At 49.9% G+C, this 243,793-nt stretch overlaps 9 protein-coding genes and 2 long non-coding RNA genes across 24 annotated transcripts in view; 7 read left to right on the top strand and 4 right to left on the bottom strand.

Moving 5' to 3' along the window:
* Positions 1-2,421: 2,421 nt before the first annotated feature.
* On the top strand, positions 2,422-8,377 carry PHYHD1 (phytanoyl-CoA dioxygenase domain containing 1). 2 transcript variants are annotated; one of them, XM_014873194.2, is made up of 11 exons: positions 2,422-2,628; positions 3,427-3,585; positions 4,110-4,185; positions 4,317-4,364; positions 5,727-5,782; positions 5,964-6,026; positions 6,124-6,145; positions 6,503-6,631; positions 7,120-7,236; positions 7,383-7,509; positions 7,693-8,377. In XM_014873194.2, the coding sequence occupies exons 1-11, from the start codon at positions 2,596-2,598 to the stop codon at positions 7,736-7,738; spliced, it is 876 nt and encodes a 291-aa protein (XP_014728680.1). In that variant the 5' UTR covers positions 2,422-2,595; the 3' UTR covers positions 7,739-8,377. The 2 variants fall into 2 exon arrangements, with proteins under 2 accessions (XP_014728680.1, XP_014728684.1); XM_014873198.2 differs by lacking the exons at positions 2,422-2,628; positions 3,427-3,585 and adding an exon at positions 3,644-4,028.
* A 1,353-nt stretch (positions 8,378-9,730) lies between these two features.
* On the bottom strand, positions 9,731-14,100 carry DOLK (dolichol kinase). Of its 2 annotated transcripts, none has more exons than XM_014873321.2 (2): positions 14,028-14,100; positions 9,731-12,241 (listed from the first exon to the last, which is right to left on the bottom strand). In XM_014873321.2, exon 2 carries the CDS (start codon positions 12,141-12,143, stop codon positions 10,572-10,574), a length of 1,572 nt encoding a protein of 523 aa, XP_014728807.2. In that variant the 5' UTR covers positions 12,144-12,241; positions 14,028-14,100; the 3' UTR covers positions 9,731-10,571. The 2 variants fall into 2 exon arrangements, with proteins under 2 accessions (XP_014728807.2, XP_088033844.1); XM_088177718.1 differs by lacking the exon at positions 14,028-14,100 and adding an exon at positions 13,520-13,665.
* Positions 14,101-14,124: 24 nt separating this feature from the next.
* NUP188 (nucleoporin 188) lies at positions 14,125-39,096 on the top strand. Its single transcript, XM_014873199.2, has 44 exons — positions 14,125-14,197; positions 15,999-16,053; positions 16,637-16,710; positions 16,934-17,018; positions 17,646-17,726; positions 18,134-18,178; positions 18,739-18,831; positions 18,957-19,076; positions 19,474-19,685; positions 20,123-20,237; positions 20,462-20,662; positions 21,329-21,418; positions 21,969-22,034; positions 22,580-22,699; positions 23,171-23,297; positions 23,422-23,577; positions 23,935-24,061; positions 24,677-24,764; positions 24,841-24,917; positions 25,074-25,188; positions 25,543-25,663; positions 25,853-25,919; positions 26,349-26,477; positions 26,627-26,760; positions 27,153-27,259; positions 28,069-28,275; positions 28,648-28,817; positions 29,093-29,162; positions 29,784-29,851; positions 30,451-30,646; positions 31,137-31,214; positions 31,535-31,620; positions 32,124-32,269; positions 33,339-33,520; positions 33,888-34,088; positions 34,723-34,815; positions 34,952-35,110; positions 35,308-35,445; positions 35,851-35,925; positions 36,610-36,819; positions 37,427-37,558; positions 37,693-37,763; positions 37,948-38,077; positions 38,251-39,096. The coding sequence occupies exons 1-44, from the start codon at positions 14,172-14,174 to the stop codon at positions 38,419-38,421; spliced, it is 5,214 nt and encodes a 1,737-aa protein (XP_014728685.1). The 5' UTR covers positions 14,125-14,171; the 3' UTR covers positions 38,422-39,096.
* Positions 39,097-41,140: 2,044 nt separating this feature from the next.
* On the bottom strand, positions 41,141-65,285 carry SH3GLB2 (SH3 domain containing GRB2 like, endophilin B2). 6 transcript variants are annotated; one of them, XM_088177506.1, is made up of 12 exons: positions 65,018-65,285; positions 57,049-57,190; positions 56,633-56,761; positions 55,816-55,949; positions 55,255-55,347; positions 51,479-51,541; positions 47,404-47,427; positions 44,827-44,916; positions 44,525-44,625; positions 44,032-44,046; positions 43,195-43,456; positions 41,141-42,563 (listed from the first exon to the last, which is right to left on the bottom strand). In XM_088177506.1, the coding sequence occupies exons 1-12, from the start codon at positions 65,078-65,080 to the stop codon at positions 42,456-42,458; spliced, it is 1,224 nt and encodes a 407-aa protein (XP_088033632.1). In that variant the 5' UTR covers positions 65,081-65,285; the 3' UTR covers positions 41,141-42,455. The 6 variants fall into 6 exon arrangements, with proteins under 6 accessions (XP_088033632.1, XP_014728688.1, XP_088033633.1 ...); XM_014873202.2 differs by lacking the exon at positions 44,032-44,046; XM_088177507.1 differs by lacking the exon at positions 51,479-51,541 and having other exon boundaries at positions 65,018-65,258.
* Positions 65,286-66,767: 1,482 nt separating this feature from the next.
* On the top strand, positions 66,768-81,691 carry MIGA2 (mitoguardin 2). The gene is made up of 15 exons (XM_014873200.2): positions 66,768-67,010; positions 67,635-67,845; positions 68,686-68,798; positions 70,791-70,902; positions 71,378-71,517; positions 72,975-73,092; positions 73,257-73,357; positions 73,823-73,938; positions 74,361-74,433; positions 74,657-74,743; positions 74,929-75,027; positions 75,394-75,528; positions 76,224-76,277; positions 77,235-77,351; positions 77,461-81,691. Exons 1-15 carry the CDS (start codon positions 66,915-66,917, stop codon positions 77,662-77,664), a joined length of 1,776 nt encoding a protein of 591 aa, XP_014728686.1. The 5' UTR covers positions 66,768-66,914; the 3' UTR covers positions 77,665-81,691.
* Positions 81,692-84,452: 2,761 nt separating this feature from the next.
* DOLPP1 (dolichyldiphosphatase 1) lies at positions 84,453-100,522 on the top strand. 4 transcript variants are annotated; one of them, XR_015808071.1, is made up of 10 exons: positions 84,453-84,556; positions 92,642-92,742; positions 94,338-94,422; positions 94,681-94,780; positions 95,594-95,692; positions 96,949-97,077; positions 97,580-97,669; positions 98,154-98,286; positions 99,736-99,801; positions 100,406-100,522. XR_015808071.1 is itself a non-coding variant. In XM_014873209.2 (8 exons), the coding sequence occupies exons 1-8, from the start codon at positions 84,481-84,483 to the stop codon at positions 98,188-98,190; spliced, it is 717 nt and encodes a 238-aa protein (XP_014728695.2). In that variant the 5' UTR covers positions 84,453-84,480; the 3' UTR covers positions 98,191-98,544. The 4 variants fall into 4 exon arrangements, 2 of the variants coding, with proteins under 2 accessions (XP_014728695.2, XP_088033630.1); XR_015808070.1 differs by lacking the exon at positions 100,406-100,522 and having other exon boundaries at positions 99,736-99,872; XM_014873209.2 differs by lacking the exons at positions 99,736-99,801; positions 100,406-100,522 and having other exon boundaries at positions 98,154-98,544.
* Positions 100,523-101,113: 591 nt separating this feature from the next.
* CRAT (carnitine O-acetyltransferase) lies at positions 101,114-116,773 on the bottom strand. 3 transcript variants are annotated; one of them, XM_088177500.1, is made up of 15 exons: positions 116,711-116,773; positions 114,688-114,803; positions 113,294-113,557; positions 112,750-112,868; positions 110,640-110,693; positions 109,622-109,787; positions 108,898-109,072; positions 108,274-108,452; positions 107,184-107,284; positions 106,880-106,999; positions 106,309-106,431; positions 106,042-106,177; positions 105,537-105,599; positions 104,915-105,052; positions 101,114-104,362 (listed from the first exon to the last, which is right to left on the bottom strand). In XM_088177500.1, exons 2-15 carry the CDS (start codon positions 114,718-114,720, stop codon positions 104,147-104,149), a joined length of 1,887 nt encoding a protein of 628 aa, XP_088033626.1. In that variant the 5' UTR covers positions 114,721-114,803; positions 116,711-116,773; the 3' UTR covers positions 101,114-104,146. The 3 variants fall into 3 exon arrangements, with proteins under 3 accessions (XP_088033626.1, XP_088033627.1, XP_088033628.1); XM_088177501.1 differs by lacking the exon at positions 114,688-114,803 and having other exon boundaries at positions 116,711-116,752; XM_088177502.1 differs by lacking the exons at positions 114,688-114,803; positions 116,711-116,773 and having other exon boundaries at positions 113,294-113,885.
* A 351-nt stretch (positions 116,774-117,124) lies between these two features.
* Positions 117,125-143,851, top strand: PTPA (protein phosphatase 2 phosphatase activator). 2 transcript variants are annotated; one of them, XM_014873208.2, is made up of 10 exons: positions 117,125-117,263; positions 119,278-119,378; positions 120,513-120,599; positions 125,521-125,646; positions 126,392-126,509; positions 127,987-128,086; positions 128,963-129,087; positions 129,565-129,665; positions 134,115-134,222; positions 139,229-143,851. In XM_014873208.2, the coding sequence occupies exons 1-10, from the start codon at positions 117,239-117,241 to the stop codon at positions 139,301-139,303; spliced, it is 966 nt and encodes a 321-aa protein (XP_014728694.1). In that variant the 5' UTR covers positions 117,125-117,238; the 3' UTR covers positions 139,304-143,851. The 2 variants fall into 2 exon arrangements, with proteins under 2 accessions (XP_014728694.1, XP_088033629.1); XM_088177503.1 differs by having other exon boundaries at positions 117,184-117,207.
* Positions 143,852-153,314: 9,463 nt separating this feature from the next.
* Positions 153,315-154,567, bottom strand: IER5L (immediate early response 5 like). The gene has a single exon (XM_014873107.2). The coding sequence runs from the start codon at positions 154,397-154,399 to the stop codon at positions 153,410-153,412; it is 990 nt and encodes a 329-aa protein (XP_014728593.1). The 5' UTR covers positions 154,400-154,567; the 3' UTR covers positions 153,315-153,409.
* A 50,639-nt stretch (positions 154,568-205,206) lies between these two features.
* Positions 205,207-214,345, top strand: LOC148221431 (uncharacterized). Its single transcript, XR_015808063.1, has 3 exons — positions 205,207-206,073; positions 206,175-206,323; positions 212,851-214,345. It is a non-coding gene; the product is annotated as an uncharacterized LOC148221431 (long non-coding RNA).
* A 26,050-nt stretch (positions 214,346-240,395) lies between these two features.
* LOC148221430 (uncharacterized) overlaps positions 240,396-243,793 on the top strand; it is a 9,404-nt gene continuing 6,006 nt past the window's right edge. The window contains exon 1 of the long non-coding RNA XR_015808065.1: positions 240,396-243,048. This is a non-coding gene — a long non-coding RNA (uncharacterized LOC148221430). The remainder of the gene's footprint in view (positions 243,049-243,793) is intronic.

Genomic DNA, 243,793 nt, shown 5'->3' with positions numbered 1-243,793 from the left:
GTCCATGGCTACTTGACCACAGTGACGTTGGTCCCACTTCAGACAGCAGGTTTTGAAACAGGGGAGTGGGAGTTTGCCATGCTGCTTTTTGATGAGTTTTAATGAAATGCAGGACTGAACCAAGAAAGGAGAGGACAAAATGTCCCTTGTCATCCAAGGCTCACCTGGACCTCAGCTCCTTTTGGCTGGTTTATCTTTTGGAGGATTGAGCTGAGGAAATCATGCTTCCTTTGCTCCTTGTTTCTCATTAAATATTCTGTCATTTGTTGCTGATCACATCAAAGACTTTAGGAGAGCTGAGGTGGTCCAGTGGAAATTTTTCCTCCCTGACAACCCTGGCAGCTCCACAGCAGCAGTTTTGGTGCAAATGCTGAGCTGCTTGAGCTGTCTTGGCTCCAAATGGATTCAACAGGAACCCTTATTGGGTACTCATGCCAGTCCAAAAGGCATTTGAAACACCTGATCTGTACCTTTCCTACAGCCATGGGATGGGCTTTGGCAGCCTCTAATGGAGTTTGCCAGAAGTTTTCTTGCAGAGCTGGCAGGAAAAAATGTTGAGTCTGCAAAAAGAGCTCTTGGAGGGAGAGGAAGGAAAAGGAGCCATTTCCCAGTTTTGTCTAAGTACTATCAACCTTTAAACTTACTGGGAGAGAAGGCTGTGCAGCAGTGGCATCCTTCTCTTTGACTTTTTTTGGGCATTGTCTGGCCGAAGTGTTTTTTCTCTTGCTGGAAAGGTCTTTCTGAGCCTCAAAACAGGGGATGGCTGGAGTGGCAAAGACCAGGAGGACTCTGAAGGACAGACATGGAAAGCAGCTCCTGGAACCAGATGGGCTTTATCTCCTGGCAGCTGCTGCATTGCTTGCTGTGATCTGCTGTTTATATTGTTCAAAACATTCCATGGAACAGGAAAACTGTGGTTTGCTGCCGTGGCATGAACCAAAACAGCCTCTGGAGTCATCGTGTGTGTGTAAGGTGGGGAGTGGAGAAGGTGACGTCATAAATTACGGGAAAAAAACCACCGTGTGTGGGAATGAGAAGGACGTGACACCACAGTGACAGAGAGGGACTAAGGAGTGGCACGGGAGTGTTTTCCAGGAGTGTTTCTCCAGGATTGCTGCCTCCCAGGGAGGGGTGAGGTGGGTCACACCATCACCTTACAGCCAACAGCCTACAGCTGTTTTTTTCCCCATTGGTCACGCATCTTCCTTAAAAACTTTTCCACTCCATCAGCTGGTGAGAGACTGTTAAGAGGAAGGAGGAACTACTGGAATATGTTTTTTGAGCTTTGCAGCATTGGAGACTGATTGATTTACCCCTCCCAGGTTTGTAGTCCAGTGATTAAAGTCTCTGGCAGAATTTAGCTTTTTAAACTACTGAATTCATATCCTCCTGTGTACAGAGAAAGGCCTGAAAAAAAAGTTTAAAATCTTAAACCCCTAATTTCCTCTTTATTTAAGAAAAAGAGAAAATTTTAGTTAGGTGTGGAGGGATTTTTTCCACAATTCCCTTACAGAATAGAAAACTTAGTTTTTTCAAACAACCTCTCTTTAAATGGATTTTCAGTTGCTAGGATGTAAACACTTCTGTGAGCATTTTGCATTCCTTCCTTTTGCTGGGTTTTCCTTTGGCTGGGTGAGTGATGCAAGAATCCTCCCCCATGGTGTTATTTTTGTGAAGTGCTGCTGCAAGAGTGTTTTCGGTGTTTCCTGTAGGAGCCAAACACATTTTCTTCTATAGAGAAAAACCTTCCCCGGGGATTCCCGGTGGGAGGGATGTGTTGGCTGGGAGCGCCACCGCTGGGTTGGCAACTGTTCCTCCCTCCTTCTCTGCCTTTTAGACCCATTTTCTGCATTTTTGCTCTTTGGTTTGAACTTTGGGTGGATTTGGCTTTACTTATTTGCAAATATTACATGGACTTCTGGACCTGCAGGGGAGTAAACAGAGCGAGTGAAGGTGTAAATTATCAAAAAGCAGCTGTGAATGAAAATAGCAGAAGTATTCTCTGTGGGTTTTACCAAACCCTCAGTGAAAGCTCTTTGCCACCCTTTAGTCTGTTTGTCGCCTCCTGGGCTGGGGAGCCCTTTCAGGGGATTTGCTCAAGTGCTGGCAGGACTCACTGACTAAGCAAAAAGGGCTCTCTAAGACCCTGACTCAGTACTTTAAATTTGTTCTAAGACATCTTGATCTTTTTTCACACTTGAATCCCATTTTACCACCCCTCCCCTTATCTTACTTACTCCTGCAATTATCAGTTTAACTGCCCTATTTTTAAATCTGGGTTATTAATTAAAAGTGATTCCTCCTTGGAGCTCAAATGTTCATCACATTTATGATTGCACTTGAATAGAAAATTTTTGTGTGCTTTGTTACCACCAAGAGCCAAAGCAATACCGTGCAGTGCTCAATGTCCGTGCCAGGAACAAAAAACTGGCGATGGAGACAAAAACCTCTGGAGCTGTGCAAGAGTCCAAGTGCCCAGCGCTGGCTTTTATCACATGCTGGGACAAGGATCACGTGGAGAGGCGGGGAGCCAGCCCTGCAGAGCCCGGGTGACATCGTGGTGGTGGTGGTGGGGTCTGGGGAGCTCCTGCCCCGATGGCATCCGTAACCCAGCATCACATCCAGAAGGTAAGGAGCTGCTCCAGAGTGCACGAAGGTGACACTGTGTGTAAGGTACAGTCACTGCTAGTTAACCTGGCAGCCGATCCAGCAAAGATCTGCTTTACAAACACTTTATATTCTCCTCAGCTTTCTGTATTACGTGAATTTTAGTGTGTGAGTGTCACGGCTACAAACTCTTCCGGGGGCAGCTTGTCCCACAGAGCTCGTGGAGGGATTTCTCCTGTGCCCCTTCTGTCTCTGCTGCTCGGCTCTCATCCCTGAACTCGAAATCTTCCTGGCAAAGGATAATCTCCAGGGTATTCTATATAAAGAAACTGAGTTCACTGCCAACAGAGTTCATTTTGTAAAGGATTGTGTAGTGAACTGTGAGAAATCACCCAGGGATGTTTTTCCTTAGAGAGAACAAAGCTTTCCAGCTTGTAAAGGAATCTCATTTTGATTTAGCACACAGGTATGGCTGTGTGTTTGTGTTAGTGGGCTTGGTAGTTTGATTAATAGATGCTGGTTACAGGTATTAGATAAGATATCCTTGAACCACAAACGGCTCTAGTGATGAGATCTTCTCTGTTTTGTGTAGGCTGAGGGATTGAAATATATTGTTCTTAATTGTTTGGAATTTCAGCCTCTTAATGAATCTTTCGCAACAGAAGCCCCTCCTGAAATTAAAAATTAAGAAATGCTGCCTGGCTGAAGAGCCGGAGCTGGGATGCTTTTCACCCTATAAAGAGCCAGAACTGTTTTCTCTCGCTTTGTGCTGCTTCCCTGGAGGGCTCTGGGGAAGAGCAGTCACCCCATCTCTTCCAGTTCCACAAGGATGGCTTCCTTGTCCTGGAGCAGTTTTTCAGCGCAGAGGAGTGTGACAGCATGAGGAGCCAGATCCAGAGAATCGTGGCGGGGATGGAGGTGCCTCCGCACTGCCGCACCGCCTTCTCCACCAGGGAGGAGGAGCAGCTCCGGGCGCAGGTACCGGGAAGGGCAGGGCTGCCCCTGTTGGAGCGCTGGGAAGAGGAAGGGAAAAGGCAAATTGCTGATCAGGGTTCACTCTGGAGGAACACGGCTCTTCCTTCTAATTGTACATAACACCCAGAGAGGAATTTGCTCTCCAGCTTTCTGCAAATGTTTGCTGGGATCTTATCCAAGAGTCTCACCAGTGTGCGGCTCTGCCGCGCTTTCAACCCCCGGTAAACACAGGCAGCTCTCACAGATCACTTTGCAGATGTTCTGCAGACAGCAAACCGGTTATTTTCCAGGCAGCCAGCAAAAGGAAAGCGAGGGTAACCTCTATGTGAGAGGTTCTTGTAAAGCCCTTATCAGCACCAAGATGTGTAGTGTTGTGGAAAGCCTTTTTATGAGTGATTTTTCACTGTGTTTTGTTTATGCTTCGGCTTGGTGGGAAAAAGATGCAGGTGAGTGTTAATGCTTTGATTGAAGGTTCATTTACGTTTTTACAAGGATGCTTATCTTTACTGGGCTCTTATCCCTGGCAGGGTAGCTCGGATTATTTCCTAACCAGTGGAGACAAGATTAGATTCTTCTTTGAGAAAGGTGTTTTGGATGAGAAAGGTAAGCCCTGGCCTGAATTATCCACACGGAGGGGATGGGAAAAGGCTGAGTGAGGGATCAGGGCCCAGTTTCCATCTCAAGGAATGATTCCTGCTTTTCAAACAATGTCAAATTATGGTTTTGTTTTGTAGGTAACTTTCTAATTCCAAAGGAGAAGTCTGTCAGCAAGATTGGCCATGGTATGTTTATAGGATGGGGTTTTGAGAGGGATGGACAAAAGAGATGTGGTTTTCAGACATGAGGATTTCTCCAGACACTGTATATAACTGCCTCTGTAATTCCATCCATGCTGCCTCTCACTCTCTGCTCTCAGAGGACCATATTTTCTGTTCCAATCCTTTTCAAAAACCCCTTTTCAGAGGTTTTTCAATAATGAATAGCTCAGAGTCACTGACATGTGAAAGTTTGGACTTCAGCCCTTGGTTCTTTTTAGAGCAAATCTCTTACATAAAATATACCACCTGAGACTGGTGATATTCAGTACAGACTAAACTCTCTCCTGTGTCCTGTGCCCTGCTGGGTTGCTGATATTGAAGCTGGCCTCCCTCTCGTGGAGTCACCAACACTTTTTCTTTACCCTTACCAGTCTGTTTGACCTATTTCTTCTCTCCCAGTTTCTGGACTTGCATTTTCACTTTTTTTTTTTCAAACACTACATGGAAAAGGAGAGCAGGATTCCCTGCGCCTGCAAATGTGAACTTTGTTCAGACTAAATTTCACTACAGTTGGAAATTCAGTACTAAGAGTTCTTGTTCTTTGGTTTTCTCAGAACAAGAGTCTCCTCCTCCCAGGCCTGCTGTTATTCGGTCACACTTCAGCTTTTTTCTCACGGGAAGTGAAAACAACTGTAGATTCCTGCTGACCCAGCAACTTAACAGTTCAAAAGCCTTCTCTAGTCTTATTTTCTGTAATTACTCATTTTGGTCAAGTCTCATTCCTTGCTTGAGAGCAGCTCCTGCTGGACTTGGGCATGTGTCCTCATGGCAAATCTGGTCAGGATGAGCTGGAGGCACAACTCTGAGTCTTTGCTTTGTGGATTTGTCAGAGCTGGGTTGCAGCAAGAGTCTACACACTCTGACCTGCTGGCTGGGGCTCTCTGAAAGGCAGCAAAGATGAGCTCTAGCTCCTTTTTGCAGTATTTCACTTTTCCAGTAGGTCTTAAGAGGTGTGTTTTTAAAGGATGAATTCACCCATATGCCTCAAGGTCATGTGTAGCATGTGTAGTGGTTGTCATTTGTGTAATATAATATTGAATCACATAATATTCCATTTTGTTCACTTTATTGTACACTGGCTTTTATGTGTGTGCAGTTTGTGGCCAGGGTGTGATTATATTTAAGGTCTTTAATGATGATTGTACAACCTGTAAGTGTCCTATCACCTTAGGTGTGATAAGTCACATTTATCCATCTTGGGAAGGATGAAAGTTTCTGGCTGCAATTTATCCTGCTTGGCTATGGTGTCTGTAGCTCATCACTGAGAGTTGCCATGTTCCCTTCTCTTCCTGAAATCTTCTGTCTGAGCCTTTTCTTTCCCCTTAGCTCTACACGCTTATGATCCTGTCTTCAAGCAAATCACCCACTCCCCCAAGGTGCAGGTGAGCTTTTATTGCTTCCTAGAATGGTCTTGGGGAAAACAAATAAATTGCAGAGTAGTTAATTTTAGTTTTCTACACTCCCGGGGGAGTCATTTTATCAGTGAAAGGAAATTTAAATATCTTCAAATAATAATGCTAAATAGTGTGCAGAAAACATAAATCTTGGAAAATTTTCTTGCAGGAACTGGGAAGAAAACTAGGCCTTGAGAAACCAGTAGTTGTGCAGAGCATGTATATCTTCAAGGTACAGTAATTCAAGTTGTCTTGTCACTCAAGAAATAAGACTCTGTTAAGTGAGAAGCTGTGAAACTCTTCACACATCACTTTTATTTTCTTTGCAGCAACCTGGCATTGGTGGTGAAGGTGAGATTTGTGTTATCTCTGTATCACGCTGCAGATAATGCTCCTTTAGGAAAGGAATATTACCAGGGAAAAGGCTCAGAATCAGACTTAAACCTGTGAGTTTGGTGGTCCAGACCTTCTTAAAATAATCTTTGAAATTCACGTTTTTTCCGAAAAGTTTCTACATCATATGCAGCTCGAACAAAGAGCTGTTTGTACATTTGCAGCAGGCTAAAAGGTGTTTTTTTATCTAAGATTTAATGTGTGTGATAGGTAGGTGGGCAGGGGAGGGCTCTGAGTCAGAGAGATGCAACCCTGAAGTCCTTCTAAGAGGAACTAAATCCCATTTAAGACCCTAATGACAGTGTCTTCTTGCAGTGACACCACACCAGGATGCCACCTTCCTGCACACGGAGCCCCTGGGCAGGATCCTGGGCTTCTGGATTGCCCTGGAAGATGCCACACAGGAGAATGGCTGTTTGTGGTTCATCCCTGGCTCTCACACCAGTAAGAGCCTGTGTGTGACCACTGCTGGTCACCAGCACAATTCTGCTTTTCCCCACCTCTAGAGCACACAGAGCAGCTTTAAACTTCTGCTCACCTAAAGATTCACTCAGTGAATGTAATCATAGTGCTCTTCAGATTTTAAGCCACTCATTCCTCAAATCCTGGAACCAGCTGTATTCATATCATGGTTTATGCTCCTATAGAAAGCACAAGTGGACCAAAGGTTGGCTTTGCATAAGTGTGTGATTATTTGTGTTCCTAAGGGTCTGTTGCAATGCACAGAAGGGGCCAGAAAGGCAATCAAAAGGCAGCTGTTTTATCTGTTTCTGCCACAGCTGGAAAATCCTAAATCTCTACTTAATGAAAACGACCCCACCCAAATTGCCAAGAGAATTTGCCAAGAGAAATCACTGCTGTTGTTCCTTTGCTGTGCAGAGTGTAGCCAGGTGTTAAATTTTTGTGTGTTGGCTTGTTCTGTGGATTTGCAGATGGAATTGCCCGGAGGATGGTCCGTGCAGCTTCAGGTGCCTCAACATGTGTGGAGTTTGTAGGCTCAGAGCCAGCCTACGATGACAAGCAGTTCATACCTCTGCCTATAAATAAAGGTACAAACAGCCCCAAGCGTGGCACTTCACAGCTCAGGAAAACAGAAGGGAGCTAAAATCCCGTTTTAACCCTGTACCTTCCCTTCCACTAGAAAGCCAGAGCTTATCTTTTGGAAAACAGCAGTCCAGGTGATTCTTTCCCACAGGTGGACTCATCCTCATCCATGGTGAGGTTGTCCATAAGAGTGAACTCAACAGCTCAGGGTCTTCTCGCCACGCATTCACCTTCCACGTGATGGAAGCCAAAGGCACCACCTGGAGCAAAGAGAACTGGTAAGGTTGTGATCCTCATAAGTGGCTGAGGAAATGGAAGCCTTTCCAGTGCAATAGTTAGGATAACTCTTGGGGGTCTTGCCTGGACAGTTTGTTGGTAGTGCCTCAGCTGGTGTTGATTTCATACCTGCAGAAGTGGAGTAGCGTCTGAAGTTTTGATTTTATCTCTTCTTTCCTCCCTAGGCTCCAGCCAACTCCTGAACTGCCTTTTCCATCACTCTACACTTGAAGTTGGTGACTGGCTTGTGGAGTCAATAGCTGATCAATATTCCTTTCTGATTGTTCATTCACGGTCTCTTTAAAAACAGCCTTTACTGGATCAGCTCTGTGTTCATTTATCCTCCTCCTCAAAACCAGGACCATTATCACAGCCCAAAACCTGCAGTAGACAGAAGCTTCCACTGCAGCAGGAGCCCTGCCAGTATGAGAGTAGTCACTCAGTCCTTTTGGTAAGGAAACACCTTCAGTCTTGAAAACAAACCAGTTCAGACCATTGACCTTGACTGGGACCACTTACCAAGTATTTCTCCTTGCAGACACTCAATGTTTTCTTGTGTTTAAGAGCTCAAGTGTATTTCTTGGCTGGTTGACTCCAGCAGTGCAAGTGAACATGTGGGGAGTTTTTCACCCCTAGGTTTCTGTCTTATTGTTGGAATAATAGTGATTTAAAACAATCTTGTGGGTAAAATGAAGGAGGTCATCTGCTTTTTATAGTCAATCTTCTAAATACTCCTGGCAGACAGTAGCTGAGTGTTTTATCTCTGGGTGTGATTAAAAATATGACAATTTTTAAAGATTCATTTTGAATTTATGGAAACAAAGAACCTCAATCAAACTCTTTACATTTAATAAAAAGATAGAAATTCTCCTTTTCATTTCCATCATCTTTTCTTTGAGGAAGACACAGTGTGACCTTCTCCCAACAGATGGGGACAATGCTAAATTGTCTGGTAGAACAATTTCTATCCCCAAAACCTCACCAAACCCAAACCAAATTATAGCAAAGAATGTTTGGAAATGCAAACTACATCCCAGGCAAGCTCCAGTCTGTATCCTGAACTGAACAGGAGCTGTGTAGGTGTGATTTCACCAGCACTGGTGCAGGGGCAACCCTGAGACAGGAGCCCAGTGTCACCAGTGCAGGAATTATATCAGAATAACCCTAAGGCTGCTGAGGGCCATGGCAGAGTGGACCAAATCTTTTTGACTCATTCCTTTCAAAAGTAAATTGGAGAGCTGGGTCATGCAAACAGCAGGAACACTGAATGCAAAGTTTCTGCATTCAAAAACTACCTTTTTTACAGTTTGTTTGAAAGTTGGAAGCATGGTGGAAGGAAAGCAAATTTCTCTACCTCTGGTGCAATTTATAATGTCAGTGGTGAAGGCTGTGGCTTGTGACAGAAGCAACTCAAATTTTGTCTATGTCTTTCCATGAGAGGAGTTAATAATTTAGAATTCTGCTGAGGAGGGATAATTTGTCCTGACTTGCACCACTACCTGCAGTGTGTGGAACCATCTACTGCAAGTGCATAAATAAAATTTAAAAAGCTGGATTGATTGGCAGGATTTCCTGTTATATGTGAAGGAAACAGCCCAGCAGTTACTGAATTTGGTTTCCAACAGAGTATCTGACAATTTACTGTGCTAGTAACCAGTTCTGGCCAACTCTGGCATCTTCAGGAAAAGCAGCACCAAATCCTAGGAGCCTTCCCAGGCAGGAGGATGAATTGGGCAATGCTGCTTCTCACTATTCCAGTCCTGACTTGTTGCAGGGACACACAATATTGAATTCTGGGGCAATTCTTTTTACCCAGGCACTGGTTTCACTCCACTTCCCATGGCATGATCTGAGCTACAGGCCTGCAGGACAGTGTTGTGTAAGGTACCTTGGACTTCCCCCAAACTGTTCCCAAAAGCGAATTAAAAAAGGGTCAGAAGTGAACTTCATGATGCAAACTAGAATCCTGGAATGCCAATCTCCTGCTTGGGCACATCCCTGGAGACAGGAAGGACACTTGTGTTTTGTTCTAGTGGACACTGGGCAAAACAGTGAGAAGAGATTGTTAATACAGAAGGGTTTCATACATAAAAATGAAGCAGTCCCACATTTTGGCCACAAAATGGATGGATTCAGTAGCTTTAGTCAATTTGTTGATAGAAGCATTTTTATAAATTATTTGATTACACATCAGGCTGAAAAAATGTGAAAAGTAGGAAAGTGTAATAGTAGAAAATTTTATTGACTTCAACAGATTTTCAACTTTCAGGATTAACGTGTAATTGCTTAATAATTAACGTGCTTAACGTTAATTAACGTGCTTTGCTTAATATCCCCCTATATTAATCCCAAATTAATTTAGAGATCAAATCTTGAGAAAGATAAAACATTTTTCTTGCTGAAGCAAACTTCAGGGCTAAAGATTCACTATTCTTTTTAGTATGGTCAGGAATGAGCAGTGTCTGACATTCCCAAACCTTCACCCCCCACCCTGGATAACTCAGCTGTGGCAGCTGCTGATTTTGGAGTTGTGTTTGTGCATTGTAGTGTGGTTTTGACTCTTGCTGATGAGGACTGGACATAGCTGGACACTTGTACCTGGTTCCTGTGCCCACCTTTGTTATCAAACGTGCTTTACATTATGCTTATACAGAAATGAGAGTTCACACATCAAACACAAGACGCAGGACTCAGTACAGAATACAAGGTACAGTACAGAGGTAGCAATATCTGAGACACTTGCTTGTTTATTTTTTCCTCTCTAATTGACTTACCTCTTCTTCCTCTGCTTCCCTTGGGCACCCAGAAGAAACTTAAATTGGTTTATTAAACACAAGTGCTGTTTTTATCAGTCGTGTTTGTTGCTGTTAGAACATGAATCCGGCTATTTTTGACAGGGGTAAAAACTAGACCAAATCAAAACCTTTACTTCAAATAAGTCTTTTTCATTTCTATTCTCAACAATTTTCTCTGCTGTACCAAAAGATCAGCTCTGAGCTTTTATTACAGTGCATTTTCTAGTACCTTTCTCTAGGAAGGGAGAAAACTGTTCCTGGAAGTGCTTCTATGCCATGAGCATGATCTGGAGGTAGAGAGGCAACAGCAGATTATCAATTTGAGTAGTGTAAGCTTCCAAAAGAGAAACCAAACTCACAGATGCCAGAATCCAGGCATAGCTGGAGTTCAGATTCACACTGCTGTCAAAGATCAGAATGAGAGCCACAGCAATGATCTGTGCAAAAATAGCTGTCATTGTCCCTTCAAAGGTCTTCTTTGTTCCTGGCCATTTGATTTCCCCCATTGTACTGCCAAAAACAGAGGCAATGGTGTCTCCTACCCCTACTGCTAACACCCCAGAGTAGGGGACCAGGGCTCCTGCCCCGGGCAAGGTGCCTTTAGGAGCACAAGATCTGGGAAACAACCACACTGGGAGGGACATGCCAAGGAGGAGATAAATATGAGTCAAGATTAGAGGTCCACTGTCTCTTTCATCCAAGAAGAGAGAGAGCAGATGCCTCAGGGTTTGTCCAAAAGGTTTGATCCTGAAGTACCGAACGTACTCTAAGAAGATAAACACTGCCAGACACAGCACTGCAGCAACATAGAGGAGCTGGCGGTCATAAATGAGTCCAGGAACATAAGTAGCTACAACAATGAAATGGAAATATTTCCTGGTTATAGTGGAGGCCTGGTGTTTTTTAGATTCAGATGATCTCTTGGCGTTCTGGTAGAAAACCACACCACATGCTGAGGCAGCCAAAAAAGTCCAATACACAAGAAGGTAAAGTCTTGTCTGTGTCTGAAACAGAAACTGGAGCAGCCAGAACAAAGGGTTCCTGTGGATCAGTCGGTACAGCCAAGGCATGATGACCCCTAAGCCTAACACTGCTGTCATCATGTGGAAAAACATGGAGGAGATCCACGTGCATGAATCCATGAAAATGAAGAGCACAGTGAAAAAAAGACCAAGAAGAATGACTCCAACAACTGCTACCAGAAGGAAGAAGTCAATGGGATCCCCTCTGCCCTCGATTACATTCAGTGAGCGTTTAATGAGCTGGTTGAGAACAAAACTTACACCTCCAAGAACCAGCAGCGCTTCTCCGGGAGTAAAACATCGAGGCAACAAGTACAGCAAGATCATACTGAGGTAGACAAAAATGAGCAGCACTTCTAGAACCTCTATCACTTCTGAGACAGTCAAGGAATGTTTCATGGTGTAGATAATTACGCTGCCAGCAATACCAGTCAGGATGCAAGTGTTGGTTGGCACAGGCTTGGTGATGCCAACTGCTAAGACGGACAGGAAGAGAGCGAGCAGCATTCCCGTGGAAGCCACGACGATGCCAAAGCGCTCAAAGTAGACGATGCCAGCAGCCCTGCACCTCTCCTTCATCACCACCCCCAGCAGAGGCATGACCATGCTGGCAGGCAGGAGGCCGCTGTTGGCTGCCCCCCGGAACTGGAACACGGCCCCCCCCAGCTGCAGCAGCCGGTCCCATTTGAACTGCACGTAGAAGGCCTGGATGGCCAAAGCCACGGCGCACCAGGAGAACCTGTCCCACACCACGGCGTGCACCAACAGCACCACGGTGAACACCAGCAGAGACTCCACCAGCACTGCTTTGTTTAACATGATTCCAGCCCAACCTGCCTCAAGCTTGCAGGATCTCAGCAGTTCCAATGTGCTCAGCTGTCCATTAGGAAGAATTCCTTTCCGTGCTACTGTAATTCCTATTAAAAAAAAACAAAACAAGCAATTAAAGCAACTATTTGGACAGCTAAAATGTTTGCACAGCTATTTTGTTCTTAAACTCAGTTTAAACTGATAGTTATGTGCCAACTGCTAATGTCAACACACAGCTGATCAAAAAAACCCACACCAACAACCAGTGAGGTGAGCCAATCCTGCACTTTGCCTTCTCTAAGTGAAGGCTCACAGCCCACTGACAGCTGCCCTGCAAACCAAACTTCCCTGTAAACTTTTAGACTGGAAGATAAACAGTTGAGATAATCAGCAACAGGCATATTTACCCTGATAGGTTAAATCTCATCTTATCTTCTTCAAAGAATTGTGGGCGTTAACAACATTGTGCAATTCTCACCAGCATTTATTGCTTTCTGGCAACCTTGATTTCTCTGTGGATACATAAACCTCTGCCATTACACTGGCACCTCTTCTGAGGTCTTTGAAGGTCTCAGGTTCTTTATTTCTGTTGGAAATATTATGGTTGATCCAGTTGTGAAACAAGGGATTACTTTATCCTTTCTGGCCCACCCTTAAGCTGATTAGCAGGAAAAATTCTACTCCCCCAGTCTCATTGCCAGTATCTACACCAGCTCCCTCACAGAAGGCCAGAAGTTTTTTTAAGGTTCTCTTTTGGGTTTTCAGCCAGTGTTAAATGGTGATACCAGATTACAAAGCTGACAAAGTAATAGCAGTATTACTGAGGAACTATTACATCTTGTACTGTCAAACATCCCTAGACAGTGTGTCTGCAGTATTTAGATATTTATGACTTCGTACTGAAAACTTAATTATTGATAGATTACTTTTTGGCATCCTTATTCATATAGCCTGAAATACTTGATTGCCAAACAGCTTCATCACATGCATTGTTGCTACACGGCTCCATGAGGCCAAATGTAATCTTTTGTCATTGCAATTAATTTTTAAACAGAAGAAGAATTAATCATGCAGTAAAAAACAACCCAGGCCTGGTCTGGGCAGTATCTACCTCCAACCAATAATGGTTTTGGGGTCCTACTCTCTGCTGTTTTTGAGCATTGGGGAGGGCGAAGCCTAAGGCTTATTTGAGAAGAAGCAGAGCAAATGTCACCTGCCAACCAAAGACCGAGTCCTCCTACTCAGTCTGGCAACCTTAAGATTGCACTCCAGCTCCTGTGTCAATGGCACGTGACAGCTTCCCCGCTTGGCTGCCAGACTGGGCAGAGTTTCACCCTGGCTGAGTGAGGTCTCTGATGCAGTAGCTCTGAATGTTTAGACCTTACACTCTGCAACGAGATGTATTTCACTGCCGAGTTATTTCGTTTTCTTGTGCCTGCCGCAATCCCCTCCTCCTTCCACGTAATGTGAAGTTCCCCGGCACTGCGGCTCTCATCACCGAACGGGACCCATCATCCTGCGGGTCGAGCCAGACCGAGCGTTTTCTGCCCGTTTCGTGATCCGCATCCCGGTTGCTCAGGCCAGGGAAGCTTCCCACTGACGCGCTGTCAAACATCCCGTAGCCCTCGCCTCGCTGCAGCCTCTGCGTGCTCCCTCTCTTCCCCACGCCCCCGCAGCGCTGTGGACTCCCCTCAACCCGCGGGCTGCCCGCGCCCTGTCCTTCCACGCTGCTCGCCGCCGCCTCCTGTCCCTCTCAGCCGCGACACCCGCAACCCAGCCTCCAGCACTGAGAACGACAACCGCCTGACGGGAGGTATCGGAGGCACTCCCGGGTCATTCCCGGTTCCAGCGCGAAGCTGCGGCCCCGCCCCCGGGAGCCCAAGGCGCACCCACCTCGCAGGACGCCGCCATCTTGCTGAGCTGCTTGTCACATGACCCAGCCGTGAGGGCGCCCCGGGGGCGTGGCTTTGCCTGCACCACGTGACGCCGGCGTGGTTGAGGTAGGCGGGCCCGGCATCACGTGACAACGGAGCGAAGATGGCGGCGGGCGGGCTGAGCGCGAGGTGCGGGGCCGCGGCCGCTCGGGCGGAGGGAACGCGGGGGCAGCGTGGGGGAGGCCCCGGCTCTCGCTGCAGGCGGACCCCGCTCCGCGGGACTGGAGGCCGAGAGGGACCGGCGGGGAGGGGGCGCAGCGCAGGCTCGGGAGGTTTTAACTGCGGCGAGGCGCGCGCCGGGCTGGCCCCGCCCCCGCCTCGCGCGCGCGATGAGGCCCCGCCCCCCCGGCTGAGGGACCCTCAGGGACTCCCGGCCCCAAAAACCGGAGTGAGGAGCCACTCTCGGGGATTTTGTGAATATTTAATTGTGTCCTCCGGGATCGGAGGCTGGGCAGGACTCCGTGGCAGCCGTGGCTTTGGCGGGGCCGGGGGCTCGGTCCTCGCTCCCTTCGCGGGGGTGCCCGACAGACGCTCGGCTCTTCCCTGAGGGCGGCGGGCGCGCCGGGGCCGGCTGCGCCTCCCGCGCGGCTCCTGCGGACGTGCAAGTCACAATAAACACGTGGAGAGGTGTAACGGAAGCGATTCAATGAATCCCATGTTCAGTGATCGCCTTAGTTCGCTGGTTTCGTTTCTACAGAGCACGTTTTTTGTCACTTATTATGTAATGCTTTTGTGTTCTGGAGTTTCCCTAGTGTCTGATTTTTATTAAATTAATGACAGGGAGATTCCTTCCTTAGCTGTCTTGTAGCCTTATTAATGAGGGGACAACAAACCACTGTCTGTTTTATTCACAGCAGAGGTTGTGAGGGAGTGAAAAGTAGGTGGGTTTACTTTGCTAGGCTGGCGCTCAGATTTGACAAAAAGCGAAAGAAACTGCTCGCGACAAGTGAAGGCACTGATCTGACATGATCACTGAACCTGGAATTCATTGAATTACTATTTTTACATTGCTGTTCGATTCTTGGTAAAATTCTGGGCCTTTGGGTGCTCCGTGTGGGCTGGATGTCAGAGAAGTGCACCCAACTATCGAGGAATGTGCAGGGAGGAATTATGTTGATGGGTGTGCTGGAAATAACAGGTGTTGTCATTCATTAAGTGTCACCACATGTCAGAAATCGCAGATGACTTTCACTGCCACAGTGAGTTATTTTAATAATGTTATTCTAAAAATAAGGCAGTGAGTGTTCTTGTGTAGATAGTCTTTGCGTGGGGAGTTGGGGTGTTTAAATCCTCATTTATAATATGTAACAAATAATTTTTGTCTAAATTAAATTCCCTTTTTGGCAAATATCTTTTCTCTGGTCTACTGTAGGGAGACTTGTTTTGAGTGCATGTGCCAGGGTCAGGATGTGATCTGTAATTCCTTATAGTGCAGGTTGGCCTTTCTACAGAGTTCTCAGGAAGAGATGAGAAGCTGAGTGTAAATGTTCTGGTGTCTGTGTAAAGAAAGTGCAGTTTTTCACTTCATACAGTTTTATGCTCTGCTTAGAGTGGAGGATGAAACTGATGGAAGAATTTGTTTGAAGGAGAGCACTGAGTATAACAATAAAATACTGCTGTATGCTTTCATTAAGTTTCTTCTTAGGAGCCCTAAATGTTTAAATAGCAAAATCAAATTGAGCTGGTAACCTGATATCAATGTGAAGCTTTGATATGAATTCACAGGTCTTGCTGTGTCAGTAGTCACCCTCTCTGGGTTTTTCTAGAACATCTGAAACTCATTAGCTAAAAGCTAATGTTCTTATATCATTTTTCTCTCATTGCAGTGTCATTTGCTGCAAGTTAATTACAGTTTGAAAAGTGTAAGCTAAATGGAAGGTTAGAATAATTAATAATTAAAATACTCTCCACCTTTTCCTTGTGTTTGCAGGAGCAGCAGAGAATTATGGACAATTCTGCTAGGCAGATCAGCTTTAAGAGAACCAGTAAGTTCTTGCCATGGTGAGCAGGTTTGGCCATCACTTACTGGGCTCCATGGCCAAGTACATAATTTTTACATCTCTTTGAATATTAGTGAAAATATTTTTTTCTACTCTTCTTTCTTTCTCAGCATGTTTTTTGTTGCCATACCTCTGCTACTTGTTTATTCTCCCACTGTTTGTTTACAGCTGCATGAACTGCCTGGAAGGGTGTGTGGAAAAGGTGGTTCCCTTTTTGGAGTGCTGTTGCCTGGATTGCCCTGGGGTGTTCATGTGTGGTACAACTGCTGTCTTATTTTGAGGGCTGGAGCCTGTGCTTTCATGGATTTTCCCAGAGGTTGGGAATCCAAATGTTTCTGAACCCGGACCATTGCTTCCCTTTTCCTCACCCTCCCTAAGAACAGGCAGTGCAGCTCACTGCCCTGTTCAGTACTGCATCTGCAATCACTCTGAGCCACAGACACCCATCTTGTGTTGTTCCTCCTTCTTTGTGGTGGTGGAATTTCTTTGCTTTGCTGAAGTTTAACAGATCTAAAATTTGGTAATGCACTTTGAGGGGTCTGTTCAGTGGTGTTTGGTTCTGTTTTAGGCCCAGATTGCTGCAGAGTTGAACAAGCACTGGCAGAGGCTGTTAGAAGGACTGTCGTACTACAAACCACCAAGGTACAGTCACTGCCTGATTTTAGAAATTAATCTCTAGTGGGGAGTTTCCTAGTAAGTAAAGAAAGGTTAGAGAATATTGTTGTATGAAATATTGAAAGGTCACTGAGGAAAAGGCAAATGTTCGGTTTAAACTGATAAAATGGAGAACTTTGAAATTATACCTATTTAATTCTTTCCTTGAGATTGCTGCATTTTTAATGACTAAAATTTCTTTTCACTTTAGTACGACTTCAGCAGAAAAAATTAAAGCTGATAAAGATGTAGCTGCTCCACTAAAAGAGTTGGGTCTGAGGGTCAGTAAGTTTTTGGTGAGTGAAGCTGCTCTTGGATTATTTTTCATCCCTGGAATGAATTGTTATTGGATTTTGATACTGAAGTAATCTTCATGATGTTGAGTAGAGAGAAATTTAATGTCTTTTCAGTTCAAAGTAATCTGAAGGATGTTGAAGTGTGTATTGAGGCTCTTGGTCAAACTTCCAAAGTGATGAATAACTTTGAGATGCTGTGGTTTTCCTGGTTCTTTCCAGCAGCAGCCACCTGCTACTGGTCTGAGTTGAGTTCTTCCAGGTCAATTGCTCAGCTAAAAAGCTGATGTCCCTTAAATCAGTTGCCTTGTTTGACAATCCTCTCAGTTTACCTGTAAAGTTCTGTTTCTTTAAGCCAGAAGTTTAGAGTTCAGTGACTGGTGGTACCTTTATTTAAATGATTGATGCTCCTTTAGCTGAAGTTAAGCTGCAGCTCAGTGACATTAAAGCTTGTGTATTTGGCTTTAAAAGAAGTGCTGATTAAAGCATCTGCCTGGTGCAAAAATATTCTTTTGGCAAGTTATTTGTTTTGAAGATAAGAGCTGCCTGAGTATTTGGAGAGAATCTTAATCTTCAACGAATTCAGTTGCCTTTTATTAATTTCAGATAATTTCTCGTTCTTTTGTTCAGGGTCTGGATGAAGAGCAGAGTGTGCAGTTGTTACAGTCTTATCTTCAAGAGGATTACAGAGGAACAAGAGACTCCCTGAAGGTCCATAGCTCTCATTTATGTTCTATTTACTCCACATCTTTCCTTAATAACAGTTGGGTTTTGATGCAAATGTGAGTCCTGGCTCTGACTGGGAAATGGCTTTGTAGCTTTTCTTCTCTGAAGCTGCATCCAAGCTTATTTCTTCGTTCTTGGATCTCTGCAGGAACTCAGCTCCTCTCTCTGTCACAGGAATACAAGAAAGCTACAGATTTGTGAATGAGAGTTGAGCTGAAAAATAAATACGTAGTTAAAAATGAGTGTTTTGGCTTTGTACTTTTGGAATCTGTTTTTCCAAGTGAGCTGGAAAGAAAATTTGTATTTTATTTGTTTCAGTCATTTTGTGAACATATATTTTGTCAGTAGATATTTCTCCAGTAGCTATTTATTTTGTCGTATTTTGTTTACAGACGGTTCTTCAGGATGAAAGGCAGAGTCAGGCTCTGATGCTGAAGGTTAGTCATTTCCACTTGTATTTTCTGTGGAAAAGATGTTGGCAGCAAACCTACTTTATTTCTGTGGAAAATCTTGAAATAATTGAAGTATTCCTTCATATAAAGGATGGCTGAAATTGAGGAATGTGCAGGTAGATTTGAAGAGTGTTAGTAATTGCTACAGAAATGAAATTTCAGCCTTGATATCAGGCAATTTAGTTGGGTAGGTGTACACTGCCTTATTTTCCAAAGCTTGTAGATTTGTGTGTCACTGTCTGACATGACAAAATTGATGATAATTTCTGGCAGACAGTAATAAGGATGTCTTTTTGCCTTTCCTTTTCATGTTTTCTCACTTAACAGTGTAATTACAGACCTGTCGTTATGGCAATGCTAGACTGAGTTCTGTAACATTAATTAAGTGTTGGTTTTTTCCCCAAGTTCAGAGCTGCTCAGTTGAAATTCTGTCTGTAGTAACTCTGTATTCCTTTGGCGAAGGCCTTGGGAGTGGTTGTGAGAGGGAGGTGGCTGGGAGTTGAACACTGTGCCAGGTTGGCATTGATGGCACTTCACATTCACAGCTCGCTGACTACTACTATGAGGAGAGGATCTGCATCCTGCGCTGCGTGCTCCACCTGCTCACCTATTTCCAGGACGAGAGACACCCTTACACAGTGAGTACAGGACGTGATGTCATTGGAACAGGCTAAATATGGAAGCTGTGGGGTAATTCCCTGCTTGTGTAAAAAGCCCTTGAGTGTGCCTGTGAGAAGATCATGGACTTGTTTGTTTCTTTAAGGCACAGTACTTCCAGTGTGTTGAAAAGTTGGACAAGGAGCTCGTTCCGAATTACCGCAAACAGTTTGAAGCGCTGTACAAAGCAGAAGCTCCTACGTGGGAAACACACGGAAATCTCATGGTATTTTGTTTCTTACTGTTATTTATCAAGCTTATGAAGTCATTTCTTATATGTAGTATATTGGAAAATACTTCTGTACAGATGCAGTTAAACAGGACATTTCTCCTGGCCAAAAAACATAAAATTTGTTTTCTCTGTAATAGAACACACTTTTGCTCAGAGACAGAGTTTCATGAAACTTATTATTCCTTGTAATAAATCCATGGAGAGCACTGGGCCAACAGAGCCATTTATGTGTAGTTGGTCATGATCTCTCTGGGCTTAGAGTGGCTTTCCTTGCCATTGACACAGTTGCTGACACACAGGCTGTTGAAATGCCTCCACACTTCTCAGCTTCTGACTTCACTGGGTGCCCTGTGAGCTTTGACACGTGATGGTGGAACTTTCCTTTGTGCAGACAGAACGTCAGGTCTCCCGGTGGTTTGTGCAGTGCCTTCGGGAACAGTCCATGCTCCTGGAAGTCATCTTCCTCTACTATGCATACTTTGAAATGGCACCTGAGGAGCTCCTGGCATTTGCAAAGATGTTCAAAGAGCAGGGATTTGGCACGAGGCAAACCAACAGACATTTAGTAGATGAGAGCATGGATCACCTCGTGGATCGTATTGGGTAAGTGTTGTGTGTATTTGTGAAGTGGGTACAGCGCAATACAATTGTTTTTCTCAGGAAGAAATACATTTATAATTCTGTCTTCGTTGTTCTGTGTGGGCCATGATTCCAAGGGGGGATGAGAATCATGCCGTACATCCTGGTGGCAGAGAGTTACAAAGGTGGAAAAGCTATCTTCAAATTTCAGTGATGCTTTTTTGTCTGCTCAACTACAAAAGGTAGTTCTGAAGGCTGTAATTTGTTCTGTACCAGCATTTCAAGACAAAATTTGACTTATGTGCTGTTCATTTCTTGTAATTTCTTATTGCTTCAAAGAAAGCTGAACAAAGCAAACTGAAGGTTGCATTTTGACCTCTTATAGTTAAAAAAAAAACCCTCACCTGAATTCTCAAATAAAGGTTCTGACCTACTTGTTTTTATTTTTCTACTGCTTGTAGTTACTTTAGTGCTCTTATTCTGGTGGAAGGCATGGAAATTGACTCCCTCCATGAGCGTGCTTTGGATGACAGGACAGAGGAGCACAAGTTGGCCAACAATCAGCACATCCACCAGGTAAAATACTGGCAGAGTAACCAATCCTCCAGCCTAACGATACAGAACTTACTGTGATTACCCAGGTACTGATGTGTCTGTGAATTTCTGGTCCTTGGGCTTGTTGACCAACTGTAGAAACTGCCATCCACATACCATGAGAAGGACACAATCCGCTGTGTGCTTGTTGAGTGTGAATTACTTCCACATTTCAGTTATTTTGCTTTTGATTTGTCTCTGTGCAGGAGATGGACAATCAGCTGCTGCAGTTAGGGGATGTCTCACATCACGCTCCAGTGCTTTTGGCCTGGGCTCTGCTCCGTCACACCATAAACCCAGAGGAGTCCACAAACATCATCAGGAGGATGGGCAGCACTGCTATCCAGCTAAATGTCTTCCAGTATCTGACAAAGCTGCTGCGATCCCTCAGCAGTGGAGGCAAGAATGTGAGTTTCTTCAATTGTACATATAAGCTTTTGAAGGTCTGACTGTTCCTGATGTACAGCTATGATGGGAAGCAGATGACTGAACCAATGTTCTTTTAGAAGATGCATTAAAGTATGTTCTATCGTCTTAACCTTCTTTCAGTGAAGATCAGAAATCAAGTTGGAACAAAACGGATTGTCTTTCCAGAGAATTAAGAAAACCTTTGTAAAGCAAGGAACTACATCTCTCTTGAGCAGAATAGACTAAAATTAATCAATTTTTTTTATTGGCCTCTATAGGTGTATTTGCCATTGTGGCTCTTGACTATTGGGTGATTTAACTCTGCAGTATTTTCTGTATAGGGTTTCATTAGACAACATGGTGTATTAGGGTAAACTGCTTTATAGACAGAAGCCAGTGAAAGCAAATCCTTTTGATTCCTAGAAATGTTGAGTGCTTCTTTTTTATTATTTTGATGCCTGCAAGGCATTTCTAGTGATAATGGCAGGACTTTTCCTTTCAGAAGTATTTTGTGTTAATGTGGAACTTAACTAAGGACTGCTCCATGTTTTGCTGATATATAAAAAAGGCAGTTACTTGGTGTGTAAAGCAGACTGAGTAGAGTTACAATGTGCTTGTAATTCATAGTGTTTTCCATAACAGCTTTGTGTACTCTTTCTTTGCAGTGTACTGCCAGCACAGCTTGTATGTGTATTTATGGGCTTCTTTCCTTTGTCTTGACATCACTGGAATTACATACATTGGGCAATCAGCAGGTAAGCATCCAAGACCATTTGCATTTTTTACATAATTTAAAATAAACTCTCATAACTGATGCTAATTGCCTATTAAATTGTAATTCACACTGCAAACTTTATGAGGCTTAGGTAGACCCAAATTACTGATTTGCTGGTTTTCCTACTGCATTTACACCATGCAAATCTACACCTCTACAGACTGGCAGATTAGTAATGAAAGAGCACATTGTGCATTTAAAGTTCTGTGTTTATGAAACTCATTGTTGATCTGTTATTCCCAAAACAAAGGAAATAATACAAACTCCATTTCTGAGTTGGACTGGACATTTTACAGCCCTCTGCAGATATGGTGGATGTGTTTGTTGTGGCCAGTTCATTGGATGAGGAGCATAGCTTTAGGTTGTGGTCTGGAGTGGGTGTGTTGGCTGTGTTTTGGCTCCAGGAAGTAGTTACATCTTGGTGGGTAAACATGGAAACTTAAATTCCAAAGATGTGGCAGAACCTGGTTGGGATAAAATCTTCCTGTGTAAAGTAGCTTTGATTTTTTCCATCCTATCTTCCTTTGTAGGATATAATTGATGCTGCATGTGAAGTTCTGGCAGCTTCCAGCATTCCCCAGCTCTTCTGGAAGACGGTGAGTGTATTTGCAACTTCTTTGACCTACGTTGTTTATAACTAAGGCCTGATAAATGATTCCCTTTTAGGAAAGGAACAGGTTGATTGTATTTAGTGAGTTGGTTTCTAGGAGGGCCTGAGGAACAAATGTTCATTTACATCTATCTTTGATTTACTTTTGCCCTTTCCTGCTTTTTAGGTACAGCCTTGGCTTTACACTTGAAAAGGATACTGGAACGAGTTTTAATATAGGTGATAGTTGATAGCAGGGCTGGGGCTGCAAGGATTGAACTAACTGCTGGCAAAAGCATTGTGCTTATTTTTGTTGTCACAGAATTAGGATGATATGTAATGCCTTACAGTCTTACTTCTTGCCTTATACTTGCAGACTGCCTCATGCTTTAGTCTGTGCAAGTGTGATCTCCAGTCACTGGAGTGATACTTTTATGCATGATTAATGTTAAATGTACAGCTTAAAAAGAAGGTGTAACCTTGTGCTATACTGAGACCCTTTTTGCTTTTCTTTTTAGTAATAAGACATTTGTTTTCTGTTTCCACCACCAGGAACCTACTGCAGGTCTGGGTATTATCCTCGACAGTGTTTGTGGGATGTTCCCCCATCTTCTCACTCCTCTCCTTCAGCTGCTCCAAGCCCTTGTGTCTGATAAATCTACTGCAAAAAAGGTACAGAATCTCTCTTGGTGTTTGGGAGGTGATTTGTTTCAAGTCAGGGATGATATGAGCTGTGATTCTTCCTTTCCATTACGTGTGCTTATCTCAGTTTCAGTCTTAGGTAACAGACATAAATCTAAGAGCAGTGGACACAGCTCCTTCAGAGTTGTGTGCTGTTGCAGGATGCTGTTTTCTGGCTTTTAGAAAATTTTTCAACTTTAATGGTTGAAGATTAAGATAATAATTTTTTTTAGGTGGTACTTACCTGATTATTTAGATGAGACTTGTCTGAACATGAGGGCTGTATAATAATGTTTTAGTAGCGTTGATGTATTAGATATTGTATTGTATGTTGATTGATGTATTGATATTGTATTACTTGTACAGGTAAGTAAACCTGCCTGTTCCTGGAATGACCTGGCTGATAAATTTTTAAGAATCTCTGGCTCTTTGGCTATGTTGTTGAAGCTCTCTCTGATGCAGGTATACAGTTTCCTGGATAAAATGTCCTTCTATATTGAGCTGTACAAGCACAAACCTCCAGATGTGATCTCCCATGAGGATGGCACACTGTGGCGAAGACAGGCTCCAAAGCTCCTCTATCCTCTTGGTAAGGAAACTGCACTTCCCCTTTTCTTACTGAAATGTTTTGGGGAATTTAGCTCTCTCTTTACCTGGCTTCTAACTCATGGGTAAATTTGTGACTTTGTTTCACCTGCTTCTTCAATCTTTAGGACTAGGTCAAACAAACCTACGGATACCTCAGGGAACAGTGGGCCAAGTGATGCTGGATGATCGGGCTTACTTGGTACGGTGGGAGTACTCCTACAGCAGCTGGACTCTGTTCACCTGTGAGATTGAGATGCTGCTCCATGTTGTGTCAACAGCAGGTGAGACAGGCTGGGAGTGTAAAAGAGAATAAATAATTATTAATTGGTGTTAGTTTGAGGTTAATAATAGTACTGAATAGCTCTGAATACTTTTGAAAGAGCACGGGATACTTTCTCCAAAGCCTAATGATGATTATTATTCTGTAAAATGCACTGCAAAAGCCTAAGAGCATGTAGTGAAATGAGATACACTTTAGATGAGGGAAAAGTTGATGTAGATAAACAAATGGTTTTTGATATGGGAGATGGATGGTTTTGAATCATGTAGATATGTGGTAAGATAAATCTGCATTGTTCCAGGCGTCATTACTGCTGAAGTTCGATTTTGTATTCTAATGTTTGGTATTCTTTATCCAGATGTGATTCAGCATTGCCAGAGGGTCAAGCCCATAATTGATCTGGTTCATAAAGTCATCAGCACTGATGTATCAATAGCAGATTGTCTTCTGCCAATCACATCACGAATCTACATGCTCCTGCAGAGGTGAGTCACTGACAGCAGAGATGTCTAAGCAGATAGAGTGACCTGGAAGGATAGCTGATTGCTTATTTTGCCAAGAGCTTTACAATATATGTGTCAGTGCTTGAACGCCCAAGATGGGTGTTCAGCTCTCAAAACTGTTCTGGTTACACAGAGGTTAATGTTTTGATGCAGCAGAATGGCCTCTCTTTTACTTCTTTCCTGAAAGGGGTGCAATTTTATCCCTTTAAAGGCAGTTTTGATTAATAGCTTTATTTACATGAAAGGGGGATAAAACATGGCATTAGAGCAGTAACTCACAGGTTTTAAAACAGTTGTACTTATTAACTCCTCCCAGAGTTAACTGCCTGGGAATTGATGTTCAGCTGTATAATTATTGTTTGCTGTGACAACCTGCTGTCTTGCCAGCCTTGCTCTGGCAGTAAATTGATCTGACTCAGGTGTGAGGGGGAGGTGGCAAGTCTAGACTGAAACTGCAGGCTCTAGTGTCTGTATTTATCTGCTTAAATTTTATGTATATGTGCTTCAGTGAGAGGGAAAGAAGCATTTTGATTAAAAAGCTAGACTAGACCACAGGTGGCAGTACTTTTCTTCATGCATGCTGTTTTTCTTTTGTAGGCTAACAACTGTAATCTCTCCCCCTGTGGATGTTATTGCTTCTTGTGTCAATTGCTTGACAGTCCTGGCTGCTCGGATGCCAGCCAAGGTGAGGAAAGGACCTGCTGGTCAGAACTAGTACATTTATATGCAAATGAGGAGTATCTGTACCTCTTCTCTTGCAGGTTTGGACTGACCTTCACCACACGGGGTTCTTGCCATTTGTTGCCAATCCACTGTCCAGTATGAATCACATGATTAGGTATTCATGTTCCCCACTCCATTTTTTTTTTTTGCCTAACCAATTCATAACATGCAATAAGAACTTTTTGCCAGTGTGCAATCTCTGCACCTGACATTTCTCACTCATGCCAGAATCTTGCTATTCATGTAATGAATTCTCTTGCTCATTTCACAGTGCAGAGGGAATGAATGCTGGGGGCTATGGAAACCTGTTGATGAGCATGGAACAGCCCCAAGGCGAGTACAGTGTTACCATCTCCTTCCTGAACCTGGTAACAACTCTGATCCGGGTGAGTGCTTCTGGACTGCTCCGATATGGCACCAACTCTGAGCTGTTATGACTGAGAAGTGAAAGTGATCTCAGCCATGTCTGAGATCAGTCTCTGTGCAGCAGGGCTCTCTCAGTAATCTTTGCTTGACTCTCTCTTCTGCACTGCTGTTTGTGCTTTCTCTGATCTGATTCTTACAAAAAAACCCAAAACGTTTTAATTTGTCTCAAATGACTACAAAAAACTAGAAATTGCTTTTAAATCTATGTCTCCGTGCTCCATGGTATTCTCACACTTCAAAGACAATAAGAAATATCTTCCTCCAAAAGTTTTCTTGTCCCCCTCCTGGTTAAATAATGTTTCTGTTTCTCTTAGGGACAACTTGGTAGCACCCAGAGCCAAGGCCTGGTGCCCTGCATCGTGTTTGTTCTGAAGGAAATGTTACCAAATTACCACAAATGGAGGTACAACTCTCATGGAGTGAGAGAGAAAATCGGTAAGGATGTTGAAAGTGGGAGTAGGAGGGGAAGGGAATAAAAGGGATCACCTGCCTTCTTTTTTCTAGCAGCCATTTGGAATTTGCACAGTATCTCCTGGTATTGTTAGATGCCGTGATTTGTTTGAAAGTACTAGGAACGAGGCAAAAGTTTTAAAAAACTGAGTAGTCCATTTCATCTCTTTTTAGGGTGCCTAATTCTGCAGTTGATCCATGCTATACTGAACTTATGCCCTGAAATGGATCCTCGCAGCAGGTAAGACAGGTGAGAGGTCTCACACCTGCACTAACTAGCCTGGTTTACAGTGCAGGAATCAGTGTCATTTTGTTTCAGTTTTTGAATTCAAATGACTAGGAGGGAGCTAGTATAGCTGTGTAGTGCTGGTTTCAACTCTGCTGCATTCCTGAGTGCAGGAAAAGTATCAAAAGATTAGGGACAGAACAAATTACATTGGTTTCTAGAACTTATGGTAAAAAAAGAAAAGAGCACATAGATTTCCTGGGACAGACTGCCATCCACTTTCCTTTCCTATTTGGTGTACTCTGGTGAAAGTGGAAGGGAGAGTAAAGGAAGGGTCAGTGGGGGTGTAGAAATGAGGAGGTTCCTTTGTGGTAGTTTTCTAAGTGCAGTGTGGCAAAATACCACAAGTGCTCCTGGTGACACTGTCCTGTGTTTGTGTCACAGCAATGCCCCCAGCCTGCAGTCCTTGTGCATCTTCAGCCTGGCCAACACAGAGGCAGGGCAAGCTGTCATTAACATCATGGGCATTGGGGTGGACACCATTGACATGGTAATGGCCTCCCAGTGCAGCAGGTGAGTGGGGTGTGGCTGTTTGGGCATCTTCTGCAAGCTGGCTTTGAGTGAAAATGTCTTGTAACTCTGATGGAGCTTCCTCTTTGAACGTTGTACTAATAAATGTTGGTTGTGACACAGTCCTTACTTTGGTTTCTCTTTGGAAGCAGTGATGAGTCCCAAGGCCAAGGGCAGCTGCTGATCCAGACAGTTAAGCTGGCGTTCTCCGTTACCAACAACGTCATCCGGCTGAAGCCCCCGAGCAGCGTGGTGTCTCCCCTGGAGCAGGCCCTCACTCAGCATGGTGGGTACTGCTCCCTGGGGCAGCCTGGCAGCTCTGCTTCTGCAAGTGGCACTGTGTGTCTCATCACAAACGCTAGCTAAGGTTTCCAGATTACAAGAAGTGATTGCTACTCGTGGGAGAAGGCCTTTTCTCCCTCCTCCAAGGCATTCTTCCCCTGGGGACAGCTTTTAAAGGATTAATCAAACATGGCTTATTGTTTGCTGCTTTGTAATGAGATTACTGTAATTACAGAATATACTAAATCAACTGCTGTTAATGCCTCTGGCTGGACCCGTACCATCCATGTTCTTTTGGGAGACCAACTTAGTTCTCATCTTCTGCTGTGAAAATCATTATTTGGTAAATAGTTACATCTTGTTTCTTTTCTTTGATTTTATTTGTGTTCTCTCCAGGTGCTCATGGAAACAACCTTATTGCTGTCTTAGCCAAATACATCTACCACAAGCATGACCCTGCACTTCCACGCCTGGCCATCCAGCTGCTCAAACGACTGGCTACAGTAAGATAAGACACCCACCAGTGCTCCTTTGCTTATCCCCTTGTGACTATTCCACCACTGAGGAATTATTTTTCAAATAATTTCCTCAGGCTTTATTGTATCAGGGAGCTTTGTGCAAGTCAGTTGAAGTAGGGTGGACTGGCAGCTCTAAGTTAGGGCAGATGAAAAATCCTCTAAAGGATCCTTTAGTTTTTGATTGTGATCTTCTGCTGTTTCGGAAATCACTCAGCACTCACTGAGAGGCATCCCATGAGTGGCTTTTTTTCTGTAAAATATTTGCACCTCCAGTTGTTCTCTTCCCAGTTTTTGAGCAACTTTCTCAAGTCACACTCTTAAGTACAATTCCGAGACCTTCCTACCTAGAATTTTGCCATCTTACTGAGAAGAGTATCCTATTTAGGTTTTTATTGGGACCTTTCGACTTTTAGACTTCTGGAATTAGTAAAAGTAGACTTTAGACTTAGGAAGCCTTTTACACTTACTCTTTTTGTCTGCTTAATATCTGAATATTTGTAGCTTAAAGCATATAAATCCAGATATGGGCTTATTTATTTCAAGAAATGTAAATCCAAAACGGTTTTTTTCTTTTCTATTTCTTTTGTAACCTTTGAGAAATAGGCAAGGATAGAGTAGAATTGTTCAAGAGGAATATTTGGATCACTTGTCTTGTTTCTTCGTGCTTAATGACAACTTACTTTGATAGGTTCATAGATTCAATATTAAATATTTCTGAGTTTCAATACAATCAATGTAGAATGAAGCGTTCTGTACAGCATGTTTATTTTTCCCTCTGATGTTTCCATGGACAGGTTGCTCCCATGTCTGTGTATGCCTGCCTGGGCAGTGACGCTGCTGCCATCCGCGACGCCTTCCTCACCCACCTGCAGAGCAAGATCGAGGACATGCGCATCAAGGTCATGATCCTGGAGTTCCTCACAGTTGCAGTGGAGACACAACCTGGGCTCATTGAGCTGTTCCTGAACTTGGAAGTGAAGGACGGCAGTGATGGGTCAAAGGTACAATAGCAGATGCTTGAGGACTCACTGCTAAAATCTGATGGTTCTTGCTTGTAACTTGATGTGCTTAATGTAAAGATACATGCAGGTTGTACTTGTATTTAATAGATGTGCTGCTATCCCAGTTTTGCTTTTCCCTGTAACCAAAGAGAAACTTTGCCCAATATTTCAAGGCAGATACTGAGTTAGCAACAGAACATCTACTAAGACCAAGGGGAGCCTGTGACCTGTTCTCTTCACTCTCAGTGTTGTTCTTTAAGCGACTTTAAAACACTCCTTCATGACGCTCTGGCAGTGAGAAAGCTAAAGATTTGGCTACAATGGGCAATGTAATTCTTCAGCATTGTAACCTCTTGTCTCCTTTTGCATTAGGAATTTAGCCTGGGGGAGTGGAGCTGCCTCCAAGTGGTGTTAGAGCTGATTGACTCCAAGCAGCAGGAGAGGTACTGGTGCCCTCCCCTCCTGCACCGCGCTGCCATCGCCTTCCTGCACGCGCTGTGGCAGGACCGTCGTGACAGCGCCATGCTCGTGCTGAGGACAAAGTGAGTTTGGGTTCCTCGACAAGGCATTTTCCTTTCTCTTTTCCAAAACACTCTTTCTGTGGTTTGTCAGACTTTTCAGGGACGTTTGCATCTTAGTTAGTGTGGTGAGAGTATTATGCAGTGATAAGCAAATATATTTCTGTTTCTTTTGTATAAAGCTAAATAAACTTGTATTTACCAAAGCATATTTCCTACAAAGTTTGGAACACTCAAAATGCTGCTAGGCATGTGGCATAAAAGAGATAACTGATAATACTTTTGTTTATGTCTTCTAGGCCAAAGTTTTGGGAAAATTTAACTAATCCTCTCTTTGGGACCCTTCCTCCGCCTTCTGAATCATCAGAGGTGAGTTACAGCCAAACAAAATGAAGGGATTTATGTACTTCTCAGAAAAGGTTTCTAAGTGATGTGTGTGGCTGTCCTGCTTGCAGCTTCCTAAAAGGAGCTGTGACCAAGTGAGTTAAACATGGGCAGTAGATGAAGTGAATGCTGTGTGGCTTTTCAGAGACTGGGCAGCCATGAGCTGTCTTTCGAAATTCTCTGCTATTTATTCATATATGGAACAAAAATAGCTGTGTGGCAGCTGTGGTAACACTCACTGTAGAAGGTGTGCTGTCTGAAGTGTATCCATATTATGGGCTCAGGCTGACTGGTATCATGGAGGAATTGATTAGCTTCTTGTTCTTCCTTTCTGTGTGAGTTTTTCCTCTTCATTCTGAAAGCTCTGTGCTCTCACTCAAGAGTTTGAACTCCGAGCACAGTATTCTGTCCTTATTGTCACCAGTCTGTGGTCAAAATGACATAAGTATTGCTATTGTGGGAGAAATAAGTCTCCCACAGAACTGGAGTATCAGCCATCCCCAGTGGATGGATAGGGATAAATCAGAATTTCACTTACCCTGTGGAGCTCAGATTTTGATTTTTTTTTTTTTTTTTTGGTTGCTTGGGTTTTCTTTGTCTTCATAGCTCAGTGTCTTGGATACCTGTGCCTTAATAATGAAAATCATCTGCCTGGAGATCTACTATGTTGTCAAGTGAGTCTTTGGTAGTCTTTCCTTCATCCCTGTACTTTTTAGTTATCTAAACTGTGTGTGTTATGGGCTTTGATGGGCAGTGCACATGTAATCCTGTGAAAATCTGGGAGTGATTCATGAACACATTACATTCATTTGAGATTCTTGCAATCACTAATTGCAGAAAAAATATGAAAATTCTTCTGCAGCCTTTAGGTGAGAATGTATCAATATTTTCCTTGTATCCTGAAATAAGAATATACAGTATTTATTAAAACTAATTGTCAATTAAGCCAAGTAAACCTGTAGTGATTGAATCACATTTAGTAGTTTTATCCCACTTGATTTGTTTTCCTGAAAGTAACAGATGTTTCATGTGTTAAAAAGTCAGGATTAACTAAAATCTCTATTTTGAAAAAAAAATAAATTATAGATTTTCTTCGGGGATCATGTTTGTTTCATATTTGATGCAAAAAGTGGGATTCCCTGCAGAGGTCATATATGTGGAATAACCTTCCCATGCAAGCTGTGTCCTTGGCTTTCCTCCCTGAATCATCAGAAGAAGTATATTTTCTGACCCAAGAATAAATGAAGGTAACTTCTCCTCTTGATTTGGTCAGGGGCTCTCTGGATCAGTCCCTGAAGGACACGCTGAAGAATTTCTCCAGCAAGAAGCGCTTTGCCTACTGGTCAGAGTACGTGAAGTCCCTGGCACAGCACGTGGCAGAGACCGAGGGCGCCAGCTGTGCCTCTGTCACTGAGTACCAAATGCTCATCTCAGCCTGGAGGATGCTGCTCATCATCTCCACAAGCCATGTAAGGGCTGCCTCTTGTCTTGAATGAGAGTCTGAAATGAACATTTTGAGTAATACAATGTCAGCAGCTTCCTAGGGCCAGCTAAGCAGAATTCACTGTTTTTTTTCTTTCAGTTTTGTTGTGTGTGTGAACACAGTACAGGTTGGCATGAGCATGGTGCAAGAGGTTAGAGTGGGTGATGTTTTACTATTTGATCAAAACAAGCATATTGTCCTCTCAGCAGAGGAGGGAGGCTGTAAATAATTTTAGAGGGTTTCTGGGTAATTCTGTAATCCTGACAAACTTTTCCTGTGTCAAGTGAGGCAAGGATGCATCGTTACGCAATTAGTCATTGCCAGCTTCTTTTCAATGTTAATGTAGTGATTTCTGTAAAAGTCAGCAGCTATAATATTGATGGATTCTTAAAGTAACAAAACAGTAAACTGATTTTAGGCTGCTTAGAAGATGGACCTTTTGTTGTGCTGACTGATCTTTATCTTTGTTGATTTAGGCTGATATCATGCATCTGACTGATTCTGCAGTTCATCAGCAGTTGTTTCTTGATGTGCTAAATGGCACCAAGGTTTTGGTAGGTGTTGCTTCCTATCAGTTCTTTCATTTCCTAATTGCTTATCTTCTTTGCATTATTTCTGCAGATGCTTGTAATCATAGGGTTTTTTAGATGGGCTGAAACAGAGTCTTTCTCCATGAACTGATGAGCTGCTTAAATCTTTATTTTGTAATGTGTCATTCTTGTAATCATTAAATGACCCTGTGAGGGTCCTGGCTCTTGTCCCTTCTGCTGAAGAACAAACCTGGTCATTTGGTGGTGGTGCTTGGGCTGAGCATTTCTGTAGTGTTTTTACATGTGATTGTTGCAGCTGTAATGCTTACAGTATTTCTCCTTAGCTCCAAGTTCCCATGTCAGTGCCCTGTCTGCAGCTGGGGTCTATGCTGTGTACCCTTCTTCTGATCCTGCTCAAGCAGTGGAAAAGGTAGGTATTTTGTTTGGATAATTATTAGTCACTGCTACAAATAAAAACTTGGGAGATCATGTTTAAATAAAAATTTGGGAGATTATGTTGAAGTGTTTTGCTCTAGTGAGAATCCCTTAGTGATCTAGGGAGGAAACTGAAGCCTTATCATTGAATTCTCTTTTGGGGTGTCATATATCTCTTAGTTGTTGCTGAAATTATGAGAAATCTCTGGTAGCAATGCAGTTTATTTGGTTTCCTGCTTGCTGGTGAAAAGTGGCACAAGAGCTTTTGTGTTAGTTAGTTCTGCTTTCTCACTGTAATTCTCACAATGAAGGGAAAATGCATTCTCTCGTTCTGTGGAATGTCTTTAGTGAGATCCAGGTGGTGACTTAAACTTTACTGTAAAGAACTGCTTTTATTTTTAGGGGTCATATAACTTATGATCCACACAGCTCATTCAAGCCAATATATTTATTGAGGGATCTTGTCTAATCTGAAGAGCTCTCCCTTTTTGTTGTCAGCGAGTTGAGTTCTGTGGATAAAATCATAAACTCCTTGACGCAGATTCTGGAGGGAGTACTACAGGCAGATCAGCAGATGATGGAGAAAACCAAAGCCAAAGTGTTCTCAGCTCTTATCACTGTTCTGCAAATGAAGGAGATGAAAGGTGAGGTGGTGCATGTGCAGGTGTCAAGGTGCCAGGGCTTTACACCCAGCATGTGCCAGATGAACACATGGTAGTAGTGCAGGGTGCTGAATGTAGTCACCAGCCTGTGGAACTTCTCTTCTTTTTTTTTCCCTTTCTTTAGCTAGTTTTGGAAAGAGGTGAGGTTTATCATTCATTCACTCTATCTCCATGTCTTCCCTTCTCTTGTATTTCCCTGACACTGATCATTTAGGTTCCTGTGTATTTTTGGAAACAGCTCAGTGGATGTGTAAGTCAGGCTCTCTCTGAGTGAATGTAGAGCTTAGATTATGACATGGATTTCTAGAGGTAACAAAAGACCCAAACACAAGAAAGTGTGCATTTTGTTACAAACTACAGAAACCAGTCTGGTCATTACTCCTGTCTCTTGTGGGGCATCTGGCATTGCAGTAGCACTTGAAGACCCTCAGTGGAATCTGGGCAGTATTTCTCTGTGCAACACATACAAAGGCAGCTGTGATTAAAAGTGTGTCAGATCACTTGTCTGTGTTCCTTGTTCCACTGCTTTGTTCTGCAAACCTGTACGTTTTGAAAAATAGACAGGAAGTGGAGGGTTGGTTTGATTTTTACTTATTTTCTTTGTTGTTGAATTTGAGTTTCTAGTCATGCTGGTAAAAGGTGGGGCAAGTTATTATGATGATTTTGATAAGAGTATAATATTTCTATAGACTCAGACCATAGACTGCACCCAATCTGCATAGGCTGATACCAGCAGTCTGGAGCAGTGAGTGGAAATTGCTGTGGTGAAATAATCTGTCCATAGTAGTACTTGATTCATGTTTTGACATGTCATGAGTTTATATAACTTTGTATGACAAAAACTATGTTTTTGTTATCAAGATGAATATAATCCCTTAATATATGCTCCTAGACATCTAACAGTCACAGCTCCTCACATTGTTTTGTAGGTTTTGGAATGAGAACAGAATAAGTGCTAATTCCAAGAAATGTGGCTCAGTGATGTTACCAGTTAAACTGGAAAGCTGAGTACAAGGACTGTGTTAACTGGTGTCTGTTGTGTGTGTCACAGTGAATGACATTCCCCAGTACCCCCAGCTGGTGCTCAGTGTGTGTGAGACTCTCCAGGATGAGGTCATTGCACTTTTGGACCAGACTCGGCACAGCCTGACCTTGGGAGATGCTGCAGATGACAAGGACAGTATGGAGACTGACGATGCCTCCCGAGTGAAGCACAAGGACCAGCGAGATGGGGTAAAGGACCTGTTCATCTGCTCTGCAGTCTTATCTTTTCTCTAGACAAAAGTTTCATGATGCTTGGAATGACTTCTCTTGTAGCCTGCTGCCTTCAAAGGAAGTTTCAGCAGTTTCTATTCCAGAATTACTCGATGTTTTCTTGGCTCCCGTCACTCTGGGAAGTTGGCTGTTGCTGCCTCTTCTTCAGATGTGTCCTCAAAAACATTGTCAGGAGTACTAATACAGCCAAGAGGTGAACAGAGAATAATATGAGGGATACCAGGAGCTTTGATTTGTGAATTTGAGAATGATTGAACTTTAGGTTGTGCTAGTAAATGCTTTTGAGATTTATCTTGGTACAACCTGCCTTTCCTTGTCACTGCAGGTGTGTGTTCTGGGTCTCCACCTGGCTAAGGAGCTCTGTGAAGTGGATGAAGATGGGGACTACTGGCTGCAGATTACTAGGAAAGTCCCTGTGCTTCCTACCATCTTTGCTGCACTGGAGATCAGCCTGAGAGTTAAACAAAACCTTCACTTCACAGAGGCCTCATTACATTTGCTGCTGACCTTAGCAAGGACTCAGCAGGTGAGAGATGCAGAGAAGTGAGAGCACATAGCTGTACACACTTTAAATAAGAAAAGTCTGTCTCATTTTTTATCTCATTGTCCTGTCTGTGATGCAACTGAATGATGAGATTTAGATAAAGGGGTTTTTTTTGGAGGCTGGCAAGCAGCAGGTCCTGTATGTACACATGCTTAGTGTGCTTTGTTCTCTATGGTGGGATGTGTGGGAAAAGCTGAGCCAGCCAGGCAGACCTGTCATTTAGAGCAGGCACTTTCACTGAATGGATTCTGCAATGCAAATACCCCCTTTTTAAACCAGCACTGAGTGTTAGAACCTGCTTCTTCGTTAGTTTTAATAAAGTGTTATTTATCTATTACAAATTCAATTTGTGTGGGGCTTCAGGTGAAAACAAGATTGTTCCCAAGCCCTTTGCAAAGATTATGTACATACCAGAGCAGGTGATAAATAGAATTCTGAGTACAGTTACACAGGTTTGATTTTGCTTTTCTTGATGTTGAATTTTTAACAACACAGAGGTGTGTGTAGATGACAGTTTTGTAAAAGGATGATGGCAGTGCCAAGGACAGAAATACCTACTGCAACACAAGTCTCAGAGAGCAGAGGCACAGATTCCAACAGCAGTCTATTGTTGTAGGGAGCAGCAGCAATGGCTGGAGCTGGTGTCACCCAGAGTATCTGCCTGCCCCTCCTGAGTGTGTACCAGCTCAGCACAAATGGAGCCATTCAGGTGGGTGCTGCTTCCTTCATTCCAACTGGGAATGCACCCAGAGAGCTTCCCATGCCCTCACAGGCTGTGGCTGGAGACTACCAGAATGGTGTGGGGGGAAAAAAAAGTCACTTATTTTTGTACATGATTTCTTCAGACATCTGCTTCATCACGGAAGTCCCTGGATGCCCCCTCCTGGCCCGGCGTCTATCGCCTCTCCATGTCCCTGATGGAACGGCTTCTCAAAACACTGAGATACAATTTCCTGACAGAAGCGCTGGACTTCGTGGGTGTCCATCAGGAGAGGATCCTTCAGGTGTGCCACAAACTGCCCCTGTGCTTCACTTGGCTCCTCTGACTCCAGATGAGTCAGAAAGGGCAGAAACACTGAAAAGTCACTCTTGCCTTGGGAAGGGTTACAGTGGAAATAACTGTGAAAGGAGGATGGGATGTTATCCCATCTGTCTGTCCCTTATCTGGCATGGCCCTGATTTACTTCTCTCTCTTTCCCAGTGCCTGAATGCAGTACGGACTGTGCAGAGCTTGGCCTGTCTGGAAGAAGCTGATCACACTGTTGGCTTCATTCTTCAGCTCTCAAATTTCACAAAGGAGTGGCATTTCCACCTGCCACAGCTTATGAGGGACATGCAGGTAGGAATCAGGATATTGCTGTGGATAATACATTGCCTTGGAGCGCAGAGTTTGGTTGTTTTGAGAGAAAATTGCTCTATATCACTTTTTTATTACCACTCCTTTCATGGAATTACAGCTGAAGTTATTTAACTGCCCATTCTGCCAGTATCTTGTCTTGAGTGAGGAGATACAACTATTGGGAGAGAGAGATGTGGTAGCTTGGAAAAGTAAATTGGGGAAATCAGTGACTTACTTTCAGTTCTTAGTGCCAGGTGATTTCAAGAAAATACTGGGAAATTAGGAGACTGTGTGGATCCTTTATGATCACAGTGCTATGTTTGGATTTTCTGGCTTCCAGCAGTGACAATGAATAGATGGGTTTTGAGCTCTTATGAGATTTCTCCCTGACTTTATTTCTTTCAGGTGAATCTGTGTTACCTGTGCCAGGCCTGTACTTCCCTCCTGCACAGCCGTAAAATGCTCCAGCACTACCTGCAGGTGAGGTTCCTACTAAACTTCAGTATTGCATGACCATGCTCCCTTTAGAAGGGAGTATTATTCATTATCAAGGGTCTTGGATATTGAATGATTTATAGACAATCCTCGTGGTGGTTATTGGCATCCATCAACAGTTAGGATTTGCATTTTTTCACAGCAAAATCAAAATGTCCAGAGAGTAGTCTGGAGTCTGAAAACCTTTGGACTGTGTAAAGCCAGTCCTAGATAACCAGCAGCCTGTGCTGAATGGTCTGTTACCATAAGGAGGCTGCATTGCTGTAGGACTCTGGAGTGCCATTAATTAAGCCACTGTTGACCTGGAGTCCTTGATTTGATGTAATTTGTTAAAGGGAGATAGTTCTTGTTCGTGGGACATCTTTAGGTGCACGAAGTGGAGATGATGCATTGCTGCTGCAGTCTTCCTTCAGCATGGCTCATGCTTGGTGTGTTGATCATTCTTTTTCCTGAGTGTGGAATCTAAACAGCCTCTGCAGCTGCATCCCTGCAATGCAGTGTCTTCCCAGCCCACAGCAACTGTAGATTCTCAGCAAGTGACAGACTTTTTGGGTGCCTTATTTCCTCATTCTCTTTGTTCACAGCGTGGGTTTTTTTTGCTCAAAACATTTGCCTTACTGCAAAATAATCATACCTGTATTCAAGACTTTCTCTCTTCTTTCTCCAAAGACAAAAAATGGCGATTCCCTTCCATCCAGCGTGACTCCCCGAGTGCAGCGGAATCCTCAGGCCTCCTCCAAACACCCCAGCCCCGAGTCAGAGGCAGCAGAGCAGAAGGCGCTGCTCACAGTGCAGTACAGCCTCCTCAAAATCCTCAGCAAGTCTCTCGCTGCCCTGCGACATTTCACTCCTGATGTCTGCCAGATCCTCCTTGACCAGGTGGGCTCTCCAAAGGGGGGAGTTTCCAGCATTTCCAGGGATATTCTGGGTCTGTGTGTCCTGCTTGATACAGTGACCCCACTGTATACCTGTCTGCTATTCTGCACAGAGCAGGAAGACAGGAGACAAGGAATTTGCCTTGGGAATCAGGCACTGCACAGTGTGAAGGAAGACTTGGCTGAGCTTTTGTGTGATCTACACAAGGCTGTATATGTGTGACCTTACTGGAGCAGACAATAAGCCAGTTGGTTTGTACCTTTAGTATACCATTCTTCAGGAAAAATCCTCTTGTCATCCTCCCATGGTCCTGTGACCCAATGCCTGGTTCAGAAAAGGAGGGTTTAATCCTTGAATCTGGCAGTGTCCTGCTGCTAACTGTTGGGTAGGGACTGTCCTTCTGTGCCTCTGGGAGCAGCCAGAGTCTGGTTGTACAGTGCTGTACAGGACACTTTACTGCTCCAGCTGTACACCTGAGACTTGGGAAATTATCACAGTGCTTCTCTTTCTCCATATAAAAAGCGTGATAAGGGACTGGGTATTCCTGTTCCTATGACAACACCATATTCATGGCCTCCAGGGTCTCACTCCTCTTTCTGTTCCTCCATAGTCGCTGGACCTTGCTGAGTACAACGTGCTCTTTGTCTTGAGTTTCACCACACCGGCCTTTGATTCGGACGTTGCACCTTCCTTTGGGACCCTCCTTGCCACAGTCAACGTGGCCCTGAACATGCTGGGAGAGGTACTGGCCCTTTGTGTGTCTGGGAGCACGGCACTTGCGTGATCCTAGAGTGCTCATTGAACTGATACTTTGAGGAGCATGAGTAATTCTTTTCTATCTCCTGTTTCTAATGCTTGTCCTTTTTTTCCTCAAAGATGGATAAGAAGAAAGAACCTTTCCCTCAGGCTGCTGGGCTGAATATGCAAGAGGGAACCAAAACCCTCAAGTAAGTTTCTAGTTACTTAATGCAAGCAGCCAAGCAGCAGTCCAAGCTCCTCAGATCAGAACTGAAGTTTAGAGGCATTTGTCTATCTTGATACATCCCTTGTGCATAAAGTCTCCCAATAACTATTGGAAACCAGAGTGTGCTGACCTTTCTGGCTCCTGCTGATTTGTGTTTCTTTGCACAGGTCTCTGCTCATGTTTACAATGGAGAACTGTTTCTACCTGCTCATCTCCCAGGCTGTTCGGTACCTGCGGGACCCGGCTGTGCACCCCCGGGACAAGCAGCGGATGAAGCAGGAGCTCAGCTCGGAGCTGGTGAGCACCTTGTGCTGTCCTCTCACTGTTCAGTGTGTCTTGCCTATTTCCCAGCATGACTGAACAGCCTTGGGCTGCTCATACTGGCACATTCCTGTGCCACAGCACCCGGCTGGGGGAGGGAGAGGGCGTGTGGTGGAATGAAGTTGATTTGTTACACACTCTAATTTCAGAGTACGCTGCTCTCCAGCCTGTCCCGTTACTTCCGCCGGGGTGGCCCCTCTTCACCTGCCAGCGGGGTCCTTCCCTCTCCCCAAGGAAAGTCTGCCTCCAAGCTGGGTCCAGAGGGGCAGGAGCCCTTGTTTCAGCTCGTGCAGGCTTTTGTCCGGCACGTGCAGAGATAGATCCTGTCCTGGCCTTGCCTCCCTTGTCAGGACTTGCAGCGGAATAATTCATGTCCACCACAGAAGGCATCACCTTTGGCAGAGCTGTAATGAGGACTGGGAAGGGAGGGAGGCCAAGTGTGGGCAGTGGTGTCACCTGAGCAGCGAGATCCCATGGAACTCTTGCCACCCAGGAGCAGAGTGAATGTAAGGAGAGCCCAGCTGGCTCTCCGTTGACCAGCCCACGTGCACAGTCTGCTCGCTCTGTCTGCCAGAGCATCCTGGCTGGGTACAAGCATTGAACAGTCAAAACCTTTATTTTTATAGCTTGTACCTCAGCTGGGGAAGCTGTGGCTGGATGGAGAGAGGAGATGCTTTCTGCTGGGTATTAACTCTGCTCCTAACACAAGGTGCAGTCTGCGTCTCCCATGTGGAGTCCAGCTAAAGCACACCCAAGGGATCAGCCAGCAATTCAGAGACCATCTTTCTACTGCTATTTTTGTACTGAATGGTTCAAGGCACGATGGTGTATGTGTGCTCATGCCTTCCCTTCACCCTGCAGTCTGTGTGTTGTGTGTGTTTCTGAAGAGCAAGGCCTCACTTAAGGTTTTTATGTCAAAATTCCATTGCTCCAGTCTTGCAGATTTTTGTAACTGTGCCCTATTTATACTGATATTAAAACCTTTATAGACAGCAGCTGTGTTCATGGGCTTGGTTGGACACAGCAGCACCAGTTCTGCAGTGTCTGGGTGGTAGTTCTGCTGAGCTGAAATCCCAGCTAATGCTGTGACTTCTGGGTGACAATCCAGAGACTGTCTGAAATGGCTGTAATTAAAAGCTGATTCCCTGGGTTCCCCACACCCACTCCCTTTCTCTTACTCTCCTGTTGGGGAACTCGTAGGAGGTTTGAAACAAGCAGCACTATAAAATACTCCTCAGGGATGATTCCCCTGCACATGGTGGTGAGGGCCCTGCACAGGAATCACTGTCTGCAGGGAAGGTGCATCATGTGGTGTAGCTCTAGATAAACAAACTGTTCAAGGTTCTGAGGCTCAGTGTGTAGTAAGGACAGTAAGAGAAAGTCAGTGATTATTGCTTAAAATACAGCTTGAAATCTAGACTTAGATAAGAAACCAAATTTCACTGTAGCTGTGAGCTATTAACCTTTTTAATTTCAATGGTTTTAAGAGACTAGAGCTAGAAAATGAGATTATCTTGCTTTGAGGTTGTTTGAGCTTTTTTACCTTGTAAGCTTAAGTGCTGGCAATATCCTGGCACATTTGTTTGCTCGTGTCACATGCCTTGAGGGCTTTGAAGAGATTTGAACTGGTTAGAGTAAAGTCTTAAAGTAGAAGGGAGAGGGGCATGAGGTGGTGTGACAGTCCTAAACCCAATGGTGTTTCAATGGGGCAGCCTGTAACCAGAAACACTTTGTGCCATGGAAAACTGGGGGTGACCATGGAGAGCTGAAGGTGAAAAGCTGTGCAGAGACAGCAAATGGATGAGGGCTGCTGGAGGAGGGGAAGCAAAGCTGGAATTTGGTCCATCAAAATTTGTTCAGTTACAGCAGATGCTGTTACTTGACCCATGTGGTTGGGATCTTTCCTTTTTGTTATGGCTTTGGAAGTTGCAGTGTGCTCATCACTGTATTGCTGTTCTGGGTGTTTATTCAAGCACCAGAGTGAGTTGGTGGTGCTTGGCAGGAGCCCTTGGTGCCAGACAGCAAAAGCAGTGGCTGCTGTTTGTTACTTGTGTTTTAGAGCTACAGCAGCATTACAGTCCTAAGGGACTCTGTCCCTGTCCCTCAGCACAGAGAGGATCCAGCCAAGGGGGGCTCCCCTGATGTCCTAGGGTGACAGTCACCCTAGGACACCTGACATCTGCAAAGAAGCAGCACAATTGTCACCTTCCTGTATAGAGTCAGGAGTAGCAATAGCTGCTCCATGTGCTTTTTTTCCTACTGCAGAGGGAACAGAGTGCTGGTGCCAGCAAGAGAATTCCTCTGGCTGCTCTGAGGGAAGAGACCATTTTCTGCTTCATTAAGCTACTGCTGCTTTAATGTACCAAGGAGAGCAATAACAGGGGAACAGGGATCTCACTGGCCTGAGGGAAAATATACATGCTGGAAGGGAAATAGTCAGGAGAAGATCTCTAATAGATCAGGACTATGAGAGTGGTAATCCTGGCAGTTTTAAAACTAACTAGAACAGCAACATCATTTGATTTCCCTGTTCTCTTTAATTAGAACAGCCAAGCATTATTGCTGCATTACAGAGCATTTCAACAGCTGCTTTTCCCAGGAGTTCCTTCCAAGCTGGGTGTTAGGGACAAGACTTCAGGATTTTAGATTAGCAGCAGATCTAGTTTCCATAACAACTAAAAAAGTCTGTTAGATCTAGAATAGCACTTGGGTCTCTCAGCAGCTGAAGTCATCCTGCTGCTCTATTTTTGCTTCAGGTGCAGGAGGAGCTGTTGTTTCTCAGAGCCCCTGAAGCTGTAGTACAACTGAGATGTGTCAGCTGAGAAAGGAACCACAAGGCTCTGGCAGCGTGTTGGAGTGTCAGGTGGGACAGGATTGAGCAGCTTTGTTTTGATTTTAACCCCAGCTTCCAAGCCTGGCGTAGCAGGAGGGCACTGCATTCACCTGAGCTGCTCCCTTTGTCTCCCTGCTTGTCTCCACAGCCCTTTGGCTGGGGAGCCAGGACAGCCCTGAGCCCACAGAAGATGCTGAGGCAAGAGGTCAGGCAGTTTGTTTATTGGCAAGTAAGTGCTGAAACCCATGAGCCCCACAAACACAGGTGCTCAGTGCCTTTACATTAGAATGGTCACAATACCTTTGGGGAAAGTGCAAAAGATCAATAAACAAGCAAAGTTAGTTCTGACATACCCAGGGGAAAGGTGTGAACAGAGCTTGGTGCAGGTGAGTTTCTCTTCCATCCAGCTTGAGTGGAAAACTTGTGACACATCAAGTGGAAGTCCTTTAGGTGAGCTCTAGCTAAGAGTTCATTCCAGGGGGAACAGGCACACATACACCTCTGAGCTAAACTGTCCCCTCCCTCCAGGACAGCCTGGGTCGTGGTGTGTGTATGGCCAAGAACAGCTCCTTGTTGGGGGTCACAGCAGGTGGGACTGTCCCTTTCTGCACTGGGATGCACCAAATCTATTCACTGCTGACAGGGGAGGGGGGAAACATTCATTAAATCAGTGATTCAGGATGGAAATAAAATCAGGCTAAAACATGCCTGGACACACACACTGAAAAAAAAGCCAGGACAATAACACAGGGAGCAAAGCTTGTAAAAAGGCTTGTAAACTTTGCAGTCCAAGAGCAACTTCCCAGAGGAAATGCAAGCGAGATGCATGGTCCCTTGCACGGAGGTTTGGGGTTAGGCCCTGGGGAAGCAGATTGGTCTCTACAAAGAAATCTTCCAGCTTCAGGGAACAGGGGTAGGTGGGAGCCTCCAGGCCCCAGGACAGTGATTGTGGCTCTTGGCCAGCTGTGCATTGCTGGTCTCCCACGGCTGAGCAGGGTGGGTGGGTTTAACAGGCTCCTAAATTTTAACTGCAGCCTCCTTGCCTTACGTGCCAGGACATGTCAGAGGGGATGTATGGGACACTTCCCTACTGGAATGCTCAGTGCCTGGATTGGGCAATTTTACTGCTAGAGAAAAGAGGAGGGACAGACAGGCACTAACCCACACCAGACACGAGGGAAGTGTAACTGGTGAGCAGCTGCTGAGGGACACAGCTCACCAGGGAAAGCCACTGTGAGGAACAAGACTAGGGCAGGGAAGGGAAAAAGTAATCAAGGAATCTTGTGCCATCAGGACTAACCTCAAAGCAGGCTGCCCTGGTAGGTAACAAATTCAGTCTTGGGTGCCATCAGCCCTTTCCCAAAACCTCACCATAACAGTTTTCCCACTTCTTTCCCACAATTCCCATATTAGCAATGGAGTGTCGACCCTGAAGAGAGCAATGGTCTCAGATGAGGAAATCCGCATTAGAAGTGCCAGATGAGGGGTGCATTCTGCTTGTACATTCTTCTTCCTTATCATTTAACTTAACAGTTCCAAGTAAGTGACAGGAACTTTCCCTTTCTGGTTCCCTCTTTCCCCTATGAGCCAGTCTGGATCCATGCCTGGCAGGCTGTACACAGTGATCATCTGGGGAAAGAAGACAGCACATTAGACAGGACCTTACTCTGCAGACAGAGCCAAGAAGTTCAGTCAGATGGGGACTGAAAGAACAGTAGTTCCTGATGTTCATTTAGCAGGTATCTGTGCCCTTTCCCTGGAGCTATCTGCAGCTTTGACACAAGATCTATGGAAAACTGCCTAGTGGTGTCCCTGTTGCTTTTTCCTTCTCCAAAGTGACTCAAGGTACTTTAACATGTTGCTATGTCATCCCTTCTGAATACAGAAGTTCAGTCTAGAGAACAGGAAGGTTTCCAGATTGCTGATTTTTCTTTCTTTCTCAGCATGATTAGAACAGGCCTCCAGCCAACAGCTTATCCCATAGCTCTGGATAAGGCAGTTATATTTGAGGGTCACAATGAAGATACTTTATCTGGGGTACAGTTGGGTTTCAACAGGAGGAGTTATTTGGGTGATGCTAAATAGTAAAGGGCCGTGAGCACAAGCTCACTGCAACTCAGCAGATATGGGTATCCAGGTAAAGACTATTAGTTTCATAAAGCAGGTTTTAGGGGCAGGAAGAGGAACAAAGTCCTTATTGGGCACACCACGGGCTGCTGGGCAGTTATAGCTAAATCTAACAGTCAGGAAAGCCACCAACCTCATCTGCAAGAAGTGCCAGCTCGGTGCTGTCAGCTGCTTCGTAGTCATAGAGGACTCTGGCCCTGCGTGTCCCACTGGCAGGAGGCTTGACTTCATTGGGGTTCAGCACACCCTCTGCCACGGTGTTGGGCACCCCAACAATTGTGGGCACCACTGGAATTGTAGGCACAGCAGGGAGCGTGGCAGCAGCAACAGCTGGAGGAGAGGTAGCGGCTGCGGGAGATGCAGAATCTGCGTTGCCCACGAATGTGCCTGAAAATCTTACACGGGAGAAAAAAGCAAAGCTCAGTGAGGCTCCAGCCTGGGGAACCACAATGAGCTCTTCCTCTCAGCAGTTGCTCTGCAGAGATGATACCCAAGAGCTGTAACACACCCACGCTGCCCTTCATGTGGGGAAACACCCTCAGTTCTTAGGTTCTGAAACTGTGCAGCAGGTGCCACTTGTCTGCCTATTCTGACTCCAGAGCTCTGTTTCACCAACTTGCAGAGTGCCAGACTGATGTGTGGCACTGCAGAGGGGGCTGGGCAGGTGCTGCTCTCAGCTCTGTTTGACTGGGTCCATTGTGCTGTGTCCTTGCCCTGCTCTCACCCAGTCTGTGTTGCCTGTTCTGCCTGCTATTTCTTCTGGAAAGGGATGGGCATTGATACTGTTGAACTGGATGTCACAGCTGGAGGCTCCCAGGCTTTGCAGGCTCTCTAGAGAGAGACAGTAATGGAGCTCAGGCTCAGTTATCTAAGGGGGTATAGCTCTGGCCCTGGCAGTGATCACACAGAAATCTGAGTCACTGAGGGGAGGAGAGTCCTCAGAGCTCATCCTGGCCAATATCATACTTACATTTCTCCTTTAGAGCTGCAGGCATGGAAAAAAGAATGGAACAGGAGTGTGAGTGAGCATATAGAGGCAACAGCCCCTCCTGGGTCAGGCCTGTGCTGGTGTGACAGTACCAGACAATATCCCAGCCCACCCCATGGGATGTGCAGCCAGCAGCAAGAAATATGGAATCTGGGATTTGTTACTGCTGCAGCAGAGCATTCAGGCTCATTGCTTGGCAACAGGAATTTGAGTCCTGTGTGATTTAACTAATTTAGAGGAACAATGTTCAAATTCCCATGGCCATCATGCTTTGATAGGAATGTAAACATATAATGGCAAAGCCTGCTCCAAATGCACCACCACCACCAGGACTGGCCAGCACTCTAAAATCAGAAGCTCTGACAGAGCTGTGAGGGCCCTTTATAACTTCTGAGGTGGGAGAGGGGAAGAGCCCTGAGCTGAGGGTAAGGAGATCAATAACCCTCAGAGAAGCAAAAGCAGTCTCCTGTCTTACCTGCCCAGTTGCTTCTGTAGATCCAGCATGAACTGGTAGCACTGAGCATAGTAGTTGGTCTGAGACTCCACAAACTCGTGGAGACAGCGAAGATGATTCACCTGGAGGGAAAAGGAGCATCAGCTTCACTGAGTTTGGTTGCCAGGCACAGAAACTCTCTTGCTGCAGCTACCGCTCCCCTGAGGTACCCCGAATTTACCACCTCTTCTACCTCTACTCCACATGCAGGACTCCATGATGCTCTTGGCAGGAGGCAGGAGTCTCTGCAGTCCCTGTCACGCCGGGTGCCCAGGAGGACTCACGTGTGTGCTGCTGATCCCCTCCAGCAGCAGTCGGGTCACCTCTGCCTGGCGGTCGAACTCGGTCTGAGTGAGCCTCAGCTCGTGCTCCGCCTGCAAACAGGATGGGGGCTCAGGCAGCACCAGGCAGGAGCCCTGTGCTGCCTCTGCACCCCCCTTTGGCAGCAAGACACGGGTGCTGCAGGATCCGTGTGCAGCTGTAACACTGAGCAGCAGGAACAAGAGACCCTGGGTTGGGATCCCAGAGACCCCTGGCTGTATTTCAGCTTGATTCCTTCTTAATCCTACATTGGATCACTGCAGGTGATGGAATGGCAGCTCAAAACTGATGCATCAAGCAGGGAAGCCCCTAATCCCACAAGACTAGAACATGGAGATGAGGAGGCTTTGTTAATCCTGAGGTATGTGGGAAGTCAGTCTCATGCCAGCTCTGGTCCCTTTAATTCCCTGTTTCTGCACCTGCAGGCATAGGAATGTCACAGCCTCCCTAGGCTTCTCTCTGAAGTGCATTGGTTTTGTTTTTATCACCACAGAACAAAGGCTGAGGCCAGGCAGCATTTACCAAACTGCTGCTGCTAATTAAATCTGCAGTGGATATGAATATCCCAGTCCAACTTCTACCCAAGGTTCTCCTTTGGGGCTGGTTACTGATTCTGAGCTAGGAGGAATTAAACACTGGTAAATAGCAGGCAGCTCCACAGCATGCTTTGGGAATTCAGAGATAGATTCACACTGGAGACCCATCTCTCCCCACTACCAAACATTGCATTTACACTGGGACAGTTTTGCAGTACCAGAATACCCAGGTGGATCCTGGCAAGGAGAGCTGCAGAAGTGCTGGAGCAGCCAAGTGCTCTCCCCTCCTGCTGATGGAAAGGGATGACAAGCATCCCCTCCTGTTCTCTCCAGCATGCAGCATTCCTTACACCAGTGCTGGTGTCCTCTTGGGATGTGCTGTGACTGGTCACAGAAGACTGACACCCACTCAGCTCCAGCTCACTGGAGAGAACCCTTTCCCCTCCTCCAGGAGCGTGCAGCCATCAGAGAGCAGCCTTGGTTCCTTTTGCTGCTTTGGGAATGTCCTGACCATTCTGGCACAGGACTGACATGTCTGGAATTGAGCTCAGAGCGCTGATCCAGCCAGGCTGACAGTCTCAGAGCAGAGGCCACATCACTGGTGACCCCAGAGGAGCCCCAGTATTCCCAGCAGGACAAGCTGGAGGTGCTGCTGGGGCCAGCACAGCTCTGATCTGTGCATTACCAGTATAGAGCCAGGCTACAACAAAGAAATGCTTTGACTCTCTTTTAATCAGATTTGTCTATTTTAAGCTGCAACTCAACTGATCTATTTCCTTGCATCCTTTGTATCAAGGGGATTATTTAAAGGAGAAAAGGGAGAATGTAACAGGAAATACCAGTGCAATGCCTTCAAAACACCAAGTGATTCTTGCTTCTGTGAGCTGAGAATCCAGTATTCAGAGCTATTTAAACTTGTGTCAGGCAGACCCAGCTCCATTTGGTGCTGCCTGGCATTTGCCTCTCCCTGCCAACTCTGAGCAGTTGCAGGATGTAGTTTCCTATAAAGCCAGAGCTGGATGGTGACCTGGGAGGCCCCTTCCAGTCTTGTGCTTCTCCAAGACATGGAGAAGGTCAACATTTACTTACATACTTTGGTCTATCCAAGCAGAATAGCCCAAAGAGAAAGGACAGAGGAACAGATCCTTGCATGCTCATAGCTGACTGTAGCCAGCTTGTTTGGTGAGAGACTGAAGGATTTAAAGAACAGGAAGAGCTGGGTCAGGAACAGCCAGTCCATTCTGCAGATGCCTTTGGAAAAACAGCAACAGGCTGCTAAACATGCAGAGCACACAGGAACTTCTGCCACCCTGCACTTCAGGCTTCACAGCACTGCCTGCTGGGGGTGTTTGAGGTGGGAAAGGAACAGGATCCCAGAAGGTGGAAGTTCCACTTCTCTGGAAGTTCCATGCTGTGCTGGAGCTCCACACAGAGCTCACCTTGGTCTCAGCCCTCCATCCCTTCATGGACAAGTCACATTTCCCTTCCAGAGCCTCCAGAGATCAGAAGGGTAAGTGCAGATCAACCAGAGAGAATCAACCCCATGAGGCTTCAAACTTCCCCCCTCGACTGAGCTGCTCCGTGCAGCAGCTGGGGCTGTGCACTGGAAATGCTCTGTCCTTGCTCCAGCTCTGTGTGGAGCCAGCGGGATGGATTAGGCCAGGGGCCACCAGAGGCACATGGAGGATCAGAGCCTTAGCCACAGGAGCAGAGCTGGGTCACACCTCTGTTCCTGTCACACCGTGCAGCGTTCTGAGTCTCCTTTTACCACACACAGACACACACCTGGATGCCAGGGAAGTGTCTCCCACCAGGGACAGTCAACGGGCCCATGGCTCATCCCAAGCTGCTGTCATTGCACTGAGCCACACAGAGGGATCAGGGCTGGGACACAACAGCAGTGGCCCCTGATCCTCCGTGCCTGTGAGCAGGAAGGGTTCCACAGCACCCCCATCCTCTGAACACCCCCAGAAGGTTTGAGCACAATTCCAGCTGGGTACTTACTTTTTCCACTTCGTCGCTCCAAAGCTGCAGGGGCCACAGAGCAACAGGAAAGGAGATCAGTGTTGGAGACGTCGTGAAGCACTCGGCATTAACACCAACAGGCAAGGACCTCCATGGACACAGCAGGCCAACTCCAGGGACAAGCCAGCCCTTCACCCAGCAGCAGCTGCCAGATCCATGCCCCTTCCCCTCATTCCTGCACCCTCGAGTTCAGTTTCACAATGGGAGAACAAGTCCCTGCCACCAGAGCCAGCAGCACGCCAGCTGTGCTCCCTGCCAGGGCTGCTACAGCCACTGCATTCCATGGGCTCCAGGATAAACAGGATTAACAGCAGAGCCCTCTGCACTGCAAGGCTCACTTTGCAGAAGCTGCAGAGGTTGTGTCGAAGGACAGTCCTGCTTTTAGGATTGTGGAGAGGCAAGTGAGCTTTGTGAGCTCAGGCCATACAGAGGCCAGTGTTCCTCACCCACAGTCCAGAAAAATGGCCTAATCCACCCAGCCTGTACTGCCAACAGGTTTAGCCACAGCAAGGAGGAAGCAGGGGCTGGATGCTGCCTCTGAGCCAGGCAAACCATCACACAGCTCCTTCCTATTCTCATTCCTACTCTCCTCATCCACAGGGGCACACTTGAGGCAGCAGAACACTGGACACCTCCAGCTGCTTGTGGGATCTGGCTTCAGGACATGAAACAGTGAACAGAAGTCACACACAGCAATGGCAAAGGGAGAGAGGAGGCAGAAAAACACATTGATCCTTCCCAGAGGTCCTTGGCTTGGCCTTTCCTCAGCAGCCAGCTACTGCATCAGTCCTGGCCATATGAAATCCCCCTAGATCTGGGAGCACAGCAGCCTGCCTGCAACACCCACACCAGTGGGGCCAAGGGAATGATCCCTGTGGAGCTTGGCTTCACCTCTGCAGGTCACCAGACACAGCTGAATTTGCACTGCGAGCACCTGTGCTGGACATGGGTGTCGGAGGGAGAGCAGGCTCTGTTTGGACCAGGTTCTCCCAGCTGAGCTTTGCTTACCAACTCTCCTCAGGTGGGCTGGAGGAGCCCCAGGTGCAGAGAGACTTCAGCAGCCAATATAAGGAGCACCTTTAGTACCTGCCTGTGCTGGGGAGGGGCTGAAGCAGGAAGGTGTTTTGCCACGCTCCTGGGATTGCTTCCTGCTCCATGGTATGTAGCCTGACTGGCATCTCTTACTTCAGTGGAATTATTGTACTGGTCTGGGTGCTGAGGTGGGCATTTTCTTTGACTTTTAAGGAGATGTTTTGTTATTGCAAATTAGGAAGTGGTTTGAGTAAGCCTGGCCAATTTCAGCCATGTGTGGGGACACAAGTCCCTTCCCCTTCTAGGAGACCCTGCTCTGGAAGGAGGTGGTGGAAGCGTGCTGTAGGGACCTGAGAAACAGATCCTGAGCTGCTTCTCTGGTGTAAGACCTTTGCCAGCACATCCCCATGGTTTTGGAGTAAGGTTTACTATAGGAGCAAGGGGAAGCTCCCCTCTGACCCCAGGCCTTCCTACTCAGACACTGTGGCCAGTACTTAAGCCATGTCAGCCCCATTTAATCAGTGCAGCACCCACTAAATTTGTATCCAGATTTGTTTCTCTTTTGTTGTCTTTGCTGTGCCACCTCCAGATCTGATCCTGTGGTGTTTTGGGACAGTTCAGCTTTGCCCAGATCTATACCTGGGCTAAGACTCAGTGTGACTCCTTTTTGGACAGCTCAGAGAGCAGAAAAGGCCAGGATCTGCTATTGTCTTCCTGCACCCCAGCTCAAGCCAGAGGAATCCTCTTTAAAATACTCAATATGTTTTTCTTGGAATCATTCCTAGGAGTACAGCACATGGCAGGGTCTGAGAGAAAGGGATACGTAGGCTTGCACAGCTCATGTACACCTTCTTACACAAAAACAAAAGGTCAGTGTGGGAGAGAGGAGAAATGGCTCCTCAGCCTCCAACTCATACAAAATAAGGGAGGTGCTTTTTTTCTTGGATTTAATTCCATCTGGGCCCTCCTGTCATGGAAGGGGAAAAAAAATAAAAGCACCGTGTTATCCACCTCTCCAAAAAAACAACAATGCAAATTTAGAATTCAAATCAGAGCCCAGCTGAGGGCATGTGGTCCAGGAGAGAGCTGACCTGTTTGCTCACCTGTAAGACAAAGCTGTTACCTTGGGCATAACCAACCCCTCCCTCCAGAAAGGAGCCGAGCTCAAGAGCCAGGTGAGCAGCAGCCACTGCTCTGCACTGTCAGTGCACACTAAGAAGTAGCACAAGGACTCTGGCCTGGAAGAAAAGCAGAGCAACAGGATGAAGAGCTCCTACCTTGCTGCAGTGCCTGACCCCTTGGGATGAATGCTGGGATTTGAGAGCTTGCAGCAAAGCAGCCCTGCCTGTCCAGAGCCAGGGGCAGCCTGGGCTCAGCCTGTGTTTTGCTAATTGGAGATGCAAACTGTAATTCAGGTCACCCCTGCCAGTGCAGTTGGACTTCAGGTGGCCCTTCACCCACCAACTGCAGCCTCTGAAAGAGGTTTGGAAGCCACAAGGCCTGACACTGGTCAGACCAGCACATTTCCCACGGGCTCTCCTGGTAGGAGGCCCTGCTGGGCAATCACCCAAGCTGATCAGGTCAGTGCTGGCTGCTCTCCCAGTGCCACCAGCACTAGCAGAGCCTGATGAAGGAGCCCTGAACTAGGCACACATGACCCAGGGTAGACACTCACAAAATCTGTTCTCCTGTTACGTTCCTGTATGTGATACCTGCTCCCCAGAGCAGCTTTGCAATAGAGCAGAAGCAGATCAAGGTACTTTTTGGTTAGGGCTGGACATGTCCAACTGAGTGTCTGGGCACTCCATGAGATGCCAATGCACATTGTACAAATGCTTGTCTTCAGCTGTACTTTAGCCCTGGTCTGTTCAGAGGCAAGGAAATCCCAGTTTCTCTCCTCTGGGTCTCCTAGAGCTTAACTGCAGTCCCTTGGAACAGACCTTCCCAAGGGAAAAGCCAGAGCCACAAACTGGCTCTGAGCTGCACTAGGAGACAGGAGAATTGAGCAGTTGCTGCAGCATCACCAGGATCAGCTTCTTCTGCAGGACTGTCACCACTGAGCCTGGGACGCATGGAAATTGTTTTCTAGGTATTGTGCAAAGCTATTTCTGATCCCAGCATCGCTCTCCAAGAAGGTCAGGACAGATCCCCTAGGAACTAACACTGATGCTGTCAGCTCAGACACACCTCTGTCTCCAAATGGGATGGGTTTCCCATTAACCAAATCCACTTGTTTCCACAGTGTTTTTTGTTTCTGAGAAGGCTGGGCTGTCCTTTTCCACATCTGCAGATCCCACTCCCAGATTGTTCTGTTAGCAGGCATCAGTGTTGTTCTGAATGCTAGTTAGGAAGCAAGATGATCAGTTTTCAACATTTTAACGAGAAATGTGACATTGTGCAATGGGGAGCCATGAACACAGCATGGGAAGTCAATTGCTTGGCCACATCCACTCAGTGCAACAGAGTGGAGACACAGCAGGCTGCTCACCCACCCTGGGCATATCTGACTGTGGAACAGCTGCCAACACAATGAAACAGTAAAAAATTACCTCTGTTTGCAGAATAGACAAATCTGCACTGTTATTGACATTGGTGGCAGAGAGATTCCTCCACCTTTGCTTTCTTGACCAGCTTCAAAGCCTCTGACACCACGGTACAGATCAGGCAGTCACATGTGTGATACTGCCACTGTACAGCTGGAACCATCCAGAAAGGCCACTCTTGGAGGTTGCTCCACTCAATTGCTCCCCTAGCAATAAAAATCCACCAGAAATGTGGAAGAGGACTGGCAGGGAAGCTGGTTTGGAAAGCAAACCCAGCTGCAAAGGTGACCTTGAACAGGCACCTCCACAGGGGTAATGTGAATCCTGGAGGCTGAGTCAGAGGAGCCCTGGGCAGCCCATGTCACATTAAAATGTTGAAAACAGCAGAGCACTAGGCCTGAGTTTAAGTCAGGTAGAGAGAGGGGCAGGAAGAGGTTGGAGAGGCAGTATCCAGGAGGAGGCAGTATCCAGGATCTTACCGCTGATGCACTGGCGGAGAGCACGTAATTACGAGGTCTGGTTTCCTGAAAGTCAGGCACAGCCTGGGGGGGAATAGAGTGTCATGTACAAGGCACTAGAGGAGTCATCAGGAGTCACTGGGTGATGGGTGGAACAAGAGACCAGTGGCTTTTTTTCCTGCCTGTGCTGGGATTCTGATGGGAGGCAGGAGGGAGATCTCCCGACATCTCAGCAGTGGAGTGGAGGCCAGGCTTGTGCAGTGGGAGGTGGACTGGCTTGTGCAGTCACACTTGGTACTTGAACAGCAGACACTCCTACTGATAGGAACTCTCTCTGCCTGTATTTCTAGCTATCAGCTCATACAGCACAATCCCAAAGGCATTCCCACTGCCTTGCAGCCAGCAGGTTGCTCTTGTTGCATTAGCTCAGTCCTGTGGACAGGACCTCCCTTCCCCTTGTCTCCTGCCTACAGTCACTGTATAGGGCCTTGCCCTTAAAGTAGGAGTGTTCACCAGCAATGGAGCCTCCTTCCCACAGTGCCTTCTACTGCTCTCACTCTCTCCAAGCCACGTTTCCTCCTAACGGAGCCAGATCTGCTGTTTTCAGGAAGGCACATGGTTTAGCCAAGCCAGGTCTAGCCAAAGGCAGTGTAGGAGTTTTCATCCCAGAGGTCGGGAAACCTCCAAACCACCTTCTCCATAAACTTCTGCATGAAGCACTCCGGAGATTTCCTCACTGGAAGTGCAATGGATCCAGTCCACCCCCACACAGTTATGGGCTCATTAACCACCACAGAATGTGGTGCTTTCACTCAGTTCAGACCAGGCCTCCTCCTGGGATGGCCTTTGGTTGTAGCACGACCTAAAGAGACAAACCATGAGCTGCCTGACATCAGGAATCTTCCTGGCCAGCCCTTACTGCCCAGTGGCAGCTGTGTAGGGCTGGCAAAGTCCTGCTGGGTCCCAGCTCTGGCTTTAATCCCCTCAGGCCCCTTGTTCTCTCTCCCAGGTTAATCTCTGCAGTCACCCAGATCCACTTATACACACTGACCCACTTTGCTGGGCCCCAGGCAGCTGGCTGGAATGAGTGACCAGTGTGTGGAAGAGCAGTCAGGCAGTCCCAACCATTTTTTTTTTCATACCATTTAGGAGTTTTAGGGATGGCTGGAGGAAGGAATAAGGAGGAGCAATTCCTATTGCATGTTAAACCTGAATATAGGGAGAAAAATGCACCAGTGAGGTTTGAGGCCAGCATAGCAAGTAGGCTGCACTCCTCCCTGTGGGGAGAAAGGATGTTTCACAGAAATAGCTGCTTATGCTTTTTGTTTTTGAAGATCAAGAGCAACTGAAGAAACCTCTCCTCCCATTCCCTGGTCTCCAGGGAGTCCCAAAACTAGTCACAGCACATGGGATGAAGAAGGCAAGCTTCTCTTGTACTTCTGTGCATGGAGAAGTTGTATTTGCAAGCAGTGGTCAAAAGCAACCCACCTCCATCCCCCTTCCACTCTGGTAATGGGGAAAAGGAGCAGAACAGCAGCACAACCAGATCATCCTGCCTGTCATTGTCTCTGGGCTGCCCTTCCAGACAGGGACTGGCCACCCAACCCCACCTCCTCCTGCCTGCAGCTGGAGGGGCCCCAGGGGGTTTTCAGGGGAGCCCCTGCCTCTCTTGAGCACTGCTTGCAGGCAATGAGGAAGGACCCAAGGGATGCTCCAGCGGGGCTGCAGATAGGTCTCTGACACTCCCATCCTTCTGGAGCACCTTCCTCAGGCAGCCACAGCCCTGATCACGCTCAGAACATGCTGCAGGGCCAGTCCCAATGGGACAAAGGAGATATGAATTTTCTTTTTAAAAATGGGAAAGAGACAATGAGAGGTGTTAAAGGAAAAAAAAAAAAAATCACAGCACTGTTAGCACAGTCAATACTCACATCTCCCTCACACTGAGCAAATTACAAAGAAACAAAACAAAAAGGTTAGTGAACAAAACAGCATTAACAGGAAGGACAAAGCACAGAGCCTGTGGGAAATGCACAAGCCCAGGTGCTCCACAGCAGCTCAGGGGTCTGGGCAGCAGCACTCCAGGGGCATCAGGAGACAGAAGCTGTGGGAACACGAATTTGCACTACAGAGGGGAAGAGCAGCAAGAGAGAGGTGAGCTGAGAGAGCTGGGATACTTCAGCTTGGATGGGGAGGTGTGACACAGGACTCCAGGCAAGTTACAGGGAATGCTGTGATCTAGATAAGTTGTTTAGAGCAGAGGAGCAGCTCTCCCCAATGCTGGGAGCTTCCACCTTGTCATCCAGCAGTCAGGAGGTACCCAGAGCCCAGGCACCCCAGCTGTAAACTGAGCTGGGTGAGAGATGGGTCCTGAATTTGCTCTGCTGCTGTGGTCAGTGTTTCAGCCACTCTGCTACTTTGAGGCTTGGCCTGGGGAGGACACTCTGGAAAGCCTGGATTGGCTCTGCACCTGCCTGGGGCATCCCAGAAGTTCCAGTGGGAAACAAAGTTTTTCTTTTCCAGCTGCAGGGGAGTACCTAAACCAGGGGTGTGTGTAGGTGAGAGGCCTTGGGATCACCTCCTGTAGGAAGCAAGGTAAAGAGGGTGGAAAGGGAGGTAGCACAGGAGGTATCCGAATTCCTCCTCTGATCTGAGCTTAAAGACAAAGCAATGGCCACCAGTTCCCCCTGACACTGAGGGCACTGTCCCCTCCAGAAGGGGAATGGGGGAATTCCTGAAGTTACTTTTAGAGGATCTGGGGGACCTGACTGATTAGAGGAGGCTTTTTTTAAAAAGGGCAGCTACTACTTCTGTTCCCAGCTGTCCTGTGTAGGTCTGAGCACTCTGTCAGACGTGCTGATGGAGGCTGCTGAGCTTAGCACAGCTTCCCTATCTGCCATGGATATAACTGGAGCTGGAGGAAAGGGAAAACACCTGGGAAGTGGCTACTCAGGGAGAGACAAGGCCAGAGGCCCAGCTGGCAGATGGTTGGAAACAGGCTCATAACAGGACTGCTGGGTTGGTATCCCAGTGCATCCCAGAGACTGACTGACAAGGACAGTCTGATTCTGACTTGCACACATTTGTCTGTTGAGCTCCTGGCCCCAAGGCAAAAGCAGAACTTGGCAGGTCCTTGTGCCAACACCCAGAGCTCTACAGGATAGCAACCAGCTCCAAACAGCCCCTCCAGGGAACCCATCAGTGCCCAGTGTGATGAGTTCCCCAAAGCCAGAGGGCAAGACAAACCTGTAACTAGAGCACCATGAAGTGAGCAGAGAGGCTCAGGGACAGACCTGTAGCCAGTCTGATCCTGGCCACCCCCTACAGGCTCCCACAGCACTCCTGCCTGGAACCTGGCAGAATCCTAACTAGTCTGACAGGCTGGGACTGCTGCAGAGCTCCAGCAGCCTTTCTCTTGTGCACATCCCAACTCAGCTCTCTCTTGGCTTGGTTTAAGACTCTCTGTGAAAATTAGAAAGTCCTCAGAAGGTGCAGCCTTTTAGTGACTAGCACAACTCATCCAGCAACCCTGATCAAGCAGGAGGCAGAAGCCTGGGTCAAGTGCAAGTTTCCAGACTCCAGAAGCTCAGAACTGTTTGCTTCAACAATTCCCCCAAGGGAGGACATCTCAGAAACAGGCACATGGCTCCTGCTTCCAGTTCCCTTCCATCCCAGATGAGGAATTCCCCCACCCATGCCTGCCAGAGACAGGACACAGTAGGGTAACCTAATTTTTGACCATGTGAGCCAAGCCCTGGGGCCAGAAGGACAGGGAGGGAGATGAGGGGAGGAGTTACCGCTGCTTTTGCCTCTGCAGCTTTGGCTTTCTTCAACCTGGCTTTGCAGGCATCCAGATCCAGGCGTCGGTTCTGCAGGATCCTGCGCTCTTTCTGGAAGGGACAGGACATAGAGCACAGTGCTTAGAAGCAGGGTTGAGGAGGGGATGTGGTATCACCTAGGAATCAAATCTATTTCTTTATTAAAACGTGCCACAGAGAAAGAACCAGTTGCTATGCTCGTCTCCTTAGCAAGAGTTTTGGGGCTGGTTGCCAGGGATACAGGATAACCTCCTGGAAACAGAGCAGCCTGTGATGGGTGGGGCCCACAAGCTGCAGGAGTGGGGACATGAGTTACTTTCCTCATGCACATCTGGTGGCAACCCTTCCCTATCAGAGGAGGAACTTGAGCAGATCTAGGGCTGGCACTCCCTCATCCTTGCATTCTGCAAGGGCAGAGGTATGGAGTTATCCTTTACCATAGGGAAGAAAAGGGGTTGTCTTAACACAGTTTCCCTCTCCTCCTGCCCTCTTTGTCCCCAGGGCCATGACAAGCTTCCCCTTCCCTGCTCCCACACTTACAGAGATGGTTCTCCAATCCCCCTCCAGGAAGTTGCGCAGTGGGGTCAGGAAGTTGATGGAGGCAGAGCGGATGAATTCCCGTTCTGCTGCACCCAAGCGCCTCTGAGTCTCTCCAACTTTTATCAAAGTTTTTCCTGCAACAAGAGGAACCTTCAGCTCCAGAGAAACGAATTAACAGGTGTTGGCTTCAGCCAACTCACCCAGAGCTTCCACATTGCCATGCTGGGGGCACAGGCACAGCTGCACCTGGCCTGGGTAAGGTGACCGTGCCTGTCCCACACCAGCTCCAGCCCTGCCCACTCTGCTGTTGGCCTGAGGTGTCTTTTCCCTGCTCCCAGGGCAGCTCTGATCTTATCTATCTGCTGAGACATTTATGCCATTGATGTATTTTACTGCCCTACCTGTTTGCACAGACTGATCCTTCTTTGCCTCATAAAACAGAGGCACAGGAACAGAGCAGCAAATTAAAAAGCACCAGAGCAGAAAACATGAGTTGATTGGGCAGTGTTGGCTATAGAAGCAGTCACAGCTGCTCTGGCTGTAACAGGACTCGCTATTGAACAACTATTGATTTGGAGAGCAGGAACAAAGCTCATGGCAGGGGCAAGGACAGCTGGAAGTGAAGGCTGTGTATCTGCAGGTCTGCTGCCCAAAATTCCCCCAGGAAGGGACAACTGTGAGGATTTAAGAGCAGAAAGATGCTCTATGTGGTGAGGAAGGAGCCTGCTGCACACATCTCAATGCAAAACAGTATTAGGGATATTCTATTGGAATGGGATGGATTCCCAGGACATCTCCATAAGCCTGGCTGACTTACCATAAGGTGTCCCTGGCCCGAAGTCATTGGCTGCCTCTGTCATGTACTGTGCCAGCAGCTCCCCATTGGTGACCCGGGATGGCACCTTCCGGTCAAGCTTCTCATACAGGAATTCTTCTACTCTGGCACCTGGAATGGGGACAGCAGGGGGGTTGAAAGAGGGTCCCTGGGCTGGGATTCATGATAGCCCACCCCATGCAGCCCTCAGTGACGCACTGGACAGCAGGCACCAGTGGCAGGAGCAGGTGTCCCTGGCCCAGGCTGTGAGCTGCACGGGGAAGGAGGACAGGCCCTGCAAAGACACATTGCTCCCAGACCCCACAAACTCTGCAGGGTTCTCTGTCAGAGGCCACATCTTTCAGCACTGAGCTCCAAGTGACATTTGTCCTTCAAGGCTTAGGAGAAGCTGGACTTACTCGGGTTTGGCTGTAGCAGAACTTCAGTCTGACGTAAGATCTTCTCTGTCCAGTTCTTTGTGCAGTCTGCCCTGGCCAGAAGGTTTTCAAAGTGGGCATCAAGTTCAGTCTTCTCAGCCTGGCCCAGCTTTTCTTCAGTAAACTGCAGGAAGAAGGCACTCATTAGGTCTGTTCTTCCAAAGCAAATTTACAGTGTGTTAGCTAATAAGGGACAGGGAAGCTGCTTTTGTCTTGTGTATTTACCTTAGAATAGAGCTAAAAACCCTTCAAGGTGCCATTCTTTTTTCCCAGGCATCTTTCAGGTGAAGAGGGCAAATTTTTTGCCCAAGAGTAGAACAAGCACTGGGCTAAAAATAGATTTGAGAGGTGTTCCAGAATAAGTAACTTTTAATAAGGTCTAGTACAAAAATATTCCAGTTGTGAGGGATCTATTTAAATGTACACATGGCTTCCACTGCTTCATGCAGGAGAGCAACAGACATCCTTCACAAGAAGGAAGGTGCTAAATCCCTTCATCTCCTGCTGACCAACTCTGTGTCCTGCAAACCCAAGGGGTCAGGAATGCCACTACCACCTGAAGCCAGGAGACTCAAACTCGGGATTTAAATAAAATTACTCCCAGCAAGTGACTCTTCTTCTGGGACACACTCTGAAGCAGGGAATTGAAATGTAACACTGTCCAAGTCTTCTCAGTACTCAGATTCATACTGGACAATCCCTTCCTCTGGAATTCCTTCTAAATTTAAAATTAGCAGCAGGGACAATTAGGCTGTGGAAGTCTCCAGTGTTTTCATACTGGGCAGTGACATCTGACCAGGTTTGCCAGTCTGGAGATGCAGCTTCAGATGGCCTGGACACCCTCCACTGCTTCCTTGAGGGATTTCTGAGAGCAGAGCCCATTCCCTCTCATCCCATCCCCATTTCCCACTTGCTCTTTTCAGTGAAGTTGGCCGACTTCAGTGTATTTTTAGGTACAATTCCCTGTTCTTGGCAGAACCAGAATCTTGTTGCATCATGCTAAAAGACCCTTTGGACAGCTGTGCCATCTGGGATCCTACAGAGGCTCCATCTGTCCCTTAACCCTTGTTAATGGTCTCTGATGCCATTGCTGAGTCATCAGGATGTGGTACTGTGCAATACTGGCACAGTCAGATGCCAAAGATTAAAGCCTAGATAAAGCTCTTACATGAAACGCAGCTCTTGTCTGATCTACCACTGGTACCTTCTCCTCTGTGCTTCCCTACACCAGAGCTCAGCTCTAGATGGGCCAAGATGCCCCTTCCATGGGGTCTTGATCTGGTGTCTGCTGCCCTTCCTGAAAGGCTTCCTGGCCAGCTCTTTCCTTTCCCAGCCAGCCCAAAGCTGGGAACAAAGAGAGGGAAAGCCCAGAGCAGGGGCAAACAGCCCTTGGAGTCCTGTTACAGATGTCTGAGATATACAGGCCCTGCAGGTATGTTTACACAGAGACCTGTTTGGCAGGGTTCGAGCTCCAGCCACTGGAGTGCTTTGCCAGATGTGGGTGGTGACAGATCCTCAGCTGCAGGGACAGGGATCGTGTTGCTGGTCTCTCCTCTGCACCAGCAGCCCCTGGTTACTGGTATGTAATTTTACCTAGGTCTTGCCATGGTCCCCTGGCCATTGCTGGGCACGGGTAAAAGCAGATTCAGGGTTAGAGGGTGTTTGTATTGTTTTGGTCTGTGATTTTTTTGGGGCTCACACATGGCTCTCAGTGGCTGGGTCTGCTTTCCTCTGTCACTGCTGGGAGCCCAGGGCTGTTTTCAGACTCTGCCAGGCTGGGCTGAGTCACTGCCATGCAGCAAACTGGGACTTCCCAGGTATTTGGCACAAATTTTTGAGTCATCTGTTTAAGATCTTTCCCAAACAAGCCAAGACTCTTTGATGCAAAGTCAAGTCTCTCTCGCCCCCCTTTCCCAGACAGCATTTTGAGACCTCATCTCACTTTCAAGTCCAGCTCCTTTTCCTGCAGTTTAGGCTTATCCTGCACCAGCATCTGCCCTGGAGCTGTCAAACCTAAACCCAGTTTCTTATCAGCTGAACTGAGTCAGCTTCTTACAGCATTGCTGCAGTGCCGGATCACTGCTGAAGCCGTCCAGCATCTCCACAGTGCTACTGCCACTGTCCTGAACCAGTGCAGCTCTGGGGTCCTTTGCTTTATTAGCAAGTGGCATCTTTGGCATCACTGTCCTCTGTGGCTGTTTTGTGTAACTCAGTGCAGGGGTCACAGCTCAGCACTTGCCAGAGCTCAGAAACTCAATTCTTATCTCAAGTCAGGCACTAAAGCTGTTTGTCTTGCAACAAGACTGAGGGCAGCACCAGGATCGGGGCAAGCCTGGGGGCTATGCCAGAAGGGGAGGATGGGCAGGAACTCAGTCACAGCCCCTGGTTCCAAAGGGTCAGGCCAGAAAACAATCTCTTATTCAGGCTTTCTTTCAGGGTTGGAAAGGAGGGTGTGAAGCGAGTCCAAGGCATGGGAGGCTGTGACTCCACTGACACTGAATTCCCTCAGTGTCTCCCTGACTCCTGCCCAGGAGTTGGATGTGCTGAACCCAGCCCAGGCACAGTCAGGGTGTTGGTGCCTCACTGCAGGAGCTGCCCTGGTGCTGTCCCTGCCCAGTGCTACCTCCTCCTCCCTGTGGCAGAGAGCTGCTGATCCAGCTCAATTTAACCTCTAATGTGACTTTTGTGACCTATCAGAGAACCCACCCAACTTCACAGCAGAAATGGGGATGCCATGAAGTGCAAGGAAAGCAGGATCACCTGCTGCAGGAGCAGCCTGCCAGGAGATCACATGAAGCTTCTCCTGGAAGCACAGCCAGCACAGGAGATTACAGGTAAGTTACACTAACCTATGAGCTGGCTTGTGTTTTTGTCTGGTGCAAGTGGAAATCTGAGATTTTAAGTGGCAACAGGTCTCAGCTGCTGGTCCCTTCTTCCCTGGCTGCCCAGTGAAAAGAAGGGTAGAAGAACAGCAGTTTATGAAATTTGGCTACTCAACCACTTCAGGCAGAACGCCCCTGTAAAGGATTTCTATTCCTGAGAATCTATTTTCATAACACAATAAATTTGATTGAAAAGATTTCACTGTGACACGAAGAGATGTAGGAGAAATGAACTGATCATACCCTCAAGCCTCTTGACTGTAAAAAGACAGATTTTTATATCTTGCTGCTCCCAGACTAGAAGCATTGCCGTGTTTTACGACAGATTGCCACAAATGGGAGTGATACTTGGTTTTGTCAAGTTGATTTACGGGTTTGGTGCAGATCTCCAGGGAGGGAGACCGGGCTGGCAGAGCACAGGCAATTGCAGTGCTGAGAAGAACCTCCAGTTCCTCCATCCTGCTGTGACAGAACTGCTCCCATTTGTTTTCTAGAACCTGAGGACTGGGTCAGTAGCCCTGAACCAATTCCCAGATCTGCATCCTGGGATCATGAGCCAGTGTTGAGAGGCTGTTCCCCTGCAGGAAACATCCTTGCAGCTGACCCACAGCAGGTGCTTAATAATGCAGGGCAGCCTTTTGTCAGTGCCACTCTCCAGGAAGAGCAGAGTTGTGCTGCATTCCAGGACATTAATAATTCAGCCAAAGGTTGAGTTTCCTCTGAGAGGCTTGGCTGGCCAGCAGGAACAAGAGATGCTTTATCAGGGCCCAGGTGGGCAAACAGGGTGACCCAGCAGGAGAGCAGCACTTGGGCCACAGGCCCAAAAGGAGCATGGACATGCTGGACTGCAGTTAGGGCAGCTGCACTGAGCATTCACAGCTTAGGGAAAAGCCCCTTTCCCCAGGAGAGGTGGCAGACACACATCTGGGATATCAGGAGGGTCAGTAAATAGTGCTGAACTGGAGGGGCCCTCTGCACTACAGGTACAGATCAGACAGGCTGGGCCTGTGACTAAAGGACATCAGACTTAGGCTTTAAAACAGCCCATGCTGAAAGCATCAGCACCTTCCTCTCCTTAAAAGTCAGGGGAATAAAATCCTAGTATAATAAAGGCCCAGGCCTGTGTGCTGTGATCTCTGACAGGGTGGCTGCAGCCCCCTTGCAGAGGATCTGGCACAGTTCAAACACTTGCAGAGTTGCCATTTTATCCAACTGGATTTACTTTAAATTACAAAGATCAAACTAGGGCCAGGAGATTTAAACCAGGAATAGTCTCCTGTACCTGCCAGTAGATTTAGACTGTTGGGTTTTTCAAAGACTCCAAATAGCTCAAAATGCCCAAAACACAGCAACATTTGCTCTTTTGGTGCTCAAAAGCACAACACAGTCAGTTGAGCAAATCTGGTTCCCTCTTTGCACAGGGTTGCAGTAGGAAAGAAGCCACAGCTACTCAGCATCTGAAAACTACCTGATTTTCAGCAGCTCTGGAGCAGATAGAGTCTGCTCCAAGTATTTGGTCACCAGGAGTCAGGAAAGTCAGGCTGGGAGCCAAGTGAAACTGTGCTAGAGGACAGAAGGAAGCCATTTACAGGGACAGCTTGGTTAACTCATGAGCATTTAGGAAAGGAAAAACATTGTGGTGGTGGATTAACCTTGGCTGAACATGAGGTGCCACCAAGTCTCTCTATCATTTCCCTCTTCAGCAGAACAGGGGAGTTGAAAATAGGATGGAAAAACCTCATAGCTCAAGATAAAGGCAGTTTAATGAAGATAAAGTTGTGTGTGGAAGCAAAGGAAATCAAAAGATTTTCTGGTCTTCTTCCCATCTGCAAATGATGTATGAACACTTCCTGGGAAGCTGGGCCTCAGTACATGTCATAGTTATTCCAAAAGACAAATGTGCTCTATAATAATGTCCCACCTCCTCCTCTCTCTTAGGTTTTATTGCTGAGCAATGTCCTATGGTATGGAATATCCCTTTGGGCAGCCTGGGTCAGCTGTCCTGGCTGGGTCCCTACCAAGACCTTGTCCTTTCCTTGGGTCACCTTTTGCTCTCTCAACTTTTAAAGTGTGAACACTAATAAGGTCAGCAAGCAGAGGGTTAATTTTATCTACTAATGATAAAAGTCTACTTTATCACCAGAGTTGAGGGAGTTGGGGGAGTCTGTCTGTGTCTGCAGGGCCTTCAAGATAGACTAAGTCAGCCTCTAGCTGTTTTAGTAATGACATTAGGGCACCCAAAAGCTGTATTCACCCTTGGGCATTTTCACCCAGAGCCTGTTTACATCAGAACTGACAAAAGACAGACACCTACAGTTATTTCCAGACCTCCCTGAAAGAGCCTGGCTTGCAGCCTATCTACAACAGAGACATCAATGTGTGACCACAGAACTCCAACTGGCCAAGGTTTGGGATCAGACCCACCTACTGATAACTGGAAGGTGCATCTGATCAAAGAAAGGGGCTCTTTTTCAAGTGAAGATGAGGAGTGACCTGTTAAGAGTCTGCCTGCAGGTTCTACATCCCCTCAGAGAGTACTGATCTGATGTACTGGCACTGGAAGTGTCAGTACAGGTGAGTGCTGAATCCTACACAGGTTCTACAACCTTGCAGTGCCCAAGCCTAGAAACTCATTCCCCACTCAGGGTAGCAGAGCTGTTCACTGCTTTCCTACCCCAACTTTGCTGCCTGCTCTGCTTTTCTGGTGGAGTCCTGTGATGAAGCCTGAAAAGGGAGAGCCATGCAAAGGAAGCAGTGTGTTTGAGCTGTTTTGGTTGGGGTTTTTTTGTCATGAGGAGCCTAGTCCAAAATCATTCTTCCAGCACCTATGTTGGGTTGTATTTGACAGATTTCAAACCAGCTCCTGCCCCGAGCCAGCCCAGAGGTGTTGTGCTGACCATGCCCTGTCTCCTTTCCCCCTGGCTGAGCCCTAGTTCCAGCTCAACTCGGGCTCCTCTGTGTTGGTCAGACAGCTCTGCCAGACAGCAGGAGCTGGTGCTGTCTGAGTGGAACAGCACATAATGGCCAGTCCATTTATCTCCCAGTCGCTGCAGTTCCAGTAAAACATCACTTTGTTAAATGCCTGGAGCTGGAGGAAACATCTCCAAATGCTACAGAAAACAGCTTTTTCTAGGCAGCTTATTCCCACCCTAGAAGATCTGCAGTGCTAAAGAGTGTTACAAACCCAGCCCTTACTGCCCACAGCAGACCTCAGCTGTCAGTGCTGGCTCTGGGGGAAGACGGGGCAGGGCTCACCCACACCAGGGCTCTGCAGACACCCAAAAAGGCTGAATTCCCCCAGCAGTGACCCCTCATGAGGTGGTTTTCAGCCTCAGAGATCTCTTTCCTTCCAGTTCCCCCTACTTACACACCTGCTCGTTGTCCACAAGTGCCAGTGCTCATTTGGTTTCAATAAATTACTACTGTAATTAGGCATATGAATATTCATGTACGAGACAGTGGAGTAGGTGTAGCAGGCAGAAGCCACGATTTATAAACGCCTCCCTGCTCTGGAATCACTGTGTGCAGACACTGTTTGCAGGCCTGTCTCCTTCCTACGCCTTGGAGCTAAAAAACACTTATCAGAGACTTACAATAAGGCTTCTAAACATAAGATTTGTTTCCAGCATTTCTTCTGCAGCCAAGGTCATTTGCATGAGAACGGCATCTTTAGGCTTTCCATCTGCTCCTTATTTTGCACCTGTAGTTAATATTTCCCTTTTTCATAACATATGACTCACTGGCAGAGTTACAGGAGGTGATATCTGCTTACAGGAGACCAGTCCTCAACAGAGCCAGAATTACTCCAGTGCACAGAAGGTCTGGAAGGAGGCAGCTCTGCTGTTTGTCTACCAGCCCCCACACAATAGGCAGAGCACGAAGCCCAGTCCCAGAGTAACCAGCTGGACCTCACTTGCCAGGCAGGATCCCAGCCAGTTCTGACCTGCCCCTCTCCTCTCCTGGCCAAACAAGAGCAGTTTTTCAGTCATTATACCCAAGAAATGAATACACTCAGCAGCCCCATCTCACCACCTGCTGCACGCCTGCTGCTCACGTGTACCCAAATTTCTTCACAGCTCCAGGGGGGACTTCATCCCCAGAAGCTTCTGACCTCAAGTTTGTGAATATCAGAGTATTCTGAGTTGGAAGACCCACAAGGATCATCGAAGTACAACTCCTGGCCCTGCACAGAAACAGCCCCAAGAATCCTCCCGTGCCTGAGAGCATTGTCAAAACACTTTTTGAGCTCTACAGGCCTTGGGACCACAGGGAGCTGTTCAGTGCCCCACCACCCCTGGGGAAGAGCCTTTTCCTACTTCCAGTCTAAATCCCCGTCTTGGCCCCTGCCATTTCCTCCCACAGTCCTGATGCCTCAGCATCAGACCTGCTCGCTCTCAGCAGCTCCTTCCCATCCCCAAAACATCCCAGTGTTTCCCCAGGGCTGGGATCTCCTGCTCCTCCCCAAGGGCTGGAGTGCAGAGCAGGTGCAGGGCACCTCCATCCCCCGTCCCCAGCCACAGGGACCATCCCACAGAAGCCCAGAAGGACTGGGGTTGGAAGGAATCTCTGGGAATCACCCTATCCAAGCCCCTGCTAGGGCAGGGTCGCCTGGAGCAGGTGACACAGGAACGTGTCCAGGTGGGCTTGGAATGTCTCCAGAGTGGGAGACTCCACACCCTCCCTGGGCAGCTGTTCCAGAGCTCTGCACCCCTTGCCGGTGGGTCTGGACAAAGCAGCCGCATGCCAGATCACAACAGCTTTGTTTCTTTAAGGTCAACAAACGTCAGGCACGAATGTCCCCCCGCACTGCCCTCCCCATCCCCAGCACCATCCCCGGGGCTCTTCCCTCAGACCTTCCCCGGCACCCCCGAGCCATGGCCGGGGACGATGCTCCGGGGACTGCGGCCCACACAACCGGACCCACCCAGCTCCGATCTCCCTCTCCAGCCTCTCGGGGGCCGGGAAAGACCCTCTTGGCTCCACCAGGGCCTGGACCAGCGGATCCCCCGCGCCTCCCGTCCCGCGGCCTCCGGGCGGTGCCACTGCCGTGGCGACCCGCCCCACCTCACCTGCATGGCGCGGGAGAAGAAAACCCCCGCGTCCGACGCCAGTTTCTTCACGTTGAACTCCATGGCGGCCCTAGAGCCGTCCCGGCCGCGCCGCGCCCCCGCTGTCACCGCGCCCGCCGCTCCGCCGCCTTTTATAGCACCGGGTGACGCCCGCTCCGCGCGTCTTAAAAGGGCTGCGACTGCCTACAGGGCCCGCGCTCCCCGGCAGTGCCTCGGCGGGCGCTGCGCGGGCGGCAGGCGCCGCCCCTTTAAGCGCGGCGGCGGCGACGGGGGAGCTGTCAGCGCCCGCCAATAAGAACTCGCGCCGCGTTCCCCGCCCCCTCCCGCTTCGCCGCGCTCGTCGCCGCATCCCCGAGCCGTGCGCGTTCCGATTGGTGCGGCGGCGGGCGGCTCTCCGCTCTGATTGGCTGGAATGGGACCGGGGGCGGAGTCTCGACGTGGCCCCGCCCCCGGAGGGGTGGGCTGCGGCGCGGGGGAAGGAGACGCTGCCCTTCCTCGGCCATGGCGCGCGGCGCGGGGAGAGGGCGCCGAGCGGGGCCGCGCGCCCCCCCCCGCCGCGGTGAGTGGTGCCGCCCGCGCCCGCTCGCGGGGGCCGGGCCCGCCGGGCCGCACCATCGCTAGTGAGGGGGAGGGTGGGAAGCAGAGGGGAACGCTGAGCCGGGGACCCCCGGTTATAGCCGGTCATGGGGGTGGGAGGCGCGGAGGGTGCGGGATCTCCGGGTGCGGGGGCGGCGGGGCTGCCCCGGGGGCTGAATGAATGCAGGGACCCGCGGATGCAGAGGGGTGCGAGGCACCCGAGGGCGCAGGGGGGATATCCCGCTCAGGGATGCGGGGGATGTCGAGGGTGCGGGGATTCTGCGGAGGGTGCAGGAGTCCTTTCTGCAGGACCCAGCGTGCTGCAGTGCAGGTGCGGGGGTCCCGTGGGACGCTCCCGGCCGGGCCGGTGGGTCGGAGCCCCGGCGGCGGGTGCCCGTGGCGGGCAGGGCTGCGGGGAGATGCCCGCACAGAGGGGCTGCCTTGGTTTCTCGGTGCCCGTACTCCCTATCCCGGTATGGTAACCCCAGGCTGCTTTCTGCGCCCGAAATTCCTTGCACTTTGCTCTTCTCACCTCTGCTGCGGCCAGGCCGTTGTGTTTAACCTTGTGGGGAGAGCCCATGTCCGGTGTCCGGTCCCCGCGGGCTCCCGCTGCCCGGAGAACATTCCGGGAGGTGCTGCGGGGCCGTGGGTGCGGGGCAGGGCTTTGTCACACACCAGGGTCACACAGCAGGGTCACACATCAGTGCCTTCTGTCGCTCTGTCCTTGACATGAGCACATCCCTCCTGCCCAGCCCCGCCGGCAGCATTAAAACCTCCTGGGCAAACCCCCTTTGGCTGGTGACTCTTGAGCAGGGCTGTGATGCACAGAAAACCGTGTGAAAGTAGAGTTTTGGCAACGAAAATGTGTGTATGGTTATTTGGGATAATTGGGACTTTTTTGTATATGGAGACTGCAAACAAAATCCCTCCAACCATGTGCAGCCAGGTCTGGTACATATAGAAATCTCTGGGAGCTGTCAAATCCGAGGGTGCTGCTGCTGTAGAGCAGTTTGGGAATTTGTCCCCGTGGTTGGTAGGACAAGCAAAGGAATTGCTGCTGCTGTGAGAAGGTATTTTAGATTCGCTGCTCCAAGTGACCTGGTGTGTGTTTTGTGAAGTGCAATGCAGGGTCTGTGCTCCCCTCACTCACCCGATTTTCCCTCTCTTCCTGCAGGAGGAGGATTGTTGGATGAAGGCCAACTCCAGGACTCTGAGCCAGATGTCAGAGAAAAGTTGGATTCTTTTGTGAGCAGCTCACACAGCATCCACAAGTGCCCTTCCCCGTGGCGGCTCCTGGAGGTGCCGAGGTCCTGGTGCAGACATGGCATTTAGAAGGACAGAGGGAATGTCCATCATGCAGGCCTTGGCAATGACCGTGGCAGAGATCCCCGTGTTCGTTTACACAACGTTTGGGCAGGTACAGGGAGCGGGAAAGGTTTTCCTGTCACATTCCTTGGGCTTGTCTGTGTGAGATGGAGGCACAATGGGGTGGTGCTGGGGGACCTGGGCAGTTTGAGGGATTGGAGGAATTGCAGGGGGAGTTTGGGGTGGTGGAAGAGAGCTGTTCTGAGTGGGCTTGGAGAGGAGAGAAAAGCACTTCCCACATCCCTCCCTGGGAGAACACCCAGGTTCAATCTTTCTTTTCATCAAAGGCGCTAAAAAAAGACTTGTCTTTTCAAGAAGAGTAATATGTTCCTCACTTGTAGTGATGCAGCACTTGGAGCGGTAAAGCTCAGCCTCACACCAGGGTTTCAGAGCTGAATTTAGGTAACCTGGATTGCATCTGTCCCAGGCTGTGTGCAGATTTTGCAGTGTGTTTTGGCAGTGAGGATCGAGACTGAATTCTCCAGGTCCTGTCAAAATGATGCTCCACAGTCTCTTTGCTGCTATGACTTAGTTGTGTAGCAGAGGGCGTGTTTTATGGGTGGGAGGGTAAAGCCAAGGTGTTTCATGTTTTACGCTGTTTTAAAATTTATTTTTTAGAGAAGGGCAGCGGAATTGGTTTTTCATTGTTGCTCTTCCATTTGTTTTGTGTTTAAAGTCTGTGTTCTCTCAGCTGCGGCTCTCTCCAGGCCTGCGCAAGGTGCTGTTTGCCACAGCTCTGGGGACGGTGGCCTTGGCTCTGGCCGCTCATCAGCTGAAGCGACGCCGCCGCAGAAAGAAGCAGATTGCTCCGGACAAGTGTGGCTTTAAGCCAGGAGGGATCACAGTGCCCATCCTGCCCACCAGGAGGGTCTCCTCTGTGAAGAAAGGTTGGCCTCGCAAAAAGGGAAAAGGCCCCCAAGAGGTTGTACAGGGAGTGATGGGAAGGTGTGGGGAGAGGAAGGCAAAGCCATTTGTGTCATGCTTCCGTGTGGAATGAAGTGGGAATTCTGAAGGGCAGTGCCATGAGCTCCTCACGGGGTTTGGGGAGCAAAGGGAGAGACTCTGAGCTCACAGTCCTTGGGAACAAAAGGTGTCCTGATGTTTTCCCTGAGGTTTGCAGTTCCCATCCCCTTTCCTGTAGGCAGCCTGTGGACCATTACCAGGCTGCCCCAATAATAACAGCCCAGGCATGCAGTGACCTGGCTGTGCATTGATCTCGTGATGTCAGTGCTCAGCTGAGGGGAGGGGAGGGTGGCCTGAGCCAGGCTGGGCAGTTGAGAGTTTCCATCCAGCTCTGTGGTGATTCCCAGACCTTGGGCAGCTTCTTCACCTGCTTGTACTGATTTTAGGGGTAAGACTGACCCAGGCCCTCAGCAAAGCACTTTAGGGATTAAGCATTTGTTTGGTGAAACATGAAAATCAAGGGAGCTGTGTCCGTGTTCTGCCTGTCCTGAGGGAAGGTGGAGGAGTTTTTGCTTGATTGTTTCCACTTGCTTCTTGCTGTCCATAAGCAGTGAATCCATTCCTCAGCCTCAGATCCCCACTGATACCAATCTCAGAGCAAAGCACAGCAGACAGGAGATCTGTTCCTCATTTCTAGGTATTGGTTACTGCTTTGCCCATTCACAGTTACACTGGACAAGGTGATATTCCCCCCCCCCCCCCCATTCCCTGCTGCAGTCACCTGGGCCTAAAATCCTGTTTTTGTGTGTCCTTTCCAACTGCAGGATACTCCAGCAGGAGAGTCCAGAGCCCTGGCAGCAAGAGCAATGACACACTCAGCGGGATTTCCTCCATTGAGCCCAGCAAACATTCCAGTTCCTCCCACAGCCTCGCCTCGGTAAGGACCTTCCTTGTCAGCAGGGCTGGGAGGTGTCAGTGCACAGACCTGTCAGGACATCACCAAGTCCTTGGGCTTGTGCTGGCCCACGGAGCAGAACAGGTTGCAGTATAATTGTAGGGTGGGTTCTGATGTGAACTTTGCACTGAGTGTTTGCAGTTCCCTGTGAGCAGCAGTTTTTTGTGGCCAGGAGCTCCAGGGTTCCTTGGCCAGTTCTTTGGCCAAGGAGGAGTCACAGAAGGGATTTCCTGTGGGACATGGCCATGATTCCTTGGAGCTCTCTGCAGCCCCCTCAGGGAGTTAGGCTGGGTTGTTTCTGGGTCTCACAGCAATGGGGAGCTTGTTTCCTTCCCTCTGTGGTGGGGGTTTGGGTGGCCCAGCAGCCCCTCCCTTCTGTGCTGGGGCTGCTCACAGCTTGCTTTGTTCTTAAAACCAAATTAACTACCAAAATCTGATAGCTCTCTTCAGGAAACAGCACAGGGTGAGAATACAGCCTAGTCATTTTGCCTCCTCCAAAGCCAAAAAGCAGCCTGTGAGTACAGGTAATTCAGGCTTAACCAGGTGGGAGAAGCCATCAGTGCTTATATCCTTTTATAAGACCAGAACGGGGAGCATTTGTGTCTCCAGGACCTGTTTCTCATCTCCATTGCTCAGAGCTAACAGGGGGACACAGATGAACCTCTGTGAGTTGCTGCAGAGCCCTCCCTTGTCATCACCCGGGCTCAGAGGCTGCTTGGCAATGCTGGGGCAAGGAGAGGGAAAATCACTCCTTTGAAAGGAGCTGTGGGGTGTCAGCACTCCTCAGCACATGCTGGTGTTGCTGTTTTTAGTACAGCTAAAGCAGCAGGAGTTTCCAAAATCCGTGCCGGCCGAGCTGTGTCTCCAGCAGGCGGCAGTGCCGGCACGGAGCTGGGCAGGCACAGCATTCCCTGGGAGCTGGGATGGCATGGGATGTGTCCCTGGGCACCCAGCTCTGTCCAGCCCTGGCCTCTTTCCCCTCCACAGGCACTCACATCCATGTAATTCCCCCGTGGCTTCTCAGTTCACACAGATGCTGTCCAGGTTTTGTATCACTGAAGTTCTATTTCTCTTTAAATAAAAAGCACTCCATAAATACCATTTTCCACTGTTAGTGCCTGGGTGGGCATATCTCCCAGAGAGGCATCTGCTCTGTACAGATGAGCTGACCCTGTATTATAGTCTTTATATTATTTGGTGGAAAAACAGCTCATCCTTTGCACAGCTGCAGGTTTTGCCTGTGCTCTCATTTGCTTCCTGGCTCTTTTTTGCCATCCAGTAGGTAAATTGGCAGCGGTGAACTGATGATTTGCAGGATCTCAAGGTGATTTATTAACACTCCACAGGGATTGATCAATGGAGGCAGGACAGAAATTCATCTGTCAGCTGATTATAGTAGCTTTTTTTTTAGTACCAGGCTCATGTTTGGACATCTTTCTGTAAGCCACAGGAAAACATTGGTCACTGATAGTGTTGGATCCAGCACTTTATTGGGTCAGACTTTAGAAGACATCGATGCCCCGGTGTGAAATTGGACAAAGCTGAACTGACACTGCTGTGTGGATTGTCAAGCTCAGCCCTCTCAGGAGAGGGTCTGGGTACAAAGAGAAGAGTGAGGATTCCCCTTGCCCTCTGGGGAACCCTCAGCTGTATTTTTTCTGTGAAAAAATTTTTTGTTTGGACTGTGCTTGTTACATTGCCACTTCCAGTGTTTTTAATACAGGCAGCTGGGGCTGACATGAGCTTTCCATCAAAATCCTGGTGCCTTTGTAGCAATTGCTTTGGAGTTTTCCTGGGCTGTTTCCTTCATCAGTGCTCTCCTTTTAGTGCTCATCAATACAGGGGAGCACAAGGGCAAACATGGGGAAGGAAAATGCCTTGTTGCTGAAGGCTGGTGGTGTTTGCTTGGTCTTACCATCTCTAACGTGAAGAGAATTCAAAAGGCATTTACTGCCCTCTGTTCCCTTCCTGTAGATGGTAGCAGTCAATTCCTCAAGCCCAGTACCCCCAGGGATGTGGGAGGCCCAGGCAATGGGAGATGCTGGAGCCATTGGTGATTCCAGTGCAGAAAGCCTCTATGTTCAAGGTAAGCAGGCACAAGGGTAACATTGCTCTGGGGGGGTTGTTTATCACTGTGAGAGCAAGAAGGGGGTGAGAATTGACACAAAGCATCAGCAGCTCAAGGTGGAGCTCTAACAGAAAGTTCCCTTCCATTCTCAGCTTAAACTCAAATAAAAATCCCATCTTCTCCGAAAAAACCCTTTTTTGTCAGTGAATAATTTACTTCCAAAATACTCTTCTTGAGCAACAGGCTTATCTTGTGCAGAGAACAGTACTTTGGCAGTAACAGGGATGATGCTTTAACCAGTTTGGGGATGTTCTCCTTCTAATCCAAAAGAAACCATATTTTAAAAGGAAAGAAATAGAATATGCTTGTTCTTTCTGTTGGGGAGGGATTTCCCTCTTTTCTGGTTTGTCTGAGTGAGCAAAGACTCATCCTGTATCTCTTTGTTCTTGAGTGCCCTGGGACTCTCACAGCCAGTGTTTGGTTGGGTTTCCAGGCATGGAGCTGTTTGAGGAGGCCCTGCAGAAATGGGAACAGGCACTGAGCATCAGGCAGAGGGACAGTGCTTGTAGCAGCACCCCTGTGCCCTGGGACAGCAGGAAACAGCAAGAGAGCATGTCTGAGAACATCTCAGAGGTAGGTCCCCACATGCTGAAAGGCCAGCCTGGAAGCAGCAAACAGTGGGAGGTTAAAAGGAGAGCAAATTAAGGGCAGAGTCAGGCCAGACTCTGTTTAAGAGCTGTCTGTATCTGCAGCTTCCTTATGCAATGGGTGTGGGTGTTTTTAATTTCTTTCTCTTTTTAATACGTCTCGCCCCCTCATTCCCCAGCGTTTCCATCCACCTTCCAGCCTTGTGTCACTCACTGTCACACGTGTCCTCCCGTGGCACAGCCTGTGGTGAGGAGAGGCTCTGATGAATGCAGCACTGCTTTGGCTGGCAGTGTTGTCTCTGTAACTTTTTAATGCATTTAAAATGGAGATCTTGATGGTCACTGCCACTTCTGGGAGCTGGGTGGAGAGCAGAGCCCAGCTCTGTGTGTGTGGATGGGGAAAGCAGTGGTAATTTTATAGGAGCTGGATATGGCCCTGGTCCCTGCTGGGAGATGTGCATCTCACTCAGCCTCTGCAGCTACAGAAACCAGGATTTTAGGAAGTCCCTTGCTGTCTGGGACTTGTGGACTGTGCAGGGTAGACCTATGTTAAAGGAGATCTAAACTAGAATGGCTCAGTGACAGCCACAAAGCTAAAAAAACCTGCTGCAGCTCAGGACTGTGAAAGGAGCTGAACTCCCAACTTTCCAGGAGTTCTCATTGGGGAAAAAAAATGTTCCCAGCCTTTTGTAAACAGAGTCTGGTGTAGTATGTGGGACATTTGTCTTTTGTGCTGGATAATATTTATCCAAGACAAGTCTGGATTCTGTTGTTGTTGGCTTTCCTTGAAGGGGCCTGTAGTATTTCTAAAACTGCTTTAAAACTGGTTGATCCATTATGAAAATAGATTTTGTGCTTCTTGTTAATGCTTCTGTCTTCTGGGTGAGCTACTCATGCAAACATAGGGGCATGAAGACAAGATGCTGTTTAAGTCTTACTTTCCCCACACCTTTTTTTTTCTTTTTCATCCTCCTGTGTTGCTTACAATAAACTTTGCTTGTGCCCAGCACCTTAACCTAAATATTCTGTTACCCAGTTCTGGATATCCTGTTATATTCAACACAAGTTTCCTGATGTGATTTCTCCTGGAAGTTAGGCTAAAGTCAAAAAGCAGAAGATTTAAGTGGTGTATAACTTATTAAAATACCTTTTTTCCTGGGTTCCAGGTTAAAGTTCTTTAGTTCTTTCTTCCTTTTTTTAACAGGAAAATAAAATTGTGAAGCTCAAAAGCCAGAGGGTTTGAGTAGGCTGTGTAGAAGCTTCCATCCCCGTGCATTATTAGCTGCATTGTAGGATTAATGACTCCTCTCTCTTTTTATTTTTAATCATTTAATCTGCAGACTGCAAATCCCATTTTTACTGAAAATTTCCTCCCGTATTTGTGCTGTCCAATCTGTCTGTGCCCAGCTGGCCAACTAAGGGTGACATTTATGTGTGTTGCAGGAGGAGTCCCAGAAAAGGGAGTTTGCTGAGAAGCTGGAGTCCCTCTTGCACCGAGCCTACCACCTCCAGGAGGAGTTTGGCTCCTCTCTGCCGTCGGACAGCGTGCTGCTGGATCTGGGTAGGGCACCTGGCTGCAGTAAAATGCCAATTTCCTGCCTGGCTTTATGTCTTTTCTGTAAGCCAGGCAAAGGAGTGACGAAGTAGGAGTGGAAGAGAGCACAGGAGCTAAGAGGAATGTTGGTCCATGAACTCCAACACGTGTGGCTTCTTTCTCTCCTCCAGAGAAGACTTTGATGCTCCCACTGGCGGATGGATCCTTGCGGCTGCGGACGGATGACGAGGACAGCTCGGCTTCAGAGGATTCCTTCTTCTCTGCAGCAGAGGTGACTGAAGTGGCAGCTCTGTGTCACAGCCCAGTGGCTTAGAGGGAAGGCACAAAGGCAGTAGAGCCGAGCACATCCTGGGAGAGAAGATGATCAAACACAGAGCAACAGCCCCAGGCTGGGAGGTTCATGATGGATGTTAGGAAAAGATTTTAATGAGGGGGATGGTGCAGGCTTTTCCAACCAGCTCTTCTTACCTACTAGAGAAAACATGCACTGACAGCTAGGAAAAGTGCTGTTACCTAATGTGTGATGGCTTGGTGGTGCAAATTTTATGGAATATTGAGCTTTTTATTGAGACAGCTTTTGGTGAAAAAAGAAATATCTTTGCATGAAACATGACAAACTTTGCTAGCTGGAGATTCTCTGAAGAAGGCCCACCTTGCTTGTGTGCAGTTGCTTGTGTATTTGCAAATATATAACGAGCTCATTTTGTTCTTTCCACATCTCTTGTTACCTCTACAGCTCTTTGACTCTCTCCCCTTTGAGAAAATGCCATTCCACCTCTCCAAGCCAGTGGCAGCATATGAAGAAGCTCTGCAGTTGGTGAAAGAAGGGAAGGTTGCATGCCGGACGCTGAGGTGAAGAGCCAGCTGGAGCTGTGGGACCTTGTGTCCCTGGGGCACTGTGAACACACCATCTGCCTTTGAGCAGCCCCATAACCAGAATAACCCTTTGGGGTCGTAAAATCACAGCATCCTTCCTGCTGGTTTGGCCTTGACAGGGAATTAACCCCAGATTTTAGGGACTCGCATGTTAAGAAAGAGTAATTGTCCCAGGAAATTAGTGATAGAAGTGTGACTGTTCTGGGAAGCTGGCATAGTCCTGTACCAGCCTTCCAGAGGTGCTCTGTCCCCCTCTGGGAGCTGGATAAAGGGAATGTCACTGTTGCTTTCTCCTATGCACAGACTGGGAATTCAGTTTTTTGTTTTTACAGGACCATAGTTGTATGAACACCAACATCAGAACCGGAATTTACACAATTCTTCCCCTTTCCGTCTAGGACAGAGCTCCTTGGCTGCTACAGTGATGAGGATTTCCTGGCGAAGCTGCACTGTGTCAGGCAGGCATTCCAGGTGAGAATGGCTCCAGGCTCCTGGGTTTCCATGGCACATGGCTGCCAGCAGCATGTTCCTGGAGAATGCAGTTTTGTTTCCTAGGTTCCAGCATATTAAAGGTTAACACTGGTGTGCGCAGCATTGCACTGCTTCATGTCCTGCCCTTTTTTTTTTTTTATTCCCAACTCAGAATTTGAGAGTGTGTAGCTGATCACAGGAGACATCTGTGTTCCTTTTCCAGGAGCTGCTGGAGGATGAAAGCAATCAGCTGTTTTTTGGGGAGGTTGGGAAGCAGATGGTGATAGGACTGATGACAAAAGCTGAAAAGGTAGGAAGTTTGTGTAACAAGTAAACTGTGTCTTGAGCACAGAGTACTTGTTCCCCTATCCCAACTCAGTTTGTCCAGTGTGTTGGAAGAAGAAAACTTCATCTGCGTGCTGGCGACTACTATGATGTTGATGTCAGCTCAAATCTGAGTAGTCAAACTTGTGTTTTGTTTGTCTGCTCTCCCAGAATCCCAAAGCTTTCCTGGAAAGCTACGAGGAGATGCTGCGTTATGCCTTGAAGCAAGAGACCTGGCCGACCACTCAGCAGGAGCTCGAGGGAAGAGGGGTTGGTAAAGACATTATCTTCACAGAGTTGCAGAGGAGTTGGAAGATAATCCTTGCCCAGAGAGGCTTTGGAATTCCCATCCCTCAAAGTGCTTAAGGCCAGGCTGGATGGGGCTTGAAGCAACCTGGTTTAGTGGAAAGTGTCTCTGCCCATGGCAGAGGGTGGAACTGGATGGTTTTAAAGTCCCTGACAAGCCAAACCACTGTGATTGTATTGTAATGCAAATGTAGGAATGGCTCAGGAGTCAAAGACCTGCTGTTGAAACAGATCACATTGACTTCAGCTTTTACAACTTCTTGCTTCGAACCAAAAGAGCCCGTCCCTCTTTTTAAAACCTGTTTAAAAGACTGTTCTGCTCCCTGACAGGTGGTGTGCATGAGCTTCTTTGATATTGTGCTGGACTTCATCCTCATGGATGCTTTTGAGGATCTGGAGAACCCTCCCTCCTCCGTGCTGGCTGTGCTGCGCAATCGCTGGCTGTCAGACAGCTTCAAGGAGACGGTGCGTGAGACAGGGAGTGTGAGATCAGTGCCAAGGCCAGAAAAGAGCATAACCTCATCTTTCCCAGCTGACTGAATTCTCTCTTTATAAATGCCACGCTTTCCTGAAGCTCTAAACAACAGTCTTCTTGTGCGTGGAAATTGTTTACAGGAAAACTTTCCTTATTTTGGAAGTGTCTGGTTGGCAGCCAGACTTATGGCTCTAGGGGCCTTTATCAGTGATGCCATGGTGATGTTAAAAGATGACAGCACCTATCTTTATGAATGACAATAAAAGGGCCAAAATGTAGGGAAAAATATGTGGGTTTTAGTACATGGCCCTTCATTCTGGCAGTACCTCAGAATACACTGAAGTTCAAATTGCAAAGTTTTCCTTTAGTCCTGCCCCCAGCTGTATTTTTAAGACTGATTAGTTTGATATACTGAGAGTAAAATGGCACTTTGTAGCAGCTGTCTGCTTACAAGGGATCCTAGGCTGTTGGGCAACTATGTCAGATCATATTAACAATCTTCAAAAACCCTTTGGCTTCTCTGGAATGGATCTGAAGTGGCTAAATCTGCTTCCAGTTTGCTTGAATTTTGTCATTTTCGAGATGTTGGCACAAAAGGGTGACTGCTTTGATGACAATGTGTTGGTAAACTTCAGGTTGTTTTAAATAATCCCAGTAACTAATGAGCTCTCTCTGTTAATTGCAGGCTCTAGCAACTGCTTGCTGGTCAGTTCTGAAAGCAAAAAGGAGGCTTCTGATGGTAAGCAAAATTAATCAAAAGGGAAAGAATCTAATGTATCTGAGGCTGAAGAGAGAACACATAGATCTTGACAAAGTACAAATTCTTAAGTGGTAGAAGACTGAACAGTCACCTTCTTTGTGATGCTTTAGAGCCCTGGGGTCCTGCAGTCACTGCTCCCGTGCTAAGCCAGTATTTTACTGAATCAATCTGAGTTCATTCTCCCTTTTTTTAATATGAGGATTCAAACGACAGTGTTGCCTGTCTGGTATTCCCTCTCCCTGCTCACAATACTGTAGGAATGACCAGACCCCAAGCAACAAGGGACTGCTCCTGAGTTGTATTTTCCTTGCTGGCAGCAAAAGGAATGGTTCAGGCACTGCTCTGCTCCCCAGTGCTGATGCTAATTAGCCATTACTTGATGAGTTTCACTTAAATCTGTGACTTCCTAAAGTATCACAGCAGAGAAGTTTATGGAGCAGGGGAACAGGAAGCCACAACTTCACAACCCTGGTTTTGCCACAGGGTCTGTGGCCTCTGGCAAGTTTTCAGCTCAATCCCACAGCCAGCTGGTACAACAGGGTTTGGCTCCTGAGATGACACAGAGAGAAATGAGAGCACTGGAAGCTCTACTGGTGCTGTCATGCAATAGCTCTGCCTTGGATATTTGCATGTCCTTTCCTGGCTTGGTCAGCAAATTATAAATAGAGGCTATAAAGGCTGGCTGGTGATTGCTTTTCATTTTCTTCTGTTCATTTTCCTCTTGAAATAGCAGTTTAGAAACATGAAGATAAAGAGCTCTAGTCATCCTTCAAGGGATCTGAAAGATAAATGTAGTTTTGCAGGAAGAGATGTTCCAAATAACTCTTACTTCAGTTACTGAAGCTTTCTGGCAGGGAAGTTGGTGGCTAATATGGAATAAGATGCTAATTCTGTCTGAGAATGAAGATGAACTAATTCTGTCCTTCCCTGTGACAGGTACCAGATGGCTTTATCTCTCATTTCTACTCCGTATCGGAGCATGTCAGTCCTGTTCTAGCCTTTGGTTTTCTGGGGCCCAAGCAGCAGCTATCTGAAGTCTGCAGTTTCTTCAAGGTAGGGTGGTTTTTCTGCACCTCACCTGTGTGGGACTCCTGTCTGCTGCCTTAAAGCTGCTGATATTGGTAGGTGAAGGAGGTCTGACTAAACCTTCGTTTTTTTGCAGCACCAGATCGTGCAGTATCTGAAGGACATGTTTGACTTTGACAACGTGAGGTACAGCACCGTGCAGCTGCTGGCAGAGGACATCCTGCAGCTGTCGCGGCGGCGCAGCGAGATCCTCCTGGGATATCTGGGCACCGAGACTGCCCCGGAGATGAATGGCACACTTCCTGGGGAAACAGAGCTGCTGAAGGAGGAGCTCATCTGATGGCAGTGGAGGAAAACACTTTTGTACAAGGACCTTTTCCTCCCAGAGGTGGTTAAAACTACCTGCAAAGTGCAGCGGTGGCAGCGAGACTATGTGAACACACAGCAGTCTGGCGGGACCTTCTGCTTTTTGTAGCCAGTAGTGTTTGCTGGGATGGATCCAGGACCACTTGCCAACTTATGGTTTGAATTTCTTCTTTGTTCCACCTTCCTGTCATTATTATTACTTTCAATGTTTCCTATATACATTGTATCTTGAACTGTCCGGGCCCAGATTTTTGCCCAATTCTCTTGAATAGGGCAATGTTTGTACCTGTTTTGCCTTTGTGTTTTCTGGGAGGTGAATCCCTGACGTTTACGATTGTGTGTGGGAACAGAAATATCATTGGTAAATTCTCCACTTGACCATTAGCTTCTCAAGGAGGCTTTGCTTGCTTTGGGATTTTTATTACTGTTCTTCTCTGTTGTATTCCAACAGACATTAATTACTGCTGATTTTTTCCTTAAGTGTGATAAGATACTCAATGTGACTAGTAAAGATTTTCTTTCTTGGGGAGGAAGAAATAGTTCTGTTAAGCACTGAAGTAAAATGCAGACTTTCGTAAGCAGTCTGAAGCTCTAGGGAAATTGGTCTGTTCCCTTGGTATTGCTGCTGTTTGCAGACCAGATGACAAGCTCTGTGTCCTGGTCATCCTTGCTTAGGAGGTTGCTGAGGTCTGTGTTTGCCCCCAAGGCAGGTTGGTGTGAGAGGAGGGGATTTGCATTCTCCCTGTGCTTGCACAAAGTCTTTGACATCCATCAAAGTGCCTTGCTGGATTTCAGAATGAGCCAGCAGCAGCTTTTGCTGGGTAGGAGGTGTGGAGTGTGTACAAGCTGGGGAAAAGGGTAATAATGTGGTGCCTATTGCTGTTATGCACAGGATAGTGAGAGGTGTAGATGCTGGATGTGAGGTTATGTGTGCAGATAGTTGGAGAGCTGGGTTCAAGCTTCTAGAGAGGAAATGACTCTTTACAGTCTGTCAGTTCTAAGAAATACAGCATAATTTTGGGTAATGATCAAATGTGTGTGTGTATGGCAGTGCTTCTCAAATGCTGTGATCCTGACTGCCCAGCCAGCACCTGGAATCTGGCTGCCTTGGGATGTGAGCTGAGCTGGATACTCGTGTAGGACAGCAGCAATGGAGTGTGCTGCACTTAGTGAATCATAAAAATCACAGAATGATAGAATATGCTGAGTTGGAAGGGGCACATCAGGATTGAGTCCAACTTGTGTCTCTGTACAGGACACCCCAACATTCCCACCACGTGCTGAGGGAGTTGTGCAAACTTCTTGAACTCTGTCAGGCTTGGTGCTGTGACCGCTTCCCTGGGGAGCCTCTTCAGTGTCCAACCACCCTCTGCATAGAAAACCTTTTCCTGATATCCAACCTAACCTCTCCTGAGGTTCTACCCTCTCTCAGCTTCATGCCATTGGCTCAAGGCAGTCCTGGCTTTTGTGTGAGGTTTGCAATGATTTACTGAGTCTTCTGTGAGTGCAACGCCACAGATAAAGGTGTGATCCAGCCTGTGCCTTCTTCTGTTCCAGTCCACATATAGGTCCAAGTCCAGCCCTCGGAATGAGGAGGTCTTTAGGACTTCCACAAAAACATGAGCCTCACTGTTTTTGTTCCAGACTGATTAGTTACCCCTTGTGCCTGTTCTGGGTGAAAGACACAAGGCTTACCCGGACTATTTTTGCAAGTGGAAAAAATATGTAAGAATCTGGAATTTCCATATGAGTGGAAAGTCAGTGCGTGGGCTTGGAGAATACAAATGCTTTCTTCCTCTTCAGATATCTAATGCGGATTCTGCTGGTAAAGCAGGAAGGAAGTAAACAGAGAAAAAAAGTAAACAGGAGGACGTAAAAGGAGCAGATAAATGTGCTGTGCCATGTGTTCTAGGGACACCCTCCCTGAGCAGGGAGGTGGGACCAGATGACCCACTGTGGTTCCTTCCAACCTGACCCATTCTGTGGTTCTGTGATTCCTTGAAATGTTTTGATGTTTGCAGGGGGGTGCGTGTAGAGCACAGTAACATCTGGTGCTCTGTAAGCACATCAGACTGATGTGGCTTATCCTGGAAACCAGATTAATGCAATAAACAGGACAATGCTGAGGCAGAAATTAGGAGCAGCTGCCCCAAGTGAGGCTGCGTGGAATGAACTGTTATGAGAAGGATTTAAGAGACAGCAGTTGAAACTAGGAAAGGTCTCTGAGGTGTCTTGCTCCTGGCAGTGTGCAGGAAGAGAAGAAATGGAGGATGTTGTATTAGCATGACACACCTGCTACATGTAAACTGTGATTTGAAAGTATGGTATATTCTGAAAGCAAGTTACTTTGCCAAAAAAATAATGTTGATAGTGCTTTGTGCTCATGTATGGCTGGTTTAGAAGAAAGTCACTTCAGCAGCTTTTGTACGGTTAAAAAGATGCTAAAATGTGAAGATTAATATAATGAGATGGACTGTAATTCTAAACAATTAGTGCTGTTAAATTCTCATTTTTAGTGTTGTTTTATGTGTATTTATTTAGTATTTTGAGTGTCCTTGGCCTCAGTGCTTGGGCAGCCTGCCTGTTTTGTGTACAGACAAGAACACTGACTTTGGGCTTTTGCATCTTTGTGGGAGAGGATACTGAAACAGGGTCCCCGTGAAGCAAACACTAACTTGCACTGTGGCTTTTTAAGCTGAGAAATTGTAAATTCCTAATCAATGAAATGAAGAAAGACTGTTTTATTACAGCTTGATGCTTTTCCTTAGCCTTTATTTCAAGTAGGTTACACAGCCCTCCCAGTGAAGGTAAAGAGGAATCTGCCTCGGGAACATCCACAGCTTCTTAAAGGTTGAGTTCTCCGCCTTTTCCCACCAGCAGTGACTTGGTCCTGCACCAGCCAAGGGTGTTTGCCAAGACAAACTGGTTTTATCTTTACTGGGATGGATGTTAAACTTCTCTACACCTCCCTCTCCCTCTCACTTCATCGCTGCTTTTTGTCCCTCCCCAGTCCCAGTGCAGCTCAAGAGGAAAGGCAGAAAGGTGTCTGCAGCCTCTGGAGGGAAGTTCAAGGATCAGCAGGTGGACAGGGGCTGTTCCTGTGGAAGAAGCTTTCCCTGGTCTGAGCAGTGGTGTCAGCACTTGCTGTGTTCAAGTCCTTTGGATGCAGCCCTCAGGCTCATCCCACCCAGAGCAGGGCCCAGCCCAAAAGGTGACTCTCGTGCTCACCTGTATTGCAGGCTAGAGTTAAAGGATGTGATGGAACACCTGCCTGCCCTCTGGCTTCCTGAGATCCTTAGAAAATCCCTTCCCCAGCATATTGTGTTTAGCAACAGAAATTCTTCAGTATTAGTAGCAGCTGTGTATTCGGGTAGAATCCCTTGAGATAAGGCATTTGCCTTTTTTTATGATGAACTCTTATTCTCAAGGGGTTAAATCATCCTGGGCTGACACTTGCAAGATTTTAACACTGATGGGGATTTAAAGTGGCTTAGCAGCTATGAAATAAAATCCCTCAATAGTGTCTGATGCTTAAAACAGAATTTAAAATATGCATGCCTTTCATTTTTTATGTGGAGGTTGTAACAAGATTCACCAGAGGTTAAAGTACATCCTTGGTACTTTAGTATGTATGGAGAGACTATGCCAAATGGCTCTAGGAGGGTCTTTATGATCTTTAAAGCACATTAATAAAAAAATTATTAGAAAAAATCTGCCTTGTATCTACAAGATCAGTGTGGCTTTGAAGAACGTGACTTGTGTTGTCTCATACAGGGAGGTGGGAAAGCAGGATTTTTTTTATCCCTCTTCATTACAACATTCCTCTGCCATATCTGAAATTAATGAATGTAAACTTGTGCCTATTTTTTTCCTTGATTTCCTAAAGGTGTAAAAATCTGTTCTTGTTTTGCTTCTATCCTTTTCTTTGCAGCTAATTTTTAAAAAGTATCTTTAATCATAGGATGTGGGCATTACAAGTAAAATAAAACTTTCCTTCATGATTGTGGTTTTTTTCCTAAATTTCCTGGCGAAACATGGTAGAAACTCAGTCTTTGGTTTCTGATTTAGGTGACAGTTGGGGTGGCATGTCTGCTGCTAGTGATGGTATCAAACAGGGCTTGCTGTTCCTAGGGCTAAAAAGAGGAACTTGAAAGGTTTAAATGTAAAGTTAATGGGTTTGATTGCATGGGGAGTCTTCCTGGGTCTACTGACAAGTCCACAGATGAAGTGGGCTATAAAGTAAACACAACAACTCCTTGTACTTTGAGCTGTGGTTGGAAACTGTGGGGTTTCATTTTTCAGATTTTTCTGTGGTGGTTTGGCTGTGTTGGGGTGTGGTGTGAGCCTGCTGTGATGAAGAGATAGCAGAAATCCCAGTGAGGAGCAGAACCTCCTAAACATTGTCCAAGTTCCTGTAGCACTTACCAGCTTCCCAAACTCTGTGAAACCCAGACTAGAGCCTGCGGGTTGGTATCAGAGCTGCCTATCTGCTGAGCAAGGCAAGAAAATCATCTTCTTGCTCTTCTGAAACAGCTACAGTGGATTTAAATACTTTCATTTTCAAACGATAGAGAAACCAGACTGAATCAGATCAGCTGTTTCTTCCACACAGTGATTAAAATTTCATCCCTACGCTTAAAAATTAAAAAAGTAAAAATGAGTCTCAGCGTTAATGCAAGCCTGTCGTGAACTCAGAAATATGCAAATTGAGTGTTCATGGATAGGAAAATTTTTGTCTCGTGCCACACCCTGATCATTAGTTGAGAGAGTTAAAAGGAGTTTATCTCAGTTTCCATGGAGTCAGACTCCACACTCATTACAGCTCCTGAGCAGCTTTGTGCTTTTTTGTGCTGAGGCACAGAGCAAAGGCTGCTCCGTGTATTGACACTTTTTCCTCCTGTTCAGGAACGAGTGGGTGAATACAGCAATGAAGCCCACAATTTTCAGTACTTGTCATGGTACATAGATCAAATGTAATCCACTCTGCCAGCATAACTCTACATTCAATAGCTTGGAAAGGAGGAGATTTATTTAACTTGAATAATGAAAGGAGTAAATCACTCATGCTCCTTCATAGCAGTCTTCTGCAATGAACTGAGCTCCTGCAGTAAATATTTTCTCTTTCTTTCCAAATAATAAGCCTTTAATGCTATTTTACTTCTTGAAATGCCAGGGAGAATGTCACCTATGAAGAGCTTGTTGAAATTAATGGGACGTAATCATAATTGAAGTGGGTATATTACAACTGCACAAAAATGAATTTTCTACTCTGTTTGAAATCTTAATTAACGGATAGAAATCCTGGTCCATGTGTTTCCCTGACACAAATTAAAGGCAACCCCGTGCCTGTGTCGATCACTTATTGCAGGCCTCTTGCGTATTTATTTTTCTGTAAGTTTTATTTTTTTTTAAAATTGAATTAACTTTGGTCATTTAGTCTGAAGGTGGCTTTGCCTTCTGAAAGCTTTTCTGTCCAATGCTGCTCCATGTTCTGCTTTTCCTCAAGCTCCTCAGGTAAGTCTTATTTCTGGCATCACCTATGGGAACATTCCTTTGGCTTGGTCTTCAAAGTGGATTATTTCAGTAGTTGAAGGTGTTTGGGTGCGAAAAAAAAGATATCACCTGGGCCAGGTGTTTGCCTGGCCTTTGCAGAATCTTTGAAGGATTTTCTGACAGGATTTAGGAAGAAATTGTTCCCTGTGAGAGTGGAGAGGCCACAGGGTGCCCAGAGCAGCTGTGGCTGCCCCTGGATCCCTGGCAGTGTCCCAGGCCAGGCTGGACAGGGCTGGAGCAGCCTGGGACAGTGGGAGGTGTCCTGCCATGGCAGGGGTGGGATGAGATGGGCTTTAAGGTTCCTTCTCAAAAAAACCATTCTGAGATTTGATGACTTTATTCCAGGCTTTTATGTTCACGTGCGCTCATCCGCATGAAAGCAGCTCGCCCTTTACTGAGCTTAGATGTGGTTCCCAAGTGTTTATTTTAAAAAATCCCAATCTGCATTTCATTTTCAACGGCGCTTGGACATTATGAGTGAATCACTCCTGTGTGGGGCAAAGAGTAATGTGCCCGGGACAGGGCAGTGATGCTGTGATGTAGAGCTGAACGTAGTAATCCCATTTGAAGTGAGCGATTCTCATTTAAATATATATATATATATTTGTTGTTGTTTTTGGGTTTTTTTTAACAGCAACTGGGGCGGCTGCAGCGGGGTGTGAGGGCAGACCGGGCGGAACCAGAGCGGGAACCCGCGGGCTGTCCCCAGAGGGGTGTGAGTGTGAGGGAAGCCCGGGCTGTTCCCGCCAGGTGTGAGGGGAACTCGGAGCGGGTCGCGCCGGGGTGCAGGGCTGTGAGGGGAGCCCGGGCCGCTCTCGCCGGGGTCTGAGGGCAGCACAGCCCGGCCCTGCTCCCGCCGAGCCCCCGCCTCAACGCCCCGCGCCCGCCGCTCTAGCGCCTCCGCTGATTGGCTGAGAACTGGCGCCAGGACAAGCTACTGATTGGCCCATCCGCACAGCACCTCTGGCCAATGACGAAGCGCTGTGCCGCCCGCCTTTCCTCCGACTGGCTGTGCCGCTCGCTGCGCCCGCCCACTGCCGGGCCGCGGTGCCGGCAGCCGATTGGCTGAGGCGCTCCCCGGGCTGGATGTTTAATTGGGCGGGGTTGGGCTGCCCGGCGCCTCACCTGCCGCGCGCCGCCATTGGCCCGCCGCTCCCCGCGCCCCCGCCCATTGGCCGCACCGCCCCTCAAGAGCGCCCCGATTGGCCGTAGCGGCCCGGCCCGGTATCCGGGTAAGATGGCCGCAGTCGGGGAGTGCTCGCTGCCCGCGCTGTGGCGGCCGGTCTCCCTCACTCACGTCGAGTATCCCGCAGGTAACGCTCCGTTTCGCCGCCGCCGGGCCTTCCCACCGCGCCTCCGGGCGTGGAGGGCCCCTTCCCGCCGCCCCGCGGCGCCGCCGAGGGCCGCGCTGGCGGCTGCCAAATAGTGAGCCATTGAGCAGCAGCGCTGAGGCGGCAGGGCGCGCGTGCGCGTTGGGGGCGGCGAGGCGCTCTGCCAGATCGGGAGCCGCGGCGGGAGCGGCGTTGCGCATGCGCGGTGGGGGCTCCGGGCTGGGGGTCTGCGGGGGGGGGGACGGGGAAGGGGACCGGGAATGGGCCGGGAATGCGCTGGGGGGTCGGCTCCGTCCCGGGGATCCCGGAGCCACCCGCCCTCCATTGCCGTCCTGCCCGCTCCACACCGCCGCCTCGCCGCCCCTGCAGCCCTCTGGCCATGTGTGGTGTCCCCGGCTTCGAGGCGAGGGTCCCACCCACCGTGTGCAGCTCCCCGCTGCCGCCCCAGCAGCGTGCTGGTGTCGGTGTCACCTCCCTGCTCCATGTGCTGCGGGTCCGGCTCGGGGTGTCACCGTGCCAGCGGGCTCGTGACAGCCCAGGGAGCGGGGATGTGGCGGGGTAGCCGGGTCCCCGGGGTGGGCTCGGCTGCCAGGAGACTTTGGTGGCTGTGCTGGGAGTGGGGGTGGCAGGGTGTCACTGTCCCCGGTGGATCTGGTGTTTTCTTTCTGGGAGCACTTTGGTCAGCGCTGAATGCCCCGAGGACTTCAGGCACAGGGTGTTTTGTGGCTCAGCTCTTGGCAAGGTGGGTTTGAGTCCTGGCAGCGTTGAGAAGCAGTCGGTGTCTGAGTGCAGGGTGGGCTGTTCCCGCTGGGACAGCTGTGATCCACAAAGGTCCTGCACACCGGCAGCCCGACCCGGGTGAAATGAATTCCTGATGTTCCAGTGTGCAAGAGCAAATGGGTCTGTGTTCAGCTGGCATATGTCTAAACTGTGTCCCATCAATAGCTGTGGTCGTTCAGAGCTCCTGTTGGTGCTTTGTGCTGTACTGGGTTTGGGTGATTGTTATAATCAGAGTTAATAAAAAAATGGAATGTCAGAGTTACAGTATTAACCATTTGCTCAAAATCTAAATCTTGTCTAAACGCTGTTCTCAGTATCTCCAGTTGTAGTGAGCCCCCAGCTTGCTGGAAAGTGTTGCTGTATGTCCTGTTTCAATAGCTGGATTTTAGTTCCTGATGAAAGCTCCTCTCAGTAGTGCAATTCCTAAAGCTTTTAAAGTGCTTAGGGATCTTCTGGGTTGAAAGTGCCCATTTAGCTAGGAGACTTGAAATGTGACAACACTGAAAAAATATCTGGCACTGGAGATACATTATTTCTTGGCCCTCCCCCTTATGGCTGTTTCATGGTATTCTGTTATGCTTTATGTGAAATACTGGCATTTCCTTTTCTGTCTTGCATTTTCTTCCACACTGTAAGCTTCTCTGCCATCCTCCTTCTCAAATATATTAATGTGTCAGTTTGGGAGAGATGGGAAATAATCTTGCCAGTAGTACTGATATATTCATCTTTATATCTTATCTCCTTATCTGAACCTGGCAGTATACACAGAGCGTCCTGTGCTCCATTTGTTGGATTGGTTTGGGAAATGAAGGTGGTGGAAATCACTGCACAAGGGTTATCTGTCAGATCTTGAACAGTGTGACATAACCTGATTATTTTCTCTCTGCGTTGAGAGCTCTTAAACAGGCAGAGGGAGGAGATGATTGTGTGGAGGGGTAAATCACTACCCAGCTTCGGGTTGTGTATGGAAGGGATGGGCACTTTATCTTGGATAAAACCTGTATTTATGAAGGCCTGTAAAGTGGGGACAAAGGACTAAATCAGTAAAACAGCTGGAGGTATAAAAGTTTGTTAATTTATTTTCATAGAATCATTTAAGTTGGAGAAGCCCCTGAGATCACCGAGTCCAGCTGTTCCCCCAGCACTGCAAGGCCACCACTAAACCACGTCCTCAAGTGCCACATTTACACAGCTCTTAAATCCCTCCAGGCATGGGGAGTCCACCACTGCCCTGGGCTGGACAACAGCTTCTATGAAGAAGCTTCTCCTAATATTTAAATTAGACCTCTCCTGGTGCGACTTGTGACTGTTCCCTGGGAGCAGAGCCTGATGCCTTCCCCTCCTGTCAGGGAGTTGTGCAGAGCCAGAAGGTCCCCCCTGAGCCTCCTTTTTTCTCCAGGCTGTGTCCCACCAGCTCCCTCAGCTGCTCCTGGTGCTCCAGACCCTTGCCCAGCTCCGTTCCCTTCTCTGGACATGCTCCAGCCCCTCAAGGTCTTTCTTGTTGTGAGGGGCACAAAACTGACCCCCGGATTGGAGGTGAGGCCTTAGCAGTGTCCAGCACAGGGAGACTTGGTGTCATCAGTGAACTATCTGAGAGTGCACTCTGTCTCCTTATCCAGATCATTCATAAAGATATGAAACAGAACCTGCCTCAGAACTGAGCCCAGCCTCAGCTGGATTTAGCTCCATTCCCCACCAGTCTGTGCCTGGACAGGTTTTTTTACCTGAAAACAGAGCACCCATCCAAGCTGTGGAAGTTCTTCAGGAGAATCTGTGGAAAGCAGTGTCCAAGGCTTTATTAAGTCCAGGTAGACAATATTTTGGTCTAAAATAATGACTTGCAGTAAATGGTAGGTCTGATGCTTTTACCTGGATTTGGGGAAAGTGCTCTTAACTTTATTTAGAAAGCTGTTTGTGTTCAGCCTGAGCACATCTAAAGTCCAGGTCCATAAAGCATCTAGATAATGTATATTTATAAAGGAGTGATGTTGGCAGCATGCTCAGCACAGTGGAATTAATGTAGCCTTGTGCTGCTGAGAGGGGTCGGAACGAGAAATAGATCCTGCTTTTACCAACATCAATTATTAAACTGTCTTTGCATGTCATGCACTGCTCTATGGCAAATAGCTTCAGCTCTTGGCTGATCCCAGAGGCTGCTGAACCTCTGGAAATCTCCCATCTTTAAAGATTTCCTGTGCAGAACCCCAGCTTTCATCTGCCATGGGTGATGATTTGCTCCTCGGGACCGGGTAAAAAGCTGTCACTGCTGATTTCTGCCTTGCAGACGAAGCCAGGATTTGGGCTTCTGCTTCTAATTGTGAAGGGGAGAGGTGTCTCCAGAAAGGTGCTCCCTGTTCTGATCTAATGTTTCCTTATCAAGGGTGATACATCAAATCCATCCTTAGCTGCTTGTGTGGCTGCACAGCTCTCCAGGGCTTTCTGTGATGTCCACTTTGAGAAAAATAAATGAGAAACAGCAAATGAATGCTGTGGTAATCAACTGCAGACTGGTCTGAGGAATGGAATCTTGGAGACCTGACTGAAATACTGCCCATAGGGAATGTTAGGATTAAACAGGGAGAAAAAAAATCAGCCATGGCAGTGCTGCCTGGGTGTGCTAAAGCACGCTGCTGCAGAGGACAGCCTGTAAAAATATCATCCTGATGCTGCTTTCAGAATTTTTTGATCCTGGAGCATTTCATATTACCAGCTCTGCTTTGGTGAGACCAAGGGATGATCTGGCATAGTGTCAGGTTGCTGGCAGGTAGGCAGGAATAATCCTTCTTCCCTATGTCCTTCCAGTAATGAGCTGGTGATTGCATCAGGACTGTGAAGTCCTTTGATGGATGTATAAAAGCTGCATCTCTAATTGTTCTTTGAATCCATTTCTGCTTTGGATCTCACGATATCTTTGGCACCGAGCTTTGTAGCTTAATGTGGTTGGTGTTTCTTTTCTAAGTCCGCTGCTCAGTAATTTCATCAAACACTCTCTCGTGCAGTGAGAGGCAGCAATTGTTTGCTGTCAGTTTCTCCATATAATTCAGGACTTTATAGAACTGTTGTATCATCTGTTTTCCTTTTTCAGCTGAAAATCTGGTTTATTGGATGTTTTCTGAATGGCTGCTGTCGCATACTTATCTTTGTCCCCATTCTATTTGCCTTTTCTGTGTGTACTCTCCCTTTTTAGCTGGTGACACCAGAATTGCATAATAAATTTTTGTAGTGCTGTAACAGTAACTTCTGTTGTGCTCTTAAAAATGTTCTTGCCTTTCTGACTGCTGCAGAGCACTGGATGTTACTCTGAAGGTATTGGCATACACCGAGTCTGAGAGTTTTTGTTTGATAACAACTGAATTAAATCCTGTCATGTCATGGGTATAATTAGGGTTGTTTTTTCCCGTATGCATTGCTTTGCATGGGATGACTTTGTGCTGCAGACTTAAAACTCATCTTCAGGGACTTCCTGCCTGTAGGGTGAGTTTCACTGGAGAAACATTGAGTTCCTGGTTTGTTTGGGTTTTTTATTATTATTTGGAGAAAAGAAAGAAAACTTCCTCTCTTCAGTGCAGCTGGGATTCTTAGAGCTCTGGGACTTTCTGGACCTCCTCAAACTGGACAAATTCTTTAAGGAGAGAAACCTGGTGTGCCAAACCTTTTTTCTGCAGAATGACAGAATATTCCAATTTTCCCAGTTTCTTCAGGATGTTTTCTAGAGCCAGACAGAGTTGGAGGGGCAGGTATGCAGAATCAGTCAGTGAAAAGGCTCAAAGGTGCTGGTGCTGTGTCTGTGCTTTGGCTCAGCAGTTCTTGTTGCTGTTCAGTATCAGCACGTGCAGCTCCTATAGGAATGTTTGTTCTGATAACCCTCCTGTGATTCTGTGCGGGGTGGGAGCTCACAAGTCAGGGCTCATTCCATAGCTAAGCTGTATCTCTTGGAAGAAGCAGTTCCCATTCCTTTGGCTGCATTAATGCAGGGTTTATGTTTAATCTCCCTGCAGAAGTTTTGTCTGATTCCTGCCTTTATGCCATCATTTAAAGCCTCCTGCAGATATTTTTGCTGTCCCACAGCTCGTGTTATGGGGAATGCGCAAGCAGAGGAAATGACTCTTTTATATCATGAATATTTAGTAATGTAAATGCCCATGACACACATACACTGCATGTTGTCTGTGCAACTTGCACATATGCACTCAGCCAAGAACACACAACCAGTGGCAGTGCCACAAATAGATCCTTCAATAGGAAGTGGCAGTGGCAAAACTCAGTCTTGTGGTAGGATGTGGTTGGGGGCTGTTGATTCACATTTTTGCATCCTATACAGGTTAAGTAGATGTGGTGAAGCTCAGCTATTTCCACCGACAGGATGCTGGGTAAAATGTTGAATTGGAGCAGAAGTAGATTCTGAATGAAAGCTGAAAAAAAATAGCATGTATCTGAGCTATGTATAGTGCTACACGTACTTATCTCTTGGCTGCCCAAAAATTAGGTAGTTTCATCCTTTAGTTTTGCTTTTTGAGCTCCAAATAATGTCCAGGGAAAGTTGGACTTCAAAAAAGCATAATATAAAACTATATTAAGTAGATCTGCCTTTTGAGTTGTTGCAGAGATTTTGTCTCTGTTCCTGCTGGTTGGAAGAACTGCTTTAAAATTCCCAAGTTCTGTAAATTAAAGAAAAATTAATTCCTATTAAAAAACGCAGGGGTGCTGCTTGCTAGATCTGACTGGACTTTAAACTGTGGCTCTCCTGCACGTCTCCTTTCCCTGGGAATAAGTCTGGGAGCTCACTGGAGCGTGAGAGGAGACAGGAGTGACAGAAGCAATCACGCTCCAGGGCCCCTGGAGCACTGAGTGCTGAGCAGCGCTGGCCTTTCTCTCAGAGCTCACTTTGCTTCCTCCACTGGGGATTTCCAGTCCTTTCCGAGCTGCTTCAGCCACCGAAGCTGTGCCTTGAGCTGCTGGTCCAGTTTGTGATGGCATCAGTGTGTTCCTGAGATAGGTCCAGTTAGTGCCCAGCTGTTTATTTGCCTCCTCTGTAGAAATAGTGGCCTCAGAACGTGACTGTGTTTAATTGCCATTAGCCACAGGAACACGGAGTATTATTAGTGATGTCTGCTCTGTTTTAAATAGACCACTGAAATATTTGAGGAGCTTTTGTGTTTAGATTGAGTAAAGGACTTGGTGCCTGTAGGCACATCTGGGAGTGATGGCTCCCCTCTCAGGTGTGGTTTTTGTGCCTGTGAAGGCTGTGATTTGATTTATTTGAAATATTACCATGTAACATAACAGCTATTGCTGATCCTATTTAAGTGAAAAGACTACTTCTTAAGTACCTTTCCACCATCTGCACAAGAAATAGAACTCCCTGAGAAGATAAATAATCTGGTTTGATTTCTACTTGACAAAATTATGGCTTCTAGTGTGGAAGTGCTAAGCCTTTATGTACCATGGATTAACAGAGTGAATGATCTGAAACATGGCTATCTCTTGATGATGAACTCTATTTGGTAATGCTGGAATTGAGGTTGTTGGAAAGTATTCCTAAGGCTTTCAGGGTAGTTTTAATTGTCTCTTGACAAGGTGACTTCTCTTGTGAATTCCCTCATTACTGATGACAGAACTGATTTTGTTGGGAGCTTGTGATTTATGTAAAACCATGAGGGGCTTCATTTGCTATTGCCAGGTAACTGGTACTGTCACTTACATCCCCTTTGTGTTACCATCGCTTTGGGAGCGTTTAGAATGCACCTGATGCAAGAGCAACCTGCCATATGGAGCAAGGAAAGTTTCAAATTCAGTATCTTCCAATGCTTTTCAGATTAAAATCAAAGCAGCCCCTCACTTCACTGGAAAGTCAGTGCACTTGGGGGTTTGTCCTCTAAATCTTCCTCCTTTCATCTAACTCCTGCTAATAATCATTGCTGCTGGTTCCCTGATTTAACCCACTTTGGAATTCCAGAGGCTTCCATGCATTATACCTGATGTAACCACAACTATGTGGCAATAACATCAGCAGTGTGAACTTTGTTGTAAAGGAGCAATCACTGTTTTTTTTATCAGTTCCAGCACTCAGAGGCTGGGGTTAAAGTCCTTTTCACCAAGTGCTGCTTTGAAATGTGGGTGCGTGGGCTGGGGAGACTCGATGTCTTGCAGTGGAATTGATCTAGGAATGAATCCAATGCTCAGCCCTGCAGAGGCATCCTGTTTCCTTTTGAGAGGAGGGAAGAAGGACAAATTTATGAGGACAAATTTATTTTGTGTTCAGTGATGGGATGGGGAGGATCTGGTCTGTGAGAACCAATACACAAAATACCCATCTCTTCTGTTACTTGCTGGGCTCATACAATGAGTTTTTGTTGAGTTCTGTATTTAAAGATTGATTCTCTGACAGACAGTTCTTGCTCTTCTGATACAAATTGCTGATCTTGGAGCAAAATTGCTCTGATAGTTTTTTTGTCTTGTTGGAATTTGTGCTGACATCTTTTCTCCAAATACTTCTGTGTGCATCCCTTTTTGGGGAAGAGAGGCAAGAGAAACTTGTGTCAAAATGCACAGCTGCTCCTTGCTGTTGCTGCTTGCTTCAGTGTCTGTTATGGTTCAGAATAAAGGTTTTGAGGGACCTTATGACCCCTGTGAGGTCCCATTGCTGCTCCCTGATTCTCCCTGGGGGATAGCTAGACTGTTAATCATTTGGGTTGGAGGCCCAAATCCCCTTCTGTGTGGTACAAGTGGGCTACTGGTTAAAAAGGCAGTGTCTCCTTTATTTCCCTGACATCTCCTGCTATGTTTAGCTGTTTATTTCCTTCCCATTTTGCTAATGCTAGTGTTCATGCAGACACATGGTGAGACAGATTAGGAAGTTGATCCAGCTGAAAACTAACCCATTTTAGTGAGGGAGTGGGAAAGGATTTGTCTGGGGACTGTTTGCTGGCACAGAGAAGAAATAGGAACGAGGGGAAGGGAAAAGGTGCTGCCTTTTTTGCAGCAGCCTCTGCTCGTGTTGGATTAAAGTGGCTGTGGGCCCACACCCATGGTTATTGTTGTAAATTGGGTGGCAGTAATCTCTGCTGAATGATGCCAGGCTTCTCTCATCCCTGATTTTGAGCCTGCGTGGAAGCACTGCTGTCTCCCTGCCTCAGCTCCTCTATCATTCTGGAACACAGGGACTTGCTGCACTGCTCAGTTTGCCCCTTTGCTCTGTGGTGCAGGGCTCTGACTGACCCATGCTGTGGTGGCAGGCAAGTACCTGTGAAGTTCAAACTGATTTGTTTCTCTTGTTTGTTTCCCCAGGTGATTTCTCTGGCCAGCTTTTAGCTTATTTGAGTCTTGGTCCAATATTCATTATTGTTGGCTTTGTAACACTCATCATATTCAAGAGAGAGCTTCACACGGTGAGTCCTTCTCTCCCTTCCCAGCCTCTCCTTATGACTAAAGTCTTTTCCTTTGTCACCTGGGGCTCCTGTATTCACACTTCTTTTTCTCTCTATAAGGAGCAAGCAGAGGAAAGCCATCGTCCTGTCAGGGAACAGCAGGAGACACTTAGCACCCATGCCAGGTTAAAAGGCTGCTTAGCCTTTTATGACTTCTCTGTTACTCCGCTGTGTTTTGGACATTATCTGTCCAGAACCATCGAGGGAGATGTCTGAGGAAGTACAGAATGCTGTTGCAAAGTGGGAACTCTCCCAAGATCCAGTAGGATCATAGCACTGGGCAGCATATGCAGGAAATGGTGTGTGTAACTCAGGGGGATGCACTTTCTTTGAACTACTGAGGCAGAAAAGGGGATAAAAATAAAACCTACAGCTTTCCAAGGGAGTGGATTTATCTTTAAGGGCTGCTTTTCAAATGTGAGCTGAAAACCAGGGGCAGAAGAGACTTGTTTCAATCCAAATTCGTACAATGCTTTCTATCTGCTCTGCCACGTAGTTGGGAGTCAGTGTCATGGATAAACTCCCTCTAGGACATGTAAATCTCTTGTAATGTTTGTCCTCAGCAAACAGATAAAACAGGGTCTACTGAAAGGATTTTGACAGCACATTTTGAATGTAGGGCCACAGTGTCATGGGAACCAGTGGCCCAAGGGACCTGGGAATAGGACATTTCACTAGGGAAGGCAGCTGTTCAGCTTTGGCAACCCAAAGGTTTTGTGCTGGCCCGAAAGAGAGAAGAAGCCAGAGTAACAATTGCACAGATTTGTAGGTTTCTCAATACAGGGATTTGTCTGGTGTTGGTAACAAGACAAGTGTTGAGGTTGAGTCTCAGTTCTTCACGTGGGAAGCCACCACTGGGCTGGAGAGAGACACTGGCTGACTTGCAGCAGCCTGAGCTGTGGCTCAGGATGTGGAGTGAAAAATTGCTTCATCATGTGGAATGGGAGTGAGTGCTAAGGAGGCAGAGTGTCATCACCAGCTGGGAATTTGATCACAGCAGCAGGACTAATTTAGGGAGGTGTATGAACTGTGAAGTTAAAGAGTAAAAATAAATGCTACCGGGTCTGGCTTAGCTCAGAATGTGAATTCATCTTAGACTGAAGACAGCAGCTTCAAGATGAAAATACTAATAGAGGGAAAAGCCAGAATTCTAAAAAGTCACCTTTGTTTTAAACTATTTACCCAAATAACAGTGTCTGCACTCCCCCTGTTGGTCATTGGGAAAAGCCAGTTCCCAAAAACCTGCCCTATTAAAAAGGTCACTTTCTGCACTTGCTGGTGCAAGATCTGGCAGAAGTGCTCTACTGTGTCTTTTTTTTTCTTTCTGTGTATCAGCTGCTGAAAAGCTGCATGTACACAATGTGTTGCCAAATAGAAAGTGAGCTGAAAAGAAATGCTTCTCTTCCTCAGGTGTAGAATTTGGAAGTCATTGTTTTTAACTGTAGTAGTCAAAAAAGAAAATTAGAAACATAACGTTTGGGGTTTTGTCAACAGAGAGAGCCTGGTAAGTAGAAGGATCTCTTAGAGGGGGTGACACAGCTGTCTTGCCTTCACAGATCTCTTTCTTGGGAGGGCTGGTGTTCAACGAGGGAGTGAACTGGTTAATAAAAAATGTAATCCGGGAGCCTCGGCCGTGTGAAGGTAGGGTATGGACCACGAGTGTGGTGGTGTCAGGGGAGTTTTGGGTGGAATGGTCACTGCGGGGGTTAGAGGGTTTTTCTCCCTTTGCCTCACTTTGGCTGTGGATGTTTGGGTGTAAAAAGGCTGCTGGAGCCACCTGAGCAGGGATGTGTCCTGTGAACTTTGTGCATGCTCCAGCAGCGTGGTCTGGCTTCATATCTGGAGTGTTCCAGCTGCTGACCATCCCCTGACCATACTTTTTTTTTCTTCTCTTCCCAGAAGCCCATTCAACAGTGACCACAAAATATGGGATGCCGTCCAGCCACTCCCAATTCATGTGGTTTTTCTCTGTCTATTCCTTTCTGTTCCTTTATTTAAGGTAAAAATTCCAGGTCAGGCTTTGGCTGTTAATATTCTGAAACACCTGATATGGGTGGCTCCTTTGCTGGGTGCCACTTGAGTGGGATAATGGAATTAAATTTGAGGACCTGCAAAATTTATTGTGGCTCAGGTGGGACTGGAGCATGCCTGTCTCAATCTGAATGTAGGGCTGGTGTTACCATGGCTGAAAACTGGAGGATGTGAGTGGGCTTCCTTTTAGCTCTCAGGGTCTCCCAATTTTCTTTTTCCAAGCTGTGGGATGGTTCCCCAGTGTGAGGGAAGAGGTGAGGGATTGGGAGGAGAAATGAAGAGCTGCTTTCTCATTTTGTCTCAGTTTCAGCGGGGTTATCTGCAATGTTTTGGATCATACCACCTGTTCTCTTGCATGACTTTTTAGTTGACTTCCCTTATCAAGTACTGGGTTTACCTGTGCTTTAACAGAATTCTTGCTGGGGCATGGCTCTGTCTTGTGGCTCTATGTGTGGAGGAAGACAAAACTCACAGTTCCTCCTGGCTCTGTGGGTGATGGAGGAACTGTCTTGGCTCCCTGTTGCATATGCTCAGCTTGTGCCTCTCACATCAGTGTGAGCATCCTGCCTTCCTTCACAGCAATCCCTGTTCACAGCTGGAGAGAAACAAATGTGGCTTCTTGGCTGCTCTTTAACTGCTGCCAGTGGGACAAATTGCTGCTGGGATGGGATTGAGCTGCCCAGGACCCCAGTGGAGTAAAGCTTTCCTAGGGTTTTAGAGGGAGGGAGGTCAGGACTGCTCAGCTCCCTGCCCTGTGCTAATGGCTCTCCATCTCTTTCAGAATGCACCAAACAAACAATGCGAGGTTTCTGGATTTACTATGGCGACATGTGCTGTCCATCTGCCTCGTCACAGTGGCTTTGCTAGTCTCATATAGTAGGTATGGAGCAACTGTTTGTCTTCTGCTCTCATACAGCCTCGTGGCCTGTCCCAGCCAGCAGCCCTGGCATTCCTTACCCTGCCTTTCCCACCTAATTCTTCACTGTGCCGTGCAGTCAGAGCTTTGTAGAAGTGTTGCCGTGAGACCAAATAAACAAAGGTGCTGCGTGTGTGGTGCTTCACAGAAGCATTTACAAAACCCCAAATCAGCTGAGCTTGTGCCAGTTCCCCATGGGCTTCAGTGCCATGCTCCATCCAGCCTTGCTGCCTCACCCTATTCCCAGCACTGTGTGTGGAAGCATTGCCCCATGCCTTGGCACAGCAGCATCTGCAGCATGTGGCTTGCTACAGTTGATCAATGCCATTGTTTTGCTTGAGCATTAGTTAATCAAAACATTTACAGCTGTTGGCTTGCAAGATTTAGTTGTACTAAGATGGATTAAGAAAATGGAACTGTGATCATGATTTTTTTTTTTCTTCAGTAGATTAAGTATAAAGTGAGCTCCAGTGATTGGAAAAACAGACAAATTCAATCTAGAAATAGGGTCACATTTTCCACAGGAAAGTAATTACCTATTGGCACAGTTGACTGTGCACTACAGCTGATTACTTATTACTAATTATTTTTAAATCCTGACAGGACAAATTTGTCAGAGGTATATGGTCTAATTACAACAAAATTAGAGGAAATCAAGTGGTCAGCTAAGATGATCATAATGATATATAGGCAAAAAGACTTTTGAATGCAGCTTATGCACACATAAAACAGGCCAACAGTGCAGCTCTGAGTGGCTGCAGTCACAGCGAGCACATTGGTCATACAGCCTCTGTGTCTGTCACGTTAGAGAGCAGCAAAATCACACAAAAAATGCTATCCATGTTCTTAAAAGCCTTTAAGCCCCAGCTTTGGTGGCCTGGAGAGGACTTGTCCTGTTACTGCCTTTGGAAAAGTCTCTGTGGGAACTAACAGTATTAGTTCTTCATCTGATCCAAAGATGTATGAAGAAGAATGTGGAGGGCTCATGAGTTAGGCTCAAACTAGAAGTGCTCCAAGCTGAAACTGCTGTAGCAGGGAAGAATTTTTCCCAGTTTTTCCCCCTACTATTTTTGCCAGCTTTTTACTGAGAAAAGACATCCACTTTTAACATCTGGAGGATAACTTGCATCCATATCTGTAGGTCCAGTGGCACTTCATTTTCTAAATCTTGGTTCCTTTAATTTTAAAGCCTGTCTGGTGACTCTTCTCTTCCACTGCAGGGTTTATTTGCTTTACCACACCTGGAGCCAAGTCCTGTATGGAGGTGTGGCAGGGAGCATCATGGCCATAGCCTGGTTTGCCTTCACACAGGAGATCCTAACTCCCCTCTTCCCGAGGATAGCTGCGTGGTAAGTCTCTTTATTCTGTGGAGGTTTGTTATGGATGTTAGAAATGAGAATTCCTGGGCTCTGTCCCAGTTTTGCCTGCTGGCTGTTGTGTAACCTACTTTGTTCCTCCATGTTTTCTTGTGTATGCATATATACAAAGGAGCATGTGTCCTTGATAAGGATGAGGAAAAGGGAATTCAATCAATTGTTACATTTTGTAAAGCCCTGCTAAAGCTGTGAGGTGTGGCAGAGTGCTGGAGATTTGCAAGATAAACAGCAGACCTTTCCTAATGAATGTCTAATGACATAGTCAAATTGCAGAGTTATTTACATGTAATGTAGCCTGGAAATACTGTATAAGGAAAGAAAAAATGTTTTAAGTGTAAGAAAGAATCCTTTTCACAGCCTCAAGTGATAGAACAGTACTGTTAACTAGAGCAGGTTTTGTGGTTTTTTTAAAATCAAAATTGTATTGGAGAAAGTCTAATTATTTCCCCCTTTCCACCACAATTTCTTTTTTCAGGCCAATTTCAGAGTTCTTTTTAATCCGAGATACCAGCCTCATTCCTAACATCCTGTGGTTTGAATATACAGTCACGAGAGCAGAAGCAAGGTGAGTTCTGTTGGGAGTGGAGGAGCTGTTGCTGCTCTGACCTTTCATATGCAGTCATTAATTAATTTTCTGATCTGTAGTTGATAATTTTCGGCTGCTGTGGGTAGAATAGCTCAAAGTAAAGAAATACCAAGTTGTGGATTAACGACCGCACCTGAAAGGTGAATGTGGCGAGGGTGTGATTCAAGAATTTAATCTCATTTGAGTATCATTTCAGCTCCCTGGCTCATGGTTTTTGCAAGCAGTTGTTTGTAATCTTGCATCCACACGTGAGCCTGTGCACACTGGAGATGGGGTGGATGTTCTGGGAGCCTGGAGAGAGGGAAGGGCTGATCTGCCTGGCAGGCAGGGGCACTTCGGTTTTGTGCAGAGCTAAGCAGAGGTGTACTTCAATCCTCCTGTATTTCCCTGTGGTTTGTTGCAGCCCCCTGGGCTGGGCTGGGGTCACCTGTGTCACCTGTGTGTGTCACCTGTCACCTTGCAGGAACAGACAGCGCAAGCTGGGTACGAAGCTCCAGTGACGGAACGTGGGGACCAGGACACGTTTAACGGAGACAGACAAGAGCAGAGACCTGGGAGCAGCAAGGAGCCTTTTAACAGACGGACCAAAGGAACAGGCAGGGACCATACCCAAAACCTGAAAGCCTTTGCTCTGCTTTAGCAGCTAAGCTGGATGCTCCCTGATGCATGTGGGACCGTGCAGGAGTAGAAACTCATTTTGAACACAGATGCACATGGTTGGATGTACCATCGTGTCTACGTCAGGGGAGGGGGGAGAAAATGCCTGGTGTCGTGTTCGGGGGAGGGAAAACCAAAAATGAATCCTTTCTGTGACTTTTTTTTTCAGCATGAAATATACACACTATTTATTTATTTTTTTAAATGGAACTATTGTTTATGGGGTGGGTGAGGTGTTGATTGTGTGTTTTGCTTTTTTTTTTTTTTTTTGGAAGAAGATGACAAAACTAATTTCAAGTTGATCATGTTTAATTAGGGCTTTTAATTCTTACATGCTTCTTATGAGGGAGGGGATCTAGGAGGGATGGCATAGACAGAAGGAAGACTTTCCTTTCTGCAGTCAGTTTGGGAGATCAAAATCAATTCCAACTGTACTTTGTACAGACAGAAAGACATCCCATAAAGATCTGATTTTTAACACTAGTGACAGTTCTGCAGGGAAGCCTGCATGGATACCAATTAAGGGGAGTGTGTGTGTAAAACAAAGGAAAAACACAAATATACTGACTCTTATTTTTTTCCACTGCTGCTCCTGTTGTGTAATTAGCAAAAGTGTCCTTTTCAGAATCTCTTCTAGGTGGCAAGATTATCATACGTATCTCACATTTATTCCATCTCTTCCTTTATAATTTTATTATCTCAGGGTTGCTGTGATCTGTACAGCTTTTGTTGTACTGAGTGTGCCGAGGGCACTGGGTAGGCCCTTGGTTATAAGCAGTGCTGTGCTCCAGTAAGAGTCAGCCCAAAGCCTTACAAAATTCACTTGCTGGTCTCTGTCTTAAGCACTGGAATTTTTAATTTTTTTTTCTGTTAAAGTGTAAGGGAGAGATTTTTAAGAATGAACACAATGACAACCACAATGAAAAAACAACTACAATGAAAGAAATGAACAACAAGGCAAATGACTAATAACTAGCTCAGCTGCTCTCTGAATTATTCCTTGAAGAGTCCTGTTAGACTCCATTCATGAACTCCAAGTAGGGAACTTGTCCTAGCAGAGGCTCCTGCAGTTATCACAGGAGCTTGGTCGGGGTTCTGCAGCTGTAACCTTGAATGCTGAACTCCTACAAGCAAGTTTTGCTTTCCATCCTTCTTCCATTGCAATTCCCCGTGGATGCTGTGTCTCTGTGGGAGTGTGCCTGCCATCTCTGTGTGCTGGTGATGCCTACGACCTCTGTGACCCATGAGTTCACCTGGCAAGGGCTATACTCAAAGTGCTTCAGGGCTGTGCATGGACACTTTCTGTATTTCTAATATATAATGCAGCAGTTCAAGTGTAACTACAGAGAAGTATTTATTCAAAGCACAATTGACTTGAACTTTCACAGATAAAGGACAGCTTCTGAACTGGCTCAAAGGTCATCGGTGTGCCTTCGATGCAGTCATGAGCAGAGGTAAAATGACTGTCACATCTCAGTCTTGCTGCCTGTTTTACTATCTCCACTTAATCAGACTCCTGCATTATAAAGCTGCTTCAAGTGAGAATTTTTTTTTTTCTGTTCATCCCGGTTATTTTTTTATTTTTAAGTTTTCATCTGTGCCTGTTGCTATAGGAGTTTGTGTGTTTGTGTGGAGTGGGAGCTGCTGTTGGACACCCAGAGTGTTAACTGTAGAAAGTGATCCTGATCCAGGAGATCAGGAATGAAGGCTGTTTAAATTTCTGTATTCAAATGGCTGTGGGTAGTAAATTAACTGTTTTCAGTTGGTACAGCAAGTATATACATACATTTTAAAAGAACTGTTTAGTACTTGCATTAACATAAGCAATCCTGTAACATCTGAGGGACCTGAGCACTGGATCTGCTTTGAAGGTGCATAGTAATAAAGAGGCATCTTGCAGCTTTCACAAGGACATTTGATCTGCCTTAGTCCAGCTCTGTTGTGATGAGACAGGACATCAGATAGGTCCCATGACATGGTGGTGCCATATGTTTCAGCTGGAAAACAGGTACTTATGTCTTGCAAAACCATTCATTTTCTCTTTGTATCTCTTGTAAGTGAACTTACAAAGCCAGAACAGAGATCACACCTCTCTTCCCCAAGGCTGCTGAAGGAGTGGATTATTTCAGGAGTGGCTTAGCACTTCCCCAGCCTCTCGAGCTGTTATGACAGACTGCTGGAAAAAATAAATATGGAAACAACTACTGAGCATAGGGAAAAGGGTTCATCTCCTCATGGACAGCAGGGCAGTGTAAAAAGCTGTTCCACTTCAAGTTGCCTTCAAACCCAAGCTTCCTATAGTTATCCTTAGGAGTGAGGAAGAAGAGCTCTTGTAAGACACTGTAATAAACTCTTCTCTGTTCTCTGAGTTGTTTGTAATCTGCATCTTCTGCCTACTTTTGCTGTACCTTTTCAGAAATCTTTGCAATACTTGGTATACAGTAGAATTTCCTTAGTGATTCCATGGATTTTCTTAACTAAATGGTGCTGTGCAGGAAAAAGATTTGAGCTCTGCCTTATTATCCTACACTTGTATGCAGTCTCCTGCCACTAGTTTTCTGAAATTGAATATTTTCTTTGGAATATGTGGCTTTGCAAACGGATGCTTTCTTTTCCTCCCCTATACTCAAGGGGGCTGGATGGAGATATGACAATAAAAGGAAGGTGACAGAATGCTGTGGTTCCCTGTTCTTGCTATCCCCACACAAACATTGTCCCACTAAGGGCAGTTATGCAACTTCTGCAGTGTTTAAGGAAATTTAAGCCTTTTTGTAGCATTTATCTGTTTATTGTGTCCCAGTTTATTCAACAAACGTTTCCAAACTTTGCATGACACCGATCCCACTACCCAACAGTATTTAACACAGCTAATCAGCAAAACATGCAACCCTACCAGGCTGTGTTAAAAATTGCACTCATAGCCCAAGAGTTATCTGAATATTTTTAGTCTATGAATTTCTGAAATAATTTGTTCCAAATCAGTCTTTTTTCTGGAGCTTTAGTTTCTTCTACTTAACTGTGCCTTTTAGTCAATGGACATCTCTTGATAAAACAATCAGAAACAGGGAGAACAGTATTCACTAAGTCAACACTGAAAAAATCTAGAATATACAAACCAAAAGGACAGTACATTTTAGAACTTGTACTATAAGAAAAGACTTTTTAAAGGAAAAACCTTGTAATGATTTTAGTGTCCTTTCAAACACTTTAAAAATCAGCCTCATTCATCTGAATTTCAGCTTTGTGCATCAGTAAGGATGCATTAGGTGGTTTATGAATCTTGTATCTCTTTGTCTGCTCCCTGCAGCTGTACTCTAGTACAGTATCCCACAGCTGAACTAGTGAGATATCCAGAATAGATCAATCCCATCTTTTGAGGTACAGTCCTCAGCAGCACATGCTTAAGTCTTTAATAGGCACTTTGCTTTGAGAGCCTTCCCCTTTGAGGCAGAAGTGGAAAAGGGCCAGTCTCAAATACTTCAGTGGCACTGCTTGTGCTTGAAGGCATTGCAGACATGGAAAAAGAATTCATCCCCTAGCAACAGAGGCGGATTCAGTATGGGGGGAGGATTACTTGGGCAAAAGGAATATTTTTTTTCCATGTAAAAGGCTCCATAAATCCAGATGTTATTCCAGTGAAGTTTGTTCTTGTCTGTAGTATTTACACAATCAGAGTTTGATAATACTGAGTATCCTCTTGCAGTTTTCAGTCTGATTGATACTGAGGAGTCACTAGAGCAGAGGTTTCTGCTTGCAGGTCTGTAGTGCTCCTATTCATGTTTTTAGGCTGTCTCACTCCATTCAAGATTTTCTAAAAGATCAACTAAATCCATGTAGATGATGTGAAAGTGGCAGTTCAATCAAGTTCAATACAATCACTGGCTGTGCAGGTGAGTTTCAATTAAGTTTTCCTCTTTTAAGGTTTGTTATTAGGTATAAGATAAAAGCTTTGAAATAACATCCTTTCAGGAAAAAAATGCCGAAGCATTGGCTTGTATCTTTAGAGAAGCAAATTAGAATTATTTTTTCTTCTTTTACTTTAAAAAGCTTTAGTGCAAATTTCTTCATACATGTTCATCAAGGCACTTTGATCATGTCCCTTGCAATTATTTCCCTGTTAACAAAACAGGCCATCACACTCCTAATGCTTCTTATTTATGGTGACATCTCAGCAGACACATCTTGAAGGGTGTGCAATTTAAATACAGAATTCCTACTGCAGAAATAGCACTAGAATTCTTTATTACCATATGGTAATATAGTTTATTTTTACTAAATAAAAGTGTAGTCAGGATTCTGACTTGGTTCTGACAGATTGGTTGGAAGTTCCTATGCTACCATTGTATGTGTTAATATTTATATATAAACTTTTACTGTCTCAAGTTTTTCAACTGGACATAAAAACAGTATCATATGAGATCATTCTCTCACAGAATAAAGCTGGCACAAATTGGAGTAATATTTCAGTAAGAAATAACTCCCCAAAGTGGCAGAAAAGGTGCTGTGCTGTTACTGCAGGAACAGTGGCTGCCACAGTGCAGAAAAAAACCTACAGGTCCATGTGTACTCTGCTTTCTCCCCGTTTTTCAAGATTTTTTTGCCTTGTTACAGCAGAGTGATGTGAAAGAAGGGTTTCTGCAGCTGTTTTTCCTTTGGCCTTTAACAGATTTCAGCTCTGTGGGCCAGGAATGGAAGCATGTTCTGGAGTTCCTGTTCAGAAACATCCTTATTTGTCCACAGCTCAGGCATAACATTGTGCACAAAAATGGTGTTTCTGAAAGCAGGGTGTAAAACCACATTGGGTTAATGTGTGTGTGCCTGAAGGACATCAGGCTTGTTAGTGAACAGAGTCAGCATCTTTTTCTTTTCCTCAGCTCCAAAGAAAGGTACAATAGAGGAAGGGTCCTGCTAAATGCATAGGAAATCCCTTCTCATCTCTGCAGATGTGAAGGTACATAAAGCCAAAGCTGGAAAAACTTACATGAGGAGAGTTTTGTAGAAGCTTTATGGGGAAAAGCTGTAGGCTGGAAGATCAGTGGTAGGACTTTGGCAGGAAGCTTAACAAGAAGTCCAGAGCAAGATCAACAACAAAAAAAAATAACCTGAAACAGTAAAAATCACCTTAGTTTCTATTGAGTCATGTTCTGTTGTTAAGAGGGTCAGTGTAAGAGGAACAAGATCCCAATGTCCTGAACAAGGGGAAGGGAACATTCCTGTAAAGCCTGTACTGGTTGGAGTGTCTGGGATAAGTAGTGCAATGTACTCTTAAAGAGACTGGATCTGCTCTGGATTAACTTCCTTCTCCCCTTGCTGAAGTTGAATGATGAAGTTTTGCTGCAGCAGTAGAAAAATCTTCAGTCAAGATTGGAAGATGCTCTTCAGAAGATGAAACCAGGAAAAAGACTTGGTCTTACAGTAGTTCTATCATACAAGAAGCATTCCCTGCTTTTCACGGACAAGAACCACCTTCCTCACCAAATGGATTTAGATGCTGGTAAGGACTGCTTTCTGTATTCCCTTACAGTAATTTTCATAAAAATCATATTTGAGTCTTTGAGGACAGGAAGGTGCATTTTGCATTGATGGGAGAAGCCCTGTCAGGTCTACTTTGGTTTGAGACAGAGTTTCCTCTCACTACAGAGTCTGGTATCTGCACGTGGCTCTTCTGTAAATCTTGCTGAAAACACATGGTAGATATCTTCTTAGGTTCCAAGGCAAGCTGTTCTCTGAATCGTTTTCTGAGGAACTGGAAGCTTCAGTGCATCAGGGATAGCCTGTTTCACTGGGGGGGTTTCCCTCTTACAGTTTGGATTTGGGAGCAGCCTGGAGCAAGATCCTCATGTCTAGCAGTGCTTTCTCAAGATAATGTGCCATGCGGGCTGTGTTTGTGTCAGCACAGCTATTGAAGGCTGAAATTGCAAAGTTGATGTGTTCCTCCATAGGGTTGTAACAGACTCCATAGCCATCTGGAACCACGGGACCAAAACACATCACACAATCTGTCTTGGCTGGGACCTGTGGAGACAATGTGATTAAAACCTTCTGACCAGTCAGAGAAAAATGAAACCATCAAATGCAAACAGCTCTGTCAACAGAAGAAACTCAATAAATCTCATTCAACTGCTCTTGAAGGATCTTTGGTCAAGCTCACCTCCCACCACAAGTGCTGGATCCTGCCATTTAGCAGCCATGTGTTTTCCTCTGCATTTGCAGAGGACTGCTTCCCCCCAGGGTAAGCTTCTAAGTCACAAGTAGAACTATTCAGTAAGAATCAGAGCACAGCACTTAACACTAAACTGTTGTGGCTGCTGACTTCATTGATCTCACTTGGACTTAAACACCAAACACTCTTGGTGATCCTGGCTTTGGTTATGTTAGTGTTTTAAATGTCTGTGAGGGACTGTGGCAGGTGTAAGATCAGATCTGTAGCTTTACGGGATTGGCAGCCAGCTTAGAAATTTCTGACCCAATGTAGATGAGTTTCTAACAGAAAGGAACTGAACAGAAACATGGAGAAGGAAAGCATGAAAAGCAACAGAGAGTGCTCCTGGCTCAGATGAGTTGTACCTGGCTGGTTGAGAGCTTGAAGTGCATTGCAACAGCATAGGCTGTGTCCATGAAGAGCTCAGGAATGCTCACCAGGTCCTCGATCGCCTGGAGCTTCAGCCCCAGCAGGTGCCGGTCTATTGCATTGCCCCGTATGGCCTGGAGGAAAGCAAGGATGGATACATGAAAGCCAGGCCAGCAGCAAGTGAGCAAAACAATTTCTTTGGGTTAAAGAAAAGAACACTTCTAAAAAGTCTCTAAATGTTTAAAGTTAGAAAGAAACTAGATCTTGCCTTTAAGACCAATAGTCTTGTCTGTAAGGACTGAAATTAATCACACCAGTGGAAACAACCTTACAGTTCCTGCCCATGGACTCCCTCCGGTTTAAGGGCTCCTTGTGCAACTTCAGCATTTATCAGCAACAGTGATGGTATGAAATTAAGCTATTGTAATACTTGATTCTCTCCTTTAGGCCAGTCACAAGGGACACTTAACATACCAGCTGGAGAGGATTCAGTCTGTGGCCATAGAGCACTGTCAGATCAGAGTCAGGCCTTTGCAACACTAATAACCACACTGTTGTGTTCAGGTCTTGTCTTTCCCCAGAACTCTCATTTGCTGGGTAAATCCCAAGGACACTCACCATGTCTGTGTATTCCCTGTGGGCCTGTGTGGCTCTCCTCAGCAGGTCTGCTTTCTCCTGGTCCTGAGAACACACAGATCTGTTTAAGTTTTTCTCCAGAATGGAGAACCTCATTTTGGGAATTCTCTAGGATGGAGGACATTTCTGCTTTGTGTGTCTGTATGAAACTAATTTATATTTACTAGATTTAATTTTTACATCATTTTGTTTGGCAGCGTTACTTCATTCTGAATAGAGGTCATCCATCAGTAGCAGAACTTAGTTTGAGTAGCTGAACAGCCTTACAAGGGACTTTTTGGTGGGCTCAGAAACATCCACACGATGTTTTTTCAGTACATGTGACAGAAAAATCAAACCCCTGATGTGTAAAGATACTGCAAGCTACGGTTCAGCTCAATATGGGGCGCAGCCCTCCTTAGCTGAAACCAGATGACACAGGGTTAACCCAATAAGCAGCTTTTCTCTTTTCTGGATTCCTCTTACTCCACTTCTTTGAGATCCTCACCGATTTGTCAGGGCTGTCCATGGATTGCACAAACTTGAGGGAGGCCACAGAGGCGGAGCGGATGGTGTCGGTGCGGCCCAGGCGGAACATCCGCAGTGACGCGCTCTCGTACGTGGCACAGGCGTGGCCGTACATCCTGGGACAGGGAGGAGAAACACACACAGGTGACTCTGCCCTGGGAGAGCCTTGTCTGTGCCACCTTTATCAAGTTCATGTGTTTGAGTCTGTCAGTGAGGAGGTGGAGGAATGACCTATGGGAGGTCTTACCTGTAGTATGCCAGCTGCAAGGCCAGCTGGATAAAAGCATCAGGGCTGATCTTCTCTGACTTGGGAAAACCTTTCCCAAATTGATGAAAGACCATGACTTTGATATCCAGATCTTCGACCAATCTATGAGGAAAGAAAGAGGAACTGTTGCTTTGTTTGTTGCTCATTCTTGAAACACAGAGGAATGGATTTGCTTTCACGAGGCTCAGAGGGAACAGGCCATCTGGATCTGACCTATGCAGGGACAGAGAGCTCCAGCACACATAGATCTCTTTGGGCAGCATCACAGAGGTCGTGTGTGTTTATGCTCCAGTACTCTTAGCTAGATCCAGTAAAGTCTTGCTCTTTCTTAGCAAATAGGATGAATCAGTAATAACCCCTTTCCAGCAACTCTGACCTTATTCCTGGCAGTGCTTTCCAGCTCAGCTCAATGCTGTTGAGCCCAGAAGTCACTGGGAAAGCTCCCTGGCTGCAGTGGGGAAAGCCTCATTTAAACCACTGACAGGCTCCAAAGAGGGACATGAATTACTCCCTCAGTCACCCACCCACTTCTCCACTGCTTCATACTCACATGTTGAGGTTTTGCTTTGCATTCTCTATGTCATTCTTGATTTCTGGGGTGATGTTAAACCGCAGCTTTTTGGGCATTGGCAGAGGAACTGTGGGTGATTTGCCCACCTCGGGATTTTTCCTGCACAGAGAAATGATTCTGTTTGACCAGACCTTTGGCATGAGGCTCAGCTAGGAAAGCCAGAGCCTGGATAGAAATGCACAGGAGACCCTAACACCTTGTGACAATGCTCACAGCCTGACAGACCCCTCACAGTGCCAACAAGGGATCTCCCATGCTGAGGAAAAGCAGGGGCAGGACTCACGTGAACTGCACAATGTGATCCAGAAGAGCAACGATGGGTGGGCCTTCGGAGGGAGCATGCTCATAGACGAGACCACAGGAGCCATCTTCAGCAATGATGAACTGGCAGAGAAGCACGAGAGGACAGTGTAGAAGACTGGCAGTGTGTGAGGCAGAAGATACCCAGAGAGACCTCAGTGTTTCCCTGTCTGTATCAGAGCCTGTCCTTGCACACTGAAAGGTCTCCTTCAGCAGGACAGCAGTGGAAGCCTTTCAGCAGGTGCAGAAGATCTGACAGCACTGTTACAGTTCTGCAAAATTCCCTGAGTAAGGGTGTGACTGACATATTGGTATGCTCAGTGCTTTGGCCATACAGAGGTTCAATGGTTCTGATTTACTGAGAGCACCCACAGTACAGGAATAGCATTGCCACACGCTGGCTTACCCTTACTTTTCAATCAGCTTGAACATTTAAAGTTTATCCCCTTGGTGAAGAGTTCCAAATGGGAACAAAACAGCTGAAAACACTATGAAGAGTTCAGCAGGTATGAGAAGAGTCCTCTAAAGCACCATTGCTACAATCCACAAGCCAGGATATACCAACTAGGAAAAGCTCCAACAGCAGCTGCTGTTGAAGGATTTTAACAAGACTGAATGGAGAAGAGATCAGAGAGATGCTGTGGAATGGCAGTGCATGTTTCAAAAAACAAAACAAAATGCCATTGGGCAGCTTCTGGCAGAACCAGGAAAAGTGACAAGCCTGGAGGAGATCCAAGGAACAGACCTCCCATCGTTTGGGCTGCCTCCGAGCAGACGAGGCATTGTTCACCGCAGGCAGAAAATTGATTTATAAGGAACACAAAGACCTGCTGCACTGAATAAACGTGGGCAGAGGCAGAAAAGAAACAAGTCCCTGAGGCAGCAACGAGTGCTGGTGACTGCAGGGGGAACCACAGGATCTCACTCCGTCAGCCACCACTCCCTGTCTCCCTTGTTCATCCACTCTCTTGACATGAGAGTGCGAAAGGTTCCTGGGATTTTTTGGACTTTTGTAGTCTCAGGAAACACCTCCAGAGCCACCTCTTGGGCACCTTTAGAGCACCGGGTCTTACCTGCAGGGTTTTGTCGAACCAGCGGTTGCCGCTGTTGAAGCGGCTGCCGCCGCCGTGCAGCATCTGCGCGGCCACGCGGCTCTTGTAGATGTCGTCAGACACCCGGGGCATGGGGGCGTCCAGGCACACGGTGCAGATGCTCTTCTCAATCACACGCACGGACTCCTTGTTGGTCTTGTCTGGGAGAGAAATGAACCGTGAGTAAGAGGAAGTTGTGTCACTGGAAGGAGACGGAAATTTGAAAGAGTTGAGTTTGAAGGACGTGGTGTTGGGTTCCCACTGTACCTCAGTGGGAGTGTACACAGCTATTGTAATTGCAGCCAGCTGGGTTGTTACAGGTGTGAACATGTTGCATTCACCCTCCTTTCTTCACTTTTCTTACACCCTACCCATCTGTAAGGCAACAAACTCAGGGATTTCACTAAACTTCACACTTTGAATCTGTACCTTCCAACCAAAAAATTACAATAGATTGCAATGATTGCTTCTTCAAGGTGGAAAGCTCATGTTACCTGTCCAAAACAAGCTTCCAAAAGAAAGACCTGAGCAGAGCATAGTAGTGAGGTTTGTTATTCAAGAATCTGCAGTGTTTGTAAGCACTTGTGTGTTAGGGGCTCTACAGACCTTTCAGGAGGTTGTTGTAGGCTTTTGCCCAGCTGTTTCGGTGGTTGGTGGTGAGGATCCCAATAGGTTCTTTGTTTGTTTGGAGGGAGGTGTTCCAAATCTTCTCCAGCTGAATGAAGAGCTGGTCAGCAGTAAGGGGAGATCCATCACTGTTGTAAACATCCAGTTCAAAGAACTAAAGGTGAGAAGAGGAGACGAGGACAGAGACAGAATGTGAGAGAAGATAATTATTGTCCAACTTCAGAAACTGGGAACAGCTGCTTTGAGAAGGTAAGACCTGGCTGAACTCAGCTTGCAAGACCTTTGAAGGATGCTGAGAATTGAGAGACCCAAGTCCAGCTTCCCTTGCAGGGCATAAATACAGTCTTGGTTTTATGAAGCCAAGGTAACAAGGACCAATGAGGAATTCCTGTTTCTGAGATTAAGTTGCAGTGGGAGGGTTTGTTTTCCAATTTCCACTTTCAGTTTCCAGTTGAGACATGGTCTCTGGGCTTTGAGAGACAGTGACAAGAAACAGAGGAAGACAGTATTTTTCTGTCTCTAGTCTGTTGCTTACACATGGCAATTCTGCTGCTGGCCGAAGGTGATAAACAGAGCAGGAACAAATCCCTGGTGAGGCAAACCTTGTGGGCAGAGACTTTGTTATTCCCTTTCCTCTGGATAACAGCTAGCAAAAGGGACACCTGCACCTCAACAAACCTTGAAAACCCAGCAGCTGCCCTACCTGGAAGTTGTGAACGACTGTGATGTGTCTGGACTGCTTTTTGCCTTTGGCGTAGTTGACAATGGAGTCCCGCTTGGGCCCGGGAATGCGGCAGGATGAGAGGATCTGGTAGTACTGGTTCATACACAGGGGCTTCCCACCCATGTACTCCACTGGAAGGGTCTCACTGGACACAGCAAGGTAAGGAAGAAGGAGAGAACAAATCAGTGTGAGCACACCTGTGCTCCCCACACAGGTTACATGCTCAGCCCTGCAGCCACTCACTCACCCTAGCAAAACCTAAGTGTTGGAGGCATAAAAAGGGGTTGTCCTTCCCCATTCCTATCAGCTTTCTTAGTACAGGCTACAAAAAAATGTCTGTTTGCTGGCCTTTCATTTGGGAAGGGGAAAAAATAGTCCTTTCTGTGACACCAGAATCAGATCTCTGGACCTACTCCATGGCTGTAGTTCTGAGTGACGAGTGTCTGATGTGCTGATATGACTCAGTAACTAGGCAGGGGCTCAATCACTCCCTTCTGCAGTCATATTCCAACTACCCTGAACTTTGTCTGGCTGTTGGTGTTGATAAACATATTTTTGGACCTTAAATAAGGCATGTCCAGCAGAGATTTGCTGATGACTGAAAGATAAAGGGTAAGGGAGGAACAAATTTCTCTAGAGCTTGTCACATCTAGCTGGGAGATGAGAAACACCAGGAACCCAAAATTAGAGACTTAGATTCCTGCTGCCTGAATGGTAGCTTGGCCTGTGAGCAAACAGAAGTGCAAAGCTCCATGGGACTGTCAGTTGTGCTCGCTCCCTCCAAGCACGTTCCCATAAGGTAAACAACGTGAAGACAGAAGAGTTAAGTTTGCTTTTTTCCACTGGAGGGGACTGTGACAGTGAGCAGTGCTGGGGATTACAGTATGTCTTTTCAAGTATGTACTGTCATCTCTTGCCTTTCTTCGTGGGAGATTTATGGACTCAGCCTCTCTGACATTAAGGAAGGTGTGAGCTCTCAGGAGGGTCAGTAACTCACTTGTCAATCATGGTCTTGAAATCCAGGATACCCTCGATCAGCTTGGCAGCAAACCTGGAAAAATACCAAATGTAACAAGCTGAGATCAAGCAGAGACTGTCTGGGGCTGAGGGACGAGCTGAGGAGGATTAGCAGAGATGTTCTCTGCTCCTTGAAAGCTCAGCATTTCTGCCAAGCCCCTGTTGTGCCCATCTCTGGTTCACTGACACAGCCACTCTGGGCTGTGACTTGAGATTGCTGGAAAGTCGTACCATGTGGCACTTTCTTTTTTTATGTGTATTACTATACAGCCGAGGAACTCTGGACAGGTCATGCATTAATGACCCTCTAACAGCAGTGTTTGCTACTGATGTGTTATGAATTTATCACATCTGAGTTCTGATTCTCAGCATTAAAACAGCACCAAGAGAAGGAGATTTCTGCCCTTCTCTGGCTGGGGGCCACCTTGGAGCGTCATGCCAAGGTGCAGCTGTTTCTCCCTTGCATCCAAAACACCACTGCTGACTGAATTCCTACCCCAGGGAATATCCTGCTGCTAACACAAGTCCGGAGAACCTTCCTCTAGCATTGAGGGCTTGGAAATAAAGCAGATGTACTGCATGTGGACACTGAGATGTTGTGTTTACCAGGATCAACAGAAACACTGCCAATGCCAGCTCCCAGCAGGGCTGTGACAAGCCACATCAAGCTGCTTAGCTGGAAGTGACAGATTGGCCTTCTCTGACATGGGAGCTCCCACCTGTCCCTGAAGGAAGGAGGTCACTGGGACAGGAGGTTGTGCTGCCTGAGTGAGGTGGTGCCAACATTTGGCATTTGCAGGCAGTATCCTTGAGATTGGCTCAGCCTTCCCATCCCTGGGAAAGATCAAAGGACACAACTCCGAGAAACTAAGGGTTCTGTGAAATATTCTGCAAAGTAGTTTTCAATGAAAATTTCTCAGCCTTATTGCAAAACATGAGGGAAATGCCAGTGAGAGAGTCTATTTCCTTCCAGAGAATGAACAGCCTGGAAGCAGAGTTTGGGCTCGAAGAGAGGGGGGAAGCTGACTGACTTGTTTTCAGCCAGCAGTTTTGCCAGGTTAAGGAGTAAAAAACCACCACTTTCCAAATTTGCCTTCTGCTTTTGGAAGCTTTAGTTTCAAGCTGCACTGTCAAACTTCTTTGTACAGCCACAAACTACCCAAACACACATTTAGATTGTACTTTACACAGGAGCCAACCTTCTTATGCAGCTGCTGAATTCCACTGGTTGGGCACTTGCAATTCTCCAGATTATTTGGAAAACTTAAGAGTGAATAATAGGACAGAAAGCTTTCAAGACATTTGTGTACTCTTGCACTGTTGTAAGGCTAATCCTGTGATCAGGTGTATCGGGGAGTGGGAAGGAGGATTTATTCCCAGCCTCACTGATCCCTTGGCTGGTACTTTTGATCTGCCAGGACAGTGCTGACTGGTATCTGTGGCAAAGGTAACTGTGTAAAGGTTGGTGCTAAAGTTTTGCAGGTGGATTCAAAACACTATCCTAGTGGTGGTTAAAAATTAAAGGGAGCCCACGAGGAAAGGAGAGCATGGCAGGGTCTGATTGCAAGGAAAAGCTTGGAGTGGAAAGATGGGTCACTGTGAAGTTTCCCAAACCATGAATCACAATAGGGGACAGTCTCTGTCAGGCTCCCCCATCCCTATAAACTAGCAAACTCCAGAGGCATTTCTGGGTGATTTCCTTTACGTGCCTGGGTTCTTTTTATGCCTCCTCTATCTGCACACACAACCACAGTGCCTCCAGTACATCCTCAAAATGCCTCCAGCCAGTGATTGGACCATTTTGCAGTGAAGATCTGTGCTTGAGCAAAGATCTAAACGTAGTTTCTCAGTCCCTGTTTAAAACCTGAACCACTAGACTCTCTGGTTTTCTCCCCTGATTAAATATTTAGTCTGGTGCAACCAGGAGTTTCCTTACAGCCTGGCAGCCTTGCCCTTACAGCAGAGACAGCTCAGACCAGGGGACCACATTGTAATTACTCATTCCCAATCTATCTTAATACCCTCATCCCTGTTGAGCACAGAAAGCTCATCCCACCTATAACCTAAGGGAAGGTAGAAAAGGATTTTACCTGAGCTGACCTTGTCGATCCAGAAAATCCTGCTTGGGTAAAACCACACCTGGGCTGGAGTGGACCACAACTGGCAGGCGATATTCCAGGTAAGCTGTCTTCAGCCACCAGTCTGAGAGCTGGGATGGAGAAAGAAAACATGCAGGGAGCTGCTGCTGCCCAAGCCAAGCCTGGCTGCTCCCAGTTCTGTCCCACACTTTGCAAACAAAGTGTTTGGGGTCTGTACTATGCGGGCAGAAAGGGAAATAAGGATTTGAGCAAGGCATGGGGGGCTTTTGTTGCAGGGCTTAAGCAGAGGGTTTCCTTCAGCTTCTTGGGGCAGCTGTGTGATGCTGATAGGTTCAAGCAGGGCCAGTGACTCCCTGATGTGCTCACCCAAGTCCTGGTTAGAAGTTTGCACAGCTTGGGGAGATGAGCAGCAAACTGGTCAGGGAGGTGATGCCATTAAAACACAGGTGTCAGTGCATGCAGCCAGGACAGGGAAAAGATGCACATCAGCCCTCCACCCTCCCTAACCAGAGCTGGGGCCAGAGCCCTGACCTACCCAGTTCTCTGTTTTCTTGGCTCTTCTCTCCAGGCCTTTCTGCAGCCTCTCTCCGACGCCTCCCGGCTTGCGGAACTCAGCCACCAGCTCCTGCGTGTGGCTCAGCTCCTCGGGGCTGACGATGGGCTGCAGGGCCAGCAGGTACCGATCCAGGGTCTGCTGCAGTGGTGGCACGGGCAGGTAGGGCAGCGCTTCCTGGTGCAGCTGGAATCTGCCTGGGATCTTGTTTAGAGCTGTCTGCTTCAGCAGGCCACAGGGCCTGGCCTGAAAAGCACAGAGTAAATGTCGAGACAAAACTTCCCCTGAGGTAGCAAAGAACCTGGATCTAGGAGTCTCCATCCCAGGCTCTCTGTGGGCACATGGGTGTCCCAGCCTGGGAGCAGAGCACAGTGCTGGAGAGGGTGCAGGACATCCAGGAAAGCTGTGAAAGAGAAACTGCATCTCCCAAGATTCCTATTCTCAGCTTCTCAGAGAAAATGCTGCTGGGATGACAACACATCTCCCAACTCTCTGGACACCTTCCAGCTGAGAGTCTCCATACGACGGACAAAGTCAAACCCCTCCATCCCATGGTAAGTGGGAAAAAAGTTGTGAAAAAAATAATCCTCTTATGTGTACTATCAGAAACTTTCATTATTTCTTACAAAAGTGTAAGGCTAAAAAGCAGAACCCTTGTGCCAAAGCAAACTACCCTTTTGGCTTTGAGCAGGCAGAATTTAGCTAAGTTTGGGGAAAGATTAAAATGCCTCTTCTCTGCCTATTCAGGAGATTGTGGGTGATGCCAAAAGGCTCCTGAGATCCAGTTGGGTCATGTGAGAGCAAAAGCCTTAGAAAGCACCAACCTGTTCCCTGGCTGGAGAAATATAACAGAGCAAACCCAAGTGTTCACCAGGAAATCAACCCACCAGTTTTCCCCAAAAAGAATAACAACATCCTTTTGGATCAACAGGGTTGGACATTCTTCAGTTTGAAGATGTTTTCAATAGTACTCTCAAGGTTTCCAGTTCCCTCTGCACCTCCCTCTCCCATTAAGCTACTAAATCAGACACTCCTGCAGGACTCTGGACTTTGCATTGTCAGTATATTGAGAATGCAAAGCCACTGAGAACATTCCCTTTGGCTTCTAAAGCAGTGAGAAAATAGCTGTCCCACACCTCCACCCAGCTGTTAAGCACAGAAAAGAAAGGGCTAAATCTACAAGATTACAAAGCCCCCCCAGAAACTGCGTGGTTTTGGGCAGTTAGGTCTTTGTGGGACCTGGGAAGAGCTGTGAGATTGAGGTTTGGAAAAGGAATGAGAAAAACAATAGGAGGAGGAATTACTGAAGCATGAAAGAAGAGTGGGACTGGGAGGAAAAGAAAGGTGTTGATCGTAGCAGCTTGGGCATACTGTACCTTCTCTGCTTGCTTCTGCTTCAGCCTATCCATGGCTGGTAGGACAGAAAAGCCCGTAAACCTCTCCCTCCTGTGGCCTGTGTGGGTCTCCTCTTCCACCTGACAATGTGCTGCCCCTGCAGGGCGTCACCTCATTAGCCAACTGCCACATGACTGCTCCGATCAGAGGGCTCAAGGGCTGGCACAGCCCCGACAGGGGACAGGTATTATCAGACCACTGGGTTGCGACAACTGCCCTGAAGGTGCCCCTCTGGGCAGCTGATCGATACCTGGCTAGAGCCTCTCTCTGCCCGAGCTCTGTGCTCCAATTACCGCAGAAGTGGGGATGCTGTTCCTTCAGCCTTTGCCTGGACCCTGAAACTACTGTGGCTGCTGGGAGAGATACCTGGACATAAGGCAGGAGAGACCCCAGTTTATGTCCTGGAGGTGGCACCATGGGCAGTACCTGAACTGCCTTCACTCCCCATGCATGTGTGGTCATTACTGCAAGCTGAGACTCTGGGCAGTTCTGGGTTGTCAACTCTTAGGAAAAAAAATAAAAAATGAAACTAACCAAAAAGTATCTCCACGGCAAAGCAATGAGAGTGCCATGCAGTCACAAGGAATATCAGCCCCTCCTTCATGTCTAATGAATTGAGGGCAGACAAGCACAGTCTGCTCTGCACAGCTTGAATAGAGTATGATGATTCCAAACAAACAGCTGCAGATTTTCCATGTGGTAACAATGAAAATCCCAAAACAAACCCATGGAAGCCACTGTATGTTAAAATGTGGAATGCATTTGTTATCTTCCTCTTTTCTGTCCCCTGCTTGTTTGGTTTGGGGTTAAACTCAAGGATTTGGTGGGAGGAGGAGCAGTGATCAGACCTGAGGAGGCAGCTGGCAGCAAACCAGAGGGGACAGCCCAACCCTCCCCACAAGCAGCAGGAAAACGAACACCAGTGGAGCAGGATGTACAAACAGGGCCAGCCTGTGGGCTGGCATTGCTGCCAAGCCATGTTCCAACACAGCAAAGAATCTTTTCCAGTGCCTGCAAAGCTGGTGGGAAAGGAAATCCACCTGCTGGGGTCAGAAGGAATTTCATAGCTGATTATTAGCACAGCCACAGCATTGAGTGTCAGGATGTCAGAGGTTTGTCTTTTATTTTTAAATCAGCCCCAACTGGAGATCTCAGTACAAGAAAGACAAGGCACTGCTGGAGAGGGTCCAGAGGAGGACATAAAGATAATTAAGGGACTTGAGTATCTCTCGTATGGAGGAGAGTGAGAGGCTGTGTAAATTCGTCCTATTTAATCTGAAGAAGAGGAGGCTGACAGGGAATCTCAACAATCCATATAAATATCATCGAGGTGGGCGTCAAGAGGGTGGTGCCAGACTCTCTTCAGTGGTGTGCAGTGACAGGAGAGAGAGCAATGGCCGTAGACTAAAACACAAGAAAGCCTGCCCTCAACATGAGGAATAACTTTTTTACATTGAGGATGGCAGAGCACTGTGCCCTAGTGTCCAGGGATGGCGTGGAGCCTCCCACTCTAGAGACATTCCAAACCCACCTGGACACGTTCCTGTGTCACCTGCTGTAGGACACCCTGCGATGGCAGGGGGGTTAGACAGGCCGATCTCCAGAGATCCACACCTTCCACCCCCGACAGTTCTGGGACTGTCATCTCCACCCTGGACAGCTTTACCGTGCACGCTGCCGCCAGGCACGGCAAGGAACCGGCGGCTGTGGGGGACTGACCAGCAGGGCCCGTGCCCCGCTCCGGGACAGGTGGCACCAAGCCCATCCGAACCCACCCGGCCGCACAGTCCTGACCGGGAACCGGGCTCGTACTCCAGGCTGGGGAGCGGGGCTGGACCCGACAGCGGCACCACCGCTAAAGGCCCCGCACAGACCCGGGCTCGCCGCCCGCCCGCCCACCCCGTACCCTGCCCGGTGCAGGAACCCTCGACCAGCCCGGCCGCCAGCTCGGACCCTATCCCCGACCGGTCCTGGCGGAGCTGCCCCTCCCGGTGTCGCTCTTACCGCAGCCCTGGCCACCAAGGCGAGCATGGTCCCGCGCCCCGAGCCCCGGGCCCGCCGCAAGGACACCCCGGCCGCCGCCGCCGCCGCCGCTCCACCGCCCCGGGGCGGGGCTTCCCCGCCGCCATCTTGGAGTGGGGCGAATCCCGCGTTGCCATCTTTGAGAAGGGCAGAGTGATGCTTTGAGCGGACGGAGCGCAGCGACCGGTGTCAGTAGCCGTGTTGCGGTCCCTCTCTCCGCTTCCTCTTCCAGAAGACGGTGAGGAGAGTATTCCTGTCTTCCTTCTCGCCCCTCCAAGCCTCCACTCCCCTTCGTGCACACCCATCCTTCTCCCGTGTGGGCAGGAAGGGCCGCGCCCTGCACAAACATGGCGGCGTAGGCGCGACGGTGGCCGGCAGGGGCCGTTCCGCCGTGTGACAGCCCCAGGAACGACAGCGCCGGGCGGCGTGCCCTGCTCAAAGATGGCCGCCGGCGGCTTCGGCGTGCGCGGAGGTGGGAGGTGAGAGGCGGCCGGGCCGGGCTGCGGGAAGATGGCAGAGAGCGAGCGGCGGGCAGGTGAGGGGCGGCCGTGGGGCTCTGGGAACCACCGGGCTGGGGGCTGCGCTCTGGGCCTCTCAGAGGCGTGCTCGGGGCTGGGGAGCGCCGGTACAGGGCCCTGCGCTCTGGGGTGCTGGGCCGAGAGCGCCAGGCCTGGATTGCGGGAGGCGGTGGCAGCAGCAGCAGCGCCCGGCCCGGGGAGGGGAAGGGAGGGGGGATTTTCTGAGGGTATGAAGGAGCTGGGAACCCCGAGGCTTGGCACCACCCCAGGGCGAAGTTGGGTGGTCGGGAATGAGCCTCTGGATCGGGGATCCCTGTGAGCCCCAGCCCGGTTTTGTGACTGGTTCCCGTGCTGAGCCGGGTGGCCTTTGAGTCCCCGTCCTCACACCGTGACACAAGCCTGAAAGTAAAGCTGACCCACTGCGCTCCCGTCTCCATCAAACCAGCAGGCTTGGGTTCCCATGTATTCATCCCAGAATACCGTAACCCCTGCAGCCCTCACTGTTCCCTTCCTTGAGTATTCCCGGTCTCCTCACCAAGAGGAATTACACAAAGTGTGGGTCAGAAACAGTGATAGCTGAGAAACAAATGCAAAGAGATGAAAGGAGTTCTGTTAATGGCAAACACCCAGATCAGGATACTGCCCTGGGATTTATGTGTCACCTGTGCTGATGGACACATCAGTGTTTGCCTTTTCACATCACTGCTCAGGAGTTTTTTATTGTTTTCATGTTACAAACTCTTAAAAGCACAGCTCCGTTGGCGTGGTGCCAGTTGGTCTGAGTTGTGTGCTGAATTTTCAGAAGAGAGGCACACGTGTCTTTAATTTAAATTCATCACATGTTGTTAATCTTATCCTCGTACCTGGAAGTTTTGCTGTAACTTCTGCAGGAATGAACTGAATATTGCAACATTCAGTGCAGGAGATGAGGCTGAATTTATTCTGTGCATGGGGAATGTGAAAGGCAGAGAAGTCAAATGACTGTCAAAGGTTGTATGACAAATCTACAGCAGACTCTGTGTGGTTTGTGGGACTTTGGATACCTTTTAATCTTATCTGCATGCTAGAGAGCACTGTGGAAAAGGCTGCTGATGCTTCTGGATGCTGTTTTCTATTTAAATGCAGCTGATGATATTTTAAGGAGTTGGAGTTTGGTGGTATTTTATAGAGAGACAGTGTCTGAACTGGCTGGGTTGACTGCAGTTGCTGGAGTGTGTCAGGGCAGCTGGTACTGCATAAGTGCCTGCAGATTTTCTGGGATTAAAAAGGTGAACTGAGTTTATTATTTATTTCTGGCAGAATTTATAAATTGACATTAGTGCCCAGGTTCCTTGACTGCTCTCTGCACTGCCTCTTGCTATTAAAAGTTGCAGTTACAGGAACATAATGCAAATTACTTTAAACCTCCTGGAACTTTCTGGTTCTGCAGGTTGGGCCCTGGGTTTAGATGCTGAGGAAAACAGTTCCTCTAATTCATTAGCAACTCACATTTGCATGAAATGTTGCATTGCTTTGAAATTAAACAATCTTCACAGCTTCCACCTGGAAAGAGGCTGTGTCCTGTCATCCCCCAAATTCTGGTGCTGCCCTGACCAGAGCTGTGGCTCTGGGCTGCATTTATTGCACTGCTCCAGCTTGTCTATGCAGGTAGGGCTTAACTCTTTAAAACAAGGCAGAGTTGGTTTGTAGGAGAGCCAGTGCTTCAGCATGACCTGAGACTTGGCTGCACTAGACAGAAATAATTAAGCTGGCTGGATGTTGCCTTTATTATCTCCTGCACTGGTCTGTCTGTGTGTGAATGGGAAATGCATCTTTAGATGAAAACAGAAACAGTGCTTCTGTCTGAAGGCCTGCAGTGTCCTTAGGAGGAGGTTGGTGAGGAGGGCTTGGTGACATTACAGCCCAGCTGGGATGGATTTGTGTGCTTTGTATCTCCTGAGAAATAAAGCTTATTTTTAAGACAGAAAAATAGAGGATTTCTCCTTCTCCAGTACCTCTGTTTTACCTTTTTTTTTTTTTTGCATCTCCCAGGCACCTCTGAGGAGGTGGCTCCTCCTGTCCAGCAATGCTTCATGGTCCCCAAAAAGGAGATCAATGTGGTTTCCGACATGGCCAAGTGGAAGCGATCTCAGGTATGGCTCTGGGGACAGGGGAGACTGGGAAATGCTGCTGATCTTTTGGTGGCAGCCAAGTCTGGTCTGAGACCAGCCAGGAAGTAAAGAAGGTTTAGGCAGAGAATGGGAAATAATTGAATTTGTGTTTTAAAGCAGAAGAGTTGCTGCTTGTTTGTAGGAAAATTACTTGGCAGTAATGATTGCTGCTCCCTCCCAGCACACTGGGTGAGAAGCTGATCACTTTCATCCTATCTGGCCCATACCTTAGAACCAAACTGGATTTACCCAGCCCTGTTTGAGCTCATCTTAAGCATGGTTCTGCTGCCTGGCCCTGATAGTACCAGCCTGGGTTGGTTCCTTCCCACTATGCTGTTCTGGAAAGAACTCTCGAGCTGAGCCCTTCAATTTCTTGGATAATTTTTGTTTACAGCCTGTGTGGAGCTGGTGGAACAAGCAGGTTCTCTCCTCTCTGCCCTTGAGGAATTGGGGTGTTGGCCCAGACTTGTCCCACGTCTTAGGAGCAAATTCCTGCTTGATGACTGACATGAGATGTCTTGAGAGAAGCTGGGGTTATAGCCAGATGTCAAGCTAACCTCTGGGTGCAGCTTCCAATTTAAGTCTCCTGGGTTTAAGAACTTGCTCCTGGTCAGGATTTCGATGCAGAGGGGGAGAAGTGGCAGTGTGCAGTGGAGTTGCACTGGAGATGATGCTTTCAAAGCAGCAAATTTCAAGAGAGGAGGAGTGAGGAGCCTGGGCTGTCTCCCACTTCCCTATCGTGAGCACAGGGGAAGAGTCCAAGGGGGAACGGGGAGGTAACAGCACAGGTTTGGAAGAAGCAGTGCAGAGCGGGATGGCTGGACAGCTGAGACTCTGCAGAGGTAAGGAGTTAAAATGTGACCTGCTAGAAGCTGAAAGAATGATCTTGGGGTCAGTGTGAGCATTTTTAGGATTCTCCTTTCTGTAATTTTTGCAGCGATGCAATCTCCACCTGCCTTCTGCTGCTGGGGCTGCCAAAAAGAGCAGTAATTTCACAGCAAGCCCTGCACCCCTGGGTGTCTCCAAGGAAGCAGTGTTGTGAAAGGTTCCCTTGGGGTGTTTTGTGCTCAGACAGACCCTAGGCTCTCCCTAAACCTCTGCTCCATGTGTTTGCAGGCATATGCAGACTACATGGGCTTCATCCTCACTCTGAATGAAGGCGTCAGGGGCAAGAAGCTGACCTGTGAATACAAAGTTTCAGAGGTAGGAGAAGAGTTTGGATCCCCTTGTTACTTCTTTCCTGCTTTTTTTCGCCTTATTTTCTTTTTCTTTTTTTTTTTTTTGGCTCTACAGTGAGTATTTTCTGGCTGAGGAATGAATTGGTAGCATATCTGGGAGCCAAGGGAGAATGAATGTGGTTGGGCTGTGGTTGAGGATGCAAATACCAGGGTGCCATCCTCCCCTCAGGATGCAGAGACTCTGGGTGTGCTTGGTGGATGGGAAATTGAGCAAGTGGGCAGAAGCTGGTGGGGAACCAGTGATGCTTTGAAGATATGATATTCCCTCCTGGTTGCAGGCAAAAGCCTGGGATATCTGTACCATTCCTGTCTGTACCATTCCTGTTCCCCAAGTGGTTTTTCTGTAGGAAAATCTGGCAAACCACTTCTCTCCCTGTCGTTGTTCGTTGCACCGATCTCCTCACCCCAGGCTGTAGCTAAGTTGTAGCAAGCTCTGCACCTGCCTTGCCCAGGGTCGTGCTAAAAGTCACAGGGCCTGCAGAGCTCACAGGGATGCTGAGCTGGGCTGGGAGGATTCAGCTGGGCTGGGAGGTTTAACCTTTAGGGCAAGGTCGCCCCTTCCAAGGTGTTAAGCAGAAAGCACCTGGTTCTCCCCTTCCATGAAAGTGGCTGTCACTTGTCCCTGTTTGCTGCCATAGCCAATTTTAATGGCTGTTCACCTTCTCAGGGCATAGTGGAGCCAGAGGGAAAGGGTAGACACCCTCAGTGGTGTCACTGCTGCCCTGAGGGCTCTCTGGGTGCTACCAATCCACAGAGCACCTGCTTTGAGTCCTTTTTACACATTGAATCCCCCTCCCTTGGTCTGTGCTGCAATGAGGAGATTCTTGGATACATTTTTACTGATCATGGCTGTACAAGAAAACTGAGAGTGATGTATAAAGATCTAGGCCGTAGACTGGGCCCTGTGTTTATAGATTCATTCTGGTGTGGGAAGGCAGCTGATGATGGTGTTTAATCTAGTCTTCATGTTTGAAGTACTGTGTTGAGTCCAGCTTTCCCTTCTAGGAGCCAGTGTGTGAATGAGAAACTCCCCTGTAGTTCATGGAGGGGATCGGGATAATGAGTCTCTCCCTAACAGGCTTTGTGCCCCCCTTTTGTTCCTTCAATTCAGTAGAAACTGCTGTCAAATGCTGCTCTTGCTTTCTGCTGTTTGCATTTCACCTTTGAGTTTTGTCTTTGTCATGATCTCGCTTGTTCCCAACCATTCACAGAGCACTTCTAGGGAAACAAAGCATTAAAAATGAACAAAACAAAGAGGGGGGGAAAAAGCCCAACCCTCTTCAACAAGCCCTTTGAGCTGTCAGGAAAAGCTGTACCAGGGCTGTGTCTGCGGAAGAGCCCTCTTGGAGTGAATGCTTTCCATCCGTGGTCTCAGTCCAAGTAACAAACAAGAGACACAGTCCCAGCTGCTTGGAAAGTGGCAGGGAGCAAATCTCATTCCCTGCACACTGAGGAGAGCAGAAGCCTGTGACTTGAGGCACAGGTGGAGCCTCCCCAGGGTTGTCTTGTTGATGAGGTTGCTTGTTCACACAGGCTCCTTTGTAGATCAAACTGCTTATCTGTGCTTTTAAAGGCTCAGCCCCTCGTGGCCTCTTCTTGCATCTCTGCTCAGCTTTCTTCTCTTTTGCTGTACCTGCTACCAATGTGCTTTTTTGCCATCCCATCTTCCTCCCTGATCAAATGCCAGGGACACCTTCCTTTGGCAAATGACCTCCTGAAATCCTTTCTGCTGAATGCATATCCTCTCTATGACTTACCACTATTGCTTTGCCATGGAATAAAAAATGGAAGTATGGTCTGCTCTGCTTTGAAAGAGGCAGCTTAGTGGTTTCCAGAGAGTGTGTGTCGATACCAACCTTTCTGCTGGATCTTGTGGGAGCTGAGTCCCCTTGGAGACTTGCTGAGCCTTCTCTGTTCCTACTGACACGTTGTGTGGAGCTGTCCAGGGTTTGCTGCAGGCATCTGACAGGCACTGATAGCAGACTCTGGCACAGACCCGGTGTCTGGCACAAGGTTGTGTGAGTGATAGGCTGTGACCTGCCTTCTCCTCCTGGAGGGAGTGCTTTCCACGTGGGGATCCATCATCCACTTGCTGGGGCTGCAGCCTGGAGCAGTGACTTGCATCAGAGGAGCAGTGCAATGAGGAGGATGAGGTTAATTTTTGCCATGCAAGGAGCAGACCTTCCCTTCAAACAGCCCAATGCACTGGGGGAAACTGGTCAGTCTTATGGCTTGCTCTGCTTCCAGGAAGGAAGTGGGGGAAGCAGCAAATGCTCTGATTTAGCAGCTCCCCGTTCTGACAGGGCCTGAGAAGCCCGGAGGGGGAGAGTTGGTCGCCATGGGCAGCTTTGGCTGCCGTGATGCCTCCTCAGCACCTCTGTCTGCCTGGCCCCTGCTCTTGAGAGCTGCTGACAGGTCTGTGCTCCGTAGGAAGCCCTGTGGTTTGCCTTTGGGACCGGTGGCAGACTCAGGGTCAAGGAGATGCAAAATCAGCACAACGAGAAGAGCAAGGAGAGCAGGGGGGAGGCTGCCCTTGCTTTGATCACTGGAAAGGTAAAGCAAAAATAGAGCTTAAAAACCCAGCCAGGCAAAACAGGCTGCAGTGGTGCTGATGACTATGTTCTCATAAGCTCCTTTCTCCCCCACAGGGGTCAGCCCTAGATGTACAGGCTTCCTCTGCTGGACAATGGGAAGCTGCTTCTTTTAGTTACCCCCTTTTCAAAGGGCCTTGAGCCCAAAATGAGCCGCAGCTCTTTAATTATTTATTGATGTGGCTGAGCCGGCAGCTGGGTCCTGCTCTCCTGTGTTCAGTGGGGCTGGGCTTTTAATCCCTTTAAAGCCAGCGAGTGGGGAAGGGGAGGTTGGACTCTCTGCTCCCCAGGGAAGGAGCTGGTCCATGCCAGCCGTTTATCCAGGCAGCACTGAGTGCTCGTGGAGAGGGTTTGAAATACGGTGGCTGTTCATAATGAGCTGCTGGTGCCGGCGGATAAATCACCAGCACGATTTAATTATTTAATGCAACCCAGTGCTGGGGATGCTGTTGCTTAATTGGAGGGGAATGCAATAGCCAGGAAGGAGTAGGGCTGAGTCCAAATGTGGGCCCAGTGCAATGGGAATGCGTTTGATTCTTACAGTGTTTTGGGAGCAGGGAGCTGAAGCAGAATGGGCTGTGCTGCTTTGGTGCACATCTATCTGGGGCACTGGCCTGTTAGTGCCTCCAGGGCCACCCAGAGCTTTAGGCTGTCCTGTCCCTTTTTTTGTGTTCTCTGTGTGCTCAGGTCTTGTCCCAGTCTCTGGTCTGGCTCAGTGGCCAAATGTCGAGGTCCTGGGGTGGGAGGATCCCTGCCCTGCTTGTTCCCACTGGCTGATCCCACCATGTCCTTGGGGTGGCATGTCAGGAGTCACTGTGTGTGGGAGACTGTGTCTGCCAAGAGACCCTTCCTCCCAGGAGCAACCTGCAGCTGGTTCAGTGGCAGCACAGCTTGCCATGCCTGGCTCTGCCCACCCCCTTCGAGTGGCACTTCAAGGGCTGGAAACTTGCTGGGCTGTGCTGTTTCCTTGTCCTCCCGACAGCAGTGTGAAGAATTGAACCACAACCCAGGAGACCAGCCAGCTTCACACGGTCGATGCCTCCAGCAAAGTCAAACCAGCCGCTGCTTCTGCTGTCCTCTTTGTCCCCTTGAAGGAGGAATCCCCTCTCGAGACAGAGGAGCCTACATTGCCCGGGGCCTGGCCAGCTGCTGTGGCAGCTGATGGCTCTCCAGCTGCTTAGAGTTAGGCAGGGAGAATCCCAGAGCCTCTGAGAGGCTTGACCAGTTATCAGCAGAGCCTCCTGAAACTGTCTGGAGCTGTTAAAAGTGCTTCCTGTGGTGTTGCTTCTTGGTATGGGGAGTGTAGCTGTTCTCCAGCCATTTGTGCCAGGCAAGGAGACAGTGTGCATTGGCCAGCTCTGGTCTGACAGCACAGCTGGAGACATTGTGCTATGTCACCTGCTGCACCTCTTTTCCTTCATGGCCATTCTCACACATCCTACATAGATCCCTCACTTCCAGCACTGGGTGTGAGAAACATGGCTGTGGTCTTGTTGTTGTTGCTGTCTTCTCATCAGCTTTGTGTTTGGATTGAGACATTTCTCTGAGAGCTGAGAGCTTCTCATTCCTGCTCTGATGAGAGAACTGGTGGGCTAACCAGGCTCCCCCTTCCCCTGGATAGGTTGTATTTTGCCACGTGCAGTGGGTGTCCCTGGGCTGGAGCTGCCTGGTGGTCTGGCTGCTAGGAGTTTGAAGTAACAGGAATCATACTGAGAAGGTTCCCTTGCTGTACAAATATGTCGTGGTTTAACAGCATCAACTGCTAATCCTGTCTCCTAAGAGACACTTCAGGACAATTATTAGAGCCTTGAGAAGGGTCTTTAAATCACATCATCAGCCACTGGTGAGGATGCATAGCACTGTACACGTGCTATTCTTTATCCTATGGGAAATGCAGGACCCTTAAGATGTTGAGCCTGACTTATGTGTTGGAGGTCCCTGTATTGTGGAGCACTTCCCTGCCTCTCAGTCCTGTGAGGACTGTTCTACAGCTGGGAGCTTGCTGTAGCTCTCCTCCAGGAGATTTTGGAGCACGGTGCTTATGAAAGACTGTGTGGGCAACTGGGGAGTCTGCCTCAGGCTGGGCTTTGTACTGGACTGCTTTCCTGCAGGGAAGAATGTTTTTTCTGTCCTCTCTGCATTTTGAGGAGGATTGGCACAGCCCCTTTCCACCTGCCTCTCTTGGGAAGAATGGTGTGGGCTTTAATGACTCCCATCAAGAGGAGAGATGTCAGAGACTGAGGGACTGCTCTGTTTTATGTCACTGTGACCCCCTCACCCTCTTGCTCTCTGTAGCCCATCGAAAAGCTGGTGGCTCTGCTGAACACCCTCGACAGATGGATCGACGAAACCCCGCCAGTGGATCAACCTTCTCGCTTTGGGAACAAAGCCTTCAGGACCTGGTATGCCAAACTAGACCAGGTGAGCATGTCTGTGCTGTGCAGTGTTACCTGCAGCTCCCACAGAAGGGCAGTGTGCCCAGCAGGGCTGGGAGAATGGTTCTATCACTGTGTGGCAGCCAAGCAGCTCACAGAGGAATTGCTCAGATAAGCCTTGAAGGATCCACCTCTTGATATGCATCACTTACTCCTGACTGGGTGCTATCTTTTCCTCTTGTGAGAGCATATGGGCCATGTAAATACTCTTGGCTGGGTCTCCAAGTTCTGGATGAGTCACAAGGGCTGTCCAAGCCCGAGGATTTCCTTTGCTTTGTAACTGCCCACTGTGTCACAAAATGAGAGAAAGATTGGGGAAAACTGATTGAGTTCCTTCAGCTCAGAGCACTTGCCCTGCACCAAGCTGTGGAAGTGGCACAGGCCCAGTCCCAGCAGCAATGGCCTTGCAGCTGCTCTGCTGCTCTAGTGATGCTTTTGTCCTGGAGATGGCTCAGTGGGTAACTGGTTCAATGTACTTGGGTGATGAGGCTTTCTGTCCTACAGGATATGTGTGTCCTGAATAGGTCTCAGGACAAGCTCTCCCTGACTTGTTCCATCTCTGGAGATGGCTTCTCCAGCAGGAGAATTTGCTCCTCTCTCATGCTGCCTCCAGGCATTGCAGAGCACCATTGCAGCCTTCACACTGTGACAGCATCTGAACATAGGGTGCCTTGTCCCTAGGATCTGTGACAGATCTGTGCTCACCCAGGCGAGTCTTTCGTGTTTTTCAGGAGGCAGAAAAGTTGGTGTCAGCAGTGATTCCCAAGCATTTGGCTGATGCTGCCCCCGAAGTGGCTGTGTACCTGAAGGAATCCGTGGGGAACTCCACCCGCATTGACTATGGCACAGGTACCTGGGCTTGCACACTGGCCAAGGCTGGAAGGGACCCTTTGGAGTGGGCTGCTGTATTTATTTAAATACATCATTGCTACTATTTTTAGGGCCAGCTTGAAATTAACACCTTCCTTTTAGGGCCCCCTCACCCCTCTGCCCTGTGTGGGCTGTGACTGAGAATGGGGGGTGGGAGCTGTGCTAGAGCTGTGACACCCTTTCACATCTCACCCAAGGAAATGGGAACCAAGCTGTTCTGGGATGAGCTGTAGGACCTGCTTCACTGCATGCAGCAGTCCAGTAGCAGGCAGTTTAAAGGGATAAAGTACACTGGCTTGAATTGGGACTAGACTGAGAACCATGTTCATGTTCAGTGGGAGGTGTCCCCTAGAGGGACATCATAACGGTCTGGTGGTCTCTAGAAGGGAATCACTGCTTACAGAGGGACTTCGAAATCTGAAGGTAGCACCTGAGGAGATGCTGAATTGCAGGTGAAGTAACCACACAGGTTTCAGTGAGAGCTAAATACAGAATTGTCTGCATGCTTTGCTTCTCTCTGGAGGATAGCTGTGTCCTCACCAAAAGGCAGGAGAGCAGGATGCTGTGAGTGCAAGGAAAAGTGACTTTGGACTTGGGCAGGGAGAGGAAGAGGAGGCCGTGGGTAAAGGCTGAAGGATTGGAGGCTATGCAGTGCTGTCTGCGGCTCACTGGCACCAGGGGGAGATGTTGTCCTTGGAAAGACTGGATGGGGTTTGGTCAGCTCAGAGAAGGAAATTAAACCTCTCCTCCCATCCCGTGTGTCCCAAGCCAGGGGCCCATGTCCCAGCTCATAGTGTCCAGATGAGGGGTGCATTTTGTTCCTACACTGGGAGCTGCACCTGCCCATAGTGTGGAGCTGCTGCTTTTGCACTCTCCCTTCTTCCATGCTCCTTCACACTAAAAGACGTTTCTGGGTTTGCTGGTTGCTTCTTTTCCTTGCTGTTAGCTGGAGGGCCAAGCTTAGGCTTAGCCAAGCAGAGGCTTAGCCTGAGATCCCAGTACCTTCTGGGACAGACTGTTCCTGGCAGTGTCATGGGATCTGCATCCTTCCAGCATGGAGATATTTTTGTAGCAGGAGGAAATCTGTTTGCTTGCAGATGTGAGGTTGTCTTGCATCCTCCAAGCAGATGACTCTGCAGTACTCCACTTCCCTTGCTGTGCCAAGCTCTTGGGAAAGTCCCTGCCTTGCTCCCAGCATGCCCAGTTGGAGCTATTTTTCCTTAAGAACTTCTTTTTTCTAAGTTAACGATCACCTTATGAATGTCTGGAAGGTATAATTTGGGTTGGTGCTGCAGGGGATGAAATATTGTCAGCTCATGGCATTAACAGTGACAACAGGGTTGAGAGGGGACTGTGACTGCTGTGATTTTTGAAGAGCAATTGTGGTGTCCACAGAAAGGTTTTCCTGGGGGCTAGAAACACCTGTGTCATGTCTCTTCATGTCTTTTAACTCCAGGGCATGAAGCTGCATTTGCAGCCTTTCTCTGCTGCCTCTGCAAAATCGGTGTGCTCAGAGTGGATGACCAGATGGCCATTGTCTTCAAAGTGTTTAACAGGTGAGGTAATGGGAGGAGAAGGGCTGGAAGCATTGGGCTGTTTGGGGGGAAGGGTAGAATGGGAAAGCTGAAGACAATTTTAGACAAAATTAGGAGCAGATGTACTTTTTAGTGGACAGTACTCTGACCAGTTATAACTATCTGAAGAAGAGATGATGGCCCCTTGTCTTCAGAGGCAGAGTATCCTTCTGGAAAGTGACTTTAGTGGAGCACAAGTTACTGAGCTCTGTGGGTGAGGCTCTGTGCTTTGTGATAGACAGGAATATCTGATCAGAGGATCTAACATCTCTTCAGGCATAAAAAAAAAAAATCTATGCGACTGGCAAGCTTCCACTGCTCCTCTAGATGTGTTTCCAGCCCAGGAGGTAGAGTTGATAGTGATGAAACTGGTGGAATGGGTGTTTGGAATCCAGTGATCTAATCCCAGCTGTATCACTGTTTGGTGGCATGGAAACAATTTCCTTCAATAGTACTTCCAGCTTTAATTTTCCACCTGAAAAGTGGAAGTAGTGATTGCTGTAAGGTAGAAAGCTCTGTGCTCTTTTGGAAGCTGGTGAAGGGATGTGAAGTGTCAGTGTTTTCAAATAACAGTAGGGATGAGGAAAGATCTGCATGATCATAAGACATTGCAGATAAAACAAACCCCTGCCTGGCAGGGAAATCCCTGCCACTGGGTTTCTCTGTGCATTTTGTGTTAGGTACCATCAGGCTGTTTTCTATGGCAAGGGAGCTGAATATGTATTCTGTAAACTGTGCTGTATGTGGGGTCCTGCACACAGGTGATAAATTGTGTCCTTTCTGGTTGTTCTTGTCTCCACAAAAGTCAAAGACAGGAGAAGGCCTTGCCTTAACCCTCCCTGTTCTCTTTGGTCTCAGGTACCTGGAAGTGATGCGAAAACTGCAGAAAACCTACAGGATGGAACCTGCTGGCAGCCAGGGCGTGTGGGGCTTGGATGACTTCCAATTCCTGCCTTTCATATGGGGCAGTTCCCAGCTGATAGGTACTAACAAAAATCTTCTTGTGTCCTGAGTTGCCTTCTGCCCCATTTGTCTAGGTTGTAAAGATGATGGGACTTGGGGCTGACTTTTAAATTCAAATGTGTCAAATTAGTATATAATACAGCAGGAGAGTTTGGGATTTGGATTTTTTTTTTTTACCTCAGCTTTCCAAATAAAGCTCATTGGGAGATGGAAGGTTTCCTTGTATAGTACTTCTGTCTTTATTGCAATGACTGCAATGAAGCTTTTTAAAAGGAGAGTCTTGGTTCTGGTGCTAAAGAATGCAATTTCTGCTCTGGGGAGTTTTGTCCCTGCACTGGAGTGGGAGATGAGATAGAAGGGAGCAACTCTGTGCTACTTTTTAAAGAGCTCTGATGGGAGGGTTATGCTTCTGGGTTAGGGGCAGCACACCACCTGGTTGAACTTGGTCTCAGGAGGGGATTGCCATACAGGTTACTTCCTGTTGTCTCTTTTTTTAGACCATCCAAGTCTGGAGCCTCGGCACTTTGTTGATGAGAAGGTGGTAAATGAAAACCATAAGGACTTCATGTTCCTGGAGTGCATCCTCTTCATTACAGAGGTGAGGAATGGAAGGTTTGTCCCACAGGAACGTTCTCTTGACATTAGATACTTGGCTCTGGCAGTGGTTTTCTCTTCCTCCTTTGCCTGTTTGTTTACTCTCGTGGAGCTGTGCAGATGAACCATTGTTGCATGGTTGAAGTGTTCTCCTTGAATGAGCTGAGACAGGGAAGTTGAGAAGAAAGTGTAATTAAGCTGGATGGGCTCTGGATTGTAGTTGAAGGGAGCTGTAACAAGTGCAAACAAATAACTTTGGATCATCACTTGGATCAGTCACTGGCAGCTTGGGTGGAAAAGACTGGTTCCTGTAGACACACTAGGAAGATGAAGTAGGAGCTGTGAAATGACTGGGCTTGCCAAAACAACCTCCCTTCCCTCCAGCCCTTAGGTGCTGCCTGGCAGCCCTGGGCCTCCCCTTGCTTAGGGCAGGCTCCCACAGCTCTCTGCTGCTGTCTCCTCCAGATTTTACTGAAGGAGTTGCCCATTAACTGCACCTTATTTGCAGCTGACCTAGGGCAGAGGCGGTGCTGACATTCCCCCAGCTGGCAGTGCTGTCAGGACTGTTTCTGCTCAGGCACTGCAGGACCCTTTGGAGAGGGATGGGTGATCCTCAGCTTGTTGGCAGCCATGGGCTGTTTCTCAGTGAGGGAGCTCGTGGCTTGCTGCCCACAGCATCAGTGGAGGATTTGGCTGTGTTTCTCCCAGTTCCTTCACTGCACAGTCTGGACAGGGAGAGCAAGAACTACCCACTCTGTTGTGGTGAGGGATTTCTTGTCTCTGGCAAGAGGAAGTTGATGGGATTAATTTTGAAGGACAGAGTGCAGTTCTTCCCTTTTGTTCTGTTCACTTTCCCCCTTCCTCGCCTCTCTAATTTAGTGATTAGATGAGAAGGGAGGTTACAGACTATTGAACTTAGCCTTTCATCTGGGAAATCTTCATAGGAGCCTTTGGCCCAAACCCCAGGAGGTGCTGTGTCAAGTCCTGCTAAATCTGGTAGGGTTTGTTGGTACTCAGCACCTCACAGGGTTTAACCCTTAATGCCAAGATAAATCATAGCATGGGTAATAAAGAGGTGCTGGTGGAAGAGATCAAGATGAGGACAGGAAATCAGGAGCCAAGATGGTCAAAGATTTATTTTAGTTTAGGCCTCTGTAATATCCAGACAGTGCACTGACCTGTTAAAAAACATACATCTCTTGAAATGTGTGTAGAAGATTCTGCAGTGCCCAGTTGACAGGTGAAGTTTAAAATACCCAGCACCATCCTACTGCTTCAGGTGACTCTGCTTCCTCCTGCAGAAAGTCAGCTTTTTAGTAGGTTTTTCAAATAAGTGATTTGAGTTCCTTTTCTGCACATTTGTTGTGAATCATGGAATTCCGTGTTTCTTCCGAGTTCCCCAGTGCCACCTGGTGGCAAGGAGCCCTCTTGGCCCTCCTGCCGTGAGCTGAAAGGGACAGCAGCAACCTGCATTACCAAATGCATGGTATATTCAATGCATCTCCATGTGGATACTGCTTCATTTTTATAAGGATTTTCCTTTTAAAACTTGAGGTTTTTCCCTCCCAAGCACTCAGGAAGGCCGTGACTGCCACTAGGGGGGGCGAGGCAGCCTCAGTGCCCTCCAAACGCTTTCTCTCCAAAATTAACAACAAAACAAAATAGCAGGAAAAAAGATAGAAGGGATTAAAGACTTTAATAAATGAACGGTATTATTTTCTTCTGATCTTTTGGTCTGGAAGCAGCTCTCCTTTAAAGGTGTTAAACATGTAACAAACACCACAACAGTTCCCACAGTGGGTCTGGTACATCTTGCTGACATGAGAGCAGGTTTTGTTTCAGACTACAACTGAGGAAGGTTGCTTTCTGTCAGTTGAGAGAATATTTTCTTGAGCAGATCCTGTTCTCAGCCCCCAGGTGATGTTTCAAGAATATGAATATAAGCTGTTGTGGTCTTTGCCAGGCATGTATTTAAGCCTCAGGCTTTTAAAGCAGCAGCAAGATGATGTCCAGGGTGAGCCCACCACAGCATCCTCTTTAGAGGAGCACCCAGGCACGGCACTGAATCTTGCATGAGCTGATCTGATGTTGGGAAATCTTCAGGGTGGGTTTGGACCTGAACACGTGGTTCTGGAACAGGGTGAGGTTTGTAGAGCTGGCTGGGACTTGAGCTGTTCCCCTGCTACTGCCAAAGGGATGTGTGTGGTACCTGAGGGTGTGAGGATGAGAAGGGTTTGGGAGCATCCCTGTCGTGCCTGCCCCGCAGGGGCTGTGGAGGACAGTGATGCAGGGCTGCCTGTGTGTGTGCAGAAGAGGGGAGCTGGGCACACCCCAGCTGTTGTGGGGGATCAGTGCACTTGCCCAGATGCTCCTCTGAGAGCTCAGGGCAGGCAGCAGGAATTTCAGCTTCAATCTGGCTTCTAAATTTGGGAAGGGAGGGCTCGGGTTTCTGCTGGAAGGGAAGGAGTTGACAGGAAAGCACGGCCTCAGCCGTCCCCCTCCCCCCTGCACTGACAGAGGAACCATTTACAAAAGGCCGATTCTCTTGGGAACCGAGAGGCAGGAACGCCACGTCTGTGAGTAATTTCCTGCTCAATATGGCTGCTCTGACTCACTCCGTTCCCCTGGGGTCACTGCGGGACTGCAGCGCGCTCGCCGCTTCTCGCTCTCCCCCCCAGCTCTCCCTCTTTGCCCTTTGTGGCTGGAAGGAGATGATTTTTAAATTTTTTTTTTTGTTCCCCTTCTCATCCCTCTTATTTTTCCCACCCCAGCTTGAAACCGTAGCCAAGTCATCCCTCACTGGGCGTCCTGGGTGAGGAGGGCCACAGGCATGAGCGTGGGACCGGGCAGCTGTGCCTGCCTCCTTGGCGCTCTGGCTGGGGAAGGGGAGAAGAGCTCGGTGGTGGTGGCTGATGCCAGCTGTGCCCCTGTGAAGGGCGGTGACACCGGGGGAAGGTTTGGCCAAACCCCTGGAGTGGGGAGGGGAGGCTCTGATGGAGCCGCCTGGCGCGGAGCTCCCTGGCAGCCGCTGCTTTGGGTGCCCATCAGTGCCAAACCCCGGTGCTGGGTAACGCGCCGGCGCTGCTGGAGCGCCGTGCTTTGTGTGTGTGCACGTTTCATCTCATACCCACGAGGGAAGCGTGTGGTGGAGGGGACAGGGAGAGGCTCATCTGTCATCCCCCAGCTCACAGGAGCCTCTGAGGGGAAGTGCAGATGCACCCGTGCTCTGCCGGCACCGAGCAGAGCTACAGACCCCCTTCCCCTGCTGCTCCAGCCCCAAGGCCAGGGGGTTTGAAACACATCACCCTCCGAACAGTGGGGGTTTTGGGTCCTCCCACCCTCTCCCTCTCTTTCTTTCTTTCTTTCCTGCAGGCTGGTGTCACACAGGCATTGCAGAAAGGCAGCAGCATTTTCCCAAAGCACACTGATTGCTTTTTTAGTGAGCAGAGAGGTTGTTTTGGAGGCGCTTTTCCCACCCTCTCCAGGCCTGTGTGTGCACAGAGGGAAGGGGTTAGTTGTTCGAGCCCCAGGTCGGGAATGAGAGTCCAAGAGATTCCTGTCTCCCCACGCTCCTCTTTAGCGTGAGCTTCGGCCTTGTGGTTTCTGATGTCATGGGAACTTCGCTCAGTCAGAGTGGCTGTGTTGTATTTCTTTTTCTCCCTGAGGGTCTGTTTTTGTTCATGGAGGAGAAGGAGAGGCAACTACCCAGGGAATCTACATGCAACTGCCCCTGATTTCAGCTTCCCTCCTGCTCTCCCTCCTCCAAACCCCTCGCCCTGGGAGGAGAAACAGTGGAGTGTAAAAAAAAAAAGAAAAAAAAATTAAAGCATTTGCTGCAAGCCAGCAGCTCGCAGCTCTGGAGCCAGTTTGGAGAGCATGTCCCCTCTGCTCCTGCTTCCCCTAGAGCCCTCCTCAGCTAGAGGCAGGTGTGGAGTGGGCTGTGGACACAGAGCTGCTGCCAACCTGCACTGCCCTCTGTATTCAGGGAAGGCAGCGCCGGTTGTCGCTGCTGCTTGTTGTTGATCTGAATGGGGAATGAGTCATTTTCTTGGAAAGCCCAGCAGTGCTGCACTGGGAGGTTTCTGGGTAGAATAGGAACAGCGTTGAGCCAAGCTCTACTGGGGGGGAGAACAGGACTTAATGTGGGGCTTTTTTAATACAGTCATTAAAAGGGAGGTGTGTAGAGGGAGGTCTGATTAGGAAAGCGTGGCAGGAAAAGGCTTAATTTTATCAGGGGAGGAGGGGAGCTGGATTGCCACGGCTTCATGTGATGTGGCCACAGCGGGAGGGAGCACAGAGGGAGGGAGGGAAGACGCAGTGAGGTGGCTGGTGCGTGGGTCACTGGGCTTGGTGGGAATGTTTGCTTGGAGAGAGTGTGAGCATGAGTCACTGCTGGTGCACGAGCTTCCTGGCTGGCCCAGCTCCCTCAGCCCTGTGCTTGGGTCTCTTTCAGATGAAGACAGGCCCCTTTGCCGAGCACTCCAACCAGCTCTGGAACATCAGTGCCGTGCCCTCCTGGTCCAAGGTCAACCAGGGCCTCATCCGCATGTACAAGGCCGAGGTGAGTGCTGTGGGCAGGGGGAGGCTGCTCAGCCGCACACCTGCTCTCTTCCACAGCACCATGGGAAGCTTGTGCTGCTCCAGGTGTGGACACCCCATCACAGCCATTTGTTACTCCTTGCTGACTGTGGCTTGGGAGCCCTTGGCCATTCAGGTGCTTCTGGCTTGAAGGAAGCTCCCACCTCACGTTTGCCCCAAAATCAATCCCAAAGTGGCCGTTCTTTGCAAACATGACTTTTGCCATGTCTTGTCTTACCATAGTGCAAGTGCAGATCTCCAAATTAGGGAAAATGTCTTGACCTGTTTGTCTTTCTGGTCCATCACTATTTTACCAGCTAGAGGAGACTTATTTTAAATTACCATCTCATGTTTCAAGAGCCCCAGAGCAGGCTGAATGCTTCCTACTGATTTACCCTTTCTAAACGCCCCATCCATGCCATGTGCCAGCCCAGCGAGACCACAGCCACCTCTCTGGTTTGGCCACCCTCCGTCCACCAGCTCTGCTGCCATTGCCCCAGGCTTTCCTGGTGAACCCTGACCTGGAGAACTGGGCAGTTTTGGCTCTCCCTTATCTTCCTTCCTGCTCAAGCTAACCCTGAGCTTGAGGAAGCAGGACAGGAACTTCCACATCTGGGCCTCCGGAGGGAACGGTGTTGGCTCTGCAGGACACAATGGCTGCACTAAAGCACTGGAGGAGCAGGGATGGTGCAAATCCCTGCTGGCACTGGGGGAGTGGGGGCCGGTGGTGTCTGAAAGAGTTAATCCCACGCACCCTGCAGTGCTGCTGGTGTGAGCCATGCTCCTGTTGGGAGCTGGGACAAGCTCCTGTTGCTGGGGCACACAGCTCTGCGGGCAGCTGTGCTCAGGCCCAGCGCACAAAGGGGTTAACTGTGCCGAACGGCCGCTCCCTCCCCCAGCCCTTCCTCTGCACTGCACATCCTGTGTTTAGGTTCCAGGCCACATACCTCTCTAATCTGTGAGGTGTCACTCCCAGGCCCGCTGGCTCCTTCCGCCCCCAGCTCAGTTTTCCTCCCAGCGTCCAAAGAGGAGAAGTGGGGCTGGGGGCCGACCCTCTCGCCTGGCTGCTCCTGGGAGGGGTGCCCCAGGCTGCTCCTTGGAGAGGGGGCTGTCCCTGGGCTGCAGCTCTGTCACAGGGGCTGGAGACACTGCCTGCTGGAAAACTCTGAGCTGGAGGCTAAGATGTGGGAGCTGAGGGGTCTGAAGGGAAGACCACGGCACTGTGAGTGCCTTTAAAGTGAAACATGAGTCTCCTAAAACCTAGGGCTTCAGTGTGGTCTGCTGCTGCCTCAACAGCCCTGCTGTGGTCCTTTGTTTTCTTTGGATCAGTTCCTTCACAGGCTGGGGGCTCCCCTGGCATCCCACATTCCCCAGGATGTTCAAGTGCTCCTGCCTGGTGCCCCACCCCACATGCCCATGGCTGGAGGAGCTTGGCAGTGATGAGCCCACAGTGCAATGCAGACATTGACTGATGTCTTAGGGCCACCATGTGCTAGCAGATCTACCTGTCCCCTGGCTTGAGAGAGCACAGCTCAGGGATTTTCTAGAGACTGGGGGATTCTTTGGCTCTTCTATGTCCACCCAAGACATGGTCTTTTCTGAAGGCCTTCGTCTGTTTTGAGTAGCAGGTGACTTTCTGTGTGAAAATGCTGGATCCAGTACTGGTAGGTTTCTAGAAATATCTGAAATGTAGCTGTGTCAAGGGGAGAATGAAAAAACTGCTAGGAAGGGTTTAGATACTAATCTAGGCTAAAGTGTAAAAAACATTGAGTCAACCAAAGAGCTTTAAATTTTTTTTCCTCAAATAATATTTGTATGTCTTAAAGGACTAAAACATGATCCTTGTACAATGTTGTCCTCTCTTGCCATGGCATGGGAGCTGTGTTCACCTGGATAGGCAGAGGAGAGGGGGCACTCCTGCTCAGGGGTCCTCAGGGCTCTTATATCAATACCAATATCAATAGATATATTATCTCTTTAGACATAATCTGTTCTGGGGAGTTTTCTACCCTGATGCTGGCTCAGCCAGTTCCTGCCTGGCTTGGAAGATGATCCACAAGGGTGTGGATGTGGACATGGCAGCATGGCTGGGCAGAGCTTTCAGTTATGGTGTGCCTGGCCCTGCAGGTTACACCAACATTTGCAACTAGAGGATCTCTTAAACTGATTTTCTGGGAATGACACAAGGTTAGGAGTCACTTAACCTTCATCCTTTGAATCCATCTGGGTATCTCAGGCCAGGCACAAAGTCACTGCTGGAGATCTTGTCTCTTTTCTGCTGGCTCCCAGCATATTTCTGCTCTCTGTGTAGCGTTCACCAGTGCAGTCTTTCTGCAGTTAGCCACTGCCAGCATTAGCAGAAGAGAAGTCAGGAGCACCCCTCAAGTGCTGACATGGGTCTTTGTCCAGCTCAAGGCAGCAGCTTTTGTGGCAGAGCCTGGGGCGTGTGATGACAAAGAGAGGGAAGGTTTGGGGTTGTGGTGGCTTTGTCTAACTGGCAAAGTGAGATTTCAGGTTTTATTTATTTTCCCTTCTCCCTGCCCCTTTGATCACCCATTGCAATTAGATCAGGTGAAATCAGACACTCAGCTGGAGGCTCCAGCTCTGTAACACACCTGGGGTGCCTGAGAAGTGCTGGGTGTCGGACACCTCTGACCAGGACTGAGACTGAGTGGAGGCAGCAGAGGACGGGGTCACTTGCTGGAAACAGACCAGGAGAAATCCCACTTGGTGGGAGTGGGGCAGCCCCCAGACCTGGTTCATGTAAAAAGCACTCCAAAGTCTTCATCTCTTCTCTGTCTCCTCTATGGGATGACTTTGAACAGCCAACAGAAAGCTCGGGTGTGTTTGTGTGTCCAGGAGCTGTGGTCTGGATCCAGGCACTCCAGGGTGGGTGAGCAGTAGACTGAAGACATTGTGTCTTCAACTCTGTGTGTTTATGAAATCCCAAATGTGTCTATTTATAATATAATGGGTGAAGATGTGTTCGCTTGAAAGTCCACGGGCTTTTCTTATTTTCTCCATCAAAGGCAAGTGAAGAAGTCGACAGAATAGAGTGTGGTTAAAGCAGCAGCCTTGATGTTTTTCCCCTGAGCCTGCTTTTGAGTCTCCTGACCTTTCCTTCTCCACAGTCAGTCAGGAAATACTTTCCATTGTAACTAATCTAGTCCCAGTTCCATCTATAAAGGTTGGACTTGGTGCATGAATCTACTCCCCAGTTGAGTCCCAAGCAGACCTTCAAGATGATCAAGATGGTGGCAAGAAGAAATAAGCCTGAAGTTGAGCTGGTGTTGGGTACAGTTTCATCCACAGCTGATGCAAGGGAGGCTATGTTGCTTGGTACATCTGATAATCCAGTAAACTTGTGCTAGTCCTTCTGGATAGAGGAGAAGTTTCTCTGCTTGTCTCCTCTTGAGCTGGTGATGTGGTACATGGAATGGATACCCCTTCTTCCCACTGGTGGTAAAGTCTCTCCATCTGGGCCCAAACCAGTCTGGTCTTCCATGGGACTTCTTGCAGCTAATTGGGCTGACATTTCTAGCTGTCAGCATCTCCAGTGTTCATTTCTTTCTTCTCTCCCCTGATGTCCATGTTACCAAGCCCTGCTTCCTCTGAGACTTTGTCTAAGTGGTTGTGTGGAGAGACAGCAGCAGCTCTGAGCATTAGGAAGCTTTGAAGGTGATGTGCCCTGATGCTTGCAGGGCTTACTTCTCCGTGGTGCCTTGCCATTGAGATTTGTTGTTTTCTGTCTGGCTGTTATTCCCCAGGAGTGGATACAGCCATGCTGTACTTTGATCACCTCCAAACTTGTTTGGCTCCAGTGTGCTTGTGCTTGGAACCAGTTGCCTGACCTCTGGCTCCAAAGGGATTACTGGGGGCCTGGGCTTCTGAGCACAAATCCTCCTGCTTGCCCATGATGACAGCACGAGGGCAGGGTGCCTGTGCCCAAGTCCTGCCTTGGGGTGAGAGCTGTCTGCAGCACACAGCTTCCTCCCCAGCCCCAGAATCTCCCCTGCTGCAGCAAGTCCAGTTTGGCCCCCATGGAGAGCACAAGACTCCTTTCTATGAGGAATTGTAACCACATCATGGCTGGTGAACATGCACTGCTGAGCTCTGTGTGATGGAGTTGAGCCTGCTGTGTGACCTCCATGACATTTGGGCAGTCTGAGTCTGCAGTGACTCAAAACCCAGAGCTCCGAATGGCTCTGCCCGGCAAGTGCTGGCAAACTCTGACGTGGTTATTGACCACAGTCCATGACCTTCCTGCCATTGGGCTGGTGAGTGGAAGGGGCTGTGCCCTTGCAGCCCTGCTCACCCTAATGGAGAGCCTGGTTGTAGTTGCAGGAAGTAGCTCTGAGCTAATCTGCTTTGTACTGGATCTATGTGACTGACCTGTCATCCATTACTCTTCAGTGGGAGGTGGGAATTTCAGGGGTGAGGGGTTGTCAGAAGTAGGATCATATCTTAAACTATGGCTGCAAAATCGCTGGTGCTTGTCCATCAAAGACCTGAGAGTCTGGAATGCAGTTTGGGCAGTGCCTTGCAGCTGTAGAATGGTGCCTCAGAGCGTGGGCACTGGCCTGGGGAGGGAGAGTCTCTCTGCCCCGGGGGATTCTGCAGTTCTCAGTGTTTGTAGGGTGAAGCTCTTCAAAGACATCAGCTCGAGCAAGGAGAGTGGTGAGGGGGAAAGCTGCTGACATAGACATGCTGCTTTTGGTCATGCTCCAGGCCTCCCCATACTGAATTTCAGTAAGAAAAAGACTCTGGCTGAAGGGAACGGGATGGGGTTATGAAGTGCTACTGGCCTGGGAAGTCTGATTGGAATGTGGCGGGGCGGGGGGAAACATGGGGCTGATCCTCTGCCTTTGTCTGAGCTGAGTGGCCCCGAACTTGTTGCCTCCTGACCCTGCAGGCAGGATGTGGCTCGGGCTGTGTGTATGAGGTGGAAATGTCCCCTGAATTCACCTCTCTTTATCTCCTCTCCTGCAGTGCCTGGAGAAGTTTCCTGTGATCCAACACTTTAAGTTCGGCAGCCTGCTCCCCATCCAGCCTGTGACATCTTAAGGAGACCGCAGGAGGAGCTGAGGCAGCGGAGGCACAGCACAGCGCTCTTCCTCCTCCCCTCACCCCTCCTCACCACCCAGCCCATCCATTCCTGCACATCCTCATCGCCAACCACACATCCAAAGCACTCTCCGGCCTGGCACGGGAGATGGGACCTGGAGCAGCTCCTCCTGCACGTCCTCGCCCTGGGGATGTGTCGCAGCGGCCGAGCCGGGGCCGCGCTGCTCTGCCGTGCCGCACCCGCGCGACTGCCGGGAATGGGGATGGGTTTGGGCAGGGGCTGCCCTGCAGCAAAGGCCCCCTGCTTCGCTTCCCAAGAGAAAGGGCTGTGGAGGGGAGGAAGGCACGTGTGTGTGTGTGTTGGGCAGTGGTAACTGCAATTTCCCTTTTAAATTTCATTGGAGTTTCCTGTTGCTGTTTGCTTTGGGAAACCGCTGCGCTGGGCGAGGTGTGAGCCTGCGCCTGTCTGTATCAGCCAGCTCTGCCTGCACCGGAGGTTTGAAACGGGAAGAGGGAGGTGTAGGGAGTGTCTGTGGGTTGTGGAAGCCCAGGGTGCCATCTCTCCCTTTTTCTGGGTGAGGAAAGCGCCCTTCCTCCACCTCTTCTGCAAAGTTTCCTGGGCCTTCCCTTCCCACTACCACCTCTTCTTTTGGGTGATGCTGGGAACCTTCTGGGCTGTGGGAGTCTGAGCTGGCTCTGGAGCTGGAGACAAGGTCCCTGGAGGGACCCAGCTCTGTGGGAACAGCTATGCAAAGACACTGCTCAGGCACCCTCTTAACTGGCACAAACCCTGACACATTCACACACATCCATAACTGGGTCCAACCTGCCCTCTGCACTCCCTGTGCTTTGCTGTCCTGGGGCTGGGCTGGCCTCAGTGGCACAAGGTGACTGTGGTTGCTCCTGCTTGGTCATAAACTGTAGTGACACCCCCATAGCAAAGGGATTTCCCCACAAAGCAGCACGATCCTCAGCTCTTTGAGGGGGACATTCCTGGAGCACAGGCAGCATGAGGGGGCAGCATGTGGCTTCTCATGTATTTCTATACTCGCGCTGGAAACAAAGAGCATAGATAGCCCAGGACAGCAGGTTGTACCTGGAGAAAACTCTTTCCCTATGTCCTTCCCTGCTGGTGTTACTGTGCTCGACCTCAGGTAGAGAGAGCACACGTGCAGTGCCACCAGCAGCAGTGTGTTGAAGGCAGGTGGTCTGGATCACACCAGCAGCATCTCTGGAGGGCAGAAAGGACTGGTGCTGTTTTTGGGATGAGCTGTCTGTCCACAGGTTGTGACCAAGGTGGTGCACAGCTTTGCAGCTGCAATGAGGATGTTTCTTCTTGGGGTTCCCAGGCTGGGTGTGGCAGGGACAGAGGTCTGGACTGGTGTTTGCTGGGAGTCAGGAGCAGCAGGAATCCTTTCTCTGGCATTTCTGCAGACCATGAAGGGGCTGCCCCCAGCCAGGCTGCTCAGCTTTTGCTGCTGCACTGCTCTACTGCTGGGATGGGAGGCAGAAACCTGGGTGTGACTTTTTTCTTTTTTTTTTTCTTTCATATTTTTTCATTATTTTTAACAGACCTACTCACTCTCCCTTGTAAAAGTTCTTGCAGGCACTCAGGGGAAGGTGAGTGAGAAAAGAGGCTAAGTTAAGAGGTGCTGAAATGTCCACAGAGCTGAAGCAGAGCTTTCTGGCACTGTTGCTGTCCTGTCTGCTTCTGGCCCTGGGCAGGGAGTGGGGGACAAGGAGTTTTTGACCTGCCTGAAACAACTCTATAAACTTGTATTTTAAATGAAAATGGAAGACTGGGGTTAAGTCTTGTTTTACTCCTAAATGGGTTGTGTTTTTTCTTGGCTTTCTGAATGGATCCACTCCTGGAATGTTGCTGGAGATCTGTGTGCTTGCTGGGACTTGAGTCCATCTTCAGTGGAGCAGCCTGTGCCTGGAGCAGAGACTCACGGTGTCTCCACCTGTGTCCCCTCACGTTGCTGTGTCTTTTGGCAGGTGTCCCCATACTTTAAATGACTGTGCAGCATCTGGCCAGCAATGGCTGGGCAAAAGCCTCTGGTTTTCTTTATCTGCCCGAGGGTTGGGAAAACGTCTCTCCAGGTTGTCTTGTGGAAATGAGGCTTCCATGCAAAAGGATGGGTGGAAATTTTGACATTGATACATGGGAGGGACTCCAGGAATGTGGAATACAGCACCAAAAAAGGGTGGAGAGGTGCTTCCTTCCCCTGCAGCTGCAGCATTGCTCCCTGGGACCGTGTCCCCGGGCTTGGGACCTGCGGAGGCGGTGGGAGGAGGCTCACGCACAGCTCTGTGTTTGTTGCTTGCCCGAGTGCACATCTGTCCTGCTGGGGATTTTGGGATGTCAAGCAGCTAATTCTCGTTTGAGTCTTATCAGCTCGCTTGGGATGTGCCCCCATCACGTGGCAGCCACTTGCTTTGCCTCCCTCTGCTCCCGGTGACATCTCCCACGGGCTCAGCTCCTCTGCCCACGCGCGTGGCAGCACCTTCCTTCCTGCTCCGTGTCCGAAGCAGCACTTCCCACCTCCCCCCGTGTTGTAGGTTGAATTAAAGTTTCTGTGTTTTGCACTGGTGATTGTGTTGGTCTCTCTCGGGCTGGGTTTGCTCCTGCTTTGGGAGCAGAGCCAGCAAAGCCAATGGCTGGAGCCTTGGGTGCAGGGAAAGGCCTTGTGGATGCACTTGCCATGTCGGTGGTTGACCTCGTGCTTGCACTAAAATTGATTCATTATTTAACTGCATGATCAAGTACATCTGGTCTGTCTTTGTGTCCTTCCAAGGTGTCTGTGTTGTATTGTATGGTTTATTTATTAACTTTTTTGCTGTGTCCACCCCCCATCCCATCTGGCATTTGGCAGGTAGGTGATGTGCAAAGCCTGATCCCAGGCCAGCAAATACCTCTTGAAGATCAGAGACTCTCATAACCAAAGGATGTTTGAGCCTTGTTTCTGAGGCAGGGTGAGAACTGGAACCTTTTTCTTCAGATGTTTTTCCTGTCCTGCTGTAGGAGCTGACTCAGGACTTCCAGCATCAGTGTAGTTCAGCAGCTTTGTTGGACTTATAATAGACCTGGATTAAATTAAAGCTGGACCTTCTCACCAGTGGTTGGAGGTAGTGTAGCTGTGCTTAGCAAATGCTCCTTTTCTTGTCTCTGGGTTACATCTTCTCCATCAACACAGGCCAACTGTGTGAGCATGTTGCTAAAAGCAGCAGCAGCGTGGAGGGGTGGAGGGTGAGCAGAAATGTCATCTTGGATCACAAATGTTGTCTTTGAAGGCACTTGAATTTGTCTTGAATGTGTCCCTTGGTGAACATGACGGGCAGTGAAGGGGAAGCAGATGTAGCGTGGGTTTCTGGCCGTCTTTCCCCTCAGCCCACTGACTAAGCCATTTTTTCTAAAATGCAGTTTTCAGAGCTGGATCTTTGGGGTTGCCATACGTAGGCCAGTTCATGTTGCTGTTGAACAGCTGTTGCCTTTGCACAGGGTGCGTTTCGTGGGTCGCTCTCAGCCTTGCCCTGTCTCTTCCTTCACAGCCCTCATTTAATAAATGATTGTTCATGGCAGCCAGTGATGAAGTAAGAGTTGAGTGAAGCGGCTTCATGTGGAGATAGAAGTAACAGAATAAAAAAATACTACTTGATGTCATTGTTGCTGTATTAACTTATCCCTGGTGTGTGGCTCAGTTCCACTGTACAGTGCTGGGATCCTGCGAGTGGATAAGCAAAGCAGCCACCCAAAACAGCAGGACCTGCAAAATCTGAGCGGGTACTTGCCAAGATGAAGATGCACATTGTACCCCAAGGACCTGCTGCTGAACCACACAAGAGCTCTGGACTCTGCACTGTGTCCCTGCACTGGCTTCCTGAGAGAGGGAAGGAGGCAGAGATGGGTTGGAGGATGTGAATCTGGTTGTTAATGATAACTGCTAAAGTAACCTGAACTCTCCTGCTGCCAGAGTGCTGGTGGAAACCTTGTACAGTTGAGAAGTTCACAAGAATCTTCTTGCTGCTTCAACAAGGGCTCTCCTGGCTCAGATGTAGAATTTAACAGGGCTTTTGGAGGTCATTTCATGCTCTAATAGCCAAGAGGAGATGTCTTCATCCTTTAACTTTGCTTCCCCTTCGGTGGATGAGCACTCTTGCCATTGACATTGGAGAAGCTCCTTGAACATCCTGGGGACACACAGGGTCTTGTAAAATTGTGCCAAACTTTGGATGAACCAAATTGAAAAAGAGCTGTCTCCACATCAGATTCAGCGAGGGCTGGACCGTGACGGGCATCATAAGCTTGGAGATGGGTTTGTTCTGAGGAGCACAAGGCTGTAAGCAGGTTTTGGGGGTTAGAAAAGGCCTTCCAGGGGGTGGAGCGGTTGCTTCTGCTTGCTATAAAAAGCCTGGGCTTGGGAATGTCGACATGGGCCGGCTCTGTGCAGGGCATTAATGCAGTTGTCGCTAAAATTGGAACGAGTCCCTCCCCATGTTCCCAGTTGCAACTGTAACACAGATAATAAATAACATGAAAATCCCGCATTAGGATTTGGGCTCCTTAATGCTCAGTATGGTCACACCCATGGAAACGAAAAATCCCCAGAATGGGGGTCCTGGAGGAGTGATGCTGCAGGGCCCCGACTCAACAGGCACCGAGGTGTGGGGTTAAGTCCTCCTGAGCACATTTTCCTTCCTTTTAGAAAGTAAATTAAGGTTTTGCTGACCCTATACATGGAGGAGGGAGAGAAGCAGAGGATCAGTTCTTTATTGCTTCTCTTGTGTTTTAAGGCACCTGGGAGAGATAAACCCAAGCAGACTACACTACACAAGTCAAGGTACCCAGATTTTCCTTTTGGACACGAATTCCTCCCAGTTTTATATATGAAAATGGAGTTTTTTTGAGATGGTGAAGTATGTGATGGTGGGCACCAGCACCACACTCTGACAGCTGTTGGGTGGACACAGCACTTTGAGGTTCAAGTGCTGATGCTGCTAAAGGATATCTGTGTTATTCTATGGCTAAAAGAGCAAAGCATGACACTATTCCAAAGAGTTTATGTGTCCTATGATGATAAAAACTATAGAGAAATGACTGGTGTGGTTAAAAATTCCAGGTAGATGTGAGAGTATATTTTTTTATCAAGTACCTGCTGATCTCTGGAAGTCACTGCTCTGCAAAGAGCCTTACTTTTCCATGTTTACAGCATATACCTTTAAAATTATTAGTTTAGGTATTACATATCCCCTTTGAAAAAATTCCCTTGTAGGCGAGAATAAAACTTACAAAAAGGCTGTTACAGAGATCATCAACTCTCTATTAGATAGCATGGAATATGCTCCACTAGCACCAGAGTTTAGTCTTCTCCAAATTACTGTAGAGGATTTGACTGTATCTTGCTGATCCATCCACATTTTAATTTCCTCTGCACGGATACATATTGCAGGATGCTGGAAATCCCCAAGCCCACTGGAGCTGCAAGACTGGATGTTTCATCCTGTAACACCAATAAAATGTTAATGCATACTAATAGCAACAGCAAAGGGGTTTATGGAGCGAGCTTGGAAGTATTTTATAATTGGTAGGGTATCTGTGTCACAGAGAATTTGGGGTTAGAGTCATCAAGTATTGCACTTTGTCAACACAGGAAAAGAAAAACCCTCAAATATACCTCAAACCTACTAATTTTTATAATTAAAGGGGAAAGATGGGAGATGAATCCCTCGGGAGAGAGTCAAACATAAATTTCATATACATGAGAGAGCTGCCAGTGGTCGGGATGGATTCAGGATCTGTGTGTTCAGTTGCCTGCTCTACCTGGAGCCCTGCTGTGACCTTACCTGAGGACACTGCTTCCCTTTCCCACCTGGAGACCAAGGATAAAAACACTGTCCTGCTGTACAAACCCAGTGAATCTGGGCATGGGGTGACATAAATACATCAGTAAGATGAAATCCAGCTGACCATGAGCTGGATTCCAGCAGCTCATTGTGTGTCCTCTCTGCCCAGTCTGGTGCTGTGGTCTTATTTACTGCAACCTGAGGTACCAAAACCAAGGAACATTTGAAACTGGGGTCAGAGGGACCAGATTTCCTCCCTCTGCCAGGGTTTCCATCTGCCAGTTTTTGGTTGCACCCCTTATCCTGCCTATTCCAAACGTGTGTCTGGGTGCTCTGGTCACTGTTGTGACCTGTTGTGCCTGTTGTGGTGAGGACCATGGGACAAAGAAAGGAGGTCCCATCCTGTCTGGAACCCCGTGTGGGAATTGCTGATCCGCCCTGGCTGGCACTTGGCTCCCCTGCTCCTCCTACCAGATGGAAGCACGAGGTCTCCATGGTCCATAGGCAGAAGGAGAGGAGCCTGGATGGCCACAGTGCTGCTTGTTTTAATAGATGTGCTCCAAAATATGAGGATTTTCCCGAGTCAACCGATCCCGAGCCCAGGAATAAGCAGGAGGCACTGCCCGACCCCGCAGGTACCAGTGGGCTGAGCTGAGGGAGCCCTGGATGTAAGTGCTCCTGAAACAACCTAAGGCTGAATTAATCCACTCCAGGGGGAGAAACTGGAGGCTCAATCCTCTCCCTCATCTCTCGTGTGACTGAGCCGAGGGCACAGCACCACGGAGCCTGGGGTTTGCATGTCCTGGCTGCTGCTGGGGCTTTTCAGCCATGGCCCTTCAGCCGTGTCCTCCTTTCAGCACCTTTTGCCTTCTGTGCGTACGGAGTGGAAGAGCCGGGATGCTCATGGTGCTGTGGGGACACCGAGCTGGGGGGAAGGTGGGTGATGGAAGAAAGCAGGCACAGAGCCCGGGTGTGGGGGTTCTCCTGTGGCCCTGAGCATTCCCCAGACACCCTGGGTGCTGCTTTACCGCTGTGCAGGGTCATCCCGCATCCCAGCCCGAGTCCTGCTGGGAGCTGTCTGCAGAGCTTTCCCTTGCCTCACACCAGCACTGGTGAGGGTGAAGCCTGTCTCTTTGCACGTATTTTGGGCTGATGTTTGCTCTCCAGCACCAAAGCAAACAGAAGGGTGAGTTGCTGGAATGCCCTTTCCTGAGCTGTGTACCCGACCAGCCCTGGCTCTCTGCTAGGAGGGAGTTCATGGGAATATCTCCGGATCCTGAGCACTCCCTGCCAGGCGGGCAGCACCGGGCTGCGCTGGCAGCCGTGAGAGGAGGAGGAGGAGGAGAAGAAGGAGGAGGAGGAGTGGGCATGGGCAATGGTTGGTGTTTTGTTCATCCTCACCAGGGAGAAGAGGAGAAACAAAAGCAGGAGCAGCGCGGGGCACCGGGCTGGCTGGGCGAGGAGGAGACAAAAATAATTGTGCAGAATTTCATCGGGGAGCTTGAAAAAGGGCGATTTTGTGAGCAAACAGTCATCTCCTAGCACAGAACTTCCCAGTCTCCAATTTCAAAATTCCATTCACATCAACATCCACTTTCATGTTGCAAAACCTGGGGAAAAAGGGAGGGAAAAAAATGCAGCTTCACACATTTCAATGCAAAAGTCTCATTTTGGTGAGGAAAAGAGGGAGAAAGCACTGCTTTAGGGGTTCTTTATTAGAAATCGAGCTCCCAGAATGGAAGTGGGGAATTAATCAGGGACCTAAGGCAGGTGGGGTTGCCTCAAAGCTGCTCCTGTCTGTGGGGGCTGAGCCCAGCGGGGCCACGAAGTGGCTGCTGGAGCTTCCCACATGGCAAAGGCGGGAGCAGGGGCACAGTGCAGATGCTGTGCTCTGGCACATAGGAGTCCTCATGAGTTTGGGACAACAGGTAAGGGGAGAAGAACACATGGATCCAGCCTGATGGGGGACCTGCCAGCTAGGCAAGAAGGGGCAGCTTCAGTCTCAGAAAAAGGAGGAGGATGGTAGAATAGTCCACAGCAGCATCATGCATGTGGGAATTTCCCTGGGAAAAACCTTTCCCCTCCTCTGGGCAGGAGCACAGATGGGGTTAATGCTCTGTCTCATTGCCTACAGGTGTGGGACAGGTGATTCTGCTCAGCTGGACTAGTCATGGAGCAGGAGTGAGGATATGAGCAGGTTTTGGTGGGGGCTTCTCCCTTTATCTATAAGACGTGCAGTCAGTGTTTTCTCTGAGGAAAAGGAGCCAGGGCAGCTCTGCCTCTGGGCTTGGCCATGTCCTTTGCTCCATGCCACCCCTCCTGTGCTGTTGGCATTGGTCAAGATCTTGGATGAAGCTCCTGCTTGTCTGGCCTAGAAATCCCAGAGAGCGACTCTGCTGGAAATGTCTTTTGCCCTGAGGGGCAGCAGGAGAAGCCCTCAGCCTCCGAGGGTCTGGGCCAGCAGTGCTGCAAAGCAGCCCCAGGTCCCTCTGCAGGTGACCAGGACCCCTCACCCAGGACCAGCAGTGACACCGGAGGAGCCAGTGCTTAGGAGAGCAGGTGAGCCCACCACTGGCTTATGGGTTTTGTTTGGCTGAGCTGTGTAAGTCCCAATGTGGAGAAGTCGGCAGCTGGTTTTCCCCATTTTCCAGCTTATGGGGACAGTAGGTCGTTCTCTGCAGACCCCTCGTTGTGTTTTTCTGATGGAAAGGTGGCTGAGGGGGGGGTCTGTGCACCCCAACTTTGCTGCAGAGCACTGACCAGTTTATGTCTCTGGAGTGCCAGTATGCCCCTAAATCATTTGGCATCAGTGCTTTCTGAATGCTGAGGGAGGATTTTTGCTTCTCCTGCTGTACAACCGAGCTCCTCGTGCGTCGATGCTGGTGGCAGAGTGTTGCTGAGATGGCTGCTCTGTGCTTAGCGGCTGCTGCTTCTGTGAAAAGTGCTTTTTACTCTAGTTTTTCTATTGTGCTGTTTTTGCTGTTCGATGTGAGGGACAGCAGCTTCTGCCACACAACAGCCTCCTCCTAACTTTCCCACTGTGTGCTGGTAAATCCAGGGCAGGCTTAACTCAAGGAGCAACATTAATCATCGAATCTATAAGCAGGATATAGAAAGGCCAAGTGTGAATAATTACTGCTCAGGTGCTAATTACCCAGGCCCAGACCAAACCCAACATATTAAACAGATCTCTAACAGCAGTGGCCTCTCGGCCACGTTGCTGGGTCCCCCATTGCTATCCTACTGCTCTCTCTGCAGGGGACTCCAACAAACATCTGCTAACACATGCAGATCCCAAAATATTCTTCTGTTCATTCATGTTTAAGCTGGGGAGATGAGATGGGAGGGATCTGATTCAAAATCAACAGATGGAAGGAAGGACAGCTAGATCCTGCACTGGGTTCTGCAGAGCACAAAGTTGCTCTTCTGAGGATGGGCTGCTGGCATTGGACATGGGCTTGTTCCTGGCACTTGTGGTTTAGGAGGACACGGAGCAGCTCCAGCTGTGGTCAGCACCTGGGAATTGGTGCTTGGCTCATGCTGTGAGGGTGGGTGCCCAACCTCCCCCTGGGAGCTGGGGTGAGCTGGGCTGGCAGCCTGGGAGATGGGAGGGTCGGTTCTCCATCCCTGTGTCCATCCTTGTCCCTCCCGTTGGATGTGCAGTGATCTCCTCCAGGCTGAGCCGCTTCAGTGGCACGAGGACTTGGTTTCACCACTTGGCTTTTGCGCTGGGCTTGATCTGTGACTCCCTAATGGCAGATCTGATCCCTCCAAGCACCAGGGGGGTGTTGGGGGTACAGGGCAGAGCTTTGTGGCCGGGGAGTGTTGGGTTTGTGCTGACTCTCTGCTGTTGGCGAGTCCAGCCCAGCCCGGCAGCCAGCCACTTCTGCAATTGCCTCTGGGTCAGGGAAATCAAGAGAAATCTGGACCCTCCTGGGTTCTACAGCAGCTGCCGGGCTCCTTCTGCCCCTCCTGCCCGTTCTGCTGAGGGCGGCTCGCAGGAAAAGCGGGCTGGGCTCAGGCGCTGCTCCAGGCTCGGGTTGAGTTTCTGCCTCTGTTACCGGAGGCAGCGTCTCTGCTCTGGGCAGGTGACTTTCCTCAGACCAAGGGGGTTCAGTGTGAAGACACTGAGGACACCACAAGCAGCGGATCTGCATTTTGCACTGGGAAGGGAAAGCCACAGCTGTCTCGCAGCTGGCAGAGCGAGCGGTGTGTGCACAGAGCCGCTCCCTCTGCCTTGGCACGCCGTAGGACTCCCCTGGCTCCCCTCACTCTCCCCATCTCCCACCTCCTGCCGTTCTGTGCCAGCCACACTCCACCTGTCCCCTCCAGAGGAGCCCTCTGTGCCTTATTCCCGCTCCAGGGTCGCCGGGCAGAGAGTGCTGGCGATGCTCGTTCACCCCCAGCCGGAAGAGCATAAGGGGAGAGAGGACATTTAAGGATTTTTAGGGTCAAACCCTTTAGCATCAGCTAAAGGTCGGGCGGTGCTGGGGCAGGCTGGACAGAGCTGGAGTGGGGACAGGCGCTGACATGGGAGCAGAGCTCACGGCTGGGCTGGAGGAGGCAGCGGTGGCAGCTGAGCTCCCTGAGATTTTGGGTCCTCCACCCTGCTCCAGCCCATCTGTTCTGCATCTCTCACCGGAGCCAGGGACAGGAGGGGTGGGGGGCACAGCCCCCTTCCCTGCAGCACCCAGGGGTTTCAGCCGACTTGTGAAGGGATCAAAACATTTTTTGCCTGGAAGACGAGGAGCGTGTGCGAGAGTGAGGATGGGCTTGCGTTGGGGGGTGCAACCTTCCCCTGTCACCTCCCTTCTAGCCTGAATGCTTCTGCCATCATGATTAATTTATCAGGTACTTATGAATATGCAGATGAGACTCTGGTTTCCAGGCTCTGCTTTCAGGAGAGGCTGTGATGGGCTTTCTGCTGCTGCCGCCTTCGTAAGAAGAAAAATGTCATGTACCAGCGTTTAAAATAAATAAATAACTGCGCCACCGAGAGCGTGTGAGTCTTCGCGGCTCCGCGGAGCTGTGGGATCTCCTCTTCGTCAGTGACAGGGATTTTTGAGTGCCCTGTGGCATATGCACCCCAACTCCCCCTCCCCATGTGTGTACCGGTGATGCGGAGGCGTCTTTGCCAATTCCAGCCTTTGAAACCTTGACTGAAGCCCCAGAAACTTCCATTGCGAAGGCGGGCGAGAGCTGGCTCCCCTCGAGAGAGAGGGGAGATTTGGAGGGATAGGTGCGCCTGGGGTGGTGGGCTCCTGCAGGAACGGGTGCTTCTCCTGCTGATGGCCTCTTTATCACTGGAAACCCCGAAGTCTGGGAGATGGGGAGCGGCTTGGGAGGGTGATGGATGTGTGTATGTGGCTGCTGGGCTAAAGCGAGCTCTGACCCTGGCTGGCTGGGCCGCCTGGAGCACGGGCTGTAGGAAAAGGATTTGGGTTTAAGATTCAGCAGCCGGCTGCGCTGACCGGTGAGCGTCGGCAGAAACACCTGGGTTTAAAAACTTCCCCCCAAATAGTGTGTGCAGCAGCCGAGGCTATGGATGCAGGAGCTGCTGCTTCTCCTAATCCCACTGCTGGGGCCCCTCTCCAGCCGCCGGGGAGCCTCGACTCCCGGGGCAAGGGAGCGGGATGGGGTCGGGGGAGGCCCCGGGGGTCCCGGCCCAAGGGGCCAGGGCAGGGAGGGGGCTTCTCCATGACCCCATGGGTGAATTTTCTGTGGTCAAAGCATCCAGCGCTGGTTTCGCTGGTGCTCTCAGCAGTGCTCCCGCAGTGCCTCCGCGCCTGGGCAGGGGGTTACAGGGCTTATATTTTCAATTGTAATTTTTTTTTTTTTTGAGGGGAGGCTATTTGGAGGATCAGCAGGGGAGCGGCGCTCAGCCCTGCGGGGTCCTGAGCGGGACAGGGCTGCCTGAGGACAGCAGCACCGGCGGCTGGGGACAACGCGGCCGCTCCTGCCCCTTCCTTTGCCCTACGGGGGGGTCGCGGCCGCCCCCTCTCTCCTCCCCTCCCTCCTTCCCTCCGCGTTCCCCCGGCCCCGCGCGGCGCTGCGGGTCCCGCGGCGGGCGCCAGGGGGCGCTGCGGGCGCGGAGCGGGGGCGCAGCGGGGCCGGGGGCTCCGAACCCCCCGACCCCTCCCCGCTCCACAAACCCACGGTTTGCGTCTCTCGGCCCGGGAGAAGGGAGGCTTGCGCTCCCAGGGTGATGCCCGGGGATGGGAAGGGGGCTTTTGTCCATGTGTTGATTTGGGGGAGGGTCCCGGAGATGTTGGGGGTGCGGGGGCAGAGGGACGGCTCCATCTGCGGGATTTGCGCTGCATGCTAGAAACTGCGCGTTATGCACAGGGTTAAAAGAAATAATAATTCTCTTCTCCTGAGGTGGCCGAGGGGTGTTGGAGGAGTGCGGAGCGGCCTCGGCTCGTTCCTGTGGGGTAAAGCAGGGGAGGACAGAAATACATGCACAAAAAGGGGAAAAAAAGGAAAACCCACCCGCACCACCCAGCGGCCCCGCGCGGGGATAACAAACTCCAACTTAAAAAAAACTTCCCGAGCGCGTCGGGGGGCGCGGAGGCGGCGGCGCTGCCCAGGTGCGGGTCCAGGCAGGGCTGGGGGGTCCTGGCTGCTCCCCCTGCTCGGGGAGGGGACCCGAGCTCCAGCCCCTTCCCCACCGGCCCCTTCCCCACCTGGGACTCGCTTTGCGCCGCGCAGCCGGACCCAAGGGGGGGCTTTTGTTGCATCCTGGCAGCCGGGGGGGCTGCGGGTGCGTGTGTGGGGAGAGGGTGAATCTGGATGGTGTTGGGGAGGAGACAAAGGGGTTTTTCCGAGGCCGGGGGGTACACGGGGAGGAGGGGGCAGGGGTCGGAGTTTCGGCAAGGCTCCCCGGTGCAGAGGGGAAGCAGTGGCTCAGGAGAGGGGCTTCAACGGGCTGCGGGGTGAAGGAAAGCAAGGGTACAGCAACTTTATAATTGACTTTTTATTAAGATTATAAATTTAAACAAATCTGAACAGTTTTACCCGGTGATATACAATTCCATATGCACAAAAATACAGGCTTACAAACAAAGAAAAAGGAGCAGGAAATAAAAGAAGACCCCAACAGACCGTTTGGCAAAGCATCCTCAGTTACACACAGTGCTGATACCGTGAAGTTGGGAGTGGGTAAAAGAAAGAGGAGGGGACGACGACCAGAAAACCCACCTTTTTACAACAAAAGGTTTTTCTTTAAAAAATAATGTTAAAAAAAAATCAAGAGACTCTACAGGAGACAATCTCTTCACAAGACCAAACAATGCTGGTTTTATGATTTGGAAGGCTGAAACAAGAACAGTTAAACTTAAGTGGAAAAAAAAAGAGAGGGGGGTGAAAAGAAAAAAAAAGGGTCAGAGCCGACACACACAGTGGAGACGTGAGTCGTGTTACACGGTTACCTGCGGCATCACAAGCACACACCGAGGCGGAGGCTCCGGGCTGCCGGGGGTGGCTCGCCCCCTCCCCGGTGTGGCGGGGAGCAGCCCGGAGGGACCCCGGTCCCTGTTTTTCCCCTTCCCACCCTCCCCACATTCAGCTCTCAGAACCCTCCAGCGCTCCCCTGGCACAAGCGGTGGGAAGAAGTCACATCGCACACGTTTCTTCTGGGAGGAAAGTTGAAATGTTTTCATTTCTGCCTTTTTTTGTTCTTTTAAATATATAAAGAAACGCACAAAAGCCACGGGGCAGCAGCGGCTTTCCCCTGTCCGCACCCTGAAACGCAGCGAGCCGGGGGCGGCCGGACCCGCGGGGCGGCCCGGGGCGGGGAGCGGGGCTGGGGGCGCTCCCGCCGCGGGGTCCCGGGGCCGGTCCCGGCTCTCACGTGGCGCTACCGGCCGCCAGCACCGGCCCTAGGAAGCCCGCCGCGAAGAGAACCCGAGCGGACACAAAGAGGATTATTTAAATAGGTGCTTCGTTGTTTTTTTTTTTTTTGTTGTTGTTTGTTTTGTTTTCGTTTGTTTGCTTGTTTTTGTTGTTGTTTTTTTTTTCTCTCATCTCTGCAAAAATAAAGTCCCAAGATCTTAGATTTTTTTTTCTTTATTGTACAATTTATAAAACACTAGCGCGGCTCTGCCCTCCCGCCTCCCCTGCGCACCCCTCGGCACCCCCCTCCCCTCGCCCCAACCCCCCTCCCTGCCTTTGTTTCAGGGTCCCCCCTCCGGAGCCGCCGTCCCTCGGATCGCACCCCCGTTTTGTCAACACCCCCCCACACCCCGTCTGCTCCCCCACTTCTCTCTAAAACGCGACGATGGCCCGAGTCCAGGCTCCCAGGCTCGCCAGCGCCTGCTTGCTGCACAGCTGCCCGTTGAGGGGCTGCTCCGAGTCCGCCTGCTGCCGGCTCACCAGCCCCGTGAAACCGGAGCCGAAGATGGAGATCAAGTTGGAGATGTTGGAAGAGTCCTGGGGGTGCTCGGCGCTGTACTCCTCGAAGCGGGCGCGTTTGGTGCACGGGGCGAAGGGGGGGCCGCCCGCCACCCCGCCTCCCCCCGGCTCCCCTTCCTCCACCCCCTCCTCTTCCTCCTCCTGCCCCGGGTAATACTTGCGCTTGGTGCCGGGCGCGGGCGGCGGGGAGGCGAGCCCCGGTGCCGGCTGGCAGCAGCAGGGGCACTGCGAGCAGCAGTCCTGGTGCAAGTACCCGTTCTCCACCGTGGTCACGACGTGAGTGTCCAAATCCAGCACCGTGGTGCGGCTGCTACAGTGCGGGGCCCCGCCGCTCCCGAAGTCACAGCCGGCGGCGTAGAGCAGCCCCGGGGCCGCGCTGCCGCCGCCACCGGGACCGGCGCTGCCGGCGGCCCGGTAGAAGCCCGGGGACGAGTCTCTGCAGGGCGCTCGCTGCAGCTCCGGGGGCACCGCGCACACCGGCACCTCCAGCAGCTCCGCGCCGCCCCGCGCAGCCCCGCAGCTCCGCGCCTCGCGGTCCTGCGTGTCGGCGGGCAGCGGGAGCGCCGCCAGCTCCGGCGGGGCGGCGGCGGCGGGCGGCGGGCAGGCGGGCATGGCGAGGAGCGGGGCGCCGTCGGGGTAGTGCTGCTGGCGGCGGTAGAGCTCGGCGTAGCGCTCGCTCAGGTAGAGCTGCCGGGCGTTGCGGAGCACATAGGAGACGAGCAGGTTCTTGTGGAGCTTGATGCCGCCTCGCTGCGTGCGGGAGCTGTGGATCTTCCGCAGGGAAATACTGATCAAACTCTGCGCATCGAGGGTGCACTCCATCCTCCTCCGGCCCCTCAGCATCGGCTCTCGCCGCCCGCGCAGCCAGGCACCCCGGCCCGCATCCACACGGCAGCCGGGCGGGTGCGGAGGGTCGTAAGGAAGGAGGATAAAGAGGCGGGGGGGGAGGGAATAAAGGGGAGGGGGGAAGGGGAAAAGGGGGGACAGAGCCTGAGGTCGCTGGAGAAGGGGGGCAAATAGAGAGGGGTGTCTTCAGGGGGCGGCCAGCGGCGGGAGCAGCGCGGGCATCGCCGGGGGCTCCCGCTGCTGCCGCCGCCGCCGCCGCGCTCCGAGCACGGACGGCGCGGGCGGGCAGCGCCACCAGCGCCGCGCGCGCCCCCGCCCCGCCCTCCCGCGCGGCACCGCCCCCCGCCCGCCCCTCCGCGCGCTCCCGCCCGCCCCGCCCACCCGCGCGCCGCCCCCCCCACACCCGCCCGTACCTGTCGCGCAGAGACACTGAACGCCCGCCCGCCCGGCCCCCGCCTTTTATACCGCTGCGCCGGCCCCCGGGCCCCGCCCCCCGGAGCCGGCCAGACCAACGGCAAGGCGGCGAGCGGCTTGACGGGCAGGCGGCGCGGCCAATAGGAGTGAGGCGGGCGCCTCGCGCTGTTCAAATGGTGTCAGGCGCGGCGCGGCCCGTGGGGGCGGCGGGGTCTCGGCCGGGCCGGGCGAGGGACACTGAGGGCACCGGGGGTCCCGTCCGAGCGGCAGCGGGGCCGGGGCACCGCCTCCCTGCGCCGCTCCCCTAGCACAGGTGAGCGGGGGGCGGTGCCCGCCCCGCTGGGCGGTCCCGAGCAGCCGCGGGGGCGGGGGCGCGGCACGCCCCGCCCCGTCCCGCCCGGTGACACCCCTGAGGCACCGCATATCCTCAGCAGGACCCTCGGTGCTACCGGCACCTTCTGTGTATCCTATCCCTCGGATGCGGTGGGATGCCCCGCTCCGCGTTGAGCTGTCCTAGCCCCGGGAGTTGCCGGTTCAGGTGCTGGCCGTACCCCGGTACTGCCGGGTCCCCCCGCGCCCCGACGGCCCCCGGCGGGGACACCTCCTGTCCTGCCTGTGGAGCTCCCTCCATCACCCCGCGTTTGGAGCCAGTTGGAGTCAGGGCTTTCCCCCGACGTGCGGGCAGGACCATGTGTCAGTCACTCCTCACAACGTGCCCCAATCACACCTGGTTTTCCCCCAAAGTGAGAGCGGGACCGCGCTCGGGTTAATTATGGGCTAATTAAAGCCTTCCGTCCCGCCTTAGGGCACACAGTAGTGTTAGCTCTGCAGGGCAGTGCGGACCCTGCTGTTCCTCACACAACGGTGCGAGGGAAGGGGTCTGTGCTGGTCCCCGGGGGATTAGGGACTGCAGGGGTTCAGGGGTGGGTTTAGGGGATGCAGAGACTACCATTGTGCCCGGGGAGCAGTGGCACCCACCGAAGCTGGTGACACCGTAGAGCAGCAGCCCTTGTCCACCAGGTAAGAGCTGGGGGGCTCAGGGCAGCCGGCTGCAGTGTCTGGGTGGGAGAAAGGGGTGTGAGATGGGTAGCCAGGAAGGGACTGCAGTGCCGGGGCAACGGGAGCTGCTTCTCAAACGGCATCTTGTGTAGAAAAGCAGAAGGTAGGGGAGAGAGGAGGGAGTGTCCCTACTGACTGCAGAGATCCTCCAGGCTGGGTGCCTGCCTTGGGGTCACCCTGGCATACGTACCTTAGCTGCTATGAGCAGCCTCATGTCTGTGTGTGGTGGGGAGCCCATTGGAAAGAAAACCTCTGAAGCCCTTGTTCCTGCTGTGCAGCCCAAACTCCAAACCACAGGGCCAGTGACACAAGGTGATCACCGAGGTTATCAGTTCACTGTGCAAAACCTGGGCTCCATGGGGGGCTTTGAGGGGGATGTTTGGAGGGCTTTTCTTGTTTCCTGGCCTGGCTGTGTTCTGCTGGCTCAGCTTGACCATGTCCTCAATTGAAGGGAATGGGAGCAGACCCAGCACCACAGAGGATTTTGTTCCTGTGGGAGGGTGGTTAGGGCAGCAACTGGGCTGGAGCAGCTCCTTGCTCCCTGAGGGGCAGCTGGCTAAGTCCTGCATGCTCATGGAGCCACCTTCTCCACAATCTGCCTTCAGCCATGCAAACTGGGGTGAATTCTCAGGCTCTTGTAGGATGCTCTTGTTCCTTGTTCATCACGTAAAGAATATTCACAACTGTGTCCAAAGGGTGGCTTGTAGCTCAGTGGGTATGGACAGTGTTGGAGATGGGGGGCTTTGCTGTGTCTGTCCTCTCCTCCACCAGGGTCTCTCCCTTGCAGCTCTCCCTGGCTGAAAGTTGGCTTTTCCAGGGCTGTGGCTGCACAGCAGCTGGAAGTCTGGGAGGTGATAACTGGAGCTTGTCTGTGCAGATACTAAGGGGTGCAGCAGGATTAGGTTTGGACACATTGCGTAGGTCAGTGATGAGCTTTGGGTGCTTTGGTGGCTTGAGCCAGGTCTTTCTGCTGTTCAGCGAGATCAAAGGCTCTGCCATCATGGGCTGTTTGGGTTGGTGCTTGTGGACTGAGCCCCAGCTGCAGCTCTGCAGCATTTTCTCTGTCCTCATGGGTACTGGGGAACCAGGGCAGTGAGCGCTGCTGCTGCCAACCTGTGCCATATCCTCCACCCAGCCAGCGCAGGCAGTAATTTCTTCTCCTGCTCAGCTGGCATTTGCTGCTCTCTGGCCCACCTCCAGCTGTAAAACTCCAGCCTAGGTGGTCCAGGCTAAGAGCTTGCATTGCCCATTGGCCAGCTGTGATGGGGTGGCTTGGGCAGTGCAGATGGGGCCAGGCTCAAAGCATTGCCCTGGCAGACACGCTCTGCCTAGAGCTCCTGCTCACCTTCCCACTTAGTACTGAGCGTGGCCTTAGGGCACTGCCCAGTGCTGGCTCTCTGCTTTTTAATCATCGAGTGGTCCAGCTCTGCCTCGAGTTGTAGATTTCAGTGAAGGGTCAGGTTTTGCAGAGCTCTGCTTGCAGCAGTGCCGGGTTTATGGAGGTGCAGAGGGTGGTGCATCCTCGGGGCCGGTTGGGCACCACGGGGCAGCCCTGGATGCAGGAGCTGCTGCTGTCTCTGGCTGTCAGAGAAGTGCCCTCTGCTGTAACTGCCTGAGAAGCTTCGTGGCACCAGGAAAACCCGAGAGCACAGCAGGAGCCTCTAGGAGATGAAGACGGAATTAAAACTTTAATCTTATTTAGACTCTGGGTAATTAATATAAAGGCTATAAAACGTGGGCCTGATCCTGGTGCTGACTGCTGGGCACTGTGCTGTGGCCGGCAGGGCTGCAGCAGCTGCAGGCTGGCTCTCCTCCCCCGCTGGCTCTCCTGGCAGGTGCCAATGTTTTGTTTGCAGACACGGTGGCTTTAATCCTGAAGCTGGAATGGGCTGTGCACTGCAAGAGCCATGCTGCTTCAGTTTGGCCTGTGGACTCCAAAATCTCCCAGAGACAGGAATCTGGCTGATACCTGTCTTGGCACACGACTACAAGCTCTGCTTTTCTAAAGAAGATAACCAGTCCTGTCCATTTTCTGGCTCTGCAGCAGCAAGGTGGGGCAGGATGGGCTTGGTGCTTGCCTTTCTCAGGAAAACCAGTGTGTCCTGTCCAGCATCCCTATTCCCTGGTGTTGGGGTTTGGGTGCCCTTTCCATGGGCAAGATCCCTAAGGATCCTACTGCTGTAGTGGACAGTACATGTAAAACCATCTTGGTTAAATGTAATTCCAGCTTTTTACCTGGCCTTGATATGGTGAGGACCATTATTTCCCCAAAGGAGAAGAGGATGGGCCCAGGATTTGTTCTCTGGAGTGCCGAGCTACACATTTTCTGGTGTAGATGAAGCTGGTCCTGGGGACTGCCTGTGATGTGGGCACTGTGGGGCTGCTCCTGGGCTGGGGATGGTGCAGCTGTACCACATCTGGTCCAGCCCTGCTGATGTCCTGGTGCCAGGGCTGGTTTTGCAGCCGTCGATCCTGCAGCAGGATCCAGCAGCAAAACCTGGCGGTCCGCTGCTCTCAGCTGCAGAGTAAACAAGCTGGCAAGAGAAACCATTTTGCTTCAGCTAGTAGGAGAAACCCTTTTTAGGTAGCACTTCCAACTGGCAATGCTCTCCTTCATTAACCCCCTCCTTCCCTTTCCAATGAAACATGAATTTGCAGTGATTGGAGATCAGGCGCTTGCCAGTGCAGCTTTGCCACCCAGAGCAACGAACACAGACGTGAATTTACTGCTTGATCTCATAATTTCAGTGCAATTAGACTGGCTGCTATAGAGCAATTTCCCCTTGAGCCTCAGAGTCTTGGGCCTGGGCACTACCCAGCTTTTCTCAGACAAGGAAACAGCGGCCTTTGGGTATTGGCTGAAACACGAGGTTTTTTGGGTGCACCTGGAACTTGACTCCCTGGAAATGCGTCTATGAGCTGGAGCTGCGGGTGCCTGGCATGTCTGAAAAGGAGCCTGCTTTTCAGGCTTACTTATTACAAGTCAGGCACCCAAAGCTAGTGGGAAAACAAGCCAGAACAAGGTTTTCAGGCTGAGCTCTTGGAGCAGGGCTGGATTCTGCCACCTTCTCCTCTGTGCTGGGCAAGCTTAACGTTGCCTGGCTCCCCAGGCTGCTCGCCATCTTGGAGGGGACTTGTAGGGCAGACCCACAGGTTCTGCTGCAGCGTGTAGGGAATGGGGCATGTCAGTTCCCAAAGGCAGCAGCCCTTGGAGAGGCATATCCATTGATTGATTGAGCAGGCTGTGGGTAGGGCTGTCACCTCGCTGTTGTAGCTGTTAGCTCTTTCTCACAGCTTTGGTATCACAGTCAAATACTTTATATAAAATCCTGGAGAAAAAGGGATTGAAACCATACTGAAAAGCATCCATTTAATTATCTTTTCTCCATGCTTTTAGGTGGGGAGCTGTAGAATGCCTCCGTGGCACTGGGCATGGATGACATGCTCAGTATTTTGATTTGGTCTGCTCCTACCTAAATTCACCAACTAATTTCCTGTGTTCCTGGGAACTGCTGTGCAGGGTATGGGTGCTTCTGTAAACTTCACTGCCATTGCTTCATGGCTTCTCTCTGCTGTGTGGCCAAGCACCTGTGCCTCACATGGTGCTTACAAACTCTCCTGGTGCCTTCTTTGTTCCTATTGGAGTGTTGGGAGGTCCCTTGGATGGGAATTTTATGATTCTTCTTTTGACTTATCCTGGAAGGGTGGAATTGAGGAGGTTATTTCTACCAGGATCCTACTATTGATCCTCTCCTGAATGGCCTCTGCTTATCCTGCTGCAAGAGGGGAATTGCTGGCTGTGTTGGCCAGCTGGTGATGTGACCCAAAGGAGAAGGAGCTTTCTGTCTGTGCTGATGTATTTTAACCCATTGATGGCTTGCTGTGCCCACAGGTCAATCTGCAGTAGCAGATCTGTTCCTTGCCAGAGCTGAGAAGGGGAATGAGCTGCTAATGGTGTAAGCAGAGCTCATGGAGAGGCTGCAGAGTCCCAGTTGGTCTTGGTGTGAGTTGTGTGGCTCATCTCATGCCCAGAGCTGCTTGTGTGATGCTTTCCAGGGGCAGCATTGTAAAGCTCATGGCACTTCCCCATGTCTCTAACAAACCTGTCTAGCTGTGCTGGTTGCTGTTGGTGCCTTGTCTCCTTGTTTCTGGCATTTGGAGACCATTGATTTCCTGCAAAACCATTGCAGGATGCCAAAGTGGCAAGATAATGGTGTGTGGCAAGCTTGGGAACTGCCCTTTTGGGAAGAGGGGCTGAAGTTGGGGTCTACTCCTCCTGGTGAGCATTTCACACCTTGGACTGGGTACTCCCCTGGGACCTGCCAGCCAAGGAGCTCATTTAAACTCCCTGACAGACATGGTGCTCACTCTTCTCCTGGGGCCATGTGGGATACTGGGAGTTCCTCTGACACTGTGGGAGAGAAAGCAAGTCTGTGCCAGGGGACTCCCTTGGCAGCTGGTGGCTTTCTGGAGCTGCTGTGGAGTCCTGCTGCTGCTGCCCCAAAGCATCACTTTCAGGAGCCATGAGGTGTCCTGGGCAAACAGTGCTGTTTGCTGGGCTGTGGAATCTGATAGAGACCTTATTTTAATTGCTAGGTCAGATATCCTGCAGTCTTTATTGCTGTGTAGCCAAGAGTTGATCCCTGGACTTGGTCTGACCCCGAGTTACAGCTGTAAATGAGGCTGTGCTGGAGCACAGTCCTTACCCAAACTAGGAAGTCTGTCTCCAGCACCAGCATGAATGAGGGTTCTTACCTGCAAATCCTGTTCCCATCTGTCCTGGGTGGAGCAGGACAGGACTTGCTGGGTACTGACTGGGATTTGTAATCGTGCTCCCTGCTGGCGATGGGAGCAGCAGGCTCGGAGGAGGAGGGCATCACCTGCTACAGAGTTCTGGGAGGAGACCAGGCACCTGTGATCTACGGCTAATCCTGCCTCTGTTTCCCCTCCCATCTCCCCTGTCCCGTGGTTTCTAGATATTCATCAGGGCAGGGCTTGTCTTACCGCACTGGCAGAGTCTGGTGTGGGGGACCCTTGGGTGACTCCTGTGATGGGCATTGCTCATCTCCAGTGACACGACCTGCCCAGGGCTCGGGGTGCCAGGTGATGCTTGGCATTGAGGGCAACCAAACCAAACTCTCTGTTCCTGCCAGATTTGTAGGGAGGGCAGTTTGGGTAAAATCTGTAGTAAAGTTGGAGCTGTGGCTCGCTTGGGGAATAAACGCTGAGGTGCTGAATCAGAGTTTGGCCCCGGGCGTGGGGATCCCCTTCCCCACTGGAAGTGCGTCCAGGAGTGCTGCCAGCGTGCGCGGGGCTCTGAAAGGGTTAATGACTGCTCGTCTGTCATGGAACCTCCAGCCTTTCCCGAGCAGAGCCCCTCCGGCCGAGAGCAGCGTGGCCTTACGGTGCCCCGCGGATGGACGGACGGCCGGCGGCAGAACTACAATCCCCGGCAGGGAGCAAACCCCCGGGGTGTGCCGGGACTGGTAGTCCGGGGCCTGGTGTGGGGGTCCCCGCTGCCACTCGTGGCTGGGGCGGGGGGACCCGGAGGGAATGTGCCGGCTCGGGGAGGAGCCAGCGTGTTCACCCACTTTGTTGTTCTATACCTTAAAGGAGCAGTGGCTGTGCCCGAGCGAGCTCCCTAGCGGAGCCGCGCAACCCGGGCTGTGGGCTGTTTAAAGATAAAAATCACTCGCGTGGCCTCCCTTATTAACGACATCTCCCTCTCTCAGTAACTCCTTCGGCGCCTGGGCATCGCCAGCCGGCGCGGTGCTGGGCCTGCCCGCCGCGGGGCTGCTGCGCTGCGCTGGACCGCTCTGGTCCTGCATCCCCGCCAGAGCATCCTCCTCCCGGAGCTCTCTGTCTGGGAGCCCGGAGCTGCCGGGGTGTGAGTGCCGAAACCCCCAGCGCTCTTCGTGCCACAGAAAATCTATTTCCTTGCAGGGGAGACATCCCCGCTCATGGTCGCCGCAGATAAAGGGCTCTGGAGAGAAGTGTGGAGTAGCGACGATGTGGGCAGCGCGACAGATTTCTCGTGGCACAGCCGTGACCTGGAGATTTCTTCCTCCCTCCGGCATAATTCAGTCTAGCACCCGGTGCCTCCAGCTAAACACCCTGGCCCGGCCCTGGCATGTGCCCAGCAGACACCCACATCAAAGCCACCGCGGCTTGCCTGGCCCCTCGCCAGCAGCTACCTCTAGACAGCTTGTGCAAACCTGGAGGGAGATGACTGCGGAGCATCCAGCCCTTAGCAGCTCCCGCATGCTGTGGGGCAGCCGGGGCTGGCTTGGGTGTGTGGTGGGAGCCACAGCTGGGTGGGCAGCTGCAGCCTGGCACTGGCTGCTTTCAACTGCTTTGTCCCTGCTTCCCCGTGTTGGTGGTCATTGCCTCCGTGCCCCTCTGAACCTCGGCAGAGGGGGATGAAATCTCTCTGGCAGGTGAATGTGCTGGAGAGAGGCTGGTGGAGCGCAGCACAGGAACCTTGCTGACTGGAAAAGCAGGAATAACCACCCAAACACAACTGGTGTGGGGGGCTGTGGTGCTGCAGGGAGCTCCAGCTGAGCTGGCTGATGCTGGGTGATGCTCTGGGACAGGTGGCCCAGGTCTGCCTTTGCTTCCCAGGGTCACACACTGCGGTTCACACGTGCGTTGTCACCAGCATGAAGGAGAGGGGAGGGCTTGGGTGGCAGAGATGAGCCCAGCACTCTTGGCTGAGCCTTTCACTCCTGGGCTTTTGGGTGCAGCTCAGCCTCCTCATAGCCCGGATGTTTGCCTGCTGAGGGGCTGTACTTGATCCTTTTTCCCTCATGAGTGTGGGTGTTGGAAAGAAGAATTGGGAACACATGCTCCTGCCTGGAACTGGCTTCTAACTGGTCTGTGCTGTGAGTTCAGGATAGTGTCCAAAATGCTTTCAGCCTGGTCTGGCATGGCTGACAGTGGGCAGAGCTGCTGATCTTGCTTGGTTTTGGAGTTGTCTGGGTGAAATTCATACCCAGAGCAGAAGAATTCTTCCCTGGGGTGCAGAAAGCTCCTGGTGCATGAGTGACATGGTGGGACCAGAAGGGCTGAAGCCCATCAGGGCTTGTCTCTGGAGAGCCCTGCTATGTCTGTCCCTGGCTGCCCTGTATGCAGGAGCTTGTGTGCTTGGGTGCTGGAGCACAACCCATGCAGCTGTGACCTCTGGGACACAGTGAGGGCAGCAGAAAGACCCTTCTGTGCTGCAGCAGAGTCTGTATTACATCCTTTTCTGTGCAAAAAGAAACAGTGGAGTGGGAGAGGCTTCCTGTGGTGGGCTGCTGCATCCCTCAAGGAACCTGGGCTGCAGGGAGCCCATGATGCTTCTGTGCTGTGGATGCAGCCAGCCTGCTGCCTCAGGGATGCTGAGACATGGAACCCTAAGGGGTCCTGCTTGCTGTTGCAGTTCACAGCAGTCTAAGAAGCAGCAGTGCAACCTTTATAGTGAACTGTGAACAACAGGGATCCTATGGGATGCAGGGAAGATGCCTGGCTGCTCTCCAGAGTCTGTTCAGGGGCCAGATGAGGTGGTGGGTGCTGTATACTGGGCTCCTCCATCAAGGGCACTCCCTGTGCTCCTTGATGCTGCAATGCTGGCAAGTTGCTGTCTTGCAAACAGCTCCTATACATGTGTGTGCTGTGCCTGGCCCAGCAGGGACCTGCCTACAGGGCTGTTTGAACCCTAATACAGCATTTGGGGAGAAATGATGGGCTCTGGAGAGCTGGTGAAGCTCTCTAGAGGAGAAGGGCACAGGAAAGCTCTCCTACAGGCCTGTCTTAGCTCTGTTGCTTATTCCTTTTTGCTTTTCATCCCTTGCCTGCCATTTGGGAGCCTCATGCCAGCAGCCTTACAGCTGCCTAACACATTGTGATGGTTGTGTTGCAGCAGGAACCCTGCACTGAGGCTGCTGAGGTGTGCACCCCTCCATACCCCCAAGCTGATTGCTTCTGACACAGTCCTGCTCAGACTAAGGCTGAGCCTGGACCCTTCCTGTCTGATGTTGGAGCAGAAGCCCCACAGGGTGAAATGCAGTTAATGGAGGAGGCAGCAGGAACTGTGGGCTGGGGGGGTCTTAAAGGTGAAGCTGTTTGCAAATAGTTCCTGGGTGCAGTGGCACTTTTTACTTTATATCTGGGTGACTTTCCCATGTGCACGGGCATCCCCGAGGCTGAAGGGAACTTTGACTCTGGCAAGGGTGGAAATGAAACGTGGATAACATCGCTAGGCTAGCGTTGCTAGAGGAATTAAGAACCAAGCAACTGCATCCATAGGAACCTCAGTTCTTCCCTTATCCCCTTGCACATCGAAGTTAATTGCATTTCCAACTGACACATCAAGCTGTCCTGCCACGGTCGTCTGCGGCAAAGTCAGCGCATCGTGGTTGCTCTGGGATATAAACCTCACCTCTGGTGTCTCGCTCTCTTGGGGGATAATGTCTTTCCCAGGGCTGTTTGTGGTATGGTCAGGTCTTAGGAGCCCAGGGCTCAAGCTGAGTTGTCTTGTCAGGTCTTTACGGGTATCTCTTGAAGGTGAGACTTGTCAGGCTTAAGCAATGGATGAAATTTTTTTAATGGGTGTTCAGCAGCCACTGTGGAGATGCTTAAGGGCATAAATTTTTTAAGAGCATAATGGATGTTAAGCTCTCAAAAATAAATCCAAAGTCTCTCCAGCCTGTGTTTCCCAAGGTATTGGCGGCTAGCTTAAAATGAGAGAGCAAGCAAAATGAAATAAAGGCTTTTAGGTGGTGCAGATCACCAGTGTGGAGCTTCTGCTTTCTTTGTGTGTCTGCGTTAGCACTTCGGGATGGTGAGGGTCAGGACAGGAAAGTCTTAATCCCTGGTCAGTGCTTTGGGGACCCAGACTGGAAAGAAGAGTTCTAACGCTTGTTAACTCTTGTGGGTTTTCCCCACAGCAGGAAGATTGGTAGGGCAGAGTGGCCAATGCTGAGTGCTAAACCCTCTGGCCCAGAAGACTTAGTGATGGCAACCAGAGAGTCTGGTCCAAAACTGCATGGAAGTTCTCTTGATGAAGCAGAGCCAGCAAAGTCTGGGTGTGGGAGATGGGCTGGTGCCTTCCTCCTTCGAGCAAGAGGCAGGCAGGAAGATCTGGACAGAGCAGCTCTGCACAAACAATTCAGGGAGATGACAATGAAGCTCTGAGGTGCCAGGGCTTCCTCTTCCACTCTGCCCAGATGAGCTTTTTCCACGGAAGTGACAGCCCTGTGCAGGGGTTTAACCTGGTTGTGTTGCAGCAGGAGCTGGGACAGCAGGAAGGGGATGCTCCCTGCTGGCTGGAGCAGGGGAATGGAGAGGAACTGGCTTCATCCTTCCCCAGCCACTGTTACCCCCAGGCTGGGAATCGGAACCACTCATTCTCTCTCTCCAGCCACAGCAATGGGAAGGAGGATGAAGAGCACTGTGCAGGCATGGGCAGCACTGCTGAGGGTGCCAGGAAGTGACAGCCCAAAACTTGTTTGATGTTGTTTTCTTCTCCCACCACTGGAGAATGGAGAACTGCAGCTCCAGGAGCATGGAGCTCATGCTTGTCTCCTCCTGCCTAGAGGGGCTGGCTCAGAAAAAGTGGGAGCAGCCCTGATCCCGTGCACAACCTTGGGAGGTGGCACGAACACAAATGCTGGCATCCTGCAGTGCTGCACCTTTGTGTTGCTCATGCCAGCTTCCCTCCCAAATCTGGTTGGAAAAATTCCTACATTCCCCATGAGGTCCACTCTGCTGTGGCTCTGCTTGCTGAGGTCAGCTTGTACCTGCTGAGGGCTTGGCCCCATTTTATAGAGCTTTTCCATGAGGTGTGCTCTGGGAATGCCCTCCCCTGGGCTGTGGTAACAGTCCTTGGAGATGAGCAGTGCTGGTGCCTTCAGGAGGCTGAGAAAGTTGAGGTGCTGGGTGATTTGCACCTGGAGTTTCTGCTCCTTTCTGTTCCTTGCTGGGATTTGGAGGTAGGTGTTAACCCACTTGGAGGTGACAGGTTCAGAAACATCAAGTTGTGACTGCCTTGGTGGCAGGAAGAAGTAAGAAAAGTAGAAGATCTGGAAATGACCAGGGAAAAAATATTCCTTGAAGTATGGGTTGATGCAGAAATGTTACCTGCTGGTTTTCTACTTCGGCTTAACCCTGTTCCCCAGTTCTGGTAGTGATTGGTGTGTAATAATGGGAATAGGAAAAACATGTATTTCTGATGTGGACTGGGTCTGCTCAAAGGGCTGTTGTTTATAAAGTCTGGCTGCCTTCCTTCATCTCAGAGGCAACTCTGGATTCTCTGTCCCATCACAGCTAAGCCAAGGGACAAAAGGCTCTATCTTCCCCTCTTCCCTGACAGCTGTGAGGATCAGGGCTCTGGCTGCTCCTCAAAAACACAAGGTGTGTCTGCACCAAGAGCCTCTGGCAAGAGGCTGGCATGGGATGTTCCTCCTTGCTCTGTTTTGCACATTCAGATTTTCTTTCCTGCTTCTCCAGCCCTTTCCAAGCATTGCTCACCCCTGCTCAGGCTGGGAGAGCATTTCTGGGTGATTGCTGCTGGAACGATTGGAGGTGGGAGAACACCCTCATACCCAGCACGAATTTCCAAGTTCTCTGGGTTCCCAGCTGCTCTGGCTGCTGCTGCTGCTGCCTCTTGGGGGAGGACAGGAGGGACTGAGCAGGGGGTCTCTCCTCCTTAGCACAGCTGCACTGGGGCTCTCTGAGGCTCCCAGGAACCAGGCATGGCAGCTCTTCCCCAGATGGAGGAACCCTGGGGGTATTGACCGTCTGCTGCTTTGCTGCCCCAAAAAAAGCCTGAAGGCTGTTTAGTGCTGCTGTTACACATTGAATTGCACCAAACCCCATGCTCCCCTCTGTTATCCCTGAAGATGGATGCAGATGACTCCCCTCCTGACATATGCGTGATCTGTGTACGCTTGGCTCTCCTCTCTTCCTGGGCAGCTGGCAGGTTATTTTTGGTTCTGGAGCGGCCCAGATCTGGTTTCTTCTGGGGTGAGTCCCTGCCCAGCGCACCTCTTGCATCCCCCAGGCTTGTGGAAGGTGAGGAGCCGTCTTCCCTTGCCCACATGTCTGGAGCTGGAAGGGATGCTCCAGTAGTCCCCTGCTGAAGGGCTCGTCTGGCATCTCTGTGGAATGGCTGAGAGGACATTGGCCAGGTCTATGGGGACTCACCTGGATGTGGCAGCCCAGGAAACCTGATCTGTGGGCCTCTTTGGGAGGGAAGGGATGGGCAGGAGCAGCTGGTGCTCTCTCAGGGCTTGGAAATCCAAGCCAACACCTCGTCACGTGCATCCCTCTTGGCTCACAGGCTGGAGGAACAGCATCCCCCTTCCCTCGGCTCCTGGCCTCCTGCCAGTGTCCTGCACTGAAAGCCCCTTTAGAAAGGCATTGTGGGGGCTGAAGGGTTTTCTGGGGACAGCCCCGGGGAGATGCTGGGGACCTCCTGCCCTGTCTCTCCTTGGGAAGACCTCACTTGCAAGGCTGTTTCTTCTCTTAAGCTCCCCTGAAACTTCAGTACTTTCTTAAAATCAAGGTTTGTCCTAGCAATCCTGGAGCAGGGCTTTATTCCACTGCAACAGAGTACTGCTCAAAGCATCCTCTCCACATCTGCATGGTAGGATTTTCGGAGGTCCCTGCTTACCTGGAGGGGGACAGAGAGTAAATGCAGTCAAAGAAATGTTTTTCACATGTTAGACACAGGTTGAATATTTGCTAGGCACTGTGGGTTGTGTGGGAAAGTGAGGCAGCTTGTTTCTTTGTGCCCAGCTATCTCGGTAGGCTGGTGTAGGCACCTTGCTGGAGGTGAACATCTTGGTGGAACTGAGCCTCCAGGAGGTATTTCGAGAGCAGTTATCCACAGTGGATGTGTGACCCCAACTGCACTGCTGGCATTGTGCATAGACACCATTATTCAAGGCTTTTAGTAGGCTGGTGTCCTGTTTATTCCAGTGTTTTGCCCTATGCTCTGTACAGGTGTTCAAGAGCCCCTGTGCCCAGCAGTGGAGGTGGGGTAAGAGCCCTCCCCAGGCAGTGCTGACTGCCATGGCTAAGGACACTGCATCCAAACAGTGCTGAGGAGAGTGGGACTAAAATCATGGTGCATATACTTGTAAGGTGGTGGCTGGCAGAGATGGGCTGCCAGGGATTCTGCAGGTCAACCTGGGTGTCAGAGCTGCCCTGATATATCCTGGTCACTGGGAGAGGCTGCAGCACTCCCTGTCCAGTGCTTCCCATCCTCAATGGCACAGCTTTTTCTCGCTGAAAACTGTGTCCTTTTCTCTGGGGAGGGAGCATCAGCACATCCTCCCACACTCCTGCTCATCCCCTTCCAACAAAATGTTGCTCTGACGTTTCTCTCTGCTCCTGGCAGGGAGTGAAGCTGTTTCCAGTCCCTGGCTTGGGCTCATGATGTAAGCACACAGGTCTGGGCTCTTGTGCTTTGAGTATCCTCCTTTTCTGCTCTGTGTTGGGTTTCTGACTCACCTCTCAGGACCTGAGAGCCTGGCTCCTAACTCTGCAAGACTGGCTCCTGCCAGCTCTTCTGTGGGAGAGCTCATCTCCCCATGAGCTGAGGGTCTCATGCTACCGAAAACAGAACCAAATCAGTGTGAATAGGCTTTAACTTACTATTCAGGAGTACAATAGAAAATCAAAGAGATGCTACATCTCCTTCGACTGTCTGTGTGCCTGGTTTCCTTTGTTGCAGGTGACTGAAGGAAAGAAAATAGGTTTGTTATGAAAGCACCAGTCTAAACTGCCCTGCCCTGGCAATCTGGAAACCAGATGTAGAAGTGCTGGCTTGTGTGGACCAGGGCTTCTGTGGGTGGGAGTAACACAAGACTGAGGCTGATGGCTCTGTTGCCCCAAGTTGGCTCTGCAGGGTGCAAAGAGCACCTGAGCTCTGCAGGTTTGGTGTGGGGAGCTTTGTCCAGCCTTTGTCCCTGCCCAAGCCCTTGCAGAGGACAAGCTGCTTCCTGATGCTTCCTGCTTTTTGGCCATACAACATGGAGCACATCTTCTGCCCTGTGCTGCTGATCTGTGATCCGTTTCTTCCTTGGTCTGGCTACTCAGTTGGTGGGCAAAACTTTTGGCAAAAATCAACTAGACCAAGAGCGAAATTCAAATGCACAAAGCAAAATAATTGCTGTGAGGAATCCTAGGACTGTTCTTTGCCACCAAGATGTCTCATGGGATGTGTGATAGGGCCACAGAGCTATTGTCAGGGGTTTGGTGCTGAGCAGGGAGAAGGTAAGGGGTCCTTTTTACAGAGATGAATTCCAAGAATGCTGCTCTCAGGGTGCGCTTGTTGGCAGGGGGCTGAGTCCCAGCCCTGCCACCCCGCTGAGGAATGCTCCGTGTCCAAACCCTCCTCTCACCTCTGCCTTAGCTGGTGCACAGGCCATGGACAGACAAACAGACATCCCTTGCTGCAGCGGGCTCGGGAGGGGAGGCAGCAGCGTGGTCGCATCCTCTGTGGGTGCCGGAGTCCCCGGGCCCCACGCGAGCTCCTGCCAGCCCCGGGTGTGGGTGCGGGCAGCAGCCTGTGGTTAAGGCAGAGCATTGGACCTGAATGCGATGTGAACTCAGGCTTCCCTTTTGAAGTTTGACACCCGGGATTTTCCCCACCCACCAGGAGGACTGAAGACAAAAAAGAGCAGAAAAGAAAAAGGGGGTGGAGGGGGGGAACCCTCTTTAAACTGCTGGTGAGGGCATGTCAAGGAGGCTGAAGCTGAAGGGGCTGTGGGGGAGGGCTTGGTTCGTGTCTATCTGGCCGGCCAGCTCTGACTCACCAACACGTGCAGGTACAGCCCTGCTGCAGCCCGGTTTTGGGTTGAGCCTCGCTCTCCCAGCGATGCTGAGAAGGGTTTGCAGAGGCAAGAGGGAAGCAGAAGAAAGGGAAGAGCTATTGCTTCTTGGCAGTGCGTGATGGCCCTGAATTGTGTCCTCTCTCTTGGTCCTTGCAGTCATCCTCCCTTTCCAACTGCATCCCAGCCTTGGAGGAATCAAGAAGGGTCCATCCAACCTTGGGGGAATCAAGAGAGCTGGGATCTGGCCCCACTGATGTAAGGGTTGCAGGATTAGGCTGCCTTAAACAACAAAGGCCTCGCTCTGCCTGTCAGACAGATACCCCAGGGGCAGACTGGAAGGGTGTGGAGTGGAGGCTTCTCTTTGCAGAGGTAGGATGGGAATGTTTTCTGGTCCTGCCTGTCTGGTTTAACACTCCCAGCTGGGGCTTGGGTGATCCAAAAGGGAGCTTGGTCTGAGATGCAAGGCTACGATTTATTATTATTTAAAACTTCTAAAGCCTGAAGCTGCAAAGCTGTGACTTGGGCAGAGATTCACCTGATAGACTCGATCTGCCAGGGATGGAGTTGTGGACAAAGGCTGGGTATGATGCCTGTTGTGGAAGGTTGTGCTGGTGCAGCTCCAAATGAGACCTGCAAAAGCAGCATCAGGATCCCACCCCGTCCCTCATCTTCACTGTATGCCTCAGCTTTTGGTTTGAAGTCAAAGATTTAGGAGGTTGAATGTGGCTGCCTTTGGCATCCCCAAACCCGGGCTTGACTCACATGGTGTGTGCTCAGCTCTCTGGAGAGAAATGGATGTTTTGTGAGTCTGAGTGTGACCAGTTGGGTCCTGGAGGATCTGCTGGACCTCACTGGAGCCTTGAACAATGCCTGCACCTGTGCAAAGTGACACTCAGTCCAGCTTGTACTTCAGCACCATGTAAAGAGACAAGTGAAATTCCAGTCCCCAGCACCATCCTTTACCTGATTCTGTGGGGTGGGAGGGGAAGGTGCTCTTGCCAGAGCTGCTTTCACCAGGAATGACCCCATGCAAGCAGCAAGTGGAACAGGGGGTTTATGACTAGATGGTGTAATGTGTCCCAGTGGGAGCTCGCAGCAGCTCGGAACAGCCACCCTTTTTGTGACTCCCCCATAAGGTTAAACTCAGAGATGTTTCATGGGAAATACTTCCAGCTCCTAGAGCTGCAAGGAGCTGCTAATGTATTCTGTGCCTCAAAAGGAGAGCTGGGGAGTTGCCTGTGACAATGGTGTGACGACCATGCCAAGCTTTGTATGAGGTCTCTACTTGATGAGGTGAGCCCATCTATCCATGGCAGGAGAAGTGCTTTTAGTCTTGAGGCAGCTGGGGCTTGGCTGTACTGTCACCCCAAAAGCTTGGGTCTCATCTTCTTCCCTTCTTCCTGGTCCATGCCCTCTTGTTGCATGCTGTGGAGTTTAGCCTTATGATTTTAGCTCACCAAATGTCATGGTCCACTTCTCCTCAGGGAACTTACAACCTGCTGCACAACAGAGCAACTGCCTGGCTCTGCCTGGAGGTGTCCTGCCCTTGATGCCACAGTCATGCCAGATGCTGAAGTCTGGAGAGCAGCACTGAAATCGCTATTTCAGCTGGAGGTACTTGCTCCTACCCTCATGGGAGGAATGCCATGTACCAGTAGCTGGCTGCAAGAGCCATGTGAGCAGAGCCAGAGGAGAGTGCTGGGATGCCTACTAACAGGAACAACAGTTCCCCTCTCTCAATTCTGGGTCTGTGAACCACACAATGAGGGAGGGAGGTGGCCATTCCACCAAAAGGTTAAAATAAATGTGCCAGGATCCTGCTGCCTTCTGTAGCTAGGGTAGGGGAGGAAGCTGTTTGTGCAGTTGTTCATAAAAATCAAATGTGAAAGGAGAGGGCATCTTGGAGGGGAACCTGTGTGCCACCTGCATGAGGTCCATCAGCCTCCTCCTGGTTCAGATGCTGAGCTCAGCACTGCTGAGACACAGGGAATGATGTCTCTTGAAACCCTCTCCCCACACAGTGCGGCTGAGGGTTAGCAGCAAAACCGAAAAATGCCTCGTCCTAGAACTGCGCCTTCTGCCAACTTCTCTTATCAGACTCTGTGCGTTCGCCTAAAGCCAGTTGCTGTAGGGCTGGGGCTGGGGAACAGCCTGCTCTTACATTGCTCTCTTGCCTGCAGCCTGTTTGCATTCATGATTGCACCCGTGCATTAAAGTGCTTTGAGCTCCTCGTTACCAAAGTGCAGAGTCTGAGTTTTAACGAGGCACCCGTGGGAGCTGGGACTGGGAGAGACAAGCCGCCGTCCTGCTGAACCGCGGCAGAGCTTGACAACAGGCACCGCTGCCTGGAAACGGTGGGCAAAGGCTTTATTGACCACTGGAGGTCACTTTTTCAATAATGCAGTACAATCCAACTTTATTTTGTCAGTACCTTTCATGCAGGCTGCTTCTGAGCTGCTCAGCAGATGCAGTGCAAAGGCAGGGAGAGGAAAGACTTCTGGAGCTGGGGAGGTGGAGGCTGCTCAGCAGCACGGGGTGCAGAAAAGGCTCTCGTGCCTCAGCAAAGAGCCAGAGGAGGAGGAGGAGAACTGAAAATGAAGCAGCCTGAATGCTGCTTCTCCGAGCTGTAGATGCACCTTCAGGCTCTTCATAAGTGAAGGAGTGTGTTTGATGCTGGGGGGCTGGAGGAGGGGTGGGCATTGCAGAAAGGTGCTGGGGGAAGGCAGGTCAGTGCAGGTGGGGCTGGGTGCTGTGCAGGGAAGGTCATCCAGCATTTCTCAGCCCGAGACAGGCAGTTGTTGGGAAATGAAGGCCCTTCAGCAGCATAGTCAGGAATCCAGCTTGCTGCAGCTGTTTGCTCTCCCAGAGTGAAGGAGCTTCAGCAACCCTGTGATTTCAGCTTACAAAAGAGGCTGGACGTGGGCAGGCTCAGGCCAATTCTGAGCCAGAAATTATGCCTGAATCATGTTCCTTTGCTCCCTGTGTGGTGCTGAGCTGTTCCTGGGAGGTGACTGTGATGTCCTGCCTGCACTGCCTGCCTGCTCCAGGCATAGAGGCAACATTTCTGTCCAGGCTGAAACCCCACAAGGGCTGGATCAGGCGCCTGCTCCCAGCCCTGAATGCTGTCCTTGGACAGGAAGAGCTGTGGGACACTCTGAGGGACTGCCTTTTGTCACCCCAAAATCCCATGCAGGAGTTAGAAAGGACATCCTGGGAGTGTCTGATGCTGGCAGCTGCTGCTTTTCTGAAAGCACTGGGAGGAGCAGAGTCCATGAACACAGAAAGGAATGGAGATTGGGGATGTAAAACCCAGCCAAAAGCTTTTGCTAAGGAGTCATGTTTCTTTTAGCCATGTAGAAAGTTGGTTGGGAAGCTGATTGTGCCAGATCTGCCATGTGGGAATCACTTTTCCCTGCTGCTCTTTGGTGTTCAGGCTCACCCAGGGCCAGGAGTGGCTGGAGGTGGCCTGGAGGGTCTTTGTGTCCAGGCTGCAGGCCCCTAGGACAGACAATAGAGTTGCCTCTTATGATGATGCTTGTTCAATTTGCCACCCCTCGACTCTTTATTCTGGACTAGCTGTTTTGGAAGGTGATGTTTCCATCATCACCAAAATGAGCAGATCTGGGGATTTTGGCTAACTTGATGTTATAATTTCTCTACTGTTTTCTACATCTGTTTCTTCTACAGTTCAAGTAGGAAGGGGCTGGGTTTGCATGGAAATGTTGCTGTTGTGTTTGGAGACCCTGGGTCCAGGCTGGGAATTGGTGCTGTCCCTCTCCCCAGATTACTGCAGGACCCAGACACATGTGAGGACAGTGAGCATTTAACCACCACAGCAGATGGGACTCAAGACACGTCAGAGCAAATATTTAAAGATCCATTTTTATAAAGCCACTTTTTGGCCTATAAACCACCCTCCCCAGAGCTCCCAGTGCTCATTGCTGTGAACTCCACTGCTCCTGCTGCTTAGCTCTGCTGCCAACTGGCAGGGCCCAGAAATGTGCTGTCTTGGTTTAGCACTGGATTTTTCTCCTTTCCCCCATACCCAGGATTTTATTTTATTTGTTTGTTTTATTTATGGAAGGGATTTTCCTGCTCTTGGCAGAGTGGGGCAGGAAATGATTGTTCTAATAAGGGAGGGTGTATCCTGCTTGCTGCCCAGCCCCATCCCTCTCTCCTTGTTCGTGCAACAATTTTTACTGTCTTGGCTGTTGCTGGAGCAGCACATGGTGATTCTCTTGTGCTGGAGGCAGGAGCACTCCTTCCTGAGCTGTTTCCCAGCCCCTGTTCTAGGACACTTTAGAAGATGGGGACAGGGTAATGTTGTTGGAGGGGAGCTTTCAGTCTCCCTTTTCTACTCTGTTACCACCTTTTGGGGTTTCTGAGATCAGACAGACTCCAAGGCTCAGTGACATGTAGCCAGACACAGGTGGATGTCTTCCTGCTGCCTCAAATTTGCTTTGCAAAAGGCTGAACCGAGGAACATGTCTCCAGAGGGTGGCAAGGCTGGGACCTTGTGTCCCCTTTTGCTCCATAATACATCAGGGACAGGTGCCAGGTTCCCAGACATGATCCTCGACTTGTTTACACAGCGTGGAGCACTTCCCACTTTGCTCTTCCCTTTGCTGCTTTGTCTTTTAGCCTGGGCCCTGTGGAGCCAAGAACTGCTGTGGCTGCTAACATGGGCAGCTCTGCTTCTGAATGAGCAGAAGAAAAATAAATAGCATCTCAAATTGCAGCTTGTGTGCAATGGGCCAGGTTCCTGCTCTCTTTCCAGCCCTGTGACTTGGGGTAGTTACTTCTGACTTGCTTCTGCTGTGAAAGTAAGATGGTAACTGAGCCCAGGGACATTTTGGGATAGAACCAATTTAATCTCCCAGTGTTTCCATTTCTGCCTTGTATTAAAAGCTGCTCAAACTCTCCTAGGAGAGCTGCTAACATAACTCGCTGGTGTCTCTGCAGTGCTTGGAGATCCTCAGATGTGAGTGGTTAATGGTTGGACTTGATGATCTTACAGGTCTTTTCCAACCTAAATGATTCTATGATTCTATGGTTACAGAAGCTTTTAATAGCACTTAACTCCTTTGGAACGAAGTCCAAAGCAGGGGGAAATTCACAGCTGATAAGAAAAGCCATGTTGGTGCACTGGGTTAAACCCAGCATTGTGCCCTCTAATTATGCAGCAGTGGCCTGGGCTTCTGGAGTAACCAGGGAAGACAGGATGGTTGTGCTCGGCTGGAGGGAGCCAGGGCTTGATTTAGTGCCTGTTGAGATCAAGGGGCCTTTGATTTCAATGGGTATTGAATCAGGCACTGCAATATCAAATAGGCTAATCAGATAATAACTTCAGATCGTCTGACATAGATTCCTGTCCCTGAGTTGGGGCAGGCAGAGTAAATTGGGCAGCCAGCTGGACAGGGCTGTGAGCTGTGGGCTGAGAGCCCGTCCCTGATGAATGGCATGTCCAGTATGAGACTGGTGGCAAAGGGACTGGGATGGGGATATGGGTCAGGCATCGTCCCTCCAGCACAGAGATCCAGCACGAGGCTGTGCCCCCCTCCCACCTTACTCCTGTGTGGGAGTTAATGCAGGCCTGGCATGCAGGATAATGGCTATAGAAGCTAAAGAGGGAGAAAAATTTGGGGTGATCTTGCATTGTTAAGATCACATTTCCAGGTTTCTGCGTACTTCCTGCAAGAAAGGATTTATTTTTTGCAATCCTCGGTGTAACGAGCGGGCACCTGGAATCGTTTGTGCTCTAAGTGGGGAGATCGGGCACAGGAAGGGGCGGGCTGTAACGGGATGCTGATGCTTGTGGTGGGTTGACCCTGTCTGGCTGCCAGGTGTCTACCAAAGCCACTCTGTCACTCCCATCCTCAGCTGGACAGGGTGGAGAAAATACAACTTAAGGCTCATGGGGTGAGGTAAGGGCAGGGAGACTCACCAGTTACCGTCATGGGTAAAACTGACTCGACTTGGGGAAATTAGTTTAATTTATTACCAATAGGTAATAAAGTAGGATAATGAGAAATAAAAACTGAATCATGAAACACTTTCCCCCCACCCCTCCCTTTTCCCTGGGCTTAACTTCACTCCCAATTTATTTACCTCTTTCCCCCTCAGCAGTGTAGGGGGACAGGGAAAGGGGACTGCAGTCAGTGCATCACAAGCTGTCTCTGCCTGTTTCCTCCTTAGAGGGAGGAGTCCTTACACTCCTCCCCTGCTCAGGTGTGGGGTCCTCCCACAGGAGACAGCTCTCCATGAACTCCTCCGAGGCAAGTCCTCTCCCTGGAGCTGAAGTTCTTCATGAACTGCTGCATCGTGTGAGTCCCTTCCATGGAGTCACAAGTCCTGCCATCAAATCTGCTCCCACATAGGCTCCTCTCTCCATGGAGCTCAAGGTCCTGCCAGGAGCCTGCTCCAGCATGGACTTCCCATGGGGTCACAGCCTCCTTCAGGCATCCCCCTGCTCTGGCATGGGACTCTCCATTGGATGCAGGTGGATCTCTGAACCCTTGTGGACCTTCATGAGTTGCAGAGGCACAGCTGCCTCACCATGGTCTGTACCACAGGCTGCAGGGGAATCTCGGCTCTGGTGTCTGGAGCATCTCCTCCTGCTCCTTCACTGACCCTGGAGTCTGCAGAGCTGTTTCTCACATATTCTCATTATTCTCTTTAACTGCAGTTGCCCTGGGTGTTTTGCTGGATTTCCACCCCCACCCAGAGGTGCTGCTTTGTGGGCCTGTCTAGGAGCTGGCTTTGTTGGATAGAGGTGAAACTTCCAACAGCTTCTCAGAGAACCAACTCCTCACCATGCAAATCCAATACAGTGCTCCTCAGGGATGTTAAATCTCCAGGATGCTGGTTTGTGGGGTGGTTGAACGGAGATTTGAGCTTTTTCATGCTGAATCTGCCTATGCTGGCAGGAAAGCTGTTCTGTAACATGGGCTACATTCCCTTTCCCAGGATACCCAGAGAACTGTGCCCTGCTCTTGCAGGCTGATCTCTCCTGTGCTGCACCTATGACTCCTTTACTGAGGTTCTCGGTTGGTTTTTTTTGGTAGGTCCTGGGGAGGTGTGTGATGGGGAACAGGACAGGGTCGAGGTACTCTGGGTGTGGGGTGTGTGTCTGCAGTGATTGCAGCATCGTCTCTGCTACCAGTGCTCAGCTGCTCTGCTGGGACAGGGGTGGCTACTGCGATGTGGCTGGCACAGAAACAACCCCTCCAGCTGTCAGCTGAAGCCTGGGGTCTCACCTTGCTTCTGGCCTTGTAGATGAAAGGCTTTGGATGTGCTGCTTTGCAGGCATTGGAGTCTGCAAAGCCCAATCCCTCTGGCTTTGTCTAGCAGTTGGGTTTTAAATCACAAGGTCTAATTCTGAAGCCTGATCTGTTTCCCTGTGGCTGGGGAAAAAAACCTCTTGTGTCCCACTCTGTGTGTGTGTTATGTGATGTCTAAGCCGAGTTTGAGCCCTAGCCCATCCCACGATTGCTCTCTGTGGCTGCAGGAATGTTATCTCTAAGGTCTGCACCTGCCCTGATAGACTTAGCTGGAAGTGGGTCAGTAGGTTTAAAAGTTCTGGGAAGATATGTTGTGATCGTATCAGCGTCACACCATAAAAGAAACAGGCTTGAAGTCAAATTCAAGGCAACAATGAAAACTTGGAGAGGAACGGAGAGAAGAGGCAGCGGATCAGCAGATGCAGAAATCCCTCTGGGTCCTATCAAGTGTTTTGCCAGTGTTAAATGCTGAGTAAAATATAGTGTCTGAGAGATCAGATCACTGGGTATTCCCTCCGGATGGGGAGATCCCGGGTTGAATATCTCTTTGGTGAATCATCTTCTGGAGCTGTTGGAGCAGAGATCTGGCATGGGGTTATCGCTGGGTCCGACTGGCTGCTGGAGGTGATGCTGCTTCCAGGCTATTTGGGCAATCCTACTTGAAGAAGACACATAAATAGCATCATCCTGCTCTCTGCCACTAAAGCTCTGTTTCCTGAATGCTTGGATTCAGCAACAGCAAACGAGCCCCTTCTGGGATGGCCTGAGAGGGCATTTACAGGGGAAGGGGCAACCAGAGGAGTTTTGGCAGGCGGCTCTGATGCCTTTTTCTCCAGTAAGGCTTGAGGAAGGACAGCCCACAAAACTTCTTTAACAGAAGCATCTCGGGAATTTGCAGGACCCACTGAAGAGCTCTTCCAGGTCTTCAGCAGCTTCTGGCTGTTTTGCTAGATCTTCCTCTGTGAGTGGAGAGGTGGGTTACTGACAGAGATCAATACAGGGGAAAGAAGCAATTGCTAAATGACCTTCATGAAAGATTGCTGAAGGGCCTGTGTGGCACAAGGAGGTATCAGGCCAATGTGAGAGAAATTGTACAAGAAAAGCCTATGAAAGAGATGGTTAGATTTTTTGCTTTGCTTTTTCTTTTAATCCCTCACTGTGACTCTTACAAAGGGGAGTTTGGATGTGAAAAGACTGTCTTATGTTGCACGAAGAACATGGTGGGAGGAAGAGGACTGTGCAGCCTTCATGGTGCCATGGAGATAGGTTGTCTTCTCCAAGTCTGGCCTGGGGACATGCTGAGAGGAAGAGTTACCTACTGTCTTTCGCCCTTGTTTTGGGGGAGCCAGGAATCAGCTGTAGCTGACCTTGGGGACTGCTTGTCTACATTCTTCATCTGGGATCCTTTGACAAAGTCCATGTGGACAGCATGAGAGTTGCAGATACTTCATTTGAAAAGCTGTAGAGGGAGTTGGTATAAATTGGTAGAAGGAGTGGGTATAAATTGTATCTCCTGTAATAAATCAGCACAGGCTGGGTCTCCCTGATCCCAGGGGGGCATGTGTTTGAGGGAGAATCCCAACCACCCTTTGCTTTACTAGTCCCTGCTCAGATCTGCCCAGCCTTGCACCAGGACAGCTGCTCTTTAAACACCAGGAGTGTTTTCTGAAGCTGTCAGCAACGCTGGGCTCGCCTGTGCTGGGCTGCTCTGCGACTTCACTGCTCCGAGTACAGACAGCAAGCTGTTCTTGAGAGCGTGGGCTACCGGTGCTGCCAGCAAAGCTATTCTCATTCAGGAGAGAGAAATGAGCTGTGCAAAAAGAAGGCACGTCTTGTATCGATAGGCATCGCCTGCCAGTTCAACCAGTACGTGAAGGTACTGCTCCATGGAGCTGGCTCAGGAGGTTTCACAGGGATGTGTTGGATGCAAGCGACCCTTTGGGCTGTGCAGGTATCAGTAAAGGATCCTCCTGGCTCCTGTGGTTAAATTGGTATGGCTGGCCCTGGGTGGGATTCTGCAGGGATTCCTTGCAACCATGACAGAGTGACACACTATGATGTGACACAGTGGAGGACACGGTCCCTTGTGTATCATGTGGGTGTTAAAAGCCATGTCCCACTGCTGCTCCCAAGGCATTTTCACTCCTTCTGGCCCAGAAAGAACATGGGTGTAGAAATGCCTTGGGCTGCTTTTTGGGCTTCTGTAGTCTCTTTAACATTTTTCCTTGTGTGGTGTTTGAAGCTTGCTGAAGATGCTGCCTTCACGCTGCACAAGGAAGGTTTTATTTCAGCCTTTTGCTTGCATCTTTCAGGAGGAAACTGCTGGGAGTTTTAAGAGAAATATCGACAAAATCCTTCCTTTTGGAAAATTTCAGCTCCTGGTGGAGGTGTCTGTGTGTCGAGCAGAGTCCTCGAATGGTTGGGTGGAGGGTGCTGGAGCCACTCCACGCTGTAGCCCGAGGGCTCTGATTTTGGGCAGAGCCAGGCTGGCAGGGTGCCAAGCTGCAGGGAGGCTCTGCGAGTGCTGGTATCTCCTGCAGATCTGGGATCTGCTCAAGTGTGTCTGCCCGACGCCAGCCCCTGCTCCAATGGTTTGTGTGTGTGCCTGCCCCGTGATCCCTTGGCTTGTTTTGGAGATGGGAGCTGCCTGTGGGATTGCTTTCACCCCCCAGTTTGGCATGGGGGAGTAAGATGAGAGGAACTGGCCAGAGATTTCAAGCCTCAGGGTGGGAGAGGAAAGCTTGACTTCTGTGTGTCTTATTACATCACATTTCCCTCTTCTTCTCCCAGAAAAAGCCCCCAGAAACTGTGCAAGGAAGTGGGAGACGTCTCACCCTGCAAGCTCCCCATGACAGCCTGTGAGAGGGAAGAGACCCCAACTCATCTCTGCCTTGCTGGGAAACAACCCCTTCTCCTTCCACTTTCTGGGGGGCTGTGGGGCTCCTCAGCCAGGGGCTGCCATCCCCCCTAGCCATGTTGGAGGCCCCTGGCCCACTATGGGCCCTGTCCCCTGCCGGATGTCAGGGAGCCAGACGGGCTGCCCTGGCCATCGCAGCTGAGCTCCAGCCCTGAACAATGGGGCCATTGAGGGGCTGGAGCTGGGGGTGAGGCCTGGCTGGCCCGGCTGTGGGCTGTGGACAGGGAGGACAGCTGAGCCCGCTTGTTCCACCCCAGCCGAGTTACAGCCCAAAATAGGCACCTGGTGGCCATTCAGAGGCTGGGCCTCTTTGTCTGGAGGCCACGGCTTGTTTGCATGTGAGGATTTTGTGGAGTATTTATGGCTGGGAGAAGGGGAAGGAAGGAGGGAGTCTGGCACTTGTGTGACCTTATTTTTATTTGTTTTTTGGTGTTAAAAAGGCAGGATTGATGGTATTTTTGTCCCCACCCCACATCTTCCCGTAGGTGCTTATGCTTCTTTGCAAGCCAGGCACTTCTGTCCTGGTGCAAGAGCAGGATTGTTATGGTTGCCATGATGGCTTGGCTATGGGGCCAAGGGGCAGAGACAAGAAAAGCCCCATGTGAGGTTGTGGTGCTCCCAGAAGTCATTGACTGTGGTCAGTGAGAGGGATGAGATGTCAACATCTAGTGAAGCCACTGCCCTGTCCCCATTTTATGTGTTTGCCATCTCCATCTGACATCCTGGTTGCTAGTCCTGGGTTCCTATGTGGCTGCCACAGCCACCTCCTGCCCCATGGGGTGCACGTGGGTGTCTGCAGACATTGCTTCCCCGTCCTCCTTCACCAGACCCCCTCTGATCTGCTTCCGTGAGACTGAAATGGATTCTGTCTGGCTCTGATAGACACTGAGCATCTGCTGTGCCCAGCGACTCCGAAAATCGCGCCTCTTTGTAGCCGTGCATGGATTTAAGGACTCGACGTGAGGTGTCTGAAGGGGTGGTTGTGCCTCGAGCCCACTTTGAGTTTTGCTGCTAAAAGCAGGGGTTATATCTGCGTTGGGAAGGGTGTAAAATTAATGCAATGTTTGGATCAGCTCATTAACTAACTGTGCTGGTCCAAATCTTGCCCTTGGAGGCATGTGTGTTGCTGCCAGAGCCATCAACATAAAGCCTCTCTGCAGCACAGCCGGGGATAGGATTTGGCCTGTTTATATTCACGGTGCAAAAAGGACGGAAGGATTAATGACTGATTACTTCTCGGGCCAGCGGGAGCCCTGGGTACCCATCCAGTCTGCAGATAAAATGCAGGGCAGACCAAGACAAAGCTTTGCAACAGAATCCTCCCAATTACCTCACCGATCTCCCCGCGCGCCGTAAAATGCACCGTCAGCTCTGCAGCCGGCTCTCAGCCCGGGGACCAAACGCCTCCCGACACTGCTCCGAGCCGCTCTGCGAGGCTTCAGGGAGAAAAGCCTCACTCTTCCCTCCGCCTCGCCCCTCTCCCTGACATGGGCATCGTTTGGAGGTGTTTTGGTGAAGCCCTGGCTGGTCCCTACCTGTCTGTGCATGTGTCTGACATCCTATCGGCCCCCCCAGCGGAGCCTGCGCGTTGGATGCAGTTTCTATGGTTACTGCAGCTCCCGGGCCCGGGAAGAGCAGTTGGATGCTGGAGCTGGCAGGACCGACGTCTCCCTCTGGATCAGCCAGAAACTTGACAGGGAGTGTGCAGGAGCGACAAAGAGGAGGAGAGAGGGAACCCAGGAACAAACCCCGTGCCTGCTGGGTACAGGGGTTGCCCCCAATAGGCTGTCCTCTGAACAGGCTCCAACACAGGGAGGGGGAGGGAAAAAAATAAAAAGGATGATGAGAAAATTGCAGTTCTGGTGCTCACATGAAGGTGACATTTGTTGTAGCATCTCTAACCATCGATTCGGGAATCTAAACACATGGAAGTTTTAACTGCTGCCAGAGCCTGACTATTCTACCCATATTTGTTTTCTCCCAGCCCTTCTTTCCTCTTCTTTAATTCTTTAAAGGTTTTTTATCTTGATATTTTCCTTCCTACACACACAAGTTTCCTCCCTGTGTCTATATATTCCTCTCCTGTTGGTTAGGCTAAAAGTTCAAGGCACGTTTAGCCCTCACCACATGTGTTGTTGATGGCACTGGGAATAATTGGGAGTTTTTTGGCAGCCTTGCTGCTGTGGCCACCCTGGTGTCCTGCTGATGGATGTGAGCACTGGTGTGCAAAGATGCAACCACGGTTGTGTTTATATCTGCAATCAGGGACTCTGCCCCATCATTTCATCTACCCTGCCCCAAATACTCATTGTGCTCACCAAATTGGGTTCAACCTCACAGACTGCACATGCAAAGCCTTCCTTTCTGGCTTGGCCACTTTGCCTCCTCGGAGCAGCCGTCAGACAGGGCAGTGCCTCCGAAACACGCGTGCTGTAATAGGCATCTCCATCCCTGCTCTTATGGGCAGGGTGTGGGGACAGGAATGAAAATAATTAAGCCAAAGGCTTGGGCAATGAAGGGCTCTCGCCCTGACCTGCTTGGGAGGTAACTGGGAGCACAGGTCTCCCTGTACTTCCCAGGTGAGGAAGGCTGCTCGCCCAGGGAGCTCTCGGTGAGCCCTGAGCCAGTCAGACTGGCTCTCTCATCTCCCTGGGGCAGCTCTGAGCACTGCAGCTCTGTCAGGCAAGGGGCTGCAATGGGTTATGGCTGTCCCTGAGTCAGAGAGGAGAGGGCAGGTAGGCAAGGGAAGGATTTGCAGAGTTCTAGCTGTTTCCAAGTCTGGCAAGCTGAAAAAAAAATCCCTGTAATGGCAGGAAACTGCATAGTGCCTTGTGCACGAGGGTGTTTCGTGGGTAGAGAAAGGATGGAATATGAGTTGAGTGGCTCTCCTGGATTTGCACTGGGGACTTTTGCTATGCCCATATCACACTGTCTGGCTCTGCCCACCTTGTGAGTGGATCCAGTGGCTCCTGAGACTGCAGGGGTGGCAAGTCTCCTCCTCATACACAGCCAGCCCAGCTCCTTGCAGAGGGGAGAGGCAGTAGTGCCTGGGGAGATGTTACATGACTTCTTCTGAGCTGTGGCCTAGTTTCAAGGGAGCCACTGCCCTCAAAACTGTCCAGCCCTTTCCCCTCACCTGCTCCATGCACTCACATCACCACTCACATTCCTGACCGACTCTGGAGCTCCTTGCTAGGCTGACAACTGATTCACCCGGGCAGAATATTCTGGACTGATTGGGCAGATTCCTAGGTCCCAGGCAAGGCTAGAGATGCTTCTTCAGTGGGGTGGTTGCAATTGGAAAGGCTCTTTGTCTCTGCAGTTGGATGAGGACCAATACCCAGTATCCTGAGCCTTTCTGTCTGAGGCTGTGCAAAGCCTGGGCTCGATGCAGAAGGGGTCAGCTCCAGCCTGGGTGTTTCCACAGGGGTAAAACACCGTGGGTGTTCCCAAGGGGACATCACACCATCTGCAGCAGCACTGGATACTCTGCTGTTTTAGGACCTACCCATGATCTCTTGCTTCTCTTGGGTCCTTTGGGAGGTGGTGAAGCAGAGCAAGGAGCGGCAATTTACCCCAGACCCTGTAGCTCAGCCTCCCTGTCCTGACTTTGCTGGATAGATTCTGCAGCCCTGGCAGCCAGCACATTCCTGCCAGCTATTCCCAGGCTGCTGCCACCACCAGAGATGTTGGTGGGAGGCAGAGAACAGGGTGTCTGCAGGCCCCCAGCTCTCTGAATCACCTGCTGAGCCCTTTGGTTGCCGGGACTTGCAGCTGCTTAAGCTGTATTTACCCTTCCCCAGTCCCTTTTCTCCCTTTTCCCCAGGCAGACCGAAGCCAGACAAGAAAGGGCAGATGCGTCTCCCCCTCGACAAGTCTCTGCAGGTGAGCTGGGAGCTGCTTGGCACGCACACCTGAGCCACCTGGCTCTCCTGCTGTGTTAACCATTTTGTGCAGGCAGGCAGGAGCAGCACTGCAGAGGGCTGGGCAGCTCGCCAGGGAATGCGTGGGAGCAGGGGCCGGGGGATGCTTCGGGGAGAGGGAACGGCCCCGCTGAGGATCCTCTTCCTCTGGCTGCAGGCGTCGAGTCGGGCCACTCCCAGTCTGGATCGGTGGCTCACGGTGGCCTCTGGAAATGGAACATCAGGCCTGTAGTTTTCATATTTTCCTTCCTCCTGCCTTGCTCCTTGCAGAAGGGAGCCCTTGGACAGCCAGGTCCATCTGGGAGCAGGGGATAGAAGGCAGAGCTGGGCAGTGAGAGCTGGGTGAGATGGGTAAGGTTCACTCCCAGTCCAGCACGTTGGATGGCTCGTGTCTCCTCAGCTGAGCTGGAGCCAGACTGGTCCCTGTAAGAGGTGTGTCCTGCCTTGACGTCGAAACTGGACTCCCTGGAGGGCACCATGTTCCCTGAATGGGATCACACCTGCAGTGCTGTCCATGTGCTTTCCTTGGGTTTCAGTGCACCTGCTGGGTGGCAGTGGGAACAATCCCTTGGTGCAGGTATCCATCTCCAGGAAAGCTGCCTAGAAAGTAGCTTGGTTTTCTGAAAGAACAAAAGCTTTACTGATAGTAAGACTTTCCCTCCAATCTACTTTCCTTGTCATGAAGGAGCCATGGTGACTTCTGTTGAAGGAAATGAAACTCAGTTTTAGTTCCATGTTCTGATAAATGTTTGAAATACAACGGAGAATGTCTCTGCATTGGTTTTCAGCCCAGGCAAAGGACAAAAGTTCTTAATTGATTTATATTTCAAACCTCTCTCGCCTCACTTGTCTGCCTGGAGTTCCAAACCTCAAAGTGCCCAGCTCCAAGACAGTATTTTGCACATGGGCTCATTTGGGTTAAATTCAAGGCTGTTTTTATCTGCTTCAGGCAAATGTCATTGTGATCCTTTTGGTGTCACTTAGCTGTTCCCAAGTAGGTTCCTAGAGAAACAGCAGGAAGCTGAACATGTACATACATCTCCAAAGCACTCGGGTATTTCCAAATGATGCAACCTCAGATTCCTTCCCCACCTCCCCCCATTCTCCTTTGCTTTAGCCTTTTATTAGCCTCAAAGATCAACTTGGGTTTGGGGTTTTTTTTGTACTGTTTTAGATTTCTTGAGGCAGAGCCTTGCCTGGGGGGGTGGAGATGGGCAGCCCAGAGTGAGGGTGGTACAGGCAGGATGGCTGGGGAGATGCTGACCCTTTGGGGAGACCTTATTCCAGCCTGTGGGCCCACGTGTGACTCTGGCCTGACTGTGAAATCCTTCCATAGCCAGGACACATCATCAGGTGAGAAATCATCAGCTATTTGCATGCAGGGTAAGCCCATGGATCAGGCTGAGGAATGTTCTGTTTCATGTGCAACACCAGTTGCCTTTCCACCAGGAGAACTGATCTCTGCATTAAAACATCACTTTAAGTAATCTGCTGTTTGAATGCTCCATAAAAACATGGATTTTGGCCATTGGTGGCCGTTGCTTGCTGGAAGAACCCAGGTTTCTACCAGGCCAACCCTTCCAATTGTGTGTGTCTGTGTTACAGTACTATGTGACTTCTCTCAGCCCAGTGTGGGAATGCTCTGGTGAGGGGTTTTGCTTGCTGAGGCTTTCACACAGGCTGTTCTCCCCAAAACCTGCCCTGTTGCTGAACATGTGCCAATGATCCAGCCCAGAGAGGGACTGTTCCAGTTTCACTCATCCTCCAGACCTGCAACCAGCTGGCAGCAATGTCAAACATGACTTGTCCCTGTAGACAGAGTCATGCTTGACATCACTGTAATTAATCCGATTCCTCGAGGTCGTGGCTCGAACGTAACCTAATTGTCTTGGGGAGGCAACACCCTCTGGGTCACGTGGTGTCTCCTCTCAGGTGTAGGTGCTGTGTGAAACCTGGGAAGCAGCTGAGCTCAGAGGGGTCTCCTGACCCTGAGTTCTTCCCCCAGTGCTGGGGACTCCAAGTGAGGGGTTGGGACCTGCAGTGGAGCCGTGGTTTGGTGTGAAGATCTGCCTTTCTGCTGCTCACCTACCTATGCAGCTAAGTCTCCCTAGGAAAGAAAAATGGATTGAAAATTTGTTTGTTGCTGGAAAAAGAGGCAAGCAGGAAGTTTGTGTTCTCTGCTGGGATGTGGGACTGGAATGGTGAGCCCAGAGAGGGGAGGGAGAGATGTGTTCCCATCTATAAAAATCTTAAAAAACCTAAAATCCTGCCCTCCTACTGTATAGGACAAACCCTTGTAAAATAACCTGCCAGAAATTTCCAGCAGGCCTCAGGCTTTCTGAGCTGTCCTCTGGAATAACCAGTGACAGCATCTGTAGCCCTTGTGTGGGCTGGGGGGACCTGGGTTTCTCTTCCTTGGTGCTCCATGGGGGACTGGCATGGTTTGTTTGCCCTAAAGGCTCCATCCTCCCCAGGACAGACCTGGGTGGACATTCCCTTGGGTCATGCTGTTCCCCACAAAAGCTCTTGTTTTCATTGTGCTGTAACAAGGTTTACATCTGGAGCTGTGCTCCCACCAGCTCTGCCCTGTGAGGGGACACACATGGTGGGAGAGATGGGGAACTCCAGTGCCTTGGTTCTCTATTTCCTCTGCTTGGGTTTTATTTCCTGAGTGGCTGCAGTTCATTGCACGGGCAATGCCCTGCTCTTGAGCCTCTGCACTGATTTTGTACATGAGGGTAGGGCCTCAATCTCACAGTTTGTCTTGCTGCCACTCTCCTAAAACCCATGGGGGAAGGAGTTTGGGCTCCCTGTTTGCAGGGAACAAGAGTCCCGGTGGTGAGGCTGGGATGTGAAACAAGCCAAGCGTTTTGTTTTGTAGCTCTGTACATGGCAGCGTGGCTAAACGCGGAGGCAGATTTCAAGGCACGGTCGTTTAACTACACTGGGAACGTCTGATTCCAGGCATGCTTATTTCACAGATTTTAGTTGCACATTTCCTGGGCAACAGTTTTGCAAATGTAATTCTGCAGGTAGGCTTTGGGGGCTGAGGGTGCAGCTGGGCGAGTGCTCGCTAGCAAAGGAACATGAAACCCTCTTCCCCCTGTGCCTTGTGGGTTTGGTGTTGTTTTGTTTTCCCTCTTCGAATGAAGAGTTGGAAAACATCTGAGACCAATACTGGGACAGAGTGGGAGGAAGGGAAGATTTTAAAGTCCTGGTCAAGATAATGGGAGCACTTTCCTTTATGGATTATGAATTTGCTTTCATAGCTTGGCTCTAGTTTGTTTGCAGGGAACATGGTTTGGCTCCCACTGTCTTCAGCAAAGCTGGACCAAAGTGGCCTCAGTGCAAGACAGACTCAGAATTTGGCTTTATCTTTTAAGGGGCCCATTCTGTTGCTTGTTAGTGGGTCAAATTTTGGAGCTCTGACTCAGGCTGAACTTTCAGTGGCTTTTGCACCTGGAAATTTAAATATCTGTCTGCAGGGGAGGTGAACACCGAACGGCATCCCTAGCTGCAACTCCTCAAGACGTTACCTCCCCCTTCATCCCCTCCAGCTGTTTATTATTTCCCTTCTGCTGCTGCTTACCACCTCCACGGTGTGTCAGAAGAATGGGACACGAATGCTCCCACCTCAGCCGTTTCAGCACAAAGTCTGGCAGCTCCTTCCTTCCAGCTGCTGGGGAAAGGGGGTTTAGGCAGAGCTGCCAGCCTTTGCCCAGGAGCCTCGGAGTGCGAGAGCTGTTCCACCGGCGCTGCGCCGGCAGCGGGAGCCTCCGGCACAAGGGAGCAGATGAACAAGCTGCCGGGGGTGGCAGCGGTGGTGATAACATCTGGACCCACCCGAGGAGAGCACAGCTCCCGATGCTGTAAGTGCAGGGCTGGGACCTCTCGCTGCTGAGCTGCCCCTGCTCCCACTGAGTTCAACAAGAGTTCGGGGTGCTCAGCCTCTGGCAGGTGCGGGGACGTGCAAGCCGCTGGCACTGGGTTTGATAGGAGCCACACCTGAGGGAGCGCGCTGGGACTGCTGCCTGCCGGGCTGGGCGAGTCCCTTTGGGATGGCTCCTGCCAAGTTCCCAGGTACAGCCTATTCCAGTACAAGAGGGAGTCCACTGGAGCCAGCTGTTGAGCTGCAAAGCTCTTCCTGGGACGAGGAGTGGCTAAAGAGCCACAAATTACCTTTCAGAGAGAGTTGCTGTAGAAGCCAGAGAGTCCCAGAGGAGCTGGAGCCTCCCCCCACCTCCCTTTGCTGGCTGGCGGGGGGCTGCGAGCAAGCACAGCATTCCCATCGCTCCGTGCAGGGAGACAGCCCCGCCGCCTTGCCGCAGCCAGGGAGGCATCGCTGCTCTGCCAGCTCCCTCTTCCCTCCCTTTCATCTTTTTTTCCTCCTCCCGAGTCCCCCCCCAGCCTCAATCCCACTTGAAAAATCTCAAGGCAAATCCTGCTAAATAGGGAGATTTCGCCCGGCTGCGTCCCTGCCCTCCCTGGTCTCTCGCTCCCTTTGCCGTTTCTGGCCTGCTGGGTTTTGTGTTTCAGTTGTTATAAATAAAGCTCCAGGCACTGATTTGGGTATACAATGACACCTTGTGTTATTAGACAGCACAGGACAGACTTTGCAAGGGGAGCCTGCTCGCCCGCCCTCCCTCTTCTCCGCTGCCTGCGGTCTGCGGGCAGGCTCGGGGGTGGCTGGCAGCAGGTGCTTCTGCCTCCCTGCTGCTGCCCAAAATCACAGCCCTCAGACAGAAAACCCACCCCAGAGGATCTCGGCCCCTGCTTGGATCCGGCTGAGTTTAAATAGAGGTGGCGGTGGGAATTTTTGCACTTAAAGAAGGGAGGCAGGGGATGATGGGAAAAGTCTGGACTCCCCCTGTTTTGTGCAAAAAAAGTGGGTGGGAAGGGTTTGCAGGGGTGAAATCAGGGATGTCATTGTCACCCATCACCTCAGCCCTGCTGGGAGTGATCTCAGCTTACCCCCAGTCACCCAATGCTGTGGAGCTGGGCAGGATTTCATCCCGTAGCTGTGTCACCTGGATCCTTCCCTGCCTGGCCACTGTGCACCTGGCAGAGATTGGATCTGAGCATCCTTTCCCCTGACATTGCCACATTGTGTTCTCAGCCCGCAGGAAGGGTTGTGTCTGGTGAAAGACACTTCAAACCAGCCACCCTGGGGACGAGCACTGGCTGGAGTGGGGGGAAACTGAGGCAGATGTTGAGCCACATGTGCCTGGTTTTGACTCTTGGCAATTTCTCCCTCATTTCAACATTGAGATTTGGGGACAGGACACTGGGGCAGCTTTTTTGAGTTATCTCCTGTGTTTCACTGGATATTTCTCTGCAGGGAACTGGAGCCAGTCTCTGAGCGTTCAAGTCATGGAGAATTCGAAGCAGCAATTTAAAGGCAGGGAAATAAAAGTGCAGCCTGCAGAGGGAAGGTGGTCTCTCATCGGGGCTGCATTGACTTATCCAGATTATTTTAATTCTTTCAAAGACTTTAGAAAGTGGGGTTTTGGGGCACTTTACTAAGTGATTCTGGTTGTAACAATATTACTGACAGTTTAAGGCATTATTTGAATCATGTTTGAGAAGTCAGTGAAACTATAAAGTATTAAAATTCCCCCTTGGAAATTTTTTGGTGCTTTTTGGTATTAATTGTTTGGTTTTCTATTTCCCTTCTTCCCTGTCACCTGTGCATTTGGGCTGTGAGGATGGGGTACCCCAAAACCTCTTCCGAGCTGGATGAAGGTGCTTTACCCTTGCTGGCTGTGTCACCGTGGCCAGAAAAGCAGGCTGGGACTGCTGTTTGCAAATCACCTGTCCAACTTCCTCCTGAGGAAGAACACGCAGTGGAGTTGGTGCCTGGATAAGTGCTGGTGTCCCCTCTCCCTCCCCACCTCTCATGAAAGGAAGAACATGTGGCACATGGGGTTTTGTTTTTGTGGTCTTGTGTTCACTTGGCTTGTGGAGAAGCAGACTTAAGAAGAAGGTACTAAGTACCCTCTTTTCATGGTTTGTGATGCCCATGTTACTTTATAAGGTAAATAACCCAAACCACCCAATAGAATTCCAACACTGTGCATTAACAGAATAATGGAGATATTTAACGTATGCAGTAAAGCTGCTATTCCAGAGCCCTAGGCCTGCTTTAGTAGCTATAACAGGAGTGAACAAGATCTTTTCCTGCTTTTATTTATACACATATAATATCAAATATTACTGAGTTGTTGCTTGTTAATGTTAGCCAAAGGGGTTAAGAGAAATAAAAAGGGATTTTGCAACCATATCAGGGGAGAAGGAGCAAAAGTAGGCCCATTAATAAATGAGGGAGCAGAATCCAGCAATGATATTGAAGTGACTAAGTTACTGAGCTGCTTTTAAAATCAGTCTCTGGTAAAATCAGTGGAGACAATTAGGAGACCTTGTCAGATACAATCATGGGCTCCCAAATAGAAGAGCAGCCCATGAGGAAATAGAGAGACCACAAGGAATAGGGGAATGAAACCAGCAGCTGTTGAAGTCAGAGGAAAGGCTTATGTTGAATCCGTGTAGCTGTCACTGGGATGTTGTGCTGGCAGGTCAGAGATGTCCCTGCTGTGGAATGGGTGCCCGTGTCTCACCTGGGACACGGGAGAAATGTGGGATGGGGTGGGAAAGCCTGGGGCAAGGGGAGTTGAGGTAGAAAAATAGGCTGAGCTGGGCGATTTCTATCTGTCCACATGGTAGAAAAAGCAAGGCTGGCATGGGGGGAAAAGTGCTGTTTCACATTCCCAGCAATGCTCCTGAAGTTAAAAATTTGCTCCTGTGTTGTCTGAGCTCTTGGAGGTGGCAGAACCGTGGGAAGAAGCATGGCATGGCACATGGAACTGCTTATTGGGGTCAGAGCAGCCCAAGGGAAGTTAATGGACACAATATTCCAGTTCTGCCCAGTGCCTCTGGGCGTCTCACTGGAGATACATGGCCATGGAATGAAAGCTGCTGTGAGTTCCTGTAAATGAAATGTAGGTGAACAGGGGGAGGCTGAACGGTGGGAGCACCCAGCACTCATCCAAGGGTCACATTCTCCATTGTGGGCTTTTTCTCAGGATGATCAATGGCACTGTTTACATCCCTCTCCCACATCATTGTGAATGTTTCCAGTGAAGTCAAAGAGGAAAGAACTGCAGAGAAAACCTGAGAAGATTTGCTGTAAGAGGGCGGAAATAACCATGCCACGAGGAAAATGCCAAGGGATGTAATTGTAAGAGATAGAGGAAAAGAGCTCCTTGCAGAACAGCTGAAGAACTGGAAGACTTGGAATAAATGTCACCACAGGAATGGAGAGCACTGGTCTAAATGGTGTTGTTTGGGACCCATCTCTTAAGCTGGTTGTGGTCACAGAAAGGCTAAAACCTTCTGCTGTATGCATCTTGTGTAAGGCTAAGATCTGCCATTTGATATTTTTGGGGCAACAGATGCTGAGGCCACGTGTCAGACAGCCCTGGAGACGCTACTCTGGTTCCTTCTCTCTTGCTTGTGCTCACAGCACTTTTCCAGTGCTCAAGTCTGGGCACTGCAATGACAGCCAAGTGTAAACCCACTGGGAAGGGATTTGGAGCAAAGTACTGCAGTGACATGGAGCCTGATGGATAAGTGCAGGAGGAAAGGTTAAAGGAGTTAAAGCCTTGGATTCTGCTGGTTACTTCGTGGGGATGTCCAAGATGCAAGAGACCAACTGCAACCCTGGGTGCAGTCCCTGGTGAAATGATGTGTGGCAGAGATTGTCACTATTCTCTAGGGGAAAAAAAAGGGTGTAAATGCAAAGAAAGGGATTTGGAGGTACCCAGCCTTTAAAGTTTCAAGTGAATTGGGAGAAGTAGAACTGAATCACACAAAGGAAAATGGAGACTGAATAATAGTTAAAAATCCCAGCGAACGAGTCAGCAGCAAGAGAGTGACTCTCCAATGACAGGCTGGCAGTGCCAGGTTTGAGTTGTTTTAAACACAATTATTCAAAGATCACAGATTTAAAGGTGTTTTGCAGGAATATGGTAAAGGGATAGGTTTGCTTCAGCCTTTTTCTCTTTGAATTGCCCTGAATTCCTTTGGCTAAACTTGTTGTTTTTAGAGGAATTGGCTCTTGCGGAGCTCAGCCAGGGTTTGCAGCTGTGCAGAGGGTGGGAAAGCTCCCTTGGAGTTCCCCAACTCCTCCTCGATGGGAGGCAGGTTGACTGGTTGGTTTATTTGTTTATTTTGGTGCAGAAAGATAGGATTTTGGAATCTGAGTTTGATTCCTAGCTTGTGGGCTGTTCAGTGAATAACAAGATCTCTGTTCCTTGGCTATCGGTCTGTAAAGGGGAGAAGGACCTTTCCCTCCCCACTCCCTGCTTTGGCATCCCTGTCACTTGCTGGGATGACTCCTCATCCCCTGGTTATGTGTTAGATTGACCTTCATGTTAGGAGCTGTGGGAGGGGAAACCTGGGACAGTGTAGCCCAGATCTCTATAAAAGCCCTGTTCCTACTAACTGCCCCAAAATGCCTGTTGAAAATGCTTGAAGAGCGTTGGTTAAGCAGCTTCCCAGTATTGTGTGCTTTATTTGTTACAAAATTTGAAGGAGGAGAACTGCTCATGAGGTTTGAGGAGATTCCCTTGGAAATGTAAAAGTATGTAGGGATAATTTCTTGATTATTATTTTTTAATGACGTTGGGACTAGAAGTGTCCTTGGAAGAATAACAAGACAAGCAATCCTTTCTCTGCAGGTGGGGGACACAATTCTGATTCCCATGTGGCTGAGGCAGCCAATACAGGGATGAGCACTGGACAAGTGTCCATAGAGTTGAGGAAATGCATCAGCTCCAGCTCTGCTGGCTTTTACTGGAATCTCATACAGGTTGGCCCTTCCTTCTACTTAATCCCATTCCTGCTCCTCTTTTCTCTTTCACTTCAGCTATTTAATCTAGAAAAATTCCTAATACATTTTTAATGTGGCTTCCCTGCATTCAAGTTTTCTTTCTCTTCTCTGTGCAGACACTTTTCACCCCCTTAATGCCCCTGAGCTTCACCCTGTGGCCCACAGTTGAGGTTGGCAATGGTGGGTTTGCCCTGTGTGCTGAAGTGCCAACTGTCAGTGCTTTCCTCCTGTCACTTCTGATGCTCAGTGCCTTTTTCCCCCCCTTCACGTGACTAAAGTTTGTATGAATCTGTTCTGGTTTAAATCTATATTATGTATTTAAGAGAGAGAGGGTGGGAGAGAGGAATGCAGACCTCACCCTGAAAGCCCAATCCATCCCCATTCCCAGACTCCTTCCAAAAGGAAAGGCAAAAAAGAACGACCTGATCCCTTTTTCTTCCAAGTCTCGTGATTTAGAGTCAGCCTTTGCCCCATAGAGTTAAAATTCTGGAGGACACTGATTTCTGGTGGTTTGCACACCTTGCCTCCTCCCCAGAGCCACAGGAGCCAGTCATGAAGGAGAACAGCCCACTGGCCTCAGTGGCACCAGATCCATTTAGTCCCACGTGTGCCCATTTTAGGGGTTGGAAATGTCAGCTGAGCTTTGTGTTTGTGTGGGTGACCTGCCCCCAGTGTCTGCCCTCCTGGCATTGCCTCCTCATTCTGAGTAGCCCCAAGGTGGTGGCTAATGGGGGAAGCCACCCACCTCTGCAAGATGATAAATCCTGCACTTGCAGAGCCACAGGCACATGGGCTGAATTTTGCCAGACTTGATCCCTTTTTTTTCAGTTGGATGTGTGAGGCCTGTCCCCCCAAAAAAGTGTCCAGCTCTCCTGCAAAAGACTGTTTATGTCTCACTTCAGTTTCCTATTTAAACACTCCTTGCTGCTGGAGGTGACAAATTCTCTGGGTGACCCCAAAGGAGGTGGCTGCCCACTGTCACCACGGTGGGGACCCGTGCAGGACACCCAGCAGGATCCCAGTGCCTGCCCAGCCCGCAGTCCTGGGCTGCTCCCTGCTCTAGCCCGGCTGAGCTGGGAGCTGCCTGGTGAGCCAGGGAAAAAAGAGGCTGCAGCAAAAGATGGAACAAACAGAATTTTTTTTTGCATCTAGAGGGGGAAGCACAGAGCTAAAAATAAAACGGGAAGATCAGTATCTGTCAGGCTGACGGCGGATTGGCTCTGTGGAAATGCATGTAATTACCAGGCTGTAGGTAGACATTTGCATGGAGCGAATAGCAAGCTACTGAGACAAGGTTACGCTTTAACCTTTAAGTCCTGAATCTGCTGGAAAACTAAGACAGAACTGCAGGAAATTAACTTAAATTAATAGAGTTGCTGTGACTGAGCCACATGTTACTTCGATGTGTGTCACTTCACAGCACAGAGTGTCTTGCTGCCCCTGTGCCCTGGCTCCTGGAGGAGGGAGATGCTTTGGAAGCAAGTTTGGTGTGCGTGGATCTCCTTCCTCGCTTGGGATTCAACTTGACTGGGGAGAGGAGCTGTGGCTTTTTGTGGTCTATATTCGTCCTTTCTTGGCATCCTGTGAGTTGCCAGTCTCCAAAGGCATTGAAGGAATTTGGGCAAAGGGACCCCCGTTCTGGGGGATGCTGTACCGTGGGGTGATGGATGTGGGCGAAATCCAGGTTTTCTGCTCCATGGAGGGCCAAGGAGGGGATGTGGTTGGGGGATGGATGTTTTTTTGAGTGTCTAGAGCTTGAGATCTGTGTGCAGAACTCTGCAGGCACTATTTAGTGCTGAAATGGAACAGATTACAGTAAAGATGGTTCCTTTGTGCATAAGAACTGCTCCAGTGAAAAACACACAGAGGAACAAAATCATGCCAAAACAAAACTGTGCTCCCACTCTGGGCTCCTGTTGATGTTCCTGATGCTCTTGGCTTACATGTTGCCTGCTTCCCCCTCTTGCTGTTGCCCATCATCCACTGGTCAGGCAGCACTGTGTGATGGGAAGAGAGGGACCCTCCACCAGGAGGGGAGATGGAGATGCCATGGCACATTTCTCATTCCCAACTGGCACAACCACTAGAGCTGCTGCTGCTGTGGGATGCAGGTATGAGCAGCTTAGTTCAGCTGAGGATGGAGGGCAAGCAAGCTGGAAAACATGAAGCTTTGAAGTCAGCAGTGACATTTTGCTTTCTGTTGTCACCATGCTGCCTTGAACTGTGGGTGTGGTTTAGACAATCCAAATTTTTCCAGCTTCTTTGCTAGCCATGTTGGCCAGGCAATGCTTGTTTCCAAAATTACTGCCTTCTTCCCTCCAGCTTGGGGACAATCTTGTTTGTTGTATTGAAGCCATGGCTTGGCTCAAGCTGGCTGTGCAGTGCAGCAGAAGCTGAAAGCAGAAACAGTGTGGTGGGACCAGGTGGTGCAGGGCACGACCGCTCACGTCCCCAAAGGGCTGGGCCACCGGGAGCTCAAGCTGCTCCATTGGCTCCCCATCAGCTTTGGAATCCAATTTAAGGCTCTGGCCCTAATCTTCAAAGCAACTAATGGAGGAAGTGCCAATGGCATCAAAGGCTGAATTTTGTTCTGTCAGCAGCACAGAGGTTCCTCTGAGGCAGTCCAGAGCATGAAGGCTGGGATGAAACCTAGGAGAGCAATTGCAGCTGGCCAGGATGTGTGTGGCGAAGGTGGAGAGTGGTCAGGGCTTTTGACCCAGATTCTGGGATTTTGAAGTTGGTTCTTTGCCCTGTGTGACACTGGACCCAGGTTCAGGTGCCTGAACACCATGAAATCCTCAAACCTGGTGCTTCGAGGAGTTTATGTAGAGGGAAGCTGAGGCTTTGTCTCTCTACCTCTAGTGACCCATCTGTGAAAGACAGATAAGTGCTGCCTTGTTTCTTGGGGCAGCCAGAGGACAGGAACCTTGGAGACTGTGAGACCTGAGAATTGGAGACATCCTAGGATGTACTTTAGGCATGAGAGGGACCAGAGGCTGGGCAAATCTACACTGTGCTTATCATTAGGGAACAATTCATCCTCTTTTGCTCTTTCATCAAACAAAGAGACCTTCATCTCCCCAGCCAGGCATTAGACCCAGCAGGTATCTGGCCCCCAAAGGCAGCACTGCTGGAGACTGCACAAAGCCTGGAGGATGCTGTAACATCAGATGTGGAAGGTACTTCCATGTTCCAGCAATGACCTGGGATGAAGCCTTCCTGCCTGGCTGTTGGGAGGTGAAGGATCAAATTGTGGTGATCAAGGTGCAAAGTTTGGCTCTCCATGTGTTGGGTCCCTTTCTTGCTGACAAAAAATAAGAGTTAAAATAGTCATACATTAGCTCAGGGGATGATTTGCTTTATGACTTCTTTACAATGAGAGTGTGGTGTAAAAGGGACATGAGGTTCAGATCTCCCATTGTGCTTAGTTCTATAATCCATCCTGCCTCCCTGGATCCATGTTTGAGGGGTGAATTCTGCGGCAGCTTCACACATAGGATATCATTGTCTTGAAGTGGTCCTGGAGTCAGATCTTGGAAAACTTTCCCTTCCCAAAGAACACCAACCTCTTTGGAAATCTTGCTTTGATGGTTTTTTCCCCACCTTTTTGGAAATCCCCCTCCTGGATGCCTTTCTGTTTGAACTCCTTGCTTTTTTCCAGCCCTTCATCCAGTGATGTTTTTAACTTAGAGTGCAGCCTAGGAAAAAAAACTGGAACACCCTGTTTTAACTACAGGCTTCTTCTGCCTGCAACATAGACAGACTTTAAAGAAAGCCAGTTGTGCCCAAAATTCAGGCTCTGTTGTTTTTCCGGCTCTGTCAGCTGGCCTGATAAAAGCTATGGCCTCTCCCTTCTCCCTCTCTCTGCCTTCGATCCATGCTCTTTTTTTTTTTTTTGGATGTTGGTTCCTCATCAGTAAGCAGCAAGCAAGAGCCCTCCCTCGTTACAGCAGCGCAAGGCAGAATTTAAGGCAGTTGTATCTGCAGGAAGAGAAGGGAAGTCTGAAACAGTTGTTGGAGAGGTGCTGACAGTGGGGATGACCAGCAGCTTTCCAGCAGGCCTTTGTAGAGCGTGCATGAGGAAAGGTTTGTCCCTGTCACTTGTCCCTCTGTCACAACAGGCTGCTTGTTCCCACAGGCTTTACCATCATTTTGTCACCTCCTTCCTGGGTTCCTGCTTTTGTCGATTGTTTGTGAAATCCTGAGGGGATTGAATTGTCCTTGGAGCCCCAGCCACAAGACAGAGCCCTAGGGGGGACAGTGGAGGAGGCTCCTGCTCTGCTCTGCCTGTGGCTGCTCACACACAGAGGGATGCACTGCATGATGCAGCTCTGGAAACACCACCTTCCACAGCGTGCTGGTTTAAGGGGAATTCCAGTTGAATGCCACATTGCAAACTTGGTGTGGGCAAGCCCTGTGGTCTGGTTTGCCCATATCTATCTGAAACTAGCTTTAAATTAGTCTTGGTAGCAGGGCATAAAGGACTTGGTGTGTTGGATAAGACCAGGTCTACCAAGCTCTGTCTCGGAGTGAGTACATGTTCTACACGTCATTAGATGTACCCATCAATAGATCAAGCTAGTTACCAGGACCAAATACCAGTGCTGTAAACCCACACCTTGATGGGCCTGGGAAAGCTGGAGTGCTGGGAAAGCACAGCTGACTTGGTCTGAAGCACCAAGTGCTTGGTCCAGTCTCATGTTGGGCGTCCTTGCAGCTTTGACGCAACGATACATTTTTGTTTTTGTGGAAACGAACCAAAAGAATGAGGGGAAGTGCTTACAAACTCATTCTTAATGAAGATCCTGACATGGAGACTGATCCTTTGTCCAGATATGAATGTATTTATGCCAGTGGCACCTTGCCATTCATACAGCGACTTACACACTGTGTAATGTGATAGCAGTGCATACGAGTGAGGCTGGAGTACAAAACATTGAGACGTCAGGGTTTGGTCTTTCCTTCCCCTCTTCTTTGTGGGGTTACACTGGCTGATTCCAGCTGAGGAGAGAGTACTTTTTTTCCCCCTAACTTGTTTTAGAGGAACACTAGGCTCCAGTATTTGGTGTTGGTTGGTACCATCCGTGGTACTGTTGTGTTAGGGATGCCTGGTGTGATGAAACTGAGCTTCAGTGCAGTTGAGATGCTGGAAAGAGGGTGAAAATCCCAGCTTTCATCTTTTGTCACAAGTAGTATCTGAAGGAATTTGTACTATTTTTACTGTTTGTTTTTGTTTCTCCCCTCCCCTTTTAACTATGCACCTTAGCATTTTCTGTGGGCCCTGTCACTGGGATAGCTCCATTTGGACTTTGAAACAGATGACTCAGCGTCATGGTTGTTTAGAATAGTTTTAAGTTATTTTTGCTATCCAGCCCCATTTTCTATCATCATGCTGCAATTACTGAAGTTCCAGCTCTGCAGGGGAACACTTGCTTCTTTTAAACAAATGGTTTCCTTTGGAATTAGAAAACTTTGTTTATGGAAACAATTCTGTGGGCCTTTGATTATTAACCTATCATGAAGGATCTAATTCTATTTTATTAAAAAATATTAAATCTTAATTTTAGCAAACCTAAATTTGGAAGCAGCTTTTGAACCAAGGTAATTCATTTTACATGAACTTTGGTGTGTGTATGTGTGTGTGTTTCTTTTTACAAGGTAAATCTGCCTTTTGCTGGCTCTGTGATATGTGGTTAATCCTGTTGAGCCTGATCTGATGGGACTGGTGCTGGAGGGAGCCGAGCAGGGCTGAGTATCGGTGTGGGAGATCCAATCTCCACTGGGAGGGCAGCCTGGACTGGGGCTGGCTGACACCCCCTGCCCCTGAGCCTCTGTTCTCTTTGCCTGCCAAAGCCACGGGCTCAGCCCCGGGTTTCAGTGATCCTACCTGTACTGGGAAGGGCTTTGTCTGGTTTTTCTACTTAGTCCAAAAGAGAAAAAAAAAAAAGGGGGGGAAAGTGTTTGCTGTTGTCTTAGATCCATAAATGGGATTTTAAGCTGTTGCAGCTGTCTGGAGACTGCTCAGACCAAGCTGATTTCAAAGTGGGGTGGCACAGGCATTTTTTAGTCCATTCACATGGGTTGATGTAACATCGGGTTGCTGTTTTTTCAGAGGTAAGATGTACTGGTACCAGCTCTGGAAGTGCTGTGCCACCTTCTCCTGCCCCAGCTCTCAGAGAAGAACTTGTGTGGGAGAGCAGAGACCAAATCTCTCTGGGGGACCAAGAAATCAGGGGATCAAGAGGAACCAGGCTGAGACAGGGGCAGGACTGCTGGGCTTCCTCTGGGCACTCAAGGTTGTCGCTGGCTCCTGTGCCAAATCCTGCCTCTGAGCCAAGAGGAATTCATACAGACAGACCTCACCCTGAGAGATTTCTTCTCTGATGGTGTTGATGAGAGTCTCCTCAGCACCATGATTTTAAATCTGTTTCATAGAAAAACCCCATTCAGAAGTTTCCTTCCGAATTTACCCTAAACCAAGACAGGTGTGAATGGAAGGACTCAATATTTCCCTTCTCTGGGGTGCACAATAAACCTTGCCAGGCTGTGGCTGTCCCCAGGTCCCGCACAGGACCCTGCTGAGACCATCATCCAGGACATGGGACTGTGAATGGCAGGGGACATCCCACTGTGTGGTGCCTGGGGCTGTACTGGCTGCTGGGAGCTCTGATGGCTTTTGGCCAGGGCTGAGGATGGTCTCCTGCCTCTCCATCAAGCCATGGGAAGGGGAGAGGAGGACTGCATTCCCAGGGATTTTTTAGAGTTTTGCCGGGTTTTTTTTTAGAGAGGGAGTGGTGCTGCATTTAGATGCTTGGTCTTAGGGGGCGGATTCCTCTCTCCTACTGCCTCTGGAGTCTTTAGAAGCCTCTTGGCCACAGCAGGGAAGGGGTTAAGGCTTCCTCGCTGGCCTGGGAGCTGCTGCTGGCTGCCTGTTGCCCTTCCGGGGCTGCCGGGCTGAGGTTTGCTGGTATGTGTGCAATGCGGTGCTCGCCGGCCAAGAGCACCCAGCCCTCGCCCCAGCGCTGCGAAATTCCCGGCACAGCCTCCCCTGGCTCGCTCCTTCAGTGCTGAGTGATGGGGCTGGGGATCAGGGACCTGCTGGGAGAGCAAAGCCAGGGGCTATAGGATTCCACTTGGAAAAGAGTCGAGCTGCAAGGCAGCAGCCTGAGCTCCGCTGAGACGCTCTTGCATAGGGGAGAGTCCCTGGACACATCTTTGTGCTGGCCCAAACGTCTGCACGATGCCACAGGCAGGGAATGGGAGGGTGGCAAAGTGCTTTGGCTGATTCCGTGGGATTACACCTGATGGGGAGCTGAGTTTCGAGCAGGCTCTTGCTTCCCGGGGCAGGGGAAAGGGTTTAGTGCAGACACAGGCAGGAGCTGGAAAACTGCAGCAGCAGCGTTCAAGCCGAAACATAGTGAGAAGCCTTGGAGGGAGATGCAGACTTTGAGGGAGATGCAGATTGCCTGGAGTTCTCTCTGCAAGAAAAATTTATGTCCCTTATATAACTGGGGAAAAGCAAACAAAGAAACTTGTCTCCAAGTGGGAACGTGGTGTCACTGGGAGAAATCCCGCAGCAAGAGCGAGGCTTCTGCTTTGCTCTCAGGGCTGTTAACTCTTTGGCAGAAGGACAATGCTTTTAGTGCTGATTTTCTAGATAAATTTCTTGAATATTCCAGAAGAACTGTGCATGAGTTACCTGATTTGAATTTTTTGCTCTGGTGCTTTCTGGGGTTCACTGGGGTTTCTTCTGCCCAGGGAAGGGATTGCTGCTGGCTTTGCCACGCTCCCCCCATGTTCTCCCACCAGCCAAAACATTTGCTGTTGCTGAAGGACTGTGCTTTGGCTTTGATCTTCTGCAGCACCGCCATTGACATTGGCAGGAACAGTCCTGCAGACCAAGGCTGTTATACGGTGCTAATTTTGTAGTCTCAGATAACAGAGCCTCTCTAAAAATGTCATTTGGGGCCATTTGTGGGGTGAGTTTGACATCGCTGACTACTGCTGGGGATGCGTGTCCTGCGGGAGGACCTGGCACGTGTGGGAGGTGGCACTCGGTGTCACTGGGGAGGCTCGTGGACAAGTTTTTCAGCAAAAAAATTTTCATTTCTCTACTGGCTCTTAAACTTTTCCAAACTGACAAATAAAGCCCTTGGTTCCTCCAGGCTCTCAGGCCAATGCCAAAATAAGATCAGTCAAAAAAGGAATAAAAGGGGGAGTGTGAGTCTGGGTTACGGTTACACCATAACTTTCCTATTTACTCAAATTAAGGTAAAAAAGAAATTGAATTAACCCAGGGAGGCGTTTCAGATGCCAGTGGCAATATACTTGATTGTGTTTTTTTTCTTTCTCTGCACAGGCAATTATCAAATTAATCACCTTTGATATGAGCTTAATATTGATACAATCACTAGTATATTTATACTTGTCCAGTGACAGCTGTTCAATAAGTTGTTTTTCTGTTGTTTTGTCAAACACCACTCTCTTTTGCCTTCATGTTTCTCTGGCAAGGCAGGGGGACAGTTTCTGTATGGAAATCCCTGTGTTCCCTCTGTGAGATTCTCACCCACTGCCCTTTCACAGGGGCATTGCTATTGCAAAAAAAAATTAAATCCGAATATAATTAACAGCCCAAAATGTTTCCAAATTGTGACTTGCTGTTGAGAGAGGAGCTGGTGTTGTGCAGGGAGCTGTAGAAACCCCGGTGTACAGATGAACCAACCCTTCCCAGATTGTTTGTGCCTGTAAATCCCCAGCAGCTGAGGCGGAGGGGTGGGACTGTGCAGCACACAAGCAAGTCAACAGCTCAGCTGGTGCACGTTGCCACTGTAGTCTTACTTTGTCGGGTTTTTTTTCTTTTTTTTCCCCCCTTTCTTTGAGGGAATAGGGCCTCTGTGATCCAGCCTGTGCATGTGTGCATACGTGTCTCTCCTTTTCTCTCTCTCCATTTGTTCCTGCCTCCCCCTGTTTTTTACCCAGCGACGAGTTCCAATTACATTTGGCTGAAGGAAAGAGCTCTTGTGTGGCTCCCACAAGCTTTGTGAAAATGGGTGGGTGGGTAAAGAGAGTCGAGCACTCGATAGCTGCATGGGAACTCAACCCTTATGAGACACCAGAGAATCCACACTGGAAAGGCTACTGGGAAGCCTGTTTTGTTTACCTTCCCACCCCAAAACTGCCTGGATTAGAGGAGTTGGAGGGTGGTAGGAAGCAGAAGACAGCTGAGCACTGCTTTGCTGTCCTGGGCTCACTGGACCTGGCAAAAGGGATGTGTCTGGAGGCTGATGGGGAAGATCTGGCAGCATGTTCCTCTGCATGTCCTTTGGGCTGTAGGTGCAGAGGCAGATGAGGGTGAGTCAGCCACAAAGAAGCAGGTGGTTAGATTAGATCTGGCCATAGCAGGGGATAGCTGGACAGGGGAGGAGAAGGCAGGCTCCAGACAGCATTTCCCACAGGAGCAGAGGGGCCAAAACCTGCAGGACAGTGAGGCTCGGCAGGCAGGTATGTCCAGTTGTCTGTCTGCAGCCTTGGGATCTTCAGGGACAGACAGCTAAACTTTGCAAGCTCCTGGTTTTCCAGAAGGGACCCTTGCAGGGGGAAGCTGAGAGAATGTGCTGCAAAGCAGCAGCTGCTGATACACCGTAGCATGCTTCCCTGCAGAACATTTACACTTTGTGAGCTCACCCCATGCCAGGGTGTCCACACTGGATCCTCTCCTTGCCATTTCTGGTCCTGGACCTCTGCTCTCCATGTGCACCTAGTAGGTTTTAGCACTGTGGCTGGGAAGTGAAACCCGACACAAGTAAATACCTTGACAGCCTGTTTTCAGCCGGCAGGGAATGTAAATTATCTCATTTGAACAAGGCTAATGCAGAATCAAGCCGTTGGTCCCAAATATCCCTTATAAGTGCAGATGAGAAATATTCATGGCATCTTCACTCCCAGAATATTGCTTTTATCTTTGTGGTTCCTTGAGTGGCAATATAAAAGTTACTGATTTTGCACTTTTTATGCATCTGAACCTGCAGACTTTGAAATCAGTAGGTTTGCCTGCGTGATTTGCCTTGTTAGATCCGTATCCTTGCAGACAATTTGGAATGATCTACTACATAAGCTCCACTGTACTTACTTGTTGTCTTGGGTGTAACACCCTATCTTGGGAACATCCTTAACCAGGGCATTGGGACAAGTGAAGGTGAGGTTGGGTTGGGTCATTCCAGGGCAAGGTAGAACCTGACCATGCGAGAAGCTCGTGTGTGCAGTGCTGTTGTTACAACTCCTGTGGGCCAGTCGAGCAGCAGTGGTAGGGTGCATGTGAAGATCCATGGAGCCAGCAAGGAGATACTCAAAAACTTTGGACCAGAGCAATTTTGCACAGTCATGCCCTCTAGGTTGGTCTTGGCCTTGCTTTCTGGACCTCCCCATAACTGGGATCACCCAGAGCTAAAGAGGAACGTGCACTCAGCACTCACTGTTCAGTCAGGGAAGGTATTGGGATGCAGAGGTTGGACTTCTTCAGTACATCCAGGCGCTGCTTATTTCTTCCATGGAGCCCAGCTCAGGCTGTTTCAGGGATATTTCTGTGCTGCCCTCACCTGAGGGCTTGCTTACTGTCAGAATATCTCACTTCAGCTCAAACACAAGCATGGCTGGCATTGAGGTCTCACCATCTCTCCTCCCACTGGTGATGATGGGAAGAGGACCAAAGGCACCAATCTGCCTGGCTGGAACCATGGAGCCATGGCAGGGGCAGCAGCTGGACATCCCTGGGATCTCACCCTCCTTCACAACAGCCTTTGCACGGCTGTGAAGGTCAGATTGTCCCAAACCCTGACAAGTGTTTGTGGGTGGACGTCTCTCGGCTTTGCCTTTCTCTCCCTAACAGGTTTTTCCCTTTAAGAACGCAGAAGATTGATTCCCTTGCAGGGCGCATCGCCGAGCCGAGCCATGTCCAAATGGTTTGCACGTCTGCATTTTTTACTGCTCTCGTTTAATATGTATGCAAATGCAGTCTCTCCTGTCCTCACTCTCTGTGTGGGTTTGCACAGTCAGGAGCACATTCCCATTACTGCTGCCCATCTCCTGCTCTGCTCGGCATTCGAGGAGACTGCCTTTGAAACGCTGATAGATGGAGGTGCAAGGGGAAAAGAGAGAAATGACGGATTTTTGTAATTTCTTTGCTGGGGAGGGTGGGGGAGTTGGGCAACCAGAGAAAGGAGGTTTAAATATATGCAAAATTGTTTATTGGGAGAAAGGGGGGGGCGGGCTCCAACTCTGAGAGTCAGGGAGTGTATTTCGTATGCCATTCCATTTTCAAAGGATTTTAGCTGGAGGTTAGGGAAAAAAATCTAAGCACTGGCAATAATCTTGTGATAGTGGAAATATTCAGCTTTTCTCCTGATAAATAGACACATGTCATAACTGAATCAGGCCTGGAAAGCAATGTTGGGTTGTTTGTTTTTTTTATATTTTAATAAATAAGGAGCAAGATGTCTGGGGTAGTTGCCTACAAGGGCGGTAGTGTATGGCTGCTGCTACTTTGTTTTCCTTCCTATTTTAATAGCTGTATTTTTCCAAAGCACTTCAAAACCATCACCTGTGAACCTTGGACACTTGTACACCAAGAGCTACATTTTTATTAGTGAAACGGAAAACTGCACTCCAGTTAAGGCCAAAATGTGGGAAGCAACTTTAGAAACGTGGCCAGAAGTGGGGAGTTTTCCTGTCCCCAGTGATAATAGGGTTTTTTTTTAATTAGGCCCTTTGAAGTTGCAGATCTCCAGTTTAGCATCTGCTTGGAGGTAACTGTGAAGGCTGAGGAGGTCCTTGCTCTTGGTGTGGGAAGCAGGGGATGACACATCCCTTCATTTCCCAGATGACTCTGGAGGGGAAATGGAGGCTCATGCTGCTTCCCACCTCCTGCAGTGAAACTTTAAATCTGGCCAAAGAGCCACATTTTCAGGTGTATTTTAGGAGCTTCAAGTCGTTCACTGTTTTAATCTTTAAACACAAAACACCTTTAAATCCCGGTTAGTTTTGAAGCCCATTATGGAGTGCCAAAGCCTTACCAAGCTGCCATGGCTGGTTGGGGTGTGGAGCAGGAAGGCTGCCCAGAGCTGGGGGCCACATACCCCAGGGCAGGGGTAGCCACAGGCAGTTCTCCTGCTGCCTGTGCCCTCCACAGGCCTGGCTCTCTCCATGGAGCATGGATAATTAGGTTGAAGCCAGATCTTTCTCAACCTCTTCCAGGAGTTCATAGACAAAGTTACTTTTGTTTCTAGAAGCCAAAGGGCTTTTCGTGCTGGGAAACCCCTTCTGCTGCCATAAGGACTTGTCAGATCTGTTGACTTTTGCATCTCCAAGTTGTGTAAGAGTGCTCTGTGTCTCTTGTGCTCGATGTTGTGAAACTCCTCTCCGTGCAGTAACACGGAAAAGTCCCTCTGTGGGGGAACCACAGCAGCGCACTGACCTTGTGTTGGAACTTTGGCTCGTGGAACTCAGATCTTTGCTTGTGGCACAGAGTTAGAGGGACCAAAGGCCAATGTTTAAGAGGCATCCCGGTGTTTGGAGGTGCTCAGCTCCTGTGATGGTGTGCAGGGGTGGGTTTTCTTCATGCAACAGGCGTGGGAATTCTTGCTGTTTAGAGATGAGCTCCACAAGCTGCCTGCTCCTGCCTTTACCTCCCCGAATATCTGGGAAAAGCCTGCTTTTGGCCATGTTGAGACACACCATAGCTGCCAGCCCAGGTGGGATCACAGCCCCCCATGCTCTCTGGGTCCACACAAAGGGCTGCTCTTCCTGCTCCTTTTCTTTCCGTCACATTTGGGAAGTTTATCCTGTCCCTTATGAACAGCCATGCTCCTGTAGGGCACAGGTGCAGCTCCTGCCCCGCTGCTCCTGGCTGTCCCTCAGTTCCTCTTCCAGAGGGGCTGCTCTGAAGTGTCTCGTGCCACTGTGTGCTCACTCTGGTGGGTTTGTGTTTGTGATCACAGGCTCCAAACTTCCCCTATTACTGTTGCTTTTTGAACAGCGCCTTTTTATTGGTGAGTATATTCGTGGAGCCTTTCTACTTCCTTCATCTGTAAATTGTCCTCTACATAACGAAGGAACCATTCTGACTATGTTTTGATGTGTGTGTCGCCCAACAGATGTCTGGGTGGTTAAGTGCCCCCTGAGTACAAATATCCTGTGTTTGTGAGCTCTTTGATAGTTGGTTCAGGAATCTTTTTGTTCTTTCTTTCTCTCCTCCAGTCCTGAGGGTCTGTAGCAGATGCCTGCTGAAGTCTCTCCTTTGTTTTCTGCTCCTGATATCTGTGCCCACAGTGTCATTCCTCTACCCTCTCCCTTATCAAATTAGATTATCTCCTTCTCGTAAGTACTTTTGACACGTGCAGCCGTGCAGAGGCATGATAAGCATATTGGAACACACTGTTGTGTGTCTGTTCATGTCTCTTGTCCTCTTTGCATCTTAGGGCCAAGCTGGCACATTACCTGCCATTCATACTGGTACCATCATAAGTAAGTCGAGCTGGCTCCTCTCCTGCTTGAAGCCGAGTCCTAACAACCCTTTTGGACACTGCCACATCACCCTGCATGGGGATCCCAGGCTTATTTTGTCCAGGTATGTCCTCACTTTCCCTCCCTGCTGTCTCCAACATCTCCCTTTGTGTTCTGGGCTTGGCTGGTGTCACTGAAGATCTTTCAGGATGTTACAGGCTTCTACCTGCTCATTCCTTGGCTCCCTGCCTTTCCTGGTTTCTACATGTGATCCAGAAAAACCTCTTTGTTATTCTGTCCTTCCTCCCCGTCACAAACCTGTGTTTCTGTTCCATCTTTCATGAAAAGGTCTAAGACTGAAGGTGAAATGTGATAACAGCCTTCAAAAATATGTCAGTGGCTGCTGCAAACAGGATAGGAATAAATGATTCTCCATGTCCTGTGGTGGGTAGGACAAGAAATTATGGGCTTAAACTGTAGTACAGGAGAAATTTAGGTTTCATGTTCAGATATCCTGGGGGTGTAGCACCAGAGGAGGCTGCTGGGGAGTCACTGGAGGGGCAGGTGAGAGGAGCAGCTGTCAGGAGAGGCTGGGAGTCAAGGGATAGTGGGGTGATCCAGAAGATCTTTTTTCATCCTCTTCAGCCCTCTTACCTCCCCTTCCACATGCTGGAAGCCTCCAGCTAGGCAAGGGGCTTTCTGTGGCTTGCTCAACCAGGCTCATGCCTTTCTCCATCCTTGCTTTTTGTCTCTATTGTAGCAGTTCTGGCAAATGCAATTGCAGCGAGCCTGGAAATAGTCAGGGCAAGGCTCTCCTCCTCAAACCTTTCCTTGGTGCTTGGTGGCTCTTTCAAACCCCATACAGGAGGCAATGGCAGCTGCCATCAGAGCACTGGGACATGCAAAAGTGATCAAAACAATTTGGTACACCCAGAAGGTCAAGGGGGCAGGCTCAGAGGTGCTGCTCAAGGCCCTCCCTTTGGCTCAGCTCTTGGGCTGACTGTGAGAGTGTGGGCAGGAGGGATGGGAGCTGTACCACTGCCAGCAGGTGTGTGCCCACCCTCCGTGGGACACCAGGACATGCAGGAAGCTGGGGATTTGGGGGAGTCAGGGAAGCAGGACTCCTTGCAGAACTCCCCATCCCCACCTCCTCAGCAGGACACTGCAGGGCATCAGCCAAACTGCCGTCTTTGCCAAAATGAAAATTAGGGAGGCCAAAACTCACAGAGGGCTCCATCCAAAACAAGTGCATGAGCAGCCACGCTGTTTCTGACACTGCTGGCTGGGAGGTCACCGAGTCCCCTGGGCACCTTCAGCTGCCTGCTCCCAGCACCCACCACTCCTCACCCTTCCCCATTTGGCACTGCCACGATTGTGTCGGGGTCCAGCCACATCTGTGCTGTCGCTGCTTCCCTCCCCAAATCTCCCTGCCTCCTCTCCTCGGGGTGCTGGAGGGGTCCAGGGCCCTGGTCAGCCACAACCCCCTTCACTCACCCTGCAACATCATCCCCTTGCACAGCTCCCTACCATGAGAGGCGGGCAGGGAGAAACAGGCAGATGAATAATTTATTATAACGATGCAAAATAGGGTTTTAAAACTCTACCCATATAAATATTTATTTTTGACTCGTTAGCACCACAGCTGCCTCCATGCCCCCCAACCTTTCCCCTTCTCCTTTCAGAAGACCTTCCCCAGCCTTTGGGCTATCGTGGCTGGTTCTCCTGGTTCATCTGTCCGTCTGTCTATCCTGCCTTTGCTTTTCACATGATCTGAGCCCCGGTGCCAAACGCTTCCCAGGAAAGAGGAAAAAACCCAACTCTTTCTTGCGTACAGGCACACAAAAAACAACAGGGGGAGGGGGGAGATGGAGCAGCACACACAGGCACACGCACAAAACCCTTTGAAGCCTGTGCAGGGTGAGGGTTGTTTCTGTGGTAACGGCGCGGGGATTGGCGGCGGTCGGCAGGGCCTCCATCCCGCCGTGGTGCCGAGTGATTAATGAGCCATTGCTGGGCTCTATGGGAGTGCCTGGGCCGGGCTGGGCACCACGGGGCTGCTCCAGCACCGCCCGACTTCGGACGCTTCTTCATCCTCCTCTGCTCGCCCCCAGGCAGGCTCGTACAGCAGCACCCCACTTCTCCTTGGTGTGGGCTCTTGTGGGATGCCAGCCCCCTGAGAGGGATGGGGCAGCCAGGCTTGGGATATCACTTTGTTCCCTGCCCTGATGGTTCCAGACTATGCTCGGGGCTGTGGCCTTCATCCTGACACCAGGCCTTACTCCTCTGCCCTGTTGTTGATCCTAGAGCAGGTCCAGCATTTCTTCTGGTGCAGAGATGGACCAGAGCTGTGGGGGTACAGGGTGGCATCAACAGGGCCACAAGGCAGTCCCATCTGGTGGGTGCAGGTGAGCCCACATTATTTTGGGGAGTGTCACTCTGTCACTCACAGTCTCACCTCGACACCCACCCTTGGCCTCACTGCTGCCTGCCTCCCTCCCACCCTACAGCTTCCCCAGGCTGAAATGGCTTATGGCTGAGCAGTGACAAGAGCTGTGCTCTCCTTGCCCCGTGACCAGCCTTGTTTTGTGGCACTACCCATTGATCCAAGTGTCACTGGGGTGCTCGTATCATCTCCCAGCGAGAGCTGCAGTTCCCAGAGAACCTTACACCACTGTGTGCTTTGAAACTCACCTCGTTTTGCTTTCCACTTTGAAAAGGCAAAGGAGAAACAGGCATCATTCGCATCTCTTGGGTGAACAATAATAATGAGTGAGTTTCAAATCTCTTTCCCCCAAAATAGCCAAACCAGAACACGCACAGCCTTCCCGAGCCGCTGTCTGAAACAGATGTGCTGCCAGTGAGCAGCTATTTATAATGTGCAGCATTCCCTTTTCAGCCGCAGCGACTCCAGCCCTCGGCTCTCGCGCTCGGCAGCTCCTTTTGAAGCCTGTAGCTCTAATCCGGGGACTGTTCCTGGTGCTGCTAAAAATCTCCTCATAAACCCGCCGGGGTGCCAGTGAGCTGGAGCTCTGCCTGCTCTCTGCCTCTAAAAGGGGTTTATCATCCCCAGAGGCCGTGGGTGGGACAGTCCCAGCCAGGATGGAACAGCGCTGGCATCTGGTTGGGTGCTGTGTCCCAGATATCCTCACAGCTGCAGGCTCTGCAGAGCAGCGATCCCCCTCTGCCTCAGAGCTGGGGCTGAAACGCTTTCCCAACCCCTAATTTGAGAGGACAGAGGACGAGGGAGGGTCAGGACAGTGTTGCTGTGGGGGAAGAGGCTGGTATGGGTTTGAAGTGGTCCTCAGTGAAGGAGAAGCATGGAGGGATGCAGACAGTGTGGGATGAGGAAAATCTGGGGATGCAAGTAAAGTGAGATTCGAGGGGCTTTGCCAGCATTGGCACCCACACTTACACTGGGTGTTTGCTGACCTGGGGGTCCTGCAGCACCACTGGAGCTGTGGCACAGCTGTGGGATGGGCACCTTAGGCTACCCACAGCCCCAGGGACCACAAGGGGGTCTCAGGACCCTGTCCCAGGAGGGGCTGCAGCCCACGGTGCTGCCTCAGCCCCTCACTCAGGGATGAATAAGTGTGCTGGTATGTCGGGGCTGAGGGCTCAGCACGAGCATGTGGAAGCTGTTTATTGCCAGGGCTGCTGCAGGCCCTGCTCTGCCTCCCCCAACCAGCCCAGCCGGTGTGGCCACTCTGCGTGGGGCCAGTGGGGCCCCAGCCCGGGGCGGGGGTGGGCAACCGCTGGGATATAGGGCTGGGTGGGCTGAGGGCTTTGCTTTTATCACATCCCCTCTTTTCTGTTTGTTTCTCTCCTGAGCAGGGTGTTTGGAGACATGGAGATCACTCAGACCAAATCCTAGGTTTTGGGGACGGCCTGAAACCTTGTAATTCCTTCCTGGGTAGCCCAAAGTTTTGTCCCCAGCCTGTCAAAGCATGGGTAGGTGGGAGCTGGGTGATCTGTAAGGAGCTCTTTGGAAAGGAAGATCCTGGGAAGCACACCCTCAGAGTGGCCTAAAATGTGCTGCTCTGGCTTTGCTCACTTGCTGTTTTGGAGGTGCCAGGGGATGGGATTCTTCATCAGCGGGCAGAGACCACCCACAACCCCCAAACTCTGTCCTTTGACCTCCAAATCCTGTCTTGAGGGAGAGTATTAGCTTGTCCTCCTGAGCACACACCAGGTCAGCCTTGAAAAGAATGTGGAGAGTTCAAAATGTCCCGGTAAGTTGTGTCTAACCTAGGGTGGGATTTTGGGAAGGATCAGAGGATGGGGTGCCTTGGCAGGGCTCCATCACCTCGGCTCTGGCAGTGTGATGGATCAGCCCAGCACAGTGGGGACACAGAATCAGGTTCCCATGAGGATGGCATCCCTGGCTGAGACTGGAGCCTTCCTGGTTTCCAGTGGTAACAGACAAACCTTTGCTCCTGAAAGAGGGACTGTAACACAGTCCATGGCAGTGAAGCCTCTTAAAAGCTGGTTTCATTGCAGTTGTGTTAATTATTAATAGAATATGGGGAAGAAAACACTGGAAAACCCCAACTGTTTAAGACAAGCTGCTACCTCATCTGTGTCCAGTGGTGTGGGCCTGGCTTTCCCCTGATCCAAGGGGAGATTTATGGGTGTCTTTTCCAGTGACTGGTGTTGGCAAGTATGAATGAAGGGGCTTGACCACCTCTCTGAAAACCACAGCACTCCTAAACTGGGGAGCTAAATGGGTCTTCGTTTGGTCTTTAGCAAAGATTTAGCAAAGGGATAAAGTCCTTTTTGGCAGCATCTCTGCCCAGCAAGATGCTGGAATTGCAGGATCTGCTGGCACAGGGGCACTGGGGTCCTGTCCCAGCCCAGGGCACCTTGCAGAGCTGTGTGGGCAGGATGGGACCCGAAGATGGTGCTTGAACTGCACCCACATAGTGAGTCAGAGCTAGGGAATCTCAGCAGGCAATTTTAAGGAAAAAACAAAGTAATGGGGAATTTTCATCCAAAAGGCTTGTGGACTTCGAGGGTTTCTTCTGAGTGTGGGTACCAGATACTCCATATGGGTAACTGGGAGGTGTTTCCATGGAAACCAGCAATGTTGCTGCAGGGGGGACCCCATGGCACAGATTTGGGCCCTTCATCAATGCTGCAGGAGCAGTGCTTGGCATGGAGAGGCACGTACCTGATGGAGGCTTTTGGCACAGCTGTGCCCTGGCTCCATGGGGTGCAGCTGGGAGAAGCTTTGCATTGCCCATGGTTCTCCACGTGGGGAGGAGATCCCAAACCTCAGGTGCAGGTGATAGCCGTAGGTGCTGCCAGCCCATCTGCCTTGCCACCACCCCTTCCAGCAGCCCCTGCTTCCCACAGCACTCTCCCCTCTCCCCTCTCCCTTTTCTTTCTTTCTTTCCATTCCTCATTCCCTTTCTCTCCCTTTCTTCCCCTTGCTCCACCCCCCTCCAGACTCCTCTGTGGGCCATTGATTTTTCCATCCATCAGTGAAACGCTTGAGGAAAATGAAAGAGCATCTTCTTGATCGATCAGGAGAACTCTTCAGCCTGGGGTCAGGAAGGGTTTGAATCAGCTGCTCCCCTGGCATATAATTACCCCCTCTCTCCCAAGCTGGGGCTTTTCACACGCCTGCAGGAGCAGCCACCCCACTGCGGGGCTAGAGCGTCGCTCTGGAGAACACTTCAGTGGGTGCATCCGTGCTGGGAGAAAGTGCCTGTGGATGTGCTGGGTTTTGGGGCTGCCAGAGCTCGGTGCTGGGCCGGCTCTGTGCTCTCACACTCGCTCTGTGCTGAGCAGGGTGTGTCGAGTGGGTGCGAGCGGGCGCTGCTCCCAAGCCGGAATCGACCGCTCTGTGTCGAGCTAATTCTGTGCAGAGCTGGGTGAGGGTGGGGAGCTCTGAGGCTGCGAGTTTGGAGAAGCTGAAGGAGAACTAAATCTGATAGGAACCGGGTGCCCGACTCTCTTCTCTGTTTTGAACATCTCATTTGCACGGAGCATCGTCTGGGGTATGCTGCACATACGGACCGCGTTGGTAGCAGCCTGGAGATGCCTGTGGAAATGCCAGAGTTTGCCATCTGGTACTACACTGGCCCCTGAGGTCCCACTGCTTGCTGCCCTCCCCCAGAGAGCCAGCAAATAGCTGAGGGAGCTTTTCATTCCACCGTGGGGTGGCTGCATGCAAATGTTGACTTCTTCATGGCAACCGGTGTGAGTCATGCTGGGAGCCGGAGGGGGACGTCGGTGCCTGTAGCTCTCCTTCTCTCTGCCCGTGGACTGCTGCCTGCTTGCATGGAGGTGTTGGCACAGCCTTCCTGCAGCTCTTACTGGAGCTCCATCTCTGCTCGGTGGGATGTGCTCAATGCTTTTCTTGTGAGAGGTTCCCAGTGCTCATGTATGCACTGGTGGGGTTCAGCAGTTGAAGCATGTCATGCATGGGGACTGTTGGCTGGAGTCTTGTGACACAGCAGGGAAAATGTATCCCTTGGATTTGTCCTAAGGAAAGACGTTCTGAGCTCACATTGCCATCTGCATGGAGGGATAACAATCCCAGAGCCAACAGCAGACATTCCAGCACATCCCAGAACTGATAGGTTCAGCACTGCCAGTCTCCACTGACCCTTAGGCTCCCCACTCACAACTTCGCCTTATTTTCCACAGGTATTGGTCAGCGCATTTCCTGAGCTGGATGAAGGGATTGCAGACCTAGGGGTGAGCAACACGACTGGTTGGAGCCTGCTGGACTAGAGCTGGGACACAGCATCTTCCTGTGCATCTCCCTCTAACATCTCTCACTGGGCAGATGCAGCATGAAATCATTGCCTCGAGGGTGAAGAGGAACAGTAAGAGAGCAAGGGGGAAATGCATTTACCATAGGTTGTTGCCCCATGTTGTGCCACTTTCACCTGGCAGCTCAGAGCCTTTTAATTCTCCTTGTGTTTCCATGCTGGTTTGGGAACGAGTATGCACAGAAAGAGATGAGGACAGAAAAGCAGGGTGAGAAACCAAAGCTGAAAACTCCTGCTCCCACCACAGCCAGTTCTGACCAGCCAGACCAGAGCTCCACTGGAGAAGGACAATGCAAAAACTTTGGCTTTCTCCCTCCAAACCAGCAGGCATGAGGCCGCTCCAGCATGGATGCGTTGCAGATGTGCTGATAGCAGTGAGCTGAGTGCTGACACTGCTGTGGAGGGGCTGTAGGTAAGGCAGAACTGTGTTTATCTGCACCACAGATAATGTTTTCTGCTGAAAGCAGCTGAAACAGCTGCATCCTGGCTTTGTGGCACAGTTTATTTTACAACAGGTAATAAGAGCTTGTCCCCTGTCCCTGGTAAAACCTTTATGTCAAACAAAGCCCCATCTGATCAGGGTCTTTTCCCTGGTAGGATTTGGCATCAGTCAGATAGTTGGGGAAACTTTGCTTAACCTGTGAATGTTGTATCCTAATATAAATGTGGATCTAACCCAGTTTTCTTGAATCTATATCACTCCACTGATAACAAGGGAGAGAGGCTGATTTATGCAAGTGGGTATGGGATTTTCTTACAAAGAGGGCTTTGGTGAGCTGTCACCAGGGACTGTCACTGCTGGGTTCAGTGCAGATAACGGGGACGGGGGAACTCACAGCATCTCTCCATTGCTCTGCTGACCATCTTGCTGACTACCCTTGGTCATATTCCTTGGTCTTACTGCTGTCTCCTTGCTCCCAGGTCTGTAAAATGAAGATAAAATACAACCTGACTTGCTGAGGAGCTTGCAGCCAAATTAAGAAGTGCACGCTAATTAAAGTGAGCTCCTCCATTCCTGTTGATATCCCATAGCCATCAGTGGGGCGCTGGAAAGCTCTGGGATGTGGGAGTGTGAGGTTGCAACAGAGACAAAACAATACGCTCTCAGACTGCTGAACAGAAAGTGGATCCATGTGTTAATCTGGGAAAAGAAGTGTGAAAATAGCTGCAAATCCTTCACGACTTTGTTGTAATTTCTCCCAGATAGGATACAGCCTGCTCCACACTCCAACCTCCTTGGCTCCCAGGTCATTACTGAGCTGAACCTGAGGTTGATGCAAGAGGAAACCCTGTCCCATCGCTGGGCTTTGTGCGGGACTGCTGGAAATTTAGGGGGAAAGGGTTAATGATTGCATTGTTTGGGGACAGCTGGGGTCCCAATGGCTTGAGGATCAGCCAGGTCTGCTCCCTGGTGTGTCTGGGGCAGGTTCCTGGCTGGCTCAGCCTGGCTGACGGAGGAGCCCAGGCAGGTAGAACTGAGTGGTGCCTCTGACAGCAGCACGCTCACACCGGGTGGGTGACCGTGGGGTGCGGAAAGCCGGCCCCTCCCAGCTGCCCAGCTGCCTTTCTGCTAATGCTCATCTAATTAAACAGCAGCCTGGAGTGGCTGAAACCAGGGCAGCGGGAGAGCTGAGGTTTGCATTCAATAGGTTCCTGTCTCCAGCTCAGGAACCAGAAGAAAAACCCATTTCATAGAGTCAGATCAATACGCAGGTGGCGTTCCCCCTCCTTTTCCCTCACCTTCTCCAGCTATCCTTTCCCCTCCTGGGCCAGGGAAGCTTTTTAAAACTAGAGCTGGGCTGGGATTGCTATCTGGTGGTTTTTGCACCTCATCCCCCATCCTGCACACTGTGCCTGCCACACGTGTGCTGGACAGCTGAGAGGTGCCAGGAATGGTGATTGCAGGGACCATGTTCTCAGCAGGTATCTGAGAAAGTGAGTCTTGGCTTCAACCCGTGGCACGGTTCCTCCTTCAGGGAGCATTTTCAGTCGCCCAAGTCTCCAAAGAGCCATTGTCTCTTTGCTGAGCCAATTCGCTCAGCTCCAGGACTGTGAATGTGGGTAGAATTTGACCAGCAACTTTTGTTCTGCTTGCTCAGGTACAGGCGAGGGTTAACAAGAAGCAACATTTTATTTTGCTGCATCTTTGGCTTTCTGGAAGGAGATGCTCTTCCTGGTGCTTCTGCTGTTGTAAATGCATTCTTCTTCCCAAGGTGTCTTCTGGAAATGAGCTCCAGCATGTTGTCAGCAGTGGAGAGATGATTATGGAGAAGCAGCTGTCCGTCCCCTCCTGCCAGCTCCCGGCGAGGCAACGGGAGGGGTGGTGGCAGCTCCTCTGGGTGCTTGCTGCTGGCAGCAGATTTTGCAGTGCCTGATCCAGGCTCTGGTGTAAGTAAGCAGCTTCAGGCTGGGGCCTCTTCCACCTCATCTCAATGCAGCGGGGCAAGCAACCATCATGCAGTGCCCAGGTCCCTGCAACCTCCAACCGTGGGGTTTTTTCACAGTAAGAAAGTTGTACAAATCTTCCCCAAACGTCAGCCTGCTCAGGCAGCCTGCAAGGGGTCGGCTTCAGCTCCTGTATTGTTTCTCTCTGCAGGAGAGAAATTACTGTCCTAATTCTTCATGCAAAAATGAGGGATTGGAAACAGGCTGAAGGGGAGAGGAGCTGGATGGGTGCCCCAGTGACCTCACCAACTCAGAGGATGGCAGCCCTGTCTGAGGTTCCCATCTCTGTGTCCCTTCCCTGGTCCCTCTGTCATTAATGCTGAGCTGGGTTTATTCGATTTATTATCCGTACTCCTGCACCAGGATTCAAACACTGCCCAGCAGCGTCTGAGCCATGCTGGATCACAAACCATCTCGGGATGCTCCAGCCAAGAGGGAAGTGAGCTCCACACCTGCTAGCAGGGCAGGGCTGTCGCAGCCAGATGCGAGCTCTTCCCCGGTATCTCCGCCTCTTCCCCTTGCCCTAGCCTCAGGCCAAGCAGGAAAAATCCTTCAGCAGACCCCAGCTGGGGCTGCTGGCTGCCGGCTTTCCATGGCAACGGTCCATCAGGGGGTCGGAGTCGACAGCAAAAAATGCTGCCCCCCCTCCTTCCCCCGCCTGGGCTGCCGGTCGCTATTTTGATTGCATTCCTGGGGAGCTGGGCTGCAGATGTGGTCGCCTTATCTTGGGAAGGTCTGAGTCAGTTTTTCCCTGTGTGACAGAGCAGGCAGCTGAGGGCTGGAGGGAGGAATAAATAACTCCTGAGGTATGCCAGGGACATCTGTCCCTGGGGACAGGGTGCTGGGCCAGGAGCCTTCCACCACCCCTATCCCGGAGTCACAGCACCCATGTGTCACAGCACATATGTAGGGGACAAGGGAGATGTATTCTCTGAGCAGCCTTCATACATCCTTGACATCTCAACCAACCAAGGGAAAAAAGGGGTTGGTTCGGGAGCATTTGTGCTCTGGGCTGGATCCTGCCCCCAGGAAGACCCGAGGAACCCATCCATAGGGGAGGGAGCACGTTCACCCCGCAGCACGTGTCCATGGTGTGTGTGCTCACTGCTCCTCCACCCTCCCTGGTGTGTCAGCTCAGCAACTGAGTCCCTGCAGCTGGACATGGGGTGACTGAGAGCAGGATCCAGCCCCACAGATCAAACACTGGCTGTCCCCAGTCCTGGTCTGCATCCAGGGGCTGTGAGCAGAGCTCAGTGTGCAGCACCCATGATGGTGCAACTGCCTGGCTCTGGAGGTGGGACAGTCACTAGATCCTGAGTTGCTGTGCTGAAAGGAGAGCTGCTTCCTTCCCTTCCTCAGGGAGACGATGTCCTCTGATTGCTTTTCTGCTGAAGAAGCTCACTCCTGGATGCTTCACCATGGAGATGTGGTGTCTCTGTTCCCAGCAAAGCTCTTGGTGCAGCCGTGGTGATCGGTGCAGGTTTCATGCTGTAAGCTGAGCTCCTTCTGTAAAGCAAAGACCTGCTCAGAGCTGAGGGAGGGTTTTGTGTAAGGTGCCATTATCTATCCAAAGCATTAACCCCTCTAGAGGTCATGCACTGAATAATTAGCAGTCCAACTTAAGAAGAAACAGATCTACATTAAGTGTTAACACATTACAAGTTTTCCTTCTGTTGATGGGAGACTCATCTTGGGTTTTCCAGCATTTCCCCAAAGTTTGGCAGCTCAGGGAGCAATTCTGCTTTGTTTTCATCTTTATCTTCATTTCTCCAAGTGAGAGTGGGGTTTGTCACACAGCCCCTGGCTCCAAGAGCTGGTGGCTAAAGGCTTTCAGGAAGGATGGCAGGCAAAGAAGACCCTTCAGTGATGGAGGGTGGGAAATGCAGAGCCTGGGGGATGACAGCACACCAAGGGCTTTCTGGTGGTTGTGGTGGCCACCATGTCCTCCCTGCTGCAGTGGGACTGGGGCAGCAGCCCTGGGTTCAGCCCATGTGGGACTGGCTGGAGCCATGGGATGTGCCAGTGGCATCAGGACTGGGGTCCGAGCTGGCTTCCAGCCTCTCATCTTGGAGCAGCAACCGGGAGCCAGGGCTCGGGAGAGGGTTTCTATAGCAACAGCTGCCACTCACTCCCCATCTTGGATGTAAATTAGGATTTTATTAGTGTGCAGAATTTCAAGAGGCCAGAGCTGGCAAAGAGGCCTGATGAATTCGGGACAGAAATGTTCGAGGGGAGCATCTTTAGGAGTTTAGGCCAAGGCAGGGTATGGGGTTTCTGAATTATAGGAATGCTTGGTTCTTCTTCACCTCAGGGACAGCAGCCACATCTGAAATGGCTCTGGGATTTCCACACCTCAGGTAGGAGGTTGGATATGGAGCACCTGCTATCAGGCCCTGGGCTGGGCAGCTCTGTGTCTCCAGGTGGAATTTCAATACCTCTTTACCTCCGTTTTACAAAGAGATTCCTTAAAAGGGCTAAAAGTGTGAGACCATCTCAAGCGACCACAGCAGGTGCAGCTGCCTCTGGAGGGTTTTCAGTCAACAGCCTGATGATGAAGCTGCCTGATGGGTCAGCAGGAGGATTGCTGGATACCAGTAACCTTCTGGGTGAAGAGATGAGGAACTGGGGCTTTTTCAGAGTCATGGGTGGGGCTGCAGTCTTTGCTAGGAGGTCTGCATGTCTGACATCCCTGAGCCATGGGGCTCCTTGTTAGAGGGATCATGTCTAGTTCATGGATATCTCCATGGACATCTGGATTTTTGCTGGAGCTGACTCTGTTTGGAAAAGTGCTCCTGGTTGTCATTGCTGCTGTGTTGGGAACTACCCTCTTTGTATGCTCAAATGTAAGCAAATAAGGAGTGTGATTGTAATGCCAGTTGTTGCCCCCAGATCAGAAATCTGCTATAAAACTTGTGTGAAAAATTCTTATTTCTATGTGCTTTCCCTTTCCTGTGTGGTTAGGAGCTGTATTTTCAGAACTCTTATTTTCAAGTCTTTGCCTCTAACCATGAGGGCTGAGGATTTTCCTGTTTAATGAAAGGAGAGATTTGGTTTTTCCTTTTTAAAATTTTTCTTCTATAACTTCATGGCTCTGGGAAAAGGGGCTTTCTGGAAGTCAAAAGGTTGTGCAACACCTTGTGATGGTGCTGTGATATTTGCCAACACTGGGTTATAGCTGGATGGTGATGTGTAAGGTTTGTATATCTAGTGTAGAGATAATATGAATGTGCTTGTGTGCAGCAAAGAAAGAGGGCTGGAAGCACCCTTGAAATCCTAGAAGTGTGGGGCTGGGCTGGCAAGTGTCTACTTGATTTGGAAGTGGGATTGGGGGGGAAAGCCGGATTTTTTTTTGTTTTAGGAGTTTGTCATGCTGCAAAACGACTTAGAGAGGAGTGGCTGATGCTCAGCTTGGATGGGTTGTGCTGGGATCAGAAAGGGAGATTTCCTGCCCCATCGTGTGTGAGTGGGGCTGCTTGCAGACAGACCCAGCTGCAGTCAGTGCTTGGGGGGACCCTCTTGGCCTCATCCATAAATACTGACATTATAATTACTATAACAACCTGCTCTTCTCTTCCTGCATGGCGTTCGTTCCCTGGCCTTAGGTAACGCTTTTTTCTTGTTGATTTGCTCCCTCCTTCAGCTCCCCCTCCTTTTAATTCCTCAAAACACTGTGGAAATATCAATTAATTAATTAAAATAATAGTTATTATTCGAGAACCAATTTGCTGTCAAGGCTTGCACTGGTGTGGTGAAAATTACCCATCCAGGTGATGAGAAATTTGGGTTATTGGAGCTGGGGCAGTTCCTCCTCTGGATGTGTGCCCCAGTACAGGGCATGGTTGCTGCTGTTGGGTTTAGCAGGACTCTCTGCCCTGCCCAAGGTGCTGCCTGCTGGAAAGGGCAGCCCCTAAGGCAGGGTTTGCTTTCAAAATAAATTGGCCTTTTGTAGGGGACCATGTCCTAAGCATGATGAAAATGCTAAATGTGCTGATAATGCAACTTGAAACAGATCCACAGAGACTTTGCACTGGTGTCCTGAATGTGACTGTGAGTAGAAAAGGAATTGGGTGATGTGTAGGGTAATTGAGCTGTGAACTCTGCAGGTGTGTCAGCAGTGCAGGAGGTGCCATACTGGGCTGGAACAGGGGTGCTAATCAGTGCTTCCCTGTGATCTTGGAGAGGGACTGATTCCTATGAGGAAGTCAGTGCAGATTGTGTTAGCCAGGGCAGCAGGGCTCTGGAGACTCTTTCTGGTGCTCTGAGGTCAAATTCGGGCTCTGGGTCTTGGGGTGAAGTGACCCTGAGATGGTCATGTCTGTCCCACTCATGGGATTGAGCAGAGCATGCACAGAACATGAGAGAAGAATCCTGTCCTTGAGCTGAAGGAGATTATCTGAGTCCCCACTGTCCTGATGGTTTCCAAAATTAGACCAAACCCTTCCAGGGCAGCAGCACTGGGGTCTTTGTACAAGCAGCTGCTCCACTGGATGGGATGGGGACCACACAAACCTGATGCAGGGAGAGTGATGACTGCTCCATAGCTGGTGTTAATCAGCACTTTGGAGGATGGCTGTCCCCAGGAGCAGTGGGCTTTGCATTTACAGGAGGAGATGTAACAGCCTGGGGACACCCAGGTGCCTTCCCCAGGTGTGGGTGGGGGCCCTGAGCCAGCCCCAGTTCAGAGACCTGACTTTGGTGAAGGCAAATGAGGTGCAAACCCTTGCACTCGTCCTTCAGCTCCATTGAAGGAAAAGGACTTTTAGGTGCATGCTTGAATTTAAGTGCATAGTAAAGTATGTTCCCATTCCCGGCCTCAGATAGGGCAGAGACAGCTGCATAAATCGGGAGATAGTGTGACAACACAGCCACGAGCTCGTTCCCATCTCACACGAGGCCGACTTTGGGGATTAGCACTGGGCTGCTTATTTTGCAGCCCCGGAGTTGGGGCTCTGGGGCTGTCCCGCCTCTTTGTCATCTCCCGAAGCCTCTCTGCATCCTCCTCCTCATCACAGGCTCCATCCTTCCCTCTCTCTGGCGTCAGCTGCTCTCCCCAAGGCTGCTCCATCCCTCCACTGCCATCCCTCTGCCTGCAGAGCAGAAAACGCGTGGCCCAGATATTTTACTTCACATCAGCACAAACCCAACCCAGATCTTTCCCTGCGATGGCTCAGCCGGGCACGGCATGAGCAGAGCCTGCCCTGCAGCCGGCTGGTGGGGGAGACCCCCGGGGTGCCCCTGCCCCTCTCTGGGGTTGCAGTTGCCCCTCTCTGGCCGTGCATCTGCCTGCTCTGGGCTGCCCGGGAAGCTGGAGCCTGCCATCAGCTCGGAAGGCAGCAACAGCAGCCTCTGCTTTTCCACACGTCGGTATTTTTAGCTCTGCTGTGCATTAGCGTGCAGGAGCTCAAACTGCGAATCCTGGCTGAGGTTTTATCTGTTGTGACAGCCCTTAGGGCTGTAGTCAGACACTCTCTTGCTTGCTCGCTCCCTCTCTCCCTTTTTTTTCTTTTTCCTTCTTTTTTTTTTCTTTTTTTTTTTTAAAGTTTGGAGCTTGAATCTGCTCTCTCCCTATGGAGACACTGTGCAGCTGTCAAGACAAGGGACCAAGGGTGGGGAATAGGGTCCAAAGCATGGTTTGAGCCCCTTTACAAGGGAGCTCTATTCAGTTCCTTTCTGTATTTTTCCATTCCTCTTTGCTGCTGCTGTCAGAGCTGGAGTGGTCAGAGCTGATGCTGCAGGATTAGGTACTGGCTTGCCCCTGCTGCCCTGCCCCAAAGGGTCCCCAAAAAGCTGTGCTGGGTGACAGCTACACGACTACTGGGGACAACAAAGCAGAGAGCAAAGGCCAGCCCCATCCAGCTGGGGTTTGGCAGATCTAGTGCTCTGTCTGCTGCTGCTTTTTCCAATTTCCCTTTTCCAAACAGAAAAATGTTGCCCCTTTTGGGGCTGCTTTGGGCTTCTGACACCCCAGAGCATTGGGGAGAAATCAAAGTCCCTTGTGAGGGACTTTCTTTAACACAGAAGGTTTTTCCTGTGCTTAAACAGGGTGCCTGATGTCTCCCAAGAGAACAAGGCCCATGAATTCACTCTCTACCCTGGCTTCATACAAGTACCCAACACTTTGGTTTGTTTTCTTTAAGGGGGGGGTTTATTTATTGCTTCTTCTCTTCCTGGACACCTTCCCCCCACACCCTCAGGACATTTTCTAACTCCTTGAGAGCTGCACAAATTTGAAGTATCTTTTTGCCACCCCAGTACATAGGAAATGTCAGCTGGAAGTGAGGTGGCAGAAAAGGCACCCTTTGGAAGGATGAGGAACCACAGTGCTGACTGGATTTTGGCTTTCCAGCCCTCTCAGTGACCTGCCATGCCAGGCTCTGCCCACCTGAATGTGGGCTTAAAGGGAACAGAAGTTACCTGAAAATCTGGTGCCCCTGGAATTTGTCCAAGGTCATGGGGGAAGTTGGAGATAGAATGGGAATGGGATCTGTCCTTTCTCTCTAACCCTCAGCACATGCCTGCCTCACATCTTCCTGGCTGGAGCTTCCTGCACCCAGGTGCATGTCCCTGCCAGCTCTGGTGTCTCTTGGAAGAGAGAACAGATCCTATGCAAGGGGGGTGGTTTATCCTGCTTTTCCTTCTTGGGGAGGGCTTCTTTAGGGTGCTTAACCAGAGACTGTTGAGGAAAATCTGTATTTAGGCAGTAAATAGTGATTTGGTGTTTTTAAAGTTTTTAATGCCTGAGGAGATCACAGCAGCACTCCAGTGGTCCCAGGCTGGGCCAGGGCTATGTGTCCCCAGGAGCTCAGTGTGCATGGAGGAGGGGCTGGAGGAAAGCAGAAAGATGTTTATGATGGGTCACAACTCCTTTACACGAGTCTGCCCACACCACATTTCCTCCTGGAGGAGCCAGAGGGTTCCAGGAGCACTGGGTACCTGCCTTGTCATCTACTTATCTGGGGACAAATCCCATGGGGAGCCTCGGGTATCTCCCAGGGTCTGCCTGCTTCATTTGCATTGATAAGGTGTAGGGGGACATCACAAAGTTTGTCTGGCAAGTCCACAAATTGGGCAGCTTTTCTAATTAACTGTCCCTCCACTGTGATTCCTCTGTTCTCCCCCCAGTTCCTCCCTCTCTTGCTGGCAGCAGCCAATACCGTGAACCAGAGAGACAAAACTGCACAGTGCTGCCAGCTCGACCTGCAGCAGGGATTGCTGGAAATATCTGGTACCTTTGCCCTTTTGCAGGGAGCACCCAGGGATGAGGATTTTGCAGCTCTGTGGTGCAGAGCAGGGTGTGTGGGGCTTTGCTCAGGATGTTTTCTTTGTGCAGGTTGTTTGTGCCATGTGTGTCCTTGGGAGCAGCCAGAGCATGGCAGGTACCTTTGCAAGAGCTTTGGCATCTCCAAAACAGCCCCTGAGCAGCTCTGGGAGGTTGGGTTTTCAACTTCTCCCCCCCAGCCTCCTGGGGAAACACCACTGATGGCTGCAGGGGACAGATGCAGATCCTCTACATCGCTGAAAACCCAGTACAACAGCTCAGGTTTGGAGCTGCCTCACCCTCTCTGGGCTCTTCCTCTTGCCGAGGGAAGCTGCTAACAGCAGCTGGAGCTGTTTCCTGGTGTGCACAGGGTCCTCTGTCATTGCAGTGTGGGGCCAGGAATGTCTTCCTCTCTTCCTTCTTCCAGGAGCTGTGACACCTGAGTAGGCTGATGAGGTCTAGAGGAATTTAAACATCGCTGGTTTTATTTCCAGATGTTAGGCTGGGAGATTGAGGAGGGGTGAGTGGGGATGGGGATAGAGGAAGTTAGTACTTTATGACTTTTTAAATTTTACAAACATCTTGTGGCGCCCATGTTAATGCATCTTCTTGCATTATTAGCGTCCTTACACAATTCCAAACACCCTAAGAAATGGTCTCTAAACTGCTGGCTGAGGTCCTTGTGGATGACAACATAGACTCAAGGATGATGGCTGCCATGGGGCACTTTCCTCCTTGAGCCAGCTGAGCTGCTCCCATGCTGTCAGAGCAGTCTCGTGGGCACACCAGCTCTCCCTGCCCTGTGTCCTGGAAGGAGCTGGGTATAGGCAGGTCTGTGTGGGGGCTCTGGGTCACTCCAGGTGCTCATGGTGCTGTAAATCAGACTCTTCCCTGCTGCCTGGTATCCCGAGCTTCCCAGGCTGCAAGCAGTTCCTCTGCTTATCCCCAAACCCACCCACTTTTTCCTCATCCCACTCCTGTGCCTCCTTGCTCCGGGGCTCTCGGCGTGGCCGATGCTTCGGCGCTGCCAGGAGTTTGATCTCCAACTGCTTCCCAGCCCCCTCGCGCATGTGGGCACCGGGAGGAGCTGAGAAAGTGGGGAAGAGATGAACAGCAGGAGAAGAATTCTTAAGTGAGGGGATGGGGGAAGGATGAGGAAAGCAAGGAGGGGGGAGAAAAAGTGAGAACAGGGAGGAGGAGGAGGGATGAAGGATGCTGCCTTGTCCTTGAATTTATACTGGTTGAGTTGCACTGGATTAGCTGAAAGTGGTGCAGAGCTGCCTTCCCCTCCCTTTTTCTCCAGGCACACACTCCTGTTTGGAGCTGAATGCCTTAATTCACTTCAGCTTCAACCTGCTCCTAATTGACTTAAACCACATGGAAAGAAACTCTGCTTCCCCAGCAAGTGGCTGCAAAATTGCACCTTCAGTGAAGTCAGTGTGATTCTGCATTTAAAGAAACCCAGAGTCTGGCAGGGATGTGTGCAGGGATGTTGGTGCCAGGGGGCTGTGCTGAGCTATCTGGAGCCCCACTGAGCTGCTCCTCTCCAGAGGGGTTTTGGTCTCACTCTGAGCAAGTTGGGATTTGGGGGTGATGGGAGGCTTTGAGTCATGGGGATTTGGCTGTTAGAAGAATTGCTGTTTCTTCTCATTCCTCTCTCCTCTATCCCTCTTCTCCTGCTGCAGATGTCTGCTATAAAAAAGAGAAGAAGGGAGGGGGGAAACCCCACCCTCCCCAAATGTCATGATAATGCTCACTGGAGGGCTGTTTCTGCTGCACATCTGATATGTATGACAGGGTCAGATTAACCGAGCCTCTGATTTCCAACCACAGCTATTCTGAAGGCACCAAAACCAATGCAAAACACCCCAAAGGGACTCCTCTGTGCTGGAGAGGAGCTGGCCAGGCAGGATGAGCTCATGGTGCTCTGGGGATGTGCCAGCCCAGTGCTCGGCGGGACCAAATGCTAGGCAAGAAAGAGGAGAGCATGCTTTGGAGATGAATCTGGTCTCCTCAAACTCAGCCTTTCAGGGAGGCAGAGATTTTCCTTTGTATTTAAGGCTGGGGATTTCAAAGACAGAAGGGGAGCAGTGCTGTTAACTACAAGAAGGTATCTGATGTCAGGGGATGTTCTGAAAACCCCTCTTCCTTGTCGAGGGCTCCTGTCACACCTGGACACGCTGTCTGAATGGACGGCAGGAAAGCCTTTTTATTCCTTCCTCCTATTCCCTCCTATTCCCTCCTCTTCCGACCTCTCTGCATCTTCTGTCACCAATTTTGGCTTTGCTGCATTTCTCTCCCTCTGTTTAATTCTAAACTCGAGGAGTTACCCAAGGTTCTGGCACAGCTGTTTTTTTAATGAGACATTTAGCCATTTTGAGCCCGAGAAAACAGGGCTGGAAGTGACCTCTGGAGACTGATGGAGCCTGGTGGCAGGAGTTATACCCAGACAGTGTTTAAGATTTCCCCAGCAGTGAGCCCACCACGCTGCACAGGGCTTCTTCCAAGGTTTCCCTGGGTGATGTCCGTGTTCCAGGGCAGCACTGTTCCTATGGGATGGCTGCCAAAAACATCAACACCCTCTCCTTGCAATGGGAGCTGCCTGGAGGCACTGAGGCTGGAAATGCTAAAGGGCAAAATGTTTCCCAGGGAAGAACAGGGAAAGTGAAAGGTGTGGGGGACCCCCTTGGCACAGGGCTCTGCTCCCAAAGCCGGTGCCGTGCCTCACTGGGTGGGTACCCAGCCGGTGCTGGGTGCCATTGACCCTCCCTGGGGCTGGGGGGGCTGCACAGCCACTTGAAGGGACACCTTATGAGCCACTGGCTGACAGTCTCCCCGGGATGGGGCTCGAGCAGGAAATCAAGATGCGAAGAAGGGGTGGAAAAAAAAACCCCCAAAATCCCCACGGAGCGGGAAGCAGAGTCGGGAGCGGAGCCGCTCAGCTGATGGGGTTGCCATGGCGACGCGGCGGTGAGGAAAAGGAAAAGGCAGAAAATAGCCCGATGCCGGGCTGAGACCTGCGGGAGCCTGGCCCGGCAGGCTCCTCCATCCCCGGCCCTATTTCTGTCCTCCTTCCTTTCTCTTTCTGCTTTCCTCCCCTCATGCTGTTTGATGTTCTCCAGGCACAAACGCCCCTCTCTGACAGGGAGGTTCTTTCTCTGCAGTGCTGGGGTGGGGGGCTGAAGGGAAAGCATGAAGGATCCTCTTCTGGAGGGCTGGATGTGGTCAGGTCTATTCCCTTCGGGGCAGAAGGATTGGAGGCAGTCAAGTCACACACAGAGGACCAAAATGGGTCCAGGGTTAGGCCATGTTGTTGGTGGAGGATCTGGGATGGCACCTGCAGGGCCCAGGGACTAGCACAGGTTTGGTGGAAATACACTGCAAGCCAAATTTTGTTTCTCAGATCGTGTGTGGGTCAGGCTGGGTCTTCTGTTGTGTCCTGACAGGTGGTGCCCAGTTTTAAGGATGGACAGAGGTTTTGTTTCATGTGCTGGATTGTTTTCCTCTCTGGGAAAGTGGTGCTCCATAACCACAGCGACTCATTTCCTCTCTCTGAGTCACGCTGGGGCCTCTTGCATGGTATATATTGGGTCTAATCATTGAACACAAGCTCACTGAAAAGGAACAGAAACCCAGACTGGTTAGAAGAAAAGAAAGTGTCGTTGTGCCAAGCCCCAGGGGATTTGCCCCACAAAACGGAGACACCAACCCAGGCTCTTTGCTTTATCACAAATGCTTACTTTAAAGTTAAGGATACAGAGTCTGGTGGCCATGAGGAGATCTTACTTTTCAGTAAAAAGTAAAGGTAGTGTTTCCACCTTCTGGGACCAAAGCATAAAGCAATAAAGGTAAATGTGACCTCATAAAGCATCAAAAAGCAGAAGATACACCATAACCACCCAACTGAGCACTCTTCAGGCACAAACTCTCATAGACCCTCCTCCTAATTTTGTTTGGGGCTTGGCAATGGCAGATGGATACTGAAGCTGGCAGTGCTGCAGATAAGGAACTCATCCTGATTCTTCTTCCTCCTCCTCCCTCCACCTCTCTCTCCTCTTGCCTCTGCAGCAGATGCAGTGCAGTGCCTGGGTGTGAGCACCTGTGCACAGAGCTGTGAGTGCAGATGCACTCTGCACCACTGGTGTGTTTGTGTGCCTTTCCCTTTCTCCTTCCCCTTGCTGGGGTTGTGCTGCAGCAGAAATCTTCCTGGAGCTCCCACCTTCTCCCACATGGGAAGAAGCCATTGCAGTTTCTTCCACTTCTCCCTGCCCTTGTGCCTGTACCACGTTACTCCGTGGTCTCTGTTAACTTGTGCTGATGCTTGGGCTGCAGATGGCCCAGCTAATGGGGATGGAGCAGTAAATCTCCTTTACTGGGGTCAGTTTTGCTATCCTTCACTGTGGCCCTGACCCTCACCTCGCCCAGGCTCTCATCCCTGGGAGGCCAGAGGGGAACAGGAATTCCTCCTGATGACAGTGATGTTCCTGGCACAAAGGAAAGTGTTGGATCCCTCATCAGCTGTTTTTTGGAGACTGGCTTCTCTTGCAAGGTTTGTTCTTCCCTTCCCTGTAATTCCCAGGGGCATTCTGCAGACACCCCAGCTCTTCCTCCCAAAGGAGGTGTGTGAACACTCCAGCTTTTTCTGGAGATCTCACACCTCTGTGTGAACCACCCCCCATAAACTGTCCCTGCACTCCCTTTTCCCTAAGGACAGGGCAGGACGCATGCATGGAGAGGTTTCCAGGTACTGGGGTTTTAGTGGGAGTACATCACACTGAGGAAGCAGAAAGCTGCCTGGAACTGAAAAATGGCCTCAGAACTGTGGCACATGGTGCATAATCAACCCTTTCTGTTGACTTCCACACCACAGCCTGGATGTATTTTGAACATGTGCATTTCTCTGTGCAGTCTAAATATTAAGCATAGCTTGACTAAGAGTTCACTTAAACCAGAGATGGACAAATATCTGAAGGTCATAAACATACAGCTGAGTAATTATTTAGAGTGGTCTAAGGGATATAACTATGGGTAATGGGATGAATGGAGGAAAGGAAAATGCAGTGCAGTTGTCAGAAAATTCTCCTCAGGTCCCTGCTTAATTCTGCAGAGGGAAAGATGTAGGTCCTTGATAAACCTGGAGGGATGATTTATGGATTGATACATGAAATGATGGCAAAATCCCCAAGGAGAGGCGGTGAATGGCCCATCTCCTGAGACTCTGCAAACTCAGCTTTGCAAATCTAGTAGATGAGGGGCCATGGAGCACCAGGGCAGGAGAGGAGCTGTTTCACTGACAGATATTGTTGGCTCATGACCAAATGACTAGAAAATGCCCACAAATAAGATAAGGCTGAAAGTGAGGTACTGGTTTCTGGTAAAGGAGGGGATGAGACTCTGGGCCAGCCCTGCTAGAGCAGGTGAATAAGCTGCTGGGTCTGGAGATGGAGCAGCTCACGTGTGGGACAGAGCCAGTTTTGTGACCCAGCTGCTCACAGGTGACAAACGTGGCAGCCTCCAGGCTGTCCTAAATTCTTGTGTGATGCACTCTGTGAGGCCAGGTCCATCCTCATGTCTCCACTGTTATGCTGCCAACAAAAATCAGAGCTCAGGGAGAGCAGCAATCTTCCTTGGCAAACATCTAGACATTCCCCAGTGTATCTGGAGAGCTTCTTCTAACTTCAGTGGATGATGCATCTTGTAACACTAAGGGCTTATGTCTGTATCTTGTGAAAACATACCTCAAAAAATTGCTGGAATTGATTTGAGGGATGTGCTGAGTTGCCTTTGTAATGTTTCTACCTCAGCATCAGTTGTCTTGGAGATGGCTGCATCCTCTACCAGGGTGAGATGGGTACCAAGGACAAAAAGGGCTCTTCTCATTCAATCTCCCTTTCTTCAAAAAGTAACTTCAAGAAAAATTTAAACATGGTGCTGTTTCTAGAAAGCCCTTTGCACAGCTGAGTGTGGTGTTTCCAGAGTATCCTCCCTCTCCTGGCACGTCTCACTCCTAGCACAGGATGGGAGTTTGCTCTCCTGGGACTTTCTCCTCTTCACATGGATGGTTGAAAGTTGTCCTGAAAGGACCTGGGGAGATGAGGGGTTGCGAGTTTGAGGAGTGAGGCCAGGGGCTGGCATGGCCCTTTTTGGTGTCTTGTTCCACATATTGTCCCTCAAGTAGGTGTGAGGGAGAATGGAGGGTGAGGCTGCTCATGTTCCCATACCCCTGCCCCACAGGAGGACAAATAGCCTGGGACAAACTGTGAGGAGTGAGGGACTTTGGGGGCTGCTTTGGGAGGGTTTTGGTGTGCCCTGAGCATCCACAGTGCTGCCTTCCTGGAGCTGTTGGCTCCTGGCTCCTGATGCTGGCAGGAGCTGGGCTCTGGGCATGGCCATGCTCCATCTTTCTCCACCCTGGCATGGCCTTACCCATCTCCTCCTGCACTGGTTTGTGCCACTTTACTGCTTCCTGCTCCCCAGCAATATTTTACATCTTGCCCAGTAATGCTTGGTTTTCTTAATAGTGTCTCATGTGGGATTTTTTCAAAGGCTTTAGGACAATCCCAATAAATTCTATCCTCTGATTTCCCTTTATCTATAGTTTTGTTGATTTCATGAGAAATCCTCTCCCAGAGTGGATGTGCAAGCTTTGCCTTTAGAAGCCAGCCAGCCTTGTTCTATTTCTATCTTAGCCATTTCACGTTTCAATTAATTTTGAAACATTGAATTATTGTTCTCAGTAGCCCTTGGAAAGAACAATCTGAGGAACACCACTGGCTTGTGCTGCACCTTGAATCTGCACTTAGCAGTCATAGCTGCTGGTCAAGAGGGGATGCTTTTGGTGGGATGTTTGCAGAAGAGGTGCTCGTGTTGAGACACCATCCCCATTCCCAGGAACTGGGATTTTCCCAGCAGCAAAGGGATGCATCTGAAATAATCAGCACTCCAAAAAAGCCCAGCTCACCTCGGAGCACAAACGCAGGAGGCAGCTCGTCCCCTGCGATGTCAGCTGACCACCAACTCGCTCCGGCTTTGTCCTTGAAACCCACAGAGTGGGAGTTTGCCGCTAGGCTGGCTGCTGCTGTAAGGAGCAGGGAGCAGGCGGCGGAACCGGCCCGCCAAGGGTTAATAATTTCCATTGCAATTGTGTCATCTCTTTGGGGACCTCTCGCTCATTTCGCGAGCGGGCGCTGAAAGCCGAGGCACGGGGGCTCGTTCTTATTCAGCTGCACGCAGCTTCAGAGGCAGCGGACGGCCGCGCAGCTGGGCTCGGCCACCTCGGCCTTGCAGATGGATGGAGAGAAAGGATTTGTGTGCCTGCGTGTGCTGTGCCTGCGTGCCCGCGCGTGTGTGTGTGTGTGTGTGTGTGTGTCTGAAACCTAATTGTCTGCTGTCTAATCCGTCAGCCGGGGGGACAGCTTGCACAAGCCCCTTCCAGGCAGGCTGATAAATGCAGCGCTGCCAGGCCCCTCTGCGAGGCAGTTTGGTTTAATTGGGATTGCTACGTGCACGGACTTGGCGTGCGTGGAAGGGATGCTGCGCGCAGGGAAGTGCGTGGCCAGGCTCCCAGGGGATGGCCTCTGTGTCCAGCCGGGCTCCCGGCGGGATCCGGGTGTTTAGTGAAGAGATGTGAGTGTAGCCCAGTGCTGGTGAGATTAAGAGTGGCTCCATGTCGTGTTAAACCAGTGACAGTGGCACTGTGTGACCCCGCTCTTACGGACTTTGTACCTTGGGGCAGTTCAGTACCCCCAAGGCTGGACTGTAAATACACCCTGATGGGACCTGGAGATCAGCTAGAGTGTGACACAGAACCTAGGGACATCAGTGTGCTGGCTTGGAGATGTCACCTGCCATCCTCAGCACAGCATAAGGAGCTGTGCAGGGCTGTCCCTGCTCCAGCTGTCCCCTGCCCGTCCCCTCGATGACCCGCACCTATGAATCTCTTGAGCATCTCCCAGCCCTGAGCACGTGGCAGCTCAGGGACTCCCCAGGCTGAAGTGGCATTTCATCTTTAATACCTCTCAATGGATTTCCCATGAATTTGTCTAGTTGATTTTTGTAAACACATAAGTTTTAATCATCCCCAGAGAGCTGTGGCAAGGACTTCACTGCTTAACCATGCACCATGTGGGGAACGGTCTCCTCTTGTTTCTTTTGAACCTGCTGCCTCTTAATGTTATTGGATACCTCCTAATTCTTTTATTGGGAAACGCAGCAAGCAATCAATCTTGGTTCACCCTCTTGAGGCCACAAGTGTTCCTCTCTGGCTGCTACTTTTCCAGCCTGAGATCTTCCTCCTTTGGACTAATTTTTTTTTTTTTTTATATCATCCTGCTCCAGATCTTTTTCTAGCTCTGCCAGTGATGTCAGGAGTCGGTATGTGGCGACATCCTCATCCGTTGTATAATTAAAAGTGATGTCATGATTATAGCAGATGGTATTTGCATCAGCTTTGGTTGCTTAGTGCATGTTGATGTCAGGGGATCCTTGTGTCTTGCCCAGTCAGAACTTCTCAGAGGCTGCTGATCCAAAGCCTGAGGGTTTTGTAATAATATTTGGCCTTTGAGTTCCCTGTCTGAAAGGGGCAAGGCTAGGTATTATTTATCAGGAATCACTCACTGTACTTTGCAAGACTTAAAGGAGTGACATGTCTATGTCATTTCATCCCCCAGATGCAGTCACCTCCGGATTGATACCCACCAATTCTTCAATAATAAATGTACATCAGGTTTCAGGACAGGTGATTTGAAGGCATTGTTCTTGCAGGTGAGGGATTAGAGGATGCCAGACTGACCATTGTGTAGGCACCTCCTTCATGGCTGGAAAATAACAGTGTGGTGCTGCTTTATCCCAGATTCCAGCAGGGTCCCAGATTTGCTGCAGGGTTTGGAAGCCAAGAGGTAGGAGCAGGGTGCCCGAGTCCAGGGTTGCCCTGGCCCAGACTGGGTCATGGTGACACCTCCACCCTGTTCATCCTGTGCTCCCCTGCCCATGGTTGCCCCTGGCCTAAATGTGTGACCAGTTACCAGCAGACCCCCACTCAGTACCCTGCTGTCCTGCTGCTCTCTGCTTCCCCATCCCTCCTCCTCCCTCTCCCGTTCTCCCTTTACCCTCTCTTTGCTTCTCTTTCTCTCTACACCTGCTCCTCTCCTTCCCTCCCCTTTTCTCCTTCCTCCTCCTCCCCTTGCTTCTCTCTCTATCCTCTTATCTCATCCCCTTGTTTTTCTCCTCTCTGCCTGTCCAGCTGATTTACATGCATGCTGCGTTGAAGCAGCTCAGCTGGATCTAATGCCTCCTGCCGTGAGGAGCAGAGCTGTCTCTGGACTCGGTGCAGAGCATCCCTGGGCAGGGGCTGGGAGGTCCTCTGTGCCCCCCACCACCTTGGCCCACGCTTTGGCCCCTTTCTGCATCACCTCTTGCTCTTCATCCCCTCTCTTTCCTTTCTACATCCTTTAGCTGATGCTGCTGTCCTTGCTGGTATCTTTTCCATTTCTCCTGCCAGTCCTCCAGCCCATGTGCCCACTCCATCCTCGCTCCTGGGTGGGTGTATGAGGATGGGCCAAAGCCCTGCAGCCAGCCTGGGGGATGGTTTATTATGACTGGTGCCATTCCTGTGGCCCTGGCTCCAGTGATGACCTGAAAATCTGATGCTGAATATTCCCAGGTGGAGCCTGTGGGTGCTCCCTTCCCCCACCTGAGTTCTGATGTGGGAGCCTGGGGCAGCTCTCCTGTGCACTCTTGGCCCTTGCTCCTCTTGGAACTGGGATCGATGTGTCTGTGTTATTCTCTGGCTCTAATCACTCCCGTTTCCATTCTGCTGATTTGCATTTCCACGAGAGGAAGATGCCCTGATTAATATCCCCTCAGAAGAGCTTTATTGCTATGGCTCCTGCCTCTCTAATTGGAAAGTGGTCTTAACCTTTCATGCAAGTGGCTGGGACACTCCCTGACTGCCAGAAATTCCATGAAGGGCCTTGCTTGTCCTGAATTCCAGGGGAGTGGGAGGTTTGGAGGGTCCAACTCTGCCTCCAAAGTGGGGTAGGGACCCCTTTGCCCGAGGAGGACTCTCCTGGGCATCATACCTCTGATATCAGGGGTGGGATCATCCCCAGCACAGTGGGTTCTCTAAACAGGAGTCAAGGAAAGGGATTGTAGCAGGTGGATCTGCTGGGTTGATCCAAAACCAGTGAACACCCAGCCAGGCCTGAGCAAGCAGCTTGATGCTCCCCAGCTCACCCCTACGTGCCAGTGAAGGGCCCATTGAGGAGAATGTTCATGTGGTGTTGATAGTGCTGTTGCCATTTACTTTGCTGTGGCTGGGAGGCAGGATCTGACCTGGCAGCTGGGATTCTACAGCTCTTGCTCCCTGGGGAGTCCCAGGCCCACCACTAACCTGCACTGGCAGCTTGAAAGCCTGCCTTGCACTTAGCTGCTTTCTGATCTTCAAAGGCTCTGAATGCCCAAGGAAATCAGACCTCGTGCCTTTTCTTCCCATGCAGTTCCCAGATCCAGATTCTCATGCAATTTATTATCTCTGACACGTGCCACTCCCTCCCTGGCTGTGCACGGGGAGGGAGCATCACTCTGCCACTCTTCCTCGGGTACTGGAGCCGGCCACCCTGGCCATGGTGCAAAGCTGCTGCTCTTTGTGTGCTCCCCATCCCGTGAAACTCAAGGCAGGGCCAGGGAAATGTGCTGGCATTGGCACTGCCGGCTTCATCCTGGCTTCCCAGTGATGTGCCCTCTGGCTGAGGCAGCTGCCTGCTCCAGGCAGGTCCTGGAGTCTCCTGCCAGCAGGTTTTGCTGCTCCATCCCTCCAGCCAAGGTTGGCCATCCCCACAGTGCCAGCTACAGAGCCTGTTTTGCCTGTGCCTGTGGCTATTTTATTAAGACCTTGACTTGTCTCCCAGGTGCTTTTACCTCCCCTTCCCCAATCCCTCTCCTTCTAAGGTTACAGAAAAGATTTTGGGTTTATTTTTAATTATTTTTTAATTTTGGTATTTAAGCTGGTTTAGCGGCTGCAGCAGTGAGTGTTCCTGATAAACAGCCCAGGAGATCCAGAGAATAATCTCTCTGCTTGGTGACGGCACAGGCGCCTATCGCAGCTGCTGGCAGCACGCTAAAAAGCTGTCTTCATCTGCTGCCTGCTCTATCAGCCCGGGGAGGGAGAAATTGCCTCCATCCTTAATCACAGAATTCAAAATCCCAGCTAGTCTGCACCTTTTATTCTTCAGGTTCACAGTGTTTTGCAGTGTGGGCAGGGGGAGAAATATGCAGCAGCCCTTAGATGGAAGCAGAAGTTGCAGAAGGGACTGGAAGAGGTGGGTGAGCAGCAGCTCTTTTCCCTTTGCCAGGTATCTCTGGGACTTGCCACCCCATGATGCTTTCCTAGAAACTCTCTCTCTTCAGGGAGGTGGGTTAAGGCTGTATTTTAAAGAGAGTCACAGAACACCATACTCAGGGGCTCTTGTGTACTCTGAGGGTTTGTGTAACACCACTGTGGTTGGAGAGAGTGTGTGCACTGATAGCCACAAGTTCTGGAGCCCCAGTGCCAGGGCAGCTCACCATGACATGTCAGGGAAATATGGTAAAAAGGGCAGATGAAAGGATAGAAAAACACAAGGCAGAGTTGAGATGCATTATTATTTCCTCACTGACGAGAAAGGTGCTCAAGCTTTTCCCTGTGTCATAGACCAGGTCAAGTAAAGCAACTGGGTTTGTGGCATAGGAAGGGCCCAGGTTTATGGACAATGCCCATAAATGGCTGGTGCATGATGCAAAGTCCCCAGCCACACAGGTAATGAGCCCCGCCTAGAGAATGTGTGATGCTAAAGCCATCATATCTGTCAGGGGGTGATTCTGGGGTGCAAGAGCACCCCTCAATGCCCCACTGCGAGTGCAGAGCTGTGAGGGGATGGAAGGTGCCTCTGCTCCATGCTCAGTGCCACTAAATGACAGTGTGGCACCCGTGGGCTGTCACTGCTGACAGTTGCTCAGCCCAGCAGTGGGAACACAAGCGCCCGCCATGCCAGAGACTGGCGTCGGAGTCGCTGGAGATTGCCTTTAATGAGACAGATAAAGCAAAATGAAAAGCAAATTAGGATGCAGGGCTGTGGGAGCTGTCTTGAATGCAGCACTGTGACTTTCCTGGGGGGAAGCTGGGGCTGCAAATGATGGTGGAGGATCCGATGTAGGAGATGGCCATCTTGGATGGGCTCAAACTAGAGAGCCCTTGAATCCTTCCCAGTCCTTTTGCAGGTACCCTACTTCTCCAGAACCCACTGTGAGGTGTGAAACAGACCCTTGTGTTGCACCTTTGGTCTCATAGTGCACGAATAATGGTGGCTCATTCCTGTCCTTCCCCCATCTCCAGTGGCTGGAGCGGGTTTGGGAAGCCCTGCAGTTGCAGGAAACAACTATTCCATCATGTCCCAGTGATGCTGATGGAGATTGCTGGCTCCCTGCAGCAGGGCTGCTGTGGTCCAGGGCTGTCTGGGATGTTGGCAGTCCATCCTAAACTTTCCATTGAGCTCAGAGCATCTGGGCTATTTCTGTAAAAATCCTGTGCTGGGTCAGAAGGCAGGAAAGGGGCTTCTTCTGCAGCCAGGTCTGTTCTTAAGCAGAGAGTGTTTAACACAAAAATCCCTCCTGTTTCTCAGCAAAAAAACACTCAGGCGTTGACTATCAACGTGAGCAGCATTGCTCAGGCAAATGGTGTTTACACCCCGAAGCCTTCAGACTTTCTGGATTTTACCTGCTTCCCTGCAGAAACCCCTTGAGAAAATGTTACTGAACAAGGCAATACTTGGGTGGATAAATTGCCTGGAACAAACGAGCTGGAATTTGTACGATCCCATTCTTCATGTAAGAAAGATGTCACTCCTTCAGCAGTCCCTGGGGAAAGTGCCCACCCCGGGGAGCATCACCCTGGGCTGCCTGTGTTGGCCATCCCCTGATCTGGACCGAGCTGCCTGGGTTTCCATGCACTGCAGTGCTTTTTGCCATCCCTTCCCAGGAATCATGAGTGGAATCACAAACAGGAGCAAAGCAAGTTCTCATTTCCCTCCACCCCCCTCCCCACCCCAGCTGCTGAAGTGGGGTGTCGAGAGGGAGGTTTGGTGCTACACTTTGCTGGTTCTGTGGGAGCTGATCCCATGGCCAAAGGCATTTGGGGACACATCCCCTCCAGTTGTCATTGCTTGTCCCTCTCCTTTTACAGCTATTTCTGCCTCAACTTCCCAGGAAGCTGCCTCCAACACTGCCTAGTCTAAAACCACACTGGTTTAGAGAGCCAATTTCATCCCTGCTTCCATGTCTCATTTGCATATATTTGCATAGCACACAGGTTCATGGGAGGGGAGGAGGCGCTGGAGAGGCACATCCTTTATTCCTCTTGTTTTCTTTTTTCTTCTCTCCTTTCAGCAGAATTGTATTTATTTATTTGAAGGCAGTGCTGCTGCTCCGAGGGGCTCGCTCTCAGCTGGGTCCCACAGGTGACTTGGTGATGGGTGACCTAATGCAAACTGGGAGTAAACTTACAGAATTTTAACTCACTATAGGTGATTGTGTGGGGCCTGGCCCTTGTTCTTCTTCCCCCAGCATCTTCTCTGGCAGGCTCTGGTACTGCTTGGCCTCAGAAGGGGGTAAAGATTTCCTCACCCCAGCTCCCAACTTGTGATAGCCTTGTGGAAGGGAAAAAAACACCTCCATTTTCCTCAGAGTTTGCTGGGTTTTCCCTCCCCTGTCTGTCCATCCCTAGGTTTTGGTGCTTCCCTGACACTCCTGAAGGGCTGTTCCATCTGAGATCCAGTAGAATTTGACATTTCTTTTGGGAAAATAGAAAATCCTTTCCCTTGGGATGGGTTTCATGAGCCCCAGAAATGGCCCTTCTGATCCTGAGAAAGATACCTCATTTCCCTCCTGCTGTGTCCTCCCCTCACCTCAGGATGCTGGGAATGTGGATAGCTGGGATAATCCATGCTCAGGGGAATGTGATGACCCCAATATAGCTCCATCCCTGTGAGTAACCAGGAACTGGGCAAACGACGTGATGCTTCTTGGTGTTTTGGTTCTCATTTGCTGGTGGACCCAGAGAGATTTGGGAACTGTGGGCTCATCCTGATCAGTCCCAACACTTCTGGGGTACAGCTAATATTGCTTGTCATAAAAAACATTTAAACTGGTGGACCAAACCAACTCCTCTGCCTGTTGCTCTGTCCTCCTTGGCCTTGGGCACATCCCTTTGCATCTCTGCCACACTGTCCTTTGCTCTAAGATGGGTGAGATCAAAGAACTCCTTTCCAGCTTATTGAGGGAGAAGGGCAGATCAGCAGGACAACATCATGTTGGGGACTTGGTCTGCCACCAGCAGGGCTGTGCAGACACTGGGGTCCCTTCAGCTGGGTTTCTTCCTACCCCAGGGCATGAGGAGAAGGAGAGACCAAGCTGGGGACAGCAGCACAGGGCAGACAGGAATGGCCATTGGCACACAGGGTGAGGGGAGCTAAGTTCCTGAAGCAGTGAGGTGCAGGGTACCGGGATGTTGTGAACCAGCCCTGGGCATGTGGAGCTGTCTGGAATATCTCGCATTTGGCTGGGGTTTAATTTTTTACATGAAATCCCGTTTGCAGTGAGCGCGGTGTTGCGGTTCCTGTATTGCAGAGCACGGAGGCGAGCTGAGCTGCTGGCTGTGCTGAGAGCCGGGCAAGGGGGAGAGCTGGCTGGCTGTGACCAGCATGGCACAGCACAGCTCGGCTCTGCCGTCCCTGTGCACCACACAGGCACCTGGGCAGGGCGGTGTGGCCAGTGGGGACTTGGCTGTCACCGGCCACAGCTGGGCTATGCAAGATCTGGGCTGGCAGCACAGCAGGGCTTGGCAGAGCTCCATGCTGGAGAACATCTTTAAGAGCTGGACTCAGAAAAATCTAGAGCCTCCCCTGGAGTGAGGGCCACAAAGGCCCCAGCGTGGACAGGCAGAGGGCTCAGGACACAGGCTGCTCTTGGCTCCAGTGCCCTCTCGCTCCAGAAGCTTTCCAAGCTGCCCGGCTCAGAGGCTGTTTGTCTTCAGCTTGACCGCCTCCCCCGCCTGTCTACTCCGCTTCCTCATTCTCGGGGTTGGGTTGAGCAAGAGCAGAGTGGAGCCTCCTCGGGATCAGGGTGAGGCCGGGGGGGCCTCCAGTTCCAAGTTCCTTTTTTGTTGTTGTTGGGTTTTTTCCCCCCCTCTATTTTTTTCCCCTCCTTCTTTGCTCTCACACAAAGCTGGGCTATGATGAAACTCCAGCTCTGCCTTGCTCACAGCATTCATGCACGGCACATGCTGGAAATAATTGTCCTTGGTGGAGCTCTGCAAACTGCAGAGCCATTTAACTGAAAAGAGGTGGAAAGGAGTTTTATTTCTACACACGGTGTTTGAGGCTCTGTGCAGCTCCAGGTTCACCTACACGGGGGATCAGAGGCAGGCGTGGGCTCAGGCTGGATCTGCAAGCCCTGTGACTGTGGCCATGTAGTGCCAAGCCTGAGTTAATATCTCTTGCCATTCAGCAGCACTTTTTACACTGAGCTTGACATGGCTTTGGTCTTCTTAGCCTCAAGCTGTGGCATCCTGCAATGCCCCATGTAGTGCAAGCACTGCAATGGGCTCAATACCAACCCTTCTGTTGGTTTCTCCAAGTTTGGGATCAGATGCTACAGTGGGAATTTCTGTAGGTGCCAAGTCGTGCTGATAAGGGAAATATGTTGGGTGCTCACTGAGTGTGGAGTGTTCCTCACAGCCTGACCTCTCCTTTACATGCCTTAAGCCACAGGTTATTTTGTGAATCTCACTTTACTTTTTTAGGTGTACGAATTAGCTGGAGAACATCTGTCTTGTCCATTGCATTATTTTGATGGGCAGAGGGAAGCGTAAGCTGAAAGAGGAGGATTGGCTCCAGGACCTTTTGGAGATGTTTGGAGCAAGGATTTTGTCTGATCTACTTTAAGGAAAGGACCCATCTTTACAGGGCAAAGATGTAGAAGCCCCAGCCACCATAAAACCCCTTTGAATGAGATTTTGTCTTGCCTAATGAGAGCTTCCTGTCCTGTGCCAGCAAGTTTTGTGTGCAGAGTGTATTCTCAGCACCATTCAGGATATAACTCATTCTTTGGTTTGCTCATTATTCATACCACGTCCTCCTTCTCCAGTTCACACAACAGAACTGCAGTTTGTCAGGATGTGTTGTGGAATTTCTGTCCACAAAACTAATTTTTCTTCAAACTTCCCATTCTTTCCAATAGCAAACCCATTTTCCTGTGACACTGCTCTTGGTCACTGTTGTTGTTCATCTCAGCTGGCTTAGCACTTTGCAGCTGGTCAGGGTCAGATGTGACTGTTTTCTGATCCCATTGGGATAAAGACCAAATCGTTTTGCTGTGAAAACTTGGGGCACAACCATTCACCCTTTGGTGAGGAGGACCTTCCCACTGCTTTTTTGGTTTCACCAACTTCTATTCTCTTCTCCTGTGGCGTGAGGAACAATGCACAACCTCTAAACTGTTTTCTCCTACCAGCTCAGGAAGATGTGACCTCACATGTTCTTCTCAGAGCTCTGCAGAAAGAGGCTTTTGCATTATTTACTCTGTTTTGGAGCTGGAGCCAGACCTGACTCTGGGCCTGTTCAGCTCAAGGCAAGAGAGGTGGGAGTGAAGCCCTCCCAGTAACACCATCAGAGCCACTGGAGCTGGGCTCAGGTTTCTTCCCTGGCTGGTTCTCCTGGCTCAGCAGAGTCCAGCCCTGTTCCCTGCTGGTGTAACGCTGACACGGGAGTTTTTAGCTCAGTTCAGCTCTGGTGTGGCTTCCCCAACCACCACCCACCAGTCAGGCTTTGTGCTTGGGGTGCTCCATCCCAGCTGACCTGGGGCCAACCAGCCCTTTGCAGGCACTTGGTGGTGAGGCAGAGCCAAATTCTTGACTTCTGGCCCTTTAGCAGTGGCCAGGGTCGGTGTGGGGTGGGGAGGAGGAGGAGGAGAAGGGCTGCAATGTCAGCCCCGGCTGGAGTCCCCCCACCCCCGCGCCCAGGGAAGAGATGCCAGTGAGGTTCTTTGCCCGCTGGCAGCCGACTTTGCCCCCATCCATCCACCCTTTCTGAAGCATAGAGCCGGGAGTGGGGGGATCCATTCAACACCTGCTTTCCTCTCCCCCTCCTGCCGCCCTCATCCCCCTAATTCCCCCTCCCAAAAAAATCTTGCATCATCTAAAAAAACCCCACATTCTCTCTGGCTGCTTTTTCTTGCTAACCTCCGCTCGCTTTGCCTCTCCTCCCCTCCCTCCCTCCTCTCCATCTCCCTCCCTCCCTCTCTCTGGGGGGAAAAAAGGTCATTGCGCAAATGATTAGTCAGAGCTCAGTTGCTGTAGCAACCGGCTGCTGGAACTGGGACAGGCGTGCAGCGAGGACAACGGAGAGGTCGAGCATCAGCCGGGCTGGGGGAGCCCAGCCTTTGTATGTGCGCCCAGGAGCCGGGGGTCCGGGGAGCCGGGCGTGGGGAGCCCCCAGCTCCACGCCACGCCTGGGGCTCTTGCACCCCCAGCCCCGACCGGGGCTCGCTGGGCTGCGGCGCGTTCGGCTGCCGGCATCTCCGTGCCGCCGTGGATCGGTACGGCCTCGGTGTTTTTCTCCGGTGTCTCTTGGCGTGGTGGCACCGTCCCTGGCCGGGAGGGAGGGTCCTGCTCTCGGCCGAGCGGCCATGGAGAGGGGGGCACGTCGTGGGTTCCTCCCAGGGAACGCATGCCGCTGGGGTTCAGGGCTCCTTGTCCTCTTGCAACATCCCACACATGAAATATGAAGCCAAGTTCCTCCTGATCCTTCAGGAGGAACCAGGCGTTAACTGTGTCCTGCCCAATTCCAGTTCCAGAGTGCTGCAGTCCCTCTGCCTTCAGTCCCCAAGCAGCTTCAGACAGAGGCTTTTCCAAATCTTCCTTCTTTTCTCCCTGCCCTAAACTTGAGGACAGCAGCCAGGCATGCAGCATCCATGGGCTGCTTGGCCTTGGAGTACAGAGCAAGGGCTCTCCTGGGAACGCTGGGGCCACATGCACGGTGGTTTTCATGGTTTTCATGATCTCCCAGTGGTGTTTTGCCAAGGCTGCTGGGGACCCTGCAGTGCTGGCTCAGCCTCTCCCAGCCAAGCCCCAGCCTGGGCAGTGGGGCTGAGGAGGGTCAGCAGCAGAGCCAGTGGCAGCACAGGCACAGACCCCTGCAGCTGTCTGGTGGGATCCTGTGCTGCAGAACTGGGGAGGATGGAGGGGAGACCCCACCTCAGTCCTTGCCCTTGGTACTGCAGCACCTCAGCTCTCCCCCAAAGTGCTGCTGCATGGGCCCTTCAGGGGACTCCATGTGTGAACAGGGACCTGTTCCTGTCACCAGCTCCCTGCTGTGGAGAAAATATCACTTCTAAATTGTGTGGGGTGAGAGAACCTTGACACTGGACTGTCTCCATCCCTGTTGTTCCCCTTGCACACCAGTCCTTCATGGCCTGAAGACCAGTTTATTTTCCAGTGTGCACTACCCGGGTATTTGAGTAAGCTGCTCCTCGCTCTTTGTGTGTTGAGCAGTGATTTGGGGTCTTGCTTCCATCTGGGAAGTGTGTGGAATGTGAATGGGCTTGAGGTTGCAGGGGGCTTTGAGACACCCAAAGGAAAGTACTGGGGCAGCTGGAAGTTGGTGCAAGTGCTGCTGGGGAGGGGATGTAAAACCTCTGCTTTGGACTCTGGGCAGGATTTTGGGAATGTCTTTGGTCTCTTGCTCAAGGTTGAGCTCTGTGCATCCATCTAGAAAGCTGTGGGCTGGCGTCCTCAAGCCTAGGAAATTATTTTAGTCTGACTTTGTGGGAAACAGCAGGAAAGGGCTATTTATGCAGAAAATGGCTTCCAATAAACACGCTTCCTTTGGGAGTGGAGAGAAATTGCTGAGATGTGCTGGAAGTCTTTTCCCTTTCCTGGGACTGTCCTTATTGCCAAGAGTGAGCCAGCCACACGGCACGGCCACGCCAGCACTCGGTGACGTTCACTGCCCTGCTCCAAACCCCTGTCCCCTGCTCTCCATCGCCCTGGGGGTGGAGAGGGACTTTCAAGGGCACCTCTCACTCTGCCTTGCCCACTGATGCTCCTCTTGCTCCTGTGAATGGTTCTCCAAACCTCTTGAGATTTCCCTTGGATCCCAGCATTTCCTCCTTTTCTCCATTTTTTTTGGAGCTGTGTGATTGCAGAGCACTGGTGGGGGGGTTGCTGGTTTAAGGGCTTCTTACCTCATGGTTGCAGAGACAAGCTTTGCAGAGTGACGTCAGAGTGGCCTACAGGCTGGAAAGCCAACAGGGAAATAAAAGCAAGGCAACTGGTCCTCTGCTCCTCTTTTTCTTTTCTTTTTTTTTTTTTTTTTTTTTTTTCTTGCAAATCTCATTATTTTAAATGCTCTTCCCTGATTTTTCCAGTGTCTGGAAATCTTCAGGAGCTCTAAACGCTTGGGGTTTACCATGCTGTTCTGCTATTTTTCATTTCTTTTTTTTTTTTCTTTGGAAGTGGTGAGTAAATCCTGTAGATTCAGCCCAGCTCACTAATATTTCAGATTATTGAAAATAAGAAAAGAAAGGAAGAGTGAATGAATCTGAAGCCTCCAGGAGAGGGCCAAAAATCCCTGTGACTCACTCAAACACTATTTCTGAGCTTGAAAACACAAAATGGTGCCTGTTTCTTGCTGCCCCTTGCAATGGGCCAGGAGATCTTAACCATCCAGAACATGGTTTGGGTTGCAGGGCTGCCAAGTTCACATTTTCTTCTACAGATTTTGTGTCTCAAACCCTTCCTCTTTCCTTAAGGACCAGGCTAGAAATGGTTGTGTCACTGTTTGAGGGCATCAACCCCATCCTGAACATCCGTGAGCTGGAAGAAGAGTGGAGAAAACACTGAGGGTTTTTCCCGTTATGGATGATATCCAATTAAGGCTTCAAGTAATGAGCACTGTCTATGATGATTTGGAGCACATCCATGACTGTATGAGAGCTTCCTGCATGGAAAGGACATAAGAGGGGAGAGCTTGGGAACACTGTAGTGACAGAGGTGATGCAATCCAAGGGGATGGGGAAGCTTTAAAGCCATTTGGCAAAGCAAGTGTTTGCAGTTTCACCCATAGCCCTGCAGCACCGCTCTTCACTGGAAACCACCTGCAGAGCAGGATGTGATCCCTGGCTGCAGAGAATGCCTGAACTGGGGTGGGATGTGACTTGGGCTGGCTGAGCCTCTCCTGGCAGGAGCAGCAGGAAGGGGAGCACAGGGGAGAAGGTGTGTAGCCCTTCCCTCAGCTCTCTCGTCTCCGTGAGTGTATGCTCCTCCAAAGAAATGTACTTGTGAGTATTTGTCAGTGATTGCCTTCAAGGGAGGCAAAAATCTATAACCTGGGGTCAGGTCTTTCTTCCAGGCTCTCATGTCATGAGATTCTCTCCACCTCCTCCCTCAAGCTGCAGGGAGCAGCCCCTCTGCACTGTGTCTCATCTCGCTGACACGGCTTGGCTGTAGCCCGTGTCCAGGAGGTCACTGGCAGACGTTGGCTGTCGCTGGAAAATATCTGGAGTGGTGTCCTGGGGACGCCACGGGTCCAGGCAGCTCCAAGTGACCCCGTCACTGGAGCTGCCCTGATGGGTGAGTGCCACGTGCTGCCAGCCCAGGCTCTGCCGCGCCGGGGTGGGCGATGCTCCTCGCTGGGGTCTGTCAGGGGAAATCCACCACGGAGTTAATGTGTGCTCTGCTTCCAGCCCTCCTTTGTTAAGGGGTTTGGCCCGGTGCCACACGGAGAGCGCAGCAGGCAGTGCTGGGGGCCAGCAGGGACAGCTTTTGTTCAACATTGTGGCTCCTCCATGGAAAGGACAGTTGGCCAAAATGGGGCGCGTGCGAGTCGCTCCGCCTGGGGAGGAGCCCAGCTGCTCTCTCCTCGGCATTGAATTCCCTGGGGCTTTGTGGGAGCACGAGGAAGCTGTTCACTCCCAAGCCCCGCTGGGGAATTTCGCTCACGCTGTGGCAGAGTGCTGCTCCCCGTGTCGGCGGAGTGGGTGCTTGGGTATCCCATCTGTAATGCCTGGGAGAGATCTGCCTCGG

The sequence above is a fragment of the Sturnus vulgaris genome, chromosome 22 (assembly GCF_052056855.1).
Source record: "Sturnus vulgaris isolate bStuVul1 chromosome 22, bStuVul1.hap1, whole genome shotgun sequence".
NCBI lineage: Eukaryota > Metazoa > Chordata > Aves > Passeriformes > Sturnidae > Sturnus > Sturnus vulgaris.
This window is presented reverse-complemented; position numbering and strand designations above follow the sequence as displayed.

Excerpts from the sequence above, each read along its gene's own strand:
- NUP188 (XM_014873199.2), top strand. The coding sequence starts at position 14,172 with ATGGCGGCGGGCGGGCTGAGCGCGAG. Across the intron at positions 24,062-24,676 it reads ATCTACATGCTCCTGCAGAG|GCTAACAACTGTAATCTCTC; the intron begins GTGAGTCACTGA and ends TTTCTTTTGTAG. Across the intron at positions 32,270-33,338 it reads GCAAATGAAGGAGATGAAAG|TGAATGACATTCCCCAGTAC; the intron begins GTGAGGTGGTGC and ends TGTGTGTCACAG.
- IER5L (XM_014873107.2), bottom strand. The coding sequence starts at position 154,399 with ATGCTGAGGGGCCGGAGGAGGATGGAGTGCACCCTCGATGCGCAGAGT.
- DOLPP1 (XM_014873209.2), top strand. The coding sequence starts at position 84,481 with ATGGCCGCAGTCGGGGAGTGCTCGCTGCCCGCGCTGTGGCGGCCGGTC. Across the intron at positions 84,557-92,641 it reads TCACGTCGAGTATCCCGCAG|GTGATTTCTCTGGCCAGCTT; the intron begins GTAACGCTCCGT and ends TTGTTTCCCCAG. Across the intron at positions 94,781-95,593 it reads TTTCTGTTCCTTTATTTAAG|AATGCACCAAACAAACAATG; the intron begins GTAAAAATTCCA and ends CATCTCTTTCAG.
- SH3GLB2 (XM_088177506.1), bottom strand. The coding sequence starts at position 65,080 with ATGGAGTTCAACGTGAAGAAACTGGCGTCGGACGCGGGGGTTTTCTTC. Across the intron at positions 55,348-55,815 it reads GGGATTGGAGAACCATCTCT|AAAGAGCGCAGGATCCTGCA; the intron begins GTAAGTGTGGGA and ends TGTCCCTTCCAG. Across the intron at positions 51,542-55,254 it reads CTGCAGAGGCAAAAGCAGCG|GCTGTGCCTGACTTTCAGGA; the intron begins GTAACTCCTCCC and ends ATTCCCCCCCAG.
- CRAT (XM_088177502.1), bottom strand. The coding sequence starts at position 113,734 with ATGCAGTTTCTCTTTCACAGCTTTCCTGGATGTCCTGCACCCTCTCCA. Across the intron at positions 112,869-113,293 it reads CCAAGAAAACAGAGAACTGG|CTCTCAGACTGGTGGCTGAA; the intron begins GTAGGTCAGGGC and ends TCTCCATCCCAG. Across the intron at positions 110,694-112,749 it reads GATCGACAAGGTCAGCTCAG|GTTTGCTGCCAAGCTGATCG; the intron begins GTAAAATCCTTT and ends GTATTTTTCCAG.
- MIGA2 (XM_014873200.2), top strand. The coding sequence starts at position 66,915 with ATGGCATTTAGAAGGACAGAGGGAATGTCCATCATGCAGGCCTTGGCA. Across the intron at positions 68,799-70,790 it reads CCTCCCACAGCCTCGCCTCG|ATGGTAGCAGTCAATTCCTC; the intron begins GTAAGGACCTTC and ends CCCTTCCTGTAG. Across the intron at positions 75,028-75,393 it reads AGGAGCTCGAGGGAAGAGGG|GTGGTGTGCATGAGCTTCTT; the intron begins GTTGGTAAAGAC and ends GCTCCCTGACAG.
- PHYHD1 (XM_014873194.2), top strand. The coding sequence starts at position 2,596 with ATGGCATCCGTAACCCAGCATCACATCCAGAAG. Across the intron at positions 3,586-4,109 it reads AGGAGCAGCTCCGGGCGCAG|GGTAGCTCGGATTATTTCCT; the intron begins GTACCGGGAAGG and ends TATCCCTGGCAG. Across the intron at positions 4,365-5,726 it reads TGTCAGCAAGATTGGCCATG|CTCTACACGCTTATGATCCT; the intron begins GTATGTTTATAG and ends CTTTCCCCTTAG.
- PTPA (XM_014873208.2), top strand. The coding sequence starts at position 117,239 with ATGGCAGAGAGCGAGCGGCGGGCAG. Across the intron at positions 125,647-126,391 it reads GGTATGCCAAACTAGACCAG|GAGGCAGAAAAGTTGGTGTC; the intron begins GTGAGCATGTCT and ends CGTGTTTTTCAG. Across the intron at positions 129,666-134,114 it reads GCATCCTCTTCATTACAGAG|ATGAAGACAGGCCCCTTTGC; the intron begins GTGAGGAATGGA and ends GGTCTCTTTCAG.
- DOLK (XM_014873321.2), bottom strand. The coding sequence starts at position 12,143 with ATGTTAAACAAAGCAGTGCTGGTGGAGTCTCTGCTGGTGTTCACCGTG.